Genomic DNA, 288,358 nt, shown 5'->3' with positions numbered 1-288,358 from the left:
CAGATGATATCGCTCTGGCAATCCCGGCTATTTCTAACATCATTTCCCTATTCTCTTCGGTTTCAGGGTATACCCTAAATAAAGACAAGACGGAACTGTTCCCTTTGAATGCCTATTGTTTCCCCTCGCATATGGGCTCAGCGGGTTTTAAGTGGCAGTCTACACACTTGAAATATTTAGGAATTTATTTTTGTTCTGCTTTATCTACCACTATTGCTTATAATGAATCTCAGACTATACTTAAAGTGCGTCGTCTTTTGGATACATGGTCTCCGAAACATATTTCTTGGTGGGGTCGCCTCCAAACTCTCAAAATGATGATCACGCCGATTATTAATTTTGTTTCCTCCATGCTGCCGATTAAATTGTCAGATTCCTTTTTTCGCGAAATCGATATTCTGACTTCCAAATTTTTGTGGAATGACAAACGTGCTCGACTTGCATACAAATTTCTGCGTCGTCCTTGTGATATGGGAGGTTGTAATTTTCCTGATTGGGAGAAATATCAGACTGCTTTTTTGGCGTCTCAAGGTGCTTTATGGTTTTCTCCGCCATCTCTTCATGTTCCTTCTTGGCTGCTCATAGAACAGCATTTAGCATCTCCTTTGCCTACTGCCTCTTTTTGCACTGCATCTACTTTGCATATCCTATTTTCCCGTTCTATCATTCTTGATACAATTGCGGCGGTCAGGAAAATAGACAAGAAGGTGGCAATTCCGTTGCATAAAACCAGGTGGACATCTATCTGGCGGAACTCCAAATTTAAGCTTATCATTTCTCCCACCCTCATCTCCTATTGGGCAGACAAAGGAATCTCTCTTGTTAAACATCTCTATGGTGCTTCTGACGAACCATTACCCTTCTCTGCCTTGGCTCAGAAGCATTCCTTAACAAATCTTGATTTTTATACTTTTCTTAAAATTAAGGTGGCCATTGCCAAAGTTCGTCTTCATCCTACTTCTTCTACCATCTCACTTTTTCATATTTGGATCAAGTCTGGTCATGTTGCCTCCAAAATTTATAAATTTTTGTCCTCTGCTTCACTCCCTGAACAGACGGTTGCTCACCAAAAATGGTTGCATCATTTTGATCATGCCATTACAGAGCATATTTCCTCTGAAACTTGGCAATCAATTGGTAAATTCTCTCTTCGTAATAAAATCGCACCTTCTTTAATGCAGTCGAAGTTTTTTTCTATTAATCTCCTCCACTGGACGCCTGTGCGTCTTCACTCACTTAACCTTAAAGAGGACAACTTATGCTGGAGCTGTGGTCTGTTGGCAGGCGATTTTCCTCATATGTTTTTTCATTGCTCCTTGCTTCAACCTTTTTGGAACCTCATTCAGAAACATCTTTCTCTTATTTTTGGTATTGAGCTCCAACTTTCCTTCCCCGTAATTTTATTAGGCCCACTGGCTGCCCCTACTCCTCTCCCTTTAGATCCATTCGAGTTACAGTTGTTGGATCTTCTCCTGACTGTAGCGGTGAAAATTATTCTTATGGAGTGGAAATCCTTCTCATCGGTTTCCTATCATACGTGGTGGGCTTGGGTCTCCTTTTTACGCAGTGCACACACTTCGGTTGATCAAGCTCACCTCTCTCCATCTATTTCTAGTGGGGTTTGGAAAGCTTTGGATGATTATATGGAGTTGTCTTCCAAAGGGTTGGTTCCTCAGTTTCCTTTTGATGTGTTTGTCTAATTGTTGTCTGCTATTTGGTCTCTAGGCTGGGTTAGTCCTGTGGGAATCCTTCTTTTCTCTTTTTTCTCTTCTCTCTTTCCTGTCTTCTCTTCCTACTCGTCCTTTCTTTACTCTTTCTCTTTTCTCCTCTCTTCTTCTTTTCTGTTTCCTCCCCTATCCCCTTCTCCACATTTTGATAGTGATACGTTTGTTTTATTGCCTTGATAGTGGCTTTTACTTGAATGAAATCTATATCTCCCACAGGCTAATGTTCCTTATCTATATATAATCTCTTGGTTTACCTCTCAATTTTAGCCCTTTTTGCATATGTCTATTGCATTGATTGTATCACTTGTATTGTATTTCATATTCATTATTCTTACCATTATTCTCATCAATAAAATTTTCTTGAAATCAAAAAAATAAATAAATAAATAAAGGAAAACTGTATTTAAAACAATATGTTTAAGAATATTTTAAGGTCACCAGGGTAAGACTCTCTGCAGGACAGTACTTGTTCTATTAAGGGGCCCCCTGAAAGTCTGGGGCCCTGGGCCAGAGCCCACTTTACCCATGCATTAAAACTTCTCTGTTTCAAAATAGACTATATGCCGGGTAAAAGCAATATTATAGTGAATTGTTTGTCGCGGCTACCTCATGAAGAATCCATGTATGAAGTTGAAAGTATTCAAATAGTAGCAAATGTGTCTGAGTTTGTTGCACACAAGTTCAAAAATATTGAAGAAGACAAGTAGAGCACGTGTGAGGAAAATGATGAGTCGCTGCAGACTGTGAAAAAATATGTGGTAGAAGGATCGCCTGGAAAATGGGCTGTGCCAGCATAATCCATGCCATTTTGTAGTTGGCTGAGGAGTTGAAGAGTAACAAATTTTGCACTTTAAAGGTGGAAAATGTGTTCCACCTAAAGGTATGCAGGATGTGAGTCTGATGTTCCATTACAAACTGGTGGGGGTTACCCAAACAGGCAAAGGGCCTGGGTACAATCCGATTTAAAAAACAAAAGTCCTATTGGTTAGGATATATAGCAATAATCAATATTGTATTTTCCTTAAACATAATCCATATGTAGGAGAAAGAGAGAAAGAAAAAACAATATGAAAATCAATTCAATGCTTTATATTTTTATATTATATTGAAAAAAGTTCATTGGTATATAAAAAAGTTCATTGTTATACAATCAATGCTAAAAAGTTGCTCAGATAAGTGCATAAGGAAGTGCTCGTTAAGTGTTCAAAGAAGGGAAGAGGAATAGAAAGGACGAACCTGAAGATTATAGACAAAAAATTAAGAACAAGGTAGCAGAACCTTGTTACTCCAGTAACTTCGGATTGACTGACCACAGAAGGGTTCACATATTAGACAAAATGTATCCATATAAGGAAAAAGAGGCCGATTTTATCAAGACACATCTATATTTAGGATGATGCGAAAAAGACCCAGGCTCTTATGGTTATATTGTCAAAGTTTCGACCCAGGTATAAGATGTGGCAGTTAAGGACCTAGCAAGCAGGTCTTACTCAGGACAAAAAATAAGCAACCTACAAGTAAGGGAGTGTATGGACAGTTAGTTACTGAAATTACACCTGTGTTCTCGCTCTAAAACAAATAAATGATGAACAACTGACCTTCAGTGGCGTTGGAAAGACACACACGCTCTTAATGTGTAGCTGTGTTGGAGGACTCCTTATCTTAGTCTCCTGTACATGAGGGGGGAACAAACTACAATACAGCTGTAAGTTAAAACACGGTACATCACTATGAGGCAAATACATGCACCCATTGGTTAATGGAGGAACGATGATGAATCAACACACAGTCGTAACGGTGAAACACGCAAGAAGAACACATGGGAGAATAGATCGAAAATTGGGTTACTGGCTTTCGAGTATCAAGTCGCGTTGTAGGTGCCCCTTGTTTAATTAAATATGGGGTCACTGAAAAAACAGAAGAGAAAGGCCTGTCACAATAATGCTCGCGATCTTGAACATCAAAACAGGCTATACGGGCCCAGAAGGAGCGTGCCGCTCACTCCATTATAAAGGTTATGATTCCTTATCCTGGCTCCGTAAATTGATGGCAGTCAGTCGCGAGTGTGCTGAGTAAATGTTCTGAGACACTAGACACTAGAAAGTGCGTGGGCCGAGAGTGGCCGGCAGAAAGTCCGAGTCAGCATAAAAAATGTTAAATGGGAAAAAGCCTGATGTGGATAAAAAATGTGTCCTAGATAGAAAACAGAAGGCAATCTGTGGCATGCATGATATAATCAACAGTCCTTACCAAAATGAGAGGTGGTGAAATCCAAAAAGTCTGCGAATACATCACACGATGAAAAAACATTATTGCACATCACAAGTTAGCTTGCAATTGACAAATGACAAATACTGGAGGTGTATCAACAATTAATATTTACATACTGGAGATTGTGGGATCTGTATAAAATGCATACATTTATATACATCAAATGTTACACAATATTCACTTTACTGATATTAAAGGTGTATTTGCAATAATTGGTGACTCACTGGTGTGTGGGCAATCTGTATGAATCTTACACAAAATTGCAGGAATATAAATGAGACAATATCATGGTACAGACATGGCAATGTGAAACATCGTGATCACCCATTGTTAAGGATGGATACCTGTCTAGATAGTTCCTCATACTCATTGACTCCCCCGCACAACAATATCAAGATTGTGTATCCATTTACCCTCACATAATTTCAAGGTGTTGGCAAAGTTAACCCCACGAAACCCACCTCCCCCCGGGGTTGGTGGTCCATTTTTCAGTCACCAGCCTCTTCAGGCTGTCTACAGGATGGTCAAAAGTACTAAAATGATCCACCAAAGGGCCCCTGTACTTTGCAGAATGCGACTACAATGTTGTAAAATACGTGCCTTCACTTGTGTTGTTTGTCCTAAGTATATGAAGTCTCACAGGCAGATGATTAAGTATATGACTGTCATGCTGTTGCAATTAGTGTGTTCCTTCAAGGTATGTGTGTGGTTACTGTGCTCAAAAGTCTTCATTTCTATCATGAGAGTGCAAGCTTTGCAGTTTCCACATTTGTAATGGCCTGTAATCTGGGCCAAACCCCACAATGTCAGGCGATTGCTGTCATGTTGTGCTCCAATTATGTTGTTGGCAAATGAGGGACACCCAGGCATGGAGGCTTATTCGCACATGTTTTTGGTGGCCAGGCCATGATAGGATGGCAGATAGGGTGGTGAGAGAGTGTGAGGTATGTACCAACAGTGAGAAGATGCTGAAACCTGTCCCAGCTCCCCTTCAACATGTACCGTGGCCAGAATCAACAGGGCAAAAAGTAGGGTTTGATATTTCAGGTCAACATTATGCTTCAACATTTGATGCCCGTTTTGCATTGTTCTTAGTAGATTCCCATTCAAAGTGGCCTGGACGTGAAATTGTTAGCCCATGCCACCACTGATGTCATCGTTAAGTTTTTCACAAAAGTCTTTGCAAGGGAAGGATACCCAGAGCTATTGATCTCGGACAATGGTGTGCAATTGAAGTCTAGTGAAATGGAAAGTTTTCTTAAGTAAGGTAAGATTTGTCATTTTACCATGGCTTTGTATTAATCCCAAGGGAATGGTCAGGGCATAACCGTTTGTTACATGGGCATGACGTTTTGGTGGTAATGGGAGGGACAGATTGAGGGAGAAACTTTGGTGGTATCCCATTACCCCTGAGGGCACAACTGAGGCAGGTCCTTTCAGATTACAAAGAGGGAGAAATCCTGTGTCAACGCTGTGCCTATGAGAGTTCAAAAAAAAGCAAAAGGAAGGACAAAAGGTTTTGAGTATTAAGGAAACTGGAATAAGAATAAGAAAGATGCAAGAGAAAGTCGAAGAGGCGTATGACATCAGGTGGAAGGATTAAGGTACCTTCAATTGAATTTGGTGGTTGGGTGAGAGTGCGTAAATCTGGGGTTGTGCCCAGATTTGGGAAGGCCATGAATGTGATCAAAGTTTACAACAGGAGTGGGGTTACACATGAAGTGTGGAATGTGAGTAGACTGGCTAAATGCAAAAATGTGGAATGGCAAGGCACCAACCAGGATCAGGAGAGCCACCTAGTAAGGGTAGGTGAGATTCCCTCCACTTGTCTGTTGTCATAAGCAATCAATCAATTAATCAGTACATTTGTAGAGCGCCCTACTTACCCGTGAGGGTCTCAAGGTGATGGGGGGCGGGGGTGCTGCTAGTGCTCATACAGCCAGGTCTTGAGGAGTCTCCTGAAAGCTAGCAGGTCCTGGGTCTGTCGTAGGCAGATGAGGATGGTGTTCCAGGTTTGTTCTATATGCTTTGTAGTAGTTTCTGGAGTTTGGCTGAGGTTTCTGCGTAGAGAGCGTTGCTGTAGTCCAGTCTGCTGCTGATGAGGGCATGCGCAACTGTCCTTCTGGTACCGGTGGGGATCAATCTGTAGATCTTGCGGAGCATGCGGAAGCAGGAGGAGGAGACGGCGTTCACTTGCTGGGTCATTGACAATGCGGAGTCCAGGATGACTCCCAGGTTGCATGCGTGGTTAGTGGGCGTCGTGCAGCTCCCAGTGCGGCCGGCCACCATGGTCATCCCAGGCGGTGGGGGTGGATCCGATGATGAGGACCTCCATCTTGTCAGAGTTCAGTTTCAGGTGGCTGTTCGTCATCCATTCGGCGATGGCCTTCATCCCTTCGCGGAGGTTGGATTTGGCAGTGGTGGTGCCCTTGGTGAGGGAGAAGATTAGCTGGGTGTCGTCGGTGTACGAGACGATGTTGAGGTTGTGCGATCTGGCGATGTTGGCGAGCGGTGGCATGTAGATGTTGAAGGGTGCCGGGCTGAAGGACGGGTACGCCGCAGATGATCTTGGTGTCTTTAGAGCGGAATGGGGGAGGCGGACATTCTGGGTTCTGCCGGTGAGGAAGGAGGTGGTCCAGTCCAGTGCTTTTTTGCAGATCCCTGCATTGTGGAGGCGTGTGCGGAGGGTGTGGTGGCAGACAGTGTCGAATGCGGCCGAGAGGTCTAGGAGGATGAAGGCTGCAATTTCTCCGTTGTCCATCATGGCCCTGATGTCGTCGGTGGCGCCAATGAGGGCTGTTACGGTGCTGTGGTTGCTGCGGAATCTGGATTGAGACGGGTACAGGATGGCGTTCTTTTCGAGGGAGGAGGTCAGTTGCCTGTTGACGATCTTCTCGATGACTTTCACCAGGAACTGGAGGAGGGAGATGGGCCAGAAGTTCTTGAGGTCCTTGGGGTCAGCTTTGGGTTTCTTGAGTAGGACGTTGATCTTGGCTTTCTTCCAGCTCTCCGGAAAGGTGGCAGTCTCGAAGGAGCTGTTGATGATCTTGCGGAGATGGTTTGCGATGGTGGAGCTTGCTTTGTTGAAGGTGTGGTGCGGGCAGGGGTCGGATGGTGAACCGGAGTGGATGCTGTTCATGATTTTGATGGTGTCTTCGTCGTTGACGTGTGTCCAGGAAAGCAGGGGGCCAATGTGGCTAGGGGGTGGTGAGTCTGAGGTGTTTGTGCCTGTTGGGAGGGCCTGGTTGCTGAAGCTGTCATGGATGTCTGCGATCTTGTGGTGGACGAAGGTGGCTAGAGAGTCGCAGAGGTCTTGTGATGGCGGGATATCGTTGGAGTTGGGGTTGGAGAGTTCCTTCACGATGTTGAAGAGCTTTTTGCTGTTGTGTGCGTAGTTGTCAATGCGCTCTTTGAAGGAGGTCCTTTTGGAGGTTCGGATGAGTTGGTGGTGTCTGCGGATGGCGCCCTTGTAGGCTGTGTTGCTGTCAGATGTCTGTTTGTGGCGCCACTCCTTCTCGAGCTTACGGCAGGCCTGCTTGGATGCCTGGAGGTCAGCGGTGAACCAGATGGCTTTTCTGTCGGTGCGTCTGTTCGAGGGTTTCTTGATCGGGGCGAGAGTGTTGGCACAGTCGTTGATCCATTGCCTGAGGATGAGGGCGGCGGAGTCGGTGTCGGTAGCGTCCGGATCTTTGGTGACTTTGCTCCAGCTGTGGTGGGGGCCCCTTGTGTGCGGTGGTGTGTGGTAGGCTTTCCAAAGGTGAAGTGGACACAGCGGTGGTCGGTCCAGTGGAGTTCGGTGGTGTGGCTGAAGGTGACGTGGTTGCTGGCTGAGAAGATTGGGTCGAGCGTGTTTCCGGCAGAGTGGGTGGGAGTCGTGATGAGCTGTTTGAGTCCGAGGTTGGTGAGCAGGGTGGTGGAGTTGCTGTCGTTGGTGTTCTCGAGGTGGAAATTCAGGTCTCCCAGGAGGATGTAGTCCGTGGACGCAAGGGCGTCCGTGCTGACAAGGTCAGCGATGGAGTTGCTGAACTGCGTCCGGGGGGCGGATGGTCTGTAGATGAGGGTTCCTCTGAGGGTGGTGTTGGGGTCGGTGTGGATCTGGAAGTGCAGTTGTTCGGCGGTGATAAGCATGTCGTCGATGCTGGTCGAGACTCTGAGGGTGTTTCTGTGGACGATGGCGATTCCTCCTCCTCTTCCGTTGGTGGGGTCCCTGTGGGTGATCTTGTAGCTGTCAGGGATATGGCGATGTCGGGTGCTGATGAGGGGTTCATCCAGGTCTCCGTCAGGAAGGCGACGTCTGGGGCGGTGGAGTCGAGTAGGTTCCAGAGTTTGATGGCATGTTTGTGGGCGAAGCGGGTGTTGCGTAGAAGGCATCGGAGGTTGTTGCATCCTACCCCAGTGGATGTGGCGGTAGATTGAAGGCTGGTGTAGCTGCAGTTCCGGCAGGAGAAGGGTCCTTGGGTGCGCTTCGGGGTTAGCCAGGACGCTGGTGTGTGATCGGCTGGCGTGGAGGGTGCTGGCGTTGTATCTTCTTGTTTCCAGTGATGGAGGTAACGGCAACATGGAACTCTGTGTTGCCACTAGTCTAGGAGGCCAGGAAGGGAGGGATGTTGTGGATAGTGACCACATTGTTTGTGAAATGATGATCTCACAGTGTGTGGGAAGGATGAATCTTTAGCAGTGATACTCGAAGTACAGTCCGTGGGCTGCATGCAGCCCTCTTGACATTCACTAGCGGCCCCAGGTGAATGAGTACACTGCGCTGCTGAGAGCAGTAACATTCATAAAGATGTTAATTAAATGGGCAAGCATTTATTTACACTAACTGAAATAAAAAGAAAATAAGATGTTCTGCACCATTTAACTTTAGGAACGCGTTCAGTTTAAAGACAACTTTTAACAAACATGTAACAATAAAGACTTTTCAATATGAAAAAAGGGCATTTCATTAACATGTGTTTCACCTAAGTGCTTTCAGATGTATTTTTTTTAAAAGTGACAGTTTTCAAAATGAACATAGAAATAGTCATGCCTCCTCCCAATCTGGCAACAATGCCAATAGTGAACTGAGAGGAAAGTTATTACGAGTAACCTTCTGGGGTGTTCTGGGTTGTCATTATATATGGACAATACTATAGTTTGATAAATCAAACCCAAGAGAAAGTTTTATACAGCTTATATCTTGCCCACATGCATTTGAAGGTGCTCTTATATGTCAAAACGAAGAAAAAGGAAGCCAAGTGAAATTAGACAATTGCATAGGATCACACAATTTGGTCAAATGGGGAAGCCACGGTTAATCCCAGCTTTTATGATTTCACATTTTGGAAACCAATTTTATTTCAATTCAATAATTAAGTTACTTTGTTTTCACACACAAATCTCCCAAGGTAGTGATAGCAAGCAAAGAATGCTTACGCCAAGGTGCGTAGAGGTATTGCAACTCAGATATAGCAAAACAGAAAGCCCCACTGCCACTGTGCTGGCATTAGTGTGGCCCTCTATCACACCACAGACCTTACTGAGAATAAGGATTTTGTATAGACCGCTCTATTTTTGTTAATATTTTATTTGTGTGTTTTTTCTTGTTTTTCCTTCTGCTTTCAGTTTATTATTACAGGAGGGAAATGTGTTACATTGTTTACGTAAATTTAGAGCTTTGAGGAGCAAGCCGGGGTCTGATCTTTGAGTTTTGGACTGGACGTGCACTCTGCTGCATCAAATAAACCTATCTCTTGAGAGTTTTTTGGGATCCCAACAGTTACAGCCTTGATCATTTGTAACAGTTGGTGAGCATCTCTGGCAAGTTTCCTTTGAGGCAAAGTCTCGTTTTCCGAGCTGCCAGGAAATAAGTTCTACATCCTACTAATGCAACCTAAGTACACGAAAATGATCATTACTCTTTATTAGTAAATCGGCGCTCACATACTCCTTGCCTTTGGGTCTGTTCCGGAGCAGTTGTGCTCCTCATTGTGCTGGGAGCCATGCGCTAATCGTGGCACCTGCTCACGGCCCTGTGGAAGGCTCGGTCTCAGAGCTCTTTGTCCCAGCGGGAGGCGGCGAGATCCTGGCTCTTTCAGCTGCAATCAGTGAGAGGTTTCCAGGTGACTGCTAGCTAAGAAAATTACAGGGATCTGGGATTTCACATACTCCCAGTGCTTTGAGAAACCTTGTAATATGGTATTGTGCCAGCGAAGATTAGGCGGGGACCACGTCTCATGCAGCCTTGTCCTAATGCCCCTCAGGCGCACAGTGCCATGTTTTAACAAGCATGAGGCTCAGAGGCCTTCAGTGTTGGTAGAATTGTTTGCCGGTATCCTGAGGTGCACCGTAGCATGCTATTAAGCTGGCAACTATACATCTATAAAGTGGTTTAGAGAACAAAAGGCTAGATGTACGTACAACTGGTCGTATAACACTGGTCGTAATTTGCGACCAGTATTTTTGCTACCAATGCGCTAATTTGATAAGCTGATTAGTAATGGGTCACAATTTGACTTACCTCATGAATATTAATGAGTAGATCGCAATGTGTGACCCATTAGGAATCTCAGCCAGTACAGGAATGGTGGCCTGCTGAGGTCAGCAGACCACCGTGTCAGTGATTGCTTTTGAATAGAGCACTCTTTTTTCTTTTCTTTTTTAAAGCTGCCCGTTTTTCTTAGAGGCAAACGGGCTGCATCTAAAAAGAAAAAATGGTCTGTGGGACCACTGACTGCTCTTAAAAAATATTTTTATTTACATTATCAAAGGGGAAGAGATCCCCAGGGAACCACTTCCCCTTTGCGAATGGGTAAGTTTTACTGTTTTATGACTGGAATTCGGTCGCAAAACAGTAATACATACCATACTGATTTGGTATTAGGAAGGGATGCCCTAAACATGCCCCTTCCTAATACTGAATCGTTATGTATAAACTGCGATTCAGTAGCATGTTACCGAATCGCAATTTGGATTGACACATAAATGCATGATACTTCTAGCCCAAAAGTCACTGTATATGTCCACAGAAATATATATATATATTTTAATTAGTCCTAAAAGTTTATCTTCATGTTTAACTTACTAATTATACCCCTAGTGGCAAACCCCCATGCTTAGTAAAATCGCCAACACAATGTAATGTTATTCCAAATAAATGTATAGAGATGGGAGGGGCCCATAAAAGATGTACACAACCTACAATCTGTCGCCTCTGAAATCTTCACCTGCACACTCAAGAGCCCATTCATTCATTGCAATGCTATAAAACATTTTCTGCAATGCCTAAATCCCTTTTGCATGTACACAGACCAAACCACCTTAACTCATTGAATTTCAGGAAAGCAATGAAAAGAGTCACAGCCCAGCAGGCATCAAGGTGCAAGCTGTGCTTTTGAATTTGCGGCCAACATTCTGTGACCAAAAAGAGGCAATTTTACACTCACATCGAAACCCACGTAAAACAGTCCAAAAACTGCAGTCAGGCTACTTGAACAACAGGCCTGGGAGGCTAGAGATTTATTACGAGTGAGTTACTGAGGCCTGCCACCCTTCAAATTTTGCTCACAAACAGAAGGGCAAGAAAGAGAAGGATTCAGAGAACACAGAGAATAAAATGGTTAGCGTTCCTGTCCTACCCTAAAGGCTGGCTCATCCAGACCGCTTGATTGGTAAATCTGGAAAGATCGCTCTGCTTCTGTAGTAAGCTGCTGCTTCTTCAGTGTACCTCCCAGTTCCGTGTACGTTATCATCTAACACTGATATTTATCAAACTTAGAGAATACAATCTGAGGTAAAACATCAGATTACTCCTCACAGCCAGGCAGGTTATCCTGCTGCTAATGCCATAGATTTGGTGGAGAAGAGTGGTATCTATAAATGAAATATGGAAGAAAACAATACAAAGTTGAAAAGAAGTTCGTAATCCTATGAGGATTAAGGAAGAAAGACAACCTATAGTATCAAAACAAGGGATTCTAAGTCTGAACTCTTTCCCATTAGAGAGGGAGTACCGTCCCAGTCTACCAACTTTTTAAATACCGGGTCTTTGGAGAATAGTTGGAGGGCCCACATAAGACAGAGACATGAAGGGAGAAACTAAGCAACCCAAGGGACCATCGGAGCTGAGAAAGCCAAACAAAGAAATCCAGTCAAAACATCAATGGAGAGGGAAAGAGAAGCTGTGATCCACTCAGCTTCCAATGGTTAGTACAAAGATCAAGGAGGGGGGAGAGTGGACCACTTGTCCTGTGTCACCAGGGTCTTAATTAACGTCACAGACCATCGTTGTAAAAAACCCTCATATACGGAAAAAAGTACGTACAATCCGGCTACACTTGGGGCGAAAGTGCTACCCTTTCTGCACAATATGACGAACAAACCATGCTCCTAGTAGGGCTTGATGTAGAGAGCCTCTACACGAGTCTCCCCCAACAAAAAACACTAGACACTTTGGAAAATATCCTTTTCAGCGAAGTTTGGAACCACAGAACACCCAGACACTTTGTACTTGAATGCTGTAGACTAGCTCTCACTGAGAACGTTTTGAATACAAGGGTACCCTCTTTGGACAATGCCATGGCACTTCGATGGGCAGCACTTTCGCCCCAAGTGTAGCCGGATTGTACGTAAGTACTTTTGAGCAAGAACACATACAGACCCCAACTAATCCCATCTTTGGAGGTATCAAACTCTGGCAACGTTACATAGATGACGTGATAATGATCTGGAATGACACCCGAGAAGCACTCCAAGAGTTTGTAACCTGGATAAATATAAGGGATGAATGTCTGAAGTTTACATATACAGCAGACAAAATAAATTAACTTCCTTGATGTTACAATCTTCACAGGAGGAGGAACGTTGCAATCCAAAACGTACTACAAACCAACAGCAAGAAACAGCATACTCTCATAAGACAGTTTCCACCCTCGCCCTCTGAGAGAAAATCTACCTTTCAGCCAATTCCTGCGCTTGAAACGTAACTGTAGCAACCTGGGAGATTACAAGACACAGGCAAAGGATTTGGAAACCAAACTTTTGAAGAGAAACTACCCAATCAAGACAATAAAGAAATGCCAAAAAAGAGCTTGCAACCAACCCAGAGAGAACCTGCTGCAAATAATGACACGCAAAGAACCTGAAGGTCTATTGACTTGTGTCACCACATACAATACATCATCAAACACTGTGAAAAAGATCATCAACAAGAACTGGAGGATTCTCACCTCAAACACCTTAAAATGGCCCAAACCCAGGTTTGCCAACAAAAGAACCAGAAACAGAAACATAAAATACACCCTAGTACACACAAGACCTAGCATGGTGACAAAGAGGAACACCATAACATCAGCATGGAACTTACATCCGATAACAGGACATTATCCCTGTGGTTCCTGTTCTCTGTGCAAACTGACAAAAGTGACAAAGAATCTACAACTACTACCAAACCTGAAATGGGAGCTACTTAACCATACGAATTGCAATACCACACATGTGGTGTACATGATTGTCTACACCTGTGAATTAAAATACATAGGAATGACTTGCCGCAAGATAAAACAACGCTTTATCGAACACAGGAGTAACATCACATGTAAAAAGGCAACTACAAAGATGAGCAGACATTTCATTGAGAACAATCATCTCCCAGAAGACATCAATTCGGTGGTACTAGAGACCCTTTCAGTCAAGAGCCACAACGTTGAACGAATCCTGTATGAGAAAGAACAACGTTGGGTTCACCTTCTTAAAACGAACAAGAAAGGGCTGAATGACAATATTCCATGACATTCATTAGCATAGGTGCATAATATGAACTCACCCCAAATACCTCTGAACAAACTGTCGAAAAAACACTTTCCATGACAACCTTTCCTGAAAAACATACCAAGTATCATGCTAATCATCAATAACAATGACATACACCAACTAGCATCATTATCCAGAAGAATGTATGAAATATTGTTTTGCAACTTTGGATTTAAAATGTATATTCATCAATCCTTGGCATTTTCGAATATAGAACTTAGCAATGCCGATATTTAATATAACGTTGTGCAGCCACAACTAATGTAGTCTCTCTTCTTACTCTTAAATATGAACATATATGCCAACCACCATTGCCAACCACAAATAGACTATAGTCTATTGTCTATTTCAACACTCTGAGCCGATGCTAAAAAAGCCTGGGAACAGGACCGCGTCACCCGGGAAACCATGAGCAGAGTCAGAACAAGTTGTTCTGATGGAGCGCCGGTAAGCCATGTAGAAGCATACTCCTTGAAGAAATAGAAACCGTGAGTAAACGGTTACTAACTTGATTTCTCTTTTTCCTAATCAGTAAGAGGCTCTCCTGACTCGTTGGTGCTCTGATGTAATAATATACAACGAACTCGGAGATAATGATTAACTTCAATGTCTCAAGTAATTTTGCTGTCCTTTGATAATGTTGCGTACAAGAGCACGAAACATTACTACCCTGATGAATATACCTAAGACTATGTTATGATCACAGTAGAGACAAAGGATTCCAATGTAACAATAAGCGCACTAAGTACACAGCGGAAAAGACGGCTCAGTTTACACTCGTGCCGAACGATAGAGAAATCCACCATTATGTACCGGCGTTCATGAGACAATATCGCACGCGATGTAGAGCATTTACTGAAAACATTTAAGCCATACTAGCCCCTTATCTCGATCACGGTCAAATATATGACTAAAATATACAATGAATATCACACTATCCGTTGTTAGTTCACACAACTACTGTCTCGCTAAGAGTGCGCCATGACATTGAGACTAATTAATTGCTGCACAGCATTTTTGAAGGAATGACCTAATGTATATTTACAAACACATAACACCAATGGAACTTACATTCATGTGGAAGCCAAAATAAAACCTAAAGATACTGCACAACACCATGTACCCTTATAAAACCTCTACCCCAACTACAACACAGAGGCCATGGAGACCATCTACCGGGTTTCCCACAACTAGCCTAACCAGTTTGCCACTGAGAACATTTTAAACATGACTTATGTGTTATTTCCCTGTTGTACTCTTCTCTAGTCCTGCATTACACACAAGCCTGAATAGAACGCCCACCGCTTTTGTGTACCCTATTCCAAATTGGATACACAGGGTCAGTTAAAGTACATGAGCGTCACAGCTAATTGAGATCTAAGACATAACCTTAATGTTTTTCTTTAATCTTTTCCATTTAGGTACAGATACCATAGATCTGACCTTAACCAACAAAGGTGGTGAGTAGTAAAACAAAACCCTTACTTCACCCTAAAGAGCTACAAATAAGCCCTTAACCTACTGGTCCTGATGAAAGCCTCTAGAGGTCCTAAGAGGCTGAAACATGTTGACCATGATGACCAAGATCACCAGTGTGATAGACCAGTAACTGGGTCTACACACGCACAACTTTGTTTTTAGTTTCCTACATCATCTGTCTCAAGAATAAAACACATGAGACTTGATTTTAGGAATTTTATTTCACTTTTTTTTAGCACAAGCACGCCTTTCTGTCCACTACTGTCAACCCAGTTGGTCATCCTCCATGTGGAGGTCAACATACCGAACAAAGGAAAAGACCCAATGATCATGCTGTTACAATACACAAAGGCGGAGAATCAACATATACCGCCCAACCCCTGTGTCTGTATATGAGGGTTTTTTACAACGATGGTCTGCCACGTTAATTAAGACCCTGGTGACACAGGACAAGTGGTCCACTCTCCCCCCTACTTGATTTTAGTATGTTGGGGAGAACACTGAGCAAAATAAATCATTAAATCGGCTCAAAGATTAGTGAAAGTGACTTAAAGAAACCTAGTAATCCAAAGAATTATAAGTGTTTTGACATGTTAACCTCCATATTAGTGTCAGAAAGTATGGTAGAGGCACAGACTTGGCCATGTTTGCTTCAGGTTGCAAACTCCATAACATAAGTCACGGTTTTCTTTCTTTATTTTTTACATATTTTTATTGTTTTTCTGCATATAAATATATGCACATTTACAGATATAACTGGTGCCAAAACGCGTGTGATTTTTATCCATCCAGCAAAACACTGATCACATCCATCCTCAGAACCCACCCAAGACTTCCATTCATATTGTAGCAGAAGAACTGAGACCATAATTCCTATCCCTGAACTATTGCCACCTGAGTCCAAGGAGACCATATTTAAAAAAAAGAAATTGTGTAGCCCCTTGGTTTTATATACCAGTTCATCAAGGGCCGCACATGGTTCATTCCATTTGTTCATTCCGAGATTGAGGGGGCATGAGCCTCTCGCCAATGACAGACTATATCCCTTTTGGCCACTAAGTATCCCATGGCTACCAGCGTGGGAGGCCCCCTGAAACCGCCCAATTAATCCATCGCACCCAGCAGGGCCAACCTCGGGTACAGATCTATTGGTCTAATCAGCACATCTTACAGTACGTCATTAATGATTTTCCCAATAGTGTGCAATCACTGGGCACTCCCAAGTGGTGTGAGAGAAACTCCCAAGGGAAGACTCGCACCTGGGGCAAGCTGGGCTTGTTGTTCTTCCTATTTTCCAGAGTCTATGTGGGAAATAATAGAATTTATGTAGGTACTTAAACTGTATCAAGCATAATCACATTGATATTGCCAACTGACGGGGCAACATCTTGGCTTCCACCCATTCCTCATCCTTGAGGACCCCCAAATGTACCTCCTATTGTGCCCTGAGGTTGAACAAGGGGTCTGGGAAATTATTATAAGTGATTTGTAAAGTGTGGAGATGCCCCATTTCCCAAGTGTATGAAGTATGAGGTGACATTCCAGGGGATTTTGAGGGAGACGAGTTTGTCGTCCAAAGCATGTCATAGCTGTAGGTAATGATAACGTTGTGGCTGTTAGTGTTTGCACGTAAATTAATAGCATGCATTTGGTGAGAGTGTTTGGCACTGGGTATATATGTTGGGAGTAATATGTAAGTACTATGTTGGACTCTTATGATTTGCACAGGAATGCAACTGATTAGTAGAGTTTTTGAATGCAAGCGCAGTAAATGTGATTATGAAATAACATGTCCATGTTAAAAAGTGGGTTGATGTTGATATCTGTGGGATATTTTTCTATCGTATAGTGGCTGCTGGTAATTTTAGGAGGGAGGGAGGTGAGCGGGACACACATACACACTCATAGCCATGCATTCACACACACACATCCATTCACAACACTTGTTACCAAATATTCATAAATGCACGCACGCAGGTACAAACATTAATTTAGTTTTTTTAAATCACACTTACCTGCAGCTCTGCCTCGGAGGCCCCAAGAGGCTTGGGACTGCCTTACCTCATTGGCTGACCTAGGGTCAGCCAATGAGGGAAGGCGGTACAAAAGGGGGTGGTGATGGACGGAGCATCAGAACCAATCAAACACTCACACCCAGTCAAAAGATCTGGGTTTGATCCATCACTGTTCTTTAGCCCACTCTGCCACCCCAGTTCAGACATGGCTATATGCAAATCAGTCTGACCCTGTGCCTCATGGGAACAGTCCAGCCCGAACTGCCAAGCCATGCCTTCCCTGGACCGGAAACAAGCTTCCGAGGACCGTTTTCTGGCATTCCAGCCGTCTTAAGCCCGGCTTGCTTGAATCCAGTGGCAAAGTGAGCAAGGAACTCACGTCTGAGCATACCCTGCCACACTTATGGCGGCCAAAGCGGTACAAAAGGGGGTGGTGATGGACGGAGCATCAGAACCAATTAAACACTCACACCCAGTCAACAGATCTGTGTTTGATCCATCACCGTTCTTTAGCCCACTCTTCCACCCCAGTTCAGACATGGCTATATGCAAATCAGTCTGACCCTGTGCCTCATGGGAACAGTCCAGCCCAAACTGCCAAGCCATGCCTTCCCTGGACCGGAAACAAGCTTCCGAGGACCGGTTTCTGGCATTCCAGCCGTCTTCAGCCCGGCTTGTTTGAATCCAGTGGCAAAGTGAGCAAGGGACTCACGTCTGAGCATACCCTGCCACACTTATGGCGGCCAAAGCGGTACAAAAGGGGGTGGTGATGGACGGAGCATCAGAACCAATCAAACACTCACACCCAGTCAAAAGATCTGGGTTTGATCCATCACCGTTCTTTAGCCCACTCTGCCACCCCAGTTCAGACATGGCTATATGCAAATCAGTCCTGACCCTGTGCCTCATGGGAACAGTCCAGCCCGAACTGCCAAGCCATGCCTTCCATGGACCGGAAACAAGCTTCCGAGGACCGGAAGGCAGCAGTCTCAACATCATCACAGAGTGGGATGGGATCGGTGAGACTGCTGACCCACCCCACTCTGTGATGAAGTGTCACTGATTGACACTCGACCCTGGGTGCTTCAGGGCTTATAAGTGAAGTGCCCAGGTGCTGGGCAATGAGTGACCATTCCCCTCGTCATGAGGGGGAGGGTCTCGAGGTCGTTTGCTGAGCTGAGGAGGTCACATGCACAGGAGCTGTGATATCCTCAGCCCAGCAAAGTTCAGCTCAGGCAGCCAGGAGCCTGTGCGTTGAGAGCATGTCTAGCTCCTGGCTACCTGACCTGAGTATGAACAGTGTTCAGCAGGCCGGCCTTTCTCAGCCTGACAGACACTGTTCTTTGGGGCAAAAGGTGAGGGGGCATGGTCCCTCAGCCCCAATGGACCAGCTGCAGCTGCTATCATAGTTACCCCTAAGTAAGGGCAGTTTTGGCCAGAAATGCATTGGGTCCACATTTCCCAGACTGCACAATGAAGGACAGTGCACTGTTGTTTAATGGAGGAATACCTGATAGTCACCTGTTGAAACTAACAATAAACTGCATGAATAAACGATTCTGGCACATGATTGGACTACATCTACATCAAAACAGACTACAGGAGGAAAAATCTGTATGAACAAGTTTGACTAACAATCTTCTTGGTTGTGCATCCTGCTGGTTGCCTGACGAGGCTATAGCATTTTTTCAGACATATATGTGCATGGACGAAGTTCCAGGATAGCACGCCCTCAATCCAGGATAGCAAGCCCTACATGTTTGCCTTTGAGCAGCCACATAGATTTTGAAGACTGGAGTGCATTCTACTTTGTGTTTTTGACTGTGTATATTTTCTGTCCTGCTTAGTTTGCACCCGATGTTTGATTATATAAGCACTAAAGTTAGATGTTGGAGTACATGACACCCTAAACTCACTTTAATTCATAGGTTGATTTATCATGAATATCGGCACTTTTATTCACATTCAGCAGTTCTGTTTATAAATTGTGCATATTCAGCAGCACTGTTTATGATGGTATATACATTTGAAGTGATTTATGTATTCATCACATGGTTTGACACAGGAAAAACATTTATTATTAGGATTATTTTGCTGTGTATGTTTTGAGAAGTAATTGAAGTTTTTAGTTGGCACTTCATGTTTTAAATATCAGCATGGTTTGAGTCAGTATTTTGTTTATGTTTATGGGTTTTTTGGTCTCGTGGTTTTAATCACTTTTATGGTTGGTTTGTTTTAAATATACTTGTTTCACTCGAGCATGATTTATTCTGAGCACTGACTTGGGACTATAACACTTCGGCCTATTTCTTTTTAGCAGGTACTGCACACTTAAGTTTAGCAGACAGTAATTATTTTTGTCTAAAAGTTTGTTTAGATTTTGGTCGACAAAAGGAACAAATGATGGACGAAATGCTAAACAAGGCAAAGATTCAGCCCCAGTCACAAAGATCTGGGGTTAATCCGCTCTTTTAGTAGCAGTTGCACACATTAGTGTTTGCACGTATATTAATAGCATGCATTTGGTAAGAGTGTTTGCCATTGGGTATACATGTTGGTAATAATACTTAAGTACGATGTTGGACTCTGTTTTAATTTTGCACGTTTATGATGTGCACGGTTGAAAGGTATATTTGTTGAATGCAAGTGCAGTAAATGCGAATATGAAATAACATGTCCATATTTAAATTTGATTGATGTTGATATCTATGGGATGTTTTTCTGTCGTAGTTACCCCTGAGGAAGGGCAGTTTTTGCCTGAAATGCATTGGGTCCACGTTTCCCAGACTGCACTATGAAGGACAGTGAACTGTTGTGTGATGGAGGAAAGCTTGATTGGCACCTGTTGAAACTTATGATGAACTGCATGAATAAACGATTCTGGCACAAGATTGGAGTACACATGTATTAATCCGACTACACGATGAAGAAAACTGTGTGAACAAGTTTGACTGACAATCTTCTTGGTTGTGCATCCTGGTGCTGGTTGCCTGATGAGGCTATAGCATTTTGTCAGTGAAAGTTTACCGCCAGGTCGTGGAATGATCTAATGACACCACCTGTCCACCTATCTCTTAACTTGGAGAGTCCTTTACATCGCATTTGGCAAAGCTAGCTAGTTCCACTGGTGCGTAGAACCAAGTGCCCTGCCACAGCGGGGTCACCGCTGTCAACTATGCATGTGCTTTAGCGCTACGTGCCAACAAAGGAAGGCGAGTTAAAGGAGGAAGTGTGTTCGATGGTGACTTACCGCATAGTACGTTAAGGATTTGATAGGAGTCAAGGAGTTCATGCTCCAGGCGTTTTGCCGGGTCGGTCATATTACCATGTATCCAGTCATCTACCGGCACCAGATGGTACGCCAAGTAGTATAGTTTAACATCTGCCCATCCCAGTCCCACACATATGGGGACATTCGGCACTTAGCACATGATAATCATGGGGTTTTGTTGGCCTATAAAAAGGCTCCAATTCAGACCAAGAGGTTCGAGAAGAAGGTTGGATGGAGAATGTATGGATTATGTTGGAGGATGTAAAGGAATGTATGCATGTATGTATGTAGGATATTTGTAAAGCTAGACCATTTTACATTAAATTCCGGTTTGGGACCCTGCCTCTTCGCCCTTTTGCAGTGAGATGGCAGCGCTCCCTTATTGAGCAGGAGATGAGTTGTCCCTTTTGTGTTGGTACCAAGGAAACTGTAAAGCATGTTTTGGTTTTTTGCCCCGGTACTATTTTAATAAGAGGGACTACATTGCTCTGCTTTGCCTTAATGTGGGGGTTAGGGACCACAATTGTGAATTTTAAGATCCACTACAGCTCGCTCAGCAGCCTTTTCAGTCTCTCAGTTTCTCTTACATATGTGGAGGTGTAAAATGAAGTGAGCTACTGTGTCAGGATGTGTGATTTGTTTTTAATATCTGCCATTGCTGCTAATGTAATATTATTATGTCTTCTCGATGGTATTGTTTGATTTTCGTCTATTGATATTTTTTTAAATATTTATTGTCCATGTATGAATGATAGTTGCTGATTTTTAGATTTATCTTGTTATTATTTTGAATGTTTTAACTGTGTTCTACGATATGTGCTTTTATGGTTATCAGTCGAAGATAAAGTTAAATAAATTAAAGAAAAGCGCTCCCCTGCCTGCCATGGTCAGTGGCAATGACACCCCAGTCTCAAAGTTGTGTTTCATTCTGTTACGTAAAGGTGCCACATTTAAGTCCCAATACTATTGTTGGGTGAAGGTCACAGTCAATACCCAGGGAGCGGAAGCAGTCTCCTGTCAGATGGAGGACAGCACCAGTCCTAATGCATCACAGTAAAGTCCAGACACCTCCTTCAGAGTTGAGCCCAGAAGCCGGGAGTTGGGGGGGACATGAACGCTAAGAAGTGTCTAAATGTAGCCACGAGCCCCATGTGAAGCCTGAGTGATATACCTTACTGTAGTCATGTCTGCTTATAAAGGAGCAGTTTGTACCTAAGAGGTGTGTTTCTTGGAGTAATGAAAGGGAAGGTTGGAGCCACTTGATGTACAACATAACTACACTCTGCTTAAATTTATCATTCAGTCTATTGCCATTCCATAGAGTATGTTGTGTACCTGTAGACTGTGCTTGTAGGATCCGTGGTCATTAAGGGTGGGAGTAGTGTGGTGGAAGGAGTTGTAAGTCAGAGTTTTAACATCTTCATCTATCAATAAGGTAATATTTGTTATTCCAGGGATTGGTCATGACCAAAAATGGATTAGAGTGACTTTTTAGCCTATAAGGACTAAAGAGATGCTGCATCTGGATTTATGGATCAGTTCCTGGTTTATGTTTATGATATGCTCCAAGTAGGTGGATGGGCAAGATTGTGTGAGACGCTCCAAAGGCTGCTTAAAAAGAAAAGAGTGACGTGGAACCTGTGGCTGTGAGAGAAAAATAAAGTACAGCTTTGAGTGTTATAGAATTTGAATTGAGCTTCTTCGTGAGCTGATACTGGACACTAGGTCTGTATTTCTTATCAGTATGGGAATCTATAGATGCTTATCTTAACTGTAAATTTTTAAAAGTCCAAATTCTCTAATAGTACTCCTTTGCAGTGTTTAATCATTTTGAAAACAGAACGGCTCCACCAGAAAATCCTGCTTTCACCTCTGGCGTACTAGAGACTCTTTATGTTAAAAAAAATCCTAAAAAGAATTTTTTTAATTTCAAGAAGTGGGAAAGCCAATATTCCACAAAAGAGCACCTTTGTGGAATATTGGCTTCCCACTTCTCCTCAAATTAACAGAAAGTCATTTTAGGATTTTTTTATCTGTAGAATAGATGCATTTAAACTTCCCTCTTTTTATGGCAGTGAGAATAAAGTCCTAGAAGAGGGAACGAGTACAGTGCAAACATATATATTCATGAATTGGTATTTACCTCCTGGGATTGAGTATGACAGATCAACGAATTGAAAGTAGTAATTTACTCCCTGTTATCTTTTTATATTGGGATATGCATGTTATGTGTGGATCTTAAAGCTAGAATAGTGAGTCCATGTGAGAAGATCATCAGATAAACTAAATTAAACAAACTAGTGATGTACCTGATCCACACTTTGTAAGCAGTGAAAGTGACAACAAAGGACTAACTTAAAATCAGTGGTGGAGTGGATGGGTTTCAGGTTCAGGCAGAGTTCAGGGGGATTTGCTTAGTAGAGCATTGGGAGTTTTCGGAACTCATTCCTATTTGTTCTTAGGAGATAGTATTTTGGTGGGTTAAATATATTAAGTATCTTGAAGTGCTAGAAAGTGATTCAAATGTATTCTTGGCAGACAGCACTCTGATGACTCTACACTTGATATATACTTCTTTTAATGACAGAAAGGAGCTTGGTTAATATATTTGTTAGATTAACAGTACAACTAAGAAGATGTGAAGTTATGAAGGAAAGTAGCCTTAGGGAAGTTTTGAAAACGCTGCTATCAGTGTCCAGATATCATCCACTTTATCTAAGTCAGTATGCAAACCGTTTTGAATATCTGACTAGCACATTAAATTTACAGAACTAAACATCATTCACGGGGTTCAGGACCATGACACAACTTCCATAGCTAGAGTAAAGAGACACCAACTATTAAGATTACTTTGTAAGTTTCAGAGGGTAAATGTTTCCATTAATTGTAAAACACGCCATGCTAAGCCACTCCTACTGCGCCACAAGAACAAGAAAGGTGAAGTACGTTTTGGGAAAATTGGGTCAAAGGATGCTGATTGGGCAATAGCACACAACAGTGATTGAATTAAATCCCATTTTGGCAGTGCCAACAGAGTGGTGAGTCATTCAGGTTGTGCCCTTGGAAATGACCCATTGCAACTGTTGTATGCATTTAGGTCTTGCACAAGTGTAGACATACACTTGAAATTGATTACACATATTGCTATCATTGTTCTAGTGGGAGACCTTGACACTGCCCACAGCATGAAAACACTTATTAACCACCTGAGTTTGTTGCTCATTGATATTCCCATTGCATAGATTTGGTGAAACAAGGACACTACATCAGTGGGTGAATGAGTTAGAGGCATATTCTTAAATTATGTTAGAAATACCTATTTACTACACCAGAGGTACCTCCCATAAATGTGTGAATGTAAGGCATGTGACAGACCCATTTCAACACGGATCTAATACCAAACAAACAAATGTGCTACTTGTATCCCAGTATCTCCTTGATGCCTTGTTCACGCATAAGTAATTCAGTGTACAACACAGGACAAACTCACATACCTACCCGTAAACAGGGTCACCTCAAAAATACAAAATACAAAGGGACCGTAGGTTTCATTTTATGGACCTATATAATGAATTCATATTTAAATGTCAAATCTTTTGGACAAAGACACGTCAATATGCATAATATAAACAAGGGGAGCCACTCATTTAGAAAATGTAATTCAAAATCAATTGATTATCACAAATGACTCAATGTGAGCAGTATATAAATGCGTTATTGATGCTACCATTAATTTTCTTTTATCTCTTTGCAGATACATACAAAACATAGAGGGAGTCCGGGAGTATTTATAGATCAATGAGTATGCACTAAAAAAAACACAAAACGATACCTCGGACTGAACTACATCATGACATTTGTTGTCACAGAGTGAATGATGGTGCTGTCTCTAACACTACTGAAAATAGCTTTTCTAAGAACGAACACCCTCATCCACCCTTAGGTAGCATTCTTCATCATAGGGTTCCCCCTCACACCACAACAACGTGTTGTGGTGTGGGCTGCAACTCATGAGCACAGTGGGATCTCTTTTAGATGTAAATTCCCTATGTGAGTATCTGGTTTGGGTGATGGTGGAGACAGACACATATAGAACAACATTTATTATTGAGAGTCACACAAATGAAAAACATATGAGAAATGTAGAGGGCGCTGTCTCATTCAAAGGAAGTATTGAGCTAGTATGACAGGATGGAGATACAATACTAAAATCAATGATCATTTACAATTCAGTCGATCACCTAAACACTCAGTCAACTGTAGCAGCAAATAGAACCATTCATTACAAAAGGGGGCAGTAACACTAGTCAAATAAATAAACCCAGAGACTGTACAGCTATGTGGTGTTCAGCAAATAATGTAGTACTTGATGTGGAGCAAAGTCGGAGAATGGGGCACAGCAAATGAACCCCATCAATTCAAAAGGGAGCAGGTCAGATCAATAAACCCAGCAACCATACAATTATGTGCTGCAGCCTGCTCTACAAATAATAACGTCCTTCATTTGCAGCAAAGTCGGACAAAGGAATTGGGCTGTAGTGGCCCATTTTTAGGTCTCGCCTAATAGAGGACATGCACTGTCAGTTGCAAGACATTTTGTTAGCTTACATGCGCTTAGAGTCTCACAGTTGTTTACCACTGGTTCGTCTCAATGCCACTGTCATTGGCTTGCTTCTTACTTGAAGGCTTGTGTGGGCTTTACCTCCCCGTTGGGAGTCAAAAAGTATCAGGGTACTCTGATCCTGCGCTTGCTCAAACCAACTCAGCCTAGTAACCTATTTGGCTTACATTATGTACAACACCATTCGAGGGGAGCATTTCACATGAAGCACATTACTACATAACATTACATTTTAAATAACTAAAATATATTGTAGTTCTTAATGAAGCACCATTTAAAAAACATATCCTAAAAATGTATATTTATATATTTAATGACGAATCCTACTTTAACCTCAAGAATTAATTTTAAATATTTCAATTGCAACTCTGCCCGTTTTATGTAACTATCCTTAAATTCTTTTTTTATGATCACTTTTGTCTCATCTCCAAATTAATTTGTAGACTTGAAAAGAATACTAGTTGGAAATCCAATCCCAGAGACCACATTACCAGAATTTGATGAAAGAGCCGAGTAATCAGTAAAGAAGCTAAAGGAAAAATGGATCCATCATGCGTTTAGTGGCATGCTGCTGTTTCCTCAACTCACACACAATCTTATAAACAGAAAACATCTAATTACAACCAAGCTCCTGTCCATATTTCTCACATAGCAATCATGTCAAATTCTATAGTGCAATACATTATGTGCTCATTAAATGTATTCTGTGTCACAGTAAATTTCAACAGAATTATTTTTTAGATGTTGGCAGACAACCTACATACATTGTAATTCATAATTTATTTTTCATTCATAAAAATGTTAATAAATGTACACAGCCTAAGTAAAGAACATTCATAGCCTTGCTCTATTCATTAGAAATAATATTATCGCAATTAATAAGACATCTAACTTGCCATGACAATTTACAGTATCAAAAATACATACCATACAAGCTCTTCACTTTTCCAGTCTATCTATCTATCTATCTATCTATCTATCTATCTATCTATCTATCTATCTATCTATATATATATATATGTATATATATATATATATATATAAATATATATATATATATATATATATATAAATTATTTTTATTTGAAAAGTTTTATAAAGCGCGGGTATCAGAGTGGTGTACACAGAGGCAGAAACATGCATGAACTCAGTATAGTTAAGGTCAACATTGTAAAACATCATGGAGTAAACAATCAAAGTCAGATACGGGTAGAAGGCCCTACTAGTTCAGGCTTGTCACAGCAAAGTAGAGTAAATGACAAATCTGTAATTGGCCCAAGAAGTATTTATCTATTATAGTTCCTTAAGGGCCCTACAGTAGAATACGTAGTGAAAGATACGATGGGATGAATGTCAAATCTGTCAACAGGGGGACTAGAGAAAGAGTACATGATGATGTAGTTAATGTACACTCAGGAAAAGCCATTTGGCCTGTTTCTTGAAATAGACAGTGGAGGGATTGGTTCTCATCTCCGTAGGAAGAGCATTCCAAATTCTAGGTGCAAGGCCAGAGATAGCACGTTTGTACGTACTTTTCTTTTTGAATGTAGGAGGTTTCAAGAATAGTGTGGACGTACTTCTTAAGTTCCGACCGGATTCAGAAAGAACAACCTTGTTCGCCAGATAGGCCGGAGTGTTTAAATGCAGAGCTTTATGTGTGAGGCAAGCTATTTTGAAATGGATCCTGGCTTCAATAGACAACCAATTGAGCTGCAAAAGGTCAGGTATGATGCGATCGTGTTTTTGGAGCCTGTGATGAGCCTAGCCGATGCATTGAGCGTGGCTCTGAGAGGGGCCAAGCTCGCTTTAGGAAGCCCTGCAAGGGTCACCAGGCCATATTCCAGTTGTGATATCACCAGGGATTGTACTGCAGGCTGTAAGTCTTCTGGTGGAAGGAAAGGCTTGAGTTTCTTAATTGTGTTAAGATGAAAGTTGGCACCCCTTATGGTGGTACTGATGTGAGTTTGCATATTAAGGTATTTGTCCAAGGTAATACCCAATGATTTTGTGGAATCACCCACGTGAGGTGTGCAATTAAGGACTGTGAGGTGTTTTAGCCATTCGCGGATCGGTGCAGAGTGGTTGTGTGGGGCAATCAGCAGAAATTCAGTTTTGAGGGTATTTAACAAAAGATGGTTCTGGGCTAACCATTGTCGAGCTTGCGAGAGAGCCTCATTTAAGGTTTTAATGTCCTCCACAGAGGAGACCTTCAGGTACAGTTGTGTGTCGTCCACGTACATGTGGTAAGGAATTTGAGAATTGTTCAGAATGACAGTGAGAGGCTCCATACAGAGATTACTCCAATCCTGACCAGAGTACTGGATGCGAGGGACTAGTTGAGTTTAATCCTTTGAGTGCGGTTATGTAAGAAAGAGGAAAACCACTTTAGGACCGGCCCCGAGAGACCCACCCTAAGTTGAAGAAGATTAATCAACTTTGCATGTTTGAAGGTATCGAATGCAGAAGACAGGTCCATAAGGTACAGAAGACAGGGGACATTTTGATCTAGGGATTTCAAAGCGTCATCCACATTTCAGTACTATGCCCTGCTCTGAAACCGGATTTATAAAGGTCAATTAGTTAAAATTTCTCTATATGGTTGCATAGCTGCTTGTGGATGCATTTCTCGAGGAGTTTGGCTAGTGTCATGATGTTGGTGATCGGTCGGAAATTGTTAGATAGATCCGAGTTGGGCTTCTTAGGGATGGGAGTTACTTGCCCAATTTTGAGACAATCAGGGATGCTCCCTTGCCGGAGCAATTCACGAATAATCCTCGACCAAAGCAATAGAATGGGGAGTTGAGGTCTTTAAAAAGTTTTGACAGCAGAGGATCATTGAAATGGTTGGCCGGTTTAAGAGTTGTCATAGCGTTTAGTAGTTCTGTGCAATCTGGCAGGATAAAGGAATTCCAGGAGGCATCATTTTTAGGAGAACAACCCAAAGGTAGGGAGAGTGCAGAGGGAACCCGAGCTTCCTTGATGATGTGGTGTAGATTAGAGGTGGCAACCTGAGAGTGTTAGGTTGCAACTCCTGTTCAATTTTCTTAGTTTTTTCAAAATTCCTCTGTGAAGTCCTCCCCGCTAGGAAGCGGAGTCAAGGAAGCCAGGTTGGACGTGTGGTTGTATTGCTGTTTGATGATTTCAAATAGTATCTTGGGTCTACAGCTGCTCCATGAAATGGTCCATTTTAGCAATGCAGTTTTTTTGTTGTAGGCACTTCTCATTTTCCTAAGTTGATGGAGGCTAGTAATGGAAGGCTCATTTCTCCAGAGCCTCTGATATCCACCTGATATACCTGTCACTCTACCTTTTTAGTTAAACACTCTAGAGTGTGTTTTCCTGCTGTCTCCCTTATGTTCTTCTCTGCCCCCTTGTCTCCATGGTGCTCTGCCTTGTCTTGTGCTTCTCTGTGCCCCCATTTCCATGTTGCTCTGTCTCGCTGTGTGCTTCTCTGCCCCCATGGTTTCAACGTTGCTATGTCCTGTTATGTGCTTCCCAAATAGCATTGCTTTGTTTCCCCAGATGCTTTACTGATTGGCTTCCCACACATCCCCTGTTCGGTTCCTACTCCCACCAGTGTCCCCCGTTTTGCTTCCATGCCTTTCCCGCAGCATTTTGAGTTTGGTACCTAAAAATTATTTTTTTAAGGGTATGCGTCATTTTGTAGTTGTGCACATTTGAAAGGCCAATAGGTCCTAAAGGAGGAACATATTGGATTTGCCAATGCTTTTTCTGTCTGGCATTAGCCAAAGCCTTTTGATTTTACTAAAATGATATGTATAAAATTATTATATGAGCTTTCCTCCAGCCCTCTTCATCCATTGGTGTGGTATTGTGTCATTCACATTTTTCTTCCAATCCACTACAGCGTACAGCATGGGGCAGTGGTCAGCCATCTTCAATCATTTTCTAATTCTTTGGGAGTGACTGCATTCTGCTGCTTCAAAGGGAGCAGCTCCAAACACAAAGTTGTTCTCTTCTGTGCCTCGGACTACTACGGGAATGTGTGCTTTTTGAGACCAAAACACTTTGTGTCTTTAATATTGTTTTAGATTGATGAGGCTCTAGTCTAGTAGCTTCCCCAACAATAAAGTTTTGGAAAAACCATGACAAAAAGCTTTGACAAATTCTAAAGGCTAGCAGCCATCGCTAGATCTGTTGGCTTTGCCAGAGATTGTCCTTGTTTGCTTTAGAGCTAAGGCAGCTTTGCTTCAGCGCTGGAACCCACGCAGCGCTACAGTTCATGGAACTATAGCTTGGCACTTTGACACAGAGAAGGGGGCACACATTTTGCAAGAAGCACTAAATAATGAATGGTGCATCACTTCTTACTATTTATGTATTTATTTGGATTATTTATATCGCGTTCATACCGCTTGACAATCATTTTAGTTTCGGATGTTATCTCAGCTACATTATTGCATACACTAATATATGCGAACACGGACCCCTTGTTAAAGTCCCTCATTTACAATTCTGTAATCAAGGATAACAGTAATTTATCACAAAATTAGCTAGCCATCAAATATCTTTACCTGCTGCAGCGGGTACATTACTCTGTAAAAATCTCCACTCGATGACGTGCACTATCCTTCTGAACTCCGCTTTTGACGTTAATTGCTAGCTACAGCTTAGCTCATGCCACAAACACAGGACCTGCTCCCCACCTGCCGCTCAGCCCCTCCTAATTAGCACCTTTGCAAGGTAAACATCCAGGCTGCACTGAAAGCTGTTGCTCTTCCATTCAGACTCCATTCTGCAAGAACACACATTGGGGAAAGCATTCACTTGCCAGATGGGTTGCCGCATTTTACATTCGTCTCCCGACATAGTTTCAGGGTGCTTGTAGTGACACATTTTACACACAGGCAGTCCCTTTAACGTGGCCCAGTCTTAGAGGGTTTGGGAGTTAATCACAATGATGCCCCCAAGCCAGGAGGTGAATAAGCGACGCCATTTTTTGATGTCTTCAAGGATGTTTTCGCAGTACTCCGGACAATTAGCTTTAGTACCTAGTGATTTTAAGGCCCAAGTATCAGATAGACTGTGAGGTCCATTTAAGCCGGGCCAATGCTTGTACGTAGGAGGTACTGTGGGGGGCGGTCAAATTAAGCATGTATAACCTTTCTTTGTTCATTTTAAAGGCAGTGACCAATTCAAATGATTCTAGGGTTTCAGTCAAAGTCAGACATGATTCCACTGGGTCTGTGAGTGTGAGCAGTATGTTATCACCAAACAGCCATCGCAAATACTAAGCTTGATTATTCAATCTATATTGATAAAGGCACCACCACAAGGGCACACGAAAGAGGGGCGAGGGAGCAGCCCTATCTCGTGCCTCTCACAAGTGCAATCAGTTTTGTGGTTCGTCCGTTTATTTTAATAGTTGCAGCGGGAGAAAAGTATATTGTCATACTCTAGCTTATCATCTTCGGGTCTAGTTGTATTTTGTGTAGGACTTCCCAGTGAAAGGCCATCTAACCGGATGAAACACTTTCTCTGCGTCCTGTGGCAAGATCAGGGCCTGGATTTGGTGTTTATGTGCCTTTTCAATCAGGTGTGCAAAATGCCTAATGTTATTTGCCCCTTGGCATTGTCAGATAAAACCCATGTGGTCTGGCTTTATAAAGCCACATAGGAGGGGGTAAGGCGATGTCCTAATATTTTGGTGTACAGTTTAGCGTCCGTATTTAAAAGCACTATTTGGCAGTACGAAGTGGAGTCAGTTGCATATTTTCCCTGCTTGGTCATGAGTGTGATTTTGGCTTCGCACATCGTGGAAATGAAACTTTTAATAATTCAATAATTCTCAATCATTTTTTATTTGATTTGGACCTCTACTGAGGTCAACAAAGAAGATAAAAGTACATTTTAGATTTACATTTTGAAAGCCAATCACAATATAATTTTGAAAAAAAATATTTTTTAAAAACATTTAAAAAATGTAAACAGATTATGGCAGACAAATTCATTGGGTGGAAATTCTAAAAGCGTTATTGTACAATGGATATATCATATCTAAACAAAACACTACGGTAGGGGGGGACCTAGGGGAAGTTTACAGACCTTGCTCTGGGTACAATCCCCAACAAGCATATCAACAACAAAAGGTACCAGAGGGTCTCGAGGAGTGTGCCCACAAAAAACAGAGAGCCAACCTTTCCCTGCAGACCAAAGTGATACAACACAGAAGATTCTCAACAGGATGAGGAGAATACCCATCAGTCACCATACGGATCTGCCCTTCATCATTTGGGATTTTATCCGTACCACCCGTCTGAGAAGCTCGGTGCCACACTGAGAGGTCAACCCGGTGGTAAGGGGGTTCCTCAAAGGAGAATGGCAGTGACAGTGTGGTAGACCACTCGATATTGGTAAGTGGCCCTGGATGTGGGACTGGGGTGTGCAGTGCTAGAAAAAGTGATAAAGTGAAAAAAAACCAAAAAGTGTATGTTTAAAATTGGTTTGAATAGGCACTTGAAAAAAAGTTTATTCCGTGTTTGCCTAACATACCAAAGTATAAAAACAATATAACCTAAGGCCTTCTCATAAGGTAGACTGCTCTAGGTCAGAGTAGGTCGACTAGTTTCTGCAATACTGGGACTATAGTTCCCTTGCATTCTTCAGGACCAATATAAATAAAAACTACTGCACCAAGTGAATTAAAAATAGTAGGTGAAAGATGACACCAGGGTAACAGTGCAAGTGCTAATAAGTCACCTGAACGCTCCCGGTGCCCTTACAGTCTGTGTTGATCACTAGATCTGTAAGGATGACTAGCCTCACCCCACCTGGCAGCGGCTCAGGGGAAAGATGAAGCACCGCTCTCTCCGTCGGTACTCCGTGCCGGCGTCCTGGCCGACTGGGGAGGCCGCTGCCAGGTGGGGTGAGGCTAGTCATCCTTACAGATCTAGTGATCAACACAGACTGTAAGGGCACCGGGAGCGTTCAGGTGACTTATTAGCACTTGCACTGTTACCCTGGTGTCATCTTTCACCTACTATTTTTAATTCACTTGGTGCAGTAGTTTTTATTTATATTGGTCCTGAAGAATGCAAGGGAACTATAGTCCCAGTATTGCAGAAACTAGTCGACCTACTCTGACCTAGAGCAGTCTACCTTATGAGAAGGCCTTAGGTTATATTGTTTTTATACTTTGGTATGTTAGGCAAACACGGAATAAACTTTTTTTCAAGTGCCTATTCAAACCAATTTTAAACATACACTTTTTGTTTTTTTTTCACTTTATCACTTTTTCTAGCACTGCACACCCCCAGTCCCACATCCAGGGCCACTTACCAATATCGAGTGGTCTACCACACTGTCACTGCCATTCTCCTTTGAGGAACCCCCTTACCACCGGGTTGACCTCTCAGTGTGGCACCGAGCTTCTCAGACGGGTGGTACGGATAAAATCCCAAATGATGAAGGGCGGATCCGTATGGTGACTGATGGGTATTCTCCTCATCCTGTTGAGAATCTTCTGTGTTGTATCACTTTGGTCTGCAGGGAAAGGTTGGCTCTCTGTTTTTTGTGGGCACACTCCTCGAGACCCTCTGGTACCTTTTGTTGTTGATATATCATATCTAAGACATATAGGTTTTAAAAAGTGACATCTCGCCTCTACCAAAGTTTTGTTTGGGCAAGTATATAAAACATGAGATATATCTTGCACACCTCCATTACAAAGATCACATAAGCCTGTAGTATTATCGGAATTATTCCAGTTTTTTGTAAAAGCTTTTAATGGTAAAATCCCCTAACGCAGTAGAATAATACAGCATCGAACCCTGTGTGCTAATGTGAATCGCAAGTATCTTTGCTCAATCTTGTATTCTACAGTATCTGCATAGGGTTTACATTGTGATACCTGAATACAGTTATTTACATCGAGCTCATAACTTATTCTCGGGGTCAGGTTTTTCAAAAATAACTAGCGCTGTATTAAGATTCTTATTAAAGGTATATTGCACCGATTTGTTTTGAAATGTTTCAAGTTTTAGTAAGCCTCTTAAGGATCCTGCTTCAGCGTGTAATAAATTATTCGCCGATCATATTATATTTGCTATAGCTCTGGCGAAGGAGCTAACTATGGACAACTCGAGGCGCAATGCTTGAACTGGGACCGCTTGGTTAACCTTTATCATTTTTTTTCGAAGCTGGTTCCCTTCTCTCATAGTTATTGCTTGCCATTTGTTAATTGGAATGTATTGGAGAGCACAGGATAGGATAGGAGGTATATTCATGCAGTAGACCTCTATCAGGGAGTAAAAATGCCTATGAACAGAGGAAGAATATAATCGCTTCAGCAATCTAATGTGAGCATCCGTCTTAAGGCCTATATGTTGAAAATGGGAGGAATCTTGTAGGGTTTGTGAGAAGATTCTCCCCAGGTAGGTATATTCTTTAGGGATGTATGACATTACAACGCATGCTTTTACATCGCATGCCTTTACAACGCGGTTTTTACATCGCATACCATTACAACGCATAGCGCTTTTGGGTGTTGGATAGTGAATAGTTTAATTTACTATTCCAACTCCAGTCCCGTGGACACTAGGGAAGGTTATTGGATAGTAAATTAACCTATTCCCTATCCTAGAGCGCCCCCCAGCGCAATGCGTTGTAATGGTTTGCGTTGTAATGACCGCGTTGTAATGGTAGTGCGTTGTAAAAGTTTCGTTGTAAGTGATATTTCCCATTCTTTAGCTACCTCTATTGGCCTCGCACCGAGTGTCTAGTCGAAATGAGTGAAATGTTTTTTACCTCTAAGCGATACTACCTTTGTTTTAAGAATGTTTGCTTTTAAAAAAAAAATCCTCGGTATAGCTAAATAATGCATTTAGATTTCGTTGTAGACCAATTGGGGTAGCTTCAAATCTGACCATATCATCGGCATAAATTAAAATGTGCATGTTAATAGTTGCTTGTTTTGGAGGGAAATGATTTCTTTTTAAAAAGTAATCAGGGAGGCCACTTATAAAAACAGAAAATCAAAGAGGTGCTAAAAGACAGCCCTGTTTTAGACCGTACGGTGTGGCTATTATTCAGGTTAAACCCTTATCTCCCCACATTTGTACTCTACACCAAGTGGATGAGTGTAGTGAGACGACTAGCCTTAAAAGGTTTTCAGGTATTAGGACCTGTATCTTGTGTGAAAGGATTAAAAAGTGTTATAGGTGCTCTTGGGGTAAAGGAAGAAATGTTCTGTGAAAATTTACGAGCAGGAGGAGGACCTTATGTAGTTCGATAGATTCAAAGGGAACCTCAACTAGGTTCCTTTGAAATGGTGAAATAGGGGTACAGTCACCAGTCTCTAGGTAGGAATGGATATGGGAAGGCTTTTCTGTCAAAAGTATGTTTATTGGTATTTGAACAAAGAAAAAAAACTGCGACAATCCCGCACATCATCCCACACCGGGGGTAGCCGTGAAACAGCCCACCCGCAGCACGTGAAGCCGGACAGAGCTTCCTGCCCCCAGGCCCTCAACATACAGAGTAGCGCTCCAATAAGTGCAGTTTCTGATGTAGGCGAGGTGTATCAAACGATCTGTGAGGTGGTCGGGGGATCATCAAAAGTCAGGGCCATCGCCCCCATAACAAATCGGCCGAACCTCACATGCCCCAGACCGTAACTAACAGCCACCAGGTGTATGCTAAGGCAAACAGAGAGCTTCCACGTCCCAATTCCCTGGTGAGTATCGTCTTGGAAGAAGCGATAGGAGGGATTCACATTAACAACAACGAAAAACAAAAAGCCCCACCCCCTTCCCTCGCCCCACCCCTCCCCAGTGGTGGTAGCGACTCTCAGAGGACTAAAAGCAAGGCATGGAAGATTAAGGGGCTTACAATTGAAATAGGTGTAGGGCTCTAACGCTAGCAGGACAAACTGCAGATGGTAGACCTTTGGAGAGGAAAGTGACTAATGGGCCCCAGCGGAATTCAAAGTTCTTAAAATCATTGAGGAAGATGTCAGACATCCCCTCCAGACTCAGTAGCTTCCAAAGGCGTGAGTGCCAAAGGGAGATGGGCGGGGCCTCCCTCTGTTTCCATGCAGCGGCGAGGGTAAGCTTGGCCGCCCCGATGCTGAGCCACATAATCTTCTTGTCCGCCCTAGTCTGATGTTCGAGACTAGGGTCACGGAGACCCAGAAAGGTCGTGGCCATCGAGGTAGGAATGGGGTAACCCAGCATCTCCTTACTTTGGGCAAGAATTTCCTCCCAGGAAGGACGGATGATAGGGCAATCCCACCAGATATGCTGGAAGTCCCCCAGCAGCCCGCACCCCCTCCAACATCCATCGGAAGTAGTAGGGAATATCTGTCGCAGTTTGGCTGGATGCAGGTACCAATCCATCATGGTTTTCATGTGTGCCTCCCTAAGTTCCACGGAGTGGTTAAACTTGGCTATATCTGACCATAAGTGTGTCCACTCCGCGTCGGAAATGTTCCTTTGAAGGACCCCCTCCCACATGGACATGTATCGTGGCCTAGGAGAAATCGCAGTGGAGAGTAGGAACCGTATATAAAGGTGATAGCACCCTTCATGGAGGAGGATTTGGTCAGAAATGCTTCGAAATTCGTGAGGGGTCGTGTAGCTGCATCCCTCACTGGAGGAGATAACGCCCAGTGGAGTAATTGCGCATGGTGGTACCGTTCAGTCTCTTGAACCCCATAGTCCCTTTTACAGTTGTTGAAGGTGAGCAGGTCAAAGTTATGGAATAGGTGTGTTAGTTCCAGACAACCCCTTTACTTCCAAGCATCAAAGGGGCCCTCAGTCAATGCTGGGCGAAAGGCTGGATTAAAGTGTAGGGGCGTAAAGGGGGAGGGGAAAGTAGTCCACCTATCATCTTCAGAGACGGAATCCCAAACCTTCAGAGTGGTGCTAGTAGGGGAACTAATGTAGGCATTTTTAGGCCTGTCACTCTTGGGTTTCCACACTAGGTCCCAGATCGTTCTCCCAGCCACGCTCCGATCCATGTGGAGCCAGTGTTTTTCTGACTCTCGCTGTGACCACTCTACGAGCACTCGGAGTTGCGCCGCTTTATAGTACAGGTGAATGTCAGATAGCCCCACGCCCCCTCCTTCCTTGGTCTGCGCAGAATGGCGAGGGAGAAGCGTGCTCGACCCCCCTGCCAAACAAAGCGTAGCATCATAGATTTTATTCTCCGGAAAAAAAATCCCCCTTGAGTTCAATTGGAAGGGCTTGGAACAAGTATAGCAGTTTGGGAAGAAGGGACTTTTCAACTGCATGAATCCTCCCCAGCCATGATATGAACATTGGCTTCCAGCGGTTCAGGTTGGCCTGAATCTTGGTTAAGACCGGGGGGGAAGTTGGCGGAGTAGAGTTTCCCCAGCGTGGGAGTCAGGTGGATCCCCAGACAAAGAATGGAAGAGCTGGCCCACGGAAGGGGTGTGAGCGGCTTATGCTGGATGACTTCAGATTGGGGGAGCGTGAGGTTGAGGACGTAAGATTTATCAAAGTTGATCTTAAACCCTGCAACCGCTTCAAAGCGCTCCAGGTCCGCCTGTACATGGGGAGAGAGTGAGGGAGAGGTGTGGCGCCGCGGCCAGGGCGACTGACGCTGGAATCTGGGGATCAGGGTTCGATCCCCGGCTCCGGCGGCAGGTTAGCCCAGCACCATGTGACTCTGGGCAATAGCTTGCTTAATCTTCCCGACGGCCCCCCAGCGCCTAGAGACCCTAACGGGTGATTGTGCGCTATACAAATGTGGATTATTATTATTATTATAGAGAGTGGGCCGGGTCAGAGAGGGAGAGAAGGACATCATCTGCGAAGAGAGTAATCTTATGCGACTCCCCTGTAAAGGGTAGGCCGTGGATGCCGGGGTCGGCCCTCACCGCCAGTGCCAATGGTTCTATGCTTAGGGCAAAGAGCAGGGGCGAAAGGGGACACCCCTGCCTAGTGCCCCGTGAGTGTTCGAAGAAGGATGATGCATGCCCATTTACTGTTACTCTGGACCTGGGGGAGAGGTAATTTGCCCGAATCATTGTCAAATATTTAGAGGAGAAGCCAAAGGCGGTCAATGTCTGGAATAAAAAACCCCAGTCCACCCTGTCAAATGCCTTTTCGGCATTAAGCCCTACCAGAACCGCAGGGATTTTGAGCCTATTGGCCTTCTCAATCAGGTGCAGCACCCTTCTCGTGTTGTCGTGGGTTTGTCGCCCCTTGATGAACCCTGATTGGTCCGGGTGTATGAGCGCCGGCATTAGGTCATTGAGCCGTTGGGCAATGATGGAAGAATAAAGTACCGCATCTAGATTTAGAAGGGCAATCGGCCTATAAGAGGCGCACTTGCTGAGGTCTTTCCCGGGTTAGGGTATAACAGATATTAGGCCTTCAGCCATTGTGCCTGACGTCTCGCCTTCGTCCGCCATGCTATTAAACAATCGGACTAAGTATGGGCTAAGTTCAGAGGCAAAGGTCTTATAGAAAATGGCTGTGTACCCATCCGCTCCCGGGGCCTTATGGGGTTTCAAGGCCTTAATGGCCGCCATCACATCTTCTCTGGTGAAGGGGGCAGAGAGCACCTCATTCCATTCCTCCGACACCTGGGGTAGTGGCAGCGTCTGCAGATACTCTTTCTGCGCGGCGGCATCAAGAGACTCCCCCGCATAGAGAGTCTTGTAGAAGAAACCGAATAGCTCGGCTTTATCCTCATCGTGGTGCGTCAGCACTCCTTGAGCATCCTGTATCCCCCCAATGTATTCCCTTTCTCTCTTGTCCCGGAGCTGCCTGGCGAGGTGCTTCCCCACCTTGTTGCCCTGAGAGTAGGAATGACGCCTTAATTTGAGCAGAGTATATTCTGCCCTATTATTGTTGTGTGCCCGGAGCTTACCCCTAACCGCCGTGAGCTGTCGCATTGCGCGCCTGGAGGGGTTTGCCTTGTGTGCGTCCTCTAAGGTGGAGAGTTCTTCCTCTAATTGCTCCCTTTCCCGCCCTTGCTGCCTATTGAGAGCAGCATTCAGTGCCAGGCGCTGCCCGCGAATGCAAGCTTTAAAGGCATCCCATGTGGTAAAAACAGAAGTGTCTCCCGTGTCATTAACCACTTCGACGCGCGTGACAAGGTCAGCTCGTCATGGGCCTTACCTGCGCTGCGCGTGTGACGAGCTGACCTTGTCACGTAACGAGGGTTTTTGAGAATCGCTGCGCCCAGCGGGAAAACCGCTAGCGCGCATGAGGTTAAGTACAAAGAACTCAGTTATAGCTCCCCTCAGACTGTTACAGGAAGTTTTGTCCCGAACCAAGGATGCCGGGAAGTACCATCTAGGGCTAGTCTTGCTCTTAACGCCCCAATGGAGGCACACTGCGTGCAAGCTATGATCGGACACGGACAGTGGGAAAATCTTGGCCTCGCGAAGGTCACCTCGGAGCGACTGGCTTAGGAAAAAGTGATCCAGTCGGTAGTAAGAGCGATGAATGTGCGAGAAGAATGTGTAGTCTCTAGCACTGTTCCCAATAAGCTGCGCGGGTGAGCGCGCGCGCACAGAAGTCACCCTAAGCGCGCAGTGCGCTGTATTCAGCGCACACTACCGCGACAACGTCGCTTTCAAAATGCGAGGATTCTTTGATGGCATAGATGCGGGATTTTGTATTCCTGCTAATTGCAAGGCACATGAGCAGCTGTGCACTATAAGAAACACAATGCAGAGTGTTAAACACGCCGCAAGCAGTCACATTGCGCTCGGAAGGAAACGTTACAGCTCTTCCTCCCGGTTTGCGAAGACCACACACTTTCAGAAACTCTTCCTCAGTTAAACAACTACGGAAACGTTTTCTGATAATATGGTCTTAAAGCAATTTGATTGCAGCCCACACGGACAGAAAAAGTAAAAACCCTTCTTACATACAGTAAGAAAACGTTCATCATCACCAACTCTAACAAAAACATATGGCTGTATAGCACCACAAAATAACAATCTAAAGATGCACAGGCAGACGCATTCTTCACAAAGCATTCTCAGTAGATCCTGGGTTTCTCACTGCTTTAAAAATCTGCATAGTTGAAATCCAGAACCAATCACATTCAGCTTGCCTTTTCCTGACACACAGATTCCCTGCTCTCGAAACAGACAGAGGACAAGGGGCGTAACACAGCCCCCCGCAGCCCCCTGTTGGGGGGGATAGGGGGGGCATGCTCCAGGGGCCCCCTCACTTCATCAAAGAAAATTAAGACTCTTAACAAATTAAGTGGTGCACTGCACACACACACTTGCTAGACATTAACTTTATGCTGTTGATGGAAAGATTCTTGGACTAACAAAAAGGGTGCTTGGTGGCTGAGGCTGTGAATATTTTGCAGTGTGATTCTACTCAGGATTCACATGCAATGCATCGTTCCACCAGCTGGTGGGTGGGTGAGGAAAAAGCATGCAAAAAAAGTATCATTTTGCATTGGCCAAAGGTGCAGTCTGTATATTTAATAAAAAGGTTTCCCATAAGGCCAGGGTTCCCTACTGAGTCCCCATTAGCTTCAGTTTATACTTCCCACCATACTATTCAGAAGCACTATCCAAATCACGAACAGAAATAATTTTATAGCAACCCTTAAAAGAAGAAAACAGAACATGTGCAAAAAAGTGCAGAGGATCTAAAAACACTGAAAACTGACATGAAGACAGTTTTTCCCAACGTGCTGCGAGAGAACAGGGTCATGTTTAGTGTCTGTCTTTTCAGGATGTTTCATTTTCTGTCTGCCTACTGTGTAAATGATGTTCCCTAAGTTAGGTTTGCATGATGTCAGCAATCAGTGCTTCCCTCATGATCATGACAATATTATTTGTTACAACTGCACTCTTTTTAAACCAAACTGTAGTTCAGATAGTTCATAGTGGCACAAAATATGAAGACTACAGTCCAAAGATTTGTAGTGACAAGAAAGGTTTACACATCAATTGCAGCAAATTAACGCAATGGAACAAATTTCCCATTCTGATGAGAATTAGGAAGAGGAGCCATAGGTTAGTATCTGCTCAAAAAACAATTCTGACTTTCTCGAAAAAACTATAAACTGGCAGTGTCAAAAACAGAAAAAACGTGGGAGTCAAAATCGTCTGGACCAATGCTGCTTCTGTTGACACAAGATGACAATAAAACACTGCAAAGATGAAGTGATGAGACACTTTTCAATTCGACTTGGAAAGCAGATGAAACTTAAACCAAAGCCAGATTTCTTTAGATCTTGATCTGAACTTAAGTTGAAAGCAAAACTTTTTGATTGAACGTTTAATGGGAAAAAATGAGATCCTATTGGCATTGAATGGACATCATTTTTTTTAATGACCCACATCGTCTTTAAGGCCATTCAGAAATGATATATTTACCACAACATACCCAGGAATCTGAAAATGATGTGCCAGACAACACGAAGAAAATCAGCAGTATACTAACGAAAACGAATGGCGATTGAAATAATAGAGCATTGAATGCCGTTAACTTGTAGTTACTGTGCAGAAAAAGATCAGTCAACTCTGCTTCTAATATAGGTCTACCCCTTGATAGAGAGCAATAAACAAGACGGAGTTAGCAAGGAGATTGAGATGGTCCGTTCGTGCAGTGATGCATTTAAAACTCCTATTACACAGCTGGTATTGACATCAAAAGTGACAAAATATGAAGTAGATCCTATAATGTATGCTTAAGTATTAACAACAAGCACTGGCATAGCCAATAGATTTCGCCTACAGCTTTACCAATTTGTCTTAGCCATGTTGTACAGCAGTGTGGCGGCTATTCAGTATGGCTAAAAATTACTGGTGCAAAGTGGCGTGGAGTGAAGCCTTCTAACGTGGAGTAGAGTGTATTGTTATGGAGTGGCGCTGAGTTGAGTGGTATGGTGTGTTATGAAGTGGTATATAGTGATGTGGAATGTAATTTAGGAAGTATAGTGTCGTCCTAAAAAGTATCCGATGGCCCTGATGCAGACTCTAGCATATGAGGGCTATACTCTATACTACTAAGCAAAATAGGGATAATAAAAACAAAGTCTCATTGTTCTCTTAAAAACGATAGCATCACCTCAACACTGATTTTATTATGAACAATGCCCGGGCTGTTTGACGCTAATGTTCTACCCCACAACCGACCTCCGAAATTAAGACCGGACATTTTGACCTTACTACCAGTGAAACACCTAAATCAACGTTTACACCCTTGTTAGGGTAGGACACAAACATATCTGAAAACATTCAACTTCGCTCCTAGAACACACAAAAGTTTAAAATTAAAGGCTGCACATTGTCCACAATGTCCACAGAAGTAGCAAATACTCTACCTCTCCCTCCCTCTATCTACTTCTCCCTCCCTCTATCTCCCTCCCTCGCCCTCCCCTTCCTGCTCTGTCCCTCCCTCTACTTCCCTCCACCGCTCTCTTCCTCTCCCTCTACCTCCCTCTCCCTCTACCGCTCTGTCCCTTCGCCTACCTACCTCTCCCTCTACCTCCCTCTCCCTCTCCCTCTACCCCCTCTTCCTCTACCTACCTCCCTCTACTTCCCTCTCCCCTTTCCTCCTCTACCTCCCTCTCCTTCTACCTCCCTCTACCTCTCCCTCCCTGTCCCTCTAGCTCCCGCTCCCTCTAGCTCCCTCTCCCTCCCACTCCCTCCCGCTCTGTCTCTACCTACCTCTCCCACTCTGTCCCTCCATGTCCCTCTCTCTCCCTCTCCCTCTACCTCTCTGTGCCTCCCTCTCCCTCTACCTCTCTGTCCCTCCCTCTCCCTCCCTCTCCCTCCCTCTTCCTCTGTCCCTCCTTCTCCCTCCCACTCCCTCTACCTCTCTGTCTCTCCCTCTACCTCCCTCTCCCTTTCCCTCCCTCTACCTCTGTGTCCCTCGCTCTCCCCCTAGCTCCCTCTCCCTCCCTGTCTCTACCGACCTCTCCCACTCTGTCCTTCCCTCTCCCTTTCCCTTCCTCTAACTCCCTCTCTGTCTCTACCTACCTCTCCCACTCTGTCCCTCCCTCTTCCTTTCCCTCCCTCTCCCGCTACCTCCCTCTCTGTCTCTACCTACCTCTCCCGCTCTGTCCCTCCCTCTCCCTCTACCTTTCTGTCTCTCCCTCTACCTCTCTGTCCCTCCCTCTCCCTCTAGCTCCCTCTCCCATTCCCTCCCTCTCTGTCTCTACCTACCCCTCCCCTTCTGTCCCTCTCCCTGTACCTCTCTCTCTGTCCCTACCTACCTCTCCCGCTCTGTCCCTCCCTCTCTCTCTCCCTCCTTCTCTGTCTCTATCTACCTCTCCCGCTATGTCCCTCCCATTATCTCTCTGTCCCTCCCTCTCCCTCTACCTCTCTGTCCCTCCCTCTCTGTCCCTCCCTCTACATTTCCCTCCCCTACCTCTCTGTCCTGCCCTCTCTCTCTCTGTCCCTCCCTACCTCTCCCTCCCTCCCTCTTCCTTTACCTCCCTCCCTCTCCCTCCCTCTCCCTTTACCTCCCTCCCTCTACCTCTCTCTACCTCTTTGTCCCTCCCTCTCCCTCCTCTACCTCCTCTACCTCCCTCTCCTGCTACCTTCCTCTACCTCTACCTCTCTGTCCCTCCCTCTCCCTTTCCCTCCCCCTACCTCTTTGTCCTGCCCTCTCCCTCTCTGTCCCTCCCTCTCCCTTTCCCTCCCTCTACCTCTCTGTCCCTCCCTCCCCCTCCCTCTTCCTTTACCTCCCTCCCTCTCCCTCCCTCTCCCTTTACCTCCCTCCCTCTACCTCCCTCTACCTCTTTGTCCCTCCCTCTCCCTCCTCTACCTCCCTCTCCTTCTACCTTCCCCTACCTCTCCCTCTCTGTCCCTCCCTCTTCCTCTAGCTCCCTCTCCCTCTAGCTCCCTCTCCCTCCACCTACACCTCCCTCTCCCTCTCTCTACCTCCCTCTCACTCCCTCTCCATCTACCTCTGTCCCTCCCTCTCCCTCTCTGTCCCTCCCTCTCCCTCTCTGTCCATCTGTCCCTCCCTCTTCCTCTCTCTCTACCTCCATCTACCTCGCTGTCCCTCCCTCTCCATCTACCTCTGTCCCTCCCTCTCCCGCTTCTTCTCTGTCCCTCCCTCCCTCTCCCTCCCTCCCTCTCCATCCCTCTGTCCCTCCCTCTCTACCTCCCTCTACCTCCCTCTCCATCCCTCTGCCCCTCCCTCTCCATCTACCCCCTCTACCTCCCTCTCTCTCTACCTTCCTTACCTCCCTCTCCCACCCTCTACCCCCTTTTCCCTCCCTCCACTTCCCTCCCTCCCTCTACCTTCCACTCTCTCTCTACCTCTCTGTCTCTGTCCCCATCTGCCTCTGTCCCTATCTGTCTCTGTCCCTATCTGTTTCTGTCCCTTTCTGTCTCTTTCCCTATCTGTCTGTATCTGTCCCTATCTGTCTCTGTCTCTAGGCGCAATTGTCCAAATTCTGAATGTGCTTACATCCAGGCGCGTAATGCCCATTGGGCTCAAAGGGCTTAAGCCCCAGCCCCCCCACACACACACTTACCCATTCGTTTGTGGCAGCCTGGGCTGAGACAGCTTCCCGGGCGCGCACACAGCCGCACCCGAGTACTTCACAGGTCTTCCATTTACTTGTTAATGAGGCTTTGTTGTTTTTCTCACTCCTTCTTACAGCACATGCATCTCCACTTTGCCTAGAAACAACAAGGCAAGGTCCATGCACCGCCAATAAAGGCCTGCCGGGCCGTACTATGAGTATCACCGATGTAATTAGTTTACACAACTTTAAAATACTTTTTAAGTACTTTGACTTGTATTTGCTCTAAAAATGACGGCAAACCTAACCACACAACATAGTATAGTTTAACGTGGCACTGTATGTGTGGAAATGCACATTCTTTTCAGATTTTTAAGCAAATATTTGAAGGGATATTTGGCTCTGCACACACGCACGGTCTGGTTCCTTGCACACATAGCCATGGCTGCAGTGCACAGAGACCCTATACTGCCGCACACAGAGGAAAAAAATTAGAGGGAACATTGGTCTCTAGATGGGGGGGTACAGGGACCGCCAAGCATCAAAAATGCCCATGTCCAGGATCTTCTGCTGCGTGTCAGGGGAAAACGAGCCCATGTCAGATCTCTGTGAATGAGTACTATCCAGGTCTTTCTGCCAAATCAAGTTGAAGTCCCCCATGATAAGCAATGGCCCTTCAGCAAAATCTATGACCCTCCCCAGGAGAGTTTGGAGGAAACTATTCTGACCAGTGTTAGGGGCATACACCACGACAAAGGTGCAGAGTCTACCCCGCAGGAGGCCCTTTACCATGATCCAGCGACCCTCCCTATCACTCTGTACTCCCATAGGCTGGAAGTGCAAAGCCGAGCGGAACATAAGGGCCACCCCCCTCTGCTTCGTGGAGGCGGAGGACCTATAAATAAGTGGAAACTGTTTGTGCTTAAGGCGTAAGTCCTCTGATTTAGTCAGGTGGGTCTCCTAAAGGCCCATGACATCCAACTGGTGGTCAATGATATATTTCCAGATCTTTTGGCATTTCTGGGGAGAATTCAGCCCTTTAACATTCCACGTCCCTAGAGTTAGCGGCATCATCTATGGGACCTACGACGCTGCTCTGCAGGGCCCGTCCACCCCAACCATCTACACTGAATTATGTAATGGATGTCAACCCCACCCTGCATCCCACCCCAATTGCCAGGGTTGTCAGGAAGTCACCCTACCCAACTAGATCTGTTTCCTTTTACTGGACCCCTCCGTCCTACATGCTCTCCCCCCCGCGGACCGCCCATGTGTGGGAGGACCCCCTCCACCAATGTTGTGCCAAAGGTGATCAATCCCCTGCTACCACCACTGCCCCCCTAATCCCCCAACCCCCCCCCCCCCAAAATCCCCAGAACTAAAACATAATACACAAAACACTGTGAAGCCATTCCCAAAGCAAGGGGGGTATGATACCAATCAGTAGTTCTCCAGATCGTGATGTAGGTGTTCGTCATGAACAAGGACACAGAGCTCAAAATATCAATCCCCCGCAGCACCACCCGGTACTCTAACCTGGGTAGTTATATTAGTGTCATGGAGCAGGATCGCTTTCAGTCACCAGCGCCACAGAGGAGACGGCCGCCTCTCTTTCCAGAAGACTTGCAGAGGGGTCAGGCTTCCCCATCGGTAGTGGTCTCCCCACTGTTTGCCATCCGCTAGAGCGCCTGCGTTGTCGGCACGGGGAGCTGTCCGTAGTCGCCGTAGGTTCCGGTCGTGTCAGTCCCAACGCTTCGAATGCTGCATCCAGGGATCGTAGCTGCAGGAGCTTCCCCTTGAACTTAAAAACAATGCGAAATGGGTGGCCCCAAGAGTAGGGGATGCCCTGCTCCTTCAGATATGAGGTTATTGGCCTGAAGTTGCGGCGTTTGATGAGTGTGGAAGCCGCTAGATCCTGGAAGAGGGCGGGTTGGTGCCCCCGAAACTGGATGGCGTCGAGGCCCCGCGCATTACGCAGGATTTGCTCTTTAGTTTGGAAGTCGTGGACACAGACCAGGATGTCGGGTGGCGGGCCCTGGGTTCCCCTTGGTAGACCAACTCTGTGGACCCTGTCCAGCTGAATGACGAAGTCATCCCCAGCAGTTAAAATTTGACGGAACAGAGCTGTAACGTATTCACGGAGACTCTCACCCTCACCCCTCCATGGCACCACTCGTATCCTGATGTTATTCCACCCCGAGCGGTTTTCAAGGTCCTCCGTATGCGCCTGCAGGTCCAAATTTTGCTCGGTCAAGCGAATAACGTCTTGCTGTAGCTGGTGCACCTCATCAGCGGTAACCACATCGTGTTCCTCTAGGGTGGCTACTCGTTCACCAATGGAGTCAACGTCTCTGCGGACTTCACGCAGGTCTGAGGAGAGCTGGGAGCGGACTGCCAGGATGTCTTCTTTGATGGCGGCGAACAGCTCCATCATAAAGGCCTTAGTAGCCGGCGCTTCTACATCGTCCTGCTGCGGGGCCATTGTCGGCCGGGGGCTTCCACTTCCCGGCTTGGGCAGAGCGTCCTTGGCGGGCTTGTAGTTCTTGCCCCTATTTGTGGCCATAGTGGGGTGTTCCAGTCCCTAATGCCAGCACTGTCCGGCCCAGCGGGGGTGCCTAGTTGATGGAAGACCCCTTGAAAAGAGTAGGCTCCCAGGCACTCCAGCGGCCACCACAGCCTCGGGCCCCTCTCTCCAGCCACCCTCGATGACTCGGCGTCGGGGATGCCACCCGGGCCCCGCTCAGGCCGTTGTGTAGGCGATGGCGTGCAGGAAGTCCCACCTCTCGTCAGTGGCCCGCATGGAGTCCAGCGGAGGGCAGAGTGACGCTGGGGCCCCTACTCGCTGGTCAGGCTAGCCCGGGCGATCGTGCCCGCAGAACATCGAGAATCCCCCAGGCACACACGTCTTTCTGGCCACCCTGACCGCACCTCCACTCCAAGTCCAGAGTCGCCGAGGGCACTGCAGGGCCACAGATCCGGGGGAGGGGAGTCTGCCTCAGTCCATGCAGTTGCGGCCTACTACACCGCGCCTCACCCCGGGGCCTACCTAGTCCGTCGAACTGCGGACTGGCACTCTGGGTCCCCAAGCGGCTAGGTGTTAGTGTCTCCCATTCACCTCACCCCAATGGCCATTATCAAAACAGGGGGGGGCCTGCTCAAGAATGCTTAGATACCTCCGTAGGGTGCCACCAGGCCCCAGACCTTTACTCCAGCAGCTGCCGAGGCGCGTTCAGCCCTTCCATGCTCTCTGGGCCGGCCCCCTTCTCCTCACCGTCGATGTAGGCTGCCGTTGAGTCTGCCCGCGTACCCGATGGGCCTGCAGGCCGCTCTGCTGCCGCCGGGGCATTCTCCGCAGACCACCGCTATCCCCACCGCAGGGCCGTCACCGCCCCGGCCGGGATCTCCAGGCCACCTCGCTGGATCGGGGCCCACCTCCCCGCGGGGCTGCACCGCTCACACTCGGGCCCCACTCTGCCGTCCGGTGCAAGCCGTTAGCAGGGGGGCGCGCTGGCACCGCAATCGGGCCCCGGGTCAGTGTTCGGTCGTCCGCCGGTGTGCGGACCAATCAATCGTCCGCTGTCAGAGGCCGCTGCGTGGCAGGCGTCGGAGGCCCACATCTCTCGCCCCACACCAGGGCACGCACCCGGTCCGCCCAGGGCACTACAATCGCCGTATCTCACTCACATCTCCAGATCAGGGGGCACACAGGTTCTGCGCCAGCCTCCAGCCGCCTTCGGGGCTCCGTCACCAGCGGGGCTCCTGTTAGGCGTGCCGCCGAACGTCTCGTGGCGAGCAACCAGGCCGTGCCCAAGCCCCAATGCGGTTCCCCAGCGCCCCAGCACAAAAGAGGGGTATCACCCGCACCGGCTCGGCAAGGCGATCGTCAGGCTTCTTTCCCTGCACCCGGATGGGCCCCAGGGACTGCGATTACGAAGCTTTAGACCGCACAGAGGAACACGTCCTACACCGCCGCCCTCTTGGCCACGCCCCCTATGGGAGGGCTTTTCAATGCCTTGGGCATACACAGCTTGATAGAAAGTGTGTAAAGCTGTTTTTTGAAAATCTTTTTCATTAACAGCCCAGGTAGAATCCTAAACTTGACATGAGCAATGTGTGACTTAGCGCTAGAGGCCAGATCTATGAACATTTCATTTTATGAGTCAATAATTCTGATTGTTTGCTAATCACAATTAGAAACTTGAAAAATCAAATGTAATAATGTGTTTCAGACACATTAGCGATTCCCAATGGGGTCACATTTGACCTGCCTCGTCAATATTCATGAGGCAAGTTGCAATTTGCGACCCATTGAAAATGGGTAATAACACAGGAATGGTAGCCTGCTGGAAACAGCCGACCACAATGTCTGTGTTTGCTTTTAAATAAAGCAACTTTTATTTTTTTAAATGCAGCCCGTTTTCTGTGGGACCACTAACTACTCCTAAAAAAGGTTTTCTCAGCCAGTCATAAAGGGGAGGGTGTCCCTTGGAGACCCCTTCCCGTTTGAGACTGGCTTAGCACCTACTTGAAGTAGGTAGTAAACTGCGATTGTTATGCGACAATACTCCGGTCTTGGCACGCCGCTTCCTAATAACGACCCACAAACTCTATTTGGTGAGTCAGTAGTAGGTTACTGACTCATACAATAGAGTTTGTACATAGAAACATGCATTGTACTGGTCACAAACGGCTCGTATAATGCATCATACATCGGGCCCTATAATCTTTACAGATGAGAAGAGTACCCACCCTGCCCCCGCCCACCACCCCATCATAGAATCGCAGTTTTAGTGAAAGCAATGAACTTTCTGTCTTGGTAGTCCTAGGGGTGAGTACATTTCCTCAAAATATGCTATTTTCTTTCAGTGTGTTTCAACAGTGTTTATCTATTTGTTTAAGGGTATGGACTTCAGTAGTTAATTTCTCTCCCACCAGGCCTATTTCCCTTTCTCTAGCTATTGCTTTGGTGGTAATAGTTCCTCTGATTGTGGCTTTGAAGCCATCCCACAGGATGTGTGGCGGAGTGTCAGGGAGTGCACTCAGAGAGAAATACTTTGTTAGAGCATCTTGGATGGTTGCCCTGTTCCCTTGGTCTCTAATGAGCTGTGGATTAAGTCTCCACGTCAGCAGCTCCACTAGGTGCAGTGTACGACCTCTCTTGGACAACTCATTAGGGGCATGATCCAAGATAGACGGATAAGTCCGCCAAATCCACTGCTGCTAGGAGAGTGTTAGTGATGAAGAGATAATCAGTGTGAGAATAGGTAGCATTGACATGTGAAAGGTAAAAGAAGTCTCTGAGATCCAGATGAAGATAGAGCCAAGCATCCATTAATCCTAGCTCGGTTATCTTTCTTCTAAGAAGGGCTGACAGTTCTACCACCACTTGACATTTATTTGTGTTTCTGTCCTTACCAGAATCCCATGCTAGATTAAAATCTCCTCCCATGCAAGATGAAAATCCCTCCTAAAAGAGGAACTCCAATATGTCCAGGTGGGCATCACGAAGTTGCTCTTTTAGAAGGGATCATATAGGTGTGCTGTGCTGAGTTTGGGACGTAGTGTTATGGCACTAGTTGTAGAGCATAGTGAGCTATAACGATCCTTTCTGTATTTTCTACTTTTGGTAATCTTCACAGGTTTTTGACCAATTTGTCACTTAAATAGCTCTCCTATTAAGCTCTCCCTAAATAGGAACTGCTGCCATTACAGTGATATAGTAGGTCCAGTATTGGTGTGGGTAATAAGGGTACTGCATACATGTCTGGTCAGCTTCAAATAGGTGGGTTTCCTGTAGGAAAATGATATCTGGGTCCTGCTGGAAGAGATATCATCAGACCTGTCTACATTGGTTAGGGGAATTGAGCCCTCGAACATTGAGAGAGGGTAGTTTAGTACTATAGGAGTCTTCCATCAGGTGAGGAGAGTATGTGTTTCATCATCTAGAATTATAAATGAGGCACCCCCTCCTGGGGGTGTCTGAGTCCCTTTGGGATCCTCTCTCTCTCTGTCTGTCTCTTTCTCTCCCCCCTCCCTCTCTCTCTCAGAAGTAGTTAGCATTGGTGTAACAGGGGTGGGGAAAGAAACAATTAGGGAACTGGGCCAAACCAAACAACCCCATCCAATACCAGTGGACAATATAAAAGTTTATCCCAACAAGAGGTGTGACCTTCAAAGCATAAGGATACATTATGCAGAGATGATTATAAGCTGGTATTCCTACAGTGGAGTACTGTGACAAGAAATCCTGGGCAAGTGTTTCCACTGTAGTGTTGGTAGTCAATATTGCTTCCCTCACTCATCCCAGCACCTCATGAAGACCCCTCTTGAGGTTAACAGTGGCTCTTCTAGTTTATTGTTGTGGAGTTGATTGTTCTTCTGTCTAGGTAGTGACTGGTCCAGTATCCTCTTCTTTTATGTTTTGAAGATGCTTGGTTACGTCCGCTTTGGATTCATTGAGTGATCAATACAAGTCTACGTGATCACTGGTGCCAGTATACAGTTTGCCAATCAGGCATACTTCCCTGTGCCTATGTTCTTGGGTGGGAGAAGTATCCCATTCCTCTTTCTCTCCTGCTCCACCTAAGAGAATTTTCGCCTCTGTGAGGGAACATAGTAGCTTTTTTTTCCATTACATTGAAAGATCAAACTAAAGGGATACCCCTACTGATATTTAATGCCACGTTCATGCAGCAAGTCAGTTGTTAGGCAAAAATCCCTACGCCTCTTTAGAGCGATGTGTGATAATTCTCATAAGAGCTGGACAGCAGAGCCTCAGAAAATATTATCTGCTTTTCCTGCAGCCATTTCCATAATAGCTTCTTGAGTAAGGATGTCACTGAGACTATCTCCGCCGGCTGTGATGGATGCGGTCCTGTGTGTTCAATCTAGGTTCCCCCTGATCGCATGGATTAATTCTTTGGTGAAGGTATTGGTGAACTCTCCTTCTGCGCCTCTAGGGACCGCTTGAATGCAGATGTTGTTTCGCCTATTCCTATTTTTCAGGTTCTCCTACTTTGTTTGTAGGTTGAAAGCTGTTCCTCCAAGAAGAGGACCTTGAACCAGTGCATCTCCTGATCCTCTGTTCGGGCGACTGCCGAGCACTTCAGGTCATCTACTTTGGCACAATTTCAGAAATGTCTTTACAAAGGCCTTGACAACAGGTTTGAAAATCTATTTTGATGGATCCAATTTCACTACAAATAACACTGGGGAAGCATTACATATATTCCTTCTATATTGGCACTGCTAAGGGTCCCCCACCCTGGCTCTTGTGAGGTTTCCTTCACTTTCTTGGCACCATCCCTTCTGATGGTCTGCCCCACATTGTTGCCACCGAGCTCTCTTTCTAGAGCTTACACCTTACCATTATGAGATGGATTAGCATATCAGAAAGTAAATAAGACTTCTTACCCTTATTACTTGTATTTGAGTTTTCTTGTTTTTGTTTAATGATTCTGAAATGCTAATAAAAAATGTCAACACAAATCTGGTCTACATCAAGTGGTGGGTTTTTATTTATGTTTTGTCAGGGACAGCTTTCTATCTGGTAGTAGTTAGAATAATGGGACATTTCCATGCACTTCATCTGCAGTCTCTGAGGTCCCCTCCCTTCCTCTGTGTACTGGACAGCATCCCCCGCATTTAAACGAACTATTCGGTACACGTACGACATGGAGAGAGAGAGAAAGAGAGAGAGAGAAACGTGTACAATAATAGGCCATTTAGTGCGCACACAACACAGAACAGCAGGGGTCAAGTTATATAGAAACACAGGCTGAGGGACGACGTAGATCCATACATTACGTACACATGAATTCAGGCGGGGGGGGAATAGTACATGTATTATATACAAAAATCCAAGACAAAACATAGAACAGTACTTTGGCCAAAAAGATTTCTTCCTGCATGCTGCGCATCCTTAGTAGCCTACTTAATTCATCTGGCTGCCTTTGCTGGTGGTCTCGGTTGCAAATACTTACGCCTTTGTCAATTGTTCGGGAACTAACCTGGTCGGGCTAATACTCACGGTGGGATCTTCGAATGATTTTTAGCGAATGGGTATCCAGGCGGGGGCAACGGAGGGTGTCAGCCGGGAGAACAATGGGGCAGCTTTGAGTTTCATGTCTATGAGGGTGCAAGAAGGAGGTGGTAAATCTTAAACATTGACAATATTCCTAGTCTTCCAGGAGGAGGGTACTTGGGTAAACCTCACCCCGGCATATTCCTGAACCTTTCCCTATTTAGTTACCGTATGAATTTACTCATGGGTGCACGTTATTCTTGGTTGCATTATTTGGGGTGCCGGTTGGAGTCATATTTTGTCATTCTGCAATAACCCGCCAAGTTTCTGCTTCAGGCCACCCTCCCAGTCACTGGGTTCAGAGAGAGAGACAGTCGTTTCTAAGTAAGGGAGTGCTATATCTTTGTTTGTTCGTCGTGTATAGGCACCATGTTCAGACCCCTTTTCCCCATTCCATCGAGGCACCATGTTCAGACCCCTTTTCCCCATTCCATCGGCCGTTCGATCATCACTTAAGTCATACATAAAACTTTTCTCTTATCAATCCAAACGTGTGCAACGTGTATTCAGTCGAGCTATACACATCAGGGCATACACGCGTGCATTCATATCACACAAATTCGTCACGTTCTCAGGGGCAGTCCCCATAGACAATATACAATTTTCCGTGCGGAACCATGGCGTGTTGCTTAGGTCTTCTCCATACTTTAGTCGACGTTCCGATGCGACCTGCAGAAAAGAAGGGAAAAAGAAGGGGTGGGGGCAGCGTTTTAAAACACATCAGCGCGCATAAACCCGAAAATGCTTTTACTTACCACATACTCGACCTATCTCCGTGGGATGCAGTCCCTTCCATCTCGGCGTTTAAGCCCAGAGGGACCGGTAGTGCGGGAGAGATAATCATTGATGGACTGCGTATTGCACAGATCGCCCAAGTGTGGTATTACGGATCATGTGCAGGGAAGGGTCAAAACAAAGGGCAGTCAGTGTAAAGTGGGGGGTGAACTTGTGCTCTCCTTCAAAGAGGAGGGATGGTCTACAGTGGTACAGGGTCGTTTTTGTTCATCAGGCACGGAAACTAGAGGGGCTAGGTGGCATTCCTTCGGAGTGGCTTAGGGCATCTGAAACAACTTCCCTGATACATGTGGTACATAAAGTAAATGCTAAATACCGGGACCTTTATCGATTGCTTTTACGTTGCACAAAAATAAAAATATAAATAAACATATACACAACAAACCTGGACCATTCACATTTGCGATATTTCTGTGTACTTTGCTTTTTTAACCTTTAAGTAATCGAGTTGCTTCATTTCACCTGTATTTTACTTATATCGGAAACAATGGCCATTTATTCGAAACTTACCAACCTAAGCGCTACAACTATGTTGGCTTTTCACAAAAACCTTTATTTAAAAATGGTGGCGCACAAATACGGGCCTACAACCACAGGGCCGGCCACGGTGCAGACTGGAACTGTACATGAGGGGCTATTTATTCGAGGAAAACGTAACGGAGTCGGTGGTCGTTGATTTCATAAAGGTGCGATAAGTGCAATAAAATCATATCGAAAATTCATTGTGGGCAAGTACCATAAGTGTCGAAAATTCGAACTTTCTATAATACGGTAATCAATGACGCGTCAGAACTTAATATCATTGTCCGAATGTTCAATCAGTACCCATCCCCTCCCGCCATGCGCTTCGAAAACTGCATACATATCTCATGATATCAAGGCTGAGCAACCGGAACACAACAGGGAGTTGCGAGTTTCATTTGTACCGGCGCCATTTTGGGTGAGGTCAGGCAGGTCCAAGTATAGTCAAAATGTCTCCACCAACTCGTGGTTGGACCAGAGCCTCTTTCGGCAGTCCAAAAGTTTCGTTAAAGGGCAACAGAAGGGGCCGTCGATAAGAACCATCAGTCAAAGGGGGGAGGGAGGCAACAAACTTTCCTACCGGGTCATACTGGTGTTCCACCGGAACTGATCAAATTGGTAGTCTGCAGGATTTTGGTCATTCAAACTGAGGCTGGCGCCAGCATGAGAGCGCCGACGTCTTGTGGCTACGTCTTGGTCGTTCCGCGGGCAATCATGGCAGTCATTCCCCATCGGGGGGGCCCGCGGGGGTCGGGGGCCCCTGCAGCTCTCATAGAATCTTCAAAGCTGAGGAGAACGCTTCTGGACAGGGGACTCATTTTCTAGCTGACAAGCGACCAGGCCATCTTTGCACGCCAGGCCCAATCCTGCAGAGTCGACCGCCATGTTATGAGTTCCGCGGTAACCGGCAGTCGCTGGATCGTAAGAGCAGACGGACTCCAGGCACCGCAACAGTGGACGAACCCTTGTCGGGTGAGTGGAGCGTTGGGGGTGCAGCTGAGGGGCCTCCACCTGGGGAGGTGGGAGAGGCTCGTCCGCGCCGCCTCTTCCTCCCAGTGCACCCCACGCCGTCTCCCGGCGCTGACTTTCGTGATGGCGGACCAGGCGATGAGAGAGGGGGGGGGGTCGGAGGCATAAGCAAGACATCCCCCCCCCCGTGGCCTGCAAGGCGCCAGAAGAAGAGGATGGGAAGACCAGTACATTCCGGGCCACCCACCCCACGACCTCTCCGGCCGATGGCGGCCAGCCGGGCCCCGCCCTGCACGTGTCGAGGTCTCGTCTTCCGGATGGGCGTATCCGTGGACCTGTTGCACTTCGGGAGCTTCCGGAAAGGGGGTAGGTATCTGCTGACTTGCATCTATCTTATGTTACCGTTATTGGGCGTGGCGGGCGGTGGGACAGACATGTTTGGAGCAGTGAGGGGCGGCGGAGCCTAGCTACCTCGTGGCTGCCGTGATGTCAAGCTTGGCTTCTCTCACCACTTTCATGTTTCTTATTGCGGGCTATTTCTAACGTTTCTTATTTCTAGCGAAGTCAAAAAACTCATCAGTGGCCTACTGATTTTGCTCGATTTCTTTTTCCTTCCTTTTCTAGTGTGTTTCGTGCTAAAGTTTCTGTTAACAGGATACGGTGATTACTTCGTATTTTACATATGTCCTTTTTATTAGGGGCGCCCTCCGGTTGAGCCAGATGATCTACCTCTAATAAATGGTCCGGGTGGAACTAGTTTACCAATCAGTGGGGAGTAGATAGGCATGACAGATTACAACGGGGGACAAAGGTCCGCATTACCTACCCTTCACTACTTGCAAAGACTAGACAGAATATTTCTATTCCACATTATTTGCAAACAGAGAATACCTCAAAAGAACTATTCCTTGAACAATAAATGTCCAGACAATCAATCAATCAGTGGGGAGAAAAACAGGCATGGCGGATTACAACGGGGGACAAAAGTCCGCATTACCTATCCTTCGCTATCTGCAAAGGGAGACAGAATATTCCTATTCTTCTCTGTTTGTAGACAGGGAATATCTCAAAAGAGCGATAATCGATAAAAATCGATAACAAACAATCAGTGGGGAGAAAGATAGGCATGACGGATTACAATGGGGACAAAAGTCTGCAATACCTACCCTTCACTATCTGCAAAGGGAGACAGAATATTCCTATTCTTCCCCGTTTGTAGACAGCGAATGTCTCAAAGAGCAACAGAGCAACCAATCAATCAGTGGGGAGAAAAATAGGCATGACGGATTACAACGGGGGACAAAAGTCCGCCTTACCTATCCTTCACTATTTGCAAAGAGAGAGGAACGTTCCTATTCGTCGCTGTTTGCAAACAGAGAATGTCTCAAAAAGAACCAATACTTCAAGTAGCAACCAAGGCTAAATGAACCAATCAATGAACAATACCAGTATTTAAATACCGATTCCAATATAAACAATCAATCACTCAATCAATTAGATGGATAAAGCCATCCTATCAATCAGACGTAAAGACGTCCTACTTAACCTTACCCGGACCGGACCGTGTGGACAGTTCTTCGCCTTCCCTTTCCAGCGCCCGATCGTTCTCTTACTCCATGTTTTTACCGCAGCATTCCTGTGGGATCCCAGTCAGGACAGTAGGTCGCTTGAGAGAGGTCCGTTCGGAATCGGTGAAGTTCATTCAATCGGCAGCCGGACGAGGGCCCTCTCAAGGCAGGTATACTCCAATCGTTCAGATGTTCACCCCATCGTCTGGACCTCTCTTACCGGACCTTATGTTGCTGATGGGCCCCGCGTTGGGACGCCAATTGAGGAAAAACAGCCAAAATTACAACCGATGCCCAGGCTGCTGGCACAAGACGCCTCTTAGTTCCCATTTTGATCAGTTACCAAATAAAGAGACGGGCGCTGGAGGCAGGAGTGCAAGAACAGAGTTTTATTTCTCATGAGGAGAGCCTGTCATTTCGGACATACGCACAATGTCTTCAAGAGGTGCTCTAACAAGTTTCTCTGAGGCTCTGTCTTTTATACACAGGTTTATGATGCACAAACATTCCTTATTGCAATAAAGAAACTTTGAAGTACGAGAAGGCACGTTTGGAATCCCAGCTTCAGGCCTATTCCCACACCAGTCGCTCGGATGTCGCTTCCCCTCCCAAATGTAACATGTGATTGTAATCTTGCAGCCGGACATTCCAACAGGACACGAGGGCAAGAGGGGGTGGTCAGATCTAAGGTTGGGCAGGCGATAAGATCGGGCACTTCGGTTGGTGTATCACGCTTTGTTTTATGACTTGGGACCGGGTCGAGAGGCCAGGTGTAGCCGGGGGGGTCATCAGAAGAGGGGAAGGGTGTTCCTGGGAGGAATGCAGGGGGTGTCGGTCAGGCAGGGGTGTCACTTTTAGAGCAGGGTCGCGCAGTGGGAGAGGGTTTTATGGCCTATGCATGAGAGACCGGGGGCTGTCGGGGATGCTTGCGAGGCTGGGGAGTGAGGGGGAGAGAGAGACGCTGGCTATCGGGAGTGGGCAGAGAGGCCTTGGTGCCTAAAATGTGCGTGCATAGGCCTATACTGGCGAGATGATGCGGTCAATGCTTCACGGTATTCGTTCTGCTTACAGCGAGGGGTATGGTGAACACAAATGAACGCCGCTTATGTACATATACATTGTCATTTTCCACAGCCTGGCCCAGACCTGGAGTCAAAATACAGACGCTGGGAGTGTAAGATTGCTGCTTTCTTCTTCCTGGTTCTTCCTCATGCTTCCAGTCTAGCGGGTTTGCTAGCCACAGGAACTTGAATGGAGCATTAATGCCATCTGCTATTGCCATGGTGGAGAGGAGCCTCAGCCGACAGAGAGCACATCTCACTCCGTGCCTGGCTTGGGAATGCCCCACAGGAACACCAGTTTTAACAAGTTCAAAGGAGGGCACAAGCACTTTAGCACTGATTAGAATGGATAAGGTGCACAGGAATCTATAGCCAACAAAAATAGGTTCAGCAACAGAAGGCAAAAAATCTGGGGGTATACCTTCCAACAGTATCCCACTTCTGTGGCTGAGCCTATTACCTGAGACAAGAACAAACTAACCCATGGACCATGTGAAGCCCACACAGCTAGTACACTGATTACATATGGTCACAGTTTTCATGTATTCTGTTGCAGGTGAGAGGCTCAGCTACAAAAGTGTGGTACCCTTTTTATCGGGAGTTGCATGGCTATCCAACATGGTAGGAATTTTGTGGATCTCTGTAGATTCTGGAACTTTTTCTCACAGAAATGTAATGAAAATGCATGATGTTACTTGGCCTCTATGAAAGTTTTATTATGCCGGCGTGATTGGCGTAATTTTGGTAATTATGCATATTGAAATTTACGTGAAATTGTCATGATTACACCATTATGCCATATCATCTTACCGCAAGATGTACAGTTTGGTAATTTCTGAAAGAGAGCAACATTTAAGGTACATTTTATACCAGAGTGGACCATTCAGGTAATTTTTTAGCCTAAAACTACAAATCCAAACAAGAGCTGCAGTGATTTGAACACAAGATATAGTTCCTTTAACCCCTTGCATGCGGGGCGAATTTTCACGCTGTGCGGGCGATTTGAACAGTGGGTGGGATTCGGACGGCCCCTGGCCGTCCTCCACCATGACGCATGACAGCCAGGGTCTGTCCCGAGCATGCAAGGGGTTAACTTGGTAAGTCAACAAACATTCCAAGTAGATTTTTTAACCAAGCATGCTGTTCAAGTAATTTTTTAGTGCAAAACTACAAATTAGAATGCAACCGGCAGTATTTTGAACATGCAAAAACAACAGTTGATGGACAGAATGCAGAACAATGTCATACATTCACCCCAGTACAGAGATCTGGGCCTAAATCCATTGTTTTTTTGCTCACCATGCCATTCCAGTTTAAACCCAGCCATATGCAAATCAGTCCTGACCCTGTGCCTCATGGTAACAGTCCAGCCCGAACTGCCAAGCCAGCTTTTCCCTGGACTGGAAACAAGCATCCTAGGATCGGTTTCACCCCTCTTCAGCTAGGATAGCTTGATTCCAGTGGCATGGAGAGCACGAGACCCATGTCTGGGCATACCCATCCCACTCGGGGTGACAAATGCAGAAACAACAGTTGATGGACAGATTGCAGAATAATGCCATACATTCACCCCAGTACAGAGATCTGGGCTTAAATCCATCATTTTTTTGCTCACCATGCCATTTGTGACCGGATATCAACTCTAAATTGCATTTTCAAGTTGAATTTTTACCTGGATGGACTGTTCAAGTAATTTCTTGACTGCAAGATGCATTTTGAGTAATTATGCATAATTTTTCAGTAATTTTGTGTAATTACACTACAGCAAATTATGCGAGTTGAGCACACCTATTGATTTTGAGGTTCACAGTTTATTCTGGGTAAGAATATGGATTGGAATCCACACAAGTCACACACCCTGGACTCCCCTGGATGTGTAATTTTCATAAATGTCTGGGTTCAGTAGGTTTTCCTGTGTTGGGTCCGAGCCAGGGCCCATATACGGGCCTACACACAACTCCAAAATGGGTCCATTTTCAAAGCTTTTCTGCTGTAGACTGCGATCTTCATCACATACATGGCAGCAAGAATAAACAAGTGCACAAATATTTCAGAATTGTGCTGCAAGTGGGATTTCCAAATGGCAGATGCATAGGATCCAAGCCCTTCATATGAAAATGAAAAACCACATTAAGTTGGGGTTGAAGCAGGGTATCTCTGAAAAGACTTTGGGGCCGATTAAGATGTTGTTCGGAAAGGCTCCGAATGGGATTCAGTTTTGCTGAATCCGATTAATTTTCCAACCACCATTTGAGCAGTCCAAATCGGTTCCGAAAGGCATTCGGAGAGCCTGAGTCTTTCAGAGCCGATTCGTATAGCTCTATGGACATGGTTTCCGGACTAGCGATTACGATAACCGATTCAGACAGCCGTTCCGATTCGGTCTGCCTAACGTGAAACAGCTGTCGGAATCTGTTTTTGGGGGCCCGTTGTATGCCCTCTTCACCCGGAGTTGTACGAATGGGGCCCATGGGGGTACCCAAAGGATCTCTCTTCCCTGCCATGCAATGGAAGCCTGTGTTCTCGTTCGGAACACAGACTCCCATTGAAGTCAATGCGAGTCCGACCGAACGATGTTGGGAAGCATTGTAATCGGTCGTCTGGACTCGCAGGAACCAATTAGTTCGGAAATGAGTCCGAGAGCAATTCCTTTGGAACAGTTTCCTAACTACATCGTAATCAGGCCCTTTAGGTAAAGCAGGGATGAGATCTAGCATCTATAAAGCATTACCTATTAATTGGAGACCGGGACCTGGGAATTGAAAGCAAGGTCTTTTTCATCTACTTTGAGGTGCTAACCTTGTGAATTCTTTAGTAGGTCAATGAAACTATCATTTTTAAGATCGCACTGCAGTGGGGCTGCAGAGGATGTTTGAGTTTGCCTGCTGTAACCAGCAAAATAATCTGGTATTTAATACAGCATAAACAAAAGTTTTCATTTTTGGATGTTGATGGATTAGAACTGGAAACTGATGTTTGGATAACTGTTAGATGGAACGTTTAACGTCTTAGGAAACTGGGTTTTTGGCTAGACGAGGTGCCCTACAGGGTCCTACCTCCTGACCACTACGAATGGACGTGTTCTGGGGCATTGATGAAGGCTCTAGCACGATCTGAAATACTAAACCACTGAACTTCGTGCACACACATCTTCTTATGACAGAAGGAGGCCGCCTCGTCTGTAGACTACGGAAGAGTGTCTTGATTGATTAGTACTGATATCTTACAAATTGCACCCGATAGAGCCATGGCTCATACTGCTAGCGTCAGGATGGGGAGATCTCTGATGTGCTTCCAGTTTTGTTGTCTGATGTAGTTGTAAACATCAGCAATTACCTAATTCTAGTTCGAGTGGGCCTTATGCTTTACTGACCCACAAGGCATTTCGCAGGCTCACCTGGGAAGAGGGGGATAGGGGTTGGTGAAGTAGTGGTGAACGGGAAGGGGAGGATGGGTATAAATAAAACCGTACATGATGAGTAGAGGGTGCTGAGATTGAGGGTAAATTCAGTACTGGGAGTGGAAAAGTCTCTGCAGCTAAGGGGTTAAGTACAATTTTAGGTGGGAGATCCCTGAGCAAAACCCATCATTGCCCAGCCTAGAAATGATTCAACCAGATGTAAATCTATCAACTTTACGTCTTTCAGACGGGAGTGTAATTGTACTTTTCACAATGTTCATCTGTTCTTTTCCTTTTAGCTAAAGCGTATTTCACGCTAATGATACTACAATTTAAAATGAAGTATAAATATTAAGTGCTCCTAAGTGCCTCAAATAATGTTTTTTTGTTTTCTGGGATTGCACAGGCGAGTTAAAAGGACATGGTTACATAGAGGATTACCCATTCTGATCAAGCCTAAAATATCTGCATCGAATATGTTTTTGGAATACGAATGTAAATGGGGCCTGGCAGGACCTTTGTTCTCTTCTCGGCCAGAAGACCAGCTTCGGATGCCCCCTGCGCCTTATTTGAAACGCTTACATTCTAATTGCACCCAGGTCCTTTCAGGCGCGCTGCTCCCTTTAATTACTGCTTTGTAAGGACAGAAATGCCTAATTGCCTTACAATGTCTCCTTGCCTCGCTGCGTTAGTCGACATTTTGTGTAGTGCCTTCATTCTGTCGGTCTCACGCTGGCGTTTCCTCAATCCTTCAACTTGTTTATGGCCGGTGAAACCGCGCCTTTTATCTAGGCCGCCCCCGCTGCTGTGGTTTGCGCGTCTTTCCGGGCTCCCAAATGTTGATGGTCCTGTTAACTACGCTATGTGCCATTCCTGAGCGACTAAGCGTAATTTCAACCCAAAAAACACTACTTCGTTTTAGGAAGAAACCTGGGCGCGGTCGAAAAGATACAAATATTTTAGCGGATTGAAATCCTTCTCTTGTACTTGATGAAATCCAACGTACTGTATGTAGCCTTTTCCTGCAGGAAATAAAATAATATGGGCTATGTCTACCGAGACTCGATAGGTCATTTTTCTGTACAGGAAGCAAAACAATTATATAAAGGTTGAGGTTTGGGATGTCTAGGGACGGTTAGAATAGCTTTTAAGAGATGCACCAGGTTTCTTCAATCAATAGGTTTGTGTAACGAATACTCCACCTTAAAGCAACTCAGATTCACCAAAAAACAGGCATTGCTGAACAACATGCCTAAATGACATTGTCAAACCTAATAGCTCTGGCATAGGTGCGTCCTGTTGGCTTTGCCAATGCTCCAATGCTTGTTATTACAGCAGGTCCCTGAGCCAGTCTTGCGGACGGCCGGTGCGCAACTAGACCTAATGTAGTGGTGACGCCTGTGCTACCCACCGACCACCAGAGGGAGAGTAAAAGCTGTGGGAGCCTTGCAGGAGCGTCTCAACAGGAACTTCCTGCTGCTTGCAGTTGAGAGAAGTGGAGCACCTAGAAATTGACACTCAGACAGCGGCCAAAATTGTTGTGGTCAGTTCTCCCTGCACTGTACCGGACTGTAGGTCTATACCCAGTGGTCGAAGTGGGGGGAAAAAGTAGGGGAACTGTGGGCAGGAATAACCCAAGGATTGGATCAGTGGGCGGAGTCAGAGGTGTAACCAGAATGCGCAAACATCCCAATTTTAAGTATTTGACATTTCACTGCCCAGTTTAATTCAACCATGATTATTTAAGGTTTAATATGAGTTATTGACATTAAAATACATTCACAAAGTGGGATATGCTTTTAATCACAGACTGTCCCAAATACGATTAAATGTGGAAGCACAAGCCATTTGTCTTCGAGCCATGGAGTTTCTGTCATCATCACTTCTCCCTTTTTCCACAGGAGCAGTTCAAACATGAATGGAAAATGTTCCTAGTTTGAAAATGTCTTCTATATAATTATGGCTCTGCCATATTTGCCACATAATACAAGGTCTGCTGCATAATCTGACCATTTTAACTAATACATTGTTTGTAGCTCAAACATATCAAAAGTTAATAAAAAACAATGGTGTTTATAAGTTAATCTATGTCTGCGTAAACTGAGTACAAGTATACAGACCCATTTTGGCTTGCCTTTTGGCCAATCCTTTTCGTTGTTTTGTCTTGTGTTTTGTGGGTCATGGCTGTGCCCACTTGTTATTGACTGTTTCTTAAACGCTACTAATTGAAAACTATTATGAAAATAAATTCTTGTCCGGCTGGACAAAAGACATACTTTCTATCTAGTGTATGATTATCTCCCCTTGTTTATTCTTTTAGAATAGGGACCACTGTTCTCTATAACATGATACTACCCAAGGTCCCTACCGAATTACCTTTGGGTTCCCTTGTCTTTGTATAATAGCAGCCTTTTTTAATGCATAATTTAGTCAACATTACATCATCATTTTGTCCCCTATTGCTGCATAAATAATTTCAGTGGCCAGACAGTAGACAGCACATGTTAAGAATGCTTGTGAATGAAGCAGAGAGAGTGTGAAGTTTGGGAACATAGTTTGGTGTGTTTGCAAATCCAGCATTGCCAATCCCTGGTGAGTTGCATCTACTACTGCTGAAATAAGTCAATGGAGGTACCAATGTGTGAGGCAGTCTGGCCTCAAGTGTAGGGCCAGCCTTAGCACTGGTGGCGCCCTGTGCATTAATGTTTGTTAGTGCCCCCCAGTGACCACCTCCGCCATGGATTCCCTCACTACCACCCTTTAACAGTGCCCCTCAAGTCTCCATAACCACACTCTCTCTCAGATGCATTTAATTTGATTTAAATCAAATCAAATTAGGTGTTTGTTTCAGCGCGACTACTCACCCGTAAGGGTCTCATGGCGCCGGGGGGTTCGCAGGTTCCAGCCCATCAAGAAGGGGGTCTGTCGAAGAGCCTGGTTTTGAGGTTTCTTGCGGAGATGGGGAGCGATTTTATCTGTCCGAGGTTGAGCGGAAGGAAGGTTGTTCCAGGCACTGGCCGCGCGGAAGGAGAAGGAGTGGCCTCCCGATCTGGTCTTTCTGGTGCGGGGGACCATGGCGTAGGAGAGCTGGGCTGATCGTACGGTCCTTTGGGGAGCGTGGAATTTGAGTCGGCTGTTCAGATATGCTGGTCCGGTGTTGTGGAGGGCCTCGAGCGTTAGCATCTTGAAGGTGACTCTAGCTTCGATGGGGAGCTAGTGGAGTGTGCGAAGGTGCTGGCAGATGTGGCAGTGGCTTGGCAGGTTGAGGACCAGATTTGCGGTGGCGTTTTGGATGTTCTGTAGCTTGCGGGTGAGGTTTTTGTTTATTCCGGCATAGAGTGTGTTGCCGTAGTCGAGCCTGCTGGTGACCAGGGCATGAGTGCCGGTCTTTCTGTGTTCGAGGGGGATCCATTTGAAGGTCTTACGTAGGAGGCGGAGGGTGTGGAAGCAGGAGAACAAGACGGAATTGATCTGGCGGTCCATTTTGAGCTCTGAGTCCAGGATGATTCCCAGGTGGCATGCGCGGTCCATGGGGGTGGGCGGGTTTCCGAGGGCAGGGGGCCACCAGGTGTTGTTCCAGGGATCTGGGTTTGGGTCCATAATGAGTACTTCCGTTTTGTTTGTGTTTAGTTGTAGGCAGCTGTTTTTCATCCATTTTGCGATGGCTTACATGCCTTCTCGAAAGTTGTGTCTGGCGGTGTTGGGTTCGTTGGATAGGGAGAGGATAAGTTGGGTGTCGTCCGCGTATGACACAATGTTGAGTCCGTAGGTTCTGACGATGGGCTTGAGCGGAGCCATGTAGACGCTGAAGAGCGTAGGGCTGAGGGAGGACCTCAGGGGGACTCCGCAGGTGGTAGGTGTAGGGTCTGAGAGGAAAGGGGGGAGTCTGACCCGCTGCGTTCTGCCGGAGAGGATCCAGTCAAGGGCCTTGTCCTGGATCCCTGCGTTGTGGAGTCTGGGTATTAGGGTGCAGTGAGAGACTGTGTCGAACGCCGCTGAGAGGTCGAGGAGGATGAGGGCTGCTGTTCCTCCTTTGTCCAGTAAGGTACGGATGTCGTCTGTTGCGGCAAGGAGGGCGGTTTCCGTACTGTGGTTTTTTCTGAAGCCGGATTTGGAGGAGTCGAGGATAGTGAGCTCTTCGATGAATGTGGCGAGTTGGCTGTTGATTGCTTTCTCCATGACTTTCGTTGGGAATGGGAGCATGAAAATGGGTCTGTAGTTTTTGAGGTCGATGGGGTCCGCCAAGGGTTTCTTCAGGAGGGGGTTGATCTCAGCGTGTTTCCAGTCGTCAGGGAACGAGGCGGTTGCCAGGGAGCGGTTTATGGTGTGGCAGAGCATGGGTGCGATGGTGTCTCCGGCTCTGGCTCGGTGGAAAATGTGGTGGGGGCAGGGGTCCGTGGGGGCCCGCTGTGGATTTACTTCATCGTCTTCAGTGTGTCTTTGGTGCTGAGGGCTGTACAGTTGTCGATCGCTGGCTTCAGGGTGTCGGGGATGGTTGGTGAGGGTTCAGTGTGTTGGTTGTCTCCTTCAAAGTTGTCGTAGATGATCTTGATTTTGTGGTGGAAAAAGGTGCTGAGTTTGTCACAGAGGTTTTGTGAGGAAGGGATGTCGGTGGACTCGCTGGTGGGTTGGGCAAACTCCTTGATGATGTTGAAGAGTTCTTTGCTGTTGTGCACATGAGTGGAGATTCTGTCTTCAATCGCTTTTTTCCTCATTTTTCTGATGAGTTGGTGGTGGGCGTTGGAGGCGACTTTGAAGTTGTTGTGGGCTTCTGTGGATTTGGTGTTCCTCCAGGCCTTTTTGAGGTGGCGGCAAGTGCGTCTGGACTCTCGAAGTCAGGTGTTGAACCATCTAGCTTTCTTGGCGTGGGTGTTGTTGTTTTTCTTGAGGGGGGCTATGGTGTTGGTGCTGTCGGAGATCCATCTGTGCAGGGTTCAGGCTGTGGTGTTGGCATCGTCGTTTTCCACGTTGGTTGGGTTGGAGTTGCTGAGTGATGAAGTTAGCTTGTCGTCGGTGATTCTGGTCCTGTTTCTTCGTGGGAGCAGGTGCTGGTGTCTGTGGATGGTGGGTGTTCTGAAGGTGAAATGAACACATCGATGGTCAGTCCATGGGAGTACGGTGGTGTGGCTGAAGGTGATGGAGTTTCCTGTTGTGAAGAGGGGGTCGAGGGTCTGTCCTGCTGAGTGCATGGGTTCGGTCACGATCTGGCGGAGTCCAATGTTGTGGAGGTTGTCCAGGAGGGATGTGGTGTTGGGGTCTAGTTGGTTGTCAAGGTGGAAGTTGAGGTCTCCCAGTAGGGTATAGTTGGTGGACGCGATGGCATGCGGGGAGATGATGTCCGTGATGGAGTTGGCGAAAAGTCCACGGGGTCCAGGGGGCGGTAGATGAAGATTCCACAGAGGGTGGAGGTAGGGCTGGCCAGTATCTTGAAGTGAAGGTGTTCCATCAGGTCTGTGGGCTTGTCGGGGAGTGTGCTCCGGCGGAGGGTGGATTTGTGGACGATGGCGATTCCTCCTCCAGGGCGGGTGGGGCGGTCCTTCCTGGAGATCTTGTATCCTTGAGGAATGGCGATGGCGATGTCCGGTCCCTAGGTGGTGTTGGTCCAGGTTTCATTAAAGAATTTACAGCGCCACTCATACCAGTGTAGGGTGTCAGAGCACTTTACATCACACACATTACACAGAGACAATCAATATGTGTGTAAATCACTGTATAGAAAATGTTACATAAGACTAAGGACTACAAGGTATAGGAGTCACATGACAACCATACTAGTTAGGCCGTATAGTTTAATAGTGATTTCTCTGGAGAAGCACAAACTCATAGTTTAAAATGTAATACCATGGTTGGGGGTTCTCATTAATAATCAAAATTGATTTCTATCCAAAAGAACACTTTTTGCAACATTAGGAAAATCAAAGACTAGGGGGAAAAACATAACGCTCTAATTTATACCTTTCAGTTTGTATGACAGTTAATAGCTCACTATTCTATGTTAGGATGTTAACTTATAAACTGCAAGTAACAAAAGGATCTCTCTGATAAAAGTAATAACCCCCTGACCTATTTACATTATTTGCACTTTGTGATCTGCATGGTACATGTTCTTTGCCGAAGCACATTAACCCTCTGTGCTACCTTTCCATGAGTCAAAACTTCCACTAGACAAAACTCTGATCTCTCTCTGGGAAGAACATTAATCACCAGAGTCAACATGACATTTTTATTGTTGCCGAAAATTGCTGGAGGCCAGGAAGGAGGCAGTAAGCACTTTTAAAACCATAATATACTTGCAAACATGATGCCTCCACCCAAAGTCAGTGCCCGGTGCGGGCACACCGGTTGTGCAGCCCTAGAACTGACTCTTCTCAGGGGTCCTGGGAGCTCAGTGACAGAGTCACTGTTGCTGTAGGGTGTGTTGCTTCACAGGCCTGCCTGCAAGAATGGAGGTGAACTTCAGTATGGATTGTGGTGGACAAGCCTTTAAGGTTAACCAACACTTGCCACGCTAGGGTCCAACTGCTGGTGCTAAGACACCAGGGCTGCTAAGTTTTGCGGGGCCTTCGAAGGTCTAGCATGGGATTTTGCTCTTTCAGGATAGTGGTCTGGTGGAATGGTTATGGAAGCTGAACCGGTTTCACCAGTTCCAAATTCGGCAGCTCTGGCCATAGTGCCACATCCTCTCTCCCACTGAACACCATACTGCCCCACTAAGAAAAACTCACACTGCCTTTAACCACAACTCAATTGTAACCCGCTATAAACACCTGGATGTGGCTCAATTTAAATTACGCACTAAACAAGAGCAATAGGTTGCCTATGAAAAAAAAGTAACAACTTCCTGGAGAACGCAAACACTCATAGGGAATGCAAAATTTAGCAAACCATGTGAAATGTAAGCAGGAACAACATGGTTACCTTAACGCTTTTACACTCACTATTCAGAAATCAGTGAGTGCTTTTGCCTGAAAAGTTAAGGACATGACTACAGGGCCCTGAATGAACCCATTTCAATGTCCATTGCTTATATCCTTACAAAACTTAAGAAGTATGATACAAAGACCATATCCCTGAACCCAGAGCCACAGTACACGTTTTGTTTTTCAATCCATGCATTGCAGTACCTCCAGGATTGGTGTACTAGTTCCAAGCCCAGGGAAAACTAAGACAAGAAGACAAAAGTAGAGCTTCACTGGCAAACTGCAAAAGTTGCACTAATGTGAGTGTGAATAAAATGAACATGGCCACTTTGCTACTACTCTGTCTTACTTTATTTATTTACTTTTCATATTTTTAACCTTTTATTCCTGATGTTGCACTTTGGATTTAAAATGACAGAAAAATACGGCATTTCCAGCAAAAGCGTTTTTCTTTTTAGGAATCATCTCATCTCACAGGGAAGTAAATTAACGAAAGAAGAGGAAAGAGAGTGAGAACCGCTTCTTTAAGTCACTGTTTTCAATAAGAGAGGAACTGCTGGACTGAAAGAGAGGGAAGAAGGAAAGAGTGGAGGGGTGCTGAAGCGGCGGAGCAGAAGTGGACACTGTCCTTGTCTTCCCGGTGCCCCGGTGCAAGAACTAACCCCTTCGCTGCGGCAGCTATTCCGCCGCAGCGTTAAGGGGGTGGGGGGGGCCGCGCGGCGCTCACACGCTGGTGACGGAACCGCTCCGTCACCAGCCTCGGGTTAGCTGTGCTGATGACGGAGCGGTTCCATCATGGCCCCGCCCGCTCAATAGAACGCGCCGCGCAGGCGCAAAATCAGCACCGCGCAGGCGCGTCGGGCGGGCCATGACGGAACCGCTCCGTCATCAGCACAGCGCCACCGCAGCTGATTACGGAGAGGTTCCGTCATCAGCATCGATGTGGTTAAAGACAGAGTCCTGTTACTTCTCTGCCACCGCCCCGCCTGTCCTCGAACGCCGAGCTATATCTGTAGGCCATGGCAATTTCTTGTGTCCTGGGATGCATTTTCACAATAAAAGAGTAGGGTAACGGAATCTGTAGAATTAAAGAAGTAGGGGCACGCCGTGCCCTGCCGATCCCTCCCACTTCGACTACTGTCTGTACCTGTGTGTTAGCATGGTTTTGCATTACTTTGGACGCATTTCTATAACATACATGCCAACATTTTAGAAGAGAAAAGTTGGAGCTTTAAAAAAAAAAGCAGGAGAATGTATTTCCCCGTTGACTCCTGTTGGGGCTTGAATCGGGTTACTGTCATGTATAGGACTTGCAAGTGTGCTGCTGCAGGATCGGATATAAGAAATGCAAACGTATGTTTCTTTTCGTACCTGCCAAAAGCACGAAGAAAGCTCTATAGCAGGCAGAGAGAGTGTGATGCAAGTGTTGAGCACTGGCCTGCAGGAGCAGGTTTACTGGCAGTGCATACTCAGAGTAACACAAGACCAGGCCCTGTCAGCTGAAGCCCGCAGAGAAATCATGTTTTTGCAAGCAGGAATCGGGCGGCGGGAGACTAGCCTTGAAATCGGTGGTCTCCCGCCTGAATTGTGAGGGTTGGCATGTATGCTATAACCAAATCAGTGACGTTCTGAGATATTCCACTCCTACATTGAGTGAGTGAATTTAATTCATTATTTTGTGTCTTGTTCCACTGATGCTAGGGTTTTAGATTTTAGGATGCAAGAGCCCTCGCCCATCTAGGTGGTATGCTTCAGGATCATGCTCTGCTCCATGATAGGCGGGCAGTGCAATACCCAGTGAGCTCCTTTTGTGGGGGCACTTTGGTGGAGACCTTTTTTATGCCCAGTGTGAGTGCTGTAAAAAAGATAGTGGCTTTTGTGGAAATATGGAAAAATGGCCATAGAATACACTAAACTTAATCTATTATAAATCATGTAGTGTTTTATGACAAGGTTAAAAACAAAGGGACCAATTGAGCATTAGTTGTTTTCTAATCCACAACTGGTCCACATGTTTCACGTTCATCTGCCTTTGAAGGTCACTTAGTTTGTTTTCAGGACAAGCTAATATAAATGCCCTACTATCTTCCTATCCTATTATCCTTCTGATGGATCAGTTTCTGATGACGCTGCTGGATTACCTTCAGGTGATGGTTTTGCTGTTGAGGGAATTGGGTTTCGCTATCAAGAGAACTTTCTTCTGGTTCCCACACAAGAGGTGATGTTTCTGGGGTATGTCATAAACTTAAAAACACAAGCCTCAGCTTCCGGGCCAAGAAGCTGAGGTGCTTGGAGCAAAAATCACTTGCAAAATATCATCCAACATGAATATTGTGTCAAAAATACTGTGATTACCAATATATTGTGAAACACAATATTGAAGGGAAGAATATTTCTTTTTCTTTTTGCTCTATATCGTTTTTAATAATATTGTATTTATTATTGTTACTTTTAATATAGTTGTATTAAATGTTTTTTATTCAATTTAATATATTCATTTTTGGCGTTAGTTTTGTTAGTAAAATTGTTAACTTTTTTAGATATAGTTTGTAATTTTCAAAGCTTTATTTTTAATACTAAATTAGTTACTTGTAATGTACTATTGGGTTGTAAGGTATTTAGGGGTATAAGGTGGGAAGTTAAAAATATAATTAACTTAAATTTGATATTATTTAATATTTTTAATGTTATTTAAATATATTACAGATGATTAATTCTGTAAATTATTTATGTAATCGTTATTTTATGTATTTAAGCATAATGTGTTAATTTTAATGCAATATTTAATTAAAATATTAGTTTAACCCCTTGCATGCTCATAACGGAACCACGTCGTCATGAGCCACGGGCAGCGTGTGCTCATGACGCCGTGGTTCCGTCCTGCTGCTGTCGCTCTGACTATGCGGCACTAATTCCCCGCCTGTGCGGGTGAATTAATGAGTGGGTGTGGTCATGACGGAACCACGCCGTCATGAGCACGGAAGCGCCACGCTCACACACACCCGCGCCACTGCGGAATTCGCGGCGCAGGGAAGGGGTTAAATCATTTATATTTTTGTAGCAAGCTTGAAGAGAGTGTCTGAAGCTCATTAGAGTGTAGAGGTCTGCGGTTAGTTATAAGTAGTTTATGTGGTGAGAGGATTCCACTAGAGACCAAAAACCACCAGTGTTCTGATCGAGAAAGCGAGCGCCCCTACCATGAAGGCTCGCATCTGATTCCAAAACGAGCTGTGGAGTTGAGCCAAAGATCGCTTTGCCGTTCCAGGCATCCAAATTCTCCAGCCACCAGGAAAGTTCCGCCATGGCTTTCTGATCAAGGGAGACAAGATATCCGTACCACAGACCGGATCTCAGAGCTTCCACTTTTATCCTTTGGAGAGCCGGCACTTGAGAGATGCGGGAAGATGGCTTGAATAAAAGATAAAAGGAGTCCTAAGAGTCTGGCTAACTCTCTTAGAGTTAAGGAATCTTGCTTTAGAAGAAACCTGATCTCTTTGCGAATCTTGCATATTTTCTTTTGGGGAAGTAAGAGAAGACACTTTGAGGTATATACAGTAAAACCGAGAAACTCCAGGGATCTGGAAGGAGTAAGGATCGACTTTTCCTGGTTTATAATAAAGCCTATACTCTCTTTGAGATCCATTGCGGTGTTCAGGTCTTTCAAGATCTAAGAGTGGTGTTGGGACATGATGAGAATGTCGTCCAAGTATATAATTAAGCGAATACCTCTTTCCCTCTGGAGCGAGGTGATAGTTTTCATAATTTTGGTGAACCACCAGGGGGCAGAGGAAAGACCCAAAGTTAGGGCCTGAAATTGAAAAAGACGGTTGTTCCAGACGAACTGAAGGAAGGGTTGGTGATCTTTGGCCATTGAGATGGTAAAGTAAGCGTCTTTCAAGTCTAGTTTTACAAACTAGTCTGCTTCTAGAAGAAGGTCTCTCAGGAGGTGAATTCCCTCCCAGTGGCGGCTAGTGACATTTGAAAGTGGTGAGGCGTAAAATTATTGTCATGCTGCACCGTAGCGAGCGAGGATGCTGGTAACCAGTAAGCGAGGGCTGCGGGGGGACCAGAGACTCATTGGATAGGCCACCCAGAGAGCAGTAGAATGCTATGGTGCTGTGGGAGCCTGAATACCAGATTTGCCCCTCTGAAGAACAAAAAGGAGAAAGCCAATACCTTCTCTCAGGAGGTGGCAGGCCCTACTTGCCTTACGTGAAGGAGACACATGTGATGAGACCTGGCCCCTACACCAGAGCACCCTCGCACTCCACAGGGGACGTGCCCCTGTATCAATGGATTCTGTTGCGAAGCAATGAGTGCGTCCTCCCAACATGCAACCTGGACCACCCCGGGGGCACCCCTTGCGCATTCTGACAATACAGGCAGAACATAGCATAACTCAACAAAAATCACCAAAGGTGACCATTGCACAAACAGCTGAGATCTTAATGCCATCGAGGACCCAGGCTGTAACTTGCAGTATTCTGCACATTCCTCATTGCAGAAGGACTGCACCAGCATCAGATATGAGAGCTGTGCCTTACTTTCTAATCCTTGGTCAATGTGGCATTTCAAGCTATAGACAAGACCAAGCAAAACTAGCCCCAGCACGGAGAGCTGCACATGGAAGGGTGTGAATCACTTCAACAACAGGACGTGCTGCTTAGCCACATGGAGTCCACTCTGGACGCAGGTTTGTCAACGTCCTAAGTACCATACAGGATGCCAAACTGTCTTTAGGCAAAAATATCCACCATGGTGTGCAATGTAAACCTATTATCAGCGGATCACAGTTAGACTAGAGAATCGATGTTCCAGCCATGAAAAAAAAAACCTCAAAATCTGCAAATTCAGCTCCAGTGCGAGGGGCACGCTATTTAAATACCAAGAAATGTAAGCTGGCTGCCCTCCCCTTTCTTCCACCAAATGCATAGTTTGGAAGAAGCGAAGGTTAGTCAGTGCCAGCGAAATAGGCCATCATTTTAATTGAGTTCTTTGACAGTGATAAGTGGGGCACCATGATGCAGAAAAGTGCAGCTTTAGACTCAGAGCTTGTACGATGCGGCGCGGCAAAAAATAAAGCTGTGTCCATTTACATTTCTAAACGGTGGTAAACGCTTGCTGCTAAAATAGATAACATACTGTGTTTCTAAATCGTTTTATGAGCAAGGATGAATCTGATTCCTAGTCGGGCGGTGTGTCTCAGATAACCCCAGAAGCAGCCATCGAGGTTTAGCCATTTGAAAAGCTAAGGAGGGTGTCACTCTGGATGGAACCTCGCGGCCGGCATGACTCGGGGGTACGCGCGGGTGGGGGGAGGTCAAATAAACTTACAAGGATAAGGCATGACTCGGGGGTAGGCACGGGGGTGGTTAATTAAATAAAACAAACTTACCAGGATCAAGATGAGGCATCTCCTCAGCCGGTCCCGCGACGCATCACGTCTCCGACTGGGGGCGGCTACTCGGAGGTTTCCTGCCATTTGACAGGGCATGGGGCGACTGTACGTCACCGCTCGAGCAGGATCCTATCTTCAGGCTCCTCGATCACACTAGGCATGCGCAGCATGCCTAGTGTAATGTCAATGGAGTGGCAGTGCTAAATAAAAAGCGCCCCTCGCAGATGCGCAGTAGGAGTCCACTTCTGGACACCTGCTGCTCTCGCCTGCGTGCGTGCGCTTGTTGAATGACTCTGTCATGCGCAGTACAGGCTGTGAAGCAGCTGCCAGCACAGGCCAGAAATGTAAACAGACCGATTGCGTCTGCTTACATTTCTTGCTGCCTGTGAGCAGATTTTCTTGTTTATTTTGCCTAGAGGTGCGCTGCCCCAGCGCCCCTATGGACCAGCCGCCACTGTTCCCTCCATTTTGAAATGTCTGTAGTCCATACTTGTTTAATTCTCGAAGATTTATTACAGGTCTCCAACCTTTCTCTTTTTATTTAACATGAAAAAAAGTGCTTACAAACCTCTTTAAACTCAAAGGAACCTCTATGATTGCGCCTTTTTGAAGCATGGAGGTAATCTCCTCTTCTACAATTTTTTGTTGGTCCTCTGAGAGGGTCAGTACTCTCAGGAGAGACATTTGAGTGGGGGTATCGATAACATCTATTCTGAAACCTTGGACAGTTTCTAGTACCCATGGATCTTGAGTTAAGGCTTTCCAAATGTGGAAAAAGAATTGAAGCCTGCCCCCTACCTTTGGGGTTGAAGAAAGGTACTTACTTTGAAGAGTGGATTTGTTGGGAATACCACAGGATCCGAACTCTCTGTTCCGAGAGCCTCTTCCTCTCTGAGGGTAGAATTGAGGGTTGGATGGGAAGAAACCTCTTCCGGAACCTCTGAATCTTGAGAAGGGCCTTTGGTTGCCACGGCCGAAAGAAAGGCCCCTTCTTCCAGCCCGTCTAAAATGGTTAGACTTAAAAACACGCCTCATATTAGAGTGTGCTTTATCGAGGGAGGTAAAGGTAGAAGCGTACTTGACAATAGATTTAATCATATCCTCACCAAAGAGGAGGCCTTTGGGATTTTGGGAGGGTTCTTTTTCGGCATATCCCCCAGTTTAGGGTTGATCTTAGTGAGAATTACTCTCCTTCTTTCAATGTTAAGGCTTGCGTTACAATTGCCAAGAAGAACTATGGCTCTTTGTCCCCAGCCTCTGATGAGATTGATGTCAAGAGGGGAGCCGTCAATGTGACGTTCTTCCGTCATATCTAAAATTCTGGACAGAGGTCCTAGGACGTCGAAAAGGCGATCTTGACAGCCCTTAAAGGACCTTTCCATACCCTGTCCTGGGGTCTCTTCCAAGTTTGAACAGGAACTTGATTAAGTCAGGATCAACGTCGGGGGTCTGACAGACCTTATCCTGAATTGCAGGTCTTGGACATTCCGCCCTGAGGATACCATGAGTATCTCTTTCCAGGGTGTTTCTGCGCCATCTCTTAATGAATTTTGAACCAATTAGAGCTTCTGGGGGGAGAGATGTTAAGGGGAGTAAACATTTCTTCGCCCAAAAGGTTGAGGATGAAATTTTTAGACGAGGAAGGGGATTCTTCCTCAGTAGATTGGCTGTTAAATTCAAAGTCCTCCTCATCTAAGTCAAGGACAAATTTGTTGCAAGGATTAGGGGATCTATCTCCTTCCTCAGTATCAATCTCATCATTATTATGAGCACTCCGATAGTTTGTGCCGCTAAGGACACCCATGTTAGTTGTGCAAGGGACACCTGAAAAGATTGTGCCACTATGGACACCCGAAATATTCGAGGTGCGAGGACCTCCCATAAGGTTTGAGGTGCTGGGTCCTCCCAAATTAATTGAGGTGCCAAGACCTCCCACAGTGCTCTGATTAGGCTCAATATTCTTGAACTTTTTGGCTCCTTTCCTCTTATTAGTGGGCATGTTTTCATTATGAATGGTAGTAGAGCCTTCATGAGAATAGTCCTTTTCAGAAGGAAAGGGTCTTTTGGTGGACATAAACTCCTTAAGACTGTCCAGCATACAGGACTTCATTTCACTTTGAATAAACTTTTTAAAGGAATCATCAGTAAAGTTGGGGGAGCTTGCTAGATCATCATCAGAATCTATATTCGACATTTAGGCTCAGAAGGAGGATTATCCTAATCTAGAAGGGAATGGTAAATGCTCCTCCTTTTTAAAAAAATAAATATATTTTTATATATAAAACGATCTAAGTTAATAAGGAACAAACCTAATTACTTTTTTTTGGTCTATTTTTTTTTATAACGGGCTGAAAGCTGGCCAAAGGGCAAGAAAAAACGCTAGTGTGGGGGCAACGAGTGACCGGCAGCAGCTGATCGAAGAGAGCAACTGTCAGAGGTTTGCTCGAGCTCAGCTACTGCCGGAAGGTGCAGAGGAAAGGATCTTGGCAGCAGGAGCACACTGCGCTCCCGCTGCCAAAGTTCGTTCCTTGAAGGTGAGCCGCTTGAGCGAGAGGCTGCGAGTCCGGGTTTTGGGAGAGGTAACGCGGCAAATGAAGGCGGAAAGGAGAGCGACAAGGAAGCGCACTGTCTGCGCGTTCAATGAGCCGAATAGGCGGAGGATTCCTTTTCATGGAAAAAGCACCACCATTAACATCAAAAGACTGTGAAAAAGGTGATCGGAACGCACAAGGCTCGTGCGCTTGCCCAAAGTACAAGGGAAGACGAACTCCGGTGAGGAGAAGTGGAAAGGAGGGCAGGAGAAAGCCGAAAGAGACTGTAAATTGGAATCAAGGCATTAAGAAGGTGGCAGGGTAGGGGGGAGGGATGGGGGAGAAATCCTTTCCGAGGTGCTAGCAAGGCAAAGCTAAGGCAACAGATATTAAGAGAATCACAATGAAGTAAAATAAAGGAACTTATCTGCTTGTGAGCCACATTTAAAAGAGGCTGTCGTTTTTGGTGCTCATGCCTCTTATACTGTCTGACTATTCCATTCTAGAACTGTTTTACTTTGTGATGTAGTGCAGCTGCTTGTGACTGCATTAAAAGATAATGCATAATGTAGTCTCTGGTCTTGTAATGAAATTCGTTGACTCTTCCTGCCAATCCTCACCACCTTCACAACTAGATGGATCATTTACAATGCCATCATGGTCAGTTCTACTGCTTATCTTGTAGAAAAGCTCACCGTCTATGGTGCTTCTCGACACAACCTCAGCGAGGACACCATCAGACTGCAGACTTAGCAGTGTAAAAAAGGGGGAAAAAACAAGGCAACAGGCATTTTCCATCTATACACAACATTCCTGTACATATGAGGGCTGCCCCAACACTGCTCCAATTTGGAAAAAAGATGAAGACGCACTCTTTAAAGAACACTACATCAAAATGCATTAATCATCCACAAACCAGCTATAACATTTTGAATTTATGCTTTTCTTTGACCATGTATAGTGCTTCGCTGCCTTTTGGCTAGATTTAAGCCATAGAAATACCACATCAATACAAATATACATACACTTACTTACAACGCAAGTGTTTAAAGTTCATAGAGTTCAAACAAGTGCATAAGGAATTGTTCAGTTTGTGTTCATATCACACATAACTTCAGGATATTATTTTGTTAGTCGTAATGGCTGTACTCCAATCCGTTAGGAACTAAGGGCCTTGAAGCTTAAAAACCAACATCCAATTAGTGAGGTTCAGCTTCAGCAATATTATAGCACAATTTCCTTTGGTTTTGCTTTACCAAGGACAAAGAGCACCAGGAAGAGCGTCATACCTGAACATCTAAGAGAGCCACTGCCTCTCTAGACACCCAAGAGTCCGTGGTGCACTGGGAAATGTATTCACCGCTGGTGCTGTGCCACAGAGCACTTTTCTAAGGTGCTATCAGGATTAGTTTGAAGGGATGAATTCACCCAAATGATATAGCCAATAATCACAATCTTCCACCCACTCCAAACAAGATAATGGTTGGTAATACCTTAGTTATACACCAGGGTGAAATGGGGGAAAGGGAAGATACCTGAGACACTGGTTTCGGAGTGGGGCCAAAAGTAGCTTCAGATCTTCACATAAAACCAAGGCTCACTAACCTTGCATGTAAAACAATACAAGACAAGCTGATAGAACTCCTTCTGACAAACTCATGAACTGTAATATGAAGAAAAGCAAGATTAGTGGCCTACAAATCACTGTGCAAGGAATTACTATAAATAGTCCTGATCCTACCTGGATACAGGCCCAAGTTGAAAACCGAGGCGAATCAGGTAGGTTGCAGAGCTGGAGTACCAGCCACACACCAGTGGAGAAGCCATAGATGAGAGACTCACGTAAAAGGTAAGATAAGTAATGGAAAAGAATATAATGACAGAAGGAAGATATGTGAACCAGAACAAAAGTCACGGGTAGTAGCAGGAAGATGCAGTGAGGGAGAGGGAACCAAAAAGCGGAAACATAGCAAAGTGTGATGGCACAATAGCTATGTGATTGAACTGTGTAAAAAATGAAATGCCGAAACAACCAGAAATGTTTCCCGGTTACTCCTAAATGTTTGTTAGCCTCTTAAATACTGGCAGTGATCCTGTTGCACTGGAAATAGGATAGGATAACATTGTAGAGCGTACTAAAACCCGAAGATGCCAAAGCGCTACAGCAGGATAGATGAATCAGCAAGAGCAGTGCAGTCCAGAAAAAAATATGCTGAGTTGAGAAGAGCCAAATTTTCAGATCATTTTTAAAATCCATAAAGGAATCAGCTTCTGAGATATAAATAGGGAGAGTGTTCCATAGTTTGCTGTCGGCTACCGAGAAGGAGCGCTCACTACATCAAGTCTTCCGAAATCTGGGGATCCTAGGTTTTTTACATCATGAGGATCCAAATAGTCTGCCTGGAGAGTACCAGTGAAAAAGAGTATTCATTTGGATGAGGTCCCTATGAGGAAGAGCCTTAAAAACTAAGCACAAGGCCTTGAAAGACATTTGCCTCCTGACAGGGATCCAATGAAGGGAACGAATCCCGTCTCTGACTGAGCGCAATTTGGGAATGTTCAGAATAAGGCAGGACCCGCATTCTGTACAACCTGAAGTTTATTCAGGAAGGAGCTATTGATATTAAGGTAAAGTGCATGACAGTAGTCCAACCGTGAGATGACAATGGTGATAGTGACTGTCTGGTACAATTGCGATGGAATGAAATGAAAGATCTTTTTCAGGGCCCTAATGATGTAAAAACAAGTGCTTATAATGTGACTGACCTGTGCATCAAAATTCAGAGTATTATCAAAAATGACCTCAAGGAAATTCCACCCTCAACCCATAAGTGCAATCTTATGCTGTACTATGCTACTTTCCAAGCCCCTATTTTCCACTTTTGTGTCCTTTGCAACTTTGCAGAGATGTTTCTTCCTATTAATGACAGTACCCCCACCTAAAGATCTATCTTTTGTAGTACCTAGTATCTCTGGAAACAGTCTATGAAACTGCACTACCAATTTGGAGGCACAAAAAAAAGTTGCGGGCTCTCAAGTTCTTTGGACACATTATATCCGTTTCATGAAATTAAGTATTGAAATTGTCTAAACCTAATCTGGAAAGATTTGCTGGCGACATCCCCTTGTAGCCAGCTATTATTCCGCAACAACCTGCCGGACTCGTCTCCCTTGGAAGACCAGTTGTTATCAGAGCCTATCCCAGATAAAGCCATATCACTCACGTATCGTATATTGTGCAATAATTTACCAGACCCCTTTCGCAGTCTCAGAGACCACTGGAAAGCAGACATCGGGTAGCTCGACGATGAGGATTGGCAAATTATATTGATGTCCCTAAGTGAAGCATCCGTAAATTATCGTTTTCGATTGATTCCATTGAAAATTGTACACAGAACATACCTTACTGGAGTAACTCTAGCTAAAATAGGGGCAAGACAAGACGCACTCTGTCTACGTGGGTGTCACTAGGAGGTAATATTTTATCATATTCTATGAGGCTGCCCCCAAGTTACGACCCCTGTGGGTGAGAGCTACAACACAGATGCAAGGCGCACTAGGGAAACAACTCACCCTACCACCACCAATGGGGACTCTCAATATTTGGGAGGCCACTGACCTAACAGAAATAGAACAGCAATTAGCCACCTGGGTTACACTTTGGTGAAAAGAGCAATCGCAATGAAATGGGGGGCGGCGGAACTACCATTGACGAAGGATTGGGTAGCGGAAATGGACAAGTGTATGATTTCTGAAAAAGATGTCTATAAATCCAGGGGTTGTCCTAAAAAGTGAGGCAAAAAGTGGAGCGGGTGGAACGTCATAAGGGGGAACTATGTGTTTCACCAACGGTGGAAATGGAAATGTCAAAAAGGGGGGACCATAGTCATGTAATGATGCACTAAATCAGTGTGCACTTTGAAGTTTATTGATAATTGTTTTATTTGTACTGGAACGTATGCAAATGTAGATCTGATTCTGACAAGTTAAAATCAATAAAATATGTTATTAAAAAACAAACTGGGAACATTTTACAACCACTTTTTCAGAACGTCACATGTCAGGCCTCCAAGCAGGAAAAAGTCTAACAATAGCACAAAGTGTGCAAATAAAAGGCCTTAATAGAACTATAAACGGCTCTATAAGATTCCTGCGTCATGATCCAGGGAACTTACTGCTCCTCTCCTCTTTACGAGAGCAGAGAACAAAACTAAAGAAGCTGAAATGGGGCATTAAAAAAAATTACGAAGATGACATCTGAGTAAAGCTCCTTCACAACATAAATCATAACAACAGCACCAGCTTCTGGAAAATGGTAAACACAATCATCCACCCGCAGCAAGAAGGAACCTTTCCCACATACTAGAGGAAACTTGGGCCAGTTACCTAAAAATCCACTTCAATCACCAAACCGCGGGCTCCCTACCAATTGACCAACATAGGGCGGCTCTGGATGACCGCTATGCTGACACTCAAATAAAGGAAGGAGTCCCACACAAACCCTCTGATTTAGATCAACTTCGGGAGAAAAAGACACATGCCGCAGAGCTGCTTCTAATCAAGCAGCAGATTACAAAGGGAAGAAAGGAAGGGGCTCCAGGCTCGAACGGAATCCCGCCCGCACTGTTCAAACAGAGGGCGGCAGAGTGGACAAGAATATTTCAACCAATATTTTCGGACGTGAGACTACTGGGCGTTATCCCGGATTCATGGAAAGGCTCTACGATCATTCCTATTTACAAAAGTGGTGACAAGTCTTTGCCTGGCAATTACCAGTTAGAGGCACTGACTGATAACGAGGCCAAATGTTTTGCGGTAATGCTGCTGGATGAACTTACAGCCTGGGCAGATGATAATGACATAATATCATTAAACTAAACAGGCTTCTGCAAAAAAGAGGTACAATAACCAACATCCTGACAATCTCTTTGCTTATTGATGCAGCAATATCGAATAAAATGCATCTGCACTCTTGTTTCATCGACTTTAGTGCTGGTTTTGATAATGTGGACAGGGCAAGACAGTGGGCGAAGTTAGCCCATTGGGGCATTCCAAAAGCGCTCCTAATTATGCTAACCCTTCTCCATACAGACACCTGGGTTCAGCTGAAACTAGGAACAGGGACGCATCTGTCGAGAAAAGTAACAACAACGAAAGGCCTCAAACAGGGCTGTGTGCTGGCACCCACCCTATTCAATTTATTTATGGCAGATTTACCACAGACACTTAACTCCTGCAATTCTCATGCACCCAGGCTGGGGGGCACAACTCTGTCCAATCTCCTTTACGCTGATGACGTAATTCTGCTTAGCCATACAGTAGTTGGCTTGCAACATCTCCTTAATGGAATGCAGGACTATGCAGAAGAAAACAGTTTGACAATTAACCTAAAGAAAACAAGGACAAAAGCAATTAATAACGAGAGGAAAGGAGTGAGATTTTGGCACCTGGGTACCACACAAATAGAACCAGCGGTGGCCTACAAGTATTTAGATGTCTACATAGATGAAGAAGGATAATTTGCACGACATCAAGAAGAGATCAAAAGAAAAGGGCTGATGCTAGCATTAACTATGAAAAACTTAACATCTAAATTAACGGGTCCAACACTGAGCCCCCTACTGAAAGTAGCACAGGCACAGTAAACTACGGTAGTAAAGCAATTAGAGGTAGAGACGAGAAGTTGCTGGACAAAATACTAGTTAAAGCATATAGAACTATGTTTAGTCTTCCAAACTACACCTCCCTGGCGAAACTAAGGTTGAAGTTTGGCCTATTAAAGCAATCATGGGTCAGATTCGGCGCATACATTATCTGCTGGAACATAATCAGATCAGCTCTTATGGCAAGATCTCGAACAGAGGGAGAATTCCCCTGCTAGAAGCTACCTTCAGGAGGCTCTGGCAGGCGCTAGACTTTTGGCCCTCTGGAACGTACAGAGTCATCATTCAGCTTTCAAGAAACTGGTCTGGAAATCTTTGAAAAAATTGTCGTTGATAGAGGGCAAAGCTGCTTTTTCTGCCAGATCGCACACTTGGATGACTCTGAATATTTACAAGTTCTTAGCCCCTCAAAAATATTTCAATTTGGGTAACCCAAAAGCACAGAAACTGAAATGTTTAATGATCTGCCTCAGCATGATCCCATGCACCCAGAACCTTCCCCCATGGAAGCGGAAGTCAACCTCAATATCTTGTAGCCTGTGCAAAAATGGCCAGGGCAACATCACTTATTTATTATGCTCCTGCAAGGAGTTGCTGCAGGAAAGGAGACAGCTGTTAAAACTCCCCTTTAACCAAAGGGGAATTCGCCGAAGGAGGCAAGCAATTTTGGCATGCTTTGATCCAGCAACACCACAACTAAACTGCAGATTAGTGAGATTTCTTGTTGTAGTCAAGAAAAAAACGCCACCGTAAACTTCTGGGTTCAGTGGCAACCCTACAGGTCATCACCCCACGTAGGTGGCCGGCAGTTTAGACACCAACGAATATAGTGTTAATCCATCCAAATCAAGATAAGAGGCTGGTCCAAACAAGGTTGGGCCGGGAAGCCCTCCTTGAGTGTTCAGATTGACCTTTAGTAATGCAACTGTCCGGTCAAATAGCACTTTCTGACTGGGCAACGAAATCTGAACTGACTGCATTACTGATACTGGCAGCTAGCTGCACGAGTAACAAAGTACTTTTAATCTGTCAGCAATTTAACTGCTTCCAAGTTATAATTATTTATGGAATTTATAAATGTGTAATTAATATGTTATCATGATCCTATGGTTTTAATTGAAATGTTGTATTGCAATGGTGTTCAGTAACTATGCAAATGTAATAAAACAAATTAAAAATAATAATAATGTGGGAATGAAGGATTGCCTCAGCCTCACATTCCTGAGAGCCATCTACAAGTACCGGATGAGAAGGTTTTCCTACATCTGTTATCATAGGTTTAACTTGAAAGACATAAATTACTGGATAGATGCTCCATTTACTAGGGAGTGTAAGTGGAACTGGCTAGGATCCTTCTGTTATTTCAATAGAGGAAGGAAACACAAAACAAAGTGCAAACTTTCGGAGTGACCCTGGCAAATGGAGATGTTTCATTGATAAACAATCTTGATCTCCATCCCAATAATTGGGAACTGGTCTACGGTGTCTATCTGCCTATTTCTAGTGCTTTGCTTTGGCCTTTGGCAGATGCTGATAGACTGTTTCCCTTACTTCTTTAATATATTCTAGTAAATATAATACTGATGGAACAGATCAAGTGACAGGTGGGAAAATGTCATGGATGAGGAGGAACAGAAAGGGGAGTTTACACAGAGGTGTGTAAGGAATTGTAAGCATATTCCACCGACAATATCCATTGGCTTCTGTCCGTCTGGTGGTCAATCATGAAGCATCTGATGTACTGCTCTAGTGTTTGATTTAATCTATCTGTTTGTCCATCAGTTTGGGGATGGTAACTGGGGAAAAGAAAATGTTTTGTTCCTGTTCTTTTCGTTAGCTGTTTGCAGAAGTTTACAATGAATTGGAAATCTCTGTCCGTTATACCACTTTTCAAATAAACTCCATACATAATAATTTTTATGCTGCTGGATGGAATGTTAGTCACACACCTGTGGAGTAACTAAGGAGGAGAATAACAGCAGAGATAATTGGTAGGAAATGACTATGTATGTGAGCCAGAAGGAGAGTCAATTGTTGTAGCTGAATGAAACATTGAGGAGAGATCGAACCAAAAAGAAAGGAAAACAACAAAGTGTGGGGATGCAATGCTGTGTTATCGCACTTTGCAAAGATTATGCCATGTGACATTGCTAAGATATTTCTGTCTACTCTGACAAGCACATACAGCCTGCATCCAGTCATTCTCTGTAAGACTTTCCTGTGCTGAAAGGCAACAAATTGACAGTAAGCAGTACGTCCAGCTCCCTTTTCTGACAATGCCCACTTCACAAGGCCACCATCTCAGTGGTGGGAATCCTGGTTTATCAAATATCACAGAAAGACTTGAACAGTCTTGAAATGAATGAAGTTTGGAATCTGATTCCCATGACCTTTCTTCATGACCAACACCTTTCCCATCCACCAAATATTACATTTCCTTGACAAATTCTCCCATCCAGCATCCTATGTACCTCATATTCAATTTCTGAATTAAACTCAGCTGACATAAGATGTGAAGCAAGACATGGTTTTGTAGGAGAAGCATACATGAAAAACTGGGTGAGTTTCATAGACTGAGGCAGTTTGTCTTACTAGATTCACAATAAGTTCTGTCATAAAAGGCCTCACAAACTTAAGCTGTAATTAAAAGGTCTTTGAAATGTAAATTATTTGTAGGAAACCACACCTCGCTTACGACATATTAAAGTGAAGGACTTCTCTTTTGAGCAGCATAAAACGTCTTTAGCTTTTTATCATGGCCTCTTGTGCATACTTCTAAATTTAAAAAATGCCAAGAAGGAAAGTTTCATTTCTATAAAGGACACAGAGCATCACTTTCTTTACTTTGTTCCTCACAGCTGTCATTGCCAATTACATTTCTGAAAAGTAATAAACAGCAATAAACAATATATTTACCAAGAATCATAAGGAAATTAAATTGCAACAAACTAACTGTCCAATTCCTCAATCACTGTAACCAGTCCATAATATTGTTCTCTGATCACTCCGTAGCTTCCTCTCTCTTCGTGTGAGGAATTCCTAGCTTCTCTTTGACTTCGTCTAAAAAAGCAATACAAAACCATTCTCAGGTTTTTTCAGAATAAAAAAGGTCAACTAAAACTTCACCTGAACACTATCATAGTAACGTATGTTGAAAAAACAGTAACATTTACATAAGAAAATAATCAATTTCAGTTATTACAGTATGTCCATCAATGATTTTACATATACATCACAATAATGAATTTGTAAACGTAAGAGACTTACTTACTCTCAAGGTTGTACCTTCTGGGAGAAAAAGCTTTTCCATCTAAGGCTCCAGGGAGAGATAATCCTTGATATTGTGTCCTTTAGAAGAACTGAAACTTCCCTTCTCGATAGCTAGGAAATATTATGTTCCATGTCATCACAGGAAGAAAGGATTATGCGTGTTCAAAGCCTACTTTTCACTAAAATACTGCCTATGAAATGAGCTTGATGTAGAACTTCTTAAAAGTTGATTCTAGAGGGAACCCAAGCAATATTATGAACGCAACCTTTTTCCCCCATTGCAACGGCTTCAGAGCGATGTGGAGCACTGGAACACCCTTCCACTCTCCCTACTGGGCAGAGCGGCGCTTTTTAAGATGATGTCCCTTCCTCGCTTTTTATATGTTTTGCACAATTCGCCCACCCCGGTCCCGGCTTCCTACTTCGCTACAATAGAAGGCGAACAGAGAGCACAATTGTGGGCTGAAGGTACACCTCGAATATTGCTCCCCAAACTGGTGCGGAGCTGGTATGATGGGGGTATAGGACTCCTGGATATTAAAAAATACTATTGGGCAGCGCACTTGGCTGCAATTAACCAGTGTATCTATCGCACGCATTGTGACCATGTATATTTAATGGATAGGTGGTTGCTGCCTGAAGGGTCCTACGTACAGGCTCTCGACACTAAAACGACCAAACGGAACCTTACAGGGCTAACAGCGCACGCAGTTCAGGTCTGGCATATGGCCCACAAGAGCCTCGGTTGGGATAAGAAACTCATGCAAGCCACCCCCTATGGGATTCGTACATATTAGGCACCCTTAGGAACTCTAGCGGATTCAGTAGATGGAATCTGATAGGACTGTCGAGTTGGGGACTTGTGGAAAGGGGGAAAGGTAATTGAGTTCTCCGTGTGTAGGTGGGAATATGCTATGGCTGACTCAGAACAATTTGGATATGGTCAAGTAAGACACGCCCTCTATGCTCACATACTAAAAGGAGAAACTGTGCCTGAAGCAATTCTTCTGGTGGACAGACTCCTTGATGGCTATATGTCATGCTACCCCTTGCTACCTCTAGATTATCAGTAAACAACAGCAATGTGTGCTCAGGGGTGAAACTCATGCGCTCTCTTAGAGAGCTTATTTCCCAGCTTGAAACCCACCCCTGTCCCGCGCATCCTTTAGACCTTGGCCTATTATATGCTAAGAGTATGATTATTAAACTGTAGGAATGTTTGGGGAATTTGAATTTAAAGTATCATGTAACCTTTATTACTATATTTCCGTGAATAGGTTTTGTCAATGCTGATTCCTGTTAAACTGTCAATGTTGATTCATGTTAAACTTAAGCACATTCAGGTACTGAATTAATCGCTGTTGAGATCGATTTGCGGTGAGGTCAAGTTTGCGGTAAAAGACGGGAGGAGACAACACTCTTTTAGATTGTAAGTAGCGGAGCAGTGCGACGATCTCCAAGTAAGAGGCTGTTATTGTGGGAAGCACGTAGGACAGCGTGCACAGACGTTGGCGGCCATCTTGAGTGTGGCAAGACTACATACACACTCATCTTCGAGAAAGCGATTTGCCTTCAGTCACGGAGCCAAGTGGACACCTCGCCTGCATGTTTCTCGTCAAGGAATTCTATTCCTTCAAAGAAGGTCCGTTTTCTTCGTTCCAGCCCTTCTTCTCGTCATCGGCGATCACGGAGCTGCAAGAGAGAAAACAAGGGACAAGCTAAGTGAACATTTTCTTGTTTAACCCCTCCCACGCTTATGACGGAACCGCTCCGTCACGCCCCTCGGGTGGGCTGTGCTGGTGACGGAGCGGTTCCGTCACTGCCCGCTCGCCGCGCCTGCGGAGCGATGATTTCGCGCCTTGGCGACGCACTCTATTGAGCGGGCGGGGCCGTGACGGAACCGCTCTGTCGCAAGCACAGCCCACCCGAGGGGCGTGACGGAGCGGTTCCGTCATAAGCCGCAGCGAAAGGGTTAAGTTCAGGCACCCAAGAAAGCAAGAAGCAAAACACATGCATGAGACTTACCTTAGATATGCTTTGGAACACACTCTTGTGTAATTGTACCTGAAAGAAAAAAGAAAAATAATTAGGCATTAAGGACTTAGTAATTTTTTTAAGAACTTGAGAAAGACATTTTCTTGGGCATTTTTAGTGAAAGTTATAAGGAACAAGTGTTTGAGAATTTGCTGAAAGTTTTGGGATGTGTTATTTCTTTTAAATAAAATAGGTCGTGGAGGTAAAAGGTTTTGGAGAAACTAGAGAGTAAGTGAAACATAATTTAGGATAACAAACTATTATCTAGCTCTGAATCATAAACATAGAAAATCAGTAACTTATTCAATACTTACCTTTTTTAACACAGGTGTACACAACTTCAACTAAAGACCAACACCTCAAGCACTCATCCTGAAAACAAACATCACTTCACGACGACTACAAGGACGCGACGCCTGACATTTCCTGATCGCAGGTAGGGCATTTTCTAAGTAATAAGAAAGCCTTTATTGACTTAAAGATCTATGTTTAGAAATCATTAGTCACTATTTTTCCTTGTTGCCTCGCAGGTCGACAATTAGGAGCAACAAGCGTCCCCAATCCGGCCCTTCTCCTTGAGTTCTAACCGTGTAGCCTTAGTGTCTAAATTGCCAAACACAGGTTATATGTTAGGATACTGGGAAGTCAGTCCATAACGTGTCTGCGAAATCTACAGACAAGCAACCAACAGGTAAGATTGCTTGTGATTCTAACACTATCAGCTAGATTCATGAAAGGGCCGTTTTGCGAGTCTTTAATAGCGATTCATAAGGAATCGCTATTAAGGACTTGCAAAACGGGATTCATGTAGGAATTGCTAAATAAATTGCGATTCCTACACATTCCTTATTTGCGATTATCAAATTGCTAATCGCAAATAAGGAATAACTCCCCATTCATTCCTATGGGCCTAAAGGCCCATAGGAATGAATGGGGAGTTATTCCAAAGGCCCATAGGAATGAATGGGGAGTTATTCCTTATTTGCGATTAGCAATTTGATAATCGCAAATAAGGATGCGATTTCAAGGGTGCCAGGGGTGTCCAAAGGACACCCTGTAGCACCCCTGAAATGAAAATTTACACAGGTGTTGCGCACACACATGTCCACAGGACATGTGTGTGTGTAACATGCAAAAGAAAAAAATGGACTAAAGTGCTTTAATCTATTTTTTCGTTATTTACCACGAAGTCAGACTTCGTGGTAAATAGCGGCCAAATATTGTGAATTCGCAATTTAAAATTGGTTGATGAATTGCATTTAAGGAATCTCAAATAGAGATTCCTTAAATGCAATTCCTCGCACAATAGCGAATTCTATAATAGTGATTGTTGCATTTGGGATGATGAATCCCAAATGCAATAATTGCGCTCGCAAAGGGCCAGATTCTCAGAATCTGGCCCTTTGCGAGCCGATTTTCGTTTCATGAATCTGGCCGTTAATGCCCACCAAGTCAATCTCTCTCACTTACCGCAAATTGATAAATAATGCTACGGACCCCCTGACAAAGTTGAGAGAGAAGTGGACAGAGGACCTATCAGACTTAGATGATGAGGATTGGGTGGAGGCCCTTGCGTATCCACAGGACGCTGCAATCGCATCAAGAGTCAAGCTAGTACAAGTTGAAAATACGACACAGAACGTACTACTCATGAACAGCCCTGGCCCGAATGGGCTATGGAGAGGACGCAAGGTGTAAGAGAGAATGCAGAGGTGAGGGATCGTTCTTCCACATTCTGTGGGAATGCCAGTTCATGCGCAACTATTGGACCAGTGTGTTGGGATGCATGACAGAGGTGCTGGGTCACAAACTTGATCTGGAGGGCTGGCGGAGCCTACTTAATATATGGGGACCGACAGTTTTGAACAGCAAGGAGAAACTGTGGGTAACACTGGGGAACATGATCGCTAAATGTAATATCGCTAGATTGTAGGTGGCGAAAGAGGCCCCGACACTGGCCTAGTGGAAGCAGGATATGGACTGCTGTATGTTCAGAGAAAAAACAGTTGATGTATCCAGGGGATGCCCGATGAAGTGGTCTCAAGTATGGACGAAATGGAATGCATATCGTGGTATGTTGTGTGCTCCCCCACTGCCCCCTATCCTCCCCGACCTTTAGGAAAAAGTGCCATCTGATTAATGTACATTTAAAATGTGTGTAACTTTGATTGCTTACTGTATCATCGCCAGTTCTTGTCAGCGTCATGTAAAAACCCCTTTATTTCTGTCAATGTCGTGCAATTGTACCTCTGAAGTACTGCTCTCAATAAAAAGAGTTATAAATTATTTTATTCTTTTAAGTTTATTCTAACCACCAATCTGCTGCATTCATGATGTATTCCAGTCTTCCTCCTAATGCAACAGCTATGGATGCTATAGCACGCCACAGTGAAAGTGCTCCAAAAAGCTTCTATGCCTCTTTCCTGCATTAGCCATCTTATCCACCTGGTGATGATGGAAGGAGACAAAACCACTTTGAAATGTTTTTTAAAGGGATCACTAGTTGTCTTTCACCTGGTAGTCTTACCTCTGCCTTCATGTTCTCATAGGCCATCATACACCGTCATGAATCAAACATACACAGTTTTGGTTTCTCATCCGAACACGGGTAAGAAATGGACCAGGCAATGGTATTGGTGACACCTTCTGGGATGAATATAAGCCTGGAAATATCTAACTCCCTAAATTGGACATCTAGAACACAACTTTAGGCATAGCAGCATAGACAATTTCTCAGAAAGATCATTTCTGGATATAAACTCATTATCCTGCCTAGACAGAAGCAAGTTTTTTTTTAAAACTCTTTATTTGCGACTGCAAAGGAACACATTCGTCATGTACATCTCATCATCATTGTACAGTCTTTTCTTTTTTCTCCCCAAAAACTTTGACAGACTGACACATCACCAAGTTTCCCAATCTGCGAGTACATGACCTCGGACACCCCTTAAACAAGTCAAACTATACATACTGATCAATCATAATGTGGGCTTTCCAGGTATTACCATGTGTTACATCAGCGTTGCGGAACAGTAATCTCATATAGTGAAGTCGTAGCCAGTCCCCCTCCCCCCCCACTCCCCTCCCACCCTGCACGTCTTCTGGCCAACCACCTATAGGGCGTCCTTACTTTGACATAAAGACAAGGGACAGCAATCTCATCTAGAGAAGTATGCCTACAGCCTTCTGGCTAACCTGTGCACACCAGGGCCGTCTTCCATCCCTCTGTCCACTGCCTTTCGTCTATTATTCCCATTTATGAGGCATCCGCTTGTAAGGGCCCCATGTCTATTTCTTCTATTTCCAGCAGCATCCGCTCCCAGTCCTGTGCTATTGGATGTTTCCGTAACCCCCTCTTTTCCTCTCTGCACAGAGCGGCACCTTCTGCCCTGCCCCACTTTAACAGGTCGGATCGCCACATCTCTACAGCTGGGGGCCTGGCGAACTTCCACCTCATAGTTAAAACTCTAACTGCCAACAATAATGCTAGGTCCAAGAGTTTCAGCTGAGCTTTATGATTCTTGGGTCGTTTCCCGTGGCCTATCAGACAATGCAGCGCCCCCTCTGGTACCTGCAGGGTTGTGACGGAATGTAGTATGTGGCAGACCTGTCCCCAGTAGCCGCGCAGGGACGGGCATGACCAAATCATATGGAGAAAGCCAGCCTCATCTGTCTGACATCGGTGACAGCAGTGGGATGAAGCAGGGAACATCCTATGTAACCTTTGGGGGGTAAGGTATGCTCTGTGCAGCACCATAACTTGTATGAATTTGAGCTTGACATTCCTGGATACCCTTCTAGGATGTTCTAGGACGATTTCCCAGGCCCCATCCGTCATAGCCTCACCCGTATCTAGGGTCCAGGTGTCTCTGAGCGCAGTAAGAGGCATAGCAGCATGTTCCCTAATCCCAGTATACAGCCACCGCACCAAGTGTCCTCGGTCCCCATGTAGTAGAGGAGGTGTACTAGTGCATGTTGCGTAGGTTTATTACGTTACGGGGCCCATGTATATCGTACATAGTGCGACACTGTGGCATGTAGGAAGTATAATCGTGGGATTGGATAAAGAAATCGTGATCCAGCAGTGTGTCGTCCCCAAATAAGTCGCCCACTCTGTCAACCCCGGCCTCCGTCTAAGGTTGTAGTCTACGCTGCGTCAGACGCCCCTGCGGTGTTGGGAGTCCTAACAGAGGGATATTGTCTGCGTAGGGTATGACCCCCGACGTGTACGCTAGTGTCTTTCGCCAACACATCAGGGCGGTGTGTAGAAGAGGGTGGCAGTCTCGAGGTAGCTTAGCCCTGGGCAAAAGGAAGGAGTGCAGCTCGCCACGCGCTAAACGGTCTGGCGTGAAGTCAATTTCGTGCAGGTCCCTACCTGCTACCCAGCGTGACAACCACTGTAGTTGGCTTGCGTAGTAATAACCACGCAGGTCCGGCACTCCGAGACCTCCCTGGACAGAAGCAAGTTTAGAACATTATCAAGGTCCCAGAGGCCAGAGTACCTAGGCTCTGGGGAGTTGGATAATCTTATGCCTTTTATGAGGTATACACATCAAAGGGTGTTCCCCCACTGGGGTTTCAGTCACCTAGCTGTGTTCCATGGAAATAGCCGGCCTGAAGGTATGGATTATGTAGGCTGAGGCTTTCGCTGCCTTCTCCAATAGAAAGTTATATATATGGACAATTCCTGCCCCCAAGTGATCTAGATCTTTCTTCATACACGAACTGCACCATTTTCTCCAGACCAAACAATTTCTCTTCATCATGATCCCAGCACAAACTCATTGTATGAATACAGCGGTGATTCCCAAAATTCCTTGGTATGTCCAACGTTCCCCGAAATCTTTCATACCATCTGTCTGGGATAACTTTCCTGGACCAGAGGATGGACAGACCTTTGCAATCCATCAGGATATCTGATCTGACCACTAGTACTAGTGATGCCTCCCATGATGGATCTCCCAGGCTTGGGGGTTCACCAGGATAAGATCAGCTGTCTATCATCTTACATAGGCTGAGACTCTTGCTGTCATGGAAAACGAAGAAAGGTATAATTCTAATTCCCTGACCAGTCCTCCAGCAAAGTGTCCACCTCTGTCGCTCCTGTATTCTGGGTACTGATTGTCGGTGTAGCGATTACCCGACGATGCCAGCACAGGGCTCGTAAAGGTCGAGACAGCTGCAAAACTACAACCCCCAGAACGCCCTGGGGCCGGATGAACCGGAAGTAACCTCCCGAACAGCCATAAAATTACTTCCCAGGAACAACCGGGTGCTTGTCAATCTTACCGGTTGAGTTGCTCAGGCGTTGTATGAGTTCACTTGCTAGTGGGTGAGTACAGACGCCGATTTCGGAAGAGAGCGGACGCTTGCCTTCCCGCGTAGGACGTCGTGTCAGAAGGGAGCGGACGCTTGCCTTCCCGCGTAGGACGTCGTGTCAGAAGGGAGCGGACGCTTGCCTTCCCGCAGAGGACGCCGAAGCCAGAAGGAGCGGACGCTTGCCTTCCCGCAACGGACTTCGAGCCAGGAGGGAGCGGACGCTTGCCTTCCCGCCGAGGGACTTCATCTCCGTAGTAGAGGTAGGACCTCGCACCTTCAGCACGGCTGTGCTTGAGGACCCGTGTACTTTTTGAGACGCTTTGACATTGCGCAATTTCAAGTTGGGGGCGTTCAGTGTTGGGAACGAGATAGCGCCGCATATTCAGGAGTGACGCTAACTGCCTGAGTGCGTGAATCCCAATCCTGCCATTGTCGGTGGGGTGAGCCGTGAAGTAACGGAGACTGCCCTGTTAGGACCCTCGACAAAAACCCTATGACAAACTGTGTATGGGAAGATGTGGAACGTTGAGAACAGCATCTGACCCAGTTCTTCTTGCACGCTGTCATCCAGGGGGCATGCAGTAAGTGTTCCCCAAACCTCCCCTTACATTTGTAGCGTGTTAGCTGCGCATAGCATCTAAACAAGGTGTTTTGTGTTTCCTACACCAGTTGTGCATCAGAAGACCTCCCAGACCCTTGATCAGACTTGAAGGGGCGTCTTCCCAACAACCACCCTGCCTTGCTTTTCCCTTCCCTTTTTCTGGAGCACTACCTGTCCCTGGTGTGTATACTCTCACACAGGAGGGGGTAGTGCTTATAGGAACTGGGAGGACTTTCTACAAGCTGTGGTCCCCGCTGGCTAGACACCTCAGGTTAGTGGCTTGTTCTCTTCGGGGGTTTGCCTGTCGGCCCCTAACCGTGACAGATTGACAAGCCCAAGAAAAGAAGCCTAGCCTGGACCATGGATACGAGTGCGGCTTTAGCCTCTCTACTCGAGGGCTTCGGCGCACTTCAGCAGGAAGTCCATGCTTCTCGAATGGAGAACCAGGACCTGAGAAAGGAACTGAATACCATGCGTAGGGAAGTCGCTGGCTTATCATGAAGGGGTCCCGGAGCAGGGTCCTACATTCGGGAGGCCACGCTCCCCCCCCCCGGGGCATACAGTATCCCAGCCATCTCCCCCGTCTGTAATAGGGGGTGGGTTCTTTACCCCTACAGCCATGCCTTCGTCCTCCTCCGATCAATCCCCAACGGTGCACGTGATACAGAACACAGGAATACCTTTGGCCCCTCCTGAGCGTTTTTATGGGGACCCCCGGAAATTCGAAACGTTCTTGAACCAGTGCCGTCTCCACTTTCTGTGTAAACCGGCAGTGTTCCAGGATGACGCAGCAAAGACATCGTTCATGATGTCATATATGGGAGGGAATGCCGCAAGCTGGACGATACCCTTAATGGAAAGGAACGATCCCGTCTTGCATCTGTTTCCAGATTTCTGTACTGCATTAAGGAAACTATTCGATCGAAAGACACACATGTTGTCCCATGACAAGGAACTCCTTACGCTGCGCCAGGGGTCACAAGACCTCTTGTCGTACATCACGTCCTTCAACCGACTAGTGGCAGAGACGGATTGGCCCCAAGAGAAACGGACCTCCTTGTTTTATCAAGGGTTGAGAAGTGAACTGAAGGACGTCCTATCGCAGGTAGTCCAGATGCCGGCTACTTGCGAGGAACTAATCGATCTCACTGTGCAATTGGACCATCGTCTATTGGAAAGAAGAGGGGATCGGAACAGGGGTGAAGGAAGAGGATGGTATCCCAAACCAAAACCCCCGGCCGAAGATAGCACCAAGGTCACCAACGGGACAGAACCGATGCAAATCGGAGGAATACGAGGCCCCCTGTCTTCCGAGGAACGAGATAGACGACGCAAAATGAAACTATGCCTTTACTGTGGTAAAGGAGGGCATTTCATACGAGAATGCAAGGCGAGGGCCCAACAACCAGAAAGAAGCCTGACTCCACGTAAACCCGCCATCATGGGAACCAAAGAGACGTCGGAAAACTAACAAGTCCACACCAGGTGGAGATCTCTGGGGTGGACGAGCGACTGTCATCGATCTCCTCGCTCCTCGCGAATACCATGATGCCCGCAGTGGCCCATATTAGCATGCCGGTCTCTTTGTGGTCCTCGAAGGACACGATCACGCATATGGACGCTCTGTTGGATTCCGGGGCTACTGGCAACTACATGGACATAGACTATGCAAACTCTCTCGGAATCGCCTGGGAGAAGAAAGATGAGCCCAAACATGTGAAGGCTGTGGACGGTTCCGCTTTGACCTCCGGACCGGTCACACGGCATACTCTGCCTTTGCGTATGCAGCATGAAGAACACGTGGAGTATATCCAATTCGATTTAATTGCGGCACCTCAGTTTCGCCTCATACTAGGGATGCCCTGGCTCACTCTACACGACCCTGATGTCAGCTGGTCCGCTCGTACTGTGTCCCTGAACTCGAACTACTGCAAGGAACATTGTCAAAGTCTTCCCGCCCTGGCAACAGACGACCACATGATTCCCAGTGCTCGTCACTTGGCCTTGTCTTGTACCGTGGAACATAGATGTAGCGCCACCAGCCTACCCGAGGTCTATAGGGGGTATAGTTCCCTCTTTGACAAACAGAAGGCTACTCGGTTACCCCCGCATAGGGTATACGATTGTTGCATCGACCTAATCCCTGGGGCGTCTATTCCATGCAGTCGCGTTTACGCCCTTACCGAACATGAGAACACCTATCTCCAGAACTACATAGAGGAAAACCTGGCATCCGGGTTCATTAGTCATTCCACGTCCCCAGCTTCGTCTCCCCTGTTTTTTATTCCGAAGAAGGACTGTGCCGAGTTGAGGCCATGTATCGATTATAGGGCATTGAACAACATCACTGTCAAAAATCGCTATCCCCTCCCTTTGATTTCAGTGTTAATGGATCAAATCAAAGGAGCCCGTTACTTCACGCGGGGCTTACCATTTGGTACGGGTCAAAAAAGGTGACGAGTGGAAGACTGCGTTCCGTACCAAATTCGGTCTCTTCGAATACAAGGTGATGCCCTTTGGCCTCTGCAACGCCCCTGCGGCCTTCCAATATTTTATGGACGAAGTGCTCAGGGGCCTACTGGATACCATCTGCATGGTCTACATCGACGACATTCTCGTCTACTCTCGTACTCTCCAAGAACACGAGAAACACGTAAAAGACGTCTTACATCACTTGCAGCAACACGACTTGTTCGCCAAGTTGGAGAAATGCCTTTTCCATGCTACTGGGGTGTCCTTTCTCGGGTACGTGATAAATGCCAACGGTTTTCAAATGGAGGACGGGAAGGTAGAGGCTATCACGAACTGGAAAACTCCGCAGAACGTCAAATCAGTGCAAAGTTTTTTGGGCTTTGCGAATTATTACAGGCGCTTCATTAAAGACTTCTCCAGGATTATCCACCCCATTTCCCGTCTGCTACGGAAAAACGCACCGTTTGTGTGGGGTGAGGAAGCAGAACAGTCATTTCGGACACTCAAAGCACCCAAGCACCTATCTTGCGCCATCCGGACGCCCATCTTCCTTTCATTCTGGAAACCGATGGGTCTCAATACGCCTTAGGAGGGGTGTTATCACAACGCCACCCTACGACAGGGCAGATTCACCCTGTCGCTTTCTACTCCAAAAAACTCAGTCCGAGTGAGGTAAATTATTCAATCACCGATAAAGAGCTGCTAGCCATTAAAAGAGGATGCGAGGAATGGCGCCACCACCTCCTGGGAGCCCGGCACACCATCGAGATTTACACGGACCATCGGAACTTGTTGTTCTTGAAAACGGCTAAAGCCCTCACACCTCGACAACTCAGATGGACCCTGTTTTTCTCGGACTATGACTTCGTCATTAAATACCGTCCCGGACCCCAAAACGGAAAGGCCGATGCTCTCTCCAGGAATCAAGACTCCCAAGAACTGCAGTCGACCGACCAAGAGGATCCTCCTTCCATTTTACCTGAGGGGTCCTTTCCTGAAGGCACCATTGCCTTGCTTACGTCCACTGACTTCATCGAGGACATCAGGGTGGCGTTAACCGAGATCGATGCCCAGGCCTGGCTACAAGAAGAGCCCCAATGGCGGTCACTAAACGACGATCTTCTGTATTACCGCCATGCCTTATACATACCTGACCTGGGCCTACATATTATGGTGCTCCATTGGGCCCATGATTCTGTGTTAGGGGGACACTGGGGGGTGTACAAAACCATAGCCACCGTAGAGCGGTCGTTCTGGTGGCCAACCTTGCGAAACGACGTCAAAAAAGACGTCAGGAACTGTTCGGTGTGTACTCAGAGCAAAGCACAACATACCAAACCCACAGGGTTACTCCTGCCTATTCCGATCCCCCCTAAACCTTGGCACACTGTCTCCATGGACTTCATTGTTGAAATGCCCGTGTGTCAAGGGAAAACGACGATCCTGGTACTCATCGATCATTTAACCAAAATGGGCCACTTCATACCATTGGAGGGCATGCCGACATCGGCTGAACTGGCAATGGTGATTCTTCAACATTTAGTCAGAGCTCATGGGATTCCTAGCGTTTTTATTACGGACAGGGGGTCACAATTCACGTCCCGATTTTGGAAGGCCCTCTGCAAGTCTTTAGCCATTGATGCCCGGCTCTCAACGAGTTACCATCCGCAAACGGATGGCAAGACTGAACGGCTCAACCAGACCATAGAACAATACCTGCGATGTTTTTCCCTGCAAAACACAACGGATTGGGTAACCCTCCTGTGGTTAGCGGAATTCACCTACAACAACTCCGAACATTCCACCCTGGGTTGTTCCCCGTTCTTCTGTCTTTTGGGATATCACCCTAATATCCTCCCCTTTGACTGGCCGGTATCTTCCAAGTTGCCCAGCATACAGGAACATCATGCGCATCTCCAGGCTGTTCGGATTGATGCGATACAACACTTGTCTGATGCTCAAGCCACACAAAAACGTTTTGCCGACAGGAAACGCTGTCCTGAACCGGCCTATCAGGTGGGGGACAAGGTATGGCTCTCCACAAAACACATTCACCTCAGGGGGATAAACAAACTAAAGCCCAAGTATATTGGTCCCTACAGTATTGAGGAAGTCATCAACCCTGTCGCACTTAGACTGGCCATCCCCCGTTCATGGCGTATACACCCAGTTTCCACGTTTCCCTACTCCTACCCTGTCACATTGACACCAGATTGCCCGTTCAACCTCCTCCGATACTGGTGGAGGGGTTAGAGGAATATGAGGTTGACGAACTGTTGGATTCCAGGCTTTACCGGGGAAGGGTCCAATACTTAGTGAGTTGGAAAGGCTTTGGGGTGGAGGAGAGGACCTGGGAACCTGAACGGAACCTTCATTGCCCCGAATTGGTAGCGCAGTTTCATCTGAGGCATCCTGGAAAGCCGGGGCGACCGCCGGGTCGGCGGTCCTTGAGAGGGGGCTCTGTAGCGATTACCCGACGATGCCAGCACAGGGCTCATAAAGGTCGAGACAGCTGCAAAACTACAACCCCCAGAACGCCCTGGGGCCGGATGAACCGGAAGTAACCTCCCGAACAGCCATAAAATTACTTCCCAGGAACAACCGGGTGCTTGTCAATCTTACCGGTTGAGTTGCTCAGGCGTTGTATGAGTTCACTTGCTAGTGGGTGAGTACAGACGCCGATTTCGGAAGAGAGCGGACGCTTGCCTTCCCGCGTAGGACGTTGTGTCAGAAGGGAGCGGACGCTTGCCTTCCCGCGTAGGACGTCATGTCAGAAGGGAGCGGACGCTTGCCTTCCCGCAGAGGACGCCGAAGCCAGAAGGAGCGGACGCTTGCCTTCCCGCCGAGGGACTTCATCTCCGTAGTAGAGGTAGGACCTCGCACCTTCAGCACGGCTGTGCTTGAGGACCCGTGTACTTTTTGAGACGCTTTGACATTGCGCAATTTCAAGTTGGGGGCGTTCAGTGTTGGGAACGAGATAGCGCCGCATATTCAGGAGTGACGCTAACTGCCTGAGTGCGTGAATCCCAATCCTGCCATTGTCGGTGGGGTGAGCCGTGAAGTAACGGAGACTGCCCTGTTAGGACCCTCGACAAAAACCCTATGACAAACTGTGTATGGGAAGAGGTGGAACGTTGAGAACAGAATCTGACCCAGTTCTTCTTGCACGCTGTCATCCAGGGGGCATGCAGTAAGTGTTCCCCAAACTTCCCCTTACATTTGTAGCGCGTTAGCTGCGCATAGCATCTAAACAAGGTGTTTTGTGTTTCCTAGACCAGTTGTGCATCAGAAGACCTCCCAGACCCTTGATCAGACTTGAAGGGGCGTCTTCCCAACAACCACCCTGCCTTGCTTTTCCCTTCCCTTTTTCTGGAGCACTACCTGTCCCTGGGGTGTATACTCTCACACGGGAGGGGGTAGTGCTTATAGGAACTGGGAGGACTTTCTACAAGCTGTGGTCCCCGCTGGCTAGACACCTCAGGTTAGTGGCTTGTTCTCTTCGGGGGTTTGCCTGTCGGCCGCTAACCGTGACAGTCGGTCCTCGATGCAGAGAGGTCTCTCTTGCAAGGACCACATCTGCCCATCAGTGTTTTAAAGACTTTGCAGCACAGTTTCTAGTTGTTGAAGTCCCAGCTGAATCTGTAATTCCAATCTGCTTTTTCATTCTGTTTGCCTGGCAGATATTCCTCTGTAACTGATATGTGCTTTTACAGGTAGAAATATCACAAATATTTCTCCAGTTCCAGTAGGTTCCCAGCTATTTGCCCCAGGTGATTGATATATCTTACTGCTGACACATTGTCCATCCTCAGAAGCACATAAGACACCTTGTAGAGATCTAACAGCAAACGATCCCGCCAGTAACAAGGCCTTTATAACTGCAGTTCGTATTATAGCCCCCTCTACCTCATGGAGATGTCCCCCTGGCTGGTTCCCCCATTCCCATCCACTGGCACCTGACTCTATGATTATGTCTGGGGAGGTTCCAAACATCACTCACCCATTCCATGCTTTGATATGATCCTGCCACCACTGGATCTCCAGTCTGCCTTCTGATAATGGATGAACTCTGAGTACTTCACACCCTTCCTTCAAGGTCTGTAGAGATTTGTAGTGCTGCGATCCCAGGAAGAAGACCTTAATGGACGAAGATAGGAGTCCCACCACTATGGTCAGTTGCCAGGGGATGCTCTGTCTCTTCTCAGGTCAGTTAATAGTTTCTTCTTGCAGGCTGTCATCATCTTCTCCGGAAGGCTGAGGGTGGCCTTCAAGGAGTCAACGACAAATCCCAGGAATGACTCACTGGCACAGATGTGGTTTTGATTTCTTTTGGTTTCTGATGAATCCCAGGTCTTGTAACATTTCAATAGCCATGTTCAAGTTGGTGCACAGTTGGTTTTGGGATCAATCCATCAGCAGTAGGTTGTCCAAGTACATTATCAGGTTGATGCTCCTCATTTTCAAGTACTCTGCGACTGGCCGCAGGAGTTTGGTGAGTCACAATGTAGCCGAAAATTGCCTCAACTGTAGTGCTTTAAACTCAAACGCCTGCTTCTTCCACACAAAATACAGAAATCTCCTTTGTCAAATAGGCATCCTGCAAGTCAAGTCTGACCATCCTCTCTCCTATGATATACACATCCCTCAAGAGATAGTGTCATTCTATCTCGAGTAGCGATAAACAAGCCACTCATTGAGCTCCTTTAGATTTATCATTGGTTGGAACCACTTCTCCTTTTTTTGACTAGCAAAATATTACTTAGGAAGCCCATGGGATGCAATACTGACCTCTGCTAATTGCACCTTTGGCCTCTGATGTAATCAATAAGAAGCTGGATCTTCCTTGTTGATTATGAAAGTTACTTTATTGAATTAAGATAATAGTTAGTAAGTTATAACGTTAACCCCATCAGGAGCAGCTGTCCTGCTGCTCAGCCCTCACCCAACTGACATTCAACAAGCACTAGCATTCTACTCATCCAACATTCTATATCACATTCATTCTAGCTGAGCAGCAGGGAGACTCAAGATACAACAGCCTCCATCGTCTCATTGTCTAGAAGGATTTCTGCCAAATTTCATACAATGAAGGCAGGACATTTCGATTATGGGTCCCATAATATTATATATGGAAGTCTACAACTGTTTCCAGGACCTAAGGGTTGTCTGTCAGTGTCTCTCACTTGCCTCTGAACCAGCTCAACCACCACCTAGCTATAGTAGAGAAAAATGGAAAATCCATACCGGAGAGCCCACCTGGGGAGTTGGGACATCCCCTGAAGGGTCCTCTGATTCCTGTGCCTCTTGAGTAGCCTTGCGAGGGAAAGAATGTTCCTAACTGGCATGTATACTGCCAGTGGTAAAGAATAAATCCCTTTGGGTAGATCCAATTAGAAGCTAGTCATCCTACAATCTGATCACCCCACACATCGGATATTGCACTCTTTTATTACTAGTTAGCTATCTAATCACTGAAGGAGGAATGCCGCGGGAGCATTTACAAGTTGAAAAAGTTCGACCCCAATCATTACAGGGTCCATAAGAGGGATACCTATCCATGAGATCGAGCCATTGAACTGGAAATAAATGGTTAAATGAGCAGCCTGGGGAGCGGCTACTGCCTCATCTGCCCCAAATAACACCTTTCCTGGGAAGATCTATTTAATGGACTATTGGACTTTGTCTAGCGGTGAGAATTTCACAAGAAACTTCCCCAACTCTTTGGCGAAAGGGTCTCTGAAAAAATTCCCTTGGGCGATAGATCCTTCCTCAGATGTGGCCAGATAACCAAGTTTAGAGTCGAATTTGATAAGCAGGGACCTATGTCTTTCCCCCAACATTCCACAGTTTGTGTTCTCCAGCATACGCCAAGCCAAAGACTACATCAGGAAGGAATCAGAGTGTCTGAAGTTCTGGCATCCTTTGCCAACTTCAATATCTTGGTCACAAGGCCTGCTACATCGGAGCAGTCAATGCCCTTTTTCGGATCCTGGACATTGAGAAGAAAGTTCACATCCTTGTGTCAATCTCTTGGGTCTCGGACACATTACCCCAAGGCGGGTCTGGGGTATTCTGCTCTCAGCCTAACCTGACCTCATTATCCAATGGCTGTGTTATTTTTCTGGTGACATAACCTGCCACTTTTGTGGTCAGAACCCATTCTGATGATGTAGGCTAGTAGATCTATTCGGGTTTGAACATATTGTGCTTAGTTCATTATCCAATCCTCAGACAGACTAGTTAATCATCTGACTATCAATATCTGTGCCTCTTTCCTATTTTGTGGGGGACCCTGTGTCAGGGTCTAATTCCAGGACAAATTTGTTGCCATTTTCCCCATAAAATATTGCCTCCTGGATAAGTGTTTTAGCGTGCATGCACTCTCACAGAACGATTCTCATAGTTTGTCAAATATTTCCAGGTGCCCCACTTCACAGTTTTTAGAAGCCTTGGCATGTTGTTGAGTGCTTATACAACCAGTGTTCTCTTGGTTAAGCCCCCAAGGGAAGCTTCCTCCCGCGAAGGATTCAGGGAGTCTAGCCGATAACAGCAAAAGTTGGTTATTGAAGAATGCCAGGTAGACCCTGCCCCCAAAAGATGCTACTCTACCTAACCTCCATAGTAATAGGAATGGTCATTCTCATGAAAGGCTTCCATGTTCAGTGTATGTACATAAAAGGCTTAATATCAACCTGCAGATGATTAAATGAGGGTGGCTGCACCTGATAAATATTACCATTGTAATTTAATGGACTGCCCTGCTAATTGGTACGTGATCAGTGTATCTTTTTTGGAAGTACAGCCCAGTGGGGTTTCGCTAACTGCGATTGCAGTTTTAAATGAACATCGGGTGTTTAGAGATGAGCAGCCTTGAATAGATGTGGCAGTCAGGTGTGACACTCAGATGTGAGGGCTCAGCTGGAGAGCTATGTGGGAAACAAAGGAAAGAGCGATGACTGTATTCAGGGAACGTCCTTATCCCTAATTACTATTAAAAAACAACATGGACGGATCCTCTAAGAACAACTCAACTCAAAATATTGGAGTGCCATGGATCACTTAGGTTTGTAAGAAGAACCCTCACCAACTAACCTAGTTGGTGGCATGCTTCATCATTGGGTTCCCAACTCTGTAGCCGAATGCTATCCAGCTGTGATACAACGCCTGAGTTACAGCGGAGCAGATTTTTTTGTTTTGGTGCAGTGGTCGAAAAGTGATGAAATTAAAAATATCTCTGGGATTCCTTACTGACCAATTGTTTTATTCCCAGCAGTCCAGGATATGGTTAAAAAGGAGAGGGATAAAAAGAAGACTAGTAATTGGTCTTCATTATCCTACTGGTCGACATGTTTAAGCCTAGTAAAAATATTGAGGAGGCTTTCTTCAGGACCAAACAGCATGAAATTGTGTGAAATAGTGAGGTGGTGGCAAAAATAAGCCACGTGTATTTTTTACAGAACACGCGCTAAGGTGTGCTATGCATGCAGTGGTGTGACCGTACTTACGGACCCACTGGTTGATTTAAAACCTGTAAGATAAAAGAAGGAGAGGTAAAAAGGACATACAACGATTACAAGGGTGAGGTGGATGCAAATTGCTCTTATTTTGGCTCAGCCTCCTCTTGCTCGTAAGTGCAGTTGCCATAAGCGCTCTCTGAGTCATTCAATCACATGTGCCAACACTCATTCTAAAGACATGCAACACACATCCAGTGTGTGCTAGATCAAGCATTGTAGTTTTGTGCGGGCATGCATGTCTAGTCGGGTTGGCGATTTTGTGGCATGTTCATTCACATGTCAAAACTTTGCGTTTGTGTGCTAAAAGAAAGTGGCTATGCCATTGTAAATTGTGAATGCATTATTTACAAAACATGGCAGCTAGCGTGAACTGTTAATGCATATCAATTGTTGTAGTGTGTGCACATATACATTGTTACATGCAAATGAAACTATTTTGATGTCACATACAGCATAATTACACTGGCTACACTAGCTACGTATTTCTGTAGCTTTTACAGATCCCGTGAACGCCTGTAGTCACACACTGTGGGGTAAAAAAATGAAAATGCATTATGGATCTGCCAAGGAGCGCTCAGTGTCGGGTCAGAGGTATTAGACTCTGAAAACGGATGTGATTTCTTGTATCTCGTCAGGTCTTTTACCGCACGCACCCTGTAAAGAAAGGAAAGAGAAATCTTACTTCGTCAAGGCTGGACGCCCGCTGTCAGCACCTACTCCGGTCTCCTCGGTATCGCGACGATACCCGTGGCAGGAGCCAGTGGTTTTTTAAGTGAGTTTGGCAGGTGCTGCTTGGGGCAGGGAATGCGTGCGCACATCATCGCGTAAGCGTGTGATGTGGGGTGCTAGTGTAAGGGCTGGTGAACACTAGAGCGTGACCCGGAGTCAGTTCTCCCGTAAGTACCACATGAGTGAGTGTGATACATCAGTGGGCACTGGGCAGTTGGCCCTCTGATATCTCATCGGAAAGAGATACAACAAATAAATAAATCAGCATACCTTTACCACTAGTTTAAAGGTACGGGAATTGATATTTGAAAAGTTGATTGGAGTGCAGTAAGTGGCTTGACAGATATAGTAAAATTGAAAGGATTCTATTCTTAATGATTTGAAAAAGTTTGAACAAGTTGTCCAAAATCACAGGGGCTTGATACTGATGGCCGTGGAATATATAAAGTCATGGGAATGTCACATAGAGAAATTACTAGGTTCCATGTAGTCAATGTATTGGTGTGGACTTGGACTACATATGACTTCAGGGGAATTTGTTCAGGGAATTCCATGGAATATTATAGTTTAATCCATGTATATGGGTGGACAAATGATAGATCCATCGTTGTTCTTTTTCTAGAAGGTGGCTCTGGAGGTTGGTAATGTTGGACTCCAGTTGTTCTATCACCACCCACCTCATGTCATTGGTGGTGTGTCCAGTTCCAAGGAAGTGGTTGGTAATACGTGTGGTGTTGCGTTTGCATCGTATATTACTCCGGTGTTTACAGATGCATGTAGTCATGTCGATATACTTCAAACCACACGGGCAGGTGATCAGATCGATAGCGTTCATGGAGTTATAATTTGTATATATTCGTATTTGCCAAATTTTCTCTGGTTCCAAATTCAGGTTTTTTGTGGGTTTTGTAAGATGGCACACGCTACAATTCCCGCACAGGAAGTGGCCTGTCACATTAGGGAGACCCCATGCATTTAGCACAGTGTTGGCTCGCCTGATATGTTGTTGTGGGCATGTTGACACTGAACTGTCTTTTAAGCTTCTTTCTCTTTTGTAGGAAAATAGCGGCTTTTTCCAAGTAAGTTTTCCTGTGTTCAGTATCCTCCATTTTTTTTGTATAATGCGTGACATTTTATTGGAGATTGGGTTATAAGTAGTGACACATGTTAAAGGGATTGTAGATGATGTGCGTTATTTCTTTTCCAGCAGACCATCCCGGTTTTGGTTGTGTGCTCATTTTTTTGCCGTATTGATGATCTTATACGGGTATCCTCGCTCCTTAAGCTTAGTTGTCAGGGACTGTGCTTGGTCCTTGTAATCTTGCAGATCACTGCAGTTTCTGCATAGACAGAGGTATTGCCCAAATGGTAAGTTCTCCCTGAATGTTCTGGGGTGGAAGCTTGTGTAGTGGAGAAGGGAGTTTTTTGCTGTATCCTTACAATGAGTTTTTGTCTGGAGCTTACCATTTTCAGCCATTATATCCAGGTCCAGAAAAATATTGCTTTTTTTATTCACACTGTGGGTGAACTCGAAGTTGGGATCACATCCATTGATCCACATGAGAAATGCTTGCAAGGAATCTTCTGAACCTTCCCAAATGAGGAACATATCGTCAATATACCTTTTGTAGAATTTCATGTTTGATGAAAAGGGCATACTAAAGTTGAAGAGTTGTGTTTTTTCAAAATTAAAGACATAGAGCCCTGCAAAACGTAGGGCAAAGGTGCTACCCATAGTCTGTAGAAAGAGATCTCCTTCTATCTCAAAAAAGTCATGTTTGAGCACTAATTCCGCGCATTGAAGCACAAAAGATTTTGGGGTGTTGTAATCCCAACTTGTGGAGTCCAGTTATATTTCTAGTACTTGTAGTGTATCATCCTGAGGGTGACTGGTACACAGGGTATGTAACGTTTACAACGAAATTTTTACAACGCACTACCATTACAACGCAGGCATTACCACGCATACCATTACAACGCATTGCGCTGGGGGGGCGCTCTAGGATAGGGAATAAGTTTAATTTTCTATCCAACACCTTCCCTAGTGTCCACGGGGACTGGAGTTGGAATAGAAAATTATACTTACCACTATCCAGCACCTCTAAGCGCTATGCGTTGTAATGGTATGCGTGGTAAAAACCACGTTGTAAAGGTATGCGTGGTAAAAGTATGCGTTGTAACGTCATACATCCGGTACACAGTCTCTCTATGTCCAAGATGACCAGAAATGACCTCACAGGATTGAAGGATAGAGTTTTGATTTGTCCTAATAGGTTCTTTGTATCCTTCAGGTAGGTTGGTGTGGTCTGCACAATAGGTTGGAGGAAGAAGTCACAAAACCGTGAAAGAGGTTCTAATAGTGAACCAATGCCTGACACAATAGGGTGGCCAGGTGGTGGATTTTTGCTTTTGTGAATCTTCGGAATCGTGTCGAAGTACGGGATCTTGCCTGTGCTTGTGGTAAGAAATTGGGCTTCCTGTCTGCTGATTTTGCCCAAACTTTTCCCGTCTTCAACCAGGTCCTAGATTCTGATTTTTAGACTTGTGCTTGGGTCTTGCTCCAACCGTTTGTAGTTTTTGGTGTCACTTAGTAGACGTCTGCACTCTTTTTTGTAGTCATTTTTGTTTTGTAGTACTATGCCCCCGCCTTTATCAGCTGGTCTTATGATGATGTTTTCATTGGATTTCAGGGTCTGTAGTGCGTCAAATTCTTTGCCGCTGGTGTTCATGAATTGTGGTTCTTTATGGGTTGCTTCTATTTCATTGAACACGGCTTGCTCGAATGCTGTGATTTCTACCGGTATGGTATTCGGAGGAGGGATGAATGTAGACTTAAGCTTGAATTTAGTATCTCCCTGCCCATCATTTGCCGTCTCTGTTGGTTGGTTTTGACAAAAATGCTTTGAGTTTCAATTTGCAAAAAAATTCAGACAATTCCAATTTAATTTAAATTTGTCTAGTCGTGCTGTGGGGACAAAACCTAGACCTTGTTAAGAAGACTTTCTTCTGTCTGTGTCAATCAATCAATCAGACAATTTATAAAGCGCACTACATACCCGCGAGGGTCGCAAGGCGCTGGGGTGGGGAGTGGGGGGCTAGTGATCAAAGAGCCAGGTCTTGAGTAGTCTCCTGAAGGTCTGTGGGTCTTCTGTCAGAACATAAGAGGAGAGATTGGTTAAAAGGTTCTGTTTGAGCTGGGTCCCGCTTGTTGTTCTTTGGTTTTGCTCCGTGTGTATGCTCCTGGGTTCTGGTCTTCTTCCCAGTGGACCTGAGTCTGTCTTCTTCATCTGCCTCGACCCTGTCTGCCGCACCCTAAAAAAGGAAACCTTTGGTTTGCATTCATAAAGGGAGGTTGACGTTGGGTAAAAGGTGGGTTTCGTCCGTACATCATATGTGGATTCATCTGTGGGTATGGATTCGGGTAGTGTACCTGGCCTCCAGGTGGAATTTGGGGCCAAGGTTGTTGCCAGTTACTAATTCTTCCTTTGTCACGTTGTCTATTGCGGTAGCTTCCTGTGCTTGAACCGCTGCTCACAGATGAGTCTTCAATGGAGGAGCCTCCTGACAAATTAGTACGTTGGTGGGTTTGTAATCTGCATCGGCATAAGGTTAGGTCTTTACATAAGAAAATGTCTTTAAGTCTTTTGGGAATTTATGAATTTTTGATTGTGTCAGAACTTCCTCATATTCCGCCATCTCTTTGTTGACTTCATCTAGCTTCTTTTTAAATGACGTAAGTGTAGTTTTGAAGTGATTTTCTGTGGCTTGTATATCAATCAGGGTAGCGTCAGATAGCCTTTTGGCTTCTGTGTGGTGAGGATGATCCAATCTCTGGTACAATGCCATGCGATTTGGGCCCAGTCTTTCCTGAAGGCAACATCATCAAGAAAAATGAGTGGGGCATTTGTTACTATCAGGCCCTTTGGAGCAGTGTTACTCCTTAAATATTTAGCAAGCATTACGCCATGTAAAATGGTTCTGGTACGATTTCTTTTTTTCTTAGTCAAGTTCCCGGTCTGCACTCTGGGATATAGTTTGTGCAACATTAAGCTCAGCCATTAAAGGGGGTGCTGAAAGGATAATGTTCACATCTTCCTCTGTGAAAGTGAGTCCAGGGTTCTCTGCCATGATTGATGGTATGTGACAATTATTCTATGAAGATATGGCTCTCACAGCTGCGCGCTGTCTAATATGTGGGAAACAAAGGCCCGTTTGATCTGAGCACGTGGGCACTGTCAGCACTGGCAGCTCCTCTGCTATAGCGGTGGAGCGTTGCCACCCACTGCTTTTAAGCAGTGCAAAGAAGAAGCATAAAATGATAATAACTTTAAGTTATCATTTTATGCTTGAGACGTGTTCTGCTGCTTTGCGGTCGGGCGGGTGGGCGGGGCTGCTCCGATCAAGGAGCAGGGCAAGGAAGGAGTGGTTTGCCCACTCCTAAGTGCGCAATGACTATTTGGTCGGCCCTCTCGGGCCACCCAAACCAGTCATGCGCACTTTCCCCTTTCTCCATGCAGGCTGCATTACAGCCTGCATTGAAAACAAGCCCAGGCTCCCATTCCCTGGTTGAATGTCCAACTAGGACACTCAAAAGAAATCACAATGCTGTGATTCGTCAGGGGAGCCTGGGTGCCTGCCAATCACAATAAGCGCAAATCCCCCCCTGCGACCGACAAGCAATGCCAGCTGTGACTGACTGTCAGTCAGAAAGAAATGGCTATTATAAAACCAAAGTGGTGCCCTCTAGTGGGCTACTTCACGCAAAGGAAGCCCAGCTTGAGTCCCTTCAGCAGGCTCTGCCTGAGGCCATTTCAACACGAAGAGGCTGGCTGCTACAGCATCTTCTTGGGTTTCTCCCCTATGAGCGAGGTAAACTTGGTGCTCTCAAATGCCCTGATGTGGGCACATAACTGGCACCACAGGGGAAACCCCCATAGCGATTCCCCAAATAACCTACGCAAAGAACAGTATGAACTCAATTAAGATAAGGAGAAAGGTTAACAGTGACTTTACTTTTCTTCGAGCACTGAAGAAGGAGGAGGAGGGTACGAAGTGATCAGAGGAAAATATTATGAACTGGTTACTGTGACTGGGGGGAATGTACAGTTAATTTTGTTGCTAGTTAATGTTCCTGTGGGTCCTGGAAATGTAGTGTTTATCACAGTTTATTACTATTAAGAAATGTACTTGACAAAGACTGCTGTGGGGAATAAAGTGAAGATAGTGATGCATGATAATAATCCTCATCGCTGGTTCTGACATAGAATGTCAGTAAACACAGTTAAGTATTTTGCATGGAGGAAACTGAGGTTACAAGGACTGATCCAAAGGGAATATATGAATTAACCAGACATATCCCAATAGATGAATGCTCTGTTTTAGTATATGTTAGCTCTGGCAATGTTGTCTTCTTGCATCAAGGATTGATATCTTAGATATCAATAGATATTCAATCTTTCATTTCGTCCATCTGTTTGAGGATGAAAACTGGTGGACAGACGAACTTCCATATTTAACTGTTATACAAAGCAGACCAACATTTTGAAATTAACTGATGTCATCTGTCAGATGATGATGATGAGAATTTACAAAGCGCGACAAATACCCTGGTGTGTCTAGGTGCTGCCTTGGATTCAATCAGTACAAATAGATAAGTAAACAATTAAACCGTGAACAACCAAGTTTTAAGGCCCTTCCTAAATCTAAAGAGATTGTGTTCTCTTACCGCCCCATCTCAACCTGCTTACTCTAGGAACAATTAGGTTTCCAAGTTCGACCAATCTGAGGGCTCTGGCAGGAGTGTATAGCTTAAGGAATTTCATCAGCTGTGATGGACCCATGTTGTTAAGAGATTAAAAGGTGATACATAATGATTTTAATTGGATCCTCTTGGCTACTGGTAGCCAGTGGAGTCGGACTAAAGCTGAAGAGACTGAGTCAAATTTAGAAATGCCCAACAGTAATCTTGCTACTGCATCCTGAGCCATTTGAAGTTTATTGATATTACGCTGCAGAGCAGTGGAAAAGAGGGCATTACAGTAGTCCAGTCTTGAGCAAATCAGCACTGAAACCACCGTCTTCCTTAGATCCATAGGTATTGCCAGAAGGATTTTCCTCAACATTTTGAAGATAAAGAAATATGCAGAAGTGGCCAAGTTGATTTGTGCTTCAAAGGACAGCTTGGTGTCAAAAGGGACACCTAGGTTTTTGGCTTTAGGCACTGGTTTGGGCAAGAGGCCCAATTGGACCGCCACCAGCTGTTTGCCCTAAATGAAGGATTGTTCCCCAGTACCAAAACTTCAGCCTTACAAGAGTTCAATTTCAGACAGTTGTCGGACTTTAAATTTTCAATGCGGCTCATACAGTTGTGAAACCTGGTAGCTGTCTGGCTGGCAGAACTGCTCACGGAGACTACGATCTGAGTATCGTCCACGTACAACACAAGGGCAACACTGTAGCTTCTAACTAGACTTGCAAGAGGGGTGATATAGAGCTTAAAGAGCGTTGGGCTCAGGAAAGAGCCCTGAGGGACCCCGCAAGGCAGTGTAAAGGCGGATGACATCATGTTCCCCATAGCCACTTCCTGAGACCGGTCAGACAAAAAGGAGCTTAATAGAGACAGCGTCTTACCCCTGATCCCGATGGAGGTCAACCAGTCCCGCAGCAGCCCATGATTGACAGTATCAAAGGCTGCTGACAGGGCCAGGAGGATCAGAGCTGCGTTCCCCCCGGTGTCTAATCTCAGCCTTAGCTCCTCCGTTGCAGTAATGAGAGCCAACACTGTGCTATGCTAATCACGAAATCCAAATTGGGAGGGATCCAGAATAGCATTGTCATTGATAAAGACAGAGAGTTTGGTGTTTATCACTTTTTCAATTACTTTTGCGGGAAATCGGTCTGTAATTGAGAGTCTCCTTAGCATACAGATTGGGTTTCTTTAATAAAGGAAGTATGGAGGCTTCTTCCATTCCGTTGGAAAAATTCCTGTCGTAAACATTGAGTTAAAAATCACAGTTAATGGAATAGCTACAATTTCTGGCAAAATATGCAGAATTTTGGGAGGGCATGGATCTGATGGAGAGCCAGATTTAGTAGCAGCAATGAGTTTGGAGGTTTGTTCTACTGTGAAGGTATTAAAAGAGGAAAGGGTCGAGGGATCTTGTATTTTATCAGAAAAAGCTGATTCAATCTTGTTAAGCTCGACCGGTGTTTGAGCCGGGCCATTATTCTGCTTTATTCTGCTGTATAAAGACAAAGACAGACTTGACCCTGTATTGGAAGGATGCTGCTAATGTGTTGCAGAATTCTTGACTAATACTAATATCAGGGGCAGATGGCAGCTTTGCGAGTTTCTTTACTGTAGTGAACAAGGCTATAGAACAACTGTTGGCCGCCATGATTTCCTCAGAAAAGTATAGGGCATTTCCCCTGAGGATCCGTTTCTTATAGATTTGGAGAGATGACTTACATTCCATTCAAGCAGTTGCATTATCTTCAAGTCCCCACTTTCTCTCTGATTTGCAACATAGTTGTTTCTGTGCTTTCAATGTGTCATTAAACCTTGGTTCTGAAGATGTTCTCCTGGATTGATGATACTCTTTGGGGGGGCGCTAATTGTGTTGTGGCCGAGTCAAGCCAAGAGTGGTATTGAGCTGGGGCTCGATCAGAAACAAAGGACCGATTAGGCAGAGTTTTTTAAAGAATTGTATTTAGAGAACTAGCCTCTACTTCCTTCCAGGGGTGACTGACATAGAGTTCTCAGGGGGTTTTAAGATGATTTCTTTTTAAAAAAAAATCTTTTTATTGAACAAGACAAGAGGGAATATTACATATATCGGGTGTCATACAATAGAATGCAGTACAAGGTAGATGAGCGAGTAGGCCAATGCAGATAAATAAATTCACAATAGTATACAATTTCAACATAGTTAGGTATACAAGAAGAGAAAGTACGATTGACAATCCCGCTAAGCCACAGTCTGCAAGGCACCTCCACCCATACTTCAGGATAATTCAAACCCAAGTAGACACCCAGAAAAGTAAGTAAGATCGATACAGGATAAACGACCCACCTCTCGTAAAAGGGAAAGAAGAAGAAGAAAAAGGCCATAGAACTAAACAAAGGAAAAATAAAAAACCCCTCCCCAATCCCCCCACCCTGCACCCCTGCAATGGCTACGGCCTAACCCCACTAGCAGCGTGCCTGTCGCCCCGGAACTGGACCTAAAAGAAGGAAAGAAAGAAAGTGGAGGAGGAAATATCGAACAGGCCCCCGGTCTCCCCTGCCCCCCGCCAGAAGCGACCCACCCCTTCACATATTCAAAAACAATATAATGCTAAGATGAAAGTCCAACAGGGGGAGTTTGTGAGAACCACCTGACTCCCGCGCCCAGTATAGGTTACCAATCCCGTGTCAAATGAGGACATTTTCAAACCCAGATAGTCAAATTCAACCCTGGCCACTCCGATTTTTCATGCGAGCCCCATCCGCTCGAACTGCCATCTTAATAGGAGAAGTGAAACGTTCAAAAGATTCACAGTCACTATGAAAGGATCGAAACCAGGATATCGGTTCACAGAGTCCAAAAGTCAAACGGAGTCCAGTATCTACCGAATATAGGTCACCAGAAGGTATTCGGAACACTTGGGAGGAGAAGGGTGATGAATCAATCAAACAGTCACTGTGAAGCTTGCTTCGGAATACAGGAACGTCTACATCAATCTTGGGCGGTATCGGAATAGAACATGACAAGCTTTTGGTAGTCTCGGGCTCGCCAACTGCTGTTTGGGAGCAGACAAAGAATACCATCTCTGAATTCAACACGGGGCCCCTTGTCTCCAGTATATCTTGCTTCGCGGTAAAACGGCTTGTTCCAGTACTATCGTAGGGTCATAGTCTGGTCTCAGGCAAATGATGTCGGATGTTGCAACCATTTCTCGGATGGTGGCGGCGACCCACAAGTGGATCTCCCCAATGGCGGCCATTACGGTGTGCAGCGACGGCATAAATTCCACTCGCTCCATCTCTTCTCACAACGCGACAGTGCAGATACTCGAACCCCGGAGGTCGACTACTCCGGGGCACCAGGCACAGGCGAGTCTGACAACAACTGCAGGCACTCTCAAAATCGCGATCTCAACGCCGTAGCTGCTAGCAAGGATTCAGGCCCGTCGGCCCCGGGTGCCCAGCGGGGTCTCCGGGCGGTGGACTCGGGACCACGGCAGCTGGTGAACCACGTCGCCGCAGCTTCAAGAGCAAGCCACAGTACCACCATCCAAAACGGTCAAGAAACACTTCACCTCAGGAGACCGGACGCTACCCACGTCCCGCGGCCGATGTTGTTCAACTCCGACCCGGATGGATTAGAAATCGAGGCCCCGGCTTCCACGCTGGGTTAGGCCGAGAATGGAACACGGCATATCTTCATTATTCGAGAAGATGGGAAACTCAGGATTGCACCTTTAGACTCAGTAACACATCAGCTACACGGGAGTCTGGTGCGAAGTCAGAATAATCGTCAGGATTTGCGGGCCACAGGCGGAGGTCGGCGGAGACGGGAGCTTACGCGGCCATCTTGGTTGCTGGCGTAGCTCCTCCCCACCTCCTAAGATGATTTTTTTGCGGCAGTAAAATGTCAAATTGGATTACCTTATGATCTGATCAGATCAAGGGCAGAACTCCAGTCCACCTTAGCAGGGGGTTATCTGAGAAAATACCATTTAAGTAGTGTCCAGCATTGGGGGTTGAGCCCTTTGCCAGTTGGCACATCTCTGCGCTATCCATTTGATCTAAAAGTGCCTTAGTATCAGGATCGGCAAATTTTTCTAAATGAAATTAAAATCCCCTAGCATTGTGAAATTGGGGTGTTCCGCTTTGTGAGCTAACAAGGTGCCTACGTTGTCTAAAAAATCAGTCAGCATTTAATAACTGTGGAACATCATGTAAACAGACAATATTCTGTGAAAAAACACAGTGCTAATTCCTTAGGGGTATGTAGCCAAGTAGGCAGAGATATATAATGAACCATCATAGTCTAATGGTCTACAACCACTAAAATCACTGTACAACTTTGAAATTTAAGCCACTGTACAATAAAGTTTATTGACACCATATGCCAAGGTCTAGGTGGAAAAGGCTAAGGTGTCAAAAATGCCATTGCTTTACTGTATGAACTTACGATTTGGGCATAAGTTGAACATGTTTGTCCAGAAGTTTTGACACCAGCATATAAATCGGGCAATCAAAGGCAGCTTTTTACTGCGGACTAAGTTTTAACAATTCCAGGATTTCCAGTCACTTTTGAATCATAAAGCCAACGCACAGTTAGTTGTTTTAACTGATCTGATAGTGAATTCATAGCCTTTTCTTGTCCATTTATTGACATTCTGTACACACTTTAACCTGAACTGAAACGACATCAACAAGTTCAACAGAATGATCACACTGCCCCTAGGAGACAAAATCTGTTGTATATTCTCATTACTTGATTTTTATTCTCCAACAGATCTTGTCTGGATAAGACATCAACGTTCCTGGTATTATCAACTAAATCAGTTAGAATAAAGCAAGGCCAATATGAGTTGTCTAAGGTAAGTCCTCTATCTGATTTAAAACCTACAGATTTCTGTGCTCTGTTTATACTGGTAAAAAACACAGTTGATGGACAGAATGTAGAACAATGTCATACATTCACCCCAGTACAAGGATCTGGGCCTAAATCCATCGTTTTTTTGCACTCCACACCACCCTGGGTTAGACACTGGCTATATGCAAATCAGCTCTGACCCTGTGCCTCATGGGAACAGTCCAGTCCGAACTACCAAGCCATGTCTTTCCCAGACCGGAATCAATCATCCAAGGACCGGTTTCTGGCTATCAGCCTTCATTCAGCCTGGATAGCTTGACTCCAGTGGTGTGGAGAGCCTGGGACTCACGTCTGAGCATACCCAGCCCACTCGGGGTGAAATTTGCAAAAAACACAGTTGATGGACAGAATGTAGAACAATGTCATACATTCACCCCAGTACAAGGATCTGGGCCTAAATCCATCGTTTTTTTGCACTCCACACCACCCTGGGTTAGACACTGGCTATATGCAAATCAGCTCTGACCCTGTGCCTCATGGGAACAGTCCAGTCCGAACTACCAAGCCATGTCTTTCCCAGACCGGAATCAAGCATCCAAGGACCGGTTTCTGGCTATCAGCCTTCATTCAGCCTGGATAGCTTGACTCCAGTGGTGTAGAGAGCCTGGGACTCACGTCTGAGCATACCCAGCCCACTCGGGGTGAAATTTGCAAAAAACACAGTTGATGGACAGAATGTAGAACAATGTCATACATTCACCCCAGTACAAGGATCTGGGCCTGAATCCATCGTTTTTTTGCACTCCACACCACCCTGGGTTAGACACTGGCTATATGCAAATCAGCTCTGACCCTGTGCCTCATGGGAACAGTCCAGTCCGAACTACCAAGCCATGTCTTTCCCAGACCGGAATCAAGCATCCAAGGACCGGTTTCTGGCTATCAGCCTTCATTCAGCCTGGATAGCTTGACTCCAGTGGTGTGGAGAGCCTGGGACTCACGTCTGAGCATACCCAGCCCACTCGGGGTGAAATTTGCAAAAAACACAGTTGATGGACAGAATGTAGAACAATGTCATACATTCACCCCAGTACAAGGATCTGGGCCTAAATCCATCGTTTTTTTGCACTCCACACCACCCTGGGTTAGACACTGGCTATATGCAAATCAGCTCTGACCCTGTGCCTCATGGGAACAGTCCAGTCCGAACTACCAAGCCATGTCTTTCCCAGACCGGAATCAAGCATCCAAGGACCGGTTTCTGGCTATCAGCCTTCATTCAGCCTGGATAGCTTGACTCCAGTGGTGTGGAGAGCCTGGGACTCACGTCTGAGCATACCCAGCCCACTCGGGGTGAAATTTGCAAAAAACACAGTTGATGGACAGAATGTAGAACAATGTCATACATTCACCCCCGTACAAGGATCTGCGCCTGAATCCATCGTTTTTTTGCACTCCACACCACCCTGGGTTAGACACTGGCTATATGCAAATCAGCTCTGACCCTGTGCCTCATGGGAACAGTCCAGTCCGAACTACCAAGCCATGTCTTTCCCAGACCGGAATCAAGCATCCAAGGACCGGTTTCTGGCTATCAGCCTTCATTCAGCCTGGATAGCTTGACTCCAGTGGTGTGGAGAGCCTGGGACTCACGTCTGAGCATACCCAGCCCACTCGGGTGAAATTTGCAAAAAACACAGTTGATGGACAGAATGTAGAACAATGTCATACATTCACCCCAGTACAAGGATCTGGGCCTAAATCCATCGTTTTTTTGCACTCCACACCACCCTGGGTTAGACACTGGCTATATGCAAATCAGCTCTGACCCTGTGCCTCATGGGAACAGTCCAGTCCGAACTTACAAGCCATGTCTTTCCCAGACCGGAATCAAGCATCCAAGGACCGGTTTCTGGCTATCAGCCTTCATTCAGCCTGGATAGCTTGACTCCAGTGGTGTGGAGAGCCTGGGACTCACGTCTGAGCATACCCAGCCCACTCGGGGTGAAATTTGCAAAAAACACAGTTGATGGACAGAATGTAGAACAATGTCATACATTCACCCCAGTACAAGGATCTGGGCCTAAATCCATCGTTTTTTTGCACTCCACACCACCCTGGGTTAGACACTGGCTATATGCAAATCAGCTCTGACCCTGTGCCTCATGGGAACAGTCCAGTCCGAACTACCAAGTCATGTCTTTCCCAGACCGGAATCAAGCATCCAAGGACCGGTTTCTGGCTATCAGCCTTCATTCAGCCTGGATAGCTTGACTCCAGTGGTGTGGAGAGCCTGGGACTCACGTCTGAGCATACCCAGCCCACTCGGGGTGAAATTTGCAAAAAACACAGTTGATGGACAGAATGTAGAACAATGTCATACATTCACCCCAGTACAAGGATCTGGGCCTAAATCCATCGTTTTTTTGCACTCCACACCACCCTGGGTTAGACACTGGCTATATGCAAATCAGCTCTGACCCTGTGCCTCATGGGAACAGTCCAGTCCGAACTACCAAGCCATGTCTGTCCCAGACCGGAATCAAGCATCCAAGGACCGGTTTCTGGCTATCAGCCTTCATTCAGCCTGGATAGCTTGACTCCAGTGGTGTGGAGAGCCTGGGACTCACGTCTGAGCATACCCAGCCCACTCGGGGTGAAATTTGCAAAAAACACAGTTGATGGACAGAATGTAGAACAATGTCATACATTCACCCCAGTACAAGGATCTGGGCCTAAATCCATCATTTTTTTGCACTCCACACCACCCTGGGTTAGACACTGGCTATATGCAAATCAGCTCTGACCCTGTGCCTCATGGCAACAGTCCAGTCCGAACTACCAAGCCATCTCTTTCCCAGACCGGAATCAAGCATCCAAGGACAGGTTTCTGGCTATCAGCCTTCATTCAGCCTGGATAGCTTGACTCCAGTGGTGTGGAGAGCCTGGGACTCACGTCTGAGCATACCCAGCCCACTCGGGGTGAAATTTGCAAAAAACACAGTTGATGGACAGAATGTAGAACAATGTCATACATTCACCCCAGTACAAGGATCTGGGCCTGAATCCATCGTTTTTTTGCACTCCACACCACCCTGGGTTAGACACTGGCTATATGCAAATCAGCTCTGACCCTGTGCCTCATGGGAACAGTCCAGTCCGAACTACCAAGCCATGTCTTTCCCAGACCGGAATCAAGCATCCAAGGACCGGTTTCTGGCTATCAGCCTTCATTCAGCCTGGATAGCTTGACTCCAGTGGTGTGGAGAGCCTGGGACTCACGTCTGAGCATACCCAGCCCACTCGGGGTGAAATTTGCAAAAAACACAGTTGATGGACAGAATGTAGAACAATGTCATACATTCACCCCAGTACAAGGATCTGGGCCTAAATCCATCGTTTTTTTGCACTCCACACCACCCTGCGTTAGACACTGGCTATATGCAAATCAGCTCTGACCCTGTGCCTCATGGGAACAGTCCAGTCGGAACTACCAAGCCATGTCTTTCCCAGACCGGAATCAAGCATCCAAGGACCGGTTTCTGGCTATCAGCCTTCATTCAGCCTGGATAGCTTGACTCCAGTGGTGTGGAGAGCCTGGGACTCACGTCTGAGCATACCCAGCCCACTCGGGGTGAAATTTGCAAAAAACACAGTTGATGGACAGAATGTAGAACAATGTCATACATTCACCCCAGTACAAGGATCTGGGCCTAAATCCATCGTTTTTTGGCACTCCACACCACCCTGGGTTAGACACTGGCTATATGCAAATCAGCTCTGACCCTGTGCCTCATGGGAACAGTCCAGTCCGAACTTACAAGCCATGTCTTTCCCAGACCGGAATCAAGCATCCAAGGACCGGTTTCTGGCTATCAGCCTTCATTCAGCCTGGATAGCTTGACTCCAGTGGTGTGGAGAGCCTGGGACTCACGTCTGAGCATACCCAGCCCACTCGGGGTGAAATTTGCAAAAAACACAGTTGATGGACAGAATGTAGAACAATGTCATACATTCACCCCAGTACAAGGATCTGGGCCTAAATCCATCGTTTTTTTGCACTCCACACCACCCTGGGTTAGACACTGGCTATATCCAAATCAGCTCTGACCCTGTGCCTCATGGGAACAGTCCAGTCCGAACTACCAAGCCATGTCTTTCCCAGACCGGAATCAAGCATCCAAGGACCGGTTTCAGGCTGTCAGCCTTCATTTAGCCTGGATAGCTTGACACCAGTGGTGTGGAGAGCCTGGGACTCACGTCTGAGCATACCCAGCCCACTCGGGGTGAAATTTGCAAAAAACACAGTTGATGGACAGAATGTAGAACAATGTCATACATTCACCCCAGTACAAGGATCTGGGCCTAAATCCATCGTTTTTTTGCACTCCACACCACCCTGGGTTAGACACTGGCTATATGCAAATCAGCTCTGACCCTGTGCCTCATGGGAACAGTCCAGTCCGAACTACCAAGCCATGTCTTTCCCACACCGGAATCAAGCATCCAAGGACCAGTTTCTGGCTATCAGCCTTCATTCAGCCTGGATAGCTTGACTCCAGTGGTGTGGAGAGCCTGGGACTCACGTCTGAGCATACCCAGCCCACTCGGGGTGAAATTTGCAAAAAACACAGTTGATGGACAGAATGTAGAACAATGTCATACATTCACCCCAGTACAAGGATCTGGGCCTAAATCCATCGTTTTTTTGCACTCCACACCACCCTGGGTTAGACACTGGCTATATGCAAATCAGCTCTGACCCTGTGCCTCATGGGAACAGTCCAGTCCGAACTACCAAGCCATGTCTTTCCCAGACCGGAATCAAGCATCCAAGGACCGGTTTCTGGCTATCAGCCTTCATTCAGCCTGGATAGCTTGACTCCAGTGGTGTGGAGAGCCTGGGACTCACGTCTGAGCATACCCAGCCCACTCGGGGTGAAATTTGCAAAAAACACAGTTGATGGACAGAATGTAGAACAATGTCATACATTCACCCCAGTACAAGGATCTGGGCCTAAATCCATCGTTTTTTGCACTCCACACCACCCTGGGTTAGACACTGGCTATATGCAAATCAGCTCTGACCCTGTGCCTCATGGCAACAGTCCAGTCCGAACTACCAAGCCATGTCTTTCCCAGACCGGAATCAAGCATCCAAGGACCGGTTTCTGGCTATCAGCCTTCATTCAGCCTGGATAGCTTGACTCCTGTGGTGTGGAGAGCCTGGGACTCACATCTGAGCATACCCAGCCCACTCGGGGTGAAATTTGCAAAAAACACAGTTGATGGACAGAATGTAGAACAATGTCATACATTCACCCCAGTACAAGGATCTGGGCCTGAATCCATCGTTTTTTTGCACTCCACACCACCCTGGGTTAGACACTGGCTATATGCAAATCAGCTCTGACCCTGTGCCTCATGGGAACAGTCCAGTCCGAACTACCAAGCCATGTCTTTCCCAGACCGGAATCAAGCATCCAAGGACCGGTTTCTGGCTATCAGCCTTCATTCAGCCTGGATAGCTTGACTCCAGTGGTGTGGAGAGCCTGGGACTCACGTCTGAGCATACCCAGACCACTCGGGGTGAAATTTGCAAAAAACACAGTTGATGGACAGAATGTAGAACAATGTCATACATTCACCCCAGTACAAGGATCTGGGCCTAAATCCATCGTTTTTTTGCACTCCACACCACCCTGGGTTAGACACTGGCTATATGCAAATCAGCTCTGACCCTGTGCCTCATGGGAACAGTCCAGTCCGAACTACCAAGCCATGTCTTTCCCAGACCGGAATCAAGCATCCAAGGACCGGTTTCTGGCTATCAGCCTTCATTCAGCCTGGATAGCTTGACTCCAGTGGTGTGGAGAGCCTGGGACTCACGTCTGAGCATACCCAGCCCACTCGGGGTGAAATTTGCAAAAAACCCAGTTGATGGACAGAATGTAGAACAATGTCATACATTAACGCCAGTACAAGGATCTGGGCCTAAATCCATCGTTTTTTTGCACTCCACGCCACCCTGGGTTAGACACTGGCTATATGCAAATCAGCTCTGACCCTGTGCCTCAGGGGAACAGTCCAGTCCGAACTACCAAGCCATGTCTTTCCCAGACCGGAATCAAGCATCCAAGGACCGGTTTCTGGCTATCAGCCTTACTTCAGCCTGGATAGCTTGACTCCAGTGGTGTGGAGAGCCTGGGACTCACGTCTGAGCATACCCAGCCCACTCGGGGTGAAATTTGCAAAAAACACAGTTGATGGACGGAATGTAGAACAATGTCATACATTCACCCCAGTACAAGGATCTGGGCCTAAATCCATCGTTTTTTTGCACTCCACACTACCCTGGGTTAGACACTGGCTATATGCAAATCAGCTCTGACCCTGTGCCTCATGGGAACAGTCCAGTCCGAACTTACAAGCCATGTCTTTCCCAGACCGGAATCAAGCATCCAAGGACCGGTTTCTGGCTATCAGCCTTCATTCAGCCTGGATAGCTTGACTCCAGTGGTGTGGAGAGCCTGGGACTCACGTCTGAGCATACACAGCCCACTCGGGGTGAAATTTGCAAAAAACACAGTTGATGGACAGAATGTAGAACAATGTCATACATTCACCCCAGTACAAGGATCTGGGCCTAAATCTATCGTTTTTTTGCACTCCACACCACCCTGGGTTAGACACTGGCTATATGCAAATCAGCTCTGACCCTGTGCCTCATGGGAACAGTCCAGTCCGAACTACCAAGCCATGTCTTTCCCAGACCGGAATCAAGCATCCAAGAACCGGTTTCTGGCTATCAGCCTTCATTCAGCCTGGATAGCTTGACTCCAGTGGTGTGGAGAGCCTGGGACTCACGTCTGAGCATACCCAGCCCACTCGGGGTGAAATTTGCAAAAAACACAGTTGATGGACAGAATGTAGAACAATGTCATACATTCACCCCAGTACAAGGATCTGGGCCTAAATCCATCGTTTTTTTGCACTCCACACCACCCTGGGTTAGACACTGGCTATATGCAAATCAGCTCTGACCCTGTGCCTCATGGGAACAGTCCAGTCTGAACTACCAAGCCATGTCTTTCCCAGACCGGAATCAAGCATCCAAGGACCGGTTTCTGGTTATCAGCCTTCATTCAGCCTGGATAGCTTGACTCCAGTGGTGTGGAGAGCCTGGGACTCACGTCTGAGCATACCCAGCCCACTCGGGGTGAAATTTGCAAAAAACACAGTTGATGGACAGAATGTAGAACAATGTCATACATTCACCCCAGTACAAGGATCTGGGCCTAAATCCATCTTTTTTTGCACTCCACACCACCCTGGGTTAGACACTGGCTATATGCAAATCAGCTCTGACCCTGTGCCTCATGGGAACAGTCCAGTCCGAACTTACAAGCCATGTCTTTCCCAGACCGGAATCAAGCATCCAAGGACCGGTTTCTGGCTATCAGCCTTCATTCAGCCTGGATAGCTTGACTCCAGTGGTGTGGAGAGCCTGGGACTCACGTCTGAGCATACCCAGCCCACTCGGGGTGAAATTTGCAAAAAACACAGTTGATGGACAGAATGTAGAACAATGTCATACATTCACCCCAGTACAAGGATCTGGGCCTAAATCCATCGTTTTTTTGCACTCCACACCACCCTGGGTTAGACACTGGCTATATCCAAATCAGCTCTGACCCTGTGCCTCATGGGAACAGTCCAGTCCGAACTACCAAGCCATGTCTTTCCCAGACCGGAATCAAGCATCCAAGGACCGGTTTCAGGCTGTCAGCCTTCATTTAGCCTGGATAGCTTGACACCAGTGGTGTGGAGAGCCTGGGACTCACGTCTGAGCATACCCAGCCCACTCGGGGTGAAATTTGCAAAAAACACAGTTGATGGACAGAATGTAGAACAATGTCATACATTCACCCCAGTACAAGGATCTGGGCCTAAATCCATCGTTTTTTTGCACTCCACACCACCCTGGGTTAGACACTGGCTATATGCAAATCAGCTCTGACCCTGTGCCTCATGGGAACAGTCCAGTCCGAACTACCAAGCCATGTCTTTCCCAGACCGGAATCAAGCATCCAAGGACCAGTTTCTGGCTATCAGCCTTCATTCAGCCTGGATAGCTTGACTCCAGTGGTGTGGAGAGCCTGGGACTCACGTCTGAGCATACCCAGCCCACTCGGGTGAAATTTGCAAAAAACACAGTTGATGGACAGAATGTAGAACAATGTCATACATTCACCCCAGTACAAGGATCTGGGCCTAAATCCATCGTTTTTTTGCACTCCACACCACCCTGGGTTAGACACTGGCTATATGCAAATCAGCTCTGACCCTGTGCCTCATGGGAACAGTCCAGTCCGAACTACCAAGCCATGTCTTTCCCAGACCGGAATCAAGCATCCAAGGACCGGTTTCTGGCTATCAGCCTTCATTCAGCCTGGATAGCTTGACTCCAGTGGTGTGGAGAGCCTGGGACTCACGTCTGAGCATACCCAGCCCACTCGGGGTGAAATTTGCAAAAAACACAGTTGATGGACAGAATGTAGAACAATGTCATACATTCACCCCAGTACAAGGATCTGGGCCTAAATCCATCGTTTTTTTGCACTCCACACCACCCTGGGTTAGACACTGGCTATATGCAAATCAGCTCTGACCCTGTGCCTCATGGCAACAGTCCAGTCCGAACTACCAAGCCATGTCTTTCCCAGACCGGAATCAAGCATCCAAGGACCGGTTTCTGGCTATCAGCCTTCATTCAGCCTGGATAGCTTGACTCCTGTGGTGTGGAGAGCCTGGGACTCACATCTGAGCACACCCAGCCCACTCGGGGTGAAATTTGCAAAAAACACAGTTGATGGACAGAATGTAGAACAATGTCATACATTCACCCCAGTACAAGGATCTGGGCCTGAATCCATCGTTTTTTTGCACTCCACACCACCCTGGGTTAGACACTGGCTATATGCAAATCAGCTCTGACCCTGTGCCTCATGGGAACAGTCCAGTCCGAACTACCAAGCCATGTCTTTCCCAGACCGGAATCAAGCATCCAAGGACCGGTTTCTGGCTATCAGCCTTCATTCAGCCTGGATAGCTTGACTCCAGTGGTGTGGAGAGCCTGGGACTCACGTCTGAGCATACCCAGACCACTCGGGGTGAAATTTGCAAAAAACACAGTTGATGGACAGAATGTAGAACAATGTCATACATTCACCCCAGTACAAGGATCTGGGCCTAAATCCATCGTTTTTTTGCACTCCACACCACCCTGGGTTAGACACTGGCTATATGCAAATCAGCTCTGACCCTGTGCCTCATGGGAACAGTCCAGTCCGAACTACCAAGCCATGTCTTTCCCAGACCGGAATCAAGCATCCAAGGACCGGTTTCTGGCTATCAGCCTTCATTCAGCCTGGATAGCTTGACTCCAGTGGTGTGGAGAGCCTGGGACTCACGTCTGAGCATACCCAGCCCACTCGGGGTGAAATTTGCAAAAAACCCAGTTGATGGACAGAATGTAGAACAATGTCATACATTAACGCCAGTACAAGGATCTGGGCCTAGATCCATCGTTTTTTTGCACTCCACGCCACCCTGGGTTAGACACTGGCTATATGCAAATCAGCTCTGACCCTGTGCCTCAGGGGAACAGTCCAGTCCGAACTACCAAGCCATGTCTTTCCCAGACCGGAATCAAGCATCCAAGGACCGGTTTCTGGCTATCAGCCTTACTTCAGCCTGGATAGCTTGACTCCAGTGGTGTGGAGAGCCTGGGACTCACGTCTGAGCATACCCAGCCCACTCGGGGTGAAATTTGCAAAAAACACAGTTGATGGACGGAATGTAGAACAATGTCATACATTCACCCCAGTACAAGGATCTGGGCCTAAATCCATCGTTTTTTTGCACTCCACACTACCCTGGGTTAGACACTGGCTATATGCAAATCAGCTCTGACCCTGTGCCTCATGGGAACAGTCCAGTCCGAACTTACAAGCCATGTCTTTCCCAGACCGGAATCAAGCATCCAAGGACCGGTTTCTGGCTATCAGCCTTCATTCAGCCTGGATAGCTTGACTCCAGTGGTGTGGAGAGCCTGGGACTCACGTCTGAGCATACACAGCCCACTCGGGGTGAAATTTGCAAAAAACACAGTTGATGGACAGAATGTAGAACAATGTCATACATTCACCCCAGTACAAGGATCTGGGCCTAAATCCATCGTTTTTTTGCACTCCACACCACCCTGGGTTAGACACTGGCTATATGCAAATCAGCTCTGACCCTGTGCCTCATGGGAACAGTCCAGTCCGAACTACCAAGCCATGTCTTTCCCAGACCGGAATCAAGCATCCAAGGACCGGTTTCTGGCTATCAGCCTTCATTCAGCCTGGATAGCTTGACTCCAGTGGTGTGGAGAGCCTGGGACTCACGTCTGAGCATACCCAGCCCACTCGGGGTGAAATTTGCAAAAAACACAGTTGATGGACAGAATGTAGAACAATGTCATACATTCACCCCAGTACAAGGATCTGGGCCTAAATCCATCGTTTTTTTGCACTCCACACCACCCTGGGTTAGACACTGGCTATATGCAAATCAGCTCTGACCCTGTGCCTCATGGGAACAGTCCAGTCTGAACTACCAAGCCATGTCTTTCCCAGACCGGAATCAAGCATCCAAGGACCGGTTTCTGGTTATCAGCCTTCATTCAGCCTGGATAGCTTGACTCCAGTGGTGTGGAGAGCCTGGGACTCACGTCTGAGCATACCCAGCCCACTCGGGGTGAAATTTGCAAAAAACACAGTTGATGGACAGAATGTAGAACAATGTCATACATTCACCCCAGTACAAGGATCTGGGCCTAAATCCATCTTTTTTTGCACTCCACACCACCCTGGGTTAGACACTGGCTATATGCAAATCAGCTCTGACCCTGTGCCTCATGGGAACAGTCCAGTCCGAAATACCAAGCCATGTCTTTCCCAGACCGGAATCAAGCATCCAAGGACCGGTTTCTGGCTATCAGCCTTCATTCAGCCTGGATAGCTTGACTCCAGTGGGGTGGAGAGCCTGGGACTCACGTCTGAGCATACCCAGCCCACTCGGGGTGAAATTTGCAAAAAACACATTTGATGGACAGAATGTAGAACAATGTCATACATTCACCCCAGTACAAGGATCTGGGCCTAAATCCATCGTTTTTTTGCACTCCACACCACCCTGGGTTAGACACTGGCTATATGCAAATCAGCTCTGACCCTGTGCCTCATGGGAACAGTCCAGTCCGAACTACCAAGCCATGTCTTTCCCAGACCGGAATCAAGCATCCAAGGACCGGTTTCTGGCTATCAGCCTTCATTCAGCCTGGATAGCTTGACTCCAGTGGTGTGGAGAGCCTGGGACTCACGTCTGAGCATACCCAGCCCACTCGGGGTGAAATTTGCAAAAAACACAGTTGATGGACAGAATGTAGAACAATGTCATACATTCACCCCAGTACAAGGATCTGGGCCTAAATCCATTGTTTTTTTGCACTCCACACCACCCTGGGTTAGACACTGGCTATATGCAAATCAGCTCTGACCCTGTGCCTCATGGGAACAGTCCAGTCCGAACTACCAAGCCATGTCTTTCCCAGACCGGAATCAAGCATCCAAGGACCGGTTTCTGGCTTTCAGCCTTCATTCAGCCTGGATAGCTTGACTCCAGTGGTGTGGAGAGCCTGGGACTCACGTCTGAGCAAACCCAGCCCACTCGGGGTGAAATTTGCAAAAAAACACAGTTGATGGACAGAATGTAGAACAATGTCATAATTCACCCCAGTACAAGAATCTGGGCCTAAATCCATCGTTTTTTTGCACTCCACACACCCCTGGGTTAGACACTGGCTATATGCAAATCAGCTCTGACCCTGTGCCTCATGGGAACAGTCCAGTCCGAACTACCAAGCCATGTCTTTCCCAGACCGGAATCAAGCATCCAAGGACCGGTTTCTGGCTATCAGCCTTCATTCAGCCTGGATAGCTTGACTCCAGTGTTGTGGAGAGCCTGGGACTCACGTCTGAGCATACCCAGCCCACTCGGGGTGAAATTTGCAAAAAACACAGTTGATGGACAGAATGTAGAACAATGTCATACATTCACCCCAGTAGAAGGATCTGGGCCTAAATCCATCGTTTTTTTGCACTCCACACCACCCTGGGTTAGACACTGGCTATATGCAAATCAGCTCTGTCCCTGTGCCTCATGGGAACAGTCCAGTCCGAACTACCAAGCCATGTCTTTCCCAGACCGGAATCAAGCATCCAAGGACCGGTTTCTGGCTATCAGCCTTCATTCAGCCTGGATAGCTTGACTCCAGTGGTGTGGAGAGCCTGTGACTCACGTCTGAGCATACCCAGCCCACTCGGGGTGAAATTTGCAAAAAACACAGTTGATGGACAGAATGTAGAACAATGTCATACATTCACCCCAGTACAAGGATCTGGGCCTAAATCCATTGTTTTTTTGCACTCCACACCACCCTGGGTTAGACACTGGCTATATGCAAATCAGCTCTGACCCTGTGCCTCATGGGAACAGTCCAGTCCGAACTACCAAGCCATGTCTTTCCCAGACCGGAATAAAGCATCCAAGGACCGGTTTCTGGCTATCAGCCTTCATTCAGCCTGGATAGCTTGACTTCAGTGGTGTGGAGAGCCTGGGACTCACATCTGAGCATACCCAGCCCACTCGGGGTGAAATTTGCAAAAAACACAGTTGATGGACAGAATGTAGAACAATGTCATACATTCACCCCAGTACAAGGATCTGGGCCTAAATCCATCATTTTTTTGCACTCCACACCACCCTGGGTTAGACACTGGCAATATGCAAATCAGCTCTGACCCTGTGCCTCATGGGAACAGTCCAGTCCGAACTACCAAGCCATGTCTTTCCCAGACTGGAATCAAGCATCCAAGGACCGGTTTCTGGCTATCAGCCTTCATTCAGTCTGGATAGCTTGACTCCAGTGGTGTGGAGAGCCTGGGACTCACGTCTGAGCATACCCAGCCCACTCGGGGTGAAATTTGCAAAAAACACAGTTGATGGACAGAATGTAGAACAATGTCATACATTCACCCCAGTACAAGGATCTGGGCCTAAATCCATCGTTTTTTTGCACTCCACACCACCCTGGGTTAGACACTGGCTATATGCAAATCAGCTCTGACCCTGTGCCTCATGGGAACAGTCCAGTCCGAACTACCAAGCCATGTCTTTCCCAGACCGGAATCAAGCATCCAAGGACCGGTTTCTGGCTATCAGCCTTCATTCAGCCTGGATAGCTTGACTCCAGTGGTGTGGAGAGCCTGGGACTCACGTCTGAGCATACCCAGCCCACTCGGGGTGAAATTTGCAAAAAACACAGTTGATGGACAGAATGTAGAACAATGTCATACATTCACCCCAGTACAAGGATCTGGGCCTGAATCCATCGTTTTTTTGCACTCCACACCACCCTGGGTTAGACACTGGCTATATGCAAATCAGCTCTGACCCTGTGCCTCATGGGAACAGTCCAGTCCGAACTACCAAGCCATGTCTTTCCCAGACCGGAATCAAGCATCCAAGGACCGGTTTCTGGCTATCAGCCTTCATTCAGCCTGGATAGCTTGACTCCAGTGGTGTGGAGAGCCTGGGACTCACGTCTGAGCATACCCAGCCCACTCGGGGTGAAATTAGCAAAAAACACAGTTGATGGACAGAATGTAGAACAATGTCATACATTCACCCCAGTACAAGGATCTGGGCCTAAATCCATCATTTTTTTGCACTCCACACCACCCTGGGTTAGACACTGGCTATATGCAAATCAGCTCTGACCCTGTGCCTCATGGGAACAGTCCAGTCCGAACTACCAAGCCATGTCTTTCCCAGACCGGAATCAAGCATCCAAGGACCGGTTTCTGGCTATCAGCCTTCATTCAGCCTGGATAGCTTGACTCCAGTGGTGTGGAGAGCCTGGGACTCACGTCTGAGCATACCCAGCCCACTCGGGGTGAAATTTGCAAAAAACACAGTTGATGGACAGAATGTAGAACAATGTCATACATTCACCCCAGTACAAGGATCTGGGCCTAAATCCATCGTTTTTTTGCACTCCACACCACCCTGGGTTAGACACTGGCTATATGCAAATCAGCTCTGACCCTGTGCCTCATGGGAACAGTCCAGTCCGAACTTACAAGCCATGTCTTTCCCAGACCGGAATCAAGCATCCAAGGACCGGTTTCTGGCTATCAGCCTTCATTCAGCCTGGATAGCTTGACTCCAGTGGTGTGGAGAGCCTGGGACTCACGTCTGAGCATACCCAGCCCACTCGGGGTGAAATTTTCAAAAAACACAGTTGATGGACAGAATGTAGAACAATGTCATACATTCACCCCAGTACAAGGATCTGGGCCTAAATCCATCGTTTTTTTGCACTCCACACCACCCTGGGTTAGACACTGGCTATATCCAAATCAGCTCTGACCCTGTGCCTCATGGGAACAGTCCAGTCCGAACTACCAAGCCATGTCTTTCCCAGACCGGAATCAAGCATCCAAGGACCGGTTTCAGGCTGTCAGCCTTCATTTAGCCTGGATAGCTTGACACCAGTGGTGTGGAGAGCCTGGGACTCACGTCTGAGCATACCCAGCCCACTCGGGGTGAAATTTGCAAAAAACACAGTTGATGGACAGAATGTAGAACAATGTCATACATTCACCCCAGTACAAGGATCTGGGCCTAAATCCATCGTTTTTTTGCACTCCACACCACCCTGGGTTAGACACTGGCTATATGCAAATCAGCTCTGACCCTGTGCCTCATGGGAACAGTCCAGTCCGAACTACCAAGCCATGTCTTTCCCAGACCGGAATCAAGCATCCAAGGACCAGTTTCTGGCTATCAGCCTTCATTCAGCCTGGATAGCTTGACTCCAGTGGTGTGGAGAGCCTGGGACTCACGTCTGAGCATACCCAGCCCACTCGGGGTGAAATTTGCAAAAAACACAGTTGATGGACAGAATGTAGAACAATGTCATACATTCACCCCAGTACAAGGATCTGGGCCTAAATCCATCGTTTTTTTGCACTCCACACCACCCTGGGTTAGACACTGGCTATATGCAAATCAGCTCTGACCCTGTGCCTCATGGGAACAGTCCAGTCCGAACTACCAAGCCATGTCTTTCCCAGACCGGAATCAAGCATCCAAGGACCGGTTTCTGGCTATCAGCCTTCATTCAGCCTGGATAGCTTGACTCTAGTGGTGTGGAGAGCCTGGGACTCACGTCTGAGCATACCCAGCCCACTCGGGGTGAAATTTGCAAAAAACACAGTTGATGGACAGAATGTAGAACAATGTCATACATTCACCCCAGTACAAGGATCTGGGCCTAAATCCATCGTTTTTTTGCACTCCACACCACCCTGGGTTAGACACTGGCTATATGCAAATCAGCTCTGACCCTGTGCCTCATGGCAACAGTCCAGTCCGAACTACCAAGCCATGTCTTTCCCAGACCGGAATCAAGCATCCAAGGACCGGTTTCTGGCTATCAGCCTTCATTCAGCCTGGATAGCTTGACTCCTGTGGTGTGGAGAGCCTGGGACTCACGTCTGAGCATACCCAGCCCACTCGGGGTGAAATTTGCAAAAAACACAGTTGATGGACAGAATGTAGAACAATGTCATACATTCACCCCAGTACAAGGATCTGGGCCTGAATCCATTGTTTTTTTGCACTCCACACCACCCTGGGTTAGACACTGGCTATATGCAAATCAGCTCTGACCCTGTGCCTCATGGGAACAGTCCAGTCCGAACTACCAAGCCATGTCTTTCCCAGACCGGAATCAAGCATCCAAGGACCGGTTTCTGGCTATCAGCCTTCATTCAGCCTGGATAGCTTGACTCCAGTGGTGTGGAGAGCCTGGGACTCACGTCTGAGCATACCCAGCCCACTCGGGGTGAAATTTGCAAAAAACACAGTTGATGGACAGAATGTAGAACAATGTCATACATTCACCCCAGTACAAGGATCTGGGCCTAAATCCATCTTTTTTTGCACTCCACACCACCCTGGGTTAGACACTGGCTATATGCAAATCAGCTCTGACCCTGTGCCTCATGGGAACAGTCCAGTCCGAACTACCAAGCCATGTCTTTCCCAGACCGGAATCAAGCATCCAAGGACCGGTTTCTGGCTATCAGCCTTCATTCAGCCTGGATAGCTTGACTCCAGTGGGGTGGAGAGCCTGGGACTCACGTCTGAGCATACCCAGCCCACTCGGGGTGAAATTTGCAAAAAACACAGTTGATGGACAGAATGTAGAACAATGTCATACATTCACCCCAGTACAAGGATCTGGGCCTAAATCCATCATTTTTTTGCACTCCACACCACCCTGGGTTAGACACTGGCTATATGCAAATCAGCTCTGACCCTGTGCCTCATGGGAACAGTCCAGTTCGAACTACCAAGCCATGTCTTTCCCAGACCGGAATCAAGCATCCAAGGACCGGTTTCTGGCTATCAGCCTTCATTCAGCCTGGATAGCTTGACTCCAGTGGTGTGGAGAGCCTGGGACTCACGTCTGAGCATACCCAGCCCACTCGGGGTGAAATTTGCAAAAAACACAGTTGATGGACAGAATGTAGAACAATGTCATACATTCACCCCAGTACAAGGATCTGGGCCTAAATCCATTGTTTTTTTGCACTCCACACCACCCTGGGTTAGACACTGGCTATATGCAAATCAGCTCTGACCCTGTTCCTCATGGGAACAGTCCAGTCCGAACTACCAAGCCATGTCTTTCCCAGACCGGAATCAAGCATCCAAGGACCGGTTTCTGGCTTTCAGCCTTCATTAAGCCTGGATAGCTTGACTCCAGTGGTGTGGAGAGCCTGGGACTCACGTCTGAGCAAACCCAGCCCACTCGGGGTGAAATTTGCAAAAAAACACAGTTGATGGACAGAATGTAGAATAATGTCATAATTCACCCCAGTACAAGAATCTGGGCCTAAATCCATCGTTTTTTTGCACTCCACACCACCCTGGGTTAGACACTGGCTATATGCAAATCAGCTCTGACCCTGTGCCTCATGGGAACAGTCCAGTCCGAACTACCAAGCCATGTCTTTCCCAGACCGGAATCAAGCATCCAAGGACCGGTTTCTGGCTATCAGCCTTCATTCAGCCTGGATAGCTTGACTCCAGTGTTGTGGAGAGCCTGGGACTCACGTCTGAGCATACCCAGCCCACTCGGGGTGAAATTTGCAAAAAACACAGTTGATGGACAGAATGTAGAACAATGTCATACATTCACCCCAGTACAAGGATCTGGGCCTAAATCCATCGTTTTTTTGCACTCCACACCACCCTGGGTTAGACACTGGCTATATGCAAATCAGCTCTGTCCCTGTGCCTCATGGGAACAGTCCAGTCCGAACTACCAAGCCATGTCTTTCCCAGACCGGAATCAAGCATCCAAGGACCGGTTTCTGGCTATCAGCCTTCATTCAGCCTGGATAGCTTGACTCCAGTGGTGTGGAGAGCCTGTGACTCACGTCTGAGCATACCCAGCCCACTCGGGGTGAAATTTGCAAAAAACACAGTTGATGGACAGAATGTAGAACAATGTCATACATTCACCCCAGTACAAGGATCTGGGCCTAAATCCATTTTTTTTGCACTCCACACCACCCTGGGTTAGACACTGGCTATATGCAAATCAGCTCTGACCCTGTGCCTCATGGGAACACTCCAGTCCGAACTACCAAGCCATGTCTTTCCCAGACCGGAATAAAGCATCCAAGGACCGGTTTCTGGCTATCAGCCTTCATTCAGCCTGGATAGCTTGACTCCAGTGGTGTGGAGAGCCTGGGACTCACATCTGAGCATACCCAGCCCACTCGGGGTGAAATTTGCAAAAAACACAGTTGATGGACAGAATGTAGAACAATGTCATACATTCACCCCAGTACAAGGATCTGGGCCTAAATCCATCATTTTTTTGCACTCCACACCACCCTGGGTTAGACACTGGCTATATGCAAATCAGCCCTGACCCTGTGCCTCATGGGAACAGTCCAGTCCGAACTACCAAGCCATGTCTTTCCCAGACCGGAATCAAGCATCTAAGGACCGGTTTCTGGCTATCAGCCTTCATTCAGTCTGGATAGCTTGACTCCAGTGGTGTGGAGAGCCTGGGACTAACGTCTGAGCATACCCAGCCCACTCGGTGTGAAATTTGTAAAAAACACAGTTGATGGGCAGAATGTAGAACAATGTCATACATTCACCCCAGTACAAGGATCTGGGCCTAAATCCATCGTTTTTTTGCACTCCACACCACCCTGGGTTAGACACTGGCTATATGCAAATCAGCTCTGACCCTGTGCCTCATGGGAACAGTCCAGTCCGAACTACCAGGCCATGTCTTTCATAGACCGGAATCAAGCATCCAAGGACCGGTTTCTGGCTATCAGCCTTCATTCAGCCTGGATAGCTTGACTCCAGTGGTGTGGAGAGCCTGGGACTCACGTCTGAGCATACCCAGCCCACTCGGGGTGAAATTTGCAAAAAACACAGTTGATGGACAGAATGTAGAACAATGTCATACATTCACCCCAGTACAAGGATCTGGGCCTAAATCCATCGTTTTTTTGCACTCCACACCACCCTGGGTTAGACACTGGCTATATGCAAATCAGCTCTGACCCTGTGCCTCATGGGAACAGTCCAGTCCGAACTACCAAGCCATGTCTTTCCCAGACCGGAATCAAGCATCCAAGGACCGGTTTCTGGCTATCAGCCTTCATTCAGCCTGGATAGCTTGACTCCAGTGGTGTGGAGAGCCTGGGACTCACCTCTGAGCATACCCAGCCCACTCGGGGTGAAATTTGCAAAAAACACAGTTGATGGACAGAATGTAGAACAATGTCATACATTCACCCCAGTACAAGGATCTGGGCCTAAATCCATCGTTTTTTTGCACTCCACACCACCCTGGGTTAGACACTGGCTATATGCAAATCAGCTCTGACCCTGTGCCTCATGGGAACAGTCCAGTCCGAACTACCAAGCCATGTCTTTCCCAGACCGGAATCAAGCATCCAAGGACCGGTTTCTGGCTATCAGCCTTCATTCAGCCTGGATAGCTTGACTCCAGTGGTGTGGAGAGCCTGGGACTCACGTCTGAGCATAGCCAGCCCACTCGGGGTGAAATTTGCAAAAAACACAGTTGATGGACAGAATGTAGAACAATGTCATACATTCACCCCAGTACAAGGATCTGGGCCTAAATCCATCGTTTTTTTGCACTCCACACCACCCTGGGTTAGACACTGGTTATATGCAAATCAGCTCTGACCCTGTGCCTCATGGGAACAGTCCAGTCCGAACTACCAAGCCATGTCTTTCCCAGACCGGAATCAATCATCCAAGGACCGGTTTCTGGCTATCAGCCTTCATTCAGCCTGGATAGCTTGACTCCAGTGGTGTGGAGAGCCTGGGACTCACGTCTGAGCATACCCAGCCCACTCGGGGTGAAATTTGCAAAAAACACAGTTGATGGACAGAATGTAGAACAATGTCATACATTCACCCCAGTACAAGGATCTGGGCCTAAATCCATCGTTTTTTTGCACTCCACACCACCCTGGGTTAGACACTGGCTATATGCAAATCAGCTCTGACCCTGTGCCTCATGGGAACAGTCCAGTCCGAACTACCAAGCCATGTCTTTCCCAGACCGGAATCAAGCATCCAAGGACCGGTTTCTGGCTATCAGCCTTCATTCAGCCTGGATAGCTTGACTCCAGTGGTGTAGAGAGCCTGGGACTCACGTCTGAGCATACCCAGCCCACTCGGGGTGAAATTTGCAAAAAACACAGTTGATGGACAGAATGTAGAACAATGTCATACATTCACCCCAGTACAAGGATCTGGGCCTGAATCCATCGTTTTTTTGCACTCCACACCACCCTGGGTTAGACGCTGGCTATATGCAAATCAGCTCTGACCCTGTGCCTCATGGGAACAGTCCAGTCCGAACTACCAAGCCATGTCTTTCCCAGACCGGAATCAAGCATCCAAGGACCGGTTTCTGGCTATCAGCCTTCATTCAGCCTGGATAGCTTGACTCCAGTGGTGTGGAGAGCCTGGGACTCACGTCTGAGCATACCCAGCCCACTCGGGGTGAAATTTGCAAAAAACACAGTTGATGGACAGAATGTAGAACAATGTCATACATTCACCCCAGTACAAGGATCTGGGCCTAAATCCATCGTTTTTTTGCACTCCACACCACCCTGGGTTAGACACTGGCTATATGCAAATCAGCTCTGACCCTGTGCCTCATGGGAACAGTCCAGTCCGAACTTACAAGCCATGTCTTTCCCAGACCGGAATCAAGCATCCAAGGACCGGTTTCTGGCTATCAGCCTTCATTCAGCCTGGATAGCTTGACTCCAGTGGTGTGGAGAGCCTGGGACTCACGTCTGAGCATACCCAGCCCACTCGGGGTGAAATTTGCAAAAAACACAGTTGATGGACAGAATGTAGAACAATGTCATACATTCACCCCAGTACAAGGATCTGGGCCTAAATCCATCGTTTTTTTGCACTCCACACCACCCTGGGTTAGACACTGGCTATATGCAAATCAGCTCTGACCCTGATTCTCATGGGAACAGTCCAGTCCGAACTACCAAGTCATGTCTTTCCCAGACCGGAATCAAGCATCCAAGGACCGGTTTCTGGCTATCAGCCTTCATTCAGCCTGGATAGCTTGACTCCAGTGGTGTGGAGAGCCTGGGACTCACGTCTGAGCATACCCAGCCCACTCGGGGTGAAATTTGCAAAAAACACAGTTGATGGACAGAATGTAGAACAATGTCATACATTCACCCCAGTACAAGGATCTGGGCCTAAATCCATCGTTTTTTTGCACTCCACACCACCCTGGGTTAGACACTGGCTATATGCAAATCAGCTCTGACCCTGTGCCTCATGGGAACAGTCCAGTCCGAACTACCAAGCCATGTCTGTCCCAGACCGGAATCAAGCATCCAAGGACCGGTTTCTGGCTATCAGCCTTCATTCAGCCTGGATAGCTTGACTCCAGTGGTGTGGAGAGCCTGGGACTCACGTCTGAGCATACCCAGCCCACTCGGGGTGAAATTTGCAAAAAACACAGTTGATGGACAGAATGTAGAACAATGTCATACATTCAGCCCAGTACAAGGATCTGGGCCTAAATCCATCATTTTTTTGCACTCCACACCACCCTGGGTTAGACACAGGCTATATGCAAATCAGCTCTGACCCTGTGCCTCATGGCAACAGTCCAGTCCGAACTACCAAGCCATGTCTTTCCCAGACCGGAATCAAGCATCCAAGGACCGGTTTCTGGCTATCAGCCTTCATTCAGCCTGGATAGCTTGACTCCAGTGGTGTGGAGAGCCTGGGACTCACGTCTGAGCATACCCAGCCCACTCGGGGTGAAATTTGCAAAAAACACAGTTGATGGACAGAATGTAGAACAATGTCATACATTCACCCCAGTACAAGGATCTGGGCCTGAATCCATCGTTTTTTTGCACTCCACACCACCCTGGGTTAGACACTGGCTATATGCAAATCAGCTCTGACCCTGTGCCTCATGGGAACAGTCCAGTCCGAACTACCAAGCCATGTCTTTCCCAGACCGGAATCAAGCATCCAAGGACCGGTTTCTGGCTATCAGCCTTCATTCAGCCTGGATAGCTTGACTCCAGTGGTGTGGAGAGCCTGGGACTCACGTCTGAGCATACCCAGCCCACTCGGGGTGAAATTTGCAAAAAACACAGTTGATGGACAGAATGTAGAACAATGTCATACATTCACCCCAGTACAAGGATCTGGGCCTAAATCCATCGTTTTTTTGCACTCCACACCACCCTGGGTTAGACACTGGCTATATGCAAATCAGCTCTGACCCTGTGCCTCATGGGAACAGTCCAGTCCGAACTACCAAGCCATGTCTTTCCCAGACCGGAATCAAGCATCCAAGGACCGGTTTCTGGCTATCAGCCTTCATTCAGCCTGGATAGCTTGACTCCAGTGGTGTGGAGAGCCTGGGACTCACGTCTGAGCATACCCAGCCCACTCGGGGTGACATTTGCAAAAAACACAGTTGATGGACAGAATGTAGAACAATGTCATACATTCACCACAGTACAAGGATCTGGGCCTAAATCCATCGTTTTTTTGCACTCCACACCACCCTGGGTTAGACACTGGCTATATGCAAATCAGCTCTGACCCTGTGCCTCATGGGAACAGTCCAGTCCGAACTTACAAGCCATGTCTTTCCCAGACCGGAATCAAGCATCCAAGGACCGGTTTCTGGCTATCAGCCTTCATTCAGCCTGGATAGCTTGACTCCAGTGGTGTGGAGAGCCTGGGACTCACGTCTGAGCATACCCAGCCCACTCGGGGTGAAATTTGCAAAAAACACAGTTGATGGACAGAATGTAGAACAATGTCATACATTCACCCCAGTACAAGGATCTGGGCTTAAATCCATCGTTTTTTTGCACTCCACACCACCCTGGGTTAGACACTGGCTATATCCAAATCAGCTCTGACCCTGTGCCTCATGGGAACAGTCCAGTCCGAACTACCAAGCCATGTCTTTCCCAGACCGGAATCAAGCATCCAAGGACCGGTTTCAGGCTGTCAGCCTTCATTTAGCCTGGATAGCTTGACACCAGTGGTGTGGAGAGCCTGGGACTCACGTCTGAGCATACCCAGCCCACTCGGGGTGAAATTTGCAAAAAACACAGTTGATGGACAGAATGTAGAACAATGTCATACATTCACCCCAGTACAAGGATCTGGGCCTAAATCCATCGTTTTTTTGCACTCCACACCACCCTGGGTTAGACACTGGCTATATGCAAATCAGCTCTGACCCTGTGCCTCATGGGAACAGTCCAGTCCGAACTACCAAGCCATGTCTTTCCCAGACCGGAATCAAGCATCCAAGGACCAGTTTCTGGCTATCAGCCTTCATTCAGCCTGGATAGCTTGACTCCAGTGGTGTGGAGAGCCTGGGACTCACGTCTGAGCATACCCAGCCCACTCGGGGTGAAATTTGCAAAAAACACAGTTGATGGACAGAATGTAGAACAATGTCATACATTCACCCCAGTACAAGGATCTGGGCCTAAATCCATCGTTTTTTTGCACTCCACACCACCCTGGGTTAGACACTGGCTATATGCAAATCAGCTCTGACCCTGTGCCTCATGGGAACAGTCCAGTCCGAACTACCAAGCCATGTCTTTCCCAGACCGGAATCAAGCATCCAAGGACCGGTTTCTGGCTATCAGCCTTCATTCAGCCTGGATAGCTTGACTCCAGTGGTGTGGAGAGCCTGGGACTCACGTCTGAGCATACCCAGCCCACTCGGGGTGAAATTTGCAAAAAACACAGTTGATGGACAGAATGTAGAACAATGTCATACATTCACCCCAGTACAAGGATCTGGGCCTAAATCCATCGTTTTTTTGCACTCCACACCACCCTGGGTTAGACACTGGCTATATGCAAATCAGCTCTGACCCTGTGCCTCATGGCAACAGTCCAGTCCGAACTACCAAGCCATGTCTTTCCCAGACCGGAATCAAGCATCCAAGGACCGGTTTCTGGCTATCAGCCTTCATTCAGCCTGGATAGCTTGACTCCTGTGGTGTGGAGAGCCTGGGACTCACATCTGAGCATACCCAGCCCACTCGGGGTGAAATTTGCAAAAAACACAGTTGATGGACAGAATGTAGAACAATGTCATACATTCAGCCCAGTACAAGGATCTGGGCCTGAATCCATCGTTTTTTTGCACTCCACACCACCCTGGGTTAGACACTGGCTATATGCAAATCAGCTCTGACCCTGTGCCTCATGGGAACAGTCCAGTCCGAACTACCAAGCCATGTCTTTCCCAGACCGGAATCAAGCATCCAAGGACCGGTTTCTGGCTATCAGCCTTCATTCAGCCTGGATAGCTTGACTCCAGTGGTGTGGAGAGCCTGGGACTCACGTCTGAGCATACCCAGACCACTCGGGGTGAAATTTGCAAAAAACACAGTTGATGGACAGAATGTAGAACAATGTCATACATTCACCCCAGTACAAGGATCTGGGCCTAAATCCATCGTTTTTTTGCACTCCACACCACCCTGGGTTAGACACTGGCTATATGCAAATCAGCTCTGACCCTGTGCCTCATGGGAACAGTCCAGTCCGAACTACCAAGCCATGTCTTTCCCAGACCGGAATCAAGCATCCAAGGACCGGTTTCTGGCTATCAGCCTTCATTCAGCCTGGATAGCTTGACTCCAGTGGTGTGGAGAGCCTGGGACTCACGTCTGAGCATACCCAGCCCACTCGGGGTGAAATTTGCAAAAAACACAGTTGATGGACAGAATGTAGAACAATGTCATACATTCACCCCAGTACAAGGATCTGGGCCTAAATCCATCGTTTTTTTGCACTCCACACCACCCTGGGTTAGACACTGGCTATATGCAAATCAGCTCTGACCCTGTGCCTCATGGGAACAGTCCAGTCCGAACTTACAAGCCATGTCTTTCCCAGACCGGAATCAAGCATCCAAGGACCGGTTTCTGGCTATCAGCCTTCATTCAGCCTGGATAGCTTGACTCCAGTGGTGTGGAGAGCCTGGGACTCACGTCTGAGCATACCCAGCCCACTCGGGGTGAAATTTGCAAAAAACACAGTTGATGGACAGAATGTAGAACAATGTCATACATTCACCCCAGTACAAGGATCTGGGCCTAAATCCATCGTTTTTTTGCACTCCACACCACCCTGGGTTAGACACTGGCTATATGCAAATCAGCTCTGACCCTGTGCCTCATGGGAACAGTCCAGTCCGAACTACCAAGCCATGTCTTTCCCAGACCGGAATCAAGCATCCAAGGACCGGTTTCTGGCTATCAGCCTTCATTCAGCCTGGATAGCTTGACTCCAGTGGTGTGGAGAGCCTGGGACTCACGTCTGAGCATACCCAGCCCACTCGGGGTGACATTTGCAAAAAACACAGTTGATGGACAGAATGTGGAACAATGTCATACATTCACCACAGTACAAGGATCTGGGCCTAAATCCATCGTTTTTTTGCACTCCACACCACCCTGGGTTAGACACTGGCTATATGCAAATCAGCTCTGACCCTGTGCCTCATGGGAACAGTCCAGTCCGAACTTACAAGCCATGTCTTTCCCAGACCGGAATCAAGCATCCAAGGACCGGTTTCTGGCTATCAGCCTTCATTCAGCCTGGATAGCTTGACTCCAGTGGTGTGGAGAGCCTGGGACTCACGTCTGAGCATACCCAGCCCACTCTGGGTGAAATTTGCAAAAAACACAGTTGATGGACAGAATGTAGAACAATGTCATACATTCACCCCAGTACAAGGATCTGGGCCTAAATCCATCGTTTTTTTGCACTCCACACCACCCTGGGTTAGACACTGGCTATATCCAAATCAGCTCTGACCCTGTGCCTCATGGGAACAGTCCAGTCCGAACTACCAAGCCATGTCTTTCCCAGACCGGAATCAAGCATCCAAGGACCGGTTTCAGGCTGTCAGCCTTCATTTAGCCTGGATAGCTTGACACCAGTGGTGTGGAGAGCCTGGGACTCACGTCTGAGCATACCCAGCCCACTAGGGGTGAAATTTGCAAAAAACACAGTTGATGGACAGAATGTAGAACAATGTCATACATTCACCCCAGTACAAGGATCTGGGCCTAAATCCATCATTTTTTTGCACTCCACACCACCCTGGGTTAGACACTGGCTATATGCAAATCAGCTCTGACCCTGTGCCTCATGGGAACAGTCCAGTCCGAACTACCAAGCCATGTCTTTCCCAGACCGGAATCAAGCATCCAAGGACCAGTTTCTGGCTATCAGCCTTCATTCAGCCTGGATAGCTTGACTCCAGTGGTGTGGAGAGCCTGGGACTCACGTCTGAGCATACCCAGCCCACTCGGGGTGAAATTTGCAAAAAACACAGTTGATGGACAGAATGTAGAACAATGTCATACATTCACCCCAGTACAAGGATCTGGGCCTAAATCCATCGTTTTTTTGCACTCCACACCACCCTGGGTTAGACACTGGCTATATGCAAATCAGCTCTGACCCTGTGCCTCATGGGAACAGTCCAGTCCGAACTACCAAGCCATGTCTTTCCCAGACCGGAATCAAGCATCCAAGGACCGGTTTCTGGCTATCAGCCTTCATTCAGCCTGGATAGCTTGACTCCAGTGGTGTGGAGAGCCTGGGACTCACGTCTGAGCATACCCAGCCCACTCGGGGTGAAATTTGCAAAAAACACAGTTGATGGACAGAATGTAGAACAATGTCATACATTCACCCCAGTACAAGGATCTGGGCCTAAATCCATCGTTTTTTTGCACTCCACACCACCCTGGGTTAGACACTGGCTATATGCAAATCAGCTCTGACCCTGTGCCTCATGGCAACAGTCCAGTCCGAACTACCAAGCCATGTCTTTCCCAGACCGGAATCAAGCATCCAAGGACCGGTTTCTGGCTATCAGCCTTCATTCAGCCTGGATAGCTTGACTCCTGTGGTGTGGAGAGCCTGGGACTCACATCTGAGCATACCCAGCCCACTCGGGGTGAAATTTGCAAAAAACACAGTTGATTGACAGAATGTAGAACAATGTCATACATTCACCCCAGTACAAGGATCTGGGCCTAAATCCATCGTTTTTTTGCACTCCACACCACCCTGGGTTAGACACTGGCTATATGCAAATCAGCTCTGACCCTGTGCCTCATGGGAACAGTCCAGTCCGAACTACCAAGCCATGTCTTTCCCAGACCGGAATCAAGCATCCAAGGACCGGTTTCTGGTTATCAGCCTTCATTCAGCCTGGATAGCTTGACTCCAGTGATGTGGAGAGCCTGGGACTCACGTCTGAGCATACCCAGCCCACTCGGGGTGAAATTTGCAAAAAACACAGTTGATGGACAGAATGTAGGACAATGTCATACATTCACCCCAGTACAAGGATCTGGGCCTAAATCCATCGTTTTTTTGCACTCCACACCACCCTGGGTTAGACACTGGCTATATGCAAATCAGCTCTGACCCTGTGCCTCATGGGAACAGTCCAGTCCGAACTACCAAGCCATGTCTTTCCCAGACCGGAATCAAGCATCCAAGGACCGGTTTCTGGCTATCAGCCTTCATTCAGCCTGGATAGCTTGACTCCAGTGGTGTGGAGAGCCTGGGACTCACGTCTGAGCATACCCAGCCCACTCGGGGTGACATTTGCAAAAAACACAGTTGATGGACAGAATGTAGAACAATGTCATACATTCACCACAGTACAAGGATCTGGGCCTAAATCCATCGTTTTTTTGCACTCCACACCACCCTGGGTTAGACACTGGCTATATGCAAATCAGCTCTGACCCTGTGCCTCATGGGAACAGTCCAGTCCGAACTTACAAGCCATGTCTTTCCCAGACCGGAATCAAGCATCCAAGGACCGGTTTCTGGCTATCAGCCTTCATTCAGCCTGGATAGCTTGACTCCAGTGGTGTGGAGAGCCTGGGACTCACGTCTGAGCATACCCAGCCCACTCGGGGTGAAATTTGCAAAAAACACAGTTGATGGACAGAATGTAGAACAATGTCATACATTCACCCCAGTACAAGGATCTGGGCCTAAATCCATCGTTTTTTTGCACTCCACACCACCCTGGGTTAGACACTGGCTATATCCAAATCAGCTCTGACCCTGTGCCTCATGGGAACAGTCCAGTCCGAACTACCAAGCCATGTCTTTCCCAGACCGGAATCAAGCATCCAAGGACCGGTTTCAGGCTGTCAGCCTTCATTTAGCCTGGATAGCTTGACACCAGTGGTGTGGAGAGCCTGGGACTCACGTCTGAGCATACCCAGCCCACTAGGGGTGAAATTTGCAAAAAACACAGTTGATGGACAGAATGTAGAACAATGTCATACATTCACCCCAGTACAAGGATCTGGGCCTAAATCCATCATTTTTTTGCACTCCACACCACCCTGGGTTAGACACTGGCTATATGCAAATCAGCTCTGACCCTGTGCCTCATGGGAACAGTCCAGTCCGAACTACCAAGCCATGTCTTTCCCAGACCGGAATCAAGCATCCAAGGACCAGTTTCTGGCTATCAGCCTTCATTCAGCCTGGATAGCTTGACTCCAGTGGTGTGGAGAGCCTGGGACTCACGTCTGAGCATACCCAGCCCACTCGGGGTGAAATTTGCAAAAAACACAGTTGATGGACAGAATGTAGAACAATGTCATACATTCACCCCAGTACAAGGATCTGGGCCTAAATCCATCGTTTTTTTGCACTCCACACCACCCTGGGTTAGACACTGGCTATATGCAAATCAGCTCTGACCCTGTGCCTCATGGGAACAGTCCAGTCCGAACTACCAAGCCATGTCTTTCCCAGACCGGAATCAAGCATCCAAGGACCGGTTTCTGGCTATCAGCCTTCATTCAGCCTGGATAGCTTGACTCCAGTGGTGTGGAGAGCCTGGGACTCACGTCTGAGCATACCCAGCCCACTCGGGGTGAAATTTGCAAAAAACACAGTTGATGGACAGAATGTAGAACAATGTCATACATTCACCCCAGTACAAGGATCTGGGCCTAAATCCATCGTTTTTTTGCACTCCACACCACCCTGGGTTAGACACTGGCTATATGCAAATCAGCTCTGACCCTGTGCCTCATGGCAACAGTCCAGTCCGAACTACCAAGCCATGTCTTTCCCAGACCGGAATCAAGCATCCAAGGACCGGTTTCTGGCTATCAGCCTTCATTCAGCCTGGATAGCTTGACTCCTGTGGTGTGGAGAGCCTGGGACTCACATCTGAGCATACCCAGCCCACTCGGGGTGAAATTTGCAAAAAACACAGTTGATTGACAGAATGTAGAACAATGTCATACATTCACCCCAGTACAAGGATCTGGGCCTAAATCCATCGTTTTTTTGCACTCCACACCACCCTGGGTTAGACACTGGCTATATGCAAATCAGCTCTGACCCTGTGCCTCATGGGAACAGTCCAGTCCGAACTACCAAGCCATGTCTTTCCCAGACCGGAATCAAGCATCCAAGGACCGGTTTCTGGTTATCAGCCTTCATTCAGCCTGGATAGCTTGACTCCAGTGATGTGGAGAGCCTGGGACTCACGTCTGAGCATACCCAGCCCACTCGGGGTGAAATTTGCAAAAAACACAGTTGATGGACAGAATGTAGAACAATGTCATACATTCACCCCAGTACAAGGATCTGGGCCTAAATCCATCTTTTTTTGCACTCCACACCACCCTGGGTTAGACACTGGCTATATGCAAATCAGCTCTGACCCTGTGCCTCATGGGAACAGTCCAGTCCGAAATACCAAGCCATGTCTTTCCCAGACCGGAATCAAGCATCCAAGGACCGGTTTCTGGCTATCAGCCTTCATTCAGCCTGGATAGCTTGACTCCAGTGGGGTGGAGAGCCTGGGACTCACGTCTGAGCATACCCAGCCCACTCGGGGTGAAATTTGCAAAAAACACAGTTGATGGACAGAATGTAGAACAATGTCATACATTCACCCCAGTACAAGGATCTGGGCCTAAATCCATCGTTTTTTTGCACTCCACACCACCCTGGGTTAGACACTGGCTATATGCAAATCAGCTCTGACCCTGTGCCTCATGGGAACAGTCCAGTCCGAACTACCAAGCCATGTCTTTCCCAGACCGGAATCAAGCATCCAAGGACCGGTTTCTGGCTATCAGCCTTCATTCAGCCTGGATAGCTTGACTCCAGTGGTGTGGAGAGCCTGGGACTCACGTCTGAGCATACCCAGCCCACACGGGGTGAAATTTGCAAAAAACACAGTTGATGGACAGAATGTAGAACAATGTCATACATTCACCCCAGTACAAGGATCTGGGCCTAAATCCATTGTTTTTTTGCACTCCACACCACCCTGGGTTAGACACTGGCTATATGCAAATCAGCTCTGACCCTGTGCCTCATGGGAACAGTCCAGTCCGAACTACCAAGCCATGTCTTTCCCAGACCGGAATCAAGCATCCAAGGACCGGTTTCTGGCTTTCAGCCTTCATTCAGCCTGGATAGCTTGACTCCAGTGGTGTGGAGAGCCTGGGACTCACGTCTGAGCAAACCCAGCCCACTCGGGGTGAAATTTGCAAAAAAACACAGTTGATGGACAGAATGTAGAACAATGTCATAATTCACCCCAGTACAAGAATCTGGGCCTAAATCCATCGTTTTTTTGCACTCCACACCACCCTGGGTTAGACACTGGCTATATGCAAATCAGCTCTGACCCTGTGCCTCATGGGAACAGTCCAGTCCGAACTACCAAGCCATGTCTTTCCCAGACCGGAATCAAGCATCCAAGGACCGGTTTCTGGCTATCAGCCTTCATTCAGCCTGGATAGCTTGACTCCAGTGTTGTGGAGAGCCTGGGACTCACGTCTGAGCATACCCAGCCCACTCGGGGTGAAATTTGCAAAAAACACAGTTGATGGACAGAATGTAGAACAATGTCATACATTCACCCCAGTAGAAGGATCTGGGCCTAAATCCATCGTTTTTTTGCACTCCACACCACCCTGGGTTAGACACTGGCTATATGCAAATCAGCTCTGTCCCTGTGCCTCATGGGAACAGTCCAGTCCGAACTACCAAGCCATGTCTTTCCCAGACCGGAATCAAGCATCCAAGGACCGGTTTCTGGCTATCAGCCTTCATTCAGCCTGGATAGCTTGACTCCAGTGGTGTGGAGAGCCTGGGACTCACGTCTGAGCATACCCAGCCCACTCGGGGTGAAATTTGCAAAAAACACAGTTGATGGACAGAATGTAGAACAATGTCATACATTCACCCCAGTACAAGGATCTGGGCCTAAATCCATTGTTTTTTTGCACTCCACACCACCCTGGGTTAGACACTGGCTATATGCAAATCAGCTCTGACCCTGTGCCTCATGGGAACAGTCCAGTCCGAACTACCAAGCCATGTCTTTCCCAGACCGGAATAAAGCATCCAAGGACCGGTTTCTGGCTATCAGCCTTCATTCAGCCTGGATAGCTTGACTCCAGTGGTGTGGAGAGCCTGGGACTCACATCTGAGCATACCCAGCCCACTCGGGGTGAAATTTGCAAAAAAAACAGTTGATGGACAGAATGTAGAACAATGTCATACATTCACCCCAGTACAAGGATCTGGGCCTAAATCCATCATTTTTTTGCACTCCACACCACCCTGGGTTAGACACTGGCTATATGCAAATCAGCTCTGACCCTGTGCCTCATGGGAACAGTCCAGTCCGAACTACCAAGCCATGTCTTTCCCAGACCGGAATCAAGCATCCAAGGACCGGTTTCTGGCTATCAGCCTTCATTCAGCCTGGATAGCTTGACTCCAGTGGTGTGGAGAGCCTGGGACTCACGTCTGAGCATACCCAGCCCACTCGGGGTGAAATTTGCAAAAAACACAGTTGATGGACAGAATGTAGAACAATGTCATACATTCACCCCAGTACAAGGATCTGGGCCTAAATCCATCGTTTTTTTGCACTCCACACCACCCTGGGTTAGACACTGGCTATATGCAAATCAGCTCTGACCCTGTGCCTCATGGGAACAGTCCAGTCCGAACTTACAAGCCATGTCTTTCCCAGACCGGAATCAAGCATCCAAGGACCGGTTTCTGGCTATCAGCCTTCATTCAGCCTGGATAGCTTGACTCCAGTGGTGTGGAGAGCCTGGGACTCACGTCTGAGCATACCCAGCCCACTCGGGGTGAAATTTTCAAAAAACACAGTTGATGGACAGAATGTAGAACAATGTCATACATTCACCCCAGTACAAGGATCTGGGACTAAATCCATCGTTTTTTTGCACTCCACACCACCCTGGGTTAGACACTGGCTATATGCAAATCAGCTCTGACCCTGTGCCTCATGGCAACAGTCCAGTCCGAACTACCAAGCCATGTCTTTCCCAGACCGGAATCAAGCATCCAAGGACCGGTTTCTGGCTATCAGCCTTCATTCAGCCTGGATAGCTTGACTCCAGTGGGGTGGAGAGCCTGGGACTCACGTCTGAGCATACCCAGCCCACTCGGGGTGAAATTTGCAAAAAACACAGTTGATGGACAGAATGTAGAACAATGTCATACATTCACCCCAGTACAAGGATCTGGGCCTAAATCCATCGTTTTTTTGCACTCCACACCACCCTGGGTTAGACACTGGCTATATGCAAATCAGCTCTGACCCTGTGCCTCATGGGAACAGTCCAGTTCGAACTACCAAGCCATGTCTTTCCCAGACCGGAATCAAGCATCCAAGGACCGGTTTCTGGCTATCAGCCTTCATTCAGCCTGGATAGCTTGACTCCAGTGGTGTGGAGAGCCTGGGACTCACGTCTGAGCATACCCAGCCCACTCGGGGTGAAATTTGCAAAAAACACAGTTGATGGACAGAATGTAGAACAATGTCATACATTCACCCCAGTACAAGGATCTGGGCCTAAATCCATTGTTTTTTTGCACTCCACACCACCCTGGGTTAGACACTGGCTATATGCAAATCAGCTCTGACCCTGTGCCTCATGGGAACAGTCCAGTCCGAACTACCAAGCCATGTCTTTCCCAGACCGGAATCAAGCATCCAAGGACCGGTTTCTGGCTTTCAGCCTTCATTCAGCCTGGATAGCTTGACTCCAGTGGTGTGGAGAGCCTGGGACTCACGTCTGAGCAAACCCAGCCCACTCGGGGTGAAATTTGCAAAAAAACACAGTTGATGGACAGAATGTAGAACAATGTCATAATTCACCCCAGTACAAGAATCTGGGTCTAAATCCATCGTTTTTTTGCACTCCACACCACCCTGGGTTAGACACTGGCTATATGCAAATCAGCTCTGACCCTGTGCCTCATGGGAACAGTCCAGTCCGAACTACCAAGCCATGTCTTTCCCAGACCGGAATCAAGCATCCAAGGACCGGTTTCTGGCTATCAGCCTTCATTCAGCCTGGATAGCTTGACTCCAGTGTTGTGGAGAGCCTGGGACTCACGTCTGAGCATACCCAGCCCACTCGGGGTGAAATTTGCAAAAAACACAGTTGATGGACAGAATGTAGAACAATGTCATACATTCACCCCAGTACAAGGATCTGGGCCTAAATCCATCGTTTTTTTGCACTCCACACCACCCTGGGTTAGACACTGGCTATATGCAAATCAGCTCTGTCCCTGTGCCTCATGGGAACAGTCCAGTCCGAACTACCAAGCCATGTCTTTCCCAGACCGGAATCAAGCATCCAAGGACCGGTTTCTGGCTATCAGCCTTCATTCAGCCTGGATAGCTTGACTCCAGTGGTGTGGAGAGCCTGTGACTCACGTCTGAGCATACCCAGCCCACTCGGGGTGATATTTGCAAAAAACACAGTTGATGGACAGAATGTAGAACAATGTCATACATTCACCCCAGTACAAGGATCTGGGCCTAAATCCATCATTTTTTTGCACTCCACACCACCCTGGGTTAGACACTGGCTATATGCAAATCAGCCCTGACCCTGTGCCTCATGGGAACAGTCCAGTCCGAACTACCAAGCCATGTCTTTCCCAGACCGGAATCAAGCATCCAAGGACCGGTTTCTGGTTATCAGCCTTCATTCAGCCTGGATAGCTTGACTCCAGTGATGTGGAGAGCCTGGGACTCACGTCTGAGCATACCCAGCCCACTCGGGGTGAAATTTGCAAAAAACACAGTTGATGGACAGAATGTAGAACAATGTCATACATTCACCCCAGTACAAGGATCTGGGCCTAAATCCATCGTTTTTTTGCACTCCACACCACCCTGGGTTAGACACTGGCTATATGCAAATCAGCTCTGACCCTGTGCCTCATGGGAACAGTCCAGTCCGAACTACCAAGCCATGTCTTTCCCAGACCGGAATCAAGCATCCAAGGACCGGTTTCTGGCTATCAGCCTTCATTCAGCCTGGATAGCTTGACTCCAGTGGTGTGGAGAGCCTGGGACTCACGTCTGAGCATACCCAGCCCACTCGGGGTGACATTTGCAAAAAACACAGTTGATGGACAGAATGTAGAACAATGTCATACATTCACCACAGTACAAGGATCTGGGCCTAAATCCATCGTTTTTTTGCACTCCACACCACCCTGGGTTAGACACTGGCTATATGCAAATCAGCTCTGACCCTGTGCCTCATGGGAACAGTCCAGTCCGAACTTACAAGCCATGTCTTTCCCAGACCGGAATCAAGCATCCAAGGACCGGTTTCTGGCTATCAGCCTTCATTCAGCCTGGATAGCTTGACTCCAGTGGTGTGGAGAGCCTGGGACTCACGTCTGAGCATACCCAGCCCACTCGGGGTGAAATTTGCAAAAAACACAGTTGATGGACAGAATGTAGAACAATGTCATACATTCACCCCAGTACAAGGATCTGGGCCTAAATCCATCGTTTTTTTGCACTCCACACCACCCTGGGTTAGACACTGGCTATATCCAAATCAGCTCTGACCCTGTGCCTCATGGGAACAGTCCAGTCCGAACTACCAAGCCATGTCTTTCCCAGACCGGAATCAAGCATCCAAGGACCGGTTTCAGGCTGTCAGCCTTCATTTAGCCTGGATAGCTTGACACCAGTGGTGTGGAGAGCCTGGGACTCACGTCTGAGCATACCCAGCCCACTAGGGGTGAAATTTGCAAAAAACACAGTTGATGGACAGAATGTAGAACAATGTCATACATTCACCCCAGTACAAGGATCTGGGCCTAAATCCATCATTTTTTTGCACTCCGCACCACCCTGGGTTAGACACTGGCTATATGCAAATCAGCTCTGACCCTGTGCCTCATGGGAACAGTCCAGTCCGAACTACCAAGCCATGTCTTTCCCAGACCGGAATCAAGCATCCAAGGACCAGTTTCTGGCTATCAGCCTTCATTCAGCCTGGATAGCTTGACTCCAGTGGTGTGGAGAGCCTGGGACTCACGTCTGAGCATACCCAGCCCACTCGGGGTGAAATTTGCAAAAAACACAGTTGATGGACAGAATGTAGAACAATGTCATACATTCACCCCAGTACAAGGATCTGGGCCTAAATCCATCGTTTTTTTGCACTCCACACCACCCTGGGTTAGACACTGGCTATATGCAAATCAGCTCTGACCCTGTGCCTCATGGGAACAGTCCAGTCCGAACTACCAAGCCATGTCTTTCCCAGACCGGAATCAAGCATCCAAGGACCGGTTTCTGGCTATCAGCCTTCATTCAGCCTGGATAGCTTGACTCCAGTGGTGTGGAGAGCCTGGGACTCACGTCTGAGCATACCCAGCCCACTCGGGGTGAAATTTGCAAAAAACACAGTTGATGGACAGAATGTAGAACAATGTCATACATTCACCCCAGTACAAGGATCTGGGCCTAAATCCATCGTTTTTTTGCACTCCACACCACCCTGGGTTAGACACTGGCTATATGCAAATCAGCTCTGACCCTGTGCCTCATGGCAACAGTCCAGTCCGAACTACCAAGCCATGTCTTTCCCAGACCGGAATCAAGCATCCAAGGACCGGTTTCTGGCTATCAGCCTTCATTCAGCCTGGATAGCTTGACTCCTGTGGTGTGGAGAGCCTGGGACTCACATCTGAGCATACCCAGCCCACTCGGGGTGAAATTTGCAAAAAACACAGTTGATTGACAGAATGTAGAACAATGTCATACATTCACCCCAGTACAAGGATCTGGGCCTAAATCCATCGTTTTTTTGCACTCCACACCACCCTGGGTTAGACACTGGCTATATGCAAATCAGCTCTGACCCTGTGCCTCATGGGAACAGTCCAGTCCGAACTACCAAGCCATGTCTTTCCCAGACCGGAATCAAGCATCCAAGGACCGGTTTCTGGTTATCAGCCTTCATTCAGCCTGGATAGCTTGACTCCAGTGATGTGGAGAGCCTGGGACTCACGTCTGAGCATACCCAGCCCACTCGGGGTGAAATTTGCAAAAAACACAGTTGATGGACAGAATGTAGAACAATGTCATACATTCACCCCAGTACAAGGATCTGGGCCTAAATCCATCTTTTTTTGCACTCCACACCACCCTGGGTTAGACACTGGCTATATGCAAATCAGCTCTGACCCTGTGCCTCATGGGAACAGTCCAGTCCGAAATACCAAGCCATGTCTTTCCCAGACCGGAATCAAGCATCCAAGGACCGGTTTCTGGCTATCAGCCTTCATTCAGCCTGGATAGCTTGACTCCAGTGGGGTGGAGAGCCTGGGACTCACGTCTGAGCATACCCAGCCCACTCGGGGTGAAATTTGCAAAAAACACAGTTGATGGACAGAATGTAGAACAATGTCATACATTCACCCCAGTACAAGGATCTGGGCCTAAATCCATCGTTTTTTTGCACTCCACACCACCCTGGGTTAGACACTGGCTATATGCAAATCAGCTCTGACCCTGTGCCTCATGGGAACAGTCCAGTCCGAACTACCAAGCCATGTCTTTCCCAGACCGGAATCAAGCATCCAAGGACCGGTTTCTGGCTATCAGCCTTCATTCAGCCTGGATAGCTTGACTCCAGTGGTGTGGAGAGCCTGGGACTCACGTCTGAGCATACCCAGCCCACACGGGGTGAAATTTGCAAAAAACACAGTTGATGGACAGAATGTAGAACAATGTCATACATTCACCCCAGTACAAGGATCTGGGCCTAAATCCATTGTTTTTTTGCACTCCACACCACCCTGGGTTAGACACTGGCTATATGCAAATCAGCTCTGACCCTGTGCCTCATGGGAACAGTCCAGTCCGAACTACCAAGCCATGTCTTTCCCAGACCGGAATCAAGCATCCAAGGACCGGTTTCTGGCTTTCAGCCTTCATTCAGCCTGGATAGCTTGACTCCAGTGGTGTGGAGAGCCTGGGACTCACGTCTGAGCAAACCCAGCCCACTCGGGGTGAAATTTGCAAAAAAACACAGTTGATGGACAGAATGTAGAACAATGTCATAATTCACCCCAGTACAAGAATCTGGGCCTAAATCCATCGTTTTTTTGCACTCCACACCACCCTGGGTTAGACACTGGCTATATGCAAATCAGCTCTGACCCTGTGCCTCATGGGAACAGTCCAGTCCGAACTACCAAGCCATGTCTTTCCCAGACCGGAATCAAGCATCCAAGGACCGGTTTCTGGCTATCAGCCTTCATTCAGCCTGGATAGCTTGACTCCAGTGTTGTGGAGAGCCTGGGACTCACGTCTGAGCATACCCAGCCCACTCGGGGTGAAATTTGCAAAAAACACAGTTGATGGACAGAATGTAGAACAATGTCATACATTCACCCCAGTAGAAGGATCTGGGCCTAAATCCATCGTTTTTTTGCACTCCACACCACCCTGGGTTAGACACTGGCTATATGCAAATCAGCTCTGTCCCTGTGCCTCATGGGAACAGTCCAGTCCGAACTACCAAGCCATGTCTTTCCCAGACCGGAATCAAGCATCCAAGGACCGGTTTCTGGCTATCAGCCTTCATTCAGCCTGGATAGCTTGACTCCAGTGGTGTGGAGAGCCTGTGACTCACGTCTGAGCATACCCAGCCCACTCGGGGTGAAATTTGCAAAAAACACAGTTGATGGACAGAATGTAGAACAATGTCATACATTCACCCCAGTACAAGGATCTGGGCCTAAATCCATTGTTTTTTTGCACTCCACACCACCCTGGGTTAGACACTGGCTATATGCAAATCAGCTCTGACCCTGTGCCTCATGGGAACAGTCCAGTCCGAACTACCAAGCCATGTCTTTCCCAGACCGGAATAAAGCATCCAAGGACCGGTTTCTGGCTATCAGCCTTCATTCAGCCTGGATAGCTTGACTCCAGTGGTGTGGAGAGCCTGGGACTCACATCTGAGCATACCCAGCCCACTCGGGGTGAAATTTGCAAAAAAAACAGTTGATGGACAGAATGTAGAACAATGTCATACATTCACCCCAGTACAAGGATCTGGGCCTAAATCCATCATTTTTTTGCACTCCACACCACCCTGGGTTAGACACTGGCTATATGCAAATCAGCTCTGACCCTGTGCCTCATGGGAACAGTCCAGTCCGAACTACCAAGCCATGTCTTTCCCAGACCGGAATCAAGCATCCAAGGACCGGTTTCTGGCTATCAGCCTTCATTCAGCCTGGATAGCTTGACTCCAGTGGTGTGGAGAGCCTGGGACTCACGTCTGAGCATACCCAGCCCACTCGGGGTGAAATTTGCAAAAAACACAGTTGATGGACAGAATGTAGAACAATGTCATACATTCACCCCAGTACAAGGATCTGGGCCTAAATCCATCGTTTTTTTGCACTCCACACCACCCTGGGTTAGACACTGGCTATATGCAAATCAGCTCTGACCCTGTGCCTCATGGGAACAGTCCAGTCCGAACTTACAAGCCATGTCTTTCCCAGACCGGAATCAAGCATCCAAGGACCGGTTTCTGGCTATCAGCCTTCATTCAGCCTGGATAGCTTGACTCCAGTGGTGTGGAGAGCCTGGGACTCACGTCTGAGCATACCCAGCCCACTCGGGGTGAAATTTGCAAAAAACACAGTTGATGGACAGAATGTAGAACAATGTCATACATTCACCCCAGTACAAGGATCTGGGCCTAAATCCATCGTTTTTTTGCACTCCACACCACCCTGGGTTAGACACTGGCTATATGCAAATCAGCTCTGACCCTGTGCCTCATGGGAACAGTCCAGTCCGAACTACCAAGCCATGTCTTTCCCAGACCGGAATCAAGCATCCAAGGACCGGTTTCTGGCTATCAGCCTTCATTCAGCCTGGATAGCTTGACTCCAGTGGTGTGGAGAGCCTGGGACTCACGTCTGAGCATACCCAGCCCACACGGGGTGAAATTTGCAAAAAACACAGTTGATGGACAGAATGTAGAACAATGTCATACATTCACCCCAGTACAAGGATCTGGGCCTAAATCCATTGTTTTTTTGCACTCCACACCACCCTGGGTTAGACACTGGCTATATGCAAATCAGCTCTGACCCTGTGCCTCATGGGAACAGTCCAGTCCGAACTACCAAGCCATGTCTTTCCCAGACCGGAATCAAGCATCCAAGGACCGGTTTCTGGCTTTCAGCCTTCATTCAGCCTGGATAGCTTGACTCCAGTGGTGTGGAGAGCCTGGGACTCACGTCTGAGCAAACCCAGCCCACTCGGGGTGAAATTTGCAAAAAAACACAGTTGATGGACAGAATGTAGAACAATGTCATAATTCACCCCAGTACAAGAATCTGGGCCTAAATCCATCGTTTTTTTGCACTCCACACCACCCTGGGTTAGACACTGGCTATATGCAAATCAGCTCTGACCCTGTGCCTCATGGGAACAGTCCAGTCCGAACTACCAAGCCATGTCTTTCCCAGACCGGAATCAAGCATCCAAGGACCGGTTTCTGGCTATCAGCCTTCATTCAGCCTGGATAGCTTGACTCCAGTGTTGTGGAGAGCCTGGGACTCACGTCTGAGCATACCCAGCCCACTCGGGGTGAAATTTGCAAAAAACACAGTTGATGGACAGAATGTAGAACAATGTCATACATTCACCCCAGTAGAAGGATCTGGGCCTAAATCCATCGTTTTTTTGCACTCCACACCACCCTGGGTTAGACACTGGCTATATGCAAATCAGCTCTGTCCCTGTGCCTCATGGGAACAGTCCAGTCCGAACTACCAAGCCATGTCTTTCCCAGACCGGAATCAAGCATCCAAGGACCGGTTTCTGGCTATCAGCCTTCATTCAGCCTGGATAGCTTGACTCCAGTGGTGTGGAGAGCCTGGGACTCACGTCTGAGCATACCCAGCCCACTCGGGGTGAAATTTGCAAAAAACACAGTTGATGGACAGAATGTAGAACAATGTCATACATTCACCCCAGTACAAGGATCTGGGCCTAAATCCATCGTTTTTTTGCACTCCACACCACCCTGGGTTAGACACTGGCTATATGCAAATCAGCTCTGACCCTGTGCCTCATGGGAACAGTCCAGTCCGAACTACCAAGCCATGTCTTTCCCAGACCGGAATCAAGCATCCAAGGACCGGTTTCTGGCTATCAGCCTTCATTCAGCCTGGATAGCTTGACTCCAGTGGTGTGGAGAGCCTGGGACTCACGTCTGAGCATACCCAGCCCACACGGGGTGAAATTTGCAAAAAACACAGTTGATGGACAGAATGTAGAACAATGTCATACATTCACCCCAGTACAAGGATCTGGGCCTAAATCCATTGTTTTTTTGCACTCCACACCACCCTGGGTTAGACACTGGCTATATGCAAATCAGCTCTGACCCTGTGCCTCATGGGAACAGTCCAGTCCGAACTACCAAGCCATGTCTTTCCCAGACCGGAATCAAGCATCCAAGGACCGGTTTCTGGCTTTCAGCCTTCATTCAGCCTGGATAGCTTGACTCCAGTGGTGTGGAGAGCCTGGGACTCACGTCTGAGCAAACCCAGCCCACTCGGGGTGAAATTTGCAAAAAAACACAGTTGATGGACAGAATGTAGAACAATGTCATAATTCACCCCAGTACAAGAATCTGGGCCTAAATCCATCGTTTTTTTGCACTCCACACCACCCTGGGTTAGACACTGGCTATATGCAAATCAGCTCTGACCCTGTGCCTCATGGGAACAGTCCAGTCCGAACTACCAAGCCATGTCTTTCCCAGACCGGAATCAAGCATCCAAGGACCGGTTTCTGGCTATCAGCCTTCATTCAGCCTGGATAGCTTGACTCCAGTGTTGTGGAGAGCCTGGGACTCACGTCTGAGCATACCCAGCCCACTCGGGGTGAAATTTGCAAAAAACACAGTTGATGGACAGAATGTAGAACAATGTCATACATTCACCCCAGTAGAAGGATCTGGGCCTAAATCCATCGTTTTTTTGCACTCCACACCACCCTGGGTTAGACACTGGCTATATGCAAATCAGCTCTGTCCCTGTGCCTCATGGGAACAGTCCAGTCCGAACTACCAAGCCATGTCTTTCCCAGACCGGAATCAAGCATCCAAGGACCGGTTTCTGGCTATCAGCCTTCATTCAGCCTGGATAGCTTGACTCCAGTGGTGTGGAGAGCCTGTGACTCACGTCTGAGCATACCCAGCCCACTCGGGGTGAAATTTGCAAAAAACACAGTTGATGGACAGAATGTAGAACAATGTCATACATTCACCCCAGTACAAGGATCTGGGCCTAAATCCATTGTTTTTTTGCACTCCACACCACCCTGGGTTAGACACTGGCTATATGCAAATCAGCTCTGACCCTGTGCCTCATGGGAACAGTCCAGTCCGAACTACCAAGCCATGTCTTTCCCAGACCGGAATAAAGCATCCAAGGACCGGTTTCTGGCTATCAGCCTTCATTCAGCCTGGATAGCTTGACTCCAGTGGTGTGGAGAGCCTGGGACTCACATCTGAGCATACCCAGCCCACTCGGGGTGAAATTTGCAAAAAAAACAGTTGATGGACAGAATGTAGAACAATGTCATACATTCACCCCAGTACAAGGATCTGGGCCTAAATCCATCATTTTTTTGCACTCCACACCACCCTGGGTTAGACACTGGCTATATGCAAATCAGCTCTGACCCTGTGCCTCATGGGAACAGTCCAGTCCGAACTACCAAGCCATGTCTTTCCCAGACCGGAATCAAGCATCCAAGGACCGGTTTCTGGCTATCAGCCTTCATTCAGCCTGGATAGCTTGACTCCAGTGGTGTGGAGAGCCTGGGACTCACGTCTGAGCATACCCAGCCCACTCGGGGTGAAATTTGCAAAAAACACAGTTGATGGACAGAATGTAGAACAATGTCATACATTCACCCCAGTACAAGGATCTGGGCCTAAATCCATCGTTTTTTTGCACTCCACACCACCCTGGGTTAGACACTGGCTATATGCAAATCAGCTCTGACCCTGTGCCTCATGGGAACAGTCCAGTCCGAACTTACAAGCCATGTCTTTCCCAGACCGGAATCAAGCATCCAAGGACCGGTTTCTGGCTATCAGCCTTCATTCAGCCTGGATAGCTTGACTCCAGTGGTGTGGAGAGCCTGGGACTCACGTCTGAGCATACCCAGCCCACTCGGGGTGAAATTTTCAAAAAACACAGTTGATGGACAGAATGTAGAACAATGTCATACATTCACCCCAGTACAAGGATCTGGGACTAAATCCATCGTTTTTTTGCACTCCACACCACCCTGGGTTAGACACTGGCTATATGCAAATCAGCTCTGACCCTGTGCCTCATGGCAACAGTCCAGTCCGAACTACCAAGCCATGTCTTTCCCAGACCGGAATCAAGCATCCAAGGACCGGTTTCTGGCTATCAGCCTTCATTCAGCCTGGATAGCTTGACTCCAGTGGGGTGGAGAGCCTGGGACTCACGTCTGAGCATACCCAGCCCACTCGGGGTGAAATTTGCAAAAAACACAGTTGATGGACAGAATGTAGAACAATGTCATACATTCACCCCAGTACAAGGATCTGGGCCTAAATCCATCGTTTTTTTGCACTCCACACCACCCTGGGTTAGACACTGGCTATATGCAAATCAGCTCTGACCCTGTGCCTCATGGGAACAGTCCAGTTCGAACTACCAAGCCATGTCTTTCCCAGACCGGAATCAAGCATCCAAGGACCGGTTTCTGGCTATCAGCCTTCATTCAGCCTGGATAGCTTGACTCCAGTGGTGTGGAGAGCCTGGGACTCACGTCTGAGCATACCCAGCCCACTCGGGGTGAAATTTGCAAAAAACACAGTTGATGGACAGAATGTAGAACAATGTCATACATTCACCCCAGTACAAGGATCTGGGCCTAAATCCATTGTTTTTTTGCACTCCACACCACCCTGGGTTAGACACTGGCTATATGCAAATCAGCTCTGACCCTGTGCCTCATGGGAACAGTCCAGTCCGAACTACCAAGCCATGTCTTTCCCAGACCGGAATCAAGCATCCAAGGACCGGTTTCTGGCTTTCAGCCTTCATTCAGCCTGGATAGCTTGACTCCAGTGGTGTGGAGAGCCTGGGACTCACGTCTGAGCAAACCCAGCCCACTCGGGGTGAAATTTGCAAAAAAACACAGTTGATGGACAGAATGTAGAACAATGTCATAATTCACCCCAGTACAAGAATCTGGGTCTAAATCCATCGTTTTTTTGCACTCCACACCACCCTGGGTTAGACACTGGCTATATGCAAATCAGCTCTGACCCTGTGCCTCATGGGAACAGTCCAGTCCGAACTACCAAGCCATGTCTTTCCCAGACCGGAATCAAGCATCCAAGGACCGGTTTCTGGCTATCAGCCTTCATTCAGCCTGGATAGCTTGACTCCAGTGTTGTGGAGAGCCTGGGACTCACGTCTGAGCATACCCAGCCCACTCGGGGTGAAATTTGCAAAAAACACAGTTGATGGACAGAATGTAGAACAATGTCATACATTCACCCCAGTACAAGGATCTGGGCCTAAATCCATCGTTTTTTTGCACTCCACACCACCCTGGGTTAGACACTGGCTATATGCAAATCAGCTCTGTCCCTGTGCCTCATGGGAACAGTCCAGTCCGAACTACCAAGCCATGTCTTTCCCAGACCGGAATCAAGCATCCAAGGACCGGTTTCTGGCTATCAGCCTTCATTCAGCCTGGATAGCTTGACTCCAGTGGTGTGGAGAGCCTGTGACTCACGTCTGAGCATACCCAGCCCACTCGGGGTGATATTTGCAAAAAACACAGTTGATGGACAGAATGTAGAACAATGTCATACATTCACCCCAGTACAAGGATCTGGGCCTAAATCCATCATTTTTTTGCACTCCACACCACCCTGGGTTAGACACTGGCTATATGCAAATCAGCCCTGACCCTGTGCCTCATGGGAACAGTCCAGTCCGAACTACCAAGCCATGTCTTTCCCAGACCGGAATCAAGCATCCAAGGACCGGTTTCTGGTTATCAGCCTTCATTCAGCCTGGATAGCTTGACTCCAGTGATGTGGAGAGCCTGGGACTCACGTCTGAGCATACCCAGCCCACTCGGGGTGAAATTTGCAAAAAACACAGTTGATGGACAGAATGTAGAACAATGTCATACATTCACCCCAGTACAAGGATCTGGGCCTAAATCCATCGTTTTTTTGCACTCCACACCACCCTGGGTTAGACACTGGCTATATGCAAATCAGCTCTGACCCTGTGCCTCATGGGAACAGTCCAGTCCGAACTACCAAGCCATGTCTTTCCCAGACCGGAATCAAGCATCCAAGGACCGGTTTCTGGCTATCAGCCTTCATTCAGCCTGGATAGCTTGACTCCAGTGGTGTGGAGAGCCTGGGACTCACGTCTGAGCATACCCAGCCCACTCGGGGTGACATTTGCAAAAAACACAGTTGATGGACAGAATGTAGAACAATGTCATACATTCACCACAGTACAAGGATCTGGGCCTAAATCCATCGTTTTTTTGCACTCCACACCACCCTGGGTTAGACACTGGCTATATGCAAATCAGCTCTGACCCTGTGCCTCATGGGAACAGTCCAGTCCGAACTTACAAGCCATGTCTTTCCCAGACCGGAATCAAGCATCCAAGGACCGGTTTCTGGCTATCAGCCTTCATTCAGCCTGGATAGCTTGACTCCAGTGGTGTGGAGAGCCTGGGACTCACGTCTGAGCATACCCAGCCCACTCGGGGTGAAATTTGCAAAAAACACAGTTGATGGACAGAATGTAGAACAATGTCATACATTCACCCCAGTACAAGGATCTGGGCCTAAATCCATCGTTTTTTTGCACTCCACACCACCCTGGGTTAGACACTGGCTATATCCAAATCAGCTCTGACCCTGTGCCTCATGGGAACAGTCCAGTCCGAACTACCAAGCCATGTCTTTCCCAGACCGGAATCAAGCATCCAAGGACCGGTTTCAGGCTGTCAGCCTTCATTTAGCCTGGATAGCTTGACACCAGTGGTGTGGAGAGCCTGGGACTCACGTCTGAGCATACCCAGCCCACTAGGGGTGAAATTTGCAAAAAACACAGTTGATGGACAGAATGTAGAACAATGTCATACATTCACCCCAGTACAAGGATCTGGGCCTAAATCCATCATTTTTTTGCACTCCACACCACCCTGGGTTAGACACTGGCTATATGCAAATCAGCTCTGACCCTGTGCCTCATGGGAACAGTCCAGTCCGAACTACCAAGCCATGTCTTTCCCAGACCGGAATCAAGCATCCAAGGACCAGTTTCTGGCTATCAGCCTTCATTCAGCCTGGATAGCTTGACTCCAGTGGTGTGGAGAGCCTGGGACTCACGTCTGAGCATACCCAGCCCACTCGGGGTGAAATTTGCAAAAAACACAGTTGATGGACAGAATGTAGAACAATGTCATACATTCACCCCAGTACAAGGATCTGGGCCTAAATCCATCGTTTTTTTGCACTCCACACCACCCTGGGTTAGACACTGGCTATATGCAAATCAGCTCTGACCCTGTGCCTCATGGGAACAGTCCAGTCCGAACTACCAAGCCATGTCTTTCCCAGACCGGAATCAAGCATCCAAGGACCGGTTTCTGGCTATCAGCCTTCATTCAGCCTGGATAGCTTGACTCCAGTGGTGTGGAGAGCCTGGGACTCACGTCTGAGCATACCCAGCCCACTCGGGGTGAAATTTGCAAAAAACACAGTTGATGGACAGAATGTAGAACAATGTCATACATTCACCCCAGTACAAGGATCTGGGCCTAAATCCATCGTTTTTTTGCACTCCACACCACCCTGGGTTAGACACTGGCTATATGCAAATCAGCTCTGACCCTGTGCCTCATGGCAACAGTCCAGTCCGAACTACCAAGCCATGTCTTTCCCAGACCGGAATCAAGCATCCAAGGACCGGTTTCTGGCTATCAGCCTTCATTCAGCCTGGATAGCTTGACTCCTGTGGTGTGGAGAGCCTGGGACTCACATCTGAGCATACCCAGCCCACTCGGGGTGAAATTTGCAAAAAACACAGTTGATTGACAGAATGTAGAACAATGTCATACATTCACCCCAGTACAAGGATGTGGGCCTAAATCCATCGTTTTTTTGCACTCCACACCACCCTGGGTTAGACACTGGCTATATGCAAATCAGCTCTGACCCTGTGCCTCATGGGAACAGTCCAGTCCGAACTACCAAGCCATGTCTTTCCCAGACCGGAATCAAGCATCCAAGGACCGGTTTCTGGCTATCAGCCTTCATTCAGCCTGGATAGCTTGACTCCAGTGTTGTGGAGAGCCTGGGACTCACGTCTGAGCATACCCAGCCCACTCGGGGTGAAATTTGCAAAAAACACAGTTGATGGACAGAATGTAGAACAATGTCATACATTCACCCCAGTAGAAGGATCTGGGCCTAAATCCATCGTTTTTTTGCACTCCACACCACCCTGGGTTAGACACTGGCTATATGCAAATCAGCTCTGTCCCTGTGCCTCATGGGAACAGTCCAGTCCGAACTACCAAGCCATGTCTTTCCCAGACCGGAATCAAGCATCCAAGGACCGGTTTCTGGCTATCAGCCTTCATTCAGCCTGGATAGCTTGACTCCAGTGGTGTGGAGAGCCTGTGACTCACGTCTGAGCATACCCAGCCCACTCGGGGTGAAATTTGCAAAAAACACAGTTGATGGACAGAATGTAGAACAATGTCATACATTCACCCCAGTACAAGGATCTGGGCCTAAATCCATTGTTTTTTTGCACTCCACACCACCCTGGGTTAGACACTGGCTATATGCAAATCAGCTCTGACCCTGTGCCTCATGGGAACAGTCCAGTCCGAACTACCAAGCCATGTCTTTCCCAGACCGGAATAAAGCATCCAAGGACCGGTTTCTGGCTATCAGCCTTCATTCAGCCTGGATAGCTTGACTCCAGTGGTGTGGAGAGCCTGGGACTCACATCTGAGCATACCCAGCCCACTCGGGGTGAAATTTGCAAAAAAAACAGTTGATGGACAGAATGTAGAACAATGTCATACATTCACCCCAGTACAAGGATCTGGGCCTAAATCCATCATTTTTTTGCACTCCACACCACCCTGGGTTAGACACTGGCTATATGCAAATCAGCTCTGACCCTGTGCCTCATGGGAACAGTCCAGTCCGAACTACCAAGCCATGTCTTTCCCAGACCGGAATCAAGCATCCAAGGACCGGTTTCTGGCTATCAGCCTTCATTCAGCCTGGATAGCTTGACTCCAGTGGTGTGGAGAGCCTGGGACTCACGTCTGAGCATACCCAGCCCACTCGGGGTGAAATTTGCAAAAAACACAGTTGATGGACAGAATGTAGAACAATGTCATACATTCACCCCAGTACAAGGATCTGGGCCTAAATCCATCGTTTTTTTGCACTCCACACCACCCTGGGTTAGACACTGGCTATATGCAAATCAGCTCTGACCCTGTGCCTCATGGGAACAGTCCAGTCCGAACTTACAAGCCATGTCTTTCCCAGACCGGAATCAAGCATCCAAGGACCGGTTTCTGGCTATCAGCCTTCATTCAGCCTGGATAGCTTGACTCCAGTGGTGTGGAGAGCCTGGGACTCACGTCTGAGCATACCCAGCCCACTCGGGGTGAAATTTTCAAAAAACACAGTTGATGGACAGAATGTAGAACAATGTCATACATTCACCCCAGTACAAGGATCTGGGACTAAATCCATCGTTTTTTTGCACTCCACACCACCCTGGGTTAGACACTGGCTATATGCAAATCAGCTCTGACCCTGTGCCTCATGGCAACAGTCCAGTCCGAACTACCAAGCCATGTCTTTCCCAGACCGGAATCAAGCATCCAAGGACCGGTTTCTGGCTATCAGCCTTCATTCAGCCTGGATAGCTTGACTCCAGTGGGGTGGAGAGCCTGGGACTCACGTCTGAGCATACCCAGCCCACTCGGGGTGAAATTTGCAAAAAACACAGTTGATGGACAGAATGTAGAACAATGTCATACATTCACCCCAGTACAAGGATCTGGGCCTAAATCCATCGTTTTTTTGCACTCCACACCACCCTGGGTTAGACACTGGCTATATGCAAATCAGCTCTGACCCTGTGCCTCATGGGAACAGTCCAGTTCGAACTACCAAGCCATGTCTTTCCCAGACCGGAATCAAGCATCCAAGGACCGGTTTCTGGCTATCAGCCTTCATTCAGCCTGGATAGCTTGACTCCAGTGGTGTGGAGAGCCTGGGACTCACGTCTGAGCATACCCAGCCCACTCGGGGTGAAATTTGCAAAAAACACAGTTGATGGACAGAATGTAGAACAATGTCATACATTCACCCCAGTACAAGGATCTGGGCCTAAATCCATTGTTTTTTTGCACTCCACACCACCCTGGGTTAGACACTGGCTATATGCAAATCAGCTCTGACCCTGTGCCTCATGGGAACAGTCCAGTCCGAACTACCAAGCCATGTCTTTCCCAGACCGGAATCAAGCATCCAAGGACCGGTTTCTGGCTTTCAGCCTTCATTCAGCCTGGATAGCTTGACTCCAGTGGTGTGGAGAGCCTGGGACTCACGTCTGAGCAAACCCAGCCCACTCGGGGTGAAATTTGCAAAAAAACACAGTTGATGGACAGAATGTAGAACAATGTCATAATTCACCCCAGTACAAGAATCTGGGTCTAAATCCATCGTTTTTTTGCACTCCACACCACCCTGGGTTAGACACTGGCTATATGCAAATCAGCTCTGACCCTGTGCCTCATGGGAACAGTCCAGTCCGAACTACCAAGCCATGTCTTTCCCAGACCGGAATCAAGCATCCAAGGACCGGTTTCTGGCTATCAGCCTTCATTCAGCCTGGATAGCTTGACTCCAGTGTTGTGGAGAGCCTGGGACTCACGTCTGAGCATACCCAGCCCACTCGGGGTGAAATTTGCAAAAAACACAGTTGATGGACAGAATGTAGAACAATGTCATACATTCACCCCAGTACAAGGATCTGGGCCTAAATCCATCGTTTTTTTGCACTCCACACCACCCTGGGTTAGACACTGGCTATATGCAAATCAGCTCTGTCCCTGTGCCTCATGGGAACAGTCCAGTCCGAACTACCAAGCCATGTCTTTCCCAGACCGGAATCAAGCATCCAAGGACCGGTTTCTGGCTATCAGCCTTCATTCAGCCTGGATAGCTTGACTCCAGTGGTGTGGAGAGCCTGTGACTCACGTCTGAGCATACCCAGCCCACTCGGGGTGATATTTGCAAAAAACACAGTTGATGGACAGAATGTAGAACAATGTCATACATTCACCCCAGTACAAGGATCTGGGCCTAAATCCATCATTTTTTTGCACTCCACACCACCCTGGGTTAGACACTGGCTATATGCAAATCAGCCCTGACCCTGTGCCTCATGGGAACAGTCCAGTCCGAACTACCAAGCCATGTCTTTCCCAGACCGGAATCAAGCATCCAAGGACCGGTTTCTGGTTATCAGCCTTCATTCAGCCTGGATAGCTTGACTCCAGTGATGTGGAGAGCCTGGGACTCACGTCTGAGCATACCCAGCCCACTCGGGGTGAAATTTGCAAAAAACACAGTTGATGGACAGAATGTAGAACAATGTCATACATTCACCCCAGTACAAGGATCTGGGCCTAAATCCATCGTTTTTTTGCACTCCACACCACCCTGGGTTAGACACTGGCTATATGCAAATCAGCTCTGACCCTGTGCCTCATGGGAACAGTCCAGTCCGAACTACCAAGCCATGTCTTTCCCAGACCGGAATCAAGCATCCAAGGACCGGTTTCTGGCTATCAGCCTTCATTCAGCCTGGATAGCTTGACTCCAGTGGTGTGGAGAGCCTGGGACTCACGTCTGAGCATACCCAGCCCACTCGGGGTGACATTTGCAAAAAACACAGTTGATGGACAGAATGTAGAACAATGTCATACATTCACCACAGTACAAGGATCTGGGCCTAAATCCATCGTTTTTTTGCACTCCACACCACCCTGGGTTAGACACTGGCTATATGCAAATCAGCTCTGACCCTGTGCCTCATGGGAACAGTCCAGTCCGAACTTACAAGCCATGTCTTTCCCAGACCGGAATCAAGCATCCAAGGACCGGTTTCTGGCTATCAGCCTTCATTCAGCCTGGATAGCTTGACTCCAGTGGTGTGGAGAGCCTGGGACTCACGTCTGAGCATACCCAGCCCACTCGGGGTGAAATTTGCAAAAAACACAGTTGATGGACAGAATGTAGAACAATGTCATACATTCACCCCAGTACAAGGATCTGGGCCTAAATCCATCGTTTTTTTGCACTCCACACCACCCTGGGTTAGACACTGGCTATATCCAAATCAGCTCTGACCCTGTGCCTCATGGGAACAGTCCAGTCCGAACTACCAAGCCATGTCTTTCCCAGACCGGAATCAAGCATCCAAGGACCGGTTTCAGGCTGTCAGCCTTCATTTAGCCTGGATAGCTTGACACCAGTGGTGTGGAGAGCCTGGGACTCACGTCTGAGCATACCCAGCCCACTAGGGGTGAAATTTGCAAAAAACACAGTTGATGGACAGAATGTAGAACAATGTCATACATTCACCCCAGTACAAGGATCTGGGCCTAAATCCATCATTTTTTTGCACTCCACACCACCCTGGGTTAGACACTGGCTATATGCAAATCAGCTCTGACCCTGTGCCTCATGGGAACAGTCCAGTCCGAACTACCAAGCCATGTCTTTCCCAGACCGGAATCAAGCATCCAAGGACCAGTTTCTGGCTATCAGCCTTCATTCAGCCTGGATAGCTTGACTCCAGTGGTGTGGAGAGCCTGGGACTCACGTCTGAGCATACCCAGCCCACTCGGGGTGAAATTTGCAAAAAACACAGTTGATGGACAGAATGTAGAACAATGTCATACATTCACCCCAGTACAAGGATCTGGGCCTAAATCCATCGTTTTTTTGCACTCCACACCACCCTGGGTTAGACACTGGCTATATGCAAATCAGCTCTGACCCTGTGCCTCATGGGAACAGTCCAGTCCGAACTACCAAGCCATGTCTTTCCCAGACCGGAATCAAGCATCCAAGGACCGGTTTCTGGCTATCAGCCTTCATTCAGCCTGGATAGCTTGACTCCAGTGGTGTGGAGAGCCTGGGACTCACGTCTGAGCATACCCAGCCCACTCGGGGTGAAATTTGCAAAAAACACAGTTGATGGACAGAATGTAGAACAATGTCATACATTCACCCCAGTACAAGGATCTGGGCCTAAATCCATCGTTTTTTTGCACTCCACACCACCCTGGGTTAGACACTGGCTATATGCAAATCAGCTCTGACCCTGTGCCTCATGGGAACAGTCCAGTCCGAAATACCAAGCCATGTCTTTCCCAGACCGGAATCAAGCATCCAAGGACCGGTTTCTGGCTATCAGCCTTCATTCAGCCTGGATAGCTTGACTCCAGTGGGGTGGAGAGCCTGGGACTCACGTCTGAGCATACCCAGCCCACTCGGGGTGAAATTTGCAAAAAACACAGTTGATGGACAGAATGTAGAACAATGTCATACATTCACCCCAGTACAAGGATCTGGGCCTAAATCCATCGTTTTTTTGCACTCCACACCACCCTGGGTTAGACACTGGCTATATGCAAATCAGCTCTGACCCTGTGCCTCATGGGAACAGTCCAGTCCGAACTACCAAGCCATGTCTTTCCCAGACCGGAATCAAGCATCCAAGGACCGGTTTCTGGCTATCAGCCTTCATTCAGCCTGGATAGCTTGACTCCAGTGGTGTGGAGAGCCTGGGACTCACGTCTGAGCATACCCAGCCCACACGGGGTGAAATTTGCAAAAAACACAGTTGATGGACAGAATGTAGAACAATGTCATACATTCACCCCAGTACAAGGATCTGGGCCTAAATCCATTGTTTTTTTGCACTCCACACCACCCTGGGTTAGACACTGGCTATATGCAAATCAGCTCTGACCCTGTGCCTCATGGGAACAGTCCAGTCCGAACTACCAAGCCATGTCTTTCCCAGACCGGAATCAAGCATCCAAGGACCGGTTTCTGGCTTTCAGCCTTCATTCAGCCTGGATAGCTTGACTCCAGTGGTGTGGAGAGCCTGGGACTCACGTCTGAGCAAACCCAGCCCACTCGGGGTGAAATTTGCAAAAAAACACAGTTGATGGACAGAATGTAGAACAATGTCATAATTCACCCCAGTACAAGAATCTGGGCCTAAATCCATCGTTTTTTTGCACTCCACACCACCCTGGGTTAGACACTGGCTATATGCAAATCAGCTCTGACCCTGTGCCTCATGGGAACAGTCCAGTCCGAACTACCAAGCCATGTCTTTCCCAGACCGGAATCAAGCATCCAAGGACCGGTTTCTGGCTATCAGCCTTCATTCAGCCTGGATAGCTTGACTCCAGTGTTGTGGAGAGCCTGGGACTCACGTCTGAGCATACCCAGCCCACTCGGGGTGAAATTTGCAAAAAACACAGTTGATGGACAGAATGTAGAACAATGTCATACATTCACCCCAGTAGAAGGATCTGGGCCTAAATCCATCGTTTTTTTGCACTCCACACCACCCTGGGTTAGACACTGGCTATATGCAAATCAGCTCTGTCCCTGTGCCTCATGGGAACAGTCCAGTCCGAACTACCAAGCCATGTCTTTCCCAGACCTGAATCAAGCATCCAAGGACCGGTTTCTGGCTATCAGCCTTCATTCAGCCTGGATAGCTTGACTCCAGTGGTGTGGAGAGCCTGTGACTCACGTCTGAGCATACCCAGCCCACTCGGGGTGAAATTTGCAAAAAACACAGTTGATGGACAGAATGTAGAACAATGTCATACATTCACCCCAGTACAAGGATCTGGGCCTAAATCCATTGTTTTTTTGCACTCCACACCACCCTGGGTTAGACACTGGCTATATGCAAATCAGCTCTGACCCTGTGCCTCATGGGAACAGTCCAGTCCGAACTACCAAGCCATGTCTTTCCCAGACCGGAATAAAGCATCCAAGGACCGGTTTCTGGCTATCAGCCTTCATTCAGCCTGGATAGCTTGACTCCAGTGGTGTGGAGAGCCTGGGACTCACATCTGAGCATACCCAGCCCACTCGGGGTGAAATTTGCAAAAAAAACAGTTGATGGACAGAATGTAGAACAATGTCATACATTCACCCCAGTACAAGGATCTGGGCCTAAATCCATCATTTTTTTGCACTCCACACCACCCTGGGTTAGACACTGGCTATATGCAAATCAGCTCTGACCCTGTGCCTCATGGGAACAGTCCAGTCCGAACTACCAAGCCATGTCTTTCCCAGACCGGAATCAAGCATCCAAGGACCGGTTTCTGGCTATCAGCCTTCATTCAGCCTGGATAGCTTGACTCCAGTGGTGTGGAGAGCCTGGGACTCACGTCTGAGCATACCCAGCCCACTCGGGGTGAAATTTGCAAAAAACACAGTTGATGGACAGAATGTAGAACAATGTCATACATTCACCCCAGTACAAGGATCTGGGCCTAAATCCATCGTTTTTTTGCACTCCACACCACCCTGGGTTAGACACTGGCTATATGCAAATCAGCTCTGACCCTGTGCCTCATGGGAACAGTCCAGTCCGAACTTACAAGCCATGTCTTTCCCAGACCGGAATCAAGCATCCAAGGACCGGTTTCTGGCTATCAGCCTTCATTCAGCCTGGATAGCTTGACTCCAGTGGTGTGGAGAGCCTGGGACTCACGTCTGAGCATACCCAGCCCACTCGGGGTGAAATTTTCAAAAAACACAGTTGATGGACAGAATGTAGAACAATGTCATACATTCACCCCAGTACAAGGATCTGGGACTAAATCCATCGTTTTTTTGCACTCCACACCACCCTGGGTTAGACACTGGCTATATGCAAATCAGCTCTGACCCTGTGCCTCATGGCAACAGTCCAGTCCGAACTACCAAGCCATGTCTTTCCCAGACCGGAATCAAGCATCCAAGGACCGGTTTCTGGCTATCAGCCTTCATTCAGCCTGGATAGCTTGACTCCAGTGGGGTGGAGAGCCTGGGACTCACGTCTGAGCATACCCAGCCCACTCGGGGTGAAATTTGCAAAAAACACAGTTGATGGACAGAATGTAGAACAATGTCATACATTCACCCCAGTACAAGGATCTGGGCCTAAATCCATCGTTTTTTTGCACTCCACACCACCCTGGGTTAGACACTGGCTATATGCAAATCAGCTCTGACCCTGTGCCTCATGGGAACAGTCCAGTTCGAACTACCAAGCCATGTCTTTCCCAGACCGGAATCAAGCATCCAAGGACCGGTTTCTGGCTATCAGCCTTCATTCAGCCTGGATAGCTTGACTCCAGTGGTGTGGAGAGCCTGGGACTCACGTCTGAGCATACCCAGCCCACTCGGGGTGAAATTTGCAAAAAACACAGTTGATGGACAGAATGTAGAACAATGTCATACATTCACCCCAGTACAAGGATCTGGGCCTAATTCCATTGTTTTTTTGCACTCCACACCACCCTGGGTTAGACACTGGCTATATGCAAATCAGCTCTGACCCTGTGCCTCATGGGAACAGTCCAGTCCGAACTACCAAGCCATGTCTTTCCCAGACCGGAATCAAGCATCCAAGGACCGGTTTCTGGCTTTCAGCCTTCATTCAGCCTGGATAGCTTGACTCCAGTGGTGTGGAGAGCCTGGGACTCACGTCTGAGCAAACCCAGCCCACTCGGGGTGAAATTTGCAAAAAAACACAGTTGATGGACAGAATGTAGAACAATGTCATAATTCACCCCAGTACAAGAATCTGGGTCTAAATCCATCGTTTTTTTGCACTCCACACCACCCTGGGTTAGACACTGGCTATATGCAAATCAGCTCTGACCCTGTGCCTCATGGGAACAGTCCAGTCCGAACTACCAAGCCATGTCTTTCCCAGACCGGAATCAAGCATCCAAGGACCGGTTTCTGGCTATCAGCCTTCATTCAGCCTGGATAGCTTGACTCCAGTGTTGTGGAGAGCCTGGGACTCACGTCTGAGCATACCCAGCCCACTCGGGGTGAAATTTGCAAAAAACACAGTTGATGGACAGAATGTAGAACAATGTCATACATTCACCCCAGTACAAGGATCTGGGCCTAAATCCATCGTTTTTTTGCACTCCACACCACCCTGGGTTAGACACTGGCTATATGCAAATCAGCTCTGTCCCTGTGCCTCATGGGAACAGTCCAGTCCGAACTACCAAGCCATGTCTTTCCCAGACCGGAATCAAGCATCCAAGGACCGGTTTCTGGCTATCAGCCTTCATTCAGCCTGGATAGCTTGACTCCAGTGGTGTGGAGAGCCTGTGACTCACGTCTGAGCATACCCAGCCCACTCGGGGTGATATTTGCAAAAAACACAGTTGATGGACAGAATGTAGAACAATGTCATACATTCACCCCAGTACAAGGATCTGGGCCTAAATCCATCATTTTTTTGCACTCCACACCACCCTGGGTTAGACACTGGCTATATGCAAATCAGCCCTGACCCTGTGCCTCATGGGAACAGTCCAGTCCGAACTACCAAGCCATGTCTTTCCCAGACCGGAATCAAGCATCCAAGGACCGGTTTCTGGCTATCAGCCTTCATTCAGTCTGGATAGCTTGACTCCAGTGGTGTGGAGACCCTGGGACTCACGTCTGAGCATACCCAGCACACTCGGGGTGAAATTTGCAAAAAACACAGTTGATGGACAGAATGTAGAACAATGTCATACATTCACCCCAGTACAAGGATCTGGGCCTAAATCCATCGTTTTTTTGCACTCCACACCACCCTGGGTTAGACACTGGCTATATGCAAATCAGCTCTGACCCTGTGCCTCATGGGAACAGTCCAGTCCGAACTACCAAGCCATGTCTTTCCCAGACCGGAATCAAGCATCCAAGGACCGGTTTCTGGCTATCAGCCTTCATTCAGTCTGGATAGCTTGACTCCAGTGGTGTGGAGAGCCTGGGACTCACGTCTGAGCATACCCAGCACACTCGGGGTGAAATTTGCAAAAAACACAGTTGATGGACAGAATGTAGAACAATGTCATACATTCACCCCAGTACAAGGATCTGGGCCTAAATCCATCGTTTTTTTGCACTCCACACCACCCTGGGTTAGACACTGGCTATATGCAAATCAGCTCTGACCCTGTGCCTCATGGCAACAGTCCAGTCTGAACTACCAAGCCATGTCTTTCCCAGACCGGAATCAAGCATCCAAGGACCGGTTTCTGGCTATCAGCCTTCATTCAGCCTGGATAGCTTGACTCCAGTGGTGTGGAGAGCCTGGGACTCACGTCTGAGCATACCCAGCCCACTCGGGGTGAAATTTGCAAAAAACACAGTTGATGGACAGAATGTAGAACAATGTCATACATTCACCCCAGTACAAGGATCTGGGCCTAAATCCATCGTTTTTTTGCACTCCACACCACCCTGGGTTAGACACTGGCTATATGCAAATCAGCTCTGACCCTGTGCCTCATGGCAACAGTCCAGTCCGAACTACCAAGCCATGTCTTTCCCAGACCGGAATCAAGCATCCAAGGACCGGTTTCTGGCTATCAGCCTTCATTCAGCCTGGATAGCTTGACTCCTGTGGTGTGGAGAGCCTGGGACTCACATCTGAGCATACCCAGCCCACTCGGGGTGAAATTTGCAAAAAACACAGTTGATGGACAGAATGTAGAACAATCTCATACATTCACCCCAGTACAAGGATCTGGGCCTGAATCCATCGTTTTTTTGCACTCCACACCACCCTGGGTTAGACACTGGCTATATGCAAATCAGCTCTGACCCTGTGCCTCATGGGAACAGTCCAGTCCGAACTACCAAGCCATGTCTTTCCCAGACCGGAATCAAGCATCCAAGGACCGGTTTCTGGCTATCAGCCTTCATTCAGCCTGGATAGCTTGACTCCAGTGTTGTGGAGAGCCTGGGACTCACGTCTGAGCATACCCAGCCCACTCGGGGTGAAATTTGCAAAAAACACAGTTGATGGACAGAATGTAGAACAATGTCATACATTCACCCCAGTAGAAGGATCTGGGCCTAAATCCATCGTTTTTTTGCACTCCACACCACCCTGGGTTAGACACTGGCTATATGCAAATCAGCTCTGTCCCTGTGCCTCATGGGAACAGTCCAGTCCGAACTACCAAGCCATGTCTTTCCCAGACCGGAATCAAGCATCCAAGGACCGGTTTCTGGCTATCAGCCTTCATTCAGCCTGGATAGCTTGACTCCAGTGGTGTGGAGAGCCTGTGACTCACGTCTGAGCATACCCAGCCCACTCGGGGTGAAATTTGCAAAAAACACAGTTGATGGACAGAATGTAGAACAATGTCATACATTCACCCCAGTACAAGGATCTGGGCCTAAATCCATTGTTTTTTTGCACTCCACACCACCCTGGGTTAGACACTGGCTATATGCAAATCAGCTCTGACCCTGTGCCTCATGGGAACAGTCCAGTCCGAACTACCAAGCCATGTCTTTCCCAGACCGGAATAAAGCATCCAAGGACCGGTTTCTGGCTATCAGCCTTCATTCAGCCTGGATAGCTTGACTCCAGTGGTGTGGAGAGCCTGGGACTCACATCTGAGCATACCCAGCCCACTCGGGGTGAAATTTGCAAAAAAAACAGTTGATGGACAGAATGTAGAACAATGTCATACATTCACCCCAGTACAAGGATCTGGGCCTAAATCCATCATTTTTTTGCACTCCACACCACCCTGGGTTAGACACTGGCTATATGCAAATCAGCTCTGACCCTGTGCCTCATGGGAACAGTCCAGTCCGAACTACCAAGCCATGTCTTTCCCAGACCGGAATCAAGCATCCAAGGACCGGTTTCTGGCTATCAGCCTTCATTCAGCCTGGATAGCTTGACTCCAGTGGTGTGGAGAGCCTGGGACTCACGTCTGAGCATACCCAGCCCACTCGGGGTGAAATTTGCAAAAAACACAGTTGATGGACAGAATGTAGAACAATGTCATACATTCACCCCAGTACAAGGATCTGGGCCTAAATCCATCGTTTTTTTGCACTCCACACCACCCTGGGTTAGACACTGGCTATATGCAAATCAGCTCTGACCCTGTGCCTCATGGGAACAGTCCAGTCCGAACTTACAAGCCATGTCTTTCCCAGACCGGAATCAAGCATCCAAGGACCGGTTTCTGGCTATCAGCCTTCATTCAGCCTGGATAGCTTGACTCCAGTGGTGTGGAGAGCCTGGGACTCACGTCTGAGCATACCCAGCCCACTCGGGGTGAAATTTTCAAAAAACACAGTTGATGGACAGAATGTAGAACAATGTCATACATTCACCCCAGTACAAGGATCTGGGACTAAATCCATCGTTTTTTTGCACTCCACACCACCCTGGGTTAGACACTGGCTATATGCAAATCAGCTCTGACCCTGTGCCTCATGGCAACAGTCCAGTCCGAACTACCAAGCCATGTCTTTCCCAGACCGGAATCAAGCATCCAAGGACCGGTTTCTGGCTATCAGCCTTCATTCAGCCTGGATAGCTTGACTCCAGTGGGGTGGAGAGCCTGGGACTCACGTCTGAGCATACCCAGCCCACTCGGGGTGAAATTTGCAAAAAACACAGTTGATGGACAGAATGTAGAACAATGTCATACATTCACCCCAGTACAAGGATCTGGGCCTAAATCCATCGTTTTTTTGCACTCCACACCACCCTGGGTTAGACACTGGCTATATGCAAATCAGCTCTGACCCTGTGCCTCATGGGAACAGTCCAGTTCGAACTACCAAGCCATGTCTTTCCCAGACCGGAATCAAGCATCCAAGGACCGGTTTCTGGCTATCAGCCTTCATTCAGCCTGGATAGCTTGACTCCAGTGGTGTGGAGAGCCTGGGACTCACGTCTGAGCATACCCAGCCCACTCGGGGTGAAATTTGCAAAAAACACAGTTGATGGACAGAATGTAGAACAATGTCATACATTCACCCCAGTACAAGGATCTGGGCCTAAATCCATTGTTTTTTTGCACTCCACACCACCCTGGGTTAGACACTGGCTATATGCAAATCAGCTCTGACCCTGTGCCTCATGGGAACAGTCCAGTCCGAACTACCAAGCCATGTCTTTCCCAGACCGGAATCAAGCATCCAAGGACCGGTTTCTGGCTTTCAGCCTTCATTCAGCCTGGATAGCTTGACTCCAGTGGTGTGGAGAGCCTGGGACTCACGTCTGAGCAAACCCAGCCCACTCGGGGTGAAATTTGCAAAAAAACACAGTTGATGGACAGAATGTAGAACAATGTCATAATTCACCCCAGTACAAGAATCTGGGTCTAAATCCATCGTTTTTTAGCACTCCACACCACCCTGGGTTAGACACTGGCTATATGCAAATCAGCTCTGACCCTGTGCCTCATGGGAACAGTCCAGTCCGAACTACCAAGCCATGTCTTTCCCAGACCGGAATCAAGCATCCAAGGACCGGTTTCTGGCTATCAGCCTTCATTCAGCCTGGATAGCTTGACTCCAGTGTTGTGGAGAGCCTGGGACTCACGTCTGAGCATACCCAGCCCACTCGGGGTGAAATTTGCAAAAAACACAGTTGATGGACAGAATGTAGAACAATGTCATACATTCACCCCAGTACAAGGATCTGGGCCTAAATCCATCGTTTTTTTGCACTCCACACCACCCTGGGTTAGACACTGGCTATATGCAAATCAGCTCTGTCCCTGTGCCTCATGGGAACAGTCCAGTCCGAACTACCAAGCCATGTCTTTCCCAGACCGGAATCAAGCATCCAAGGACCGGTTTCTGGCTATCAGCCTTCATTCAGCCTGGATAGCTTGACTCCAGTGGTGTGGAGAGCCTGTGACTCACGTCTGAGCATACCCAGCCCACTCGGGGTGATATTTGCAAAAAACACAGTTGATGGACAGAATGTAGAACAATGTCATACATTCACCCCAGTACAAGGATCTGGGCCTAAATCCATCATTTTTTTGCACTCCACACCACCCTGGGTTAGACACTGGCTATATGCAAATCAGCCCTGACCCTGTGCCTCATGGGAACAGTCCAGTCCGAACTACCAAGCCATGTCTTTCCCAGACCGGAATCAAGCATCCAAGGACCGGTTTCTGGTTATCAGCCTTCATTCAGCCTGGATAGCTTGACTCCAGTGATGTGGAGAGCCTGGGACTCACGTCTGAGCATACCCAGCCCACTCGGGGTGAAATTTGCAAAAAACACAGTTGATGGACAGAATGTAGAACAATGTCATACATTCACCCCAGTACAAGGATCTGGGCCTAAATCCATCGTTTTTTTGCACTCCACACCACCCTGGGTTAGACACTGGCTATATGCAAATCAGCTCTGACCCTGTGCCTCATGGGAACAGTCCAGTCCGAACTACCAAGCCATGTCTTTCCCAGACCGGAATCAAGCATCCAAGGACCGGTTTCTGGCTATCAGCCTTCATTCAGCCTGGATAGCTTGACTCCAGTGGTGTGGAGAGCCTGGGACTCACGTCTGAGCATACCCAGCCCACTCGGGGTGACATTTGCAAAAAACACAGTTGATGGACAGAATGTAGAACAATGTCATACATTCACCACAGTACAAGGATCTGGGCCTAAATCCATCGTTTTTTTGCACTCCACACCACCCTGGGTTAGACACTGGCTATATGCAAATCAGCTCTGACCCTGTGCCTCATGGGAACAGTCCAGTCCGAACTTACAAGCCATGTCTTTCCCAGACCGGAATCAAGCATCCAAGGACCGGTTTCTGGCTATCAGCCTTCATTCAGCCTGGATAGCTTGACTCCAGTGGTGTGGAGAGCCTGGGACTCACGTCTGAGCATACCCAGCCCACTCGGGGTGAAATTTGCAAAAAACACAGTTGATGGACAGAATGTAGAACAATGTCATACATTCACCCCAGTACAAGGATCTGGGCCTAAATCCATCGTTTTTTTGCACTCCACACCACCCTGGGTTAGACACTGGCTATATCCAAATCAGCTCTGACCCTGTGCCTCATGGGAACAGTCCAGTCCGAACTACCAAGCCATGTCTTTCCCAGACCGGAATCAAGCATCCAAGGACCGGTTTCAGGCTGTCAGCCTTCATTTAGCCTGGATAGCTTGACACCAGTGGTGTGGAGAGCCTGGGACTCACGTCTGAGCATACCCAGCCCACTAGGGGTGAAATTTGCAAAAAACACAGTTGATGGACAGAATGTAGAACAATGTCATACATTCACCCCAGTACAAGGATCTGGGCCTAAATCCATCATTTTTTTGCACTCCACACCACCCTGGGTTAGACACTGGCTATATGCAAATCAGCTCTGACCCTGTGCCTCATGGGAACAGTCCAGTCCGAACTACCAAGCCATGTCTTTCCCAGACCGGAATCAAGCATCCAAGGACCAGTTTCTGGCTATCAGCCTTCATTCAGCCTGGATAGCTTGACTCCAGTGGTGTGGAGAGCCTGGGACTCACGTCTGAGCATACCCAGCCCACTCGGGGTGAAATTTGCAAAAAACACAGTTGATGGACAGAATGTAGAACAATGTCATACATTCACCCCAGTACAAGGATCTGGGCCTAAATCCATCGTTTTTTTGCACTCCACACCACCCTGGGTTAGACACTGGCTATATGCAAATCAGCTCTGACCCTGTGCCTCATGGGAACAGTCCAGTCCGAACTACCAAGCCATGTCTTTCCCAGACCGGAATCAAGCATCCAAGGACCGGTTTCTGGCTATCAGCCTTCATTCAGCCTGGATAGCTTGACTCCAGTGGTGTGGAGAGCCTGGGACTCACGTCTGAGCATACCCAGCCCACTCGGGGTGAAATTTGCAAAAAACACAGTTGATGGACAGAATGTAGAACAATGTCATACATTCACCCCAGTACAAGGATCTGGGCCTAAATCCATTGTTTTTTTGCACTCCACACCACCCTGGGTTAGACACTGGCTATATGCAAATCAGCTCTGACCCTGTGCCTCATGGCAACAGTCCAGTCCGAACTACCAAGCCATGTCTTTCCCAGACCGGAATCAAGCATCCAAGGACCGGTTTCTGGCTATCAGCCTTCATTCAGCCTGGATAGCTTGACTCCTGTGGTGTGGAGAGCCTGGGACTCACATCTGAGCATACCCAGCCCACTCGGGGTGAAATTTGCAAAAAACACAGTTGATTGACAGAATGTAGAACAATGTCATACATTCACCCCAGTACAAGGATCTGGGCCTAAATCCATCGTTTTTTTGCACTCCACACCACCCTGGGTTAGACACTGGCTATATGCAAATCAGCTCTGACCCTGTGCCTCATGGGAACAGTCCAGTCCGAACTACCAAGCCATGTCTTTCCCAGACCGGAATCAAGCATCCAAGGACCGGTTTCTGGTTATCAGCCTTCATTCAGCCTGGATAGCTTGACTCCAGTGATGTGGAGAGCCTGGGACTCACGTCTGAGCATACCCAGCCCACTCGGGGTGAAATTTGCAAAAAACACAGTTGATGGACAGAATGTAGAACAATGTCATACATTCACCCCAGTACAAGGATCTGGGCCTAAATCCATCTTTTTTTGCACTCCACACCACCCTGGGTTAGACACTGGCTATATGCAAATCAGCTCTGACCCTGTGCCTCATGGGAACAGTCCAGTCCGAAATACCAAGCCATGTCTTTCCCAGACCGGAATCAAGCATCCAAGGACCGGTTTCTGGCTATCAGCCTTCATTCAGCCTGGATAGCTTGACTCCAGTGGTGTGGAGAGCCTGGGACTCACGTCTGAGCATACCCAGCCCACACGGGGTGAAATTTGCAAAAAACACAGTTGATGGACAGAATGTAGAACAATGTCATACATTCACCCCAGTACAAGGATCTGGGCCTAAATCCATTGTTTTTTTGCACTCCACACCACCCTGGGTTAGACACTGGCTATATGCAAATCAGCTCTGACCCTGTGCCTCATGGGAACAGTCCAGTCCGAACTACCAAGCCATGTCTTTCCCAGACCGGAATCAAGCATCCAAGGACCGGTTTCTGGCTTTCAGCCTTCATTCAGCCTGGATAGCTTGACTCCAGTGGTGTGGAGAGCCTGGGACTCACGTCTGAGCAAACCCAGCCCACTCGGGGTGAAATTTGCAAAAAAACACAGTTGATGGACAGAATGTAGAACAATGTCATAATTCACCCCAGTACAAGAATCTGGGCCTAAATCCATCGTTTTTTTGCACTCCACACCACCCTGGGTTAGACACTGGCTATATGCAAATCAGCTCTGACCCTGTGCCTCATGGGAACAGTCCAGTCCGAACTACCAAGCCATGTCTTTCCCAGACCGGAATCAAGCATCCAAGGACCGGTTTCTGGCTATCAGCCTTCATTCAGCCTGGATAGCTTGACTCCAGTGTTGTGGAGAGCCTGGGACTCACGTCTGAGCATACCCAGCCCACTCGGGGTGAAATTTGCAAAAAACACAGTTGATGGACAGAATGTAGAACAATGTCATACATTCACCCCAGTAGAAGGATCTGGGCCTAAATCCATCGTTTTTTTGCACTCCACACCACCCTGAGTTAGACACTGGCTATATGCAAATCAGCTCTGTCCCTGTGCCTCATGGGAACAGTCCAGTCCGAACTACCAAGCCATGTCTTTCCCAGACCTGAATCAAGCATCCAAGGACCGGTTTCTGGCTATCAGCCTTCATTCAGCCTGGATAGCTTGACTCCAGTGGTGTGGAGAGCCTGTGACTCACGTCTGAGCATACCCAGCCCACTCGGGGTGAAATTTGCAAAAAACACAGTTGATGGACAGAATGTAGAACAATGTCATACATTCACCCCAGTACAAGGATCTGGGCCTAAATCCATTGTTTTTTTGCACTCCACACCACCCTGGGTTAGACACTGGCTATATGCAAATCAGCTCTGACCCTGTGCCTCATGGGAACAGTCCAGTCCGAACTACCAAGCCATGTCTTTCCCAGACCGGAATAAAGCATCCAAGGACCGGTTTCTGGCTATCAGCCTTCATTCAGCCTGGATAGCTTGACTCCATTGGTGTGGAGAGCCTGGGACTCACATCTGAGCATACCCAGCCCACTCGGGGTGAAATTTGCAAAAAAAACAGTTGATGGACAGAATGTAGAACAATGTCATACATTCACCCCAGTACAAGGATCTGGGCCTAAATCCATCATTTTTTTGCACTCCACACCACCCTGGGTTAGACACTGGCTATATGCAAATCAGCTCTGACCCTGTGCCTCATGGGAACAGTCCAGTCCGAACTACCAAGCCATGTCTTTCCCAGACCGGAATCAAGCATCCAAGGACCGGTTTCTGGCTATCAGCCTTCATTCAGCCTGGATAGCTTGACTCCAGTGGTGTGGAGAGCCTGGGACTCACGTCTGAGCATACCCAGCCCACTCGGGGTGAAATTTGCAAAAAACACAGTTGATGGACAGAATGTAGAACAATGTCATACATTCACCCCAGTACAAGGATCTGGGCCTAAATCCATCGTTTTTTTGCACTCCACACCACCCTGGGTTAGACACTGGCTATATGCAAATCAGCTCTGACCCTGTGCCTCATGGGAACAGTCCAGTCCGAACTTACAAGCCATGTCTTTCCCAGACCGGAATCAAGCATCCAAGGACCGGTTTCTGGCTATCAGCCTTCATTCAGCCTGGATAGCTTGACTCCAGTGGTGTGGAGAGCCTGGGACTCACGTCTGAGCATACCCAGCCCACTCGGGGTGAAATTTTCAAAAAACACAGTTGATGGACAGAATGTAGAACAATGTCATACATTCACCCCAGTACAAGGATCTGGGACTAAATCCATCGTTTTTTTGCACTCCACAACACCCTGGGTTAGACACTGGCTATATGCAAATCAGCTCTGACCCTGTGCCTCATGGCAACAGTCCAGTCCGAACTACCAAGCCATGTCTTTCCCAGACCGGAATCAAGCATCCAAGGACCGGTTTCTGGCTATCAGCCTTCATTCAGCCTGGATAGCTTGACTCCAGTGGGGTGGAGAGCCTGGGACTCACGTCTGAGCATACCCAGCCCACTCGGGGTGAAATTTGCAAAAAACACAGTTGATGGACAGAATGTAGAACAATGTCATACATTCACCCCAGTACAAGGATCTGGGCCTAAATCCATCGTTTTTTTGCACTCCACACCACCCTGGGTTAGACACTGGCTATATGCAAATCAGCTCTGACCCTGTGCCTCATGGGAACAGTCCAGTTCGAACTACCAAGCCATGTCTTTCCCAGACCGGAATCAAGCATCCAAGGACCGGTTTCTGGCTATCAGCCTTCATTCAGCCTGGATAGCTTGACTCCAGTGGTGTGGAGAGCCTGGGACTCACGTCTGAGCATACCCAGCCCACTCGGGGTGAAATTTGCAAAAAACACAGTTGATGGACAGAATGTAGAACAATGTCATACATTCACCCCAGTACAAGGATCTGGGCCTAAATCCATTGTTTTTTTGCACTCCACACCACCCTGGGTTAGACACTGGCTATATGCAAATCAGCTCTGACCCTGTGCCTCATGGGAACAGTCCAGTCCGAACTACCAAGCCATGTCTTTCCCAGACCGGAATCAAGCATCCAAGGACCGGTTTCTGGCTTTCAGCCTTCATTCAGCCTGGATAGCTTGACTCCAGTGGTGTGGAGAGCCTGGGACTCACGTCTGAGCAAACCCAGCCCACTCGGGGTGAAATTTGCAAAAAAACACAGTTGATGGACAGAATGTAGAACAATGTCATAATTCACCCCAGTACAAGAATCTGGGTCTAAATCCATCGTTTTTTTGCACTCCACACCACCCTGGGTTAGACACTGGCTATATGCAAATCAGCTCTGACCCTGTGCCTCATGGGAACAGTCCAGTCCGAACTACCAAGCCATGTCTTTCCCAGACCGGAATCAAGCATCCAAGGACCGGTTTCTGGCTATCAGCCTTCATTCAGCCTGGATAGCTTGACTCCAGTGTTGTGGAGAGCCTGGGACTCACGTCTGAGCATACCCAGCCCACTCGGGGTGAAATTTGCAAAAAACACAGTTGATGGACAGAATGTAGAACAATGTCATACATTCACCCCAGTACAAGGATCTGGGCCTAAATCCATCGTTTTTTTGCACTCCACACCACCCTGGGTTAGACACTGGCTATATGCAAATCAGCTCTGTCCCTGTGCCTCATGGGAACAGTCCAGTCCGAACTACCAAGCCATGTCTTTCCCAGACCGGAATCAAGCATCCAAGGACCGGTTTCTGGCTATCAGCCTTCATTCAGCCTGGATAGCTTGACTCCAGTGGTGTGGAGAGCCTGTGACTCACGTCTGAGCATACCCAGCCCACTCGGGGTGATATTTGCAAAAAACACAGTTGATGGACAGAATGTAGAACAATGTCATACATTCACCCCAGTACAAGGATCTGGGCCTAAATCCATCATTTTTTTGCACTCCACACCACCCTGGGTTAGACACTGGCTATATGCAAATCAGCCCTGACCCTGTGCCTCATGGGAACAGTCCAGTCCGAACTACCAAGCCATGTCTTTCCCAGACCGGAATCAAGCATCCAAGGACCGGTTTCTGGCTATCAGCCTTCATTCAGTCTGGATAGCTTGACTCCAGTGGTGTGGAGAGCCTGGGACTCACGTCTGAGCATACCCAGCACACTCGGGGTGAAATTTGCAAAAAACACAGTTGATGGACAGAATGTAGAACAATGTCATACATTCACCCCAGTACAAGGATCTGGGCCTAAATCCATCGTTTTTTTGCACTCCACACCACCCTGGGTTAGACACTGGCTATATGCAAATCAGCTCTGACCCTGTGCCTCATGGGAACAGTCCAGTCCGAACTACCAAGCCATGTCTTTCCCAGACCGGAATCAAGCATCCAAGGACCGGTTTCTGGCTATCAGCCTTCATTCAGTCTGGATAGCTTGACTCCAGTGGTGTGGAGAGCCTGGGACTCACGTCTGAGCATACCCAGCACACTCGGGGTGAAATTTGCAAAAAACACAGTTGATGGACAGAATGTAGAACAATGTCATACATTCACCCCAGTACAAGGATCTGGGCCTAAATCCATCGTTTTTTTGCACTCCACACCACCCTGGGTTAGACACTGGCTATATGCAAATCAGCTCTGACCCTGTGCCTCATGGCAACAGTCCAGTCTGAACTACCAAGCCATGTCTTTCCCAGACCGGAATCAAGCATCCAAGGACCGGTTTCTGGCTATCAGCCTTCATTCAGCCTGGATAGCTTGACTCCAGTGGTGTGGAGAGCCTGGGACTCACGTCTGAGCATACCCAGCCCACTCGGGGTGAAATTTGCAAAAAACACAGTTGATGGACAGAATGTAGAACAATGTCATACATTCACCCCAGTACAAGGATCTGGGCCTAAATCCATCGTTTTTTTGCACTCCACACCACCCTGGGTTAGACACTGGCTATATGCAAATCAGCTCTGACCCTGTGCCTCATGGCAACAGTCCAGTCCGAACTACCAAGCCATGTCTTTCCCAGACCGGAATCAAGCATCCAAGGACCGGTTTCTGGCTATCAGCCTTCATTCAGCCTGGATAGCTTGACTCCTGTGGTGTGGAGAGCCTGGGACTCACATCTGAGCATACCCAGCCCACTCGGGGTGAAATTTGCAAAAAACACAGTTGATGGACAGAATGTAGAACAATCTCATACATTCACCCCAGTACAAGGATCTGGGCCTGAATCCATCGTTTTTTTGCACTCCACACCACCCTGGGTTAGACACTGGCTATATGCAAATCAGCTCTGACCCTGTGCCTCATGGGAACAGTCCAGTCCGAACTACCAAGCCATGTCTTTCCCAGACCGGAATCAAGCATCCAAGGACCGGTTTCTGGCTATCAGCCTTCATTCAGCCTGGATAGCTTGACTCCAGTGGTGTGGAGAGCCTGGGACTCACGTCTGAGCATACCCAGACCACTCGGGGTGAAATTTGCAAAAAACACAGTTGATGGACAGAATGTAGAACAATGTCATACATTCACCCCAGTACAAGAATCTGGGCCTAAATCCATTTTTTTTTTGCACTCCACACCACCCTGGGTTAGACACTGGCTATATGCAAATCAGCTCTGACCCTGTGCCTCATGGGAACAGTCCAGTCCGAACTACCAAGCCATGTCTTTCCCAGACCGGAATCAAGCATCCAAGGACCGGTTTCTGGCTATCAGCCTTCATTCAGCCTGGATAGCTTGACTCCAGTGGTGTGGAGAGCCTGTGACTCACGTCTGAGCATACCCAGCCCACTCGGGGTGATATTTGCAAAAAACACAGTTGATGGACAGAATGTAGAACAATGTCATACATTCACCCCAGTACAAGGATCTGGGCCTAAATCCATCATTTTTTTGCACTCCACACCACCCTGGGTTAGACACTGGCTATATGCAAATCAGCCCTGACCCTGTGCCTCATGGGAACAGTCCAGTCCGAACTACCAAGCCATGTCTTTCCCAGACCGGAATCAAGCATCCAAGGACCGGTTTCTGGCTATCAGCCTTCATTCAGTCTGGATAGCTTGACTCCAGTGGTGTGGAGAGCCTGGGACTCACGTCTGAGCATACCCAGCACACTCGGGGTGAAATTTGCAAAAAACACAGTTGATGGACAGAATGTAGAACAATGTCATACATTCACCCCAGTACAAGGATCTGGGCCTAAATCCATCGTTTTTTTGCACTCCACACCACCCTGGGTTAGACACTGGCTATATGCAAATCAGCTCTGACCCTGTGCCTCATGGGAACAGTCCAGTCCGAACTACCAAGCCATGTCTTTCCCAGACCGGAATCAAGCATCCAAGGACCGGTTTCTGGCTATCAGCCTTCATTCAGTCTGGATAGCTTGACTCCAGTGGTGTGGAGAGCCTGGGACTCACGTCTGAGCATACCCAGCACACTCGGGGTGAAATTTGCAAAAAACACAGTTGATGGACAGAATGTAGAACAATGTCATACATTCACCCCAGTACAAGGATCTGGGCCTAAATCCATCGTTTTTTTGCACTCCACACCACCCTGGGTTAGACACTGGCTATATGCAAATCAGCTCTGACCCTGTGCCTCATGGCAACAGTCCAGTCTGAACTACCAAGCCATGTCTTTCCCAGACCGGAATCAAGCATCCAAGGACCGGTTTCTGGCTATCAGCCTTCATTCAGCCTGGATAGCTTGACTCCAGTGGTGTGGAGAGCCTGGGACTCACGTCTGAGCATACCCAGCCCACTCGGGGTGAAATTTGCAAAAAACACAGTTGATGGACAGAATGTAGAACAATGTCATACATTCACCCCAGTACAAGGATCTGGGCCTAAATCCATTGTTTTTTTGCACTCCACACCACCCTGGGTTAGACACTGGCTATATGCAAATCAGCTCTGACCCTGTGCCTCATGGCAACAGTCCAGTCCGAACTACCAAGCCATGTCTTTCCCAGACCGGAATCAAGCATCCAAGGACCGGTTTCTGGCTATCAGCCTTCATTCAGCCTGGATAGCTTGACTCCTGTGGTGTGGAGAGCCTGGGACTCACATCTGAGCATACCCAGCCCACTCGGGGTGAAATTTGCAAAAAACACAGTTGATGGACAGAATGTAGAACAATCTCATACATTCACCCCAGTACAAGGATCTGGGCCTGAATCCATCGTTTTTTTGCACTCCACACCACCCTGGGTTAGACACTGGCTATATGCAAATCAGCTCTGACCCTGTGCCTCATGGGAACAGTCCAGTCCGAACTACCAAGCCATGTCTTTCCCAGACCGGAATCAAGCATCCAAGGACCGGTTTCTGGCTATCAGCCTTCATTCAGCCTGGATAGCTTGACTCCAGTGGTGTGGAGAGCCTGGGACTCACGTCTGAGCATACCCAGACCACTCGGGGTGAAATTTGCAAAAAACACAGTTGATGGACAGAATGTAGAACAATGTCATACATTCACCCCAGTACAAGAATCTGGGCCTAAATCCATTTTTTTTTGCACTCCACACCACCCTGGGTTAGACACTGGCTATATGCAAATCAGCTCTGACCCTGTGCCTCATGGGAACAGTCCAGTCCGAACTACCAAGCCATGTCTTTCCCAGACCGGAATCAAGCATCCAAGGACCGGTTTCTGGCTATCAGCCTTCATTCAGCCTGGATAGCTTGACTCCAGTGGTGTGGAGAGCCTGGGACTCACGTCTGAGCATACCCAGCCCACTCGGGGTGAAATTTGCCAAAAACCCAGTTGATGGACAGAATGTAGAACAATGTCATACATTAACGCCAGTACAAGGATCTGGGCCTAAATCCATCGTTTTTTTGCACTCCACGCCACCCTGGGTTAGACACTGGCTATATGCAAATCAGCTCTGACCCTGTGCCTCAGGGGAACAGTCCAGTCCGAACTACCAAGCCATGTCTTTCCCAGACCGGAATCAAGCATCCAAGGACCGGTTTCTGGCTATCAGCCTTACTTCAGCCTGGATAGCTTGACTCCAGTGGTGTGGAGAGCCTGGGACTCACGTCTGAGCATACCCAGCCCACTCGGGGTGAAATTTGCAAAAAACACAGTTGATGGACGGAATGTAGAACAATTTCATACATTCACCCCAGTACAAGGATCTGGGCCTAAATCCATCGTTTTTTTGCACTCCACACTACCCTGGGTTAGACACTGGCTATATGCAAATCAGCTCTGACCCTGTGCCTCATGGGAACAGTCCAGTCCGAACTTACAAGCCATGTCTTTCCCAAACCGGAATCAAGCATCCAAGGACCGGTTTCTGGCTATCAGCCTTCATTCAGCCTGGATAGCTTGACTCCAGTGGTGTGGAGAGCCTGGGACTCACGTCTGAGCATACACAGCCCACTCGGGGTGAAATTTGCAAAAAACACAGTTGATGGACAGAATGTAGAACAATGTCATACATTCACCCCAGTACAAGGATCTGGGCCTAAATCCATCGTTTTTTTGCACTCCACACCACCCTGGGTTAGACACTGGCTATATGCAAATCAGCTCTGACCCTGTGCCTCATGGGAACAGTCCAGTCCGAACTACCAAGCCATGTCTTTCCCAGACCGGAATCAAGCATCCAAGGACCGGTTTCTGGCTATCAGCCTTCATTCAGCCTGGATAGCTTGACTCCAGTGGTGTGGAGAGCCTGGGACTCACGTCTGAGCATACCCAGCCCACTCGGGGTGAAATTTGCAAAAAACACAGTTGATGGACAGAATGTAGAACAATGTCATACATTCACCCCAGTACAAGGATCTGGGCCTAAATCCATCGTTTTTTTGCACTCCACACCACCCTGGGTTAGACACTGGCTATATGCAAATCAGCTCTGACCCTGTGCCTCATGGGAACAGTCCAGTCTGAACTACCAAGCCATGTCTTTCCCAGACCGGAATCAAGCATCCAAGGACCGGTTTCTGGTTATCAGCCTTCATTCAGCCTGGATAGCTTGACTCCAGTGGTGTGGAGAGCCTGGGACTCACGTCTGAGCATACCCAGCCCACTCGGGGTGAAATTTGCAAAAAACACAGTTGATGGACAGAATGTAGAACAATGTCATACATTCACCCCAGTACAAGGATCTGGGCCTAAATCCATCTTTTTTTGCACTCCACACCACCCTGGGTTAGACACTGGCTATATGCAAATCAGCTCTGACCCTGTGCCTCATGGGAACAGTCCAGTCCGAAATACCAAGCCATGTCTTTCCCAGACCGGAATCAAGCATCCAAGGACCGGTTTCTGGCTATCAGCCTTCATTCAGCCTGGATAGCTTGACTCCCGTGGGGTGGAGAGCCTGGGACTCACGTCTGAGCATACCCAGCCCACTCGGGGTGAAATTTGCAAAAAACACAGTTGATGGACAGAATGTAGAACAATGTCATACATTCACCCCAGTACAAGGATCTGGGCCTAAATCCATCGTTTTTTTGCACTCCACACCACCCTGGGTTAGACACTGGCTATATACAAATCAGCTCTGACCCTGTGCCTCATGGGAACAGTCCAGTCCGAACTACCAAGCCATGTCTTTCCCAGACCGGAATCAAGCATCCAAGGACCGGTTTCTGGCTATCAGCCTTCATTCAGCCTGGATAGCTTGACTCCAGTGGTGTGGAGAGCCTGGGACTCACGTCTGAGCATACCCAGCCCACTCGGGGTGAAATTTGCAAAAAACACAGTTGATGGACAGAATGTAGAACAATGTCATACATTCACCCCAGTACAAGGATCTGGGCCTAAATCCATTTTTTTTTTTGCACTCCACACCACCCTGGGTTAGACACTGGCTATATGCAAATCAGCTCTGACCCTGTGCCTCATGGGAACAGTCCAGTCCGAACTACCAAGCCATGTCTTTCCCAGACCGGAATCAAGCATCCAAGGACCGGTTTCTGGCTTTCAGCCTTCATTCAGCCTGGATAGCTTGACTCCAGTGGTGTGGAGAGCCTGGGACTCACGTCTGAGCAAACCCAGCCCACTTGGGGTGAAATTTGCAAAAAAACACAGTTGATGGACAGAATGTAGAACAATGTCATAATTCACCCCAGTACAAGAATCTGGGCCTAAATCGATCGTTTTTTTGCACTCCACACCACCCTGGGTTAGACACTGGCTATATGCAAATCAGCTCTGACCCTGTGCCTCATGGGAACAGTCCAGTCCGAACTACCAAGCCATGTCTTTCCCAGACCGGAATCAAGCATCCAAGGACCGGTTTCTGGCTATCAGCCTTCATTCAGCCTGGATAGCTTGACTCCAGTGTTGTGGAGAGCCTGGGACTCACGTCTGAGCATACCCAGCCCACTCGGGGTGAAATTTGCAAAAAACACAGTTGATGGACAGAATGTAGAACAATGTCATACATTCACCCCAGTAGAAGGATCTGGGCCTAAATCCATCGTTTTTTTGCACTCCACACCACCCTGGGTTAGACACTGGCTATATGCAAATCAGCTCTGTCCCTGTGCCTCATGGGAACAGTCCAGTCCGAACTACCAAGCCATGTCTTTCCCAGACCGGAATCAAGCATCCAAGGACCGGTTTCTGGCTATCAGCCTTCATTCAGCCTGGATAGCTTGACTCCAGTGGTGTGGAGAGCCTGTGACTCACGTCTGAGCATACCCAGCCCACTCGGGGTGAAATTTGCAAAAAACACAGTTGATGGACAGAATGTAGAACAATGTCATACATTCACCCCAGTACAAGGATCTGGGCCTAAATCCATTGTTTTTTTGCACTCCACACCACCCTGGGTTAGACACTGGCTATATGCAAATCAGCTCTGACCCTGTGCCTCATGGGAACAGTCCAGTCCGAACTACCAAGCCATGTCTTTCCCAGACCGGAATAAAGCATCCAAGGACCGGTTTCTGGCTATCAGCCTTCATTCAGCCTGGATAGCTTGACTCCAGTGGTGTGGAGAGCCTGGGACTCACATCTGAGCATACCCAGCCCACTCGGGGTGAAATTTGCAAAAAACACAGTTGATGGACAGAATGTAGAACAATGTCATACATTCACCCCAGTACAAGGATCTGGGCCTAAATCCATCATTTTTTTGCACTCCACACCACCCTGGGTTAGACACTGGCTATATGCAAATCAGCTCTGACCCTGTGCCTCATGGGAACAGTCCAGTCCGAACTACCAAGCCATGTCTTTCCCAGACCGGAATCAAGCATCCAAGGACCGGTTTCTGGCTATCAGCCTTCATTCAGCCTGGATAGCTTGACTCCAGTGGTGTGGAGAGCCTGGGACTCACGTCTGAGCATACCCAGCCCACTCGGGGTGAAATTTGCAAAAAACACAGTTGATGGACAGAATGTACAACAATGTCATACATTCACCCCAGTACAAGGATCTGGGCCTAAATCCATCGTTTTTTTGCACTCCACACCACCCTGGGTTAGACACTGGCTATATGCAAATCAGCTCTGACCCTGTGCCTCATGGGAACAGTCCAGTCCGAACTTACAAGCCATGTCTTTCCCAGACCGGAATCAAGCATCCAAGGACCGGTTTCTGGCTATCAGCCTTCATTCAGCCTGGATAGCTTGACTCCAGTGGTGTGGAGAGCCTGGGACTCACGTCTGAGCATACCCAGCCCACTCGGGGTGAAATTTTCAAAAAACACAGTTGATGGACAGAATGTAGAACAATGTCATACATTCACCCCAGTACAAGGATCTGGGCCTAAATCCATCGTTTTTTGCACTCCACACCACCCTGGGTTAGACACTGGCTATATGCAAATCAGCTCTGACCCTGTGCCTCATGGCAACAGTCCAGTCCGAACTACCAAGCCATGTCTTTCCCAGACCGGAATCAAGCATCCAAGGACCGGTTTCTGGCTATCAGCCTTCATTCAGCCTGGATAGCTTGACTCCAGTGGGGTGGAGAGCCTGGGACTCACGTCTGAGCATACCCAGCCCACTCGGGGTGAAATTTGCAAAAAACACAGTTGATGGACAGAATGTAGAACAATGTCATACATTCACCCCAGTACAAGGATCTGGGCCTAAATCCATCGTTTTTTTGCACTCCACACCACCCTGGGTTAGACACTGGCTATATGCAAATCAGCTCTGACCCTGTGCCTCATGGGAACAGTCCAGTTCGAACTACCAAGCCATGTCTTTCCCAGACCGGAATCAAGCATCCAAGGACCGGTTTCTGGCTATCAGCCTTCATTCAGCCTGGATAGCTTGACTCCAGTGGTGTGGAGAGCCTGGGACTCACGTCTCAGCATACCCAGCCCACTCGGGGTGAAATTTGCAAAAAACACAGTTGATGGACAGAATGTAGAACAATGTCATACATTCACCCCAGTACAAGGATCTGGGCCTAAATCCATTGTTTTTTTGCACTCCACACCACCCTGGGTTAGACACTGGCTATATGCAAATCAGCTCTGACCCTGTGCCTCATGGGAACAGTCCAGTCCGAACTACCAAGCCATGTCTTTCCCAGACCGGAATCAAGCATCCAAGGACCGGTTTCTGGCTTTCAGCCTTCATTCAGCCTGGATAGCTTGACTCCAGTGGTGTGGAGAGCCTGGGACTCACGTCTGAGCAAACCCAGCCCACTCGGGGTGAAATTAGCAAAAAAACACAGTTGATGGACAGAATGTAGAACAATGTCATAATTCACCCCAGTACAAGAATCTGGGCCTAAATCCATCGTTTTTTGCACTCCACACCACCCTGGGTTAGACACTGGCTTTATGCAAATCAGCTCTGACCCTGTGCCTCATGGGAACAGTCCAGTCCGAACTACCAAGCCATGTCTTTCCCAGACCGGAATAAAGCATCCAAGGACCGGTTTCTGGCTATCAGCCTTCATTCAGCCTGGATAGCTTGACTCCAGTGGTGTGGAGAGCCTGGGACTCACATCTGAGCATACCCAGCCCACTCGGGGTGAAATTTGCAAAAAACACAGTTGATGGACAGAATGTAGAACAATGTCATACATTCACCCCAGTACAAGGATCTGGGCCTAAATCCATCATTTTTTTGCACTCCACACCACCCTGGGTTAGACACTGGCTATATGCAAATCAGCTCTGACCCTGTGCCTCATGGGAACAGTCCAGTCCGAACTACCAAGCCATGTCTTTCCCAGACCGGAATCAAGCATCCAAGGACCGGTTTCTGGCTATCAGCCTTCATTCAGCCTGGATAGCTTGACTCCAGTGGTGTGGAGAGCCTGGGACTCACGTCTGAGCATACCCAGCCCACTCGGGGTGAAATTTGCAAAAAACACAGTTGATGGACAGAATGTAGAACAATGTCATACATTCACCCCAGTACAAGGATCTGGGCCTAAATCCATCGTTTTTTTGCACTCCACACCACCCTGGGTTAGACACTGGCTATATGCAAATCAGCTCTGACCCTGTGCCTCATGGGAACAGTCCAGTCCGAACTTACAAGCCATGTCTTTCCCAGACCGGAATCAAGCATCCAAGGACCGGTTTCTGGCTATCAGCCTTCATTCAGCCTGGATAGCTTGACTCCAGTGGTGTGGAGAGCCTGGGACTCACGTCTGAGCATACCCAGCCCACTCGGGGTGAAATTTTCAAAAAACACAGTTGATGGACAGAATGTAGAACAATGTCATACATTCACCCCAGTACAAGGATCTGGGCCTAAATCCATCGTTTTTTTGCACTCCACACCACCCTGGGTTAGACACTGGCTATATGCAAATCAGCTCTGACCCTGTGCCTCATGGCAACAGTCCAGTCCGAACTACCAAGCCATGTCTTTCCCAGACCGGAATCAAGCATCCAAGGACCGGTTTCTGGCTATCAGCCTTCATTCAGCCTGGATAGCTTGACTCCACTGGGGTGGAGAGCCTGGGACTCACGTCTGAGCATACCCAGCCCACTCGGGGTGAAATTTGCAAAAAACACAGTTGATGGACAGAATGTAGAACAATGTCATACATTCACCCCAGTACAAGGATCTGGGCCTAAATCCATCGTTTTTTTGCACTCCACACCACCCTGGGTTAGACACTGGCTATATGCAAATCAGCTCTGACCCTGTGCCTCATGGGAACAGTCCAGTTCGAACTACCAAGCCATGTCTTTCCCAGACCGGAATCAAGCATCCAAGGACCGGTTTCTGGCTATCAGCCTTCATTCAGCCTGGATAGCTTGACTCCAGTGGTGTGGAGAGCCTGGGACTCACGTCTGAGCATACCCAGCCCACTCGGGGTGAAATTTGCAAAAAACACAGTTGATGGACAGAATGTAGAACAATGTCATACATTCACCCCAGTACAAGGATCTGGGCCTAAATCCATTGTTTTTTTGCACTCCACACCACCCTGGGTTAGACACTGGCTATATGCAAATCAGCTCTGACCCTGTGCCTCATGGGAACAGTCCAGTCCGAACTACCAAGCCATGTCTTTCCCAGACCGGAATCAAGCATCCAAGGACCGGTTTCTGGCTTTCAGCCTTCATTCAGCCTGGATAGCTTGACTCCAGTGGTGTGGAGAGCCTGGGACTCACGTCTGAGCAAACCCAGCCCACTCGGGGTGAAATTTGCAAAAAAACACAGTTGATGGACAGAATGTAGAACAATGTCATAATTCACCCCAGTACAAGAATCTGGGCCTAAATCCATCGTTTTTTTGCACTCCACACCACCCTGGGTTAGACACTGGCTATATGCAAATCAGCTCTGACCCTGTGCCTCATGGGAACAGTCCAGTCCGAACTACCAAGCCATGTCTTTCCCAGACCGGAATCAAGCATCCAAGGACCGGTTTCTGGCTATCAGCCTTCATTTAGCCTGGATAGCTTGACTCCAGTGTTGTGGAGAGCCTGGGACTCACGTCTGAGCATACCCAGCCCACTCGGGGTGAAATTTGCAAAAAACACAGTTGATGGACAGAATGTAGAACAATGTCATACATTCACCCCAGTACAAGGATCTGGGCCTAAATCCATCGTTTTTTTGCACTCCACACCACCCTGGGTTAGACACTGGCTATATGCAAATCAGCTCTGTCCCTGTGCCTCATGGGAACAGTCCAGTCCGAACTACCAAGCCATGTCTTTCCCAGACCGGAATCAAGCATCCAAGGACCGGTTTCTGGCTATCAGCCTTCATTCAGCCTGGATAGCTTGACTCCAGTGGTGTGGAGAGCCTGTGACTCACGTCTGAGCATACCCAGCCCACTCGGGGTGATATTTGCAAAAAACACAGTTGATGGACAGAATGTAGAACAATGTCATACATTCACCCCAGTACAAGGATCTGGGCCTAAATCCATTTTTTTTGCACTCCACACCACCCTGGGTTAGACACTGGCTATATGCAAATCAGCTCTGACCCTGTGCCTCATGGGAACAGTCCAGTCCGAACTACCAAGCCATGTCTTTCCCAGACCGGAATAAAGCATCCAAGGACCGGTTTCTGGCTATCAGCCTTCATTCAGCCTGGATAGCTTGACTCCAGTGGTGTGGAGAGCCTGGGACTCACATCTGAGCATACCCAGCCCACTCGGGGTGAAATTTGCAAAAAACACAGTTGATGGACAGAATGTAGAACAATGTCATACATTCACCCCAGTACAAGGATCTGGGCCTAAATCCATCATTTTTTTGCACTCCACACCACCCTGGGTTAGACACTGGCTATATGCAAATCAGCCCTGACCCAGTGCCTCATGGGAACAGTCCAGTCCGAACTACCAAGCCATGTCTTTCCCAGACCGGAATCAAGCATCCAAGGACCGGTTTCTGGCTATCAGCCTTCATTCAGTCTGGATAGCTTGACTCCAGTGGTGTGGAGAGCCTGGGACTCACGTCTGAGCATACCCAGCCCACTCGGGGTGAAATTTGCAAAAAACACAGTTGATGGACAGAATGTAGAACAATGTCATACATTCACCCCAGTACAAGGATCTGGGCCTAAATCCATTTTTTTTGCACTCCACACCACCCTGGGTTAGACACTGGCTATATGCAAATCAGCTCTGACCCTGTGCCTCATGGGAACAGTCCAGTCCGAACTACCAAGCCATGTCTTTCCCAGACCGGAATAAAGCATCCAAGGACCGGTTTCTGGCTATCAGCCTTCATTCAGCCTGGATAGCTTGACTCCAGTGGTGTGGAGAGCCTGGGACTCACATCTGAGCATACCCAGCCCACTCGGGGTGAAATTTGCAAAAAACACAGTTGATGGACAGAATGTAGAACAATGTCATACATTCACCCCAGTACAAGGATCTGGGCCTAAATCCATCATTTTTTTGCACTCCACACCACCCTGGGTTAGACACTGGCTATATGCAAATCAGCCCTGACCCAGTGCCTCATGGGAACAGTCCAGTCCGAACTACCAAGCCATGTCTTTCCCAGACCGGAATCAAGCATCCAAGGACCGGTTTCTGGCTATCAGCCTTCATTCAGTCTGGATAGCTTGACTCCAGTGGTGTGGAGAGCCTGGGACTCACGTCTGAGCATACCCAGCCCACTCGGGGTGAAATTTGCAAAAAACACAGTTGATGGACAGAATGTAGAACAATGTCATACATTCACCCCAGTACAAGGATCTGGGCCTAAATCCATCGTTTTTTTGCACTCCACACCACCCTGGGTTAGACACTGGCTATATGCAAATCAGCTCTGACCCTGTGCCTCATGGGAACAGTCCAGTCCGAACTACCAAGCCATGTCTTTCCCAGACCCGAATCAAGCATCCAAGGACCGGTTTCTGGCTATCAGCCTTCATTCAGCCTGGATAGCTTGACTCCAGTGGTGTGGAGAGCCTGGGACTCACGTCTGAGCATACCCAGCCCACTCGGGGTGAAATTTGCAAAAAACACAGTTGATGGACAGAATGTAGAACAATGTCATACATTCACCCCAGTACAAGGATCTGGGCCTAAATCCATCGTTTTTTTGCACTCCACACCACCCTGGGTTAGACACTGGCTATATGCAAATCAGCTCTGACCCTGTGCCTCATGGGAACAGTCCAGTCCGAACTACCAAGCCATGTCTTTCCCAGACCGGAATCAAGCATCCAAGGACCGGTTTCTGGCTATCAGCCTTCATTCAGCCTGGATAGCTTGACTCCAGTGGTGTGGAGAGCCTGGGACTCACGTCTGAGCATACCCAGCCCACTCGGGGTGAAATTTGCAAAAAACACAGTTGATGGACAGAATGTAGAACAATGTCATACATTCACCCCAGTACAAGGATCTGGGCCTAAATCCATCGTTTTTTTGCACTCCACACCACCCTGGGTTAGACACTGGCTATATGCAAATCAGCTCTGACCCTGTGCCTCATGGGAACAGTCCAGTCCGAACTACCAAGCCATGTCTTTCCCAGACCGGAATCAAGCATCCAAGGACCGGTTTCTGGCTATCAGCCTTCATTCAGCCTGGATAGCTTGACTCCAGTGGTGTGGAGAGCCTGGGACTCACGTCTGAGCATACCCAGCCCACTCGGGGTGAAATTTGCAAAAAACACAGTTGATGGACAGAATGTAGAACAATGTCATACATTCACCCCAGTACAAGGATCTGGGCCTAAATCCATCGTTTTTTTGCACTCCACACCACCCTGGGTTAGACACTGGCTATATGCAAATCAGCTCTGACCCTGTGCCTCATGGGAACAGTCCAGTCCGAACTTACAAGCCATGTCTTTCCCAGACCGGAATCAAGCATCCAAGGACCGGTTTCTGGCTATCAGCCTTCATTCAGCCTGGATAGCTTGACTCCAGTGGTGTGGAGAGCCTGGGACTCACGTCTGAGCATACCCAGCCCACTCGGGGTGAAATTTGCAAAAAACACAGTTGATGGACAGAATGTAGAACAATGTCATACATTCACCCCAGTACAAGGATCTGGGCCTAAATCCATCGTTTTTTTGCACTCCACACCACCCTGGGTTAGACACTGGCTATATCCAAATCAGCTCTGACCCTGTGCCTCATGGGAACAGTCCAGTCCGAACTACCAAGCCATGTCTTTCCCAGACCGGAATCAAGCATCCAAGGACCGGTTTCAGGCTGTCAGCCTTCATTTAGCCTGGATAGCTTGACACCAGTGGTGTGGAGAGCCTGGGACTCACGTCTGAGCATAGCCAGCCCACTCGGGGTGAAATTTGCAAAAAACACAGTTGATGGACAGAATGTAGAACAATGTCATACATTCACCCCAGTACAAGGATCTGGGCCTAAATCCATCGTTTTTTTGCACTCCACACCACCCTGGGTTAGACACTGGCTATATGCAAATCAGCTCTGACCCTGTGCCTCATGGGAACAGTCCAGTCCGAACTACCAAGCCATGTCTTTCCCAGACCGGAATCAAGCATCCAAGGACCAGTTTCTGGCTATCAGCCTTCATTCAGCCTGGATAGCTTGACTCAAGTGGTGTGGAGAGCCTGGGACTCACGTCTGAGCATACCAGCCCACTCGGGGTGAAATTTGCAAAAAACACAGTTGATGGACAGAATGTAGAACAATGTCATACATTCACCCCAGTACAAGGATCTGGGCCTAAATCCATCGTTTTTTTGCACTCCACACCACCCTGGGTTAGACACTGGCTATATGCAAATCAGCTCTGACCCTGTGCCTCATGGGAACAGTCCAGTCCGAACTACCATGCCATGTCTTTCCCAGACCGGAATCAAGCATCCAAGGACCGGTTTCTGGCTATCAGCCTTCATTCAGCCTGGATAGCTTGACTCCAGTGGTGTGGAGAGCCTGGGACTCACGTCTGAGCATACCCAGCCCACTCGGGGTGAAATTTGCAAAAAACACAGTTGATGGACAGAATGTAGAACAATGTCATACATTCACCCCAGTACAAGGATCTGGGCCTAAATCCATCGTTTTTTTGCACTCCACACCACCCTGGGTTAGACACTGGCTATATGCAAATCAGCTCTGACCCTGTGCCTCATGGCAACAGTCCAGTCCGAACTACCAAGCCATGTCTTTCCCAGCCCGGAATCAAGCATCCAAGGACCGGTTTCTGGCTATCAGCCTTCATTCAGCCTGGATAGCTTGACTCCTGTGGTGTGGAGAGCCTGGGACTCACGTCTGAGCATACCCAGCCCACTCGGGGTGAAATTTGCAAAAAACACAGTTGATGGACAGAATGTAGAACAATGTCATACATTCACCCCAGTACAAGGATCTGGGCCTGAATCCATCGTTTTTTTGCACTCCACACCACCCTGGGTTAGACACTGGCTATATGCAAATCAGCTCTGACCCTGTGCCTCATGGGAACAGTCCAGTCCGAACTACCAAGCCATGTCTTTCCCAGACCGGAATCAAGCATCCAAGGACCGGTTTCTGGCTATCAGCCTTCATTCAGCCTGGATAGCTTGACTCCAGTGGTGTGGAGAGCCTGGGACTCACGTCTGAGCATACCCAGACCACTCGGGGTGAAATTTGCAAAAAACACAGTTGATGGACAGAATGTAGAACAATGTCATACATTCACCCCAGTACAAGGATCTGGGCCTAAATCCATCGTTTTTTTGCACTCCACACCACCCTGGGTTAGACACTGGCTATATGCAAATCAGCTCTGACCCTGTGCCTCATGGGAACAGTCCAGTCCGAACTACCAAGCCATGTCTTTCCCAGACCGGAATCAAGCATCCAAGGACCGGTTTCTGGCTATCAGCCTTCATTCAGCCTGGATAGCTTGACTCCAGTGGTGTGGAGAGCCTGGGACTCACGTCTGAGCATACCCAGCCCACTCGGGGTGAAATTTGCAAAAAACCCAGTTGATGGACAGAATGTAGAACAATGTCATACATTCACGCCAGTACAAGGATCTGGGCCTAAATCCATCGTTTTTTTGCACTCCACGCCACCCTGGGTTAGACACTGGCTATATGCAAATCAGCTCTGACCCTGTGCCTCAGGGGAACAGTCCAGTCCGAACTACCAAGCCATGTCTTTCCCAGACCGGAATCAAGCATCCAAGGACCGGTTTCTGGCTATCAGCCTTCATTCAGCCTGGATAGCTTGACTCCAGTGGTGTGGAGAGCCTGGGACTCACGTCTGAGCATACCCAGCCCACTCGGGGTGAAATTTGCAAAAAACACAGTTGATGGACGGAATGTAGAACAATGTCATACATTCACCCCAGTACAAGGATCTGGGCCTAAATCCATCGTTTTTTTGCACTCCACACTACCCTGGGTTAGACACTGGCTATATGCAAATCAGCTCTGACCCTGTGCCTCATGGGAACAGTCCAGTCCGAACTTACAAGCCATGTCTTTCCCAGACCGGAATCAAGCATCCAAGGACCGGTTTCTGGCTATCAGCCTTCATTCAGCCTGGATAGCTTGACTCCAGTGGTGTGGAGAGCCTGGGACTCACGTCTGAGCATACACAGCCCACTCGGGGTGAAATTTGCAAAAAACACAGTTGATGGACAGAATGTAGAACAATGTCATACATTCACCCTAGTACAAGGATCTGGGCCTAAATCCATCGTTTTTTTGCACTCCACACCACCCTGGGTTAGACACTGGCTATATGCAAATCAGCTCTGACCCTGTGCCTCATGGGAACAGTCCAGTCCGAACTACCAAGCCATGTCTTTCCCAGACCGGAATCAAGCATCCAAGGACCGGTTTCTGGCTATCAGCCTTCATTCAGCCTGGATAGCTTGACTCCAGTGGTGTGGAGAGCCTGGGACTCACGTCTGAGCATACCCAGCCCACTCGGGGTGAAATTTGCAAAAAACACAGTTGATGGACAGAATGTAGAACAATGTCATACATTCACCCCAGTACAAGGATCTGGGCCTAAATCCATCGTTTTTTTGCACTCCACACTACCCTGGGTTAGACACTGGCTATATGCAAATCAGCTCTGACCCTGTGCCTCATGGGAACAGTCCAGTCTGAACTACCAAGCCATGTCTTTCCCAGACCGGAATCAAGCATCCAAGGACCGGTTTCTGGTTATCAGCCTTCATTCAGCCTGGATAGCTTGACTCCAGTGGTGTGGAGAGCCTGGGACTCACGTCTGAGCATACCCAGCCCACTCGGGGTGAAATTTGCAAAAAACACAGTTGATGGACAGAATGTAGAACAATGTCATACATTCACCCCAGTACAAGGATCTGGGCCTAAATCCATCTTTTTTTGCACTCCACACCACCCTGGGTTAGACACTGGCTATATGCAAATCAGCTCTGACCCTGTGCCTCATGGGAACAGTCCAGTCCGAACTACCAAGCCATGTCTTTCCCAGACCGGAATCAAGCATCCAAGGACCGGTTTCTGGCTATCAGCCTTCATTCAGCCTGGATAGCTTGACTCCAGTGGGGTGGAGAGCCTGGGACTCACGTCTGAGCATACCCAGCCAACTCGGGGTGAAATTTGCAAAAAACACAGTTGATGGACAGAATGTAGAACAATGTCATACATTCACCCCAGTACAAGGATCTGGGCCTAAATCCATCGTTTTTTTGCACTCCACACCACCCTGGGTTAGACACTGGCTATATGCAAATCAGCTCTGACCCTGTGCCTCATGGGAACAGTCCAGTTCGAACTACCAAGCCATGTCTTTCCCAGACCGGAATCAAGCATCCAAGGACCGGTTTCTGGCTATCAGCCTTCATTCAGCCTGGATAGCTTGACTCCAGTGGTGTGGAGAGCCTGGGACTCACGTCTGAGCATACCCAGCCCGCTCGGGGTGAAATTTGCAAAAAACACAGTTGATGGACAGAATGTAGAACAATGTCATACATTCACCCCAGTACAAGGATCTGGGCCTAAATCCATTGTTTTTTTGCACTCCACACCACCCTGGGTTAGACACTGGCTATATGCAAATCAGCTCTGACCCTGTGCCTCATGGGAACAGTCCAGTCCGAACTACCAAGCCATGTCTTTCCCAGACCGGAATCAAGCATCCAAGGACCGGTTTCTGGCTTTCAGCCTTCATTCAGCCTGGATAGCTTGACTCCAGTGGTGTGGAGAGCCTGGGACTCACGTCTGAGCAAACCCAGCCCACTCGGGGTGAAATTTGCAAAAAAACACAGTTGATGGACAGAATGTAGAACAATGTCATAATTCACCCCAGTACAAGAATCTGGGCCTAAATCCATCGTTTTTTTGCACTCCACACCACCCTGGGTTAGACACTGGCTATATGCAAATCAGCTCTGACCCTGTGCCTCATGGGAACAGTCCAGTCCGAACTACCAAGCCATGTCTTTCCCAGACCGGAATCAAGCATCCAAGGACCGGTTTCTGGCTATCAGCCTTCATTCAGCCTGGATAGCTTGACTCCAGTGTTGTGGAGAGCCTGGGACTCACGTCTGAGCATACCCAGCCCACTCGGGGTGAAATTTGCAAAAAACACAGTTGATGGACAGAATGTAGAACAATGTCATACATTCACCCCAGTACAAGGATCTGGGCCTAAATCCATCGTTTTTTTGCACTCCACACCACCCTGGGTTAGACACTGGCTATATGCAAATCAGCTCTGTCCCTGTGCCTCATGGGAACAGTCCAGTCCGAACTACCAAGCCATGTCTTTCCCAGACCGGAATCAAGCATCCAAGGACCGGTTTCTGGCTATCAGCCTTCATTCAGCCTGGATAGCTTGACTCCAGTGGTGTGGAGAGCCTGTGACTCACGTCTGAGCATACCCAGCCCACTCGGGGTGAAATTTGCAAAAAACACAGTTGATGGACAGAATGTAGAACAATGTCATACATTCACCCCAGTACAAGGATCTGGGCCTAAATCAATTTTTTTTTGCACTCCACACCACCCTGGGTTAGACACTGGCTATATGCAAATCAGCTCTGACCCTGTGCCTCAAGGGAACAGTCCAGTCCGAACTACCAAGCCATGTCTTTCCCAGACCGGAATAAAGCATCCAAGGACCGGTTTCTGGCTATCAGCCTTCATTCAGCCTGGATAGCTTGACTCCAGTGGTGTGGAGAGCCTGGGACTCACATCTGAGCATACCCAGCCCACTCGGGGTGAAATTTGCAAAAAACACAGTTGATGGACAGAATGTAGAACAATGTCATACATTCACCCCAGTACAAGGATCTGGGCCTAAATCCATACTTTTTTTGCACTCCACACCACCCTGGGTTAGACACTGGCTATATGCAAATCAGCTCTGACCCTGTGCCTCATGGGAACAGTCCAGTCCGAACTACCAAGCCATGTCTTTCCCAGACCGGAATCAAGCATCCAAGGACCGGTTTCTGGCTATCAGCCTTCATTCAGTCTGGATAGCTTGACTCCAGTGGTGTGGAGAGCCTGGGACTCACGTCTGAGCATACCCAGCCCACTCGGGGTGAAATTTGCAAAAAACACAGTTGATGGACAGAATGTAGAACAATGTCATACATTCACCCCAGTACAAGGATCTGGGCCTAAATCCATCGTTTTTTTGCACTCCACACCACCCTGGGTTAGACACTGGCTATATGCAAATCAGCTCTGACCCTGTGCCTCATGGGAACAGTCCAGTCCGAACTACCAAGCCATGTCTTTCCCAGACCGGAATCAAGCATCCAAGGACCGGTTTCTGGCTATCAGCCTTCATTCAGCCTGGATAGCTTGACTCCAGTGGTGTGGAGAGCCTGGGACTCACGTCTGAGCATACCCAGCCCACTCGGGGTGAAATTTGCAAAAAACACAGTTGATGGCCAGAATGTAGAACAATGTCATACATTCACCCCAGTACAAGGATCTGGGCCTAAATCCATCGTTTTTTTGCACTCCACACCACCCTGGGTTAGACACTGGCTATATGCAAATCAGCTCTGACCCTGTGCCTCATGGGAACAGTCCAGTCCGAACTACCAAGCCATGTCTTTCCCAGACCGGAATCAAGCATCCAAGGACCGGTTTCTGGCTATCAGCCTTCATTCAGCCTGGATAGCTTGACTCCAGTGGTGTGGAGAGCCTGGGACTCACGTCTGAGCATACCCAGCCCACTCGGGGTGAAATTTGCAAAAAACACAGTTGATGGACAGAATGTAGAACAATGTCATACATTCACCCCAGTACAAGGATCTAGGCCTAAATCCATCGTTTTTTTGCACTCCACACCACCCTGGGTTAGACACTGGCTATATGCAAATCAGCTCTGACCCTGTGCCTCATGGGAACAGTCCAGTCCACACTACCAAGCCATGTCTTTCCCAGACCGGAATCAAGCATCCAAGGACCGGTTTCTGGCTATCAGCCTTCATTCAGCCTGGATAGCTTGACTCCTGTGGTGTGGAGAGCCTGGGACTCACGTCTGAGCATACCCAGCCCACTCGGGGTGAAATTTGCAAAAAACACAGTTGATGGACAGAATGTAGAACAATGTCATACATTCACCCCAGTACAAGGATCTGGGCCTAAATCCATCGTTTTTTTGCACTCCACACCACCCTGGGTTAGACACTGGCTATATGCAAATCAGCTCTGACCCTGTGCCTCATGGGAACAGTCCAGTCCGAACTACCAAGCCATGTCTTTCCCAGACCGGAATCAAGCATCCAAGGACCGGATTCTGGCTATCAGCCTTCATTCAGCCTGGATAGCTTGACTCCAGTGGTGTGGAGAGCCTGGGACTCACGTCTGAGCATACCCAGCCCACTCGGGGTGAAATTTGCAAAAAACACAGTTGATGGACAGAATGTAGAACAATGTCATACATTCACCCAATACAAGGATCTGGGCCTAAATCCATCGTTTTTTTGCACTGCACACCACCCTGGGTTAGACACTGGCTATATGCAAATCAGCTCTGACCCTGTGCCTCATGGGAACAGTCCAGTCCGAACTACCAAGCCATGTCTTTCCCAGACCGGAATCAAGCATCCAAGGACCGGTTTCTGGCTATCAGCCTTCATTCAGCCTGGATAGCTTGACTCCAGTGGTGTGGAGAGCCTGGGACTCACGTCTGAGCATACCCAGCCCGCTCGGGGTGAAATTTGCAAAAAACACAGTTGATGGACAGAATGTAGAACAATGTCATACATTCACCCCAGTACAAGGATCTGGGCCTAAATCCATTGTTTTTTTGCACTCCACACCACCCTGGGTTAGACACTGGCTATATGCAAATCAGCTCTGACCCTGTGCCTCATGGGAACAGTCCAGTCCGAACTACCAAGCCATGTCTTTCCCAGACCGGAATCAAGCATCCAAGGACCGGTTTCTGGCTTTCAGCCTTCATTCAGCCTGGATAGCTTGACTCCAGTGGTGTGGAGAGCCTGGGACTCACGTCTGAGCAAACCCAGCCCACTCGGGGTGAAATTTGCAAAAAAACACAGTTGATGGACAGAATGTAGAACAATGTCATAATTCACCCCAGTACAAGAATCTGGGCCTAAATCCATCGTTTTTTTGCACTCCACACCACCCTGGGTTAGACACTGGCTATATGCAAATCAGCTCTGACCCTGTGCCTCATGGGAACAGTCCAGTCCGAACTACCAAGCCATGTCTTTCCCAGACCGGAATCAAGCATCCAAGGACCGGTTTCTGGCTATCAGCCTTCATTCAGCCTGGATAGCTTGACTCCAGTGTTGTGGAGAGCCTGGGACTCACGTCTGAGCATACCCAGCCCACTCGGGGTGAAATTTGCAAAAAACACAGTTGATGGACAGAATGTAGAACAATGTCATACATTCACCCCAGTACAAGGATCTGGGCCTAAATCCATCGTTTTTTTGCACTCCACACCACCCTGGGTTAGACACTGGCTATATGCAAATCAGCTCTGTCCCTGTGCCTCATGGGAACAGTCCAGTCCGAACTACCAAGCCATGTCTTTCCCAGACCGGAATCAAGCATCCAAGGACCGGTTTCTGGCTATCAGCCTTCATTCAGCCTGGATAGCTTGACTCCAGTGGTGTGGAGAGCCTGTGACTCACGTCTGAGCATACCCAGCCCACTCGGGGTGAAATTTGCAAAAAACACAGTTGATGGACAGAATGTAGAACAATGTCATACATTCACCCCAGTACAAGGATCTGGGCCTAAATCAATTTTTTTTTGCACTCCACACCACCCTGGGTTAGACACTGGCTATATGCAAATCAGCTCTGACCCTGTGCCTCAAGGGAACAGTCCAGTCCGAACTACCAAGCCATGTCTTTCCCAGACCGGAATAAAGCATCCAAGGACCGGTTTCTGGCTATCAGCCTTCATTCAGCCTGGATAGCTTGACTCCAGTGGTGTGGAGAGCCTGGGACTCACATCTGAGCATACCCAGCCCACTCGGGGTGAAATTTGCAAAAAACACAGTTGATGGACAGAATGTAGAACAATGTCATACATTCACCCCAGTACAAGGATCTGGGCCTAAATCCATACTTTTTTTGCACTCCACACCACCCTGGGTTAGACACTGGCTATATGCAAATCAGCTCTGACCCTGTGCCTCATGGGAACAGTCCAGTCCGAACTACCAAGCCATGTCTTTCCCAGACCGGAATCAAGCATCCAAGGACCGGTTTCTGGCTATCAGCCTTCATTCAGTCTGGATAGCTTGACTCCAGTGGTGTGGAGAGCCTGGGACTCACGTCTGAGCATACCCAGCCCACTCGGGGTGAAATTTGCAAAAAACACAGTTGATGGCCAGAATGTAGAACAATGTCATACATTCACCCCAGTACAAGGATCTGGGCCTAAATCCATCGTTTTTTTGCACTCCACACCACCCTGGGTTAGACACTGGCTATATGCAAATCAGCTCTGACCCTGTGCCTCATGGGAACAGTCCAGTCCGAACTACCAAGCCATGTCTTTCCCAGACCGGAATCAAGCATCCAAGGACCGGTTTCTGGCTATCAGCCTTCATTCAGCCTGGATAGCTTGACTCCAGTGGTGTGGAGAGCCTGGGACTCACGTCTGAGCATACCCAGCCCACTCGGGGTGAAATTTGCAAAAAACACAGTTGATGGACAGAATGTAGAACAATGTCATACATTCACCCCAGTACAAGGATCTAGGCCTAAATCCATCGTTTTTTTGCACTCCACACCACCCTGGGTTAGACACTGGCTATATGCAAATCAGCTCTGACCCTGTGCCTCATGGGAACAGTCCAGTCCACACTACCAAGCCATGTCTTTCCCAGACCGGAATCAAGCATCCAAGGACCGGTTTCTGGCTATCAGCCTTCATTCAGCCTGGATAGCTTGACTCCTGTGGTGTGGAGAGCCTGGGACTCACGTCTGAGCATACCCAGCCCACTCGGGGTGAAATTTGCAAAAAACACAGTTGATGGACAGAATGTAGAACAATGTCATACATTCACCCCAGTACAAGGATCTGGGCCTAAATCCATCGTTTTTTTGCACTCCACACCACCCTGGGTTAGACACTGGCTATATGCAAATCAGCTCTGACCCTGTGCCTCATGGGAACAGTCCAGTCCGAACTACCAAGCCATGTCTTTCCCAGACCGGAATCAAGCATCCAAGGACCGGATTCTGGCTATCAGCCTTCATTCAGCCTGGATAGCTTGACTCCAGTGGTGTGGAGAGCCTGGGACTCACGTCTGAGCATACCCAGCCCACTCGGGGTGAAATTTGCAAAAAACACAGTTGATGGACAGAATGTAGAACAATGTCATACATTCACCCAATACAAGGATCTGGGCCTAAATCCATCGTTTTTTTGCACTGCACACCACCCTGGGTTAGACACTGGCTATATGCAAATCAGCTCTGACCCTGTGCCTCATGGGAACAGTCCAGTCCGAACTACCAAGCCATGTCTTTCCCAGACCGGAATCAAGCATCCAAGGACCGGTTTCTGGCTATCAGCCTTCATTCAGCCTGGATAGCTTGACTCCAGTGGTGTGGAGAGCCTGGGACTCACGTCTGAGCATACCCAGCCCACTCGGGGTGAAATTTGCAAAAAACACAGTTGATGGACAGAATGTAGAACAATGTCATACATTCACCCCAGTACAAGGATCTGGGCCTAAATCCATCGTTTTTTTGCACTCCACACCTCCCTGGGTTAGACACTGGCTATATGCAAATCAGCTCTGACCCTGTGCCTCATGGGAACAGTCCAGTCCGAACTACCAAGCCATGTCTTTCACAGACCGGAATCAAGCATCCAATGACCGGTTTCTGGCTATCAGCCTTCATTCAGCCTGGATAGCTTGACTCCAGTGGTGTGGAGAGCCTGGGACTCACGTCTGAGCATACCCAGCCCACTCGGGGTGAAATTTGCAAAAAACACAGTTGATGGACAGAATGTAGAACAATGTCATACATTCATCCCAGTACAAGGATCTGGGCCAAAATCCATCGTTTTTTTGCACTCCACACCACCCTGGGTTAGACACTGGCTATATGCAAATCAGCTCTGACCCTGTGCCTCATGGGAACAGTCCAGTCTGAACTACCAAGCCATGTCTTTCCCAGACCGGAATCAAGCATCCAAGGACCGGATTCTGGCTATCAGCCTTCATTCAGCCTGGATAGCTTGACTCCAGTGGTGTGGAGAGCCTGGGACTCACGTCTGAGCATACCCAGCCCACTCGGGGTGAAATTTGCAAAAAACACAGTTGATGGACAGAATGTAGAACAATGTCATACATTCACCCCAGTACAAGGATCTGGGCCTAAATCCATCGTTTTTTTGCACTCCACACCACCCTGGGTTAGACACTGGCTATATGCAAATCAGCTCTGACCCTGTGCCTCATGGGAACAGTCCAGTCCGAACTACCAAGCCATGTCTTTCCCAGACCGGAATCAAGCATCCAAGGACCGGTTTCTGGCTATCAGCCTTCATCAGCCTGGATAGCTTGACTCCAGTGGTGTGGAGAGCCTGGGACTCACGTCTGAGCATACCCAGCCCACTCGGGGTGAAAATTGCAAAAAACACAGTTGATGGACTGACTGGGTATGCTCAGACGTGAGTCCCAGGCTCTCCACTCCAGAAACCGGTCCTTGGATGCTTGATTCCGGTCTGGGAAAGACATGGCTTGGTAGTTCGGACTGGACTGTTCCCATGAGGCACAGGGTCAGAGCTGATTTGCATATAGCCAGTGTCTAACCCAGGGTGGTGTGGAGTGCAAAAAAACGATGGATTCAGGCCCAGATCCTTGTACTGGGGTGAATGTATGACATTGTTCTACATTCTGTCCATCAACTGTGTTTTTTGCAAATTTCACCCCGAGTGGGCTGGGTATGCTCAGATGTGAGTCCCAGGCTCTCCACACCACAGGAGTCAAGCTATCCAGGCTGAATGAAGGCTGATAGCCAGAAACCGGTCCTTGGATGCTTGATTCCGGTCTGGGAAAGACATGGCTTGGTAGTTCGGACTGGACTGTTGCCATGAGGCACAGGGTCAGAGCTGATTTGCATATAGCCAGTGTCTAACCCAGGGTGGTGTGGAGTGCAAAAAAACGATGGATTTAGGCCCAGATCCTTGTACTGGGGTGAATGTATGACATTGTTCTACATTCCGTCCATCAACTGTGTTTTTTGCAAATTTCACCCCGAGTGGGCTGGGTATGCTCAGACGTGAGTCCCAGGCTCTCCACACCACTGGAGTCAAGCTATCCAGGCTGAATGAAGGCTGATAGCCAGAAACCGGTCCTTGGATGCTTGATTCCGGTCTGGGAAAGACATGGCTTGGTAGTTCGGACTGGACTGTTCCCATGAGGCACAGGGTCAGAGCTGATTTGCATATAGCCAGTGTCTAACCCAGGGTGGTGTGGAGTGCAAAAAAACGATGGATTTAGGCCCAGATCCTTGTACTGGGGTGAATGTATGACATTGTTCTACATTCTGTCCATCAACTGTGTTTTTTGCAAATTTCACCCCGAGTGGGCTGGGTATGCTCAGACGTGAGTCCCAGGCTCTCCACACCACTGGAGTCAAGCTATCCAGGCTGATGAAGGCTGATAGCCAGAAACCGGTCCTTGGATGCTTGATTCCGGTCTGGGAAAGACATGGCTTGGTAGTTCGGACTGGACTGTTCCCATGAGGCACAGGGTCAGAGCTGATTTGCATATAGCCAGTGTCTAACCCAGGGTGGTGTGGAGTGCAAAAAAACGATGGATTTAGGCCCAGATCCTTGTACTGGGGTGAATGTATGACATTGTTCTACATTCTGTCCATCAACTGTGTTTTTTGCAATTTTCACCCCGAGTGGGCTGGGTATGCTCAGACGTGAGTCCCAGGCTCTCCACACCACTGGAGTCAAGCTATCCAGGCTGATGAAGGCTGATAGCCAGAAACCGGTCTTTGGATGCTTGATTCCGGTCTGGGAAAGACATGGCTTGGTAGTTCGGACTGGACTGTTCCCATGAGGCACAGGGTCAGAGCTGATTTGCATATAGCCAGTGTCTAACCCAGGGTGGTGTGGAGTGCAAAAAAACGATGGATTTAGGCCCAGATCCTTGTACTGGGGTGAATGTATTACATTGTTCTACATTCTGTCCATCAACTGTGTTTTTTGCAATTTTCACCCCGATTGGGCTGGGTATGCTCAGACGTGAGTCCCAGGCTCTCCACACCACTGGAGTCAAGCTATCCAGGCTGATGAAGGCTGATAGCCAGAAACCGGTCCTTGGATGCTTGATTCCGGTCTGGGAAAGACATGGCTTGGTAGTTCGGACTGGACTGTTCCCATGAGGCACAGGGTCAGAGCTGATTTGCATATAGCCAGTGTCTAACCCAGGGTGGTGTGGAGTGCAAAAAAACGATGGATTTAGGCCCAGATCCTTGTACTGGGGTGAATGTATGACATTGTTCTACATTCTGTCCATCAACTGTGTTTTTGCAGTTTATACTGGTGGCACCTAGCAAAGAATGCTTCCATTCTTCAAAAGCTCTTGCCATAATCTAACTTTGCAGGTAGAAATTTCTTAAAAATATAGGCTACCGGCTGAACCTGGCCAGTATGTGGATCTCCCTGACATAAACCGGCTTCCATAACATGAAAAGAAGTATCAGTCTCAACAATGAAAGGACATTTAAACCATTACGGTGTTGTAGACTGGAGCATTAAAAAAAGTTCTTTCAAAAAACAAAATGCCTGAGCTGCTTCAGTTGTCCACGTAAAAGCTATGCCTTTGTGATAACTTAGTAATGGACCTTACAATCTCAGAAAGATGATGAATACACCACATATCTGAGGTGGCATGGTGGGCAAAAATCAATGGAATGGAATGTAACCATGGGCAATTGCCAATGGTTAGATTATTGCAAGCATTTCTCCCTTCACTGGTTGATGTTTTTTGTGTGTTTAATAGTTTTTTAACCTTCACACACATTCTCCAGTTTATTTACCATTATTCTTTGTACTCTTGACATTTTGGAAATTGAGGACAGGGTAAGGATTTTTCAAAGTAGTTCTACTGAGAACTCTGTCATCTATGCACGTCCTCAACTAAGCCAATATCTTGGAATATTGTGTCGGAAATCATTGGATGTTAACCTGGGCTTCGCAATGTGCCTGGTTTGCACTAATCTTGTGCACATGATCGAATGGAAGCAATGTTCTTTTCTATCTCTCACCTTCCCCGCTACTGCCCAAATACACTAAGACATGAGGACTAGTGCTAGAAGCAGAGAAAGGAGAATGTGATTAGAGAGAAAAAAGAGACACAGAATTCTTATTCTGCCAGGCAACCTCTGGGATCAAGTTGGTCTGCAAGGTGGGGCTGATCTCTACAAGAAAAATAGATACCTTAAGTTACTTGTTATTGGAACACTGAACATAGCTTATGATGGTTATAATTGTGAAACGATATACCTCATCACTATATCTGTATATTCACCTCCCTATGTTTTGACAGGTAACTGTAATTTCCTGAAAACAAAACATAAATATCTTGCTAAATGCATGTACACCTATAGTAAGTAAAAGTAAGTAAAAAAACATTTGTAGAGCGCATGGTTACCAGAAAGCATCCCAGCACTAGAGGCCACCACTCATGAATTAGGTGCAGGTTTATGGAAACAGAAACGTTTTTATGCGTTTCCAGAAGACCAAATGATTGGTCTCACATCGAATGTTAAGGGGGAGAAGATTCGACAACCTTGCTGCATTATATGAATAGAGGCGACCCCCTGTACGTGCTTTTTTTTCTTTTTTAAAATCTTTATTTCGGTTCACATAAAACCATAAAAGATGCATCACCAAAAATACATTCTTATACAATTGTTTGAATATGAATGTGCAAATGTAGCAACTTCACCTATATTAAATGGTATTTCAACAGGTTTAGGGCTATTGTTCAGAAGAGTAAATTCCATTTCTTAAGCGCAATAGTCGACAATATAAAACATATAAATAATTAAAACTAGACATAATAGAAATTTAAAATTCATTTTCATTATCATTTAAACTGGTATCCTTAACTCCAGGCGGCATTATATATAACTCTAAATAATATTTTCTTATATTTAGCATGAATTACAATACTTTAAAACAATCAATTGGAGCATCAGCCTTATAGCACCATTAACCCTCGGTTCATAGATTAATCATTGACATGATAGTACATATTCATTGGGTTTATGGGCCTTACAGTTTTAACCCTACTTTTGCACTTATAAGACTTACGTTAAATAAGAATCTACTTACACTAAAAATAATTTTTTGTGAGGTATCAGTTTTCAATATTCGTCCTGCTTCTATGCAATGTCTGATATTCAAATTGCGTGAAATGGGTTTAATCCATTTGTTCCTCGGTTGGGCATACGCAGGGCAGGAGAATAATATATGTAAATCAGTTTCCTTGGACATATTTTGGCATAGTTCACAACATTCGTTACTGTTACCATCTTGATTTATGGACCAATTTAATGTGTTCATATTTGTTCGTAACACTCTATATCTAAATTTCATGTATAAGGTTTGGCCAATTGTGGACGAACTTCAACTAAGAAGGACTCGAAACTGGCTACCTCCTTAAACAAAAGGAATTTGATTGTTAGTGAACCATTGTCCCTAGCATAAAACACATTGTTTTGAATATAAGTGCAGAATCTAGATTTAAGCAATGCCCTAGAAAGTGATGTTAACTGTGTAGGAAACTCCCAGAAATGGTACAGGCTCAGTTTCTCTAGCCAGGAAGAGACATGTTTCAGCCACAGAATGTTTTTTGCTCTGATCAAACCTCAGGATCTCCTCTAGACCTACTTTATAGTGGATCAATTCTGAGGTTGACCAGAGTCGGACCCAGTATAGTAAAGGTCTTAAGATTGCATAATGGTCTGTTTATTTAATGTTTAGATCCAGGACAATTGGAATTAAAGGTGTGCTTACAGGCAGACTTAACAATCTTCTGAAAAATGTATTCTCTTCTGGTTCAAAGCTCTTTTTGCATTTAAGGCCCCCATATTTCTGCCACAGCTACAAAAATGACCTAGGTCTAGGGCAATCAATTTCAATCGATCTGTGGTATCTCATGTCGCAATCAATTACAACGACCTCCCATTTTTTATGAATACAGGGTAGGGGATACACCAGTCAATAGCCCACCTTAAAAAGTTCGTCTCCTTATCTAGACAGTGGATCGACCACTGTCAGTGACAGAAAAAATGTGAACAGGCACGATAGCACCTCACGGGCGCACCACCAATGGGACCCCTGGTAGGTACTCACCAGGACGGCCCTATTATCATCATTGGTGCTATCGAGTCTAAAGAAAAGTGTCCAAAGGAAACAACTGTGTTAACAGTGATAAGTGCAGTGGAGACAATACAAATAACACATATAGTGGTGTCACACAACATACAACATAAATAACGCATACAGCATGAACAGATAACTTTATTCTTGTTCTTTTATGCTGTTTGCGGGCCTTAAAAAAGTGAATATGGCTACTACCTATAGAGCCAAGTTCTACTTGCCAACATGTTTCATTGCCTTAGTAATTTTCAGGCAATTTCTTCAGGGCATATACTTTTACACCACTGCTTAGGACACCAGGGTTGCAAACACTGTCATAAAAACACGATAAAAAATGGAATTAAAATCGAGTTCTTCTTCCCTACCCAACGTGTATACTCAAATAACACCACTGCACAAACCAAGTATTTGCTATCATATTTACCTCCTCTCGTGAGTTAAGTAACACATCCTTCCGTTATTCGTAACTGAAAGACAACATCACACTTTCATGAAAATTTCTCAACCAACCTGTTTCTAAATTAGTGTATCTTAATCTATTTATACCCATTCCTTCATCACGTTAGTAAAATGTTACCGATATACGGAGTGTAGCCGACTTTTTCTCGTCCTTCGAACAAGTTACCCATCGGCCCCTCTATATTTACGTCCTTGCGAGATCGAAAAGTCATCACCGATTGGTTAGACTGATCTCGCGTTATTTTGCGGCCATATTGGATTGGGTTTAGTAACATTGCACAGTGTTTAGATTCCTGAATGCTCGGATCTTCTCGCGAGATCACGTCTTCGAGGATTTCTAATATTCCCCGAATGTTTAAGTATTCTATATGTTGTAATCTCATTCTGTATAATGACGACTTCTCTGCATAGTTAAGTATAATCACACTCTGTGTTTATGTTACCAAAAAATACATCGGTTGTTTTACATGACTTTTACAGACAGTGTATCAATCCATCTTATCACAAAAAGCATATGTGTGCTCAGATCAGTATCAACAGTGGCACTCTCTGTATTGTTCCTTAGACACTTTTTGGTTGTCTCAACTCTTTATCGCTCACCAACCTCACTTTCTCTTTTCTGAAACATCCTATGGATCAGTCTATATTAGGTGATTCGATATATAAATCTGCTCATTGTACATTAAGGATCTTCAAAGAGACCTCAACCCACTTCGCAAAACGCCCTCGCAGCCGCAAAGGAACATCCGAGCCTAGCTTCCGTGTAGCTTATTCCATTCAAGAAGCTCGTTCAATCCTCTTTGTTCACTTTGCTCTTTATAGATCCATCTGGCTTCCTTTGTTGTTAATAATCTCTCTATCGTTTGTGCATCTCCTGTAACTTTCTCAAGTACCACCCATGTAAAAGTATGGTTGTTCCTGTGGCAATGTTGTACCAGCTTTGTAGTAAGTTTTCCCGCTCTGATGGTACTCAGATGCTCCTGTATTCTCAATTTTATTTTGCGTGTCGTTAAACCGATGTATTCCAAACCACATTGACATTGAAATCTGTATACCACATTGGTGGTATTACAATTACTAAATTGTCCCAATGTCCATATTTTTCCAGATTGCAATTTTATAGTCGATGTTTTGACAGTCAAAGGCCATACGGAACAATTTCCACAGGGATAGTGGCCTTTAGGAATTGCATTGTTTCTTGAGTCAGTCAGTGGTTTCACCCTCGTATGGACTAACTTGTCTTTCAAATTACAAGATCTTTTAAAAGAGAAACGTGGCGGAGGTATCTTAAATTCTTTATTTGATAGTAGCGACCAATGCTTCCTGATCGATTGTCGTACTTTTGTTGCAAAGGGGTCAAATGTCATTATGACAGGAATGCAGTCATCCTTCTTTCTTGTATTGGACTCCAATAAGGCACTTCTTGGAGTGTTAAGCGCCCTCTTTCTCGCTTGTTTAATCACCTTCTCAGGGTACTTCCTGGCTTTCAACTTCTCACTCGGGATTTTGGACTGCTCATTGTATTCCGCTGTAGATGAACAGTTCCTGCGATACCTAAGGAACTGACCCACCGGCAAGTTGTCTCTAAGAGCCCTAGGATGGTATGACTTGTATGACAACAAAGAGTTTCTGTCGGTGGGTTTTTGATGGACACTAGTTCTTAGGCCGTTCTCTGTGGCTTCAATGTCCAGATCGAGATATATAGCTTTATTTTTGCTATATGTCCAAGTGAAACGGATGCTCTGATCCTGATTATTCAACCAGTTCAAAAACTCAAGAAGAGAAGCTTCTTCTCCAGTCCAAACACAGAGCACGTCATCGATGTATCTCTTCCAAAGGCGCAAGTGGCCTTTGAAAGGATTGGTGTTCGAATCGATGACGTGCTCCTCGAACTGGCCTACAAAGATGCAAGCCAAGCTCGGTGCCATAGTAGCGCCCATCGAGGTGCCCGTTACTTGGAGGAACATGTTGTCTTTATAACAGAAAATGTTTTGGTTAATGCAAGCTCTACGCATTGTAAGACAAAACTCTGGGGGGCATCATAGAACCACTCCTGTTTAGCCAATGCCCGCGCTGCTGCTACAAGTGCGGCATCTTGGGGAATACATGAGTATAGTGACTCAATGTCAATAGTGACGAGCAATTCCGTTGATGGATCAAATGTCATATCATTCAATACATTCAGAATGTCCATAGTGTCTCTAACAAAGGAGTTTTGTGTGATCACAGATTCACGTAGGAAGTAATCGGCAAACTTAGACAATGGCTCCAAAACCGATTGTATTCCTGACACAATCGGCTGACCCGGGGGCGGCCGGGCCAGCTTGTGTATTTTCTGTAGGATGTAAAAGGCCGGAGTCCTGGGGTTGGTATTCACAAGGAACTCCACCTCTTTAGATGTTATCCACTTCTTTTCTTTTGCTATGCCTACCAGATCTTTAATGATTTCCAAAAGTTCTAAGGTAGGATCCTTTTTCAACGGTTGATAATTAGCACGCATATTCAGTAGTCAATAAACTTCTGCCTCGTAGTCACTGGTGTTCAATATAACTACTGCTCCACCCTTGTCGGCCCTTTTTATAGTAATTTCAGCATTGTTTTGTAAAGAGCGAACCGCTTCCCAATCGCCTTTGGACATGTTCTTAAAAATCTTCTTGTTGTCGTTTGATTCCAGAGCTTTGATGTCCTGTAGGACCTGTGACTCAAACACTGCTACCTCTAGTCCTACTGCACCACTCGGAGGACAGAAAGTTGATGGTTTTTTCAAGTTGGTATAAAAGCCTCTTTTTTCTTCTTCGAAGGGTTGTTTCGCGAATAATTTTTTAAGTTTGATTTTTCTCACAGTTTCGTGGAATTTCATTCTGCATTTAAATGCATCGTGGTTCGGCATAGGGACAAATCCCAAACCCTTATTTAGGACTCGCTCCTCATTCACAGACAAAGGATGACTCGAAAGGTTAACGACAATACTCATCACAGGGGTTTCCTCCCTCTGCTCCGTGTTTGCCGCGGTGAAAAAGCCTGCCATTGTGGAGGGGGGCGATTGCCTCATCCTCCCCCCCGTCCCTGTTGGCTTGTTCCCCTGGTCCCCCCTTGTCCCTGCTCTAAAAAAGAGCGCAGGAGTACTCCAAGGTCAGCGGTGTTGGTATCCTGCTGATTAAACCTTACTCTGCTCGTCTGTTGTCCTGGTTCCGGTTCGTCTTCACTCGATGTATTATCAAATGTCCAATTTGATGGAGTGTGTTTCTGTTGTTGTTGCCTTAAACCTCGACCCCTTCTTTGTCCTCCGAAATTCTGTTGTTCTGAGTTCATTTGATAATGTGAGTCATTCACATATGGAAACGCCCATTCATGTGTGAATCTTTGTAGATTCCGTTGAAGTCCCTTAATTTTCTGGGTTACCATATAGTTCTTATACTCTTCTAAATCTCCCTGTATTTTACTCAGATGTTCCTTTACGTCTGCGAGGGTATCGTCGCGACTAATACTCTCTTCGAGTTCTAGAATTTCTTTAAGTAACTCTTCACTCAGTCTTTGGGCCATGCTAATTATAAGAATTAGCCAATCTCTCGTACATTTATTTGCAATGTAACTCCAGTCTAATCGAAACTTTTTATCATCAAGAAAGATCCTAGGTTCGATCCTTACTAGTAGGCTTGCTGTGGCTGCTCCTGCTCTGTAATATTCTGACATTAATGCCCCATGTAGGGCGATCCTTATATGTTTTTTCTTGAGGTTACTTAGTTTTTCCCATTCATCTCTTACCAAACTATTTCCTGCTAGGGGATTGTCAGAAAACAGTGATGGTCCAGCTAGGATGGCGGAAATCTGCTCATCTGTGAATGCTAAACAGTTTTTGTCCATTATCTACTATAAGCAATTCTACGCGGAATGTGCAGTGGACACAATTATTACACGTGGCTTAAAAGATCACTCGAAACGTGTTAGAAAATATATATGTGATAAGGAAGACGCACTCGGGCTTCTCTCACGGCTGAGCCGCCGTACCAAGTATGCACACCAACACTGGAGCTAACAGGGAAATATAGGCCTAGGTCGCCCTCCACTCACGAAGTCACAACTACAAAAATGACCTAGGTCTAGGGCAATCAATTTCTGCCCCATAAAGAGAAGCTGATTGAGCTCTATGTTTAAAAACCTCTGGGGCGGGAGACACTGCCTTTGAAATGCTGCTTCCATGTTTCTTTATTATGGGCAATGTATTCTGGAGCAAGGTAATCTTATTTTTTTCTAGTTGTGGTTTCCAGGACAACTTTGTATCCAGGGTTATGCTCAAATAATTTAAAGATTAAACATATTCTAATTCTTGGTTGTTGATTGCTAGATTTCTTTCTAAAAGACTTATGAGGGTTTATGGCCATGTATTTCGTTTTGTTGGCATTTATTTCGAGGCCCTTGCTCTTACAATATGCATGGAAGAAGTCCAATAAGCTTTGTAGGCCTTTGGAGGTTTGTGATATTAGTATTGTATCGTCGGCAAATAAGAGTGCCGGCACCAGATCCCCCCAAACTTAGGCGAGTCATTGATACACCCGAGCAAATATTTTGGGATGTCATTAACTTATAAAGAAAATAGGGTGGGCGCCAGTACACACAGCCCTGGTGCACGCCCCTTTCGACCGGGATGGCCTTAGTGAGTTTTCCCCTCAGACCCCATGTTACTTTGCCATAATTGCCCTCGTGTCATTTTTTTTATCTGTACGAGCATTTAATCTGGTAAACCTTGACATTGCAATGATTCCCAAAGTAAATTCCGTGGGATGAGATCGAAGGCGGCCCTAAGGTCTTTAAAAGCAACATACAGATGGCCCTTTTTTTATAGTAATGTATTTCCAACACAAACAAAAAAATCTAAAAACCTGATCTAATGTGCTTATTTTTTTATCTAAAATCCGCCTGAAGTTTGGACAGCACACTGTTCTCATCAAGCCAGTCATTTAATCTCATTAAGATGCCTAGAGAAGATTTTTTGTAAAATGTCGATTAAACTTATTGGTCAATCATTTGTGGGATCGTAAATATTGCCCTTCTTAAACATCGTGATTATCTCTGCCCCTTTCCAAAATTCAGGTATGGGCCCACTAGATGCAATTACATTGCATAAACGATTTATATATGCTGGTGAGGCCATATGTAGGGAGACATCAACCACCACAGGGGCAGCCCTAACCACCTGAACCAGGGGCTATCAGTATTTTATCCTTACAGCGGTTCAGAATGTACAACAATTACTAAACATATCATAACACATACAAAAAACAGAAAAATTGAAAAAGAATAAGAAATGAAAAATTTGGCCCGTATAAGAAACAATTATAAAAAAAATATATGTATAATTATAGAAAAAATATAACAAATTTATTCAGATTAAAATGTTACATAAAGCTCAGACATATTGCCGGTGCAAAAAACAATTACAGTACATATAAAACCAGACAGGTGGCATACACACAGAGGTTACATAAACACAAGAGTTCTAGATCCATACAAGAACTCCTATAAACAAAACAATGTGTCCTCCTTAAGTTGTGGTCACAATAGTGTCGACGGCGTTTCGACCGTTGTCATTAATACATGGTCATCCTCAGGACAATAAGTTAACTGAGCTTTTCACCAACCAATAAAATAGTATAATGCTCGGGAGCCTGTTCAAAACTCCACCCACTTCATAATGGCTCTTCCGTAACTGATTCCAAAATCTCGCAGCTGTCCTTAATCCAAAAAAGCTTGAATTCCGGCTTTTCAACTAAACTGTCGACCCAAACTTAATTTGCGTTCGTTTGGGCGTCATCACACAAGCTGACTTAAGGCAGCATTTTTGGATTAAGGACTGGTGCGAGCTTTTGACAAGACCCCGACGGCCTGCCTCTAGCTGATTGGATAGCATTAATACAAAAGGTCTTAAACCCAACTTTATGAGGAGTGTCTAGTGCCCAGGTCTCTTGCAGTAGGCAGATCTCGCTTTGTTCAATATATTCTAGCCATTCAGAATCCCTTAGGTTACTATTTAACCCAGCAATATTCCAGGAGGTTAGACGTAATTCTGGTTTCTTCTTTACTCCTGTCTTTATGTTGTTGGGGCTAGGCGATTTAGGTGTTTCCTTTAGGGGGCGATGGATAATCCTAGACAGTGTCCCACATTGCTTACCTTATTTTAGGAACAGTCGCCATCTGTTTATTGCCTGACCGCAAAGCTCTTTTAGGGTAATAGGGGGAGATAATGGAGTGAATAATCGGCGGACCACTACCTAGCATTGCCTTATGTGCAATGCAAAGCACCTTGAACTGCACTCTCTACTGAATAGGCAGCCAGTGTAGAGTGGCCAGAGCAGTCCTTGCTGACTGTCGGTTAGGGATGTTCAAAAGCAGATGAGCTGCACAGTTCTGTACAGTTTGCAGTTACCTGAAAGTAGTGCTGAGTGCTCCTAAATAAAGGGCATTGGCATAATCGAGCCTCGAGAGTATGAGGGCCTGAACCACCGTTTTCCTGGCAGAGAAAGGAAGCAGGGAAGAATTTTCTGTTTCATCCTCAACAACCCAAAGTAGCTACCTGCAACCTTCCGTGCTTGCTCCTCAAAATCCAAGTTACGATCAAGCCAGACCCCCAAACTCTTGATCTGTTCTTTGGGGGAAGGGGGAGAGCCAAAGCAACTAGGCCACAGTAAACCTACATTAGGCAAGGGAAGTTTACCTAAAAATATCAGCTCCATTTTGGACCCGTTGAGTTTCAGATATGAACCCTCCATCCATGCTGAAACTTTTTAAAGGCACCTGGCCAGATCAGGGCCAGTGTTGTTGAGCTGGTTGAAAGAAACAACCAGCTGCGTGTCATTGGCATATGTGGCAATCTGAATGCCAAAAGGCTCCACAACACCTGCCAGGGACTCATATAAGCATTAAAAAGAGTGGGGCTCAGGGACGATCCCGAGGAACCCCACATCTGAATGGCATAGGATCGGAGCTACATTCTTCTTGGAACACCTGAAAAGACCTGTCCTCCAGGAAGGAGTGAAGCCACTTAAGGGTCATACCAGTCACTCCTACCTCTCTGAGTCTCTGAATAAGCAACTGATGGTTGACCGTATTGAAGGCTGCACTAAGTTCCAAGAGCACAATGGCAGCGTAGCCTCCGTTGTCTAGAATTGTCCTGGTTTCGTCAACTACTGCTAGAAGGGCAGTCTCTGTGCCCTGTTGAGGCCTAAACCCTGCTTGGGAAAACGCAGTTTCACTATTTTGGGAATAACTAGCTCAAGCTGTATCAGTATTAACTCTTTTATGGCAGATGAGTACACTTGACTTCTGGAAAAGAAGCAACACCATTAATATCCAATGATTCTCGGCATTTAGCGACCAAGAAATAGTTCAACATTCAAGTTCATATCACCAATGGCTTCAGGATACTTCCCTCCAAATCATAATGTCCATAAGCCAATCATTTAGAAACGAGAAGTCTTGTCAGTTGAAAATCACCAACCGCATAGCAAGGTCTGGTTGCAGCAACATTGTAGCACAATTGCCTAGCAAGGATGCTGAGCACGCTAGGGAAAGTTATACCTGAAGATCCAAGTTGGCTGTCATCTCTCACACAAAAGACTCCGTAGCCGACTAGGAAATACAGCTCACAGCAGATGTACTATCAAACAGCATGTTTCCAATGTGCGGCACAGCCTGAAGCATTTCAGCGCTCTCACTCTGGAATAACCACCAGTCTTTCCTCTGCTGACAGGCATTTCCAGCGGGTGTCCTCAAGGTACTGCATTCTCGCACTTGAACCAGCTTTCCTGCTAAGAGGCATCTTTAGGCCCACCTCCTGATAACTTCATAGTGGTGTGCAGAAAATGATGTTGCCTGTTCTCCAAACAAGGCATAAAGGCCTGCAAAGGAGCAAGTTTATTTTATCTGAAAGGGAATTCAACTCTGCTTGCTTCATGGACCATGTATCAAGTTAATATTTCTGAAAAGTGCATTATCTTTGTTATTTGTATTTCATTGTGATGTTTTTCATTTAGCGCCGTCAAATCATGTTATTTACATTTTTTGTAGAGGATTGGTCTTTCTAAGAGCCCCGGAAAAGTGGTATGTTTGTAATTTTAATGGTTATGTTTTTTATTAACTCAACAATAAACATTAACAATTTCTATTAATATTACATTAAACATTAAAAATGTCATTTAATGTTACATAGCTGTGTCGATGTACTCATCTATGATGACGTGCTCAATGATGTAGCTGTTATGTCAATGTAATGAATAGTAGATGTAGTGGACTCATTAGAGTGGGGTAGCACTGAAATGGATGTGAGCACATTCATTTTGTTAGATCTATCCATGGCCTTCAACACTATCTATCACACACTTCTCCTCAACATACCCGAAGAAAACTGTATCGTTGGCTCTGCACTGAACAGGATCGCGTGATTTCTGGAAGGCAGAGTTCAAACAGTTCCAAACACATCAGAGTGAGGAGGCGGACTGTTCAAGGGAGCATTCTGCAAGAGTTGCAACAAAAAGAGGCACAGTACCAGGACTACTTTTGTATCAAAGGGACAGGGAGCAATTGACCAAATGGGGTATGACATAAATAGCAGCAATAATGATTTATTTAAACCCCATTGTACTAATAGATCGACAGCCATAATGACTATAGTTAGCAGGCAATGCTTTCTTTTAACACTTTATTGATTTTCCTTTGTGATAAAGTCACAGAGAATAACATATTAATGAAAACCAAATGATACAATGACACCAGAGAGTGTGAATCAAAGTTGGACTCAGCACATCAATACATTTTTATCCTCTTTGGCAATTTATTTTCATACACACTATGCATATGCAAATACTTATTGATTATATTTCAGTCAGTCAAGTGATGTTTCGAAGTTAATAAGCAATGCTTACTGGAAGAAAGAACCAGTATTGGATGTCAAGCATCATTATGTGTTACAAATGTGCAAGGACCCAACACAACCGGCATCTCCCAAGTAAGGGAAGAGTCAAGAAGAATGGAATGAGTACAGTCCATCACTGAAAGAGTTCTCTGTGGAAAACCACAAGGGCCTCAGACTGAAGTGTAAATGATCATACTATGGTAAGAGTGACCCGCGGCACCTTACTTTACATCCAGCTGAGCTGTAACTCAACACCGCGTTCCACCCTGGTGACCTTGGTTTCCATGGCAAGAACTGAAGGACCACCTGGTGGGTCTAAAACAAAAAAAAGTGCTTCCCAAGAACAACCACTAGGAGAGTATACTTGTCACGCCTTGACCTAGAGACACCAGGACTCGTACATTTCTTGCATCTTGAACTCAAGGGTCTTTTCCACTGAAATGGAAGGAGATGTTCAGGCACCCAAGACTCCATTTGGGACATGTGCCATGGAAGGCAAACACTCCAATGCAGGCAGACAGCTACTGGATTGAACAAATCCTCAATAAAATCAGGCATACTCAGTAGAATAAAACCTAACAATTTTTTTTTTAAATACTCTGCCACTACCAAATATTAAATAGTATTACTACATTAAATATTAATTAGTGCAGATATCTGGTTTACATTTTTTTTATTAGCAAACCACACCATGGAGTCTAACATACAGTAACATCCCAATTGGATCCCCCATCTGTGACCTCCACCAACTATGTCTGAAAGGATTATTAATGCAAAAAATATACACAGCTCAATGATTGCATCCATTTCACAGAGGACTCTATAGACCAATAAGGAGAAAGAAAAAGGAAGGGAGACAATAATTAAAAAAATCGAAAAATGGACCCCAACATTTCCTTTCCGGAGGAGGATCCCTGGTCGGTATGCCAGGATCAAACCTTAATAATCCCCGCAAAACTGTAATTTACAATTAAACAAAGTGCCTGTCACTGCATACAGGCCAAAAGCCCTGACTAAGGCGGGAAACCTCCGTTTTTTAAAGCGAATAATCGCTTTATTTCACCGGTGTCCCGTCTAAAAGTGCCTCTGTTTCAATGAATATCAATTAAGAAACTGCATTCCCTGATTATTTTCGTAATCTCACACTTTTCAGCTGAAAAATGTTGGCAAGTGTGTGACAAACCCCCATAAAAAGGTTTTTGCTGACTCTGCCTGTGAGAAATGCTTTGCTTTTCAATATATTTCAAAGCTTTTTAGGTTAGCACTGCAAAGCTGCCAGGCCTTAGCAACCACTTCCTCTTTAACCACATCGACGCTGATGACGAGCTCAGATCGTCATGAGGTACACCTCTCGTACGCTCATGACGAGCTCAGCTCGTCATGAACCGCGGGTTTTTAAAAACTTTAGCGTACAGCGGGAAAATGCGCCGCAGCGATGCGGTTAACAGTGAACAGTTTTTCCTTCCTCGTTAGAATAGGAATCGGGGGAAACAAGCATTTACAATGCAATGGCCTCGGCTTTGTTAAAGTTAGAGCTATTGGTATTGCAAATGGCTTTTTTTCATTTTTTTAAACATAAATAAATGGTATTGTCATTTACAATGGCAATAGGTGAGCATTAGAGAGTAGTAGAGAGTATTAGCGGACACAGAGCCACACCTAGAGAAAGCCACACACACACACACAGAGCCACACACACACACACACAGCGAGCCACACACACACAGAGCCACACACACACAGAGCCACACACACAGAGCCACACACACACACACACACACAGCGAGCCACACACACACACCCAGCGAGCCACACACACACACCCAGCGAGCCACACACACACACACAGCCCCACAGAGCCCCACACGCCAACACAGAGCCCCACATGCCCACACACACAGAGCCCCCCACACACACACACAGAGCCACACACACAAACACAGAGCCCCCCACACACACACAGAGCCCCCCACACACATAGAGCCCAACACACACACACAGAGCCCAACACACACAGACACACAGAGCCCAACAAACACAGACACACAGAGCCCAACAAACACAGACACACAGAGCCCAACAAACACAGACACACAGGGCCCAACACACACAGACATACAGAGCCACACACACAGACACAGAGCCCAACACACACAGACACACAGAGCCCCACACACAGAGCCCCACATACAGACACACAGAGCCCCACACACACACAGACATCCCTCAGTCAGCCACACGCCCATCTCTGCCCAGTAACGCCCCAGGGAACAGAGGCAAGAAAAAAACTTTGACAAGCAGGGAACGATCAGAAGCAGGAAACAGAAGCAAGAAAAAAACGAACAGCAGCAGGGATCAGAGGCAAGAAAAAAACGAACAGCGGCAAGAAAAAAACCGCACAGCAGCAGGGAACAGAGGCAAGAAAAACACGATCAGCAGCAGGGAACAGAGGCAAGAAAATCGAGCACAAGCATGGAACAGAGGCAAGAAAATCGAGCAAAAGCAGGGAGCACAGGCCACAGAGCCACACACAAAGAGCCAGACACACAGAGATACATACACACACAGAGCCACACACACACAGAGCCCCACACACACACACACACACAGACATCCGTCAGTCTAGGTCAGCCACACGCCTATCTCTGCCCAGTAACGCCCCAGGGAACAGAGGCAAGAAAAAAACGATGACAAGCAGGGAATGATCAGAAGCAGGGAACAGAGGCAAGAAAAAGAACTAACAACAGCAGGGAACAGAGGCAAGAAAAAAATGATCAGAAGCAGGGAACAGAGGCAAGAAAAAAAATAAATGGCATTGTCATTTACAATGCCAATAGCTTAATCGCTCGCAAATGCGAGACCTATTGCATTTGCACCAGCACACAGAGCCACACACACAAAGCCACCCACACACACAGACAGAGCCACAGACAGACAGAGCCACACACACACACACACAGACAGAGCCACACACACAGACAGAGCCACACACACACACACACACAGAGCCACACCCACACACAGACAGAGCCACACACACACAGACAGAGCCATACCCACAGACAAAGCCACACACACAGACAGAGCCCCCCACACACACAGAGCCCAACACACACACATACACAGAGCCCAACACACACACACACAGAGCCCAGCACACACACACAGAACACACACACACAGAGCCCAACACACACACACACACACACACACAGAGTCCAACCCACACACAGAGCCACACACACATACACATAGCCACACACACGCACAGACATCCCTCAGTCTAGGTCAGCCACACGCCCATCTCGGCCCAGTAACCCCCCAGGGAACAGAGGCAAGAAAAAAAACGATCAGAACCAGGGAACAGAGGCAAGAAAAACAAGTGTTAAACAAGCTTTTTCAAAGCAGGCATTTTAAAATCCCACCGTGACTGTTGCAACCCCATTAAGTAGTACACACTGTCCAGGCTTTTACTATTTAGAGTGAGACATTTAATTATTATTACGAATCACAAATCCTTCGAATGGATGCTGGTCTCATGCACGCCGTGGTTCATTAATGTTTTAATGTTTGTACACATGACCGATGTGGACAAACCACTTATTAGTCAAACCTCCCTGCAATCAGTCTTACATGAGTGAGTGCCTTACTTCATTCACCCAGGACAGCCCTCTTTCAATGAGGGGAAGGGTCAGTCCGGGTCAGGGCCTGCGCCCTACACCGGATGTGACGTTTCACCGGTGCAGGGGTCTGCAAGAATCAGAGCTAAAATCCATTCAGAATACCCCAATGTCTCCGAACTCGCGCCAGAAACGAGCTGCGTCAAACTAGGGCGGATTGAAGCCATTCCAGAGCGCTGTACAACTCATTGTATGCCACAACCTAGTGCATTCTGGGTGTTCTGGCTGGCTTGAACCAACCCAATATGAAAAATGTAATAGCAATTGGGGCTGACGACAGCCAAGTGACCCAATGGGCAGAGCAAAACTGGCTAAAACATGTCGACCACCGGATGTTGGGGTACAGAGCGCTCCAAATACGTTTTGCTTTGTTTTTCAATTGCCAAAGGAGCTCCAAGATGAAAGCCAATAGGGGATCGCCTGTAGGCATTTGTAACCCTAATCCAGATCCCTCATGAGCGAAAAAAAATCGCATTCAAGCGCTCCCTCCAAAAGTGAGGTTGAGTCCTCCCGGTAATTCTAGGGGTACCAGGGAGGACTCCGTGATGAAGCGTGCCACTCAGAAGTGTGGGTGGGAGCACTTTCAACAACAATATGGTTTATTTCCCTTCACCGGCCTGGGAATAGGACTAGCACGAGTTCACTTAGAGAGGCGCCCTCTGTTACAGTGCATAGAGGGAATTAAACAAAAAGAGAGTATGGGCGAAGAGTCACAGAAGGAGAAAGGCGGGAGGCCAACGATGAGAGAGTGGGGAACTGAGTGAGCAGACACAGGATGTCGGGCGAAGAGGCAGAGAAACGACAGGAGAAGACAGAAAGGAGCACGAGTCGAGGAAGTCCGCAGCGCTAGCCTGTCGTGCACGGGGCTAGCTAGAGTGCGGACTGTCAGGCCGGCCGGCAGCATCCCTGAGGAGCTCCAGGGCCCCAGCAACTCAGGTCCTGCTCACCGCCCCCCCCAGGGTCCCTAACTGAATCGATGGTGCTCTGAACTCATGTGGACCAGCATCAAACACGCCACGTGCCCGGTAAGTGCGTAAAACATCCCAGATCGGGGTAAATTAGGCGGCACATGAAGCCGGAAAGAACGAGTTTGGGCTAGGTGTCACCCCTGTGAAGGACTCTCTCTTAGACTCTCCATGAACTGACCCTCTCTGGAGCCTCATTTGACAGGCAAGGTTGCAGTCTGGATGTAGAATCACCTGGGACTGCGCCCCCTCCCCCTCCCCCTACGAGTTGTCCTACCCTCTTCTCTAAAGCCAGTCCTTCCCTCGGAGGCCCCAGCTGACTCCCACACGGGACTGTGTGGTGTCACTCTGTAGGGCCCCGAGACCAACCCTAATCATGGGACCTCCAAATTCTAAGCCTCCTCCGGAACTTACGGGACTGGGGGTGTGCCCCCTCACACAACATTCACACATCGCGCTGTGCACACTTCTTGGTCACCACAGTAATGCGACTCCGCTGTCCTTTTCGGGTCAGGCTGCCTGGGACCCTCTCCCCCCCTTTTCCGTGGGCGCCTCTGACTCCACCCCACGCGCATCCGCGGTCCCCTCGCCGCTCTCCTTCCTCCGCTGCCGGTGCTCCTCTCCCCCAGAGTTGACCAGGGTGTGCGGGCCCAGGATGATCTGTGGCCACTGGCTGTTTACCAGGGAGTGCTCCCCCAGCAGGATCCTGCGCACGTTCTCCGCCCCCGTCACCCAGATCACGGGTTTCCCCAGCAGGTGGGTCTTGAACATGTTGCCGAACTTCGCTCTCTGGGAGCTGTGGAAATCCGAGCCCTGCAGAAGACACACACGGTGATGCGCGGGGGGCTTCTGGGAGCTAACCCTCGCGTGCGCTAAGCACAGGGCAACTCTCGACACTCAGCCGGGCATGTGTGGGGCTACAGGGCTTCTGGGCGCTCGCGGGCGCTGAGCACAGGGCATCTCTAGACACTCAGTGGGGCATGTGTGGGGCTATAGAGGCTTCTGGGCGCTAGTGTGCGCTGATCACAGGGCATCTCTAGACACTCAGCTGGGCATGTGTGGGGCTATAGAGGCTTCTGGGCGCTCGCGTGCGCTGAGCACAGCACATCTCTAGACTCTCAGCCGGGGCATGTGCGGGGCTACAGGGGCTTCTAGGCGCTAGCGTGTGCCGACCTTGCTGCTTGAAAAAGACGATGAAGCACCGCAGGCAACTCTAAATAAGTTGTGTCCCTGGTGTGAGGAGAGGGCGCGTACACAACGAAGTGATTAAAGTGCATGTTCACCGGACCAACGTAAAAATAAACAAGAAAAGAAAAACAAGCAACAAGCGAGCTCCGCCATGACACCACCACGTTTCTCCGAGGCGAGGCAGGAATGCCTCGGAGAAACGCAGCTTCATTTTTGGATTCAGGGGCGTGTTTTCTTTCTCTCCTCTTCCCATTGGCTGGAATGTAAAATTCCAGCCAATGGGAAGAGGAGAGAAAGAAAAGAGAAAGAAAGTAAAAAACACCCCCCGAATCCGGGCTTGAACGGAGGGATGCCCCTCTCCTCCAATGGCTGGCCTCCGTTTAGGAAGCCAGCCAATGGAGAAGAGGGGCGGGTTCAAGCCCCCATACTGAAAAACAAAATTTCTCACCAGCGAGACTGCGCAAGCGCAGCCTACGCAGGCCGAGACCTTAAAACAACAACAGACCGTCCCTGAGATTCACTTTTTTTCTTGCCCAGTACTGCGCTTCTTCTACTCTGCAGACTGAAGAACGACCACCAGTGGAATTGTTTACCCTACTAGAGCTCAGTGAGTTCAGATGCACCCTGCTCACTACAGGCTGCTCTGGCTGCAATTCCAGCAAGTCCCACATACAGTGTCCTCACCATCTCCTCACCCAACGCAACATTCTGGCGCAATTAAGCACCCGATAAATACAGTGCCGTGGGGTTTGGCATTTACTAGGTGTGCAACATGAACAGCATTCGGGACCTTGAAACAGGGGCTGACGAGTTAGTTGTACGTGTTTTCCTCCTTTTTTCGGTGTACTCCAACTTGGATTCCATGCAGTTTGCCTGCACAGTCTCACCAGGTATTTACCTGAGAAACTCATGCAGGCAAAGCCCTGTGGGAAGAGTAATCAATGCTCAAGTTAGAACACTAATTTAGGGAGTAATGCAAGCTTTTATCTGAATCAGGTTCGGAGAGGCCTTTGAAATGAAGACTGTTTTTTGTATTCACTGGGTGTTGTCCAGTTAGCATTTGGGATTGCTCATAACTATCAATGAACAACCGTGGGCTTTATGCAATTTTACCTCATATTATTTTCTGGTCTGCACTCGATAGATCTGAACTGTTTGGAATGTCATCAAGCGCACTCCAATGGCAAACTGTGTCCTAAACACATTCCAATAACATAGCATTAATATCCTACGGTAGCTTATTAGATCACTGTAGTGTCTGAACTTTCATGTAATTGGAATCTACATAGATAGTGTGTGATTGAACAGGCTGGGAGTTTGGTGGGCAGTTGGGCTGGAGCTGATACTCTCTCACAAACACATAAAACCACCCCAAACCTCCAGTAACGCCTTCACGTAACTAGTAAGTAAAGCATAAAAAAGTGTTATGGGCTGACCAACGCCAAGATGATAACCTCTAGAGAAAAACCTCAATTTTCACTTACATAACTAAAAAAATTACAACAAAAACAAGACCAGAAAGTATGATTCCTTTATGTTTTAAGTATCAACATTTCCAACCTGAGAAAAACTGGAAAACGTAATAATCTTTTTAACTGATATTGTCTTTCCTTCAAGACTACTTTACCAAGCTTCCATCTTCCCCTATTCTCTATTACTCCTCGTGATACCACCTTTTTAGGAGAAAAATATCTACCATATTTTTTTCATGGAAGGGTCCAAGCTGGTTCTTGAATAAGAATCTGTGTATTGTGTTTGTCTTGACAGCACACCTGTCTGCCAGAACTGTTGTTATCAGTACTTTAAAATATACACATAATAGGCTTTAGCTTTTCCTAGAGCAAGATCTCACTGTCACCTTGAGCTGTTGACTCTTCGGTTCATCATTCTGCCTCCAAAGAAGTGCTTGGATTATAATGCAAGAGGTGCTATATTGCATCTTAGAAGCACACTGATTCATCACACATTAAAATATGTGTCTTATAGATACTTTGCATACAGAAAGTAATCTTTTTTTTGTTTTGTGTTTTCACTGCAACAGGCTGTTTTAATGTTTTACTCAGAAATAAATATTGAAGCCAGGCCAAATTGCTTTCCTATTGCTAGTTCAATGTGGCATTTTTTGCTTTAATTAACATTTAGGAATGGAAATGTGCCCTTTTACTTACTGTTTTAGGACTGTACTTTAAAGAGGAAAAATACCAGTGTTTCTTGATTTCCCAAGTATTTTTTGTCTTTTTTTAGTTGCAAAACACAAGTATGTATGAAACATTATTAATACAGTTATGATAATCTCAGTATATATAATATTATTTCTCATAAGCCACGAATGGAGCCAGCTCTAACAATCCATAATAAAATGCTTTACTATAGTTATACTCTCACACCCTTATTAGGAAGTGACTGTGAATATGAGTATGGTGCTAAAAATCGCATCCCCCAGATAAATGTTGGCATGTCAAACATGCAGATATTTATCTAAGGAAAAATTACCACTAAAAATTCCAGCACATGCAGACTTTGGTGCAGTAAGCATCAAAAATCTGCATTTTCTTCCCCATTATTGGGAGAAAACTCGTACTTGTGTGGTATTTATCAAACCCGATAAATTCAGACTTAGCACAATAAATGATCAGCTTTTTCAGAAGAATTAAGAAGAAAGGGTGGGGAGTTAAGGGGCTAAGAAATGAAAAGGGCTGAGAGACAACAACTTTGTTATGTGCACAACCTCACAAGGAATACAGTTCACGAGTAACTATTGAGCAGAGCTTTACAAATCAAGGTTTGTGAGCCGGCAAATTACGGGGAGACTCAATAAATTCAGAAGTAAAGTTACTCAGTAGTGAAATGCTTTAGAGGTAGCAACACATAAACCAGTTAGTTACAGTGAGTTTATGGAGGCTTAGAGTCATAATTGTTTTCTACTGGTGCATCACCTGGATCTAGAGAGAGTTCAAGGTGGTATCGGGTGGCTCTGAAGGTTAAATTGCTTCTCAGGTCGTTAGTAGCTATCTATTCAAAATGATGCTGAATGCATAGCAAATTTTACCACTGCTCAAAGAATCATGTTACTGGTTTCCTTCCAATTGCTTGTGACCATCTGTGTGGCTATGGCTAGGATCATGTCCAAGGGTTTTATTTGAATCCCAGATAGAGGCTTTAGTGATGAAAGGGAAACCCAAAGGAGTTGTTTAATGTTATGTGGGCATCTAATAGACAAGATATTGTTGATCACAGCGTTTATGTTCTTCCAAAACGCAGATACAAAAAAGTATGAAATGTTCATATTTCCAAGAATTACGTCAGTGTTGTTCCACCTCCAGCATCTACATTGGTCTGATGGAGCAAGGTGGAAACAAAAATTTGTGTACACCCCTTGTAAAATTAAATTTCCGTAACAATAATATGTACTAAATGTGTGGTTTTGAAATTAACCAACATAGAATAGAATGCACACACACAAATACACGTGGGATTTTAATTTGCATGAAATTGCCAAGCATCATTTACTAATTTGTTGTATATTGTGTCATAAAGGGTACGTATTTGTCGTAATCTAATTGAATATTGCATGAATGTGCTTTTTGTCTGTTTATTTGTGGCATAAATCATGAAGATTGGTAAGTAAAAACACGCATATGTGTTGCTCAAAGCTAGGTAAATACTAACTGGGATATTATTAGAAGAGGGAGGTAAACAGAAAGGCTTTATTTCGTAAATATACGTTTATTTGTGTTTGTTTCTGTAATAGTTCCTAAATTGAGGCCTGTGTGAGCAAAACAAAATGGAAGCTGACTGTAATTCTGAGGTGACGGTCTAAGTACGCATGCGCCAACTGGAAGCGAGAGCTGCCTGTGCCTGAGCAATATGAGTCAAGGAGAGCGTGGCCTGACTCATGGAGTACATGCCAAGTTTGTTGAAGTCAGCAAGTTAATTCGTGGGAATGGAACACCGAATAACAATTTAAAGGACACTTGAAAGGAAGTAAAAATGTGAACAATAGCACCACTATTTTTCTAGTCATAAGGATGACTGCATAAATGGAACAGTAAAGCGATGAGGTGATGCTCATCCAACTCTAAATTGACCAATCATGAACATTTTAGGACATAAGAGTTGTGAATTTAGATAGATAAGTTAGTGAAAAAGGGTATAAAAGAGTACATTTGGGACTTTGAAAAAAGACTTGCTTTTTCGACCTGATCTTTGCACCCCAAGATGCTGTAAGACCCCGCAATTTTTCTTATGGTGCAGGGACTTTGACATTTTTCTGAACTTTAACTTTCGAATGGGTGCAAAGTCCTATGAGAAGGGAAAATCGAGAGAGCTAGAGAGGTGTTTCTTCAGGAACTATTTTGTTTTTGTGCTGATGTCTGCGTCTCTACATTTGGGTAATATACCGTTTTCTTATTTTCCTAAACTGTCATACTTATAAATAAATGTTTTGAATGTAACCTTTCTTTCAGGATTATTAATGCATAACTGAATTATTTCCTTCAAGTAAAAAAGGTAGAGATCATGCTAGGAGATTTAATCTCTAAATAAAAATTAAATAAATGGAGAATTCAGCAGGTCTTGTCCTTTAGTTAACTTTTACTAGCTGATCCATCGAAAATGAATAGTAGGGTGTTTTAAATCTTTCCTTTAGAAAAACCATGGTATTAAAATAAAACTTAAGTTTAGGCACTCCGCTATAGCACCGCGACTCTCCTTTTAGGTCTCCAATGAATCCTCGGAGCAGAATAAATGTGTGAGTGAATGAAAGGTAAGAGTTATGGGCCCAGTTGTGAGAAAATAGTGAACAGCTCCGTGGGTTAAGGTGATGGTTTATGAAGAATTTTTGGAGCTGCGCTGCACCAGTAATACTTGGTAGCAGAGCATAGGTTGCTATAGGTTGACTAGGATATATGATGTGTAGAGTAGAATATAAAGAATTTTGATGTTCAGAACTTTTGGACTAACATCTGTTGAGTTCGTATTACGTTATATGTAGTCTGGAAAAGGCTCTGGAAAGTGTGGGAAGCTGGTCACTCTGTCTGCAGGCAGAGAAAGTGTGGCAAGTGAAGTCACACATCACATAGTCTGTTTCAAAGTGGTGACATCGTCGTATGTTACAAGTTTAGGGACCTTTAAGTGTAAAAGTGGTGAATGTATAACGAGGGCAACCTGTGAAATCTTGGGTCTGAGTACAGGGATCATTGCGTATTCTGTCTTAAAACTCTACCTGGAGAGAGTAATATAGTTTAACCTAAGCTTGAGAGAAGGGTAAAGTAGAGGGAAGTGCTACTCTATCGGCAAAAGTAAAAATTCTGTGGTAGGGAAGAGGTAAGCACTGTCTACTGGATATACAGAATTCTTGTGTGATTGAAGAACTATCCTTTTGGTTTTAGCGAAACAGACCAATGGAGTTGTTTTATGTAGTTACTAACTGAGTTTGCTGTATAAAAGTATAAATACAGTGTTCCGATAAATTTTGGAAAGGAGGGTTCAGTCGAAGCTGCAGGAGCAGGGCTGACGTCAAAGGTATCGCGTTGGGATTGGTCCGCGTGACCAAGCCAGAGTAAGGGCTGATTGGTGCATCAGCAAAAGCAGCGAAATAATTGGTTGAGCACTAATGAAACATATCTTGTTCTAATTGGTGCGATAGTGTGAACCACGCTGCGATAGGCTGGTGTTACGAAGCAGTTTACGGAAGAGTGAGCGATCTTTTGAAAAGACAGGAAATTAATAACTAAATGGAATTTTATTACGGAATGGCGAAAGAGAAATCTTCATGGTTTCAATTTTTTTTAAATTTATTCAAAAAGGATAAAGTAATTGAAACTAGAGAGGGAAAATTAATTCCTCCACCGAAAACGCCTGCATCATACATGATGACAAAATATGGCTACCATATATGTATATGGTTAGAAAATTGGGCAAGGCATACCAGAAATGATGGCTTTCCCAGAAGAAGTTTCTTTCAGTCTTGCGAAGTTAAGAAACTTGAGAGACAAGATGATGAAGCTTGAACCAAAACCTAGACCAACTCAATTTGAAGCCTTAGCTGAGTGGGAAAATGAAATGCATGATTTAGAGCAAGAAAGGTTTGGAGACTACATAGGGCCAAGAAATAGAGGTCGTGGATTTTGGAGAGAAACGCATGAGACTAGAATGAGAAGGTGGAGAAATGCTAACATGTGTGATGGAATGTATCCGGTTAGATTGGTAGATGAGGAAAAAGGGCGAAAATTTACAGAAAAAAGGAATAATATAGAAACAGGAAAAAGGAGATATGAGGATTGTGGGTCTGAGGATGCAGTGTTGGAGGAGATCCTAAATAGGAGACCACCGCCATACCAAGCAAATTCTATGGGTACAACTCCACGTGCTCCACAGTTAGAGGATAGACAAGCAGAAACTCCAAAACGATTCTCAAACTTCAGAGATCTCCCGGAGAGAGTAGAAATGAGATATGATTCGGATGTTCCATTAATCGGAACTAGATATACTGGGACACCTAAACAAGGAATGGAATGGAGAGTATTGGAAATAAAGTAGAACAACAAGTTGAAGCACAACAGAGTACTTCTGAATATATACGTTCAACAAATGAATTAACTGAAAAGATACAGGAGCTTACTAAAAATATAGAAGCTGTAACTGTTCCAGTAACAATAGGTCCTGTAATCCCAGTGTTTGAAAACCAGAAGATAAAAGAGCCATCTTTAACTATTCCTTTAAATCAGAGTTTACAAAAAGTAAAAGAAAAGGTTTACACGGATTTGTCAGAAATTAAACGTACCAACCAAATGACACTGCCAGATTTGACTTTTAATCAGAGTATTCTGTATGAATTTCAACAGGAGCAGAGTCTGGTTCTATAACTCCTGAGAAAAGTGTAGAGAAAATCGATTTAACACAAACTCCAGTAGGGCCAACAGGGCAAGCATTAAGTGATTGGACCAGAACCCTAAAACTGAAAGAAACAGACCCAACATTTTTAGATGTAGCAAGGCTAAAAGTTGATATGGAGGAACTAATAATTGGAACAATTGGTACAGATAGATTGAAAAATTATCAGGATGATGAGATCATATTCATGTGTAAGAGTATTACGTGGAAAACCAAAAAAATGCATGATCGGTTTGAAAGCTTAGCAGGTGAAATAGATGTGGATTTTACAAAATACAAAATATTGCAGAAACCTTGTAGAGTGGATTTTACTGACAAGGATATAGAAAACATGAAGAAAGCAGGGAGAATTACTCAAATAAAAGAATTAATTGTGTTATTGAGAAAATGGGGAGATATTGATAAGTGGAAAATGATTTGGACAAAGAAAAGAGAGGAAAGCAGTGACAAATCTACATTAGCGTTTCCAGTAAGAGAAAAGGAAGAAGTGGTAAAATAATTTCCTATGAGAGAAATACCTGGAGGAGGATATGTGCATGTACCTTGGAGTAGACAAGATATTTTATCATTTACAAATGATTTTCCCAGATTGAGAGAGAAGCCAGTAGAGTGGTATAGGCAAGTAGATCGATTTGTGAATGTTTTAAAAGTTTTATGGGAAGACTTAGATGGGTTATTTGACATAGTAGTACCAGCCGATCTATGGTCAGAGTGTAAGATTACGGTGGATTGGCCAAAAGAAGAATATCCACGAGATAAAGTGACAGGTTCTCCTGGACTTGAAGTTATGCGAAAATATGAGCAAGTGATAGTGTTTCTGAAAAATACAATTCCACCAAAAGAAACAGATTGGCCGAAAATAGACAGGACAATTCAAGAAGCCAAAGAGTCAGTTCATGCTTTTTGTGAAAGACTGTTATTAGTGTTTAAACAGTATAGTGGATATGAGGAATTGAATTAAAAGGATATGAGTCACTTTGTATATCGCTTTGTATTTGGATTGAGACCAGAAATAGGGGATATGATTAAGCATAATTTGATGGGATGGCAGTCTCAGGACGAAGTCCTGAGACATACAAAATACTGTAGTGATGAAATTGAAGTAAAACAAAGGAAACGCAAGGAGAAAGCAATGTGAGCACAAGTAAAGGTTGCACAGCATAAAGTAGCTCAATTAGAAAATAAAACTTCAGAAGGGAACCAAAATAGAGTAAAAGGAAATTCCAGTAAGCCAAAATTAACTGAAAATATAGAATAATTAAAGAAGAAATATCCATGTCATAATTGCGGTAGGATGGGACATTGGAGGAAAGAGTATAAGTATCCACAGAAAGTTAATCTGGAAAATACATCATTGAATCCGCAGGTGCAGAATGAGATAATTCAATAACCATCGCCACAGCAACAGGTAGTTATTCCACAGTGTCAGGTGCCACAACCTCCACTTCCTCACAATGTAAACCTACAGAGATACAGTACAGAGACAGGATTCTGCGCAGGAGACCAGGTAACAAGAAATAACAGAGTGCATGTGAGTCTGCAATATTGGCTGAAAGAAGACGGAAGCGAGTCGGGTGACAGTTTCTGACGGTGCCTGAGAGAGGGAGAAGAGTGCGTGCTTAGTGCTACTCTAGAGGTAGATCAGTCTGGTTCATATGTGAATGGGAAGGTGAATGATGTAGATGTGACTTTCCTAGTGGACACAGGTGCTACCCGTTCTACTATTAGATCAGTGGAAATTCAAAATCTTCCTCTCTAGGGTGAACACATTCAAGTTGTAGGTGTAGCTAATCAGCAGATTAAAACGTCCTTAACAAAACCAATTGAAATAGAGATTGGAAATTTCAAAGATATGCATCGATTTCTAGTGTGTGACAGTAGTCCTGTAAATCTCCTTGGAAGGGACATACTGTGTAAAATGAACTGTGCCATTTATTGCTCACCAGATGGCATTGAGCTTCAAACTCCAGATAAGGATAGTTTGTGTAAAATGACAATGACACTAATTGAAGCAGAAAAGAATAGTATGTTTCCTGTGTTTGATCGAGGAAAAATACCTGAAGAATTGAAAGAGGTAGTCAGAGAGCAAGTGTGGGATTTTACAAGGAGAAGATATTGGTTTGATGAAAAACGTAGATCCTGTGAAAGTTTCTGTGAAAAAAGGAATAAGCTATCCAAATATTCCTCAGGCCAAAATGACAGCTGAAACATTTGAAGGAATAACACCAGTAATCGATAAAATGATTGAGCAAGGGATTTTGAGAGAAATAGAAAGCAGTCCTTGTGGGGGCGTGGCTTGGCGCCCGAGGGTGATGGCGGCGTCTGAGTGAGGCTCTGCCGGGGCTCCGGGAGACTCTTTGCTTTGAGACCATTCCTCCCTGCTGTGAGATGCTGTTGCTTCACCGGAACACTTCCTGGGGACTCTGCGAAGTTTTAGGACTTTTTTCGTGCCTACAAGACGGAATGTTGGACCATAGTGAGTTTATCGCGGACTTGCTGCGGGCGTAGCCGCCATTTTATGCATCTCTGGAAGGTGCGCATCTCTTTTCCCTCATCGACACGCAGAGCTATCTTCACACCGAGACACTGTCGGATGATTCCGTGATGTGTGAAAACCTTCCTCATAGCTTTTAGAGGCAGAACCTTGCTGAAATGAGCATTTAGCGGGTCTGCTGCTCCTGCGACCGCCATTTTGTGCCTGATAACGCTTGATCTTTTTACGCCAGCACATGGAGGTTATTCTTTGCTGGAATGTGCCTCGTGCCTGGCTCTCCTGTTGTTCCATAAGACTTGACCTCACCAATGCCTTATAGTCCTCTGAACTCTCCTCTCGCCTTGTAATGTTGCAGATTACTTGCTGATTCACCGTCACTGCAGCCGCCATTTTGCATGCCCTTGAACACCTCAAGTGCCCCCTCACTATATCTACACCTATTCTGCAGGCCTTTGAAGTCTTTAGATGACGGTAGCTATTTCCCTATATATTTGCTGCTGCCTGGTGTCGTTTTTTACCTGTTTTTGACATATTGATAGCACTGTGAATGACGACTTTGCTCTCTGACGTTGAGCTGCGTTCTTACCTTGTAGTTGTTGCCTGTAGGCGAGCTGCCCTTGGTGCCTTTCCCCTCACCGTAAAGAGTTCCCTTTGGCCTGCGTCTGTCTTACATATGCCCTAATGGACACTGCATACTAAGCCCAAGGGATACTTCATTCAGTCATTCAGTAGACTCCAAGGCCTGTTCCGAATTGCTCATTTCTGTGCTTGTGCTCCCCATTGGTTCTTACTTATACAACGGTGCACCATGACTCTCGCTTTCCATACTTATTCTATTTTATGATGGCTACCTTGTCTGCTACACGAGCTTGGCGCCTCCTCTAACCACTGAACTTTCTTAATACCACGTTTCACTCACTACGCGCTCAAGCTACTCTCTTTGGTTTTGCAGCGACCTATTTGATGACATTGCCTGCTCATTTGCGCTCTCTGCTTTACACTGCATGACTGACAAATTCCAATTTATGCTTTATGGGTAGGCTCAAGTCTATATCACACCTGCCTCACACAACAAAGTCTGCCTTTGTTAAAAATTCTAAAGTCTTTTCTGCCTTTTCCAAACTAGAGGATTCCCTCGCCTCGTCTGCTTCAGATATAACGATGGAATCTTCCCAACCTACGCCGAGCAAAACAAACACCAAGAGACTGAAGAAGGATCCCCCTTCACCTCTTAAACAGTCTACGCCTGTTTCTATGTTATGACTGGACAAAATCAGATCATTTCGCCCTTTTCTGGAGGAAATTAGGTCCCTCTGCCCTTTTATGGAGGAAACTAACCTCAAACTTCAGACTCTCACGGATAATTGGTCACAAATGGAAACTAGGGTGGCCACCGTCGAACATTCTGTTGAGTCCCTTCAAAAAACTTGCTCCACAGTATCTCATCTAAATTCTCAAATCTCTGTTCTTCAGCGTCAGGTGGAGGAATTGGAAAACAGAAATAGGCGGAACAACCTCCGCATTTATGGTCTTGCAGAGGGACTTGAGGGCTCTGACTCACTTGCCTTCTTCAAATCATTCCTTCCCAAACTACTTCGTTTGCCTGAGGGCACAAATCTCAACATCCAGCGTGCACACCGACTGGGCCGTCCATCTACTTCTGCTTCCCCTGTGCAGAGGCCCAGAGGTGTCATTCTCTATTTTCTTGAGTATACTGATCTGTTGAAGGTCTTGACAGCTGCCAAATCCTCTCCAAAATTGACATGGTCTGGCTCTTCTTTGTTCTTCGCCCAGGACTATGCAAAAGCTACTGCCAATCGCCGTAAGGCCTTCCTGGGCATGAGAGAGGAGCTTCGTGCGATGGGAGCAAGATATGGCCTGTATCATCTTTGTTTGTTTAAAGTCACCTATAACAACAAGACAACCACTTATGAAGAACCTGTACGCCTCCAGAGTTTCATCAATGCGCACAAGACCTCCGCCATGGATTCTTCTGGACCCTCATCTTCCTTCCCTGGCTGATCTGCAGTTTTATCAGTTTTTCTAATGTTGTAGTATTTTGCTTCTTGTGCTCTTTAAGCGGTCCTTTCATAATGTTGTTGCAACTTGCCTATCTTGCTCTATAAGGAATATTAATATTTTGGCTTTTATTGTCTCTGAGTTATATTGTTGCTCGTTGTTGTATATGTTCATGGTTCAACTTCTTTTTGTACTCTAACCCCTTGTTCTCCCTCTGCTTCTCCACAGGAACCCTTCCCCGTATGATGATGTCTCCCCGGCTCCCTGCCTAGCTGACCTTGGTCGTCTTGCCTTACCCGTCTGGTCCCATCCCCCCTCAGCTCCTTTTAATTTCCCTCTTTTGTAGGTATGTTTTTTCTTATCTTTTATTTCCTCTTTTTGTTCTGTTCCCCCCCCCTGTGTTTCTTCTTCCCTATTTGTTCTTAGGTGATGACTTTCTCTCCTCAGGATTTGCTCATACCTTTGTCTTTACTTCTTCTATTTTATTGCCCTCTTTTCGCTTTTTATTCTTAACTTGCTCTTCTCCCCTTTTTTTCTCTTACACTCGTTGCTCTTTCTTTTCTCTTCTTTTTATTCTTCAATTTGAATGTACGCCTTCTTCTTTTATTCTCACTTTCTTTCATGGGTTTTTTCTCTGCTTTTTGCCATTGTGTTACCTATAGGTTATTTTACATGATATGTCACTGAATATAATCTCGTGGAATGTTAAGGGTATTAATTCTCCAATCAAACGTCAGCGAATTCTATCCCACTTAGCTAGGCTGAATGTTGATGTGGCTTTCTTACAGGAAACTCATTTGTCTGACCCTGAATCTGCTAAACTTAAAAGAGGTTGGGTGGGTGAGGTTTTTATTCCGCAGAGAGATGGTAAGCGTAACGGTGTGGCAATCCTATGCCGCAAATCTCTCCCCTTCTCCCTTGTTTCTCAGGAATCGGATACTAATGGAAGATGGACATATGCCAAATTATCTCTTAGAGGTATTCCAATCTCTTTCCTTAATGTCTATGCTCCCACCGTAGGTGAGCCTCTTTTTTGGGCTGATTTCTCCCATCACATTACTCGGTTTATGGATGACAACTTCATCCTTGCTGGTGACTGCAATCATCCTTTGGATCCCTTTGTTGATAGGAATTCTGCAGCCCATTATATTCCTAACAACCCTCACAAGCTTTTTACCCAGGCTATTTCCCAACATAACCTTATTGACACTTGGCGACTTTGCAACCCTACTTTAAAGAAGTTTAGTTTTTATTCTCCCTCCCATCGTTCCCAGTCGCGGATCGACTACATTTTTGTTTCCCACAATATTGCTCAAACCCTCAACAACGCTGAAATTGGTCCGATCTTACTTTCGGATCACGCCCCTGTTTTGATCAGTATTGATGTACTCCCCAAATCTGTTGGGCCTAAGAGGTGGCGCTTCAACAACGCTCTTCTCTTAGATCCCAAGTTTACAACCTCCTTTACTACTTTTTTCAATGAGTTATTTTTGCTTAATGACACCCCCTCTATTCCGACACATACTATTTGGGATGCGTTTAAGGCCGCGGCACGAGATTTTATTATCAGTTTTGTGGCAAGGAAGCGTAAAGCTGCCCGCAAACTTACTGGGGATCTTCTCTGTGACATTAAGAGATTGGAACACGCCTATTTTACCTCACATTCACAGGATAGTCTGACTGCTATTGTGGCTGCCAAAATGAATTTTAACGAGAAGTCCACAGAGGACGCCTCACTGTATTTGTTGAAGTCCAGTGCTAAGTTTTATGGGGGTAGAAACAAAGCTGGGAAAATTCTTTCCTGTTACCTGAAGGTCAAGCACAATAGGTTGAACATTGAATCCGTTTATGATATGAATTCCGATCTCAAACACAAAGATGCTGATATTCTAACCGAGTTTTCCCTTTTCTACAAGACCTTGTACTCCTCCGAAACCCAACCATCTCTCCACTCTTTCACACATTTCTTTTCTTCCATCCAAAAACCTGAACACTTTCCTCTTGACCTCTCTCATTTAGAATCTGACATCTCCCAGAAAGAATTACTTACTGCGCTCCAACACCTTAAAATGAACAAAGCTCCTGGACCAGATGGCTTCACTGTTGAATTTTACCTCCACTTCTCAAAGTTACTTATTCCAAAACTTCACTCTCTTCTGGGTGCGTTTATTACCCTTGGGGGCTCCTCTGGGTCCTTTTCCGATGCTCATATCTGTTTGATACCCAAAGAAGAGAAGGATGCCAAATACTGTAAGAATTACCGACCCATTTCCCTAGTGAATATCGACTAAAAGATATTTGCTAAATCGTTGGCGGCACGATTGGACCTCTTGCTTCCTGACTTCTTAGGTCAGGAACAGTTCGGGTTCGTGAAAGGCCGATTTATTACTGATAACACCAGATTATTATTTAACATTTTGACGAAGTCCCCACGTTTACAGCACCCTCTTGCAGCGATCGCCTTGGATGCCGAAAAGGCGTTCGACAGGGTTGAATGGTCTTACCTTTTTCACACCCTTGAATGGTTTGGTTTCGGCCCCAAATTTATTTCCCTTATTTCTCTACTGTATTCCCACCCACGTGCAGCAGTTTGCGCGAATGGTCAGATTTCCCCTTTTTTGATCTTGGTAGAGGCGTTCGCCAAGGTTGCCCTCTCTCTCCTTTTCTTTTCAATTTGGCCTTAGAGCCCTTCTTGTCCAAACTCCGTCAGAACCCTAACATTCACGATTTTCAGACCGCGAACTCCCACATTAAACTTGCTGCTTATGCAGATGATATTCTACTCTTCATCTCCAACCCCGCAGACTCGATTCCAGCTTTCCTGGATGAAGTACGGAGTTATTCCCTGATTTCTGGCTACAAACTCAATAATGATAAGTGCGAGATCCTGCCCCTGACGAAGTTTACTTTTAAACCTGACTTTAGCGCTTCTAATTTTACTTGGAGCTCCTCGCATATTAAGTACATAGGCCTACATATTACTCCCTCTATCTCAGATACCGTCTCCCTTTGCTTAACTAAATGTATTAAAAAAATAGCAGATTTAACTACCAGGTGGCACCCTCTTTATTTATCTTGGTGGGGCCGCCTGGATACCATTAAGATGATGTTATCCCCTATAAGTCTCTACACAATCTCCAATATCCCTGTGCCCATTCTTGCCAAATTTTTTAAGAAAATCAACTCAGTTCTGTCCTCCTTCCTTTGGAACAACAAAAAGCCCAGGATGTCCCTTGTTATACTAATCCGTCCCGCATTAGAGAGTGGAGTTCACTTCCCTGACTTTCCGGCTTACCAAGAGGCTTTTTTGTTGCGGCAGGCCTCCTTTTGGTTACAGGATCCCACTTCTCCCTGTCCTTTATGGGCTAAGGTTGAGCGCCTTTTTCTCTCTCCCTTCTCTTTTGCTGAGTATATTTCTTTCTCCCGTAAACCCTCTTCAGTCTTTACTCCCATTCATAGACTTACTACCAAACTACTCCTATCCTCTTCTCCTTCTCCCCCTACCACTATCGCTGACTTCCTCTCTTCTACTATTTGGCATAACGCACATCTCCTAATTCACAACAAACCCTTCTTCTGGAAATCTGGAGGCATAAGGGATTGGTTTGGATATCACAATTATTCTCACATTCGACCTTTCTACCTTTCCCAATTCTCCGTTCTTCCTTTGATCTGCCTGCATCCTTCACTCCCAAATACCTCCTACTCAGGGCAACGGTGATGGCTATGCATACTCGACTTTTGCAAACACAAATGCCTCCCTCTTCTCCCACCCCTGCTACACGACTTCTCTCTTCTTCGTACCACCTCCAAGGCTTCTATTCTCTACAAATTTCTCTATGCTAACGAGTCTATTAGGCCCAAATCCAAGGTGGAGGAGCAGTGGGAACATGACTGTGGGATAAGATATGGACTAAGATTCGCAAATCGTCCAGAGCGGCGACTCTAACGCAATCTATGTTTTTCATTTACAATAGGTTGCTCCATACACCTTCTACCCTTAATAAGCGGTTTTCTACCATTCCGGATGTGTGTTGGTCTTGTTCCTCCCCGAATGCTACCTTATTCCACATGTTATTTCTTTGCAAATGTGTACACGACTTTTGGTTACAGGTGTGGGCTCAATTCAATGTAATTTTTCATACTTGCATTCCCTTTTCTCACGCTTACATCTTCTTGGGAAGTCTTTCCCCCGGTTGGGGGGACTCTGACCTCGATGTTTGTATTGTTGACTTATTGTTGGCTGTTGCTTTTCAGCAGATTACTATTAACTGGAAGGCCTCATCTAACATTTCCCTCAAAGCTTGGTGGTACAATGTTTGTCACAACCATAGGCTGGACACTACGTTTGTCTTCCCTATCCAAATGGCTGCGAAAAGGGCAGAGTTATGGCTTCCTATTACATTGTATTTGGATAATTGTGCTAATCGATCTTTTCGTCCACAGCCTATCCGACAAGAGGTCCTCAAACCCCCTTGAATACCCTTTGCATTTCCTCCTTTCTTCATTATTATCTGATATGTATGTACTCTTACTTGACCACATGTGTAACCACTATATTACCTTTGTTTAACTTTCTTGCCCATGATTGACTTATGTCACCAATTCTCTTGCAATATTTTTCCTGATTGCTTTTGTTTTCTTTTCCCTCCTTTTGGTTACCCTTTCATCTCTCATGTATTGTATATTGATACCTTGTTTTCTGACAAATAAAATTATTTCTGAATTTCAGAATAGTACAGGACCTGAGAAAGGTAAATAGGATAGTTGTTCCATGTTGTCCAATTGTGCCAAACCCAGCAGTAATTCTATATCAAATTCCACATGATGCAGAATGGTATACAGTCATTGATCTATGTAATGCGTTCTTCACGGTTCCATTACACCCTGAAAGCCAACCAATATTTGCGTTCCAATTCAGAGACCGTATTTTGGCATGGTGCCGAATTCCTCAGGGGTATACTGAAAGTCCCTCAATCTTTAATCAATTGTTAAAGAAATCAATGGAGAATCAGTTCTAGTGCAGTACATTGATGACTTGTTATTGGCGTCAAAAACAAAAGATGCATGTGTTTCAGACACTATTACATTGTTAAATCATCTGGCAGATGAAGGACGTAAAGTGTCACCATCAAAGTTACAATTTTGTCAGAAAGAAGTACAATATTTGGGCCACAAGATTGCTAAGGGAATCAGACAAGTCACCTTAGAAAGAATCAAAATGATACAAGGAATGAAACCTCCAAAAAAACAGAGACAGGTGAGAAGGTTTCTTGGAATGGTTGGATACTGTCGACAATGGATTAGTGGATTTTCACTGATAGCTAAACCCTTACAGAGATTAACAAAAGCAGATGTAAAAGACCCAATAACACTGAATAAGGCAGAACTAGAAGCTTTTGAGCAGCTAAAAACAAGTCTATGTGAAGCACCCGCATTGGGAATGCCAGATTGTGAAAAAGAGTTTGAATTATACTGCAGTGAGAGGGAAGGATGTGCATTGTCAGTTTTAATACAGAGACATGGAAAACTGAGAAAGCCAATTGCATACTTTTCGGCTGTTTTAGATCCCGTTGCAAGAGCGTTGCCGGGATGCTTAAAAGCAGTAGCTGCTACAAGTATGAGTTTTGAACAAAGTGAAGGTATAGTGATGGATTTCCTTTGAGAGTGTATGTATGAGGATATGATTAAGCATAATTTGATGGGATGGCAGTCATGTTCCGTGGACAAAGTCCTGAGACACATGAATTTTGGGACCCCCTCTATGGTTAATTTTAATGACCGGGGATAAGAGAGGACAATACACAAAAACAATTTTGTATTTTTTAATATGAATTGGATCATTATCAATGTTTGTGAAAAGATATAAACATAAGTAAAGATTTAAAAAAATGAAAAAAATATTTTTGATAAACTAACGAAAAAAGAAATAAAATATGTAAAATGAAAGAAGGGATTTTGTTGTACCTGTATTAATTTGAAGGATCTCGGTTTAATGTTGTGAGTTTTTGCCACACAAGAAATTATGACTTCACCACGGGGGAATATCATTAATATTGTTTTTCAAAGTCCTGAGACATACAAAATACTGTAGTGATGAAATGGAAGTAAAACAAAGGAAACGCAAGGAGAAAGCAATGTGGGCACAAGTAAAGGTTGCACAGCATAAAGTAGCTCAATTAGAAAATAAAACTGCAGAAGGGAACCAAAATAGAGTAAAAGGAAATTCCAGTAAGCCAAAATTAACTGAAAATATAGAAGAATTAAAGAAGAAATATCCATGTCATAATTGCGGTAGGATGGGACATTGGAGGAAAGAGTGTAAGTATCCACAGAAAGTTAATCTGGAAAATACATAATTGAATCCGCAGGTGCAGAATGAGATAATTCAACAACAATCGCCACAGCAACAGGTAGTTATTCCACAGTGTCAGGTGCCACAACCTCCACTTCCTCACAATGTAAACCTACAGAGATACAGTACAGAGACAGGATTCTGCGCAGGAGACCAGGTAACAAGAAATAACAGAGTGCATGTGAGTCCGCAATATTGGCTGAAAGAAGACGGAAGCGAGTCGGGTGACAGTTTCTGATGGTGCCTGAGAGAGGGAGAAGAGTGCGTGCTTGGTGCTACTCTAGAGGTAGATCAGTCTGGTTCATATGTGAATGGGAAGGTGAATGATGTAGATGTGACTTTCCTAGTGGACACAGGTGCTACCCGTTCTACTATTAGATCACTGGAAATTCAAAATCTTCCTCTCTAGGGTGAACACATTCAAGTTGTAGGTGTAGCTAATCAGCAGATTAAAACGTCCTTAACAAAACCAATTGAAATTGGAAATTTCAAAGATATGCATCGATTTCTAGTGTGTGACAGTAGTCCTGTAAATCTCCTTGGAAGGGACATACTGTGTAAAATGATCTGTGCCATTTATTGCTCACCAGATGGCATTGAGCTTCAAACTCCAGATAAGGATCGTTTGTGTAAAATGACAATGACACTAATTGAAGCAGAAAAGAATAGTATGTTTCCTGTGATAAAATCACCAAAGGGGGAAGTTTATGGAACAAGGTGGAAACAAAAAATTTTGTACACCCCTTGTAAAATTAACTTTCCGTAACAATAATATGTACTAAATGTGTGGTTTTGAAATTATATCAAAAACAACAAGAGAGGTAGGGATAAAGGACACTCCTATTCCCCAATCAAAATACTAAAGAACAACAAAGGAGTGACAAAAACAATAGAAGTAAGAAATTGCGATACCCAAGGTGATCCTACCCGGATAAACGTTCTCCAAAAAACTGCAAACGCTATTTAAGGAGAAGCTAGATTGCACAAGGGAAGGACACAGGTGAGTGTCAAACTGGATAGAAAGTAATTAATACTTATAATTAGAACTCTCACTCATAAACATAGTTGATGACATGCATGACCGAGCACGGTGTCCCTGAAGCGGGCGTCACGCTCGGTATTACATAAAAAAAATTGAAAAATTAACTGAATGCGGTGTTCCTGAAGCGGGTGCTGCCCTCAGTATTAAAGTTTGACATTTAAAAAAAGTGAGCGCCCGTGTCCCTGAAGCGGGTACCGAGGTCAACATGCAAATACGACAAAATAAAGCAGCCAGCATTGTGCCCATCAGTGTCAATGACAAAAATAGTGCTCACTCACTAGATAAAGCGGTCCGTGTAACATGCCAAGTAAAAGGTCCAGTCCTTATCAGCGGTAACAAATGGCAACAAGGCAGTAACAAGGAGGGACTAACAAGCCTCATAATGATTCAGAAGCCAGCGTTTACTAAGGACAGTGACACCAGCCAACGAAAAATATGGGAATAGAGTGGGTAAGCCTTCCACAGCATACTCTACTACAGCATGCCTCGCAGAGTGCTGTGTCGCTAGGCTCGACCTAAAAACGAGCACTTTAATTAAGTACATCTCAGTGCAGTGCTATAATGTGATGCACTAATGTCAAACCTTCCACACGTTAAAGAAATGCACTTTTTAAAAGTTTGAAGCGCTTTTATTATTTTACGTGGTTTGTTTTATGATTACGTAGCAATTGTTTTCAGGGCCCAGCTCTTGCACTGGCTCTCAGAGCCAAGTCAGGCCCTGACTCGGCTCTAGCTGGGCTCCCTCTGTCCATTTGTTGGCTTACCCGCCTCAGGTAGACACGCCCTTGTTCGTACCCTCTATGTTTTCACTCATTTTCCTTACACTGGGGAGAGGATATGGCGTAGCAGCCAGAGTGGTTGATTTGATTCTCAGTGTCAGCCCAACATCTTGTAATCCTGGGCAAATCACTTAATCTGTATGTGCCTGAAAATGAATGTCTGCGTCTGTAATTCTTCGGATGTTCATGTAAAGCGCTCCAATAACTTCAGGTCGAGTTTGCGCTATATGAAACTGCAAAACAATTGATAATAGGTAAGGAATGCAATGGAGCTGTAGGTGGTTAATATCGACCGCATGCTCCTGGCAGTATTGTTTAATCTGTGCAAAATATGTTTTTTTATATGGCTCTCTCTGTTTTCTCCCTCCCTAAGTGACTGGCCAGTGGGTGGCTATGGGCTAGGATTAGGAACATTAAAATTTTACTGAAGGGTTGAAGAACTAATAAGTGAACAGATCTGTCTGCTCCTCCTTGTGTATATACCAACCCATTTCTTACAAAAAATAGAGGCCCACCTAAGTACGGTCATCTTTATCTTTAGTTCTAACCTAGGCTCTAAGCAAGGTAGGATCTTCCCGTAGGGCCACACAGAAACCCTATTCTGTTTTTCACACTTCTGTTCCCATCAAAACTGGAAGGGTTGGAGTTCTCCTGTATTTGTCCTACCTTCGTTTCTTTTCACTTGTTTTTCTTTCTTGGAGCCTACTTCCCAGACTTCATACAAACAAACCTTTGCAATGAAATAGGTCTCGCATTTACGAGGGTTTGAGCTATTGGCATTGTAAATGCCTTTTATCTATGTGTTGATTTTTAAAATATAAATAAAAGGCATTGCCATTTACTTTGCCAATAGCTTAAACTCTCGCAAACGCGAGACCTATTGCATTGCTGGCTGGCACACCAAGGCAGAAGTGTTCCAAGACCAGAGCTTTCTATATGTGGGGGCAAAGGAAAGCACCAACGGCTCTGCTCGCTTTAGAGCAGCCAAAAGAGTGAAGGTACAAATAAAACAGCTATAACTGTCAAATAACAACATTAAAGTTCAGGTTGTGCAGTCAAACACCAAAAGGAGGACAAGACTGAAGAACGGAAGCCGTGGGGTGGGAGTGCATGGTACTGATAAGGATTAGAATGAGACAACCTGTTTGCATCAGCCCGGCAACACCACAAGGTTACAAAACAATGACAGCACAAGCGTTAAAAGGATGACTGACAGCAGCATGGCGGAGTGACTGAGAAGGCAACTTGTCGGCTCTTCTAACTGTGGGTTCACAAGGCCCCAGGGTCTGCTGTGCACCAGTGGGGGGGGGGTGGTAGTGTGTCTGGAATTACTAATAGGGGAAGCGGAAATTACGCAGCAGAGATGACAAAATTGTGAGGCAAAAAAAGGCACATTACGCCGTGTAAAGCGCTACATTTCATGACAGTATAATTTCCTTACTTTGCCGGTTTCACACTGATTAACATGGTCTAAGCAAAACTTTTTACCTCATTAGTACACGTTTATTACCTAAAAACAGCAATAAGCAAAGGAAAGGGATCAACCACACTTTACAACTACCAACAGAGATAGTCTTGGCGCGGTGACTTCAGGAGAGAGACTGCAAGTTAACAGTTTCTCTAGGGACTGTCCTTGACTATTACAAAGTTAAAATTGTTCTACCGAAGGTTTTTACCGCGACAAGTTTACCGCACACAGCACACCCCAGTGACAGCAAGACAACCACGGGACAAGTGTCACAAGTGACAGAGACAGGCTCACAGCAATGACGAGTGCACCTCGGACGTGGCAGACGCGCTGTAGTGATTGCTACTGATTGTGACAGATTTAAACACCGCTCTAGTGCGGCACTCCCAGAGAGACAATCTTACTGGACATACAAACTTCAGTGACTGCGCGCAGACAGCGAGCAGTTAATACACGTGAGAAAGAGTGACAGCAAAGAGTCATACTATACTAATTACACTTGAGAGCTATCAGGTGCACCTATGCTGGCAGCGGGGCTTTCAGAGCGAATTACACTTACACAATGCACATCAGTGACAGCAGGGCGACTTGGAACAGAGAGTGAACCTGAAAGTGACGGACACACACTTACCTCGTTGGACGCTGAGTGACAGAAGTGTGAGCACCCCCTGTTAACAGCTCTTCAGCTCTTGCAGAGTTGCTTAGTGCTCGTCCGGTGAAGTCAGTGACGGGCTGTGTTGATCTCCGGGACAGCAGCGACAGCCTTTCCCAGGGCTCCCCTGATGACCGCACTGACAAATTCAGTGAGTGCTCCTGCATCACAAGAAACAAAGCACGAAGAAAGCAAACGAGGGCAGAAATTGAAACTAGTGGTGCGCGCACCACAAAGGAGTGAGGGCGAGGGAGCCTGTCGTCTGTGCCACGGTGATGCACATAATAGACACCGATGGGACTGGGCGGAGCAAAGGCAGGACATGCGCCCGCCTTGGCCCAATTGCGTGCCTTCTTTTTAAAAAAAAAACACGTTATAGCCAATGGCAGCTGGTGAAAGCAAAACCACACGCACAAGTGTGTGGTCAGCTTTCAGAACCCAGTACAAGAGGTCTCGTGCTGCGCCAGCAATGCTGCGCACTGCAATGCTAGGCGCGAGACCTAAAAAGAGTTTTGCCCTAACCATGTGTTGTCGTTTCTCAAACCCTCTTGTAAGAGAGAGACTACTGGGTAATTTGTTCCCAAAATCAGTGATTCGGGCAACTGGGACATTAGCTCAACATTCAAAGGAACAGAGTATTCTTCTTTATTTTGTATTCCTACTAAAGCAAGGGAGCATTCTCGCTGGTACCGTGAACACATCAGATTTTAATATTTCCTTCAGCAAGGATCAACTTTCCCTTTGTCGTCTGTAGACTCTTTACTGATTGCTGGTTGAAGGCTGATGCGATCTAAACCCTGCTAGAGTCAGATTAGTGTGTTGCTCTACCCATCTTTGGACTGGAGGTTCAGGTAAATTCAAAACTTGTTCCAAGTATATTTGTTCAAGGATTTCCTCTTTGCTTGTAGTTTATGAATTTACCCACCTGCCAGCCAAGTCTTTAACTTGGTAAAACAAAGCTTGGGTGTCTCCCTCCCAGTCTCTTTCAAATGGTGCAACTGCACCCATACGTTTCATCATCAACTTCCAATCTTTCAAATATGTTCTTATTTATGTCTTAGTAGGGAGTAAGTCCTCACGGGTTGGCAGCCGCGTGGGCTGTTTATAGTTTTCCCGTCAAGAGGGGGCCATGGTATTGGCCACATCTATCAGCAGGCCATGCTGCTGCCTGAGTGGTCCTCTCAAACTTGCTGAAAAAGAAATCAGGGTCCTCGCCAGTAATATATTTTTGCAGCACAACCTACGGAGGGGCAGTATGGCCCCTTTGTAGACCTAACACATCTGCCAGTCACCCAATAGTGGTATCCTGGTTCTGAGATACTTTTTCTCATAATATATTTTATTTGATGGTCCATACCATATGAACCTGAAATATAATGATACATACATTAGTTAAGATTAGGCTTGATAGTTCCAGTTCCTCACCAGGATTGGCTGTTACACATTTGAAAATATAAAAACAAATAACAATCCTACTGTAAATAACATTGCGCATCAAAAGTAATTGTGCTTAGCTCCTTTCCCATCCTTCCATCCCTTTTATTGATTACACTGACTTTTGATGTGGCTCTTCGATTTTGTTCAAATTACCTAATTACATCCACTAAACGTTGTTCCGATGGAGTATGTGGTTCTAGTACTATGTCCCGATAATCCGCCCACCCCTGCCATATTTTACTGTGCTTTTGTGGGCAGCCGCTGGCCTTGAATATGGGGAATTCCAGACTCATATTAAAGTCCATGCCCTTCTTCCACACTCCTCTGCTGGAAGGTGTTTCTGCTTTTCAAAGACTTGCTATGTCTCGCTTTGCCAGTGTTAGGCCTTGGAAGAGTAGATGTCACTTATACCTATTCCCCCCCACACCCTCAGTGCAGTGTAGTTGTGTAAGCTTGGGTATCTAGAAAGTTTACACTCCAATAGTGCCGTCAGGCAGTTTAATACGCCACGCCAAAAGTAATCTAATGCTACACATGTCCATATCGTATGGTAAAATGTACCCTCATCATGATGACACTGAAGGCATTGTTGGGATGCCACCAATCCTGACCTCCACAATCTATGCCAAGTGTAGTATACCCTGTGTAGGTATTTGAATTGTATGAGCCCCAAACTGATTGAAATCCTTGCCCCTCTGGGTGATTCCAAGGCCTCGGTCCAATCGTCTTCATCAATTGGGCCTACGTCGGCCACCCATGGGTTTCCAGAGTGTTTGGGTTGTTGGTAATCAGAGTTGGATAAATCATCAAGATTGTATGAGTGCCCAGGTCTCCCATCAGTATTTTCCTTTCAGTGGGCTGAATTCGGGGATTGATGTTAGGTCTTTTAGATATGGGTAAAGGGCATGTCTTAATTGGAGGGATTTATAGAATTGTGTATGTGGCATGGAATAGTTTGCTTGTAGTTGTTGAAATGATTTAAAGACGGATCCCCTTATCACATCCCCTATCGAAGAGATCCCTATGCTTTCCCACTGTAGGAACCCTCGTAGCTCCGCCACCTGAAGGCGTAGGCGATTTCGCCATAGTGGGGTCTCTGGTGATACAATCCCACCAACCCATCTGACGGAGAGACCTTCGCCAGACCATGATCACTACCCTTGTCGGTATGTATATAGAGAAGGGTTATTCATAATCCAGTGCTCCACTCTATACGCCAGCTCCTGTCTAGAGCCATACCACCATTCATTTATGACCTGTAAGTGGGATGCCGAATAGTAAGATTGAATAAGTAGAGAAATGGGCCTATGATCTCTAGAGGGTCCTTGTTTTCCTTTTGTATGCCTGCTACTGGGGCCTCTGTGAAGTGTTGGCTTATCTGATCAAAGAGGGATTTTAAGTGAGGGACTATTTGGGGTGCAAAGGTCTTGTAAAATCTTGCTGAAAAGCCGTCAGACACTGGTGCTTTCCCTATTTTAACTGATTTAACAACCTTCTCTATTTCTTGATTATGGATTGGTTTATTTAGTGTGGATTGGTCAGCATCGGAATTTTAATGTTTTTGAGGTAGTTGTTGCAATCTAGAATATCAGTTTGTTTGTCAGGGGAATAGAGATCTTAGTAGTACTCAGAGAAGCATTGGGTAATTCTTTTAATCTCTGTCTTTATTTCCCGTGATTTATTTTTGATTGCATTTTATCGAGGGGCTTTTTAAGTAATTGACCAGGAATCTCCCTGCCTTATTGAATTCACAGACTTTCCTGGCTTTATTTGTAATTAACCTGTTATTTGACCTCTCACTAACTAGCTTGGCATAATCATATTTCAGGACTTTAAGTCTGTTGAGTATTTTTGAGGAGGGCTTTCAGATTAGGAGGCGTTCTTTGCATTTCACTTCGGACTCCAGTTCCTCCAATCTTTTGTTGGCGTCCTTGTTTTTATTCGACATTATGCTAATGATGTGCCTTTCATTGCTTCCCTGATTGTTTCTGGTGTGAGTGAGGGGGATGAGTTTTTGGTGAAATAATTTGGAATCGCGATAATAATTTCTTCCTTGCATACTGGCTCATTGATTATTACTTTATCTAAACATCAGATCTTATCAGCATTTTGAAATGCTAATATACATACGTGATCTGAGATGATAATTGGTTCTATTTTGGGGTTACAAAAAATGAAGTTAGGATTTTTTTTGCTAAGGTTTATACCGTTCTTGAGTGGTATTTGTGTGGGTGGGAGTAAAATGTAAACTTACCACCTGCGGGGTTGAATAACCTCGAGATGTCAGGCAGGCTATAGGGCATACAGAAATGCTTCATCTGCTTTTAGGATTTCCAGGGCCTAAATTTGCAAGGGGACAGCCTGTCCAGCATTAGATCCATGTACGTCACCCTCTAGAATGATGCTTGACCCTTTTGGGATTTCATTTAGTCTTTTATTTAAGTCGCTCCAAGATAAAGGGGAGTCAAGGGTTTATGATGAAGATTGTTGTTTCTGGATATCTGGGAGATTACCCATCTACCCTCACATTCATGTGAGTTCTTAACGACCCTGAAGCTCACAGACTTTGCAAAGACCATGATGACTTGATTTTTCTTTTTTGTATCGGGGAAGCCTGCAAAGTCTGAGTCACAATTGGTTAACAGATTGCATGCCTCTGAAGTGCCAATTCTAGTTTCTTGAAGTAAGAAAATATATGGCTGTATTCTATTACTTCCTTCTTTTAGTGGGGTGATTTAGCCCCTTTGTTTTAATGGAGAGAACTCTGATAGTGTTATTAGGAATTGTGGCCTCCACACAGAGATCGGTGGGTCTTCTGGAGCCTTAAGAAGCAGCTGATGTTCAGGCCAGAGTATTATGTGGAGTTGCATGTGGTAGCAGGCATTGAGCTATGGCTTGCGACAACAGCCAGGAACACGGGAGAAGAGGTACGTTGAGGGTATACAAGCAGGTAAGAGGGGAGAAGGAGAGAAGGGGAGAGAATCCTACAGAAAGAAAGAAAAAAAACACCCCACATGATAATTCTGGGCAGTGGGAGCCACAGAGCTGCATGGCGAGAGCTTGATGACAGCAGAGAGGTGATGTGGAAGACATGTAGTACATTACATGATAAACAAGTTGAAACTCAGATGACCTGTTAGACAATGTGAGAAGAGAGTGCTTCGGAAGCATTAACACGTCATTATCATACAAGAACCAGATAAACATTGCAAAACGACATCAAAACATGGTACAACAGTACAAAAAAAATGAAAGGTGTGAAAGAAGGTAGCTTCAGTTAGTTGTTTGAGGCGGAATCAATGAGAGTCAATAGGAGCATGAAACATTCATTTGTTAGCAACATGAACGGTGGAAGCATGGGTAGAACGTAAATTAAGTGAGGAGTTATGACGGTAAATCTTCAAAAAAGAAGAGAGAATGTGGGGATTTGTTAGTAGTTCAAGTTGTCCCACAATTTGTCCTCTGTAAGTGGCATACTATTGGGAATTTACTATTAGTATTTTGTGACTATTAGTATTGTTAGTAGTCCTCCTTTAGAAGAAAGAAGCAAGGTATCTGTTAGTATGAGATTTGTATCCACAGGGTGCGAGGAGTTTAAGCATAATATAATAATATATACAACTTAAGCAGACTCATTGGGTAAGAGAAAACATGAAAACTTATCTAGCAAGAGTCTTATCTGCTATGTTATGTTAATATAATTTATAATGCGCATGAATCACCCCGGGAAGGGGTATCCCAGCGCAGCGGGGCACCATAGGCAAACAGCATTAGTATCTGAAAAGTTCTGTTTTGAGAAGCTTTCTAAACTGAAAGTGGGCTATACACTTCCGTAGATAAGAGAGTAGCTGATTCCAATATAAGGGGGCCAGATAAGATAAAGCTTTACCCCGGAGCATGTTTTCCGAATGTGGGGCATAGTGAGAAGAGATTTCACCTTGGACCGCAAAGGTCTGCTCGGCAGGTACGAAATGCCTTTCTCTGTCAGATATCTGGGTCCTCTGGCGTTCAATGTTTTGTGCACTATTGCACAGATATTGAATGTAATTCTCTTCCGGCTGGGAAGAGCGGCTGTTCTGGCCGGCATTTTTTGAATGGGGCGAGACGCTGTGTTTTTGACAATGTGACCATTTGTTGAAAATCAGTGCTTAAAGACTACTCAGAGTGGTCTCAAGGTGAGTGATAACTCCTTTATTTAGGCATACACTACTGTTTTATTTGTATATTGAGTACAGTCCTTGTTCAAGTCTTTCACACGTCTTCTTCTCTTCCAGGTCCACCGAGTTATTTGGGTTATTTTGGGAGACGGTGCACATTCAAATGTCTAAATCACTGTGGGTTAACATATAACAATGTTATTTAAGAATCCCAAATAAGCAGTGCAATTCTGTACACCCTTTCCTTTCATAAGAGGAATAGTACTCTCCTCTTTACTTTTTATTCCTTTCATGTTAGGCTCTTTATTTGCCTCCTTTCTCTGTTTAGGTTCTTTTCTGCTTAGCCTCTTCTTTGTAGATTTCCCTTCTCCCCCCCTTTTCTATTTCTCTGTGTGTCCAGTCTCCCCCTTTCCTGTTCCTCCTCCCTTCTCTTCTCTGTCCCCCCTTTTACTTTGCCCCTTCTACTGTTTCTATGTAAAGAAACGGTCACGCACCTGGCGAAGCCACCCCCCTCCTGGGACGCTGCAGGTATCTCTTGCCGACTGGTGGTGAGGTGGCTGCTTCCCAGCTTGGACCTGTGTAGCTCCTCAGGACGGCACTGTGTCACTCGGGGTTGCTCCTCCCGCTTGGTATCCTCCCTCCTTTCGTCTTGGGTCTCCGTTTTCTGCGTTCTCTCTGCAGCGCCATCTCCCGGCTTATTGAGGTTCTGGGTCCAGCGTGGTGAAGTGGCTCCTCCCAGATGCCTGACTTCCAGGCCAGGCAAAGAAGAACGGGCTGGCTGTTGCGTCGCCGTCGCTAGGCTGGTGACAGACAACTTGGAGTTTGTTTAGTAGAGAATCACTAGTGGCAGACAAAAGGGCATTACAGTAGTCCAGACGGCTGATCACTAGTGCCTGTACTAGGGTTTTCAGTCCTGAAAGTAGGAGTAAAGGGAAGATTCTGAGAAACAGACTTATCATATGAAAGCAGATGCCAGTGGTAGCTACTACCTGATCTTTCTTAGTGAGAGACTGATCTAGGAGAACGCCCAGATTTTTAAATGACAACTTGGGGGTAGGTGCTACATCCAAGTCAATTGGCCACCAATCTGGGGAGTCTTATCTGGTAGGATTAGATGGGTCCAGACGACAGGGACTTTTAGTGAAGTTATGTGATCATCTCTGATTGTTGTTGGGTGGAAATATATGTTTGGAGGTCTGGAAGCTCATCAAAGGGTAAGGGTTTCCATTTGTGGGAGATCCTGAACCTGTCCGGACCAACAAAAGCATATGGCATGTTCAACATGCTTAAAGCGTTCCTCAATGCCAAGAAACCTTTTCTGTGAAACACAGTCTCATTCGCATAGCCCTGTGAGATGTTGATTTTGATGCCATTCGAGATTAGGTTCACCGCATGTGTTTAGGATACTCTGCTTGTGCTAAAACCTAAACGGCCTAAAAATCATTGGTCAAGGCTTTTTGGAGGCAAGGTTGGGCCCTGCCAGAATTCTATACACTCACTCTATCTCAAAAGGTCTATCGAAGACAATGACAAGAGTTTGTAGTATCCATCTTTCCAGAAAGGTGACACATGACGTTGTTTGCATCTCTGTGTCCTCCGATATTCTGAAAATTCTGAGATTTCCTCTCCTGTACTTATTTTCCAGATCTGTTATGCTTCTGGTGAGGGTATGTAGTTGTTTTGAAGTGAGACCAGCATGTTTTATGTCATGTTGTCATACTCTAACCTACTAATTCTTGATGCAGCTTCTCTTAGTCTGGAAAAGAGGGATTTGAAATCACTACATAAGCCAGAAATCTCCATTTGCAATAGGTCTTGATTTACCTTTGTAACAGTACTTTAGAGTAATGAGAGATTTTGTAGATGCATATCCATTTTTCATTGTCATTGACGTCTTGTTTTGATTTAACTGGCAATTCTATTGATGCTGGGTGCTGTTTTGCTCTTTTACGCGGTGTTTACTGGTCCTTCTGGTCTTTTTCTTTGTGTTCCTTATTGTCTGCCATTGTATCTTGAGAGCGGAACCAGCACTGCCACCAGGATCCACGTATTTGGCATTGGGCCTCTGAATTGTGCAATTGAAGCTGAGCTGGAGGAATTGGAGCTGAGCTAGAGTAATTGGTGATGAGGACCAGAAAGCATCGGCCATTTAACCTTCCATTTTTCACCTTGCAATGAATTAGTGACATGGAATTGTTCTGATAAACAACTCTTCCACCAGAACTACTGAACTACGTGGCTATTTTCCTCAGGCTCAAGCCACACCGCCCCATTCCCATAGATTCTTAATTTGTAATGTCCTAGTGGATTTGCATTGGGGGGTTGCAGGATGGTTCCAACTGGTCCAACTAATCTGTTCTCACTTCTCTTTTTTTCAGGGAACCCCAGATGAAATTCCTTTGGAAAAATAAAGAAATTCTGGTAAGTGAAATGAATCTTGTTTGAAGCCCTAGTCCCTTTCCTTAAGTTACCCACTGGTCTGACCAACAAGAACTGTAATTATCTTCTTTTGCTCACCCCGAGTTCTCTGTCTGATCCCTTCCTTTTTCCATAAACCCCTTAAACTGGTTTAGCCTCACTGGGTAGTTCTTGGTCTTAGCAGTAACCCACAGTTCTTTCATAAGGGAAAAGGTGTTGCAAACCTCTTTTTTTCTAGAACAGAAACAGAAAGGTTTTCCATTTACTGCAGTGAATGTTGTATTCTGTTTAGTAGTTTCTGACTGTAGTTTCCCTCAGACTCTAGAGCCAGGTAACAGTAATTTTGTTGATCCCTCCGCTCTCAGTTAATAACTTCACAGGGAGAGAAAGACGGAACAGGTAAAAAGAAAAAAAACAACGTAGAAGGGACAAGGGAAAAATAAACTCTCTTGCAGGGTTTCTTCACTCGAGAGGCCCCAGTCCTCCTGGACTGTGGCACGCTATTAAGCCTCCATAGATGGTGACCACCAGTCTTCCATCTACAAGTCCTCTGGATCCTCTTCACTCTCCTCCTCCTCATCGATATTGGTAGTAGTCCCCTGATCCTAGCTCTCCTGCACTTGCTTTAGTTGTCGCTCCTAAAGGCCAGGTTGGGCTCAACCGTTTTTCAGGGAGCTCGTAAGAGAAAAAGGCAGGGGGGTTTTAAACATTAAGAAACTATTATCACCTCCAGGGCGCCCTTTAATATGGAGGGGCAGTGGTTATTAAAAACAAGAACACAGGTTTCTGTAGGATTCAATGGTCCTATGACCCTATGTATGCCAACATGTTTCAGCCACTCCGGGCCCCTGTGGGTCATGGCTTTCATCAGGGCACAGGTGTATTTTATGTCCCTCCCTATGGTATAAAATCAAAACAATAATCCGAAAATTATTCAAATTAGCAGGAGAACATCTATTGGATATACTTATCCTAATTTGTGCATTCTCAGATGATGGTATCCAACCTAAAGATAAAAGATAAAAACTTGTTAACATGTATTTTTCTCATTATTTCACTCAATAGAACAAACTTAGTGCCACTATATTATAATTTTGAAAATAGAGCTCAAATGTTCAATAATCTCACAAGCGCATCGCATATTCATAATGCAGGCAATATTTTTATAGTGCATCAAATCTTTCATCTCGACCCCGTACATAGATATCTCACACACTCTCTGGGTCCAAAAAGGGATCAAAATAACGGCAACTCCATGTAAGTATACATGCACCCATTGTAAAGGATACACGATGATTCTGCAGGAGCGTCAGGAATCCGAAGTATAATCCACAGCCTTCCCCTGCTGCCTACTACTCTATCAAGCACTAGAGCACAGGAGGCTAGCCAGGGGAAAACAGGGAAACAAAACAAGGAAAGGTTGGGGTAACAACTGGGTGTTGAGGGTCTTCAGTCTGGTCGTTTCAACCTTCGTGTGGACTTGGTAATCAGGAGAGACTGTAATGCAAAGAGTTATATTCTTCAATCTGGAGAGGACAATCACATTCCTAAGTTTCGTACATAACCTCACATACCTAGATGTTTGTACATTGTTGTCCCTGAATGCATATGTGAAAACCTCTGGAAAGGAATATAACTGGAGCTGTAGTGAAGAAGACAATAACCTCATAAATTCACGTACCCAATGTATACTTGTCGTAGTAAGAGACAAACAATATATCGTGCTCACTCTGTTCTATTGTCTTTAACAGCCTCGAAGCACACCCCACAGGATATCCTAATATAAGCATTTGATAGTCAATATTCTTGATGGTGAGAACAACATCTATAATGATCAAAACAAGGAGTCAGAGTCAATACAGTAACACTTATAACAACACTATATGCAGCGCAGAAATGCGCTGTTACCGTATTTCTGGAACATGAATCTGTATCCCACTCCTCACTGGTCCACGCAATAGTTCAAGTCCAAAATGAGGTGAATAAACACCAGTACTACGAACCCCAAGGAATATGGTGAAATCAGGGAAAAGGAGAAGACCTAACTAACTAAATAGAGAGCACCGGTAAACCACCCAGCCACCAGCGGAGCAATACCCGGCTGGTAGCGGAGCAACCCGGTGAGGCAAGACAAAGTGAGGGAGAATGTGTGCCCGGCCCGTCAGCGGAGTAAAACCCGGCTGACAAGCGGAGCGTAACACCAAGGAGGACAAAAACAGAGGGAGGATGCCCGGCTCTTCAGCGGAGCCAAGCCCGGCTGAAAAGCGGAGCTGAAATGAGGCAAAGGATATGGCAAGGGAATCTCGCCGGATGGCGGAGTAAAACCCGGCCGCCGGGCGAGATGAGAGAATACTGCAATGCAGTTTAACTGCGGAGAGACACAGAACGTGTCAAATGTACACAAGCGCGGTGGGGTGGCAATGTGTAAAGGAGAGCGCCGGCCGGGAAAGGCTCAGGATGAACCAAACAGAGCCGAGGACTCTCACTACGGAACAAACACCAAGACGAAGAGAAACCGGAAGTCAGGCACAGGAAGTCAGGCACCGGAACGGACCCAACGGAGCTAGACGCAAGAACGTGAAGCGTCGCTCCATGGGTTAAGGGCACCTAAGTAGTGCATGTTTAAAGGGCCAGCGCACTAGGAGGGGACTTGGGGCATGACACCCATAATGCGGCTGAATGCATATATCACCACACATAAAAAAAACATATACCTAACCGGACTCGTGAAGTCACACTCTCACTGATGGTGCCAGAAAGTGCGTATATATAAATATGTGTTTTCAAGTGCAGCCCCCGTGTGTAAGCATACTTATGTGCAAGTGCCTACCGGAACGTGGAGGAAGGACTGCATGTTTCTCGCGGGGACTGGGAAGGAGGGGCCGATCTTGTATTCAAATACTACAATAACATTTTTTAATTATGATGAAGTAAGTATATAAATATACCGGCGGGCGTGGAGTAAAAGAGATCAACCAGTCCTCCATATTGCTCGTAAAATCATACCTCCTGCCAACCTAACCCTTTCGCACTTACTTCATCAAAGATCCGGTCCCGCTTTATCACCTGGTCTGTTCTGCCCCCCCCCCCCCCCGGCATGAGTGGTGGAATAATGGTAACCCGCAGGTTTTAAAGGACTATCAGAGATGATAACTCCTCTCAGGTGTGTGCCGTTCCGATTGGCCTGCGCCCCCCAATGTCATCATATCCTGAATAGGAAAGGCCCATAACGACTCCATATGGGAATCGTAGTCTATCTTCCGATTGAGTCCAGAAGTGATCTAATTAGGCCAAATGACCACAGTGCCGTCACGGCTGCTAGGACGGTCGAAAAAACTACAGCACCATCTTTAAAATCCCGGGAATTGTAGTTAACGCTTCTGTCTGAAGCGTGTATGGGAGGTATAAGCATCCCAATGTTCTTCTGGTTATTGGAATCTCTCTCATTAGTCTGATATTAAATATTCCCGCTCCCAGATTATTCTCATGTACAAGAATTTTACTATATGAAAAAACTCTCTTATTTTACTTTATTTAGTCTGGGGACCTCTTATTATTTTTTTATTTGAGATCTATGTCTCATCTGGTAACAGATATAGTTATTATCATGTTAAATGTTCCCAGACCTGTAGTGTGTTTTTGTGTGGATTACGCACGCCTTGCTATGTCTGTTCCTGCTACTAGGTTGAGTCATAAATCTATGCCACTGTCTCACCCTGCTCTCTTGATTGGACAATGTACTATAGAATGCCGGGAGAATACATTATGAATTATGACATGAGGACATTATCAACAAAAAGATATCCTTGTCCCAAACAACATGTCCTCCAGGGTGAATGGTCCTACCCCCGCTTGTTTATATATAACCCAGATTCTTCAATTGAAAGGGAAGGAAAGGTCCTCTAGTCGGATGATATAGGGACAGTTTTATGACCTTCCCAGCAGGCCCCACGGGTTGGAGTCATTCAGGCCATTTTCATATGTTTTAAGTGAGTATATCCATCTCTGTTCCTTCATCAGCAATCTTCTAGAAAGGTTCAGATTACCCTTTATCCTTTTCAATGACTGCCCATTGTAAATCATTGTCTGTATGCTGATATTCAAGGTAATGTGCAGTCAATCTTGTCACATTCATTCCCCTCGAAGGACCCCACCTCGGTTGATGTGGACACTATATACAAACTGTACTCTAAAACAAAGGAATTTTAGGGGAAGAATTTGACATCAGAGAAAGCATGCTTTTGTAAATCTGCCCCTGAAAACTCGCTCCACCAGACTGTCCTTCGAAAATTGTGCACATATCTCTGGGAAGGATTAAAGAAAAAAATGCCCTTACACCTATGAACTGCACCAGCAAAACAAGGCAGCACCTGGCCCAATTCTATGCAGCAGACACCAATGCTCCCTCACACCACTGGTAACCACAGTCATCCAGCATCATGCCCGTCGTACCTTAAAGCAGCCCCCGCCGCACCCACCTCTGCTCACAGATCTCAAGCACCAACAGGTCCCAAACAAGGGAAAGCTTGTGGCATAATTACCATCTCAGATGGTTTTGCCCCCATAAGAGGGAAGAGGACAGGCACCCGATCCCATAGTATCCTCAGTGCGTGGAACCCTTACAAGATTGCTAACTAGCACGTTGAGTGAGAAATGCACACTCTTAAATAGGACTTTGGACAGTGGGGTTCAGAGATTCGGTGGAAACACATGATTCATTAAGTTTAAACAAATAGGAAACAGTCCAAAAGAAACATTTCTACATAGAATACATTCTGTGATTTCCTCACCACTAATATATTATTGTTCGATCGTTCTCACAGTATTGGTTATACAGTTTAATAGTTACAATGTTAAGAGAACTAGGATGAAATGAATGAAATGAAAATGAGTTTTATAAAGCGCAAAAAATAGCTGCCCGGAGGCGTCCCAGCGCTGAGAAGACTAAACACGTATTTCCCAATGGGCAGGGTCTGGAAAGACTACTTGTTGAACAGGAAAGTTTTTAAGTTTTTCCTAAAAGAGGTTAGGTCTGGATTGGGCCTAAGTTGAAGAGGAAGGCTGTTCCACAGTTTGGCCACATTCAGAGTGAAATAGCGACCTCCTGCTCTAGATCTTTTGACCTTAGGTACAACAGCCAGTAAGGCGTTGGTGGAGCGAAGTTGTCTGGTTGGAAGATAAGGGGTAATTAACGGGCGACTGATCAATGGCCCAGTCTCCCAGAAAGATCGATGAGCAACACAAAGGGACTTGAAGTTTATCCTGTCTTTCACCGGGAGCCAGTGTAATCTTATCAATCCGGCATTCACAGAAGTCCTACGGGGAAGCTGGAGCAGAGTTCGAACCACACAATTCTGGATTATCTGCAGCTTTTTTAGTGTGGATTCAGGGGCCCCAAGGTAGAGCGAATTCCCAAAGTCTAGCCTCGAAAGTATCAGTCCCTGGACCACAGTTTGTCGGCCTCAAACGGTAGTAGTGGAAGAATCTTCTTCAACACTCTAATGAGGCCGAAACAGGTGGCAGATAGCACGACAGCTTGATGGTTAAACGTCAAGGATTTATCCAACCAGACTCCCAGGCTCTTGATGGTCTCCCTGGGGACTGGAGGAGTACCCAGACATACTGGCCAGATCTGGTTGATCGTGGATGGTGCTTGATGCCCTAGCATCATAACCTCTGTCTTGTCCCCATTAAGTTTGAGACAAGACAGGGTCATCCACTCACTGACCTCCCTCAGACATCCTGCCAAGTCCACTGTGCCCGCATGGTCTCCTGCCCGCGTGAGAGAGACCACCAGCTGGGTATCGTCCGCTGGATGAGCAAGCTTTGTCCTTGACTTAGTTCATTCAGGAGACTTTCTCCAATAGCTTTTTCTGCTGACTTGTGGGAAACTATTAAAGTTTATTTCAGAAGCAGAATCAACAATAATATCATGTGACACAAGATGACGTATAAAGATGGAGGACGATGTAAGCAAGGTTCAGTATTGGCAGTAGCTTAAAAGCGTGTTATTTTTATTACCAGAAAATTCGCGCTCACAGTAATGAATCCAGCCTTGCAGACATTTCACTACACAAAAGGTCATGTTGGCCTATTGTGTGATTGGCCGGATCATGGACCATTAAGAGGCCCCATAGGCCTATTCACCAAGAAAGTGTACACCAGAGTACCGAGAAGAAGGAAGAGGTAAGAAATCCTCACACTGGCCTTTGATCAGGATGGATTATAAGATCTCCACTGTATTTGACTCGTACCACCGAGAGCAACCAGAAATTTACAACAGATAGGCCACCGATGTGCAGTGACAAAGACTTGCCAAAGACCTAGATGGAGAACCAAGAGAAAACCACATACCTGTACAAACAGGAGGCCTGATTCACAAAGGTAAACTTACACTTTTCTGTGAGCTTACTATTTATCTGTTTTGGTATTCACAACTACAAGTTTCATTCTACTAATAGTAATTTTACAATTTCAGAGACTCTGCACTTGTGGTGGAGACTCCGCACATAAAAAGATAGGCATGTCCTATCTTTTTATGTGACGAATTCTCCACCCTGACTGTTATTATCATTCTGCCAGTTCTTTTGAAAGTGCAGCAACACGGTCACCTGTAGAGCGTTTTACAACTTGACTGGAGTTAGATCATCAGCAACACACAAAAGACCAAAAAGCACCTGTGATAATCCAAATTAACACACAGGAAGTGACAATCTGCTCACATCATCACTATCCTGGTCCAGTCTTCAGCAAGTCTTAACCATGACTCATTTTCCTCAAAGAGTTGCACATGCGACTAGGCATTGGCTTAACAGCAGTCCTGCAGCAACCCACACTCTGAGCACATGCAACCACAATTCAGCTCACATGCAACACAGCCAAAGAACCTCCACAGCAAGAGTTGGATTTGGTGCTGCTCAACTCCAGGATACCTAAGTAGGAGGTGAGCTTAAGCAACAAGTTTCCAAGTCCCTCCAAGATTGTTTTCAGAGAGTCAATCAACACAGCACTAGCAAGTTTTCCAATGGACTTCTGAAATTCTCCTGGACTCTTGCAACTGGCATCTTTTTTCCAGCTGTCTGACACTTGATGGTTTAAATCTTTTTATTGAGAGCATTTCAGACATGGAAAACATAGCATCAACACATATAGTTGACTGGGGCACACAGAGCTCCATGCTGCAGCGAAATACAAAGAAAAGGAGAAACAATAACGATCCCTTAACCTCCCCCTTCCACCCAGAACCAAGTGATAATCAGAAGTGAGGGCAATAAGATCTAGAGCTGGAGAGCATCATGAGTTCCCTGTGTGGGACGCAACCAGTGAAATGCCTGTCAGTCTTAACAAGAGGAGGTATTTAGGATAGGTAAGTTCTCGAAATTCAGAGGAGAGTCACTTCATGAAGGGGCACCAGGGGGCACCAGAGGTCAGCAAAGGTCGTGGGATACACTGACAGCATAAGGGTCATCCTCTCCATGCCTAAAATGTGCCAGAGGCAACGTAGCCAGCCCTGACAGGTAGGGGCTTGGTTGGTGCCCCAGTGTGTAAGAATGTTTTGCAGCACTGTCGCCTGGAGCTAGGCCAATCTGTCTGACTCTGCGGGATCTTAGTGGAAACGTGAGGGGATTCGGAAAACCCAACAGGATGTAACCTGGGAATCTAGGTAATTATGTTTGAAAGTGAACATCTGTCTCATCCAAAACTTGGATCCAATACGAGGCTAGGGTCAGACACTCCCAGAGTAGGTGGAGTAAGGGGCCCAGAGCTCCCCATCTACGCCAACACTCTGTGGCACGAAAGGGGTTACCCCTAAGTAGCCTCACCGGGGTATGGTACCAGAAGGTAACTATCTTTGTAGTTGTTTCAACTCTAGCCATATTGACTGCTGTATGCCTCGCTCGATAGTATAAATCTTGCTATTAGCAGGATGTTAGAGAGTGGCCTCCTTCGGATTCTCATCGTATTTGACGAGTGTGAACAGGGTGGGAAATAGGGTGCTGCAGCAATTTATACATTTCAGTAATCGCATGCCTGTCCAATGACTTGGCAAACACAAGGAGATGATGGACGGAGCGCTGAAACTTTTCAGACACTCACCCACAGTCACAGATCTGGGTTGAATCCATCATCGTTCTTTAGCTCACTTCGCCACCCCAGTTCAGACATAGCTATATGCAAATCAGTCTGACCCTATGCCTCATGGGAACAGCCCGAACTGCCAAGCCAGGTCTTCCCTGAACCGGAAACAAGCATCCTGGGACTGGTTTCGGCTAACAGCCCTCATCAGCCAGGCTAACTTGAATCCAGTGGCAAAGTGAGCAAGAGACCCACATCTGGGAATACCCTGCCAACTTAGGGCGAACAAAGCAAACACAAAGAGATGATGGACAGGAGCCTTCTCTCATAGGCTTTGGGCTCCAGCGCAAATCGTAGGGTGCATTATCCAGTGCTGAATTTGGAGATATCTATATCACTCCGTTTCAGGCAACGCAAATGGAGGACAAAAATCAGCAAAGGACAAGGGACCCTCAATATCAAATACATGACCAATGGATCAGCACTCCTGTCGACGCCAGTAGTGAAATTCAGCTTCATTAGGCCTGGAATGAACTCTGTGTTGCCTACAACTGGGATAAGAGGGGAGGGGAAAGAGGACAATCTGCTGCGTACTGCAACCCTATCCCACACCCTCAAAAGCGATCCGGTGATAGAGGAGGAATAGAGGCTTCGTGGCCAGGCCTGTTGGGGCAGGAAAGGGATCTTCCAGAGATGTTGTCCGGCCAGTCCCCTATCCATGAAAAGCAAGTGCTTTTCCGACTCTGGCCTTGATGATTCTAGGAGAAAGTGTAGCTGTGTTGCTTGATAATAATGCAATATATGTGGGACCCCCAATCCTCCGTCTTGTAGTGTTTACATAATAGTGATTCCCTCATGCTTTGGGGACTATTAGCCCAGACAAAGCGGTTATTGGCTCTCTGCAATAGCCGGAAGATTCCTGGGGGTGGCTCTGCTGGAATAGTTTGAAATAAAAAGAGGATTTTAGGTAAGATTGGCATCTTTATAGCTGCCACCGGACCCAGCCAGGAGAGGCAGTGTGAGCCCCACCTGGCCAGATCAGAGGGAATCTGGCTATATAGTCACTTGTAATTAATGGTCACCTTTCGAGAGACTGAAGGTGCGAGCTGTATACCCAGGTAGGGAATAGAAGATTGGGCCCATTGCATTGGGTAGATAGTAGAGAGGGCCACCTGGGTAGCCGGGGCAAGAGAGAGATTAAGGGCCATTGATCTATGCATACTGACCCGAAATCCCGCTGCCTGTGCAAATCTCTCAAGCTCTGGGACGGAATTAGTTGGTTGATCCAAGGATATAAGAGGTGGTTCTGTTAGGGTAGAGTAGGGAAATATAGGGCTAATGTTCACTATTGGAAATCAACTGATGCAAATTAATTCTCAATTAATTTTCCTCATTACTTGTATAACCGAAATCAAACTAGTTGTAATCTTTCTTCTGTGTAGGGTGAATCTCTTCAGGAGATTTGGACACATTTTAATTGATTTGTATTTCTATACAATTATGCTAAGATTGGTATTTGTCAATTTATTTTTTAATGTATATAATTAACCCCCTACTAATCTCATATTCAGTTGAGGACTGAATTATTGTGTGGCCACATTGGTTGCACAGTGTTGGTGTGTGTGTGTATGTATGTATGTATATATATATATATATATATATTACCTACTGGCGGTCGCCAGTAGGTATATAAAGTTAGGATTTTTTCTCTATGGGATTTTTGAAAATTCTATGTCTAATAACTTTGGCGTTTGTGGACGGAATTGGCTGAAATTTTCAGGAAAATGGAACATTTTGTTTCTGAGCAGCCCCTGAAAATTTGGGGTCCCAAAACGCGTTTTTCCCATGTTAATTTCCATAGGGCGGTTGGCCTCACTTTTAGCCCGAACGGCTGAATGGATTTGCACGAAACTTGGCAAAATTGTAGGGACTGTTAGTCCGATGTGCCTTTGCTAGGTCTGAATATATGTGCTCCAGTGGATTTTGAGAAATTAACGTTCAAACAAATATATATATCTGTAAGCGCGCTCCGGGCAGCGCCCCGGTTCGCGTACCTGACACGTAACGGAACTTCGCGAAGCGAAGCTGATTGGCTCTCCGGTGTCTGTCAACATTCTAAACAGTCCGGAGCGGCCGCCATCTTGTCTCTCGGTAGGATCGAGAGACAAGAGGAGGCCAAAACAAAGGGGGAAATGACCATAAGGGGGCATAGTAGATCCTCCCTGACCCCCTAGGTTTGATGTGGAGGCTTTAAAAGGGCCCCGCGGGGCAAGAAAAAAACGCGTGCACCGGGAAGCGGTCTGGGGAGCGTACTATAAGGAAAAAAGAATGATAGACCATGATATTTTGAAATATTGTATGTTTATTGATTGTTCTTTTTGTTGTTTTTTTGTTGTTTTTTATTTAAGTAGCAGTATTTATGATTATTAAATATAAATTTATTTTTGGGATTGTGCACAGTATACTATAAGTCTGACTTTACATTATAATCAATTTGGTACTAGTTTATGAATTACATATAAAAATGATTAACGACTCAAACAATTTTTTAATATTAAATATAATTTTATTTTTCTGATTCTTTTTCAAAATTTAATAGAACGTCTAACATTTGACTGTCCGATATGTCTTCTTTTTGACTGAACATAACTTCCCACATTTGACCGTCCTCATATTGAAGTAAGAAATCCACAGATTCTACACATTGTAGAAGTTCATGGTCTCGTGATTCATCCATGAATTCCAAGTCAATGGGTTCAATGATTTCCTCATTGTTCATGTCTAGGACAATTTCAAAGGAAACATTCTGTTCTCCTTGCATTTTTGTGCTGAAATTTGAATAAAAAATAAATATATCAGTAGAGATAGGGCACTGTTGGGTTTAAGTTCAGACAGGTACTTTTGAGGCGTGAAGTAGTACTATTAAAAAGTGCCTGTGAAAAAGCCTAAGTAAATTCATAATTATACCACAGAAACTTAAATAAATCCATAATTATAATAAACAAGCCTTTCTCAATGTGTAACTCTTACAGAGGGATAGTATATAACTATCTGAAAATGTTTTCAAATTTATAAAATAATATCTTACCTTTTAAAAACAAGTTTAAGTTGTGAGTGAAAATGATCTTGCAATGTAGTTCAGGAAGTAGTAGTCAAAATGGCTGTGTTTCTCTCTCTTTTTTTATATATATTCAGGTACATAACCAATCAAATGTCAGGTAAAAAAAGTAGAAAATGAAAGTAACATTTTAATTGGTTGTCAATTCCAACACTTCAGATGTGTTTTGTGAAGTAATTTACCTCAGGGTATTTAGAGAGGTCTACAGGCTAAATGGTTAAATGGAATTCCAACCAAATTTGTGAAAATGGTAGGGATTGGTATGTAGTATGAGCTAATCTATATTTGGTGAAAGTGTCTCCAGTGGTTTTTCTGTATATTACTTTCCCACCTTTTTTGAGTGAGCGCTTCCCGGTGCGCGCCCCGGTACGCGAACCGGCAGCGTTACGGGAGTCCTCCATTTTGTGTTTCGGTATAATTGAGATACAAGATGGAGGGCAAATAATGATCAGAATGGGTAGAAGGGGGCAAGGTACACGTATCCTGACCCCCTAGGTTTTCTGAGGGTGGTTGAGGAGGCCCATATGTGCGAGAAAAAAAACATTTTTTTTTTAATTTTCGCGTGGTTAGCGTCCGGTGCGCGTACCGGGTAGTGCTCCGGGGAGCGTACTTTGGTGAAAATTAGTGAAAAAAGTTAGAGTAAAATAATAATTGTGAGTGATCAGATGTAGGGTAGCTCTGAAAAGAGCTTTTGGGTCCTGTGGCTGATTTAGGTACCTACAAGTAGGTACCAATGCACAGTCTTAAATTCAGGATGAAAATTCTGTTACCCTCATCTGAGAAGTGAACTCCATCTGCTCTGTAGATATCTTGCATGTAGTAACGCAAGTTATTGTTGTACATGGAGCCCATTCCATGGTCTCTCATGTAAGCTGAAACAGACTTATTTACATGCTTCCTCGATTTCTCAATTTGTGGACAAAATTGGTTCGACCACCTCCATTTCTGTCTTTGGCATATATTTGAATATACCAAGGCAGTTTGAGGGAAAAGTGCCATCAATTGGTCAAAGGTGTCCTTTAAAAGCATTTCCAGACCTACCCCAGTCAAAGTGCCCAAGTCATTTCCTCCACAGTGCACAATTAACAGGTCAGGTTTTGGCAAATGCAAAAAGGTTTTCACCAATGGTATCAATTGGTGACATTTTAATCCTCTGTGGCCAATCCACTTGATTTCCACATTTTGTAAATTGAGGTTGTGTAAATTTCTGTTATCAGCAAACCTTTGAGCCCAGTGGATATAACTATGTCCAACAATCCAGACAGAAAACATGGTGAGAGAAGGTTCTGCTGCAGTCAGATGAAGTGTGGCAATGAAATGGCAGTTGAAAAAATAAGAGTTTATAATGAAAAAAACTGTGGAGTTTCTGTGCTAATGAATCAGTAGCAGTGATTGGTGGATTTTGATTGCTGGAAACAGAAAGTTAGGGTGCATGGATGAGTTCTTTGAAAGATGTAATTTGAATGGTCAAGAAAAAATCATTTTATGAAAGATTGCACTGGATACGCAGGTGTACTGAGAGTTCAGAGTTCAATTGAAACATTGTTGTGTGAAGTTGCAAACATGAGAGGTCTTTCAGGAGGTGGTTGCTATGCAAAAAAGGCAGAAAGGGCAGAGGGGGGAAGGGTGTTGATTTGAAAAAAGTGAGGGAAGAGTTTTGATTGGGTGACATTAGAGATATGTGTGATGAATTACAGCATTTATGTGCCATTGTTGGTTGCAATCTCTGGAGTGCATACCCTTTGCTCTTCTGAAGACAAATTGGTGTGTGTCTGAGACTGTTTTGAAACTCATAAAGTATTTGCTAAGGTGAGAAAAGATTCATTTAATTTATATAGAGAATAGTATGCTTTAGGGAGAAAATTATGAAGAAAGTTGTGTATTTAAAATGTTGCTTTGTGTCAAGTGTTTTACAAATAGATTTTGTTTCTTTGAGTTACATAGCCATGTTAAAAGTGACGCAAAAATGGTGCAAGGGCCTTCAAAATACGCTTTCATGTGTCTTAGGGCATTTTAACTCACTTCCCCATGAATGTGGTTGAATAATTGCTTTACATGATGTGTTTAAAAACGTTTTTTTAAATTAATTAGGTTTCTTGATATGTACTGCTAGAGTTTCATAGGTTGCTTGGGGCATATTTATAAGGCTTTTGAGTCTCTCTGATGTTATTTTTCCCATTTTAATTTAAGACATTTCCCCGTGGTGCAAGGTCCTTGTAAATACGCCCCATCTGTGCTTGGCAAATTTAGATTTTGATTATTTGAGTTACATAGCCATGTTAAAAGTGACGCAAAAATGGTGCAAGGGCCTTAAAAAAAACGCTTTCATGTGTCTTAGGGCATTTTAAGTCATTTCCCCTTGAATGTAGGTATATAATTGATGTACATGATGTGTTTAAAAACGTTTTTTGAAATCAATTAGGTTTCTTGATATGTACTGCTAGAGTTTCATAGGTTGCTTGGGGCATATTTATAAGGCCTTTGAGTCTCTCTGATGTTATTTTTCCCATTTTAATTAAAGACATTTCCCCGTGGTGGAAGGTCCTTGTAAATACGCCCCCATGTGTGCTTGGCAAATTTTGATTTTGATTCTTTGAGTTACATAGCCATGGTAAAAGTGACGCAAAAATGGTGCAAGGGCCTTAAAAAAAACGCTTTCATGTGTCTTAGGGCATTTTAAGTCATTTCCCCTTGAATGTAGGTATATAATTGATGTACATGATGTGTTTAAAAACTATTTTTGAAATCAATTAGGTTTCTTGATATGTACTGCTAGAGTTTCATAGGTTGCTTGGGGCATATTTATAAGGCCTTTGAGTCTCTCTGATGTTATTTTTCCCATTTTAATTTAAGACATTTCCCCGTGGTGCAAGGTCCTTGTAAATACGCCCCCATCTGTGCTTGGCAAATTTAGATTTTGATTCTTTGAGTTACATAGCCATGTTCCATACAGTGCTCACCTTCTGCGTAGTCTTTGATATGCTAGACTCCATCTGCACAATGAGATATCTAAGCAAAGGAAAAACAGGTGATGTGATTGTGAAATGAGCAAAGGAAATTCCACATTTTTCAATTACATCACCTGTGTTTCCTAACTTTACGACTTGTACTAAACTGGTAACAGTTAATATGGAGCGCACAGCGTGTGTAAGCAAGTAAACACAGGGTCAAGTCCAATTGGTGCTCTTAGTGGAGAGAGTAGGTTACCACTACTCAATAAATGTCATAAATGACTAAACATTAGCAGTTATCCACCAAGCACTCATCTTCAAATATAGTCTGTTAGATCCCAATGTTCATAAATCGTTTATTCCATCAGTTCTTCATCAGATTTCTTCATCCAATTTGTAACAAAACACCAGCCTAACTTTACGAATCACATTGTGCAGATGAGGTTTAGGCCTGTCCACGGACACAGAAGAGGTCTGGCCTTTGTTCAAGAGTGAAGTGGACATGACTTACTTCATTGGTAGGCCTGCACATGTATTATCTCCTCTGTACTCTTCAACAAGCTTAAATTTCATCTGCAACCCTGAGTAGGCCTCACCTCAAACAAACCTCTGAATAGGCCACACCTTATCGTCATCCTGAATCAATCATTTAAAATGTTAGGGACAGATTTATGATAGCCGTGTGCCTCTTTTGCGCCACTGTGCGTCACTTTTGTGACGCAGCGGCGGTGCAAAAGATTTGCTATGTGGCGACATATTTACAACTTGATGCATCTAGGCAGATGTGTCATGCTGTAAAGTCCTGTGCCACATGAAACCGATGCAGCAGTGATGCAAAAGATGCACCATGTTGCAAGACAGGCCTCACTTCATCTCCAACAAGATACCGTCAGTTTAAACTGTAAACATTTAGGATTGTGTAGGGGGCATGGATAAGCTGAATCTTCTGTAAATGTCAAAATTGTTGTATACAGTGCTCAACTTCTGTGTACTCTTTGATATGCTAGACTCCATCTGCACAATGAGATACCTAAGCAAAGGAAACACAGGTGATGTGATTGTGAAATGAGGAAAAGAAATTCCACATTTTTCAATTACATCACCCGTGTTTCCTAACTTTACGAATGACATTGTGCAGATGAGGTTTAGGCCTGTCCACAGACACAGAAGAGGTCTGGCCTTTGTTCAAGAGTGAAGTGGACATGACTCACTTCATTGGTAGGCCTGCACATGTATTATCTCCTCTGTACTCTTCAACAAGCTTAAATTTCATCTGCAACCCTGAGTAGGCCTCACCTCAAACAAACCTCTGAATAGGCCACACCTTATCATCATCCTGAATCAATCATTTAAAATGTTAGGGACAGATTTATGATAGCCGTGTGTCTCTTTTGCGCCGCTGTGCGTCACTTTTGTGACGCAGCGGCGGTGCAAAAGATTTGCTATGTTGCGACATATTTACAACTTGATGCATCTAGGCAGATGTGTCATGCTGTAAAGTCCTGTGCCACATGAAACCTGCGTCAGGTTTCATATAGGCGTTTTGTTGCAGGCTGGGCATTTATTTGCATGAAAGCCCTGTAAAACTAACACAGTGAAATTTAGAAGATTTCACTGAGTCAGCTTTATGGCATTGCTGAATCAAATCCTTACGCCTGTTTGAAACAGGCATAAGGAGTGATGCACCATGCAATGTGTGGTTTGCCCCTGTGCATTGCAGTAGACATGTCGCGCTTACGACGTGATTCCTGCAATGTGCCGCTTTTGCGGCACAGATGCGTGACGCATCTGTGCTGTTTTTGCTCAATGGTGCTCCACATTGTAAATGCGGCACACCATGGGTGGCAGAGCAGCGGTGCACGTTAACTGGTGCATCCCTGGGGATGCGCCAGTTAACATAAATCTGCCCCTTTACATTTAAGTATGAGCAGGGGACACAGAGTCGGTGAGGCTTATCCAAGGTTAAGAAGAGATTAGTCCTGTTCACTGAAACTTGGACATAGGCCTCACCTCCTCAGCATCGCTGGACATGGCTAAATAATAGCTGCAAAATGTTACTCTTGTTAAACAATTTTACTATTATAGTCTCTGAGATTTGTCTCTTACTCTGCAACATCTCATTGTTGTTCTCTTTCTTTAAAGATAACGACATCAACCATGAGTGATAATGAGCAATCCGTTGATCTCGATCTTATCATTGAACTTGTCATTGAAACGTCAGTGGAAGTAGATCCCTTGGATGTTTTAAATCCTGAGGATGATGAAGAACATGATGAGGATGCCGATTTGTCAGAATTGTATGACATAGGGTGGGAAACTGACCTGCTTGAGCCTATGGAACTATAAACATTTATTTTTAAAAGTTACTGGAAATGAAAAGTAAACATGTAAACCGTTTCATTTAAAATTAAACACAACTTCAAAAACAGGTTGTGTGTAGTGTCTTTAATAAAATAGTCAAATATGCTCATAAAATTAGTTCAGATTCACATATAAAACAGCACAGGTCAAATGTAGAAGCATTCCATTTCTTTGCTACTATTTGTGACTACTAAATTTGCCAATGCACTAAAAATTATTGTATGTAAAAATGACAAGTAGTGTGTTAAATTTTTGACGACTGTTATTGATTTACTGTTTGCTAATAGTGGTTAATAACATTTTTAATTATATTTTACCACAGATTCAACTGCAGATCATTTCAAAAGTACATCATGCCATCTAAACAACGAAACCGAAAGGCTACAAAACGTCAAAGACAGCAGCTTAATAAATTCTTGCAGCAGTCCTCTACAATAAAAACTCGTCAAGTCACCAAGAAAGCTCCGGGTAAGACAACGAAATCATTCATAAGAAACATTTGTAGAAAAAAAAGTAGTACTACAGAAAATGTTTTAGTCCAGAAAAAGAGAACCAATTTAAACGGAAAGGAAAGGCCAATCAAAAATGTTACTGCTAGAGCAGGAGATAACTCTGAGCATGGTAGTAGAAGGAAAAATCAGTTTAGGGACATTCGTAGACGAATGTTCCGCAACAGGATAATTGGCAATTTGTTAAAAAATATTAAGAAAGGTCAACAGAAAGTGGTTTTTTATAAGAGAAAAAAAAAGTTGAGAAAATTATTGATCAGGCATTTGAAATTAAGCGAAAGTTATTTATTTTGATAATCAATAGAATTAGGAAGCTAAACAAGGCAATTTATGATTTCAAAAGAAATAGTAGATGGAAGAGAACAGTTAATCGTAGTAATTTTTGTGAAGTTTTTTCAGGAGAATGGATGCATAGTTCAAGTTGTGAGGCATTTTTTAATGAGGAGAGTTATTTCCAGGATAATGATTTGGTGCATGCAGTTGACACCAGTGGTCGAGCTTATGAGGTGAAAGATGGTTGTCCAGTTGAAAAAGAAAAACTTGTGACAACAGAGGCAGAAGAGGTGTTAGGTAATGAGGTTTTAGGAAGACGTCCTAAGGGACCAGTGTATATCTGGAGGTGTAGTAGTATTTGCAGTGTGCGACAGGATTCCATCAATTTGCTTTGTGATTTTGTACGGACATTTAATAAGAAAAGTTTAAAACAGAAAATGAAGTTGTTGCAAGAATTAGATCCTTGCAGAGTGAGAGAAGGGACAGGTTTGCATGGTCATTCACTGGCCTGTCTTTCCAGGAGAGTAGGCCAGAGTGTTTTTCATCATTTCAGGATGCTAGCAGTGCATCATAATAAAGTGAGGAAATTAGTTAGAATGTTGTATTATGCTAAGAGTCCAGCAATTATGCTTAAACAATTATGCACTGCTCTTTTGCATGGTTCTGAAATAGATGTGAAGAATATTTGTGAAGAAATTGAGTTTTGTTACTTTGCAAGTAAAGAGGAGAATGTTGAAATTGACCCAGAAGAAGAGGGTAATGTGGAAGATAGTGTACAGGTTTCCAGTACAGATAATTTTCAGAAGGAAATTGCCACGTTTCAGGTGAAATCAAGTGAGAGGCCTAATTTCACTTGTGTGTGTTGTCGACGCACTTATTATAAGAATCAGACTAAGTTAGTGGATTTATATGTGAAAAGTGAAAGGGAAAATAATAGTGAATGGAAGGATTTCGTAACATACTTGATGGTAGAAAATTGTTTTGATTTGGGATTGGATCAACGTGTGTGTACTTATTGTTGTAACAAATTAAATCAAAACCGGATGCCTGCTAGAGCGGTTCATAATAATCTGTAATTGGTTGAGATTCCTTCTGAATTGAAGGATTTAAATACTTATGAATCTATTTTGATTCAAAGTATCCATCCCTTTCAGGCTATTGTAAGAATGGAGCCAAAGACAGGGAAATTGCCTCCATCAGATTTACAGAGAGGATTAAAGGGAAGAGTTGTTTATTTGCCTCTAGATTTGAAGAAAAACATTAATACAATTGGAGTAGAAAAAGTGGAAGAGGAACCTCTGGTTATCTTAGTTAATGGGGTTCCGACAAAGAGTAAGAAAATATGGCAAGATTTAGTGGATGTTAGGAAAGTCAAAAAGGTAACATTGTATTTGAAAAAAACAATAAGTACTACAAGAATGTATATGTTGCAGAAGAGGAAGTAAGTGAAGAAGAGGATAGCGATTTGTGTGCTGGTCAAATTGAGAAAGTAGAACCCTCTAAAAATGAAGAAATATATGAACATTATAGTGTTCATCCTTTGCATTCCAAGGAAGTCATGGGGAATGCTATTGAGTTGTTTCAAATGAAACAAGCCAAAGGGAGTCCCATTAGTGTTTGGGAGGAAAGTTTGGAAGCTCGGTGTTTCCCACAGCTATTTCCAACAGGTCAAGGAGGAAGATATGATGAGCGACCTCATCAAATTCCTGCTTCTGAATACCGGAGTTTACGATTGTATGCAGAAGATCCTAGGTTTCGTCAATGCATTCCCTATTTGTTTCATCTCCTGTTTGAAAGCGATCTGTCTGGACTGTCATATGCAGTGAACCACATCTTGAAAAGTGGTGTACAGATGCAAAACATCTCGGCAAGTGACTTTATGGATAAAGTCAATGTGCAAGACAGTATTTTGGATTCTCACCTGATTAATCTCATGGCGTGTCAGCGTGGTACTAATGAGTACTGGTACCGTCGTCATGGTGATTTAAAATGTATGCTGAGGAACTTAGGAACTCCCACATGGTTCCTCACTCTCAGCTGTGCCGAGTATGGCTGGGAAGACTTACTTGAATTTCTACGAGAGGCAAATGGAAACATTGAAAATATCGAATTCAAGACACCCGGAGAACTGTGCTCTTTGGATCCAGTGAATGTATGCAGGTACTTCAATCATAGATTTGAAGCTATGATGTCTTTCATCATGAACAAGAAAAATCCACCTCTTGGAGAGGTGTTGGATTTCTTCTGGAGAAAGGAGTACCAAGCAAGAGGTGCTCCTCATATACATATGCTGCTGTGGATCAAGGATGCACCTAAATTTGGAACAGATCCAGAAGACTTAGTGATGAGTTTCATAGAACAGTATTCTACATGTGCTGTTCCAAACGCAAAGGAAGACAAAAGCCTAAGAGAACAAGTTTTACGCTTCCAAAGCCATCGTTGTGGAAAGTACTGTCGTCGTAAATTCAGAAACAAGGACAAGTTCTACACCAAATGTCGTTTCGCCTTTCCACGACCGGTGATTTCTAAAGGAAGAGTGAACAGTTTGATGTCTTCGCTGCGACATAATGTGATGAAGAAATCACCTAAAAACACATACAATTTGACAAGGAACGAAGAGTCCAAGTACATCAACGACTACAACCCAGTGATTTTGTCCATGTGGAATGCTAACATGGATATACAGTTTGTGGCTGATAACTGTATGGCTGTGGCTCGGTATGTGACATCTTACATCACCAAAAAAGAAAAGACAGAATTGAAGGATATGTGGGAGGACATTTCCCATGAAAAGAGCCTCAGTAAGAAGTTGTACAGTTTCAATCTGAAGATGTTGTCGCATCGAGAAATCGGAGCTTACGAATGTTCTGACCGGTTGTCTTCAGCAAGTCTCTATGCCAAATCCAGGAGTATCGTTTGGGCGAGTCTTGGTCTTGCTGCAACGCGTAATCGAGTTCTGAAACCTGTGCGGGAAATTGAGTATTTGGCGGAAAAGGAGCCAAACAGTACAGATATTTTGAAGACCAACATGTTGGATACATATTATCCAAATAGAAGCAGTCACCTCGAGAATGTTTGTCTGTATGAGGTTCTACAAAATTACATATTCAAGAGGAACATCAAAGAAGATATTGATAAAGGAGTGTATGCTGTAATTGGAAGTGAGGGATGTTGGTCAAGCAAAGAAAATGCCACTTGGTAAACCATCGAAAATTGAGTGGCGAATCTCCTGAAAGAAAAGAGTTTTTCTATTTAGCACTTTTGCAACTTTTCAAGCCTTGGCGTGCAGAAGAGGAACTGCTTGGAGATTTCCTCTGTTACGAAAACTCTTTCAATGCCGCCAAGGAGACCATAGAATGTCCTGTTTTTCCCAAATATCTAGAAATGTTGAATGCGGAAATCGAGCAGGAAGCAACGATTGCAGCCGAGATTGCTAGAGACAGTTCTCAGGACAGTCAGAGTTCTGTTTCATTGAGTCAGGATCCACTAGGAGGACCAGTTATCGAAAATGAAGCTGCCACTGCCATGATTGAAGTGGAAAGAGCCATGGCACATGCTCAGGAGGATGCGGTTAACTTAGAAGACTTGGAAAGACAACTCAACGTTGAGCAGAGGAAAATATATGACGAAGTTACCAACCAAATAGATCATGGATTAAGTCATGAGAAGAAAGAGTGCTCATGTACGTCGTTGAAGCCTGTCCGACTGTACGTGAGTGGAGAAGCGGGAACTGGAAAAAGTTTCCTCATTAAAGCAATTTCATGTTATTTGCAGAAAAGGACTGAGTCATCGCTGTCTTGTGTTGTCACCGCTCCAACTGGACTGGCAGCACATAACATTAAAGGTATTACTTTGCATCGTCTACTGATGCTGCCAGTGGAGCATGATAACAAATTACAATACCACAAGTTATCTGGAGATGCTTGTTGTGAAGTTTCAAGAGTCTTGAGGAAAATGAAACTTCTTATCATTGACGAAGTAAGCATGGTTTCCAATGTCATGCTTGCCTTTGTGCATTTGAGAATGCAAGAAGTTCTCAAAACAGAGTATGATGTGTTATTTGATGGCAAACACATCATTGTTTTCGGTGATCTTCTGCAGCTGACACCAGTGAAAGGACAACCTGTGTTCAAAATGCTCACGCATGAAGATACCAGGAAGTGCCTAGGAAGTATTGGCAACGTCAATATATGGTTAAACTTCAATTATGCTGAACTGCGTGAAAATATGCGTCAAGCGAAGGATGAAGATTATAAGAATATTCTACAAGATGTTAGAATCGGAAAAGTGACCGAGCATGGGAAAGAAGCTTTACATGCACGATTACTGTCAAATTTGTATCCAGAAGAAGACGTTGTGCCTGAGAATATTTTTCAGAAAATTACTGAGAAGAAATCTGGAATATGTTTGATGCCAACTCTTGCAGAATGTGCCATCTTCAACAACAAAATGTTGCATTTAGAAAACCAAGAGATTGTGAAACTAGAAGCTATTGACAGAGTAGAGCATATGGGAGCAACAATTATTTTGTCTGAGAATTTGAAATCAAAATTGGATTCATTAGAGAAGACTATATCTAAAACTGCTGGTTTTGAAAAGACTCTGAATGTGTGCTTAAATTGCCGTATAATTTTAAGAAGGAATTTACATGTTGAAAGAGGTCTGGTAAATGGATCAATGGGTAATGTTGTTGATTTTGAGAAATACAGAAATAGAGATGGAATTGAATTTTTAAAAATTAAATTTGATGGCATTGAGGAAGTACAGCTAATTGGTCGTTGCTCTGCTAGGTTTTTGCTTGTAAAAGACTTATATGTTCGCCGTAAGCAGTTTCCTGTTTGCTTGGCATATGCGGTGACAATCCATAAATCGCAAGGTTTAAGTGTAGACAGTGCATTGGTGAATATTGGCAGTTCTGTGTTCAAGGAAGGTATGGCATATGTGGCATTGTCACGAGTCAGAGCTTTATCGGGATTGTACTTGATTGAGTGTGATGTCACAAACATTTGTGCGGATCTAGATTGTGTTAAGGAATACAATAGGTTAAGAAGAGAGCATGTGCCACATTTGCCTCAATATCCTTTGTTTGAGAAACGTGTAGTAGGCCGGAAACGAAGAAATGTGACCAATAGTAGAGAGGTTGTAGCAAAAAGACGAAAAGTCGATGAACCAGAAATTATAAGCAGAAAGAAAAAGGATTTTGTTGAAGATGTTGTTGGTTTTCAATTTGAAAACAGTTCTGGTGTCAACTGCTATGCTAATGTAGTGGTTAATGTTTTGTTTTCTCTAGAAAATTTAAAAGAAGAGATTGTGGTCAATTCGGGTCAAAGATTTTGCAGTTTGTTGAATTCTGTGTTAGAGAAATGTAGCACTGATAGAACAAAAATAGAAAGTGTGTCAGAAATTCGAAATCTGTTAGACAAATGTTCAGGTCAAACGCAATTCTCTCAAAATATTCAGCAAGATTGTCAGGAGTTTTTAATGTATATGCTTGATGTATTGCAAGATGAAGGTGTAGATGTAGATCACCTGTTTGGGCTTTCTTATCAATTGCAGCATGACTGCGAGAACTGTAGGGTATCAAGTACTACTAGTGTAGACTGAGAAAAATGTATATATTTAACTTTGCCAGACAGTAAATCAGTGTCCTTTAATAAGCTAGTAAAAGCAGCTGATCACAACATGGAGTGTAGCCAATGTAAGTCTGAAATGTTGTCCACATTATTTATACGAACATATGGCCAGTATGTCATTTTAATGTTCCAACGATGTAGGCCTGATGGAACAAAATTGACAACTTTAATTAAAAATTTTGTGGCTTCGCAGTTGTCAATATCAGGAAGGACTTTTGTAACTGCAGCAATTATATATCATGACGGTCCTTCAACAACATCAGGACATTACACAGCTTATTTGAAGTCTAGAAACGGCTGGTCATTCTGCAATGATTCTGTTTTAACTTTAAAAAAAAATTTGCCTTTTGACCTTAAAAATTCTTACCTGGTGTTTTTACAACCAAAATGTTAGGGAAAGAATCTCGGGATTTGCTCTGAGGAATTTCAAGAGGTTCTAATGGCTCCTACACTATTTGGCCTTGAGGATAAGTGTAGTACAGAGTCAAAATTAATTTTTGAGTTTAAAGTAGTTACTGAAAAAAAAAAGGTTTTCTTACAGAAAGTGGTGGGCACGGATTAGTTAAAGGACAACAGAGTATTTCCCAAAGCAAACGGTGTTCTTACCATAACACTGGATGTCATGGAAAAATAACTGCACTTTGAATGAGTTCAGAAAAACTGTTTCTTTTAATAAGCTAATTCAAGCAGCCAATCAAAACATGGAGTAGAGGTAATGTAAGTCTGCAATGCTGTCGACATATTTTGAACAAACTTTTGGTTATAATGTCATTTAAAAATTCCAACTATATAAACCTGATGAAAATAAGTTTTCAACTTTAATTACAAATGTTGTGGCTACACAGTTGTTGATTTTAGGAAGAACATTTCTAACTGCAGCTATTATATGACATGATGGTCCTTTGACAACATCCACTGTGATCAAGAGAATTAAATAATTGTAGTAGTCATAGAGGTAGTGTAATGTGCCTCATAGTAAGCAGTATCAGTGTCATAGGAAATGTGGAACATGAGTGAGCAAGAAGGGTGAGATATTACTAGTACAGGATTGTGAAAGTGATCTTGAACGTTTTCTTTCTGAAAGTTGCGGAAATACAAAATGACGGGGTTTGCTTAGAAGAATTCCAAGAGTTATAAATGGCTCTTACACGATTTGGCCTTGTGGAAAAGTGCGGTAGAGAGCGAGAAGTCATTTATTGTATGTAACATATTTGTCAAAACGATGGAGCTTTTCTTTCAGAAAGTGGCGGGCTGAAAATAATAACAGCACAACAGAGTGTAAGCTGTTCATAGGATATCCTTCGACGTCATGGAAAGTAAGTTACTTTTCAGGAGTTCTGATTTCTGATTGGTTATGTTATATGCGTTTTTTAAACACAATCATTTTGATTGTGTTTTTTTTTCCCCGCTGTTATATGATGAATACCTTCAAGTCACTGTTTTTAGTGAAATTTGATAAATTCTGAGAACAGCAAAAATAAACCATTTAACATGTATAATTAATTCTGTACTTTTTGTATTTATGATATACATTTAGAACTGTGTAGTAGGCATGGAGAAGCTGAGGCTTCTGTAAGTGTCAAAGTTGTTGCATACCGTGCTCACATTCTACGTAGTCTTTCATATGATAGACTACATCTGCACAATGAGATACCTAAGCAAAGGAAACACAGGTGATGTGATTGTGGAATGAGCAAAAAAAATTGCACGTTTTTCAATTACATTACCTGTGTTTCCTAACATTACACATCACATTGTGTAGATGAGGTTTAGGCCTGTTCCAGGAGACAGAGGAGGTCTGACATTTGTTCAAGAGTGCAGTGGACATGACTCACTTCGTTGGTAGGCCTGCACATGTATTATCTCCTCTGTACTCTTCAACAAGCCTAAATTTCATCTGCAACCCTGAGTAGGACTCACCTGAAACAAATCTGTGGATAGGCCACACCTTATCAGCATCTAGAAACAATCATTTAAAATGTTAAGGGCAGATTTATGATGGCCGTGCGCCTCTTTTGCGCCGCTGTTCCGTCACTCTTGTGACGCAGCAGCAGTGTAAAAGATGCACCATGTTGCAAGATAGGCCTCAGTTCATCTCCAGCAAGATACCGTCAGTTTAAAATGTATATAATTAGGACTGTGTAGGGGGCATGCAGAAGCTGAGGCTTCAGTAAGTGTCAAAGTTGTTGCATGCAGTGCTGCACTTCTGCGTACTCTTTCATATGCTGGACTACATCTGCACAATGAGATACCTAAGCAAAGGAAACACAGGTGATGTGATTGTGAAATGAGCAAAAGAAATTGCACGTTTTTCAATTACATCACCTGTGTTTCCTAATAATACGAATCACATTGTGCAGATCAAGGTTAGGCCTGTCCAGGGAAACAGAGGAGGTCTGGCCTTTGTTCAAGAGTGAAGTGGACATGACTCACTTCATTGGTAGGCATGGACATGTATTATCTCCTCTGTACTCTTCAACAACTCTAAATTTCATCTATAACCCTGAGTAGGCCTCACCTCAAACAAACCTCTGGATAGGACACACCTTATTGGCATCCTGAAACAATCATTTAAAATGTTAGGGACAGTTTTATGATGGCTGTGCACCTCTTTTGCGCTGCCGTTGCGTCACTTTTGTGAGACAGCAGCAGTGCAAAAGATGCACCATGTTGCAAGATAGGCCTCACTTCATCTGCATCAAGATACTGTTAGTTTAAAATGTATATTTTTAGGACTGTGTAGGGGGCATGGAGAAGCAGAGGCTTCTGTAAGTGTCAAAGTTGTTGAAAAATTGTTTGTCCTTCAATCTTTTCCCTTGTCTTTTCTAATTTTTAAATACATGTTTTAATATTTTTCAAATGTTTGTTCTCTCTTTCACAGATTGAAAGTATAAAAATAACAAGTGACTAAGTTAACGACAATTATAAGGTAAATGTTTTGTACTCTTTTCGTTACATTTCTATCAAATTTAACTTCTATTAGTTCCACTACTTCATTTCTTTAACCCTCACTTTCCTGCCTTTGCTACTTCCCTCATTCCTTTCTCTATGACTTACTTACTCTACTCCTTCCACTCTTTTTCTCAGTCCCTCTCTTCTCATACTTCCTCACTCTTGTTCACTCACTCCGTCTCTATTACTCTCACTATCTCTGACTGATCACTCTTTCACTACTTGTTCATTATGCTTTCTCTCTGTAGTTCAAGCACACTAAGGGGCATATTATCAACACAGGCAATAAAATTATCGCTGCTTTTATCGGCAGAAAACTGCCGCAAAAGCGGCTTTAGCGGCAGATTTCTTCCCCAAAAGCAGCGATAATTTTATCACCTATGTTGATAATATGCCCCTATGTTATTTACATTTCTTTGCTGTTTCAATCATTCCTTTTCTGTTACTTCTTCTTTTCTGCTTTCTGTTTTTTCTCTCTGTTATTCCACATGTTTTAATCTTATTTTGAACATTCACTCACATTCTCTAAGAAACTCTTGTTTATTATTCTTCTACTCTACTTTTTTTCTTCCACTTCCTTATCTATTTTGTTTTTCACAATTATACCCTCTTCCATCTTTTATTCGGTAAATAGATCTATTAAACAGTATCTCTGTGTTACTCCCTATAGCTGTCTTTCTTTTAACATTACTCTCTGTTTCCTTCCCTTATATTTACTCTTCTTTTTTTTTTTAATTTTTTTTTGGTTCGCTCCCGGTTCGCGTACCGGCGAGCGAACCGGGAAGCGAACCAAAAGAAATAGAGGTTGCCAGAGTGCTAAACATTCTAGCAATTTTTTTATAAAGGGGAGGTAGTTCTGAAAAGAACTTTTTTTTATTATTTTTGTTGTTTTATATTTTTTTTATTATTTTTCTAAACAATTTTTTACTTTTTTGTATTTTTTGAACGGTTTTATATTTTTTTTGTTTTTTTTGAGGGGGAACAACGAAAAACAGGCATTACAAAGGGCTCAACAGGAGCAAAAAAAAATTTTTGGGGGGGGGCGTTTTGAGCACTTGTGGTTTTCAAATGCTCTGTTTATCAAATTGATACTCATATTTGCACATGAGAGTAGGTCACCACAATAAAGGCACACTATCTTCATGTGCACAAAATTCTGTTAAATGTTTGGCACCGTTTCCCGCGCCTCTGGCCCCGACAGAGTTACCTGTGCCGATGTACTGGCCACAGGAGTTGGTGGGTTGTCTTGGAGGTGACGCATCTCTGCAACGTTGTAATTCAGTGGATGCCACCTCTGCATATGACGGTGCATAGTATAGTTGCCGTAACTATACTTTTTATCTGTGCCTCTAGATAAAACATCTTTACATATGAGGCATGTCACGTGGCGAGCATTCACTTTTTTTTGGCCTCGAGGAAAAGAAAAAAACTGCCAAATAAAACTATCTTTGTGGTGAGATATCCGGGGCTCCTCACGTAAAAACTGTCTTGGCTGTACTTCCTCTTCCTCTTCTTCGTCCTCTTCCTCCTCTGGGTTGGGAAGGAACTGTGGAGGTGGTCCTTCCTTCCTAGGTGGTTGTGGTGGTGGTGGGGGTCCACCAGCTGCAGCTACTACAGATGCCATTATTTTAATAAGCAAAAACAGGTCTTCCTCTCACAAAGATGAAAGTCAGAGTGAGGAAAGAAGGTGGGGGCTTTCATCATTTGGGGAAAAAAAATGTTCTAAACCAATGAAAAGTGTTATTTTTAGGTCACATGACCTAGCCGTACATCATTAGGAAACCAAAAGTGAAATGAACCAATAGAAAGTTTTATTAACAAGTCACATGACCTGTTACGCTTACGTTACGCGCTCCACGCCGCGCCCCGGATCGCTTTCGGGGAGCTGCGCTTCGCGCCTCGGTTCACGCTCCGGAGCACTTCCGGGTGCGCTAACGCGGCGCGTCATAAGACGCATTACGCGGCAATGCGATACGTCGCGCCCCGGATCGCTTCCGGGGAGCTGCGCTTCGTGCCTCGGTTCGCGCTCCGGAACACTTCCGGGTGCCCTAATGCGGCGCGTCATAAGACGCATTACGCGGCAACGCGATACGTCGCGCTTACGCGACGCGTCACGATGTTGTTTTCTAACGCGGCAGTTGCGCTAACGGAACGTTTACCGGTTCGCGGACCAGGTCGCGGCACCAAATTGAGCTAACGGGAAGCTACCCGGTGCGCGGACCGGTAGCGAAACAAAAGAATTTTTAAAAAATGTATATATATACATAAAAAAATTATATTAAAAACATATAAAATATATTTTTAGATTTAAAGAAGAATACATTTTAAAGCTTTTGATATTTGCTATTAAAAAACCATTGAAATTCACTGAAAAAACCATAGGTTATAGACCATATATAGTTAGGAATTAGCATTTACAAAACCTTGAAAATTCACTGAAAAAACCATAGGTTATAGACCATATATAGTTAGGAATTAGCATTTACAAAACCTTATTTTACTCACACAAAACCATTGAAATTCCATATATAGTTAGTTGCACTAACTATATATCGCGCACCCGCAATCCACTGCTGATGTCACATATTACATCATTCATGACATGGTCAGTGACATCACTGATGACATCACTGATGACATCTCAAATGACATCACTGATGACATCACTGATGACATCTCAAATGACATCACTGATGACAACATCCAGTGACTGTATGTTTCTGTAAAGTTAAAATATGTCTTACATATTGAAGAATGAGTGGATGTATAAGTGTCTGGATGAAGGATTTAGTAGGTGCATGACTGACTGTATGAGTGAGTGATTAAATGTGTCTCACTGAGTGCATGGGTTAGTGACTAAACTGTATTAATTTCTGCATCATTATATCTTTTGTTCTGTAAACTGCTGCATGTGTTGATCAGTAGCTATATGAGTAACTATATGGTTTATTGATTGGTTGCCCATGTATTTGTATGGGAGACTGAGTGTGTGTGTGGGTGTCTGGGAGGTGTATGACTCTGTGCATAGATGTGTGAGCAGTTGATTCACTAGATGTATGGGTTCAAAAGTGCATGTGGAAACAGCTGTATGGGCGGTTGACTGTGTGCATGAGTGTATTGGTGAGTGAATGGATATCTCAGTGCTACATGTCAAAGTAAGTACATATGTAAAACACAGTACATGTGAGAGTTGACATATATAAATAACTGTGCATAAGAGCCAGTGAATGTGTGAGTGGCTGTATGGATCATTGTGAACTTGTATCCGGGATTGTATAAGAGAGTAAATATGTGTTAGTATGTGTTTGAATAAGTAAGGTGTGTATAACTGTATAGTTGAGAAAATGGAGGTGTGATTGATTCTTTGCATGACTGACTAGATGTGTGTGTAACTTCATGGATGAGTGACAGTCTGTGAGTGTCTGTTTACACTGAGTGTATCTAAGGTTATATTAGAGTCTAAAGAAGTTCATCGTATTATCACATGAATGATGTCATCAGTGATGTGATCAGTAATGTCAAATGAGATGTCATCAGTGATGTCATTTGAGATGTCATCAGTGATGTCATCAGTGATGTCATTTGAGATGTCATCAGTGATGTCATCAGTGATGTCACTGACCATGTCATGAATGATGTAATATGTGACATCATCAGCAGTGGATTCCGGGTGCGCGATATATAGTTAGTGCAACTAACTATATATGGAATTTCAATGGTTTTGTGTGAGTAAAATAAGGTTTTGTAAATGCTAATTCGTAACTATATATGGTCTATAACCTATGGTTTTTTCAGTGAATTTTCAAGGTTTTGTAAATGCTAATTCGTAACTATATATGGTCTATAACCTATGTTTTTTTCAGTGAATATATATATATATATATATATATATATATATATATATATATATATATATATATATATATATATATCAGAGTGCTCAGCAGGGGTGCAGGCACGAGGCCGAATCCGTGGTTGAATACATTTTTGAACCAAAATTACGTCGCAGTGGTTGAGGTATGGTGGTTGAGGTATGCGGGTCCGGCGTTGTGGAGGGCTTTGTAGGCGTGTGTGACGAGCTTGAAGGTGATTCTTTTGTTGACAGGTAGCCAGTGTAGGTGGGCGGAGATGTGGCTGCGACGTGGGATGTTCAGGACAAGTCTGGCAGCAGTGTTTTGGATGTTCTGCAGTTTTTGGGGGAGTTTCTGGGTGGTGCAGGTGTAGAGTGCATTGCCGTAGGCAAGTCTGCTGCTGACGAGCGCATGGGTGACCATTTTCCTGGACTCGATGGGGATCAATTTGAAGGTGGAACGTGTGGAACCGTTAGGATGAAATGTCATGGTTCATAGAGAGCGAGGAGTCCAGGATAATGCCGAGGTTTCATGCGTGGTCCATGGAATGGGGGGATAGTTCTGAGCAGTGTGGGCCATCAGGCATCGTCCCAGTTGGAGGGGGAGTAGCCCAGGATGAGGACTACGGTCTTGTCTGAGATAAGCTTGAGGCAGGTGTCCTTCATCGAGGTGGCGACTGCCTTCATTACATTGTGGAAGCTGCTTTTGGCAGCTGTGGGTTCGTCTGTGGGGGAGAGAATCAGTTGGGTGTCACCGGCGTAGGAGAAGATGATGAGTCTGTGGCTTCTATCGATGGCTGCAAGTGGGGCCATGTAGATGTTGAAAAGGGTGGGACTCAGGGAGGATCCTTGAGGCACTCCTCAGCCGATCTCTGTGTGTTCTGAGTAGAACAATGGAAGTCTGACTCTCTGTGTACGGCCAGTGAGGAAGGAACGGATCCACTCTAGGGCTTTGTCTTGGATGCAGAGTCAAGCAAGAGGGTATGATGGGACAGTGTTGAAGGCAGCTGAGAGGTCCAGGAAGATGAGGGAAGCAGTTTCGCCTTGGTCGAGAAGGGTGCGGATGTCATTTGTAGCGGCGAGGAGAGGGGACTCGTGCTGTGATTGCTTCTGAAGCCTCACTGGGGAAGGGCCAGGATGTTGTACATTTCGATGAACTTAGAGAGTTGGTCATTGATGGATTTCTCTTTTTTTTTTTTTTGTCCTCATATATGCCACCAGAATATATGTACTCGAGATGGGCCTCACTGTTGCCTCTTATACTGTTGTTTTTCGAGTCCGCCATGGAAACAGTATCATAGCAGACAGGGATCCCCAGAGGTAGGCTGCTTTCCTTATCCTACTCCTCCAGGCTTATTTTAGGCACCCTAGGCCTGGTGGAGGACAGGACCGACACAACCTCTGGCATAATCACAGGACCGCTCACCTATTTATCCAGACCATCAATTTAGACCAGACATTCTCAGTAGTCGCACTACGGCCAGCCAGATCCATTTTGCATACTTCCATTATATACTTCAGGCATGCTGCAAATCTCGGAGGAGACGCTGACTTCCACTCCATACAAATTTGTCTCCTTGCAATAGCTATTGTGTAGAAGATGAACTGAGTATCCAAACTCTTGATATTATAATCTTTCAATAGACCAAAAAAGACAAGTCTGCAAGAACAAATAATAGTTATTGAAAGTACATCACCCAAAAAGTCCATTATCGCTTTCCAATAGTCTTGAATAATTGGACATTCCAAAAAGATATGGATATCATCAGCTGCGTTATGATTACAACGGGGACAGTAATAGTTGTTTCGTGTAATCCTATGCAATTTGGCCGGTGTCCAATAAACTCTATAAGCGGTAAACAAGTGGTTGCGTCTTAAATTGGCTGGTTTAATTAACCTCTGAGAAAGAAAAAAGGAACCTAACCATCCTTTACTGACCGTTTCAGGGGGCTCAGATATACAGTTTCCCCATAACTTTATTATCTCTGAATGCATTTTACTCTCCTCTTCCTTAATCATCAAATTGTACCAAAATGAAAGCTCTTTTACCCATTTCCCCCCTCTGCCAATTGCATCGAGAATATCTGTATCTTTCTCCCTTTGCATATTTTGACTGGACCACCAGGCAGATAGTTGATAGTATTTAAACCTTGTCACCTGTCCATCTGTGAGTTGTGCTAAGGAATTCCAACTTATTAGGCCCGAATCTGCCCAGAGATCCCCCCATTTTTTTAACCCAGCTGTTTTCAAGGGTTGTGACAGTTGGTCCTGGAGGCATTGGGGAGTGCCAGGAGAGTCCCATATTGGGGAGTGTGTATGATAATAAGGAATATCGAATGTCTTCCTGATAAACCCCCAATTTTTTTGTGCAGTCTGTAAAATCTTAAGGCGAATTTTTTAAAAAAAATTCTGGTCTCCAAACTTAAATATAAAGTAATCATGGTCGTGAGGTGAATCGGTTAATAAAGCTTGAAACAAGCGACCCTGTGATGATGCATCTAACTTATTTGCAAGAAGCCTAAAGTTTTTGAAATGAAATGCATGACAGTATAATAAAAGATCAGGGAGGGCAAGCCCTCCTATTTTTAAACCCCTCCTCAATTTCTTCCATGCAATTCTTGTTGACTTACAGGTCCATATAAAGGATCCAATTTTACCTTGCAGAATATTGATGTCTTTCAGTGAAAATGATAAGGGGATACAATTAAATAGAAAAGTCAATTTTGGAAGGATTGTCATTTTAATGAGGTTGACCCGACCATATATGTTTAATGGCAAATTCCCCCATCTTGTTAAAGTTTTATTAATATCTTTAACCACCTTTTGCCAACTGAGTGATGTAATATCTTTTATTGATTGAGTTAGGTAGATTCCCAGGTACCTCATGTTTTGTTTTACACCCGGTATATATATGTTATTATTCCATCCCATAATCTCCGTTTTCTCCTTATTTATCTGGTAACCAGACAGTTTCCCAAATTCTTCCGATAACAAAAATAGCCTTGGAATAGCTGCCGAGTGATCCGAGGTATATAAGAGAAGATCATCTGCGTACAACGCCACCTTCAGTGGCAAGTTTCCAAGCTGAAATGGTTGAATGATATTGTCCTCTCTAATCCCACAAACAAAAGGCTCCATATAAATGTCAAACAAAAGGGGAGACAAAGGACAACCCTGCCTAGTACCTCGAGATATATCGAACCACTCAGATAGAGTTCCGTTGACTAAGACCTTTGCCTTTGGATTGTGGTATAAGGATTTAACCGCCTCTATAAAAATTTGAGGGAACCCAAAAGCCGCCAATGTGGCCCATAGGTACTTCCAATTTACCTGATCGAAGGCCTTGGCCGCATCTATGGCAACCAGGGTCAGTGGGAGATTTTTAGCGTTAGCGTAGTCTATGGCCCCTATTGCTTGAAATGTTAATTCGTTTAACTGTCTCCCTGGGATAAAGCCTCTCTGGTCAGGATGAATTATAGATTTTATGACTTTCGATAGTCTAGTGGCTAGAATACCAGAGTAAATTTTCATATCTGTATTCAGCAATGAAATGGGTCTGTAAGACTCTATTCTTTTTAAATCTTTATTTGGTTTTGGTATGAGTGTTATAGTGGCTTCTCCCCAAGAGGAAGGTGTGGAATAGCCATGAATCAATAAAAGATTGAAGAGTTCCCTTAATGGAGCTATTAATTGATCTTTGTTGTCCGAATAAATCTCCACTGGCAGCCCATCTGACCCTGCAGCTTTCCCTTTTTTCATTTTCTTCAATTGACCTAGAATTTCCCCTTCTGTTATCTCACTTTCCAGATATACTTTATCCGTTTCAGACAATTGCGGCAGATGTTTTGTTACCAGCCAGGATTCTAAATCCTCCCCCTTAAGATCTTTATCTTCCGTATAAAGACTCCTCATAAAGGAC

The sequence above is a fragment of the Lissotriton helveticus genome, chromosome 7 (genome assembly GCF_964261635.1).
Source record: "Lissotriton helveticus chromosome 7, aLisHel1.1, whole genome shotgun sequence".
NCBI lineage: Eukaryota > Metazoa > Chordata > Amphibia > Caudata > Salamandridae > Lissotriton > Lissotriton helveticus.
The sequence above is the reverse complement of the archived record's forward strand: the minus strand, read 5'-3'. Positions refer to the sequence as shown.